Below are 218057 nucleotides of genomic sequence, written 5' to 3' on the forward strand. Positions count from 1 at the left end.
TTTTTAAATGCAATCATATATAAAATAAACATTTGAATTTGTTTGTCTATCCAATATTTATTAGTTTAATTTTTTAAATAAACTCTGCTAAAATTGTAGCGAACCACCGCTTAATAGTGACTATTGTAACTTTGTGTAATTAATTATAGATTGAACGTTGTAATAAATTATAAGATTTGAAGTTTAAACGGTAACCGCAGAACTTACAAGAGCAAGTTTATATGCTAATACATTGCAACAACAACCGATACACTGCTTCAATTTCACATGCCGCAAGGATAATTTTAATTAAAATTCTATTTATATTATCTAATATTAATATAAAATTTAGATATATAAAGTTAAATTTAATGAAACCACTTTATATAAACATAAGTTGCATTACGTATAACTTTCCGTATTCTTATAGTAAATAAAATTTTGTCGACGTTTATATCAAGTCTAATATATATAAAGTGTTGTTAAATGGAAAGATGTTTTCTAACGTATTGAAACTATGTAATTGGAAAGATGATTTTTAACATACGTAAACTCTATAATTGACAAGATAAATTCTAATTCAAAAAATATTTGATATACGAAAAGTCTACATAAAAAGATATGGAATCCATCGTAGCCGTCCGATCATACGAATATGATTTTAGCCGTGGATTTGAAGAATAATGAATGAATAACGCAGAATGAGTGATACCTGTTTGTGTACTGCAGTATATATTTTGATTAAATCATCATAAAGTTGCATATTTATGACGGTGTATTGTAAAAAAATTATCATAGGATTATTAGAAAATACAAATTTTAGATAAGTATCACAAACCTACATTTTTTGTTTTAATATTAGAGTTATTACAAACCTGTAACCCCAAAAATCTAGCGCTCCCACATACAACTCACCATGTTCAAGAGAAACGAAAGTAAATAAATAATTTTCTTCTACTCTTATAGAGGCTCATGTATAACATATGAAAGCATCCCAGTAGTACATCAATTCTATCATTTATCCGTAGAAATAAAAGATAAAAGTAAAAGTTAAGCTCCAGCAAAACATTTATCCTATCATCTATTTCATATTTAGATGTTCTCTCTCCATCCTATAAAAAATATGGAGTATGTGTCACGCCCGGAGTTTTATCCCAAGCCTAAAATCGTAAAAAGAAATTCGTAAAAAACAATTGGTTTAATTAACTCAGGAAAAATCCCTCTAAAGGAATTAATTTAATTAAATCAAGGTTCCAAATCAATTAACTGGATTTAAATTAAAATTGCAGAAGTATAAAATTTGATCAAACAAATTAATTTAAAACTCGGCAAAAGTGGGGTTTTCCTTTTTCCCTCCTTTTTTCTTTCTTTTTCCCTTCCTTCTCAAATTGGGCCGAAGTCCAATTTTCCTCCTCTCTCTTTTTCTTTTTCTTTTTCCTCCTTCCCGGGCCGGCCCAGCCGAGCCGGCCCACCACTTTCCCCGTTCGGCCGGCCCAGCCGAGCAGGCCACCGGCCTCCCGCCCCTCCCGCGCGCGCTCCCCCCCCCCCCCCCCCCCCCGCCTGGGCCGCCCGGCCCAGCTCGCTCGCCCGCGCCAGTCCGTGCCGCCTCCCTCCTTCCTTGCACCACTGACAGGCGGGTCCCACCTGTCAGCGACCAAGCTTCGCCAGCGCCCGCGCCCGCGCCGCGCTGCGCCAGCCGAGTCCGCCGCCGCCCCGACTCCTCCGCCCGCCGCGCCGCCACCGCAACCGCCGCCGCCGAGTTCGCCGCGTCGCCGACTCGGTCACTACCGTCCGCTCCGCCCTAGTCGGCGCCGCCACCCTATAAAATCCCCGTGCCTCTGCCCCGCCGCCACTTTCCCCCTCTCCGCCCGAAGCTTCCCTCCGTCGCCGTCAGCCGCCGATCTCCTCGTCGGCCGTCGGACGTCGCCGCCCACCCGCGTCACCGCCGCCGCCTCTACCTCGCTGACCTCCCGCCAGCCTCCGTCGCTGCCGGTGTGCACCCGAGCATCGTCGCCGCCCCTTCGTCCTTTCCGCCGCCGTGCCCCGTCGTCTCGACGCCGTCGGCCGATCTCGCCACCAAACGTCGCAAGCCGCCGCTCGTCCGCGTCCCCACCTCCGCCTCGCCCTCGCCGACGCGCCGCTGTCTCCGTCGCCGCTGGTGAGCGCTCAGCTCCTCTCTCCCTCTTTCTTCCCTCTTCACCGCCGCTGCCGACCTCCCCGTGCCATCGGTAAGTGCCGGTCGCCGTCCGCCGCGCCGCCCGCTTGTTGCCGCCCGACGTCGTCGCCGTCACGCCGTCGTTGCTGTGCCGTTCGCCGTCACCGCCGTGCGCCACTGCTCCGGTTGCGCCGTCGTCGTGCGCCGCCGCTCCGGTCGCGTCCGCCGCTCGGCCGTCAAGCTGCGTCGCTGCTTGGCCGACGCCACCTCGCTCCTTCCTCGAGCTCCCGTCTAGCTCCTCTGGCCGCACCCGCTCGCGCCGCCGCTCCGCAGCGCCGCCACGCCGCCGTCGGCCGGCGTTGGTCGATCTTGTCGCATCGGCCGTCGCCGCCGCGCCACCCCGGTGAGCCCGCTCTCCTCCCTTCCTCTGTTTCTTTGTGCGACCGCGAGTGCGCCCCGCCGCTCGCCGTCGGCCGACGTCCTCCGCCTCCACCCGTTCCAGCGCGCCGTCGCTGGGTGTCATGCGCTGCCGGCGCTCGCCGTTGCATCTCCGCCCTTCGCCACCATCGTCGCGCGGCCACCAAGCCTTCGCTGCCGGCGCCCGCCGTCGCCTCCACCTCCCGGCGCCATCGCTATCGCCCCGGACTGTGCGATGCCGCCTGTCGCCTTGCGTCGCTCGTCGCCATCGCCCCTCCACCTGCCGTCTTCGTCGCCGCGCCGTCGCCGTGGTGGCCCCGCCGCCGCTAGAGCGCCGCCGAGCCCGGTGCGTTGTCGCCGCCTCTTCCCCGTGCCGGCGTCCATCATCGTCTCTCCCTCCTGCCGCCCGTTGCCACTCCGAGCCGCGCCACCCGTCGCTGTCTCCGCCTCCTCCACGCCGACTCGTCGTCGCCGTTCTCGTCGCCGTCCCTTCGCCTGTCACCACCTTCTCCGTCGTCGCCACCCCTCCGCTCGTCGTGACCCCTGCCTCGCCGTGCGCCGCCGCCCGTTGCCTCGCGCCAGTGCTCGCCGACGCCGTCGTCGCCCTCCGGTCGCCGGTCGATGTCGCCGACGTCGACGCCCTCGCGCCGCCGGTCATCGCCGTCGCCACCTTCTCCTTCTCCTCGGCCCTCGCCGTCTCCGCCGCGCCCTCCTCCCCCTCTCTGTTTCCCTCTCACTAGCCAGCGGGTCCCACCCGCCAGCCCCTCCCTCTTGGTCGGGCCCGCGTGTCAGCCGCCCACTTCCCCTCTCTCCCACCGACAGGTGGCCCCCACCCGTCAGCGCCTCCTCTCTCCTCGCTGACGTCAGCAGCCCCATTAATTACGCAATAATTGATTTAGGACTTTTCTGTTTAGTTAAAAAAACCCAGAAAACTTCTAAAATTCATAAGTAATTCATCTAGTCTCCGTTTAGGTCCATTCAAATTTCATTAAATTCATAAAATTGCCAAGAATCCATTAAAAATAGTTTCTTTCTCTGTTTCAGTAGTTTTATAGCCTGTTTTTCTTGTTTTGCCTTGTTTGTTGTAGGTTTTTCCCCGTCGCAGCGCCGTTCGTTCTCGAAGTCGTCGCCGAAGTTCCTCGTGGGTCTAAGCAAGGCAAGTGGCACCCTTCTTTGATCATATTGAACCTATGTTTATAAAATCCCCCGCTTGTACATTCAAACATGCATTGTATTCAAATGTATTTACTTTATTTATCTGTTGGGCATTTACCTTTATACCCGTTGATCCCCATTTATTATTATTGTCATCCCAGGGCTAATTTGACTAGACTTAGGGTTAGACAATGCTTAGCCATGCTTAGTTCAACTAGCTCACCAATTCTTATTTGATTATTGGTTAAACTTTGATAGGCCTTTGATGGTTTTGATCATGGTTAATTTCCCGATGTGGATTAATACAACTAAAATATTGCTTATGGTGGGCTGTGGGTGCATGGTTTTGAGAGTCGCACCCATGACAATTAAGGACCGGTTCTCAGGAAACCCTGAAGGTCTTACACGTACTAACCACAAGCCAGAATGGGCAACGGTGAGACTCGTAATCTAGCTTGTCCCTATTCGACGTACCGAGACAAGGGTAGGCGTGATGGAGTATGGACGGGCAATCGTGGTGTAACGAAAGCCTCTGCTGCTTCCGGATCTACCAAGGCACAAGAGGGGACTGCCCGACTTGGTGTAAAGGAGGGGGTGAAACCTGAAGTGTGGTGCGATTGTCTAGGGAGGGTTAGGTGAAAGGTCTTATCATGGTTTCCGTACTGAGGTATCGGGGTGATACGTTGGGGCATGGTAACATGCTTGGCAGCCATGTCTTGTGGGTAAAGTTGTACACCTCTGCAGAGTAAAACTATTCGAATAGCCGTGCCCGCGGTTATTGGGCGAACTGACAGACTCACTAGGATTAGTTAAACCCCTTTAATAATTTTATTAATCTTGGAACTGGTTTGACCCTGCGCAATGTGGTGTAACGTTGGCAGTGGTTTGGGTCTGTCGCAACGTGGTTTAACGTTGGGCAGAGGGTTGACCCTGTCGCTACGTGGTGTAACGTTCGACAGCGGTTTGAGCCTGTTGCAACGTGGTGTAACGTTGGACAGTGGATGTTTATTTTAAATGTTACTTTACTTTTATTTCGGTTTATTTTATTTACTGTTTTGCTAAATTACTGCAGCTTTGTGCAATTTAACCTTAGCCTATCCTTGATACCCTATTGCATTCACTATTCTCCTCTCTTGGGTGTTACTTGCTGAGTACGGTGGTTTGTACTCAGCCTTGCTTAATTTTTCCCCCACCAGAGCAAGTGCCAGAGCCTGAGTCAGAAGGTTGTTCCGAAGGGTGAAGTAAGGTCCAGTCCGCTATCAAGAATGCCTGTGGTGTGGAGCCGTCTTCGCCAGCTGAAGCTGATGCATTTCGATAGATAATTGTTTTTATTTGTTTTTAAGTCGTGGAACTGTGTATTAATTTGTCATAGTGTGTACTCGGGCTGATTCCTGGACCGAGATTTAATGTATGCTATTGTTCAGAAATTTGGTGTAAATTTCTGGGCGTGACAGTATGTCCGGTAAAGAGATATGAATAATAAAATTGTTTTAGATAATCATCTAAATTAAATAAAGATATGGATAACTAAATTTAAATGAGTCGTTGAAGGCCATAGTTATGGGACCAATATGTCGGTCAGGAAAGTTAAATCAGAATAAATTTCATTATACGAGTAAAGAAAGAAGACAGTAATATCGGTTAAAAGTGAAATGAACCGATTAAAAACTGATCTCCGCCTCCGTCTCCGGCGACCTCTCTTTCTCTCGAGTCTCGACGGACGGATACATCTTCCCCTCCGCCACTTTGCTACCGTACCAGGGCGTCTCCTCTCATGATCATCGTCATGTCCTCCTCCTGCCATCCCCACGACCACCACCACACCAAGTCGCCGGAGCCCACCTCCGTGCTCTACAACCGCAGCCCAAGCCCCCCCACCTCCTCCTCCCTCGGCTCCTGCTCCTCCAAACCCCTCACTACCACCGCCGACGACTGGGAGGCCGTCCTCGGCGACATGGTCACCCCCGCCGCCCTGCCCCAGGACAGCTCCTTCCTCCGCTGGATCATGGACGCCGGGTACGCCGACGGCGACGGCGACGGCGACGCTTTCGGCTTCAAAGGCCCCGCCTTTCCGGACCCCTTCGACTCCCTGCTCCCCCCACCACCGCAGGACGACCCTCCCCAGGCTCAGGCTCAGGCGCTCGTGGACGAACTGCTCGACGCGGCGCGCCGCCTCCACGCCGGGGACTCCACTTCCGCAATGGGGATATTGGCGCGGCTCAATCATCGCCTCCCTTCGCTGCCGCCGCCGGGCCACCCTCCTCTCCTCCGCGCCGCCGCTCTCCTCCGGGACGCCCTCCTGCGCCTCCTCCAGCCCACCGCCCTCCCGCACCAGGCCTCCGTCTCCTCGCCGCTCGACGTCCCCCTCAAGCTCGCCGCGCACAAGGCCCTGGCGGACGCCTCCCCGACCGTGCAGTTCGCCAGCTTCACATCCACGCAGGCGTTCCTCGACGCGCTCGGCGCCGCACGCCGCGTCCACCTCCTCGACTTCGACATCGGCTTCGGCGGCCATTGGCCGCCGCTCATGCAGGAGCTCGCGCACCAGTGGCGCCGCGCTGCCGTGCCGCTGCCGCCGCCGACCCTCAAGGTGACCGCATTGGTCTCGCCCGGGACGAGGCACCCCCTCGAGCTCCACCTCACCTACGAGAGCCTCACGCGCTTCGCCGCGGAGCTTGGCATCGCATTCGAGTTCACCGCCCTCGCCTTCGACCCCCTCAGCGCGTCCCCGCCGATGGGCCTGGCGGACGAAGCAGTGGCCGTCCATCTCCCGGCCGGCTCCGCGACCTTCTCGCCGGCGCCCGCGCACCTCCGTGTTGTCAAGGAGCTCCGTCCCGCCGTCGTCGTGTGCGTCGACCACGGTTGCGAGCGCGGCGACCTCCCGCTACCGCACCACGCCCTCAACCTCCTGCGGTCAAGCGCGGCGCTTCTCGAGTCCCTCGACACGGCGGGCGCGTCGCCGGACGTGGTGTCCAAGATCGAGCAGTTCATCCTGCGGCCAAGGGTCGAGCACCTTGCGCTCGGCGGCGACAAGCTGCCCCCGCTGCAGTCCATGTTCGCGTCCGGTGGGTTTGCGCCGCTGCAGCTCAGCAATGCGGCGGAGGCGCAGGCCGAGTGCCTGCTCAGGCGCACGGCCAACCATGGCTTCCACGTGGAGAAGCGCCAGGCGGCGCTCGCGCTGTGGTGGCAGCGGTCGGAGCTTGTGTCGGTGTCGGCATGGCGATGCTGATCGACCTTCACTCTCCTAATCTTGGGTTGCAAAACCTCAGCAGCCTGGTCCCTGGTACAGCTGCAGTACAAATGCTTGGTGTTCATCTTGAATATTTTTGGCTTTGAGTAAATTGATCAAAGCTTCTCCCTTTGTGTGATACATTAGAAGTAGCAATTGGGTAATGGAATCAATTCTTGTCTAGAGGAATTCATGCTCCATGCCAGGTTTGTAAAATTTGTATGGCAATGGCAAAATTGGGAGTGCCGAAGAGTGCTAGCCCCCAAATTTGTGATTTAATTGTTCATATATGGAGATCTTTGTGCACATATCTGATTTAACATAGTTGTTTTTTTTCATTTTCCTTTTCTTCTGTCTGTTCCATCAAGGTTCTTCCTGTGGCAATTTGGAATAGATTTCTGGGCAAAAAACACTAGGAAAATGTCACTGATTGATTGTATTGCACATGATAAGCTTTGAGCTCTAGTCTCTACTAAGGCCAGCACTCTCTATGTGCACTGTTATGGTTTGCATCAAACAGCTTGCAGTTAAGGTGTACTGGAACTCTGTGACTTTTCTACTTCTCGCTGATTTTTCTTTTCTGGTTTTTGGAAAGGACATCAACAATGAACAGTAGATATGAATGTGATGTGCCTTTATTGACAGGTGACATCCATTGCACCATCATTCACTCATCAGAACTACAAGTTGCACCCTTGTTTTATCTTGAAGAGTTCTCTTGTTTTTTTTTAACCCCTTCGTTTCCAAGCTTAATTCTCTTCTTCAATGCAGGGGCATACCACAGACTGGCATGATGAGATGGCATGGAAACAGAACTGAAGTGAAGGGTAACATGTATGCATCCTCATACCTACTAGTAAAAATGCAATTGTTTCTGCTGAAGGGTCGTCGTCTCTGAGATGACACCAACCTTCGACCATGTGCATACACTAACTTTGCTGCTTGTTTCATTAGCTATTTAGGGAACATTTCATAAGGCAGAAGCTTATAGCAAATTGTCGAAGTTTCATCTAGGTCTTTGCTTGCAGTTGCTACGTCAATTGTTAGGACTAGTCTTGCATTTGTTGGCCATGTGGTCCATAACCTGCTAAATGTGCAGTCAGATCTACTCAGAGCTGCAACGTATTTTTGGTAGAGCAGTGACTAGCATGCGTCCCATAGTGCAAAAGAAACCAGACCTAGAACTTTCAATGGGGAGGTGGTTCCTTTTCCCTACATTGGTGTATTCATAATTCATTCAGTGAAATGTTAGAAGCTGGTTTGCATGTCACCACAAATCTGCATGGAATTCTTTAGGGAGTCATCACTCATGACTAGAACCTTTCCATATCACTATAAACTTTGTCCTTTTGTACTCATCTGCATAAATGAAGGGCTGTTTGCAGTTTTATCTTCGAGCTGCTTTTATTTCAGCTTCAATTTGTCAGCCTTTCTTGACGACTGTTGCAAGATTTTCGATATACTTTGATTTGTCCATTTTGGCTCTCCCTCTCTGATCTTTCACTTTCAGGATAGCACTATGTATGGCTAGACGATTGAGACGACATGCCATCCTTTTCCTGCCCTGCCCTGCCCTTGGACTAGTAATCTTTCTAACACAAGCAACAGGCAAATCTCCTTTGCCTCCCATTAGTATTATATTATATTGTAGGCTCACAGCCAAGCACTTTCCTTGTCCTATTGTCTTCCCTTGTGTACACCTTCTACACATGTACCAATTATTTCTTATGGGTGTATTATTATATGTCTTGTGTTTAGGCCTTAATCATTTGGTGTCACATGGACTTTGCCCCTCATCACATGTAGGCCTCACTTTTTTTTTAAAAAAAAATTCACTTGGCCCCTCCACACTCTATCAGGTTAGTTTAGTGTATAATCTCATCTCCATTACTGAACTTCCATTTATCTTTTGGCCCCTCCTGAAACTAGCATTAGGTGAACTTGAACCACGTAATACCGTTGAAATTCACGCGCTATGTCTTGTCTATTCTTTTACAATCGTGACCACCAGTTAGCTATATATATATATAATGTGGAAAAATCTGCAAAACTTTATTTCCCTAACTGCAATTGATCGATGAATATAGCTCAATTAGACAGGAGGGGAGAAAGAACATGACAGACCATGTTTTAGTTTGACCCTTTACTGGAAGATGCATATCATCTGATAAGGACTACTGCCTGCCATTTCCTGATTGGAGATTATGACCTCCAAAGTAGATCTATTAGGACCACACTGGACATTTTCATTGGATGCCAAAATTTGTGGACTCAAAGTAAAGCAGTAATCAACTAAACATCTATAAGCATTACTCAAGTGTGAGCAATATAGCTTCAGGACTAAACCAATCAGGACCATATACTGACATAGTGAAGTGAATATCCAGGCTAGAAACTGATTCTAAAATAAAAGAGAAGCATCTCCATTGCTTCTGAACTCTGTTGCCTTGCATGTGAATTAACCTCAGAGATAAAAAAAAAAGGGCATAGGGATATATGGCTGCTTTACTTTACAGATTTCTCTTGCTGCCCAGGAAAGGTATTTTGCAGCCTTCAAGCAAAGTGGGATCATGGAGGCTCCCTTTCAGACACGCACTGGTAAAGAAGATAGATATCCACATGAAAATTTCTTCAGACTGTCAACTGTTACTGTCCCTTTTGTCTGAACCAGTACTTGTCGAAGCAGGCCTGTGCTGCAACCTTCAGAAAACCACTGTATTAACAGAAAAAAAAAATCTAAGGCACTCTGGTCACTGTCAGTGTAATTAAGCTTAGATCTTAAAATATGACCAAGAAAATGATTTGACGGTAGCCATCAATCATCAAATGATGATTTGTGCTATAATGGGCTTCGGATTATCATCCAGTTGGATATGATGTTCCCAGTTCAGTATGAATATGGGTCAAACAGCAGGCAAATGGAGATAACTGATAAAAAGACACCAGATGCTTAGCAGCATATGTTGATTGCTGATACAATATATATACTACATTGGATGAGATAATGAGATTCAGCTTTGCACAATGAACATGTGTATTTGCAAAAATTGGGACCCTGCAGTTACAGAACGACTACAAAACGTGATTAAGACAGGCATTTTCTTGAGAGATGATGACCACCATCTGATGGTTAGGCTGTGCCGCACTTTGGAGCAAGCTTTCACTCGCTGCCTCTCCTTTTTCAGGATGCCTTGCAATAGCGGCTTTCTTTATGTAAGCGTCCTTTTTTTTCCACACAGGATTATTGACACTAACATGTCGATAATATATAGTCAAGAACAATAGCAGCCTACGCCAAACAAATTATTCACAAATAACACATACAGCATCCTGCTAAAAGAAATGACAGCAGAACTGACAAGTTCGCAAGGCTACCACTCACACCTTTTCGCTTCTACCTATGTAGTCAAAATTTAAATTTTTAAACTTATATTTAGAGTTGATTTAGGGTTTTTTTATCGAAGTTTATTTTCAGCATTAGCTTTTAGCCAAAATTTAAATTTTAACCTTAATTTTAGAGTTGATTTTGGAGTTTTTCCATCGTAGTTTATTTTTCACTCTTTTAGATCGCTAAGAACACACATAAAATTCTCATCACTAATTATTTTTATTTGTAAATACGCTGTTTTGCTTTCTCTCTCAAAAAGCCAACTAGTGTACTTCATTCATTCGCTGCCGGTGCTATCAACATGTCTGCCAGTATCCATTGCGTCTTTTGCTAGTACTGTCTGCTGCTAGTATATCAATGTCCTCTTGCTACTAAATTTCCAATCCTCTCTCAATTTGACATGGTATCGAATTACAGACATCCAACAGATTGTCCATCCAAAACTATCATTTGATTGTCTTGTTGATCATCACGTCGGAACTGACCTTCTGTTCATCATCATCATCATCGAGGGTGACGGAAACAAAAAAAAAAAACAAACGACATATTTACAAATAAAAAATAATTTATAAATAAATTTTTTATATACGTGTTCTTAGCAATTTAGAAGCCAAGGATACAAATAAACTATGATAAAAATATATCTAATACAAATTAAAAATTAAAAATTAAAAATTTAAACTTTGTCTTATATACATAAACAAAAGCGAACAAACTAATCATCACCAACTCAACGTTGGAATTGGTCTTCACATCATCAGCTTCCCGTTCAAGCTGGCACCATCATCTATCGGTGACGGATCAAAGAACAGATTGTGAACGGATCAAAGAACAGATTGTGAGGATCTTTCACCGTCGTCATCAACATCTTTAAATCAGTGAAGAGACAAGGAAAAAAAAACTAGGCTTTTGGAACCAAGGGCTTAAAGAACGGTTTGTGAAGATACCAAGATCCACTTCATCGAGGAGATGAATCTTTTCTCCTTTACCGTCCAAAAATTTCACGCTTCGGTAACCTAAGCAAGCATGAGCTTTGATTTTATTCTAGCTTGTCATTAACCTAGTGTTTAGTTTCAAATGCAATGTTATTAGGTTGCATTCAGTTCCCAAAAATTTTTTTTACGCGTACGGTCACACATTTAAAATATTAAACATAGTCTAATTACAAAATAAATTTCAGATTCCACCTGAAAACCGCGAGACGAATCTTTTGAGTCTAATTAATTCATCATTACCACATATTGGCTACTGTAGCACTTATGCCTAATCATGTACTAATTAGGCTTAAAAGATTCGTCTCACAATTTCTCCCATAACTATGTAATTAGTTTTAATGTTCATGTATATTTAATGCTTTATTTAGATGTCCAAAGATTTGACGTGATGTTTTTGAAAAAAAATTTTGAAAACTAAACAGTGCCTTACATACACATTGCATTTGAGTTTGAGTGGGGGTGTTGAGTGTATATGTGCCTAGGGGTATTAGAGTAACTTTGCGGCTACTATGTAGACAACATATATGCCTTTTAGGCTAACTCTATAACCAACAGTAAAAACCCCAATTTCCAATCATCTCTCAAATTGAGAATCTTAACCATACCTCCTAGCTGGAGGAGAGAATTTGGCTGAAGCAACAAAACATCAAGCCTTCAACTACACGTTGTAATTTACCTCAGGATGAAAATGCATCGACAACGGATGCTGTGCTGACTCTCCTATGTTTGCTCTTTGGTTTAGAGCCCTGATGGGGCCGTGCCGAGGTTATACAGTGTAAACCAATGAAAAGAACAAAGAAGACACTGTTATTGTGAGCCTTATTTGTGAAAACCTACAAAAAGAATTATCCTCGTCATCCTTGTTTAGAGCAGCATGGTTGTCGGATTCTCGATGTAGCCCTTGAATGCCTTCATCCATTCTGCACCAATGGCGCCTGCCAGGAAAAAAAGAAAAAGAAAAAGGAAAGAGGGTGGTCAGCGAGATATGGTGAATCCCTTACTCCAGGTAGCAACAAGTACCATTTACTGATCCAAGACGTACCGTCAATGACCCGGTGGTCGCAGCTCAATGTCGCTGACATGAACGAACCAATTTCAAACTCGCCCTCAGAAGCTCCAGGGATCACCCTCTTCTCAGCTGTGCTCACAACAAATTTCAAGCCACAGTAAGTAAACAGCAAACCAAAATGGCTTCAAGCAGGGCATAGCCATGAAGCAGACCCTGATAGTGTGATTATTAGCCAGCACATTACCAGAGCCAATAGCCAAAATTGCTGATTGTGGAGGATTTACAATGGCACAGAATTGCTTAATTCCAAAAGGACCTCCCAAGTTTGACACGGTGAAAGTGCCACCCTGCAAGATATTGTATTCAAATTATCAACCCGAAACACTATCAAATCCATTCCCAGATGTAAATTCGGCCTATACCTCATAATCCTCTGGCTTAAGACTGTTATCCCTTGCTCTCTGTGCCAATTGCTTCACCTCATCAGCGATAGTGGCTAGGCCCTTCTTGTCTGCATCCTGCAAAAGCAATACAAGTTAAGGAGAAGAGTAAATTTTTAAAAACTTGAAAACAAATGGCATACCCTTATTACTGGAACAAACAAGCCATGTTCAGTTTGTACAGCAACATTGATGTTCACATTGTGGTACCTGCATGAGATTATATGTAGCGCATCATATTTTAAGTAGTAACAGTGAACATCCCAGTCTCAGTGACCCATTACTTATAACTTACTGGCGAATGAAATCATTCATCCAAGAGCTATTACACTCAGGAACCTTACGAAGAGCCAATGCTGCAGCCTGCATATTGGACAATAATTTAGGGAACAAATCCAACCAATCATGCAAAACATGAACCATGAAAATTGTTTGTCTGCATAGCAAAGATGTATGCATGCATTGGCCAAGTATGAACTTAGCTACTTGAGCCTTGAGGAAAGAAGAGAATCACGTCAAAATTTACCTTGATAACAAGATCATTTATCGATATCTTCTTGCCACCAGAGGTATCCTGCATAGGATTCAACTCACTGCGCAACCTGGAACATAAATTAATTAATAATGTTTCATGATATAAAACCCTCTATAAAAACATGGTGCAAACAACATGCTCTTTGGTACAGGTTGATAAAACACTAAAAAATCTTGAACAAAGTTTGATCAAAACCATACTTAATAAGTTTGTCAACACAAGTATCAACTGTCAGATAGTAGTGAGGAATGGTTTGCTTGGAGTGCAGCAGGCGGTTTGCAGTAACCTGAGGAAATAATAATAGAAGCTGTTAATAGAAGTGGAGCACCAATGGCAACAGAAAACCATGAAAGAAATTATGTGGGGAGTGATATTACCTTCCTTATTTGCGTATTCGGAAGATCCACATAGCCTAGTCCAGGAGCTGCCAAAGTTTCCTTCTTGGACCCCTTGGCCACAGAAGCTTCATTGAGCATAAAAATCATTAGATCCCTAAACCCTCTTCTTCTACACATCTACTTGTATAGGTAAAATTACCACCATTTGTTAGTTATGACACTTTGATCTTTCTCTTTTAGATAAGCATGTTATTTATTAAGGTCACCATCAAGAGATATTCTTTAGCCTGAATGAAAATAGAACAAGGCATACCCAAGTAATCCTCAATATCTGCCTTCAGAATGCGGCCATCGGGGCCAGTACCTTTTATGCTTGATATTGGTACCTGTTTAGGAAACAGAGTTTCAAAAATTAAAAAAAAACTGCATTCTTTAGAAAGCGCACGGATAGCTGAAATATTAGATGCTTACATTGTTGTCTTCTGCCAATTTTCTTGCAAGTGGACTGGAGAATGTGCGGTCCTCTGAAAGAGAAGATTCTTCTGTCTTTGTAGCCCTTGGCTCAGGAGCCTTGGGCTGCTCTTTCTCCTCTTTTGGTTCTGTGGGCTCAGATTGGGGCTTCGATTCAGCTGGAGCTGCAGATTCAGCAGAAGATGGAGCCTTGTAATCCTTAAATTTGCCAATGTCCTCCTCCTCTTCCACGGTTACAGCAATAATCTGGTTAAAAAATAAAGTGTAAATTTTAAAGTTCACCCAAGGTCATATCAGCACAGCACATGGGCATTAGCAACAAGTCAGCAGCTAAATGGAGGAAAAAGGTGTCTCCAAATCAAGAATATGTACCTCACCAACTTTAATTTCTTTGGCACCATCTCCATGGATAATTTTAGCAAGATAGCCTTCCTCCATGCATTCCATCTCCACTGTTGCTTTATCCTAATCACCACAAATGTGCTTGATATTAAGCTGCTGCTTAATTGAATAAATATGGGATAAATCAAGCCTTGGTGTGAGTATTACGAAAGAAACTTACGGTCTCCACTTCACAAAGAACTTCACCAAGTGAGACTTTATCTCCTTCTTTCTTCACCCACCTTGCAATGTTTCCCTACAGGCAATTTAATAAGTTTGAGATGATAGAGGCAACTCAAGAGATACAGCACATTGCTCATCCTTTATTTTTGTTTCTATACCATGGTGCCATGATTTTTTTTTAATTTATTTGCAGCTTTGAGTATTGTACCTCGGTCATGGTAGGGGAGAGTGAAGGCATTCCGATTTCCTGATGTGGAGGTAAATCTGGACAGTAAACAACACTATTGAAAACGCTGAAGGAAGACATTAACTTGTCTTTGTCATGATATAACTTCAAGTTGGGAATAATCTTATAACAGAATGATCTTAATCTATATCATGAACATTAGTGTTAGACGTAGGTTTTATGACTTTAGAGAAGGTACCTGCTCCACTTGAAAAACACCTAGCCGATACTACCTGCACACTGATGAAAAGCAATGAACAGTGAAAATGCACCCTCAGCTATTTAAGCCAGAGCAAATATATGACTACAGGAGAATTCAGAACAAAATCTCAAAAAGAAAGTGCATACCAGGAGAATAAACTATGTACTCCGGTAACGGCAATCGGCATTCCATGCTTGGATGCTCTCGTGAAACTAGACCCTCTCCTTGCTTCTTGCATTGAGAACTGCGAAGGGAAAGATAGGACAGCAAGATAGAATTAAAACAAATGATTAGGCATTCAAATTTAGATAGGGTGATATTTTGATTAGAACTGCATAACCTTGGAAATCTGAAGCTCTTTTCCAGATTGCCTGTCATGGGTAAAATTCGATCCTCCAATTTTTTTTGCATGTTCTGCATGAAGATTAGATCTTGATATAGCTGCAACAGGAGAAATCACTGTTTTAAGCAATAAATCTAGAGAAGAAATACCATTTTCATTACTGATGATTCACTAAGACCAAAATATTCTGCATTGAAGCATACGTTAGAAATACATGACTGGTGAGTGACATTCAAATATTCATATGGAAAAGGATTTTTTTTATGAGCAAGGACTTACTGAGATGTCATAAAGGAATAAAGAGAGAACACATACTATCTTCCTTCACAAGAGAGGAGCAATCGCTGGATGAGAAGTGACGAACAACACTCCCACGCTCGCGTCCGAGGACAGCATGCACTCTTCGCAACTGCACAAGTAAGCGAATTGTGCAGGAAACTATGAGCATACGCAGAGCACGCATGCAACAGAGCATTCATAGATGAAATGTAACCACAATAATCCTGTTCTGTTTCACATATATATAAGTGATAAAAACGAGAGTCCCATGAAGAAAGAGCAACCCATACATGCTTTTGAGATGCAATTTCACAATGAATATGTACAGGATTGTCAGCAGCGCTTAGAGTAGCGGCGTGATTACCGAGGATTTGTGCAGCACTTGAAACATTTTCAACACCCGAAACACATACCGTGATCACAGCGCTCATCAGTGCTACCAAAAGTTTTGACTGTCTTGTAATCCTACTTGTAAAAGAAAAAAAAATGGGGGGATGAACCATGGGTAAGCCATGGGGGCAAACCGGCGCGAGATTGGCTCGCCCAATAACCAAGGGAATTTTTCCGTCAGGCGCAACATCTGCAAGCTGCCGCTGAACAGCGGGTCGCGGGCGAAGACGACGCATCGCTCGCCGCATGGCGCAAAGACCGGATCGATCGGAGCAGCGAGATTCCAACAAACTCGGGAGGCGGCGGCGGCGGCAGCGAGAACAACAACGAGAGACAGAGACAGAGATAGATGGAGAGGGGAATGGGGAGACCTTGGCAGAGTGGCGGAGGAGGAGCTCCATGGCCGGCGACGAGGAGGGGGCGCGCGCGCGATTGTGGGGGAGGAGCCTGCCGCGGAACTGGTGGAGATTGGAACACAAGAAAGAAGAAGAAGAAGAAGGCGAACGCTTAGATTAATATTTAATATTATATTATATTACTATCAATAATCCCTGACTAATTATAGGGATTAGGTATTAGTTGGTGCCCTGCAACTGCACCTCCCTTTCTTTTTTAGCTATTTAATAATTTAATTTCACTGCTTTATTAGTTTTTGTAAAGTTTTCTGCTAAACGTTTTATTGAAAATTTTACAATGCGTACGCTTGCGTTTAAAATTTGGAGTCACTAACCTCATTCGACACTACCAACTACCAACATTTGTCGTCATCATCGATGGTGCACAATTTGTACTTTGGCTTCGCTTAATAAATAACACATTGGATACAGCACTCGACAAATGCAGCCATTACACGAAGAGGATCTGAATCACAGCCATATTTGCCCGGTTCTTTCCTGCAATATTTCTAATTTATGTAATAGCTATTTAATGAATAAATAATAAAATTAATTATAACCAAAAACATAATTTATAAAAGTGAGATGTATTTACTTAAAAAGTATATACAAAGAAAATATGAGAAAAGGCTGAGGTGGTCATCGTTTGATTTTTTAAGGAGAGAAACAAAATGTTATATTTATAAAAGAAATATTTTACAAACACTTTTAAATATGTGTTTTTAACGATCTAAAAGTAAAAGCTAAAAAAATAAAAAATAACGTAAAACACTCAAATGAACTTTAAATATAAAATTAAAAATTTAAATATTAGCTATTAAGTATAAGTAAGAGTGAAAAAAATGATGCTGTGAGCAAAGAATGTTGAATAGTCGCATATTGGTTGTGGATGGGCAGAGAATCTAAGATAATAAGTGGGGGAGCCCCTCACCTCAATGGCTAGCTTTTGAGGTGGAAAAAGCCCTTTACGATCCTACAATTGGTATCAGAGTATGTAGTTTAACATTTCTGGTCTGGTGGACATAGTGTGTGAAGGCCTGATGGATCCGTAAGGTGCCTGCGGGGATGGAGGATCTGTATACCTGATGGACCGTGGGATGGTGGTAGCCCGGATACGGACACCAATGTGTGAAAGGAGGGAGATTGTTGAATAGTCCCACGTTGATTGTGGAGAGACAAAAGATCTAGGATAATAAGTCGGGTAGCCCCTCACCTCAATGGTTAGCTTTTGAGATGGAAAAAGCCCTCTTACGATCTCACAAAGAACACATACATAGCGCGGCATTCGACATAATATCTAATTTATGTTAGGCCTATTGAAATAATCTTCTTCTCAACTTCTACTCTTACAAATTCCATGCACACGCTCCCCAAACCATGTATTATCTAGTAAAAGATATCCATAGAATTTTGTTTCAAATCATATATTTACTTTTGTATTAAATTTAATGTCTACAGCAAATTATTAGTGAGATGGAAATCCAGAATAAAATAAAATGAAATATTATGGACCGTTGGTTCGAATTTGGACGGTTCAGATCTGCGCAAGCTGGATGTTTGGATTCGTCGGGAGGCCAAGGCCAGTAAACCCTAGGCGGCCATCCCCGATGCCGTCGAGCTGCTGCTTCGCCTCGCCGCCGGCCGCCATCCGCATCCTACGCCGCCGCATGGCCTCCGCGCCTCCTCGCGCCTTCCAGCTCCGCCTCAACCCGCTCACCGGCGACTCCGAATGGCTCGTCGTCGACGACGAGGACCCCACACCGCCGCCGAGGCACCTTCTCTCCACCACCTCCTACCTCGACATGCTCAACGACACCGCCCGGAACCGCGCATACCGCCGCGCCATCGACGCCGCCGTCACCGACCCTTTCTCGCGCGTCCTCGACATCGGGTGGGTCACATTACCGGTTTCGAATAGCCTTTCCCACGTTCTGATGACCGCCAAAATTCTGCAATGGGCTACTACTTTTGTTGGAACTGGGTTTGTAAACCAAAGAATTGAGTGGTTTATTCTACAAATACCGTGTGGGAACCCTAAATTACATGGCCTGATGCAGCTTGGGTGTTCATGGTGTCGGGGACTGGGACTACGATTGATTTCTGTTGTTAATTGAGGAGCAACATTTGGTTTATAGTGTGATACTGTGATGTATGCTTGACCTAACATAGATACTACCTCCGTTTCAAAATATAGAGATTTATGCCCTTTTTTGAAGTGTTCAAGTTTGAAACGAGTAATGACTATGATTGGTTGAGATGAATAGGTAGGTGGGTAAGTAGTTGTATTTTGAGTTCTGGAATAAATTTTAATCCTAGAAGTAGCTATATTTTGAGACGGAGGGAGCACCTAGAATTGTAGGCACAATTCGACTTCCAGTTGAATGCTGTTCTTTTGGGTTCACTTTTCTTGAATTTCTGAATTATTCTTATTATTAGGTAATACAACCTCATCTGACAAGTCAGGGGTGCTGCATAGGGCACTGAAGACATGCTATGCTCATTGTTATCCTTAATCTAGGTTTTGTAAGGTCATGCTATAAAGCAAATGTTACTTTAAGCCTTTTATGTGCAAGCGTCTCATCACCTTTCTTATACTGTCCTGGTTCCTGCTTGATTTGTACTAGCAAAATATTGAACGGATCCTTATGCTTATGTCTATAATGATTGCAGAGCTGGGACTGGGTTGCTATCCATGATGGCCGCACGAGCTTTGGCAGCTGCTGGAGGTGAAACTAGAGGAAGCGTTTCAGCATGTGAATCCTACCTTCCAATGGGAAAGTTGATGCGAAAGGTACTGAGAGCAAATGGGATGGAAAATAGGGTTAAAGTCTTTCACAAGCGTTCAGATGAGCTCAAAGTTGGAGATGACATGGATTCACCAGCTGATATATTGGTAAGCTCTTGTTTTAGACCAACCAATGCTATTGATCATAAGACACTGCTCATATAAATCGTATTTGGAACTGGAAAACCAATCTACTGATCTCACTTATGGCAATGTAACAAATATTTGTATCAGGCAACTGCTGTAGATCTATTGGTTGTTTTGTTATTTGGACTACTGCCAAGTCATTGTGACCTACTTTCCCTTTTATTCATTCTAGGATATAAGAGGATTTAATCATTTTCCTGCCATTTTGTATTTGGTGTAACTAATACTTGTTTTAACGGAACAGATATATTCTGCAGGTGAGTGAAATTCTTGATTCTGAGCTGTTGGGTGAGGGTCTGATACCTACTTTACAGCAAGCACATGACATGTTATTGACAACAAATCCAAAGATAGTTCCTTATCGAGCCACTACATATGGGCAGGTCAGTGCCCAGTGCCTTTTTAACGTGGTTGTCGGTCATCCCAATTATAAAAATGTTAGATAAATTTATAATCCCTATGTTTCAATTTACTTGTCGTTGTCGTTCTAGCAAATCACACACTAAACTAGGAGCTATGGTAAATTATGTTGTTAACCTGATTAATTGCAACCTAATCATCTTTCCCAAAGCAAGCATTAAAATTCCTTTCAAGGAGTACTAGTACTAGTACGGTTGCATTGATGAAGATTAGGATGGGGAAGACATATATGAAATTGCTTTGGAATGTGAGAATAACAAGTATTTTGACAAAAATGTTGAATGGTAGAATGACAAGTAAATTGAAACGGAGGAGTACTGAATATGTTGGTTAGATAAATTTATACTGAATTTGTTGATTTCCTTGATGTCCTAGCTAGTCGAAAGTACATTCTTGTGGAAGCTACATGATTTGCACAACAATGAAGCAAACGCTGCGGATGGTGTATGGCTTACTCCTGGAGGGATGGAAAGGATTGTGTCTGTGAAGCTACAGAAACATGCAATGCAATGTGATGCACTGGAAGATGAGATACGATTGGTATGGACTTTAACTTTAATTTTGCAAAATCTGGTAGATAAATATTGTCCCTAGTCCTAATTTCTCTTGATGTAGCTGTCAGAACCCTTCAAAGTTTTTGAATTTGACTTTTGGAAACGGCCAGATAGTCATCGTGAGACCAATATCAAGATACGGACAACACAAGATGGACATGTTCATGCTATTATTTCATGGTAGTGCAGCCTTTTGAAGAATCTCTAGTCTTCTGAAATTTATCTGAATAAATGCATTTATCTCTGAATGCAGGTGGGTACTTCAATTGGATTCTGCTGGGTCAATCTTCTACTCAACTGCTCCTAGATGGGCGAGACAATCAAGTACTGAGGATGTACAGCATGGTTGGTTAACTTGTTACGGTTTTGTCCACCTTTTCTTTGCATATTTCAGTATCATTTCCTAATATTTATGTGCTTGCAGAGTTGATATGCGCATGCCACTTCCTGATAATAGTACAGTCATTCTAGAGTCTAGACTTCTACCAAAAAGCCATAGAAAATCATTTATTGGCTGCATGCATATGTACAGTGTATATCATCCAAGGAAGACACATACGCGTACACAGATCCAGTCATAGAAGATCATCAGAGTGAATAACCCCAATTGCTGCTAACTTAATTACTGTGGTTACTTGTAAAGATTTGAAACACTCAGTCAGATTATATGCTATTGATGTGGGCCTTTTGATGCTCGCCTTAATTCTGATACTGAAACTATTCAAAACCATAGAATTTGTTCATACTTCATACTACTTTCTGCTTTCATAGACATGAAGGATTGGTGTGATCACTGGAAGCACTGTGTATGGTTTACACAAGGAAAGGGGATTCCTGCTACAGAAGACCAAGTTCTTTCACTACGAGCTAGACATAACCAAACTAGCATCTCCTATCAGCTGAACATTGACGATGAAGCATGTGATAGAGGTTTCCAAGGTGACCATCTAACGTTGTTGCCAGAACGGATTGCACTTTATGGTGATAAAGATTGGAGATCAGCTCTGATAAATACCATTAGAAATGCTGTGAGTTTCACCACTTCATTTGCCTATAAATATCATGATATTTACGTGTATTTTGTAACTGCCGTAGAATCCAAACATCTGCCTACTCAATTCAAGTTTCTAATTGATAACCTCTGTTGGTCCCTTCATGCAAAAGCATTTTGTTTGACTTTATCAGTAGCTCTGAGATGATTATGCTTTTGTTCTTAAATTTGATGATTTTTTAGTGGGAATACATGATTAATTCCATATTTTATGCTATATATAACAACTTGAGCTTATTGATGTTTAATTTTGTCTTGCCAGTTGACTGTGAAATGTTCCCCAACCTGTGTTGTGGCTGATGACAGCCTGTTCTTAGCTCTCTTAATTTCTTCAATCTCACCCACTTCAAAAGTCATCGCGATGTATCCTGGTCTACGGGACAAGGGTGCAACCTATCTTCGAGCTGTTGCAGATGCAAATAATATTTCCATAGACAAGATTCAAGTGATTGGTAAAAGAGCCTCGTCTCTTTCTGCTGATGACCTGAAACATAAAAAGGTAAATGATGTAAATTGTGTTAGTGGGTGATTTTTATGTTCTTTGTTCTTGTTTAGATTCAGAGATTCATGCTGTTGTGTTTTATGAATGCCTCTTGGTACTAATTATTTTTTTCATCTCCATAGGTTAATTTATTAGTGGGGGAACCATTTTATTATGGAAGTGAAGGAATGCTTCCGTGGCAAAATCTACGTTTCTGGTTCGTAAGATACTGACTCATAACCTTTGTCATTATCTCGGGAAATCAATCTGTCCATTTATGAAACTGAGTGTGTATTATTTTATTTTAATCAGTCTGTCCTAGTGAGAAATGGTTGTAGTTTATTGTTTAATGGTGTAGGTATGATGATTTCTGATTGGATATATTTTTTAATTAGCGCCGCCTTAGTCTTTTGTGTGATGACTGGTGAGCTTGGACATTTTGAAATGTACATATCAATATTTTGATTCATTTTTGTGCTTAAAACCATTCACTGTGCCAAAACATGATTCTTTAGAGTTGTACTTTTATTTTGGCATATTTCTGTACAAGGGAAAAGGTACCCCAAATTTGACAAGATGAAGCCATTGTTGGTTGACCTTTCTACACTCTGCTATTGCATGCTGCTTTTGAAAGCTTTCCTAATTGCCAAGTCGGCAATCTTTGATATTTTCTGACTAAGCCACTAAGGCGGCCTGTAGTATGCCCATCACAGATTCACAGTAGGGCATGGAAATATTGACCACTTGATCCAATACATATTATTTGGTTAAGGAATAGAGTAAACTTTAAATTGGTGCTACACCACCTTACCCCTCAAACCACATGCTTAGTAGAAAAGGAGGAATGAGATCATCCTACCAAAATCATGGGATGATGCTATAATAGATCAACTCATGCTGGAAGTACACCTCTAAGACCATGCATGATGTGGAAGTACACCTCTAAGACCTGTTTGGTTATATTTGCATATGAAGTATAAACCTTGGGAATCATTTGCAACAACCAGCTTGATCCTTTACGTAAAGCTGGAGTATGGGTTATTAGTATTACTGGCACATACCAAACTAGACTGGAGTGATATGCCTGGTTTCCTTGTTTCTGTTGCATTTATCAAGCACCACACATCCATATTGTGTTAAGATTCATCAAATGCGGGGAGGGCAGCTAAAACAGAAACATTTTTTATTTGAAATTACCTTTTATGTATTTTCTATTGTATTTCCAAGTAAAGACTTAAACATATTCCTGATGTTTAACTCTAGGAATGTGAGAACTCTACTTGACTCGATGTTATCTGAGGATGCATTCATCATGCCATGTAAAGGAATACTAAGACTATGTGCAATGTCACTTCCGGTCAGATCTTCATGTGCTCACATTTCTGTAATGTTCCCTCAACATTATTTTCTTTTATTGGAAAGAAATTTTAGTTTTCATTTTCGTGAATTAAAGTACCGCAGGACTTATGGAGGAGCCGATGCAACCTTAAAGATGTAGAGGGCTTTGATCATTCAGTTGTCAATGAGACTTTAGGAGCCTGCGGTGACTTGCCTGATGACCAGCAAGGTCCTTGTCTGCCTTATTATGTATGGCAGTGTGGTTATAGCAAGGTAAAATCAAACTGTGTGCACAGATACAAATTTCATTTCGAAGGGATTAATAACCCATTCAGCTCTTACAGAAATTAAGTGAAGTGTACTCTCTGATGGATTTCAACTTCTCTGAGCCAATCCATTCCTGTTTTGGGAAAACAAAGGTATCTTTTCTCTTTCTTGTTGAATGGATGCCATCATTGGGGTTGAATCTTCTACACTGTAAATTTGTGAAGAAAACAGTACTATTGTGTCCATGCAATTTTTTCTGAGAAATAGTCTGCAGGCTATCTTTTGTGGGTACGGGTGATAAGGTGGTTCTGTTCTGCTTATGGGAAAACGTTCTTTTCGACCTGTAGAAAGTGGTATGGCTAAGAGGTGTATAAGAAACCTAGGTTGGAGCATGGGTGGATATATGTTACTTACGAGTAATTCTTCTATACTGGTATATCGGTTTAGTGGATTTATTTCCACCTCTCATAAGCTCTACAAATCATAGGTGTAAATCTGGACAAGTTTTCTCAGAGAAACATGCATTGCGGTCTAAAGTTGTGTGCATATAATCAATTTTCTTACTGTCTGTCTACGGCCTTGCAGATTGAGTTCTCGCATGATGGAACATGCCATGGCTTTGCAGTTTGGATTGATTGGGTTCTTGATGAGAAAAAATCCGTCGTGTTAACCACTGGACCAGGTAAATACATATATTACTGATTTTCTGTGATGCTGCTGATTAGCTTGGGACAGATGAATTGATGAGAGGATTTATGGTGTTGGTGTTGAGCTCAGATAACCGATACTGGAAACAAGGAGTGCAGCTGTTTAGCAAACCTGTAGAGGTAAATCCAGGCAAGTCTGCGATGCATGTGGAGGCGTCCTTCGATCCTTCCACTGGTGAGCTTACGTTCAGCACTTCATCAGCATCAATATGCAGTTGATGCTACGCCCATCTACTTTGTGTAACGTGCCCCTATGCAACATGTACAAAAGTATGCTCGCGATCGGGATAATTGTTTGTTGTTTTTATTCCGCAGATAGATAGTATTCGGCGCAGTGATCGTTTGTGCGTACGCAGCACAAAACGTGACACTACTGACTTTCTCGTTGATGCCGATCATATCGTTCGTGGTGTACTGCCTTTACGAGGATCCAACCAACCTGAACATTTACAGGCCTACCTTACGCCCATCTACAGCCTAGCAGATCGTGATGCCTTGTGCCAGCCCATTAACACATCTAACCTGCGGCCTAATAACAGCCCACTGCCATCTGGCGAACATGGTCCCAATAACTCTGTCCTTTTGATGTTATTTTGACTAAACTTTCGTCTCACCCAAGCCCCCCAAAAGGCTAATATTTATGGGTTTTCATGCCTAAGGTATTAATCATGATATTTGGCCAAAGGCTCAAACTCATGCGTCAATCTGCAATACGTAAATACATAAATAGGCCAAAAGGCATACCCCGGACCCCTATGTTACTGGGTCGAAAGCTATTACTCAATTTTTTTTTTGGGCTGAAAACTAACATTCATGACTTTTGGACCGAAGTAATACTCATGTACTTTTAATCTCAAACCTTAATACTCACCTGTTTTTTGGCTGAAGCCTAAATTCCACGGATTTTTGTCCCAACATGAACACAAAATTATAGGCCTAAGACTCATAAGTCACACATTTTCCCCAAAATTAATACTCATGAAATTTCAGGCCCTAAGGTTAATACGAACATGTTTTTGGGCCAAAGCTGAATATTCGTGTCTTTCTGGGCCCAAAGTTAATATCTGAGTGTTTATCGGAGAAAGACTAGCATTCATGCTTTTCTAAGACCGAGAATAATAATTATATACTTTTAGTTGAAAGTTATGTGTAATGGGCCGAAGGCTATAATATTCGTGCATTTCTAGCCCCTATGGTTAATTACCACAAAATTTAGGCTAGAAGATTAATATTCTGAGCCTGAGTTTAGAAATTTTGGGCCAAAGGCTAATGTTCATGTATTTTTGGTCGAGGTAAACTTATGAATTTGGGGCCGAAGGCTAATGTTCATGTATTTTTGGCTTCAAGGTAAACTTATGAAATTTGGGCTGAAGGCTAATAATTATTCATTTTTGCCAAATGTTAATGCTTATGAAATCTTGACCCAGAGGCCACTTCTAATTTGTTTTTTGTGCTAAGAATAAATATTACATCTTCTGCCCAAGGTTAAGATTAATAAATAGTTGTGCCAATGATTAATAGTCATAAAATTTTGGTTGAAGGCATACATCTTTTTGAGCCGAAGGGTAAACGTTTTGGGGCTTTTAGCCCAAAGGCTAACATTCATGCATTTTGAGGCCCAAGATTTATAATCATGATATTTTGGAACAAAAGACAAATACTCGTATTTGTTGGGACGATGGGCTAAAATCCATGCATTTTTCTGCCCAAAGGGTATAACCGCGATTTTTTTGGACAGAAGGTTGATATACATGAGTTTTGAGGTCAAGGCTAATAATCTTGAAATCAAAGTGAAATACTCAATTCATTTTGGGCCCAAATTTAATGCTCATGAATTATTTAGCCAAAGCCTAATACTCGAGTATTTTTTGGTAAGAGTAAAATTCATGTTTTTTAGGGGTCAGGGTTTGATACTCATAAAATTTTGTGCCAATATTCATGTGTTTTGGTGAACAAGGTTAATGTTCAGGGAATTTGGACAAAAGGATACTGCTCATTTGTTTTCAGGGGTTTAAGGTTAATACTCATGTATTTAGAGAAAATGCTAAGACTAATGTATATCTGGGCCCATGCCAGCTAACATTCATGTATTTTTGGCCCAATAGTAATAATCACGAAATCTTAGATTGAAAACTTGATATTCATGCGTTTTTGGCATATGACTCATCAAATTTTGGGCCAGAGACTTATTCATGCATTTTAGGCATTTTTTATGAAATTTTGGAGCAAAGACTCGTTCCTTTTGGGCCAAAGGGTAGTACTCCTACAATTCATTATTGGGCCAGTCTAATATAATTGGTCCGAATGCTAATGCTCGTTCATTATCTGAGTGTCTAAAGATAATCATCAAATAGGCTGTCTTAAACCGTTCCTCAACCATTTCACAAACCCAGGAAAGTAATCTTGGGTATGGAGTACAAAGTTTCAAAAAATTACTCCGTTCCAAATGGGCCTAAACAGTATGCACAGCAGCGCAGGTTTGATATTCGCAAGTAAATAGCGCGCACTGGTTTTCTAGTACAGATGCACAATGTTACCAGGCAATGGAAGAATGGATGACAGGGTATATACACTATCTGGACTTATCAGCCACACGGCATTATTATTTCAGATCGTCCAGGTTTTTAAATAAATGAACAAATGCTCTAAAGGGGTAAAAGAAAGTAGCAAACTCATCTATCTTACACTAAGGCATCTCGAATCAACGCGCAGTGATCTATCTGTACAACGGCATCCACATGCTTCTTTCATGTAAAAAAAAGAAAAGAAAAGAAAAGGGACGCCGCTCCTTTGCTTCCTCTCTAGACATCATAGATATTAAATACAGAATGACCGGAAAAACAAAACATATGGCCATAGGATTGATTACAGTATGGACGCACCTCATGTTTTTACCCTTTTGTTCAGGTATCAGAGCTCTACCTCGTGAAGATCCTCGCCCAAGCCATTATTATTATTGAGTTGTAGGGATGAGTTGCTACTGGAACGGCTGTGAGAATGCTTCTGTCCAGGTATCAAAGGAGACTGCATCATGGTCCGTTGTCCATCCGGCGATCTCGAAACAGCATTACTGCTCAGCTGCTCTGAATATGCTCCACTCCATGATGCTGCTCGTGACCTTGAGAACGAGCTGCCATTCCCACTGCCGGATGGGGTCATGATGTTGTCCATGCTCGGATACCGCTGAATGCTTGATTGCACTGGCACTGATGGTACTGATGGTGGTGGCGAGGCCGAGGATTCCCTCATAACTGCCAAGGAAGACGATTGATCCTGCTGGACGTTGACTGTTGGGTCAGGGATCTGCTCTGACCCGACAGTAGCTGGACTTGGCACAAAGAATGTAGCACCAGAAAGTGGATTCATGGATGGAGTGGCTGGTTTACTATATGATGGTCCAGCAGCATTTGCACCACCCTTGTTAAATGTGTCAACGTATCTACATGAGGAAGGAAATGGTAAGCCACTTGGTATTTATAGCAAATAGCAGCAATAACTAAACAAATTACCTTGATCTGACACCCATCCGTCCACGTGCTGAGAATTGGTTCTGGCTAGGTGGCATCGGTGGCATCCCCAAACTAGGCTCCGAAGGATTCAAAGGCCTTGCTTCTGAAATCCCATTAGCAGTATAACTTATATTGCCTGGGCCATTCATATTCTGATCTGGAACACTGTTCTGGAATGAGGCTTTTGTTGGAGGTGGGGGTAGGGGAGGCTCCTCAGCAGGTATGTCAGCACCTTCTTCCACCCACCGCTTCAGCTTCTCGTCATAGTAGAACTTGTTTTGTTCCCCCAGCTTCGCCTGAAGGACATGAAAAAAAAATAGTTGTCTTACATAAATCAAAGGTGCTTGTGACATGAAGAGGTTCCAAACTGGGATCAGATGGATTTAATGTGTTAGCAAGCACCTGGTGATGAGATCTTGAAACAAGCCCCATTGTCTTCTGCAGCAACCATCCGAAACGTGAACTGCCTGAACTTGATGAGCTTTGTGCATTACCTGATGCTGCACCCTGTGAGAGTTCCAATTTCAGCAAAGAGAACTCAAACGCATCAAGAAAACATTCTAGTCTAAGAAGCACCTGGTTGGAGTTTCTGCCAAAGTCTGGTTCAGAGACACTTCTGTTATGTGTGACTTTCTTGCCAGGGCCACTATTTCCTGACATTTCACTCATAGATTGCTCCGAAACAGAAGACATCAAAGGAGACATAGCCATCGCTGGCTGACTATTCACAAAATTTGTAGCTGCAGGAACTGAATAGGAATCTCTTTCTGTTGAGGAGCCCTGTGGCATTGGTGGCAATGATGAAGGCTGCGTACCCATCATGCGGGACAAAGATTTATCAAGTGATGTGAAAATCTTTCCAACAAGCTTTGCAGGGGCTAGATTTGTGCCATATCCACCCTGAATAATAGTGAGTTGATCATCAGCCAACATGAAAGAAACAGTGATGAGAATCAACAAGCAACAGACTACAATAATTCAAACCTGCTGGTGAGTGCGTATCCGCTCCTCTAGGGATGAAAACAACTGCTTCCATGCCTCTAATTCAGGTGCACGGCCAGATGCTTTCAGCACCTTCAAGCATGCTTGACAATACCTTAAGAAGGTATTTAAAGTCAACATGTGTAACTAAGAAACCAGGAAGGAAACAATGAAATAGTAGCTCGGCATTTTTACCTTAGTGAATCAGAAACCTTCCCAACCTCCACAAGCATGTATGCATATATAAGCTTGTATGGTTGAAATGGCAAGAGGATGTACTGAGAATTACCAAGAACTTTTGCATATTCATACACCTCTGTTCTCTGTTAGTTGCATTGTGAGGACATTTGTTTAGAAACAACAAATGATAAAGTGAAACCACTAAAAAAAATTTCCAAATAAGAAATGGTCCAAAGAGAGCTAAAGAGGACTCGAAAGCTTTTGACTAGAGTAAGTCGTAACACTGAAGTATATTACTTTGCTAATCTATAGATTATCTAAATCTAAATGATCTACATTATGAAATAGGGTTCTTTATTTTATAGAATTACTCCTCGTTAGGTTGCATATATTAGTCCTCCAATCTTAACTAGGCTCTAATTCATAGTTTTTTCGTTTTTATTCCTTTTTCTACAGATTCTAGAGTTCACACATGTCACAATAAATCTTATATGCATGCTCAACATCTGAATTATATACATAATGATTTATGTCTGAGACATTATTGGAGCTCGTAGCATAATGTATATCCCCACAATAATATCCTACACATGCATCTGATGTATGTCCAAATCAGCATGCAGCTATAGGTTATATTCACAAAAAACATAAACATAGAATAAATGGCACAGGTATAAAGACCTGGATAGCTTCAGGGCTGGCAAATGTACGAGGACATCTCAAATGGTCTGCACCAATTAGACAAATTCTTGAATTTTCTGAATACGGCTCAATATTTAGTTCTGCAGCTAAATAGCATGAATGAGCAGCTGCAACCTGCATAAAAATATGTAAGGTATTCGACGAAACCATGTACATAAATCATACTCAACATGTCAGATTCAAACCTCATTTTTCTCTTTCCAGAGGCAATCGCCAAGGTGGGTAATTACAAGATCGTCACCTTTTGTCCTGTTCGCAGTTATAATAGCCAAATTCTCTTGCCAATCATCCAACATGCCCCTAGGATTCACAGACTGTAAACAAAAATGCTAACTTAGATTCAACCTCATTGGCCAAACAAGATAAAAGAAGGCTCAAACCCAAGTATGGCAGGAGTGAAGAGTTTCTGCAGTGTATGGAGATCATGGAACGACAAATAACAGCGATCAAATAATATAACTATGACTGATTATATACAAACGTGAACTGAGAGAACTATAGGGCATAAACAACAACATAGGATTATTATACATCACTATATAGAACATACTGGCTCCTTCATTATAACATATAACAATGGACGAAATGTGTTCTATTGCTTCGCACCAAATAATCAATTCAGGTAGGAGTCATGAATTTAGAGATTCCATCTAAATGTTTGATCAATATATCATTCTATTATCATGAGTACTGGAGAACGTGGTAATGAAGTCATGTTTACCTCTACCGACTGTTGGGGTATATGCAATTTACCATAGTTGCTGTCGACAGGGTTTTCAACATTGAAAACATCTGCAGGTTGTCCAGCAATAAGAAGGCACAACGTCCTTAAAGGTGATCCAGATACAAAATGGTGGTAAGCCATTTTCTTCACAGTATCCACATAAAACTGCACCACCAGTGAACAAAACAATAAACAATTTATCCAGGGAGAAAGAAAATTATGCATGCCATGCAGCCGACCCAATGGATGCAAACTTATATTAATTTAGCAGACCTTATCACCAAGTTGTAAAGCAAGGATTAATGCGGGTCCCCAAAGCTGACCTTCCTGTGCACACTGAAGAGCCTCTTTCCTTCTACCAGAAACCAGGAGACTTTGAACCTCCTTAGCAGTAGCCTGCAATAAAATGGTTGCCATACCCAGGTTAGTATATCCCCCCTGAAGCTGGTGCTATGAGAGAAGCACGAATTACCTGAATCTGGTAATCTGAGGGAATATTTTTCATGCAATGAATAATGGCTCCGTACTCTCCCTTATGAGCATCACTGCTCTTACAAGATGAGAAAAGTTTTGTCACGGCCATCTCTGGGCCATCTATACCCTGTTACCAAGAATTCAAAAGAAACTCTGTGTTCCTTTCAAAAAAGAACAGAAATGAATTCAATAAAAGATAAAGTATCTAGCATTATGTGGCAACGCTGACTCAAGAAAAAGAAAGCAATCTCAAGGAAGAATATATCTTTGCATTTCATAGGTTCAATTTAACATGCATACCACTAATTCAGTGTTGTTGACACATGCCAAAGTCCTGTATGGACAGGCTATTCCCTTGAGAAAAATAAATGACAAGGAGATATTTTTAACTCTGCGTCATGAATTATACAGAGTATTCAAATCATTCCAATTGGAACATAAAACTAAACAGAGTGTACTAATTTGGGATCCTCGACAAAGCCCAAGGTTGAAACATCCACACCCTATTTACTGAAGACAAGGCTGAAACATCCACACCCTCTTAGACCGAATTTGGAGCCTAATCCATGGTGGCATCCCAGACCAATCAATCCCAAGTCCAGCATTTCAGCTGGGCTTTGGGCTCTTAAAATATAAAGGTTAGATTATATAAATATATTAGAGAAAGAGAAAAACAACTACCTCCTGCGATGGATCAGACCCAAAGGGTGAACGGAGCTTTCCATAGTGTTGGCACAATATTTTAAGCAATGAAATAAGCAACTTCTGATCATCCCCTCCCTGGAACTCCCTGATAGAGGAATCATAGCCTGTGATAATCTCATCAAGCCACTTGTTGACATCCTTCGCTGCAGCACTTCCACCAACAAGTGGACCAGGAATAGGTTGACGGCATAGCGCATGGAAGTAACCAAGTGCACTGCCATTAGGGATGCTAGGATGAACAACTTTAGCAGAAATGATCTCGGACACATCAAGAATTGACACCACGCCAGATGAATTTCCCTTAAATTGCAGCAATAAAAGTTTTTAGTCATGATGACAATGCAAAGAAAAGTATTACAAACAGAATGCAAATAAATGTTCTCATGGTACCTGATTTCCACTATCGAAGTTTGTGGACATTGAGCTAGTCTCTCTCACAACTACAAGCTTCCCCCCAAATCCAAATGTGACCAAAGCATGTGGCGGGCGTCCAGCTGATGACCTCTGCTCATGAGGGGAGTGACCAAATTGTTCAAGTGAGGAATTGGAACTGATGAACTGCTGCTGAGCAAAATTTATGGAGTTCCCAGTGCTCGAGTAGTTGTTTGGAAAATGCATGAATCCATCAGAATCAGCATGTGTTTGTGCATGGGTCATGTTTGATGTTGGAACAGAGCCTTGTGGCTTAGCAACACTGTTGAAACTGCTGTAAGGGCTTGGTACCTGTCCGTATGCCGCATGGCTAGCTTGATTATCTGTAGAAGGTCCAAATTCCTTTTGGCCAATCTGGTCTGTAGAATATTCATATCCCTTGTAACCCGACTGATGACCCGAATAAGGCTCAAACCCCTTATAATTCTGGCTGTTTGTAGATGGTTTAAACCCTTGGTGAATAGCCGGTTGGACTGTGGAAGACTCAGAGCCCTTGTACCCACTATGATAACCGGTGGAAGTACATTGATGACTTGTATATGGTTCAAAACCCTTGTAAGAACTCTGATGACTAGTGGAAGATCCGAATCCCTTGTGACTTGCTTGGAGGTCATCACTACCAGTATATTGACTTGTAGAATGCGCATATGTGTTGATATTGGTATAATGATTATTAGAAGATTCCAGTGGCTCAACATTAGCCTGCTGCCCAACCTGATTATCAGCATGCTGGTTGGAACCATAAAAGCTGCCTGCCAAGTTGTTATAACCCAATGAAACATGCTGCGGTTGTCCCTGATGGCTATAATCATCTGCATAAGAATCACTGGTTTGTACTAATCCACCTAAAGCTGCTGCAGTAGTTGTAGTCTGCACGCCAACTTGCTGATATGACTCCAGCGAGTGCCACTGCTGAGTAGTGGTATCAAAGTACCATCCTGGGTATTCAGCGTAGAACACCATATTTGATGGATATTCGGTAGCTCCTGTATTGCTCTCATTCAGGCCCCAGCTGGTGCTTCCCTCCTCTGCGATGGTCTCCAAGCCTGCCTGTGAAGAGTTCTGCAAGTAAGAAATGCCAAACTGCTGCTGCTGCTGCTGAACACTATCAACGCCAAAAGTGCCAAGATTGTCAGCATTACTCTGTGCGGTGTAAGTATCGACCTGATACCACTGTTGCGTTGCTTCATCGTACTTCCAGCCAGGGTAGAGGCTCTCTAAATACTTGGGATCGGTGGGCGTGGAATCTACAGCAGCGGCAGAGGTGGAATCTGCGTGTAGGTTGGTGTTGTGATCCGTAAACTCGGTGGCAGTAGCGGCCCATCCGGAGTGTGAATTGGCGACGTTACCCACTCCACTGGAGAAGCTGTGCTCCATGGATCCAATGGTAGCTACAACCGAAGGCTGCGTGGCCTGATCAGTATTACCTCCAAAAAACGCATCTTCGGTGGCAGCAGGCATGAATTCCCCAAAAGGATCATCCCCGGTGGTGTTGGCGAAGGCGGTCCACTGAACCTGCTTGACGGCAGTGTGGACACCCTTGGCGGAGCCGCCCTCTACCTTGGGTGGCAGCGCAACCTCCAGCTCAGCCTCAGGGAGACGGAGTTGAGGGGCGGGAGCATTCGGAGGATGATGGGGCGGCGGTCCGGCGTGAGCCTCAGGGGGAGGGGGCGCGACGTCGGGTTCCGGTTGAGAAGAAGGGGCGGCAGTATGAGCGTCGTCATCATCGACGAGCTTGTCGAAGAAATCGGCGTCGGCGTCGTCGGAATCGGAGGCCATGGCCATCGTGTTAGGGTTTGAGCCGGTGGTGGAGGAGGGGAGGAGAGGGGGATTAGGGTTTGGTCCGGTGGGGGATTGGATTTCGATCTCGATTTCGTTTCGTGTGCGTGAGCGTGAACGCGGCGGAGAAGAGAAGAGACGCGGTGGAGGGCGACGACGACGACGCGTGCTCCTCCTCCTCTACTACTCCAATACGGACTAGTACAGTAGTGTTATTTGTTTCTCCTTTCTTCTTTTTTTTTTTCCCTGGCTAAATTTCAGGTTATAACATGTTTTCTAAATTTATGCTTGTGTACATATAAATTGATTTATAGATTAATATAGAAAATCCAAATTATTTTTATAACTTGCATTTTTCTTCTGTAAACATGCATTTTCTTAATTACCACTCACCTTTTGTGCTTATTTTACCATTAACTTTTGTTGTCCCCACAAGATACTATTTTTTGGGGGGCTAAATGTATGAAAAGAGCTTATGTTATAGATCAGGCCAAATTGTATCTATAGTGAACGATAGAGATATTCAGTTGATGTTCAGGATAAGTCTATGTAGGTGATTTTTGAGATACTTGAGACTAACCCGGCAAAAAGAGATACTTGAGACTAAATGATGGTATAATTTTCTGGTTTTTAATGATATAAATGAATAAATTAACCATTAGAAAATAGATGTTTACAAGTTGGATATCTTTTATATAGAAAACTTTTACACGAGATACATTGTTTGAGATGGTGCAAAACAAGAGGAAACGAAAGAGTCCATATTGGTGTGGTGGAGGCTGGTAGTTTCGCACCCATCGGCTTCACGCACTACGAACACATATAGTGCTGCATCGATCATGCATACTCTACTTGACTTGAGTAAACAAAACCCCAACTGGTTACACATTTTGCAGGTCTATTAATTAATTAAATTAATTTGTCATCAACAAGTCATAATATCATCCAGATTTGGTCTAACCCTTTCTTTAATTCTGATGTAGCACTACTCTACTCTATATATCTTCTTCTGTCCTCACAACTATGCTTACGTTTGATACAATTAATACCACTTCTGTACTACAGACAGATACAGCTATAGAAAAGAAAAAGGAAAAAAAAGCTGCTTGTAATTACATACATCTAAAAGACATTATCTAAAACCAATCCATACAAACTAAAAAGAGGGAGAGAAAGAATGGAAAAAAAAACAAAGAGAGGGTTGTTAATTAGGATAAGAGAGGCTTCTCAACATCGCCACCATCCAAACGGCCTTCTTCATTGCTCTTCGCCCACAAGACTACGTAGAGCCCACAGAACATGAGCGCCATCCCTGCCAAGCTGTCAGTTTGCAGTGCACCCACAGGATTAGTATCTTTCAGATTCATATGTGTACTCTGCATATCATAATGACAGTTGTATTATTATTGTTGTTACAGTCAAATGTATCATGGAGGAGTTTTTTCTCTTCTCTTGGGCAAAATCCAGAAACACGTGATTCCAGTAGATATGCATGCTTAATTTAGTATACTTAATGGCTTTCTTGATCATGTTAGGTATATATGTATCTGTGTAACAGACTATCTGACACAGGATAATTAAGCTTGTGGTGTTAGTAGTACACATGAGGTTTAAGTAGGCCAATGCAGACTGCAGTAGATCAGATCATCAGAGCATGATGAACACAAGTTGGCAGTAACATGGCCTTGGGCATAATTTCTTGTCTATTTGGGCAGGTTAGTTATTTCTTCTGTGTCTCAAGAATTGTTTTGAGATAAATAATTATACCTTCCGAAGCTGACGATTTGGCCGAAGAGGAGAGCAGAGCAGACAGTCTGCACGGGGCCAAAGATGGAGACGAGGAGAGGCCCTCTCTTGCCGATGCACCATGTCTGGAACACCACGCATCCCCCAACCACCCCTCCTCCCTTTGCATCATAAGAAATCACGCAGGCAGCTTAGGTTAAAATTAATCACCATCACAGCATCAGCATGTGATCCCAAATGCCACTGAATCAGCAGCTAGCTAAAGCTATAGCCATCATAGGAGATGTGTTGTTACCATCAGGACGATGACTGAGATGATGGCGAGATCGATCCTCGGCGAGCCGACGTCGATCTTGCCCTCCACGGTGAGCTGCAGGATCGCGGTGAAGACGGCGCCCATCATGGATGTTACGCTGCACATCGTCAATGGTGCAGGGAAGCTCGCCAATGTCGCAGCCTGAATGCCATATATATGTTGTCGCAAGTCAGACCAAAGCTTTACCATCAATAATCTAGCTCGAATGGATCACTTCTTGTATGCAAAGATCAATGAGTGAATTAGATTAGATTACCTGGAGCACCGTGTAGAGCGAGAGAACGACTACAGCCAGGAGAAGGTAGGAGCAGCCCAGGATCCAGTCGTAGTAAGTGCCATCAGCAGCTGCTGGTTCAGGTTCAGAGATAGCTGTGAGTTGTGGAGATGAGGAAGAAATGGGGCTCTGCAGGAAGCTCATGGCCATTGCTCCCACTAAGCACACCAATGTCCCCAATATCTTGGCTCTTGTGTACTTGCATGCCTTGTCAAACTTCTCCAACCTTCAGGCAGCGCAAGCAATCATCTTTGTTAGTGTAAATCTATCTTATCTTAGATAGGTAGGTTACGTTGCAGCTTGATCAATACATACTCCGTTCAGATAAGCAGCTAGCCGCGATACCTGAAACAAGCTGCAACGACGAAGATGAGCCCGGGGCTCAAGTTTGGCATGGCTGAAGCGATGGCTGGTGTTGTCTTCTTTATTCCCAGAAGCATCAGTTCTTGAAACAGTGTTGTTCTGAAGGTTCGGTATTGCATTTCTTTTAGTGTGCGTGTGACAAATAATATCTAAAATAAGTTGTTCGTAATTAAATGTGTATGTTTTTTTCCATTACAAACAAAAAAAAATGTATTTCCAATGCCATGGTCCTTCGGGAGGTATGCCGAGCCTAAACACTAAGCAACAGTGCAACACATCATCAGGTCTCCAGTAATAACCAACACATCGCATCGGTCCAACAGAAGAACTAGTGATGTATGCATGCTGATCTGGTTGGTGTGGAAGGAGAGGAACGCCAGAATTTTCAACCATATCAGCAAGGAGGAAATGGCGCCTCACAGGGGTGTTGCGTTGCATCCTGTAACTGCCGCGCGGGGGTGGAGGGGCTTGCCTCCCCACCTCATGGCAGCTTCTGTAAATTCCCCTCTTAATGAAATTTGGTTGGCCTTTTCTTTCGGCCAACCCGGCAAAATGTATGCATGCTGATGAAGTGATGATGCGTGCACTCAACGACTTATTCCTGAAAGACCACCATTCCCTCGCTACCTAGCTTATGCCTCTTCGGTGCATTATACTATCATTAGAATTAATCTGAGTCATTTATTAAAAATAATTATTTAATACTTTGTTAATTGAGTAGTAGTATTTTGTAATTTACATATTTTTTTATCAATTAAAAAACTTTATTACGTGCGGGAGGTTGGATTCCAGTCGTTTCTGCATCATTGCCCGCGACGACATTCGCTTCAGCATCTCGTGGTGGTGATTCGCATCCGCCGAAATATATTAGTTTATTTAGGATCACAATGAAAAGAATGATATCATCATTTTAAATTTCTCACAATATGGTTTGTAATATAATTTAATTATAGTTATTCGATAAAAATATATCAACGATATCGATTAAATTATACTGCTGTATAATGCACCGGAGAGGAACCATATATGCGCTCATTGGAGTCGCAGAGCAAATGTAGTCAGGGTTCTCGTTACCGCGGTAACCGGCCGTCCCGGGGAGGCTCGGTACGGTATGTACCGCGGTTTTGAGTTTAAATTTGAGGAGAATTTAACTTTTTTGAGGAAATTTAATGGAAAAAATATATGTTGTATAGGTTGATATATAATATAGTTTTGTCAAAGAAATTCATGAAAAAGGTGTATTTTCGGCACAATTAAAAATCATAACCAAAAATTTCGGAGAAAAAATAAAAAATAGTCTATTGCAAATAATATTTCGTAAGAAGATGGTTAATAATATCTTATTGTTGAGTCATTATTAATTTACACTAGACACATGCAGTACATAATGTTGAAATACAAATATACAATGATGGATATAGGAAAAATATGCATGGAGGAAAATTATATATGCATGTTAGTACATACTAATAATAATGGGTAGTATGTATATTTATGACACAATAATTAAAATGAAGTTGTTGTTACTCGTTAAAATAAATTTGTGACGCAATGTCAAAAATTTAGAAAATGTCATGTTAAAATTTTCTTGTTTTCTATAACAATATCCTAAATGTAACAAATATAGTCACAAAATATTTTTCTTATTTTTCTGTATTTTTTCAGATTTTTTAAAGTTTTTTTTACATTTGACATCTCACGAATTTTCTTGGTTTTAAATATTCTTCTCGCCGCGGTTTTCGCAGCCGAAACCGCGCGGTTTTGCACGGTTTTCGGAGAATTGTTTCTGCACGCATTAGTCACGGTTACCGAATTTACCGGCAAGGTTTGAATTCAAATTTTTGATTTTCAAATTCATCGTGTTTTTTGCGATATCCACGGTTACCGCGGCACGGGAGGGATTTTCGATAAGGTGAACCCTGAATGTAGTTGCCATTTCGAGGGTTTCAGTTAAGGAGAAGGGTAACGGTTGCCGGTGCAGATCAATCGTTTTCGCCAAATATTTATAGATAAACGGTGTATATTTTGCAAAAAAAAATTATAGAAAAGCTGTTTTAAAAATCATATTAATATATTTTATATTTTTAATAATTAATAACTAATTAATCATATACTAATCTATTATTATGTTTTTCGTGACGGGTAAGTTAACTTACAACGACCTTAGTAGCTGGTTGAAATAATAAATAATTATCATTAGTTAATAATATATCTTACCCTCCAAGAGCTATGAGCAGCAACTGCGCCAAGAGAGTGCGAGAAATCTTGGAAGGCCATTTCTTCCTGACAGGCACGGCCAAGTTAACAGAAATGCATGCGTCATCAACAATCAGTGGCCGGATCTCTGTAATTAACTAAGAGAGATCTAAATTAAGCTTAAAAGCTAGTGCTGGCAGTGCACAGTACCTCTCGAGGGCGAGGGCGAAGGGGAGGAAGAAGAGAGAGGAGGCGACGGCGGCGATGAGGATGATGGCGAGCGGGTTGGCTCCGAGGGCGAGGACGTGGTGGACGAACACCACGTATCCGGCGAGGATGCACTGCGCCACCAGCAGGCCGCCCACCATCACCGCCGCCTCCATCTTCTCTTCCTCCACCGCGCCCTCCTGCACCTGCACTTGCACCACCTTGTAATTAATCCTATGTACGTAGGAGTAATGCAATCTTCTGCTGCTGCTGCTGTGTTAACCAATGAATGAACTTTAGGATCGATATGAAATCCATATCAATATTCCTTTCTTTGCGTGCAGTTTAATTAGTCTGCACGCAGCAGAGGTATAGCTTGAGCTAGAAAACAAAGCATACACATGCGGATATGGGCGCCTGGTGATGCCATCATATCATGTCTTTTAAAACGCCAGAGTTAATAAGCATGCATGCATGCATGAACTCAACCGAATACTATGAATTGAATGTGCAAGCCCTAACTGAAACTGAAAATCAACACGTACTCACCTTCTCGATTCTTCTTCTCTTGCTTCCTTGGAAATTAAGTTGGAAGCAGCTTGCTAGCTAGCTCAACTAGTATTTGTGTACATATACACCATGGTATGCATCGCTCGATCACGTACGTCCTTATTTATATCCTCTCTCTCCCTGATGCTCCTGCTCGAGGATCACTTGAGACATCGTCATGCGTACTTGTGCCAAACTCTAAAACAGGCTAAAAGCTGGGACATGTAAGCTTTAAAGTTGTTTTAGGTTCTTATCTTTTGACTTTTTATCTGAAAAAAACAAATATCATATTTTTATAAATAAAAAATAATTTATAAATAAAACATTTACATACATTTTCTTAACTATATTTCATTGGCTATAGTTAAGATTATAGTATAAATAGATGCATCCACTGCAAATGGAATTGATAAGTGTTTTACTATCACTATATAGACCATTTGTAAAACATCCTCTGAAACATGCTGTTTCTAATTCAGTAAGCTATCATACATGTCAATCGTACTGTTCCTGCACACACGGACACACGATGGACATCGCTTTCATGTTACTGTAGCATTATCACTGCTCAAGCAAGCTCTCTGCTTAAAAGAGTCAAAAGAGGTTAATGACTTTCAGGTAGCTTATAAATGAATGGTGAACTGATAGTGAATGAATGAATGCTTCCTGCACTGCACTTCACAACTTCCCCATGTTGCTTGCACTCCTTGGTTATCAGTTTATCACCACTCCAATCCAAACAATAGAATTTTATTCTTCAGGTAGATGATCTGTAGTTTGTTGGAGGACAAGCAGGCATCTTATCACTTGCTTTCCTTGCTTCCACGCAAAAGAAAAGAGTACACCACACATTGTTTCGTAAAGATTTTATCTTTGACAACTTTTACACGCATATGTGCTCCTGTGCAAAAGCTAAACCACACCTCTGCTCTAATTTCACAGTTTCATCCCAAATCCCCTCGGAAAAGCGCACAGGATAGATCAAGAAAAGAGAGATCAAACATGTCAGCAAGAACAACTAACTGGACTTTATTTATATTGCACTTGTCCAGTTACACAAACGGCTCAAGGAACACGATCTGATACAATCTACTGTTTGTTAGCATATGCACACAGCTATACATACACGCCCAAAATACATACAATCAAATCCTCGAAGGGGGAAAAGAAAAGCAAAGGCATGAATGCCAGGATACAACATACCCCCCACTACGTGGCAGGTTCATAGATGTGTTAAATTGGAAAGAAAGCCAAAAGAAAGAAAGAAAGAATCACTGCCGCACAAACTATCTGGCCATTTACATGATGAGCAAGACTAGCCTAATGGTTAGAGCATTACTAAAGTTATATACAAGGTGACAGCACAACATGCTGCTTTCACAATGTGTATTACAGAGTCACTCAAAATCGCCAATGGGTGCTGACAGCAGGGCTTGCTTGTTACCCCCAATGGATGCTCAAAGCAGTGTTCTCTCATTTGCTTGTTACCCTACAATACAAACGGATTCATAGCTTGTTGAAGTGATTATGCATGTATTCATGTATGGAACCATACAATGAAAATAATGACTATAATTACATGAAGGGTAGATGAAGTTTGTGAGTTGATCCCAGATCTCCTAAAGTCTCATGCTTCACTTGGTCACCACTAGAGCCATGTGATGCGAGTACCTTCCTCTGCAACAATAAGGGGCTTCCATTGCTGAGACTCCAAGCATGAGTATAGAATCAGAATATCATGCAGGGTAATATATGCTTCACGTGAAACATAGTCAGAAACTCAGAATACTAGCAAACATGGTGCTATTTAGGTCATGCAACAACAAAACTGTGAAAAGCTTGCAAATAATATGTGTCAAGGTGCAGAAAAACACAGAAAGGGATGCCAGAGGCTGCATCAATGTCTACTTATCTAATATGTTGAAACAAATGAAGCAGTACTAATAGATTTCACCAGACTCACTGAATTGAATCAGAGTTAATAGAACAGCAATCAGGTAATGGTATGGTAACTGGAGTAATGTTCTCTTTGGTGCCAGACAGCCATGTATTATCAAGTTGAAATAACGAAAACACATTCAGGGGGTGATTGGGGAAAGCCAAACGGTATATTTGCAAATGAAAAATAATTTGTGAATAAAAATTTTATATAAGTATTCATAGTGATCTAAAAGCCAAGGCTAGAAAATAAACTTCGGTAAAAAAAACCCCAAAATCAACTCGAAAGGTTGAAAATTCAAATTTTGGCTTATAAGCATAAGTATAAGCGAAAAGATAGGGGTGTTAGAAGACAAAAGAAACGGAAGGAAAAGAAGCCGGTACTTACATGTGCTTCAAAGTGTGGGCTTGCCAGGTTTATTGACAAATTTTTCATCAGCAACAGCACCTGGAGATCAACTCAAAAGAAAACAGCTTTCATTATCATTGCAGATGATTAAACACAATTGTGTACTGGCATAACAAACACTAAATACGTTTTCACAGAACAAACTGATTTAGACCTTAAAAATGCATGAAACAAGGAGGAAAGAAACATAAAATACTCGCAAAATAACCCATGCAGACCAGAGAAGCGAATAGTGGAAGTGCATGTACTGCATTAGCTAAGAGTAAAGGGCAATGATCAAAATAAATAAAAGTTTAGTGGTCTCAGAAAGTGTCATACTGGAGACATTATGCCAAACCTAGCTGATCCATTCTTATTATGTTAAAATTGTTTAAGCCACGCGCAGTATAACTGGTATCCACCACTAACAATGGACAAAATGAAATGCACTAACAATAAATTCTTGTATTACCACCTTTCTGACTTATCTGACAGTCATTGAAAGATGAGAACCAACATATCATACAAGAGCACACTTCATTTTCAAGTAACGGATGGAATGCCAGTAATAGTAGCAGTTGACATGACAATTTCTATTAAAACTGAAGTTAAAACTTCATTTAAGATGTGAACAGAATCAAGAACAGTTTTCATGCAATCACTAAAGAACTATACTGACATAAATAGCACCATTGCAGGATAGTCTCCATGTACAAAGTAACACCATAGCAAAATAAACACATTACTCATCTCAAAAGGAAGCTTAGAGAAGGACATACTGTTTCAACATCAATGGGGTTCATCTCTCTCAACCTCTGCAGATGCCCACTTGTCTCTGGATCAAATACACTTCCCAGGAAGTTGTATACTTGAGCAAAGTCTGGCAAGGCTACACATTTTGATGCAAAGTACAGAAAGAAGTCAGAATATAAATGAAGAAAAGGGGCATGTAGAGTACACATAAAGTGATTTAATATTAATACCACCAACAAAAGGAGGACAGGAAGATAAAAGGCCAAGGATTCATTTTTCACTTTTGTGGTAAGGTCATAACAGCATTCTCCTAGTCAAATATCAGAGTACTATGTTACAGCTTGAGAATATGAAGGATAAAACGAACATAACCAGATGTGCAAGCTAGAAAAGAGACAATCTCCAAACAGAACAATTGACACCAAGAACTCTAAAACTCTAAATGGGACTCTGGAGTAATTGAACTTCTATAAAGGCTACCTTTCAGGAAAAATCATCACAAACGAGACTCAAGTCTCAAGCTCATTGGTTGCAGATACATATAGGTATCCTAATGCTCACAGTGGGAGCAGAGGCCAGAGGCAGTAATCTCATTTATAAAAAGGTACTCTAATGCATCTTGTAAAGGTGGCGTAGAATCTGATCCATTTGAACGAGTTATATTGTTCCTCACGACATAACATTGAAAGATCCAAACTTCCATTTCGGAGCGGAAACAGCTGAGCAGAGAAGCTCAGAGTAACACCCCCCCAATACAAATATATATATATATATATATATATATATATATATATATATATATATATATATATATATATATATAATAATCAGAATTTGCATCCTGAAGGAAGGCCAAGTCTGCCTCAACATGCATACACAATATATAAATCTCCTAAGTTGGACCATTTAGAATTTTGTGCGAGAAACTCTGAAGAGGAAGTGCGTGCAGTGAAACTATTGGCTTACCACGCAGTTTTGGAAGTCCAATCTCTTGCTCAATTGCCTCAGAAGTTGGCCAAGTTCCAGATTGGCTCTCTATGCTACTAGAACAATTATTTGCCACGCCTGAATATGTTGGATTTGTTACAAGCTAGACTCTTTTGGACAAATAATATTAAAAAGAAGGAAAGTACAACAATGGCAGAATTATATATACCCTGTGTATGTCTTGGACTGAAACTTTGGGCAAGACCACTGTCCCAGGAAGGAAACACATCATTAGCACAAAACTTTCTAACAACAGGAGATGCGTCCATAGGTATAAGACAACCTTGCTCCATTATAAGAGAAGCTTGTTGTGGTAAGACAACATGAGGGGCTGCAAGAACTCCAAGATTTACAATCAGATATCCGTGCTTGACAATATAAAAAAGGGGTGAAAAACACATGCTATTAACGTGGGGATGAAGAACTTGCCCTTTTTCGAGGCCTTATGTGGGTATGGATGTGCCGCCTTCCGCTTTGGCCGAGGTGGGGGTAAATGTTCGCCTGTCCCGTTCTTTTGAACCTTCAAAAAGTACTTCTGCGCATGGCTTCTGATCTGTTAAGAGAACTGTATTTTAGATCACGCACAGTCTGTCAGACACATTACTACTGTATTAGACAAAAAGAAACAATGTCCATTAAGCTATTGGAGTAATAAGCTGAGAGCGGGTGACAACCAAATGGAGAACCTATACGAAAACAGGATTGATGACATAAACTAGTATACCTGTATTACTGTCTTGGAGCCAACATATGCTTCGATCTTTTTCCAATCACGATCGAACCTGTTATAGCAAAAGTAAATTAAAAGAAAAAATGAGGCGTTTTGAGTTGTGACATGAGCTGATCTACAAGTGTAGAGAACCCTTAAAAAGGTAGAAATCATGAAGCCGAAATCGTAATGATAATGGGATGTTGAAGTAGGAATTAAGCAGCAAGTGAGGTAAGGATAGATTAGTATAGCGTGAACTAGATACTAGTAAGAAGCTAATAAGAATGAGCAAATTGGAGGATAGGTGAGGCAAAAAAAAAAAAAACCAGAGGAGATCCGATGGTGAAGCGGCAGGCAGAAGAAGCAGGGGGCTTACAGCTGCAGCGCCTCGAGGAACTTGTCGTGCTCGGGCTCGGTCCAACTCTCCCGCGACTTGGTGATGGTGTAGGGCTTCCTGACCCTCCTCCCCCCGTCGTCCTCCGGCGGCTGCCCGGCGGGGCCCGAGGACTCATCGAGAGGGGGCGGCGCGCTGCTCATGGCCGAGATCTCGCGTCGCCTTGGGTCGCTAGGGTTGGGTTGGGTGCTCTCCGGCCGCCGTTGGCCGCCTCTGCCTCTGCGGTGAGGAGGAGGAGGCGGAGGAGAGGAAGAAGAGAGTGGGAGCCAGCAGGCGGGCTCTTCTCCTGTCCACGAGTTCCCCCGCTGACGCTGACACTGTGGCCCCACCCCACACCCTTCCTCATGGGCCTCCTCCCCCTCTTCCCGGGCCCATAAAAGGCCCATTTATGACATATATCCGAGAGCCCACTCCCCCTCGAGAAATGCTTTTTTTCTTTTTCAATCAATTTCCGTGCGTGCGTCTCATCTCTCCGTCTCTCACCTGTCGTCTGCTTCCTCCTCTCTTCCTTCATCGGACGTGGGCGTGCGTGCGTGCGTGCGTGCGTGCGTGCTTGTGCTTGGCCTTGGCTTCCTCCTCCCTCCCTCCCTCTCTCTCTCTCTCGTGCGTACGTGCCATTCTCATCTCGCTCTCCTCTCCTGCGCGAATCGGAGCAGCAGATCGATCGCGGCGAATCCCGGCCCCAAACCCTCCGCTCCCTCGCCTCCTCCGGTTCACCTCGCCCCCGCGCCCGCCGATCCTCCGCCGCGCCTAGGGTTCCGCCTCCTGCTTCACCTCAGATTCGCCTCTTCTTCTTCTTCTTCTTCTTCGGTGAGTCTTTTTTTGGGTTGGTGGGTGCGCCCCTTCTGATCTCCGGTGCTGGGATTTTCTGCCAGGGAGAGGGGAGGAGAGGGGGTGGGGAGGGGAGGGGAGGGGAGGGGAGATGTACAGAAGACGCCGCGCGATTCGGGGCCGGGTGGTGTAGCGGTAGTAGTAGATTCGTCTCTCTCTCTCATTGGAGGAACTGACTCTAGTGTCTCGGATGAGCTAGATTTGACCTAGGATGCTCTAGTTCCAGCCGATTCGGTTGCTGTTTACTTGTTAGATTTAGCTTTACACCGCTCCGCTCTCGCCGTTGCTGTTGCTGTTGCTGTTGGAGATGAGCTCCGAGCCCCCAGAGCCAGCAGACCCCAAGTGAGTACTAGTAATAACTGCTACTCCTACCCCTCTAGCCTCATCGTCGTCATGCTCATTTGTGTGTCTCTCTCGCAGGCGCAAGATGAGGATCACTTACTCCATGGAGTTTTTGCTCTCCGTCGGGGACTCCGAGAACTGCAAGAAGCTGCCCGAGGGCTTTGATGCTTCACTTCTCAGGTCATATACCGTTGTCTTGTTGTCTATTGCTTGCGCGGCACTGCCTTTCAATTTCAACTGTATGTCGCATCCATGTGCTGATCTTCCTCTCTTTGTCGTGGAGCAGTGATCTGCAGGAGATGTCTGCTGGCGTGCTTGAGAAGAACAAGGGCTACTACGCTACATCCCTGGGGAGGTCAGATGGCTCAGGGGGCTATCCCTATTCTTCTCGTGGCGGGAGCTCAGGGGGAAGGTGGGAAACGCGCTCGTCTGGATCAAGTGACCGGGACGGGGATTTGCCTGACCGCGACTCATTAATGCAGGGTAAGCGTATCTTCCCATTTTGGGCAGTTCTTTATATGATTTCTTACTTGTCCTTTTGTGTGTTTACTTTGGTAACCTGTGAAATGTTATTCAGCATGACCATGGTAACTTGTTTTTCCTTCTAAACTTGCCATTTCAGAATTATACTACTTTGTTAAATGTTAACTACACCATCATTTTGCTTATTAGATGCATTCCACATGAATCTAATCTATTGGCATAGTAGGTAAGTATGCTGATTTGTTCACTTTTATAATGCTATCGACGCAGATAGGCGTAACGGGAACCAATACAGGCGCAATTGGCAGAATACAGAGCATGATGGCCTGCTAGGAAGTGGTGTTCTCCCGAGACCACCTGGATACGGAGGGCAATTGGCACCCAAGGATCGTGGGAATACATACCAGCCAAACAGGACATCTGAACGCTACCAACCACCTCGTCCCAAGGTTTACCACTCTCATCTTTTCGCTTTTCCTTATGCTTATAAGGCAAAATTTAAATTTTCAACCTTAAATTTGGAGTTGATTTTAGAGTTTTTTCATCGTAGTTTATTTTTCAGACTTTGCTTTTAGATTGGTAAGAACACGCATATAAAAGTTATTCGCAAATTATTTTTCATTTGCAAATATGCCGTTTGGCTTTTTCCATGGAAAAGCCAAAAGATGAGCCTCTACACATCTTTCTCTCCTTCCTTTACTGTATTATGGATCATCAACTGTTGCAACATCAGTTTCTGATAAAGTTTAACACTATTACCAGGCTGCACCTTTTTCACGGAAAGATATTGACGCAATGAATGATGAAACATTTGGGTCTTCTGAATGTTCAAATGAGGATAGAGCAGAGGAAGAAAGGAAGCGAAGGGGTTAGTCCCTCTTATTGCAACACGTGACATCTATTTTTAGCTGGAGTCATTTTGAGTGTCTGATATTGCCCTTCTGTGCAGCATCGTTTGAAATGATGAGGAAAGAGCAACATAAAACGCTGCAAGAAAAGAAGAGTGGCCCTGACATTGAGAAAGAAAATTCTGGCCGTGATATCATTTCGTTATTACAGAGTGGCCCTGAAAGGACAGGAGCCACAAGTAAAAGTGAGAAACAAGATGTATCTGCTTATCAAGAAGAGACCACTAAACCATCTTCAATGCTAGCAGCTTCCACTGCCAGACCACTTGTGCCACCTGGTTTTTCAAATGCCTTTGTGGAGAAAAAGGTTCATCCACAATCGTCCAGCATCTCAATTGAACCAAAGGTGCAGTTTCACACCTGGAATTTTGCTAAAAGAACAATGTCACAACAATCAGTTGCTACCACCTTTTTTAGATGGTGATATATATCGTTATCTTCAGATCATTATGCTCTATGTGAAGGAAGCTTGCTGGTTTAAACAGATGACTTGCAATATGGTTGTCATGTACTGTCAATATATTCTAATTTTAACTTTGCTAGATTGATATGTTTATCAGGATGGAAGGCACAATGTTCTAATGATGCCTTAGCAAAGGAACACAATAAATCTACTATGTACCAATGCTACATTGTTCCTTAAACTAACTTTATACTTTGTAGGTTCCTGATGCTACTAGTGAGGATAACATATTGGCTACAGCACAGTTTGGTGGCCTTGCAGAGGGAAACCAGTCAGCAACAGAGATCACTGCAAGCAAAAATAAAGAGAAGGACATTTCTAATAACATTGCTAGTGTAGGTCAAAAGAACACACTTCCATCTGGTGGTGTTGCATATTCAACTGAATTTGCTTCTAGCATTCTGAAAGGGAGTGGAGATTGGGAAGGTGATGCAATGGATAAGTATTCTATTGAAAACGTAGGCAAGTCCAAAAATATTGATTCTGTTAGGAAGGACCATTCAGTCTCAATCTTGGAACAGTTCTTTGGCAATGCATTGTCAAAAGGTGGCAGCGATTTACCATCATGTATTGAGGTATGACCAAAAATATGTAGGAATATGAAATCCTTTGCGATGAATACTGTAGCAACATTCGTTTCAAAGGAATGCACCGAAGGAAAACTACAAGAAAATTTCCTGTCCCTCCACTTTTAGAGGCAAAACATAGGAAAAAAAAAATCCACTCCAACCTTATTTTCTCAATCCTTTGGTTGATTGTCACAGCAACTAGAGGAAAATTTCCTATGGGTTTGCACATGCTTTCCTATCTTATTCCTATGTTTTTCCTATTCCTACGATTTAGAAATCCTATAAACCGAATAAGCCCTAAGAAGGGATGGCGTTTGGAGGTTTTTGTTGAAATTATGTAGTTGCCAATTTGCCATCACTTTGTAGTCTTGCACATTGTTAGCATATGATAATAGCTATATTTTTTACACCTTTGACTTGTTCACATAGTTTCGTAATAATCCCTCCGTTTCACAATGTAAGACTTTCTAACCTTGCCTAGATTCATATGGATGCTAATGAATCTAGAGATATATATAAATTATATACATTCATCAATTAATGAATTTAGGCAAGGCTAGGAAGTTTTACAATATGAAACAGAGGTAGTAGCATTTAACCTTGCAACCTTTAATATGGTGGATTACCAATGCAGAATTCTCTGTCCTTTTTCTTTTCTTTGCCTAGCAGGGTGGTCCTGACACCTGATAATTTTTATTACTTTTTGAACCTTTTTATTTTTTAATTTTAAAACTAAACCCTTTCAAAATTTATTTCCTAATCTGAACCTTTTGGCCACAGTCTAGCTGGCATGGCCACAACACTACCACACCAGTTTAATGGTGTGGCATTGTCATTTGGCCACACTAGTGAGACTGATGTGGCAGCATTATTTGGCCACGCCTGGCTAGCATGGCAGAAGAATACTACCACACCACTGCACATGGCGTGGTAGTTTTATTTGGCCATGCTAGACGGGGTAGCATGACCAAAAAAGTATGGATTTGGAAATAAGTTTTGAGATGGTTTAGTTTTAAAATTTTAAAAAAAGGTTCAAAAAATAATCAAAATTCGACACCTGAAAGAGGACAGCTCTGACTCTTTTTGGCATTCAAATATCTATTACTACTTGACCATGTATTTATATTGTCTTATCCGCCCTTTTGCAGAATCAGCAGACGAAAACTGATGACGGTATGATTGCTTCCTCCTTACCTGAATCATCCAAATTTGCTTGCTGGTTTCATGATGAAGGTACTCATGCTTCATAAATTGTATCACATACTATTTAGCAAGTTCTATCATCTTACATTAGTTGGTGAAATGTTGATCTTACATGAAACATTTGGTTCAAAAAGTGGTATAAGCTCCTTAGTAACTCATGCCAGACTTCTAAAAGCCAGGGGTGAAATTTGTTGATGTTTGTGTTTACGGTATTTATGTTAGGACAAAATACATGCACAGACTACCTATTGCTCCACGGCATTCATTTGATGATCTATTATTTTGACGACTTTTATCTTGTATTTTTATTTGTAGACTTGAAACCTGCAGAAGACTTATCGTCAAATGGCCTGCTATCCATGATTGTCAAAAATGAAAAACCAGGTCAAGAAAGTGTAGCTCATGGTCCTCCTTTATCTGATGGCGCTGTTCAGAATTTGGTACCAAAATCACCCACTCATAAACTTGAGGTTGCATCGACACTCCTCCCATTTACACCTGCACCTGCTGTGGGAATGCTGGAACAGCACAATCATGTTGATATTCCAGAGCCTGTTCCAGTTATGATGACATGTGAGGATCTTGAACAAGCAATGCTGGCTCAGGTTTCTAGCAGTAGCAGCTCCACTCAGAAGAATACTGTACAGGAGCATCAACTTGTTTTGGATGAGCCAACTGCCACACAGAAAGTAGCTGTAGACAATCATGCATCACAACATCTTCTTTCATTATTGCAAAAGAGCACAGATAACAAGGGATCATCTTCTTTGGGTTTCCACGTAGGACCAGCTGATAGACCACATAGTTCTAATATTACAGCCAATGGTGGAGTATCTGGAACAGCTCCAAATAAAGCTGAAACTGCACCCACTTCAGCGGCAAACGTAACATTGGAAGCATTGTTTGGGGCTGCATTTATGAATGAGCTCCAATCCAAGGATGCGCCTGTTTCTATCCGAGGATCTGCAACTGGTGGCCCTAACTATGAGTTTGCAGGTACAGCAAAAACTTCAGTGGCATCAAGTCATGAAGGATATTACCCTGCCGAGAATTCAGCATTATCTGGCCCAAGTCAGGGCGCTGCTAGCTTAGATCAGAAAGGCTTGGAAATTCAGTTGCCTGAAGAAGATAATTTGTTTACATTGAATGACTCTTTGGATGGCCAAAAGCCTGATATCTTGTCATCAGTGAGATCCAGTAGGGTTGATGGGCTATTACCAGAAAAGGCAGATGATGATCTTAAATATAGGCTTCAAAGTCTTGTGCCTGGTGATTCAGAACATGTTCAAGTACTTGGTCCTGATGCGCTGGGATCCCATTCTCATGAACGGCATTATCAGGTTGAATCTCAGAATCTTTATCATCTTCTACAAGGTAGACCACCTGCACTGGCTCCTCGTCCTATGATCGATCACATTGGTAATAGAAATCAGCAGGCCCCATTTGACATGACACATACGATACAGCATGATCCCCACCGTTCCTTTTCATCTAATATGAATCATATGCAACAAGCTCTTCATGGTCCTCGAGTTCCTCATGTAGACCCAGCTGCTCATCATCTTATGCTGCAGCACATCTCCACACCTCGAAATTTTCCACCAGAAGGCCTGCAAAGAGGTGTTCCGCCATCTCAGCCTGTGCATCACATGCCTGGCTATAGGCCTGAGATGACCAATGTAAATAACTTCCGTATGCACCCTCGCCAGCCGAACTATGGAGACTTTGGATTGATGATGGCAGGTTAGAAAGGCTCTTCATGATAATTATGTACGTGCATGCATTTGCAAATATATCTTGTCACAGTTTACATAGGTGAAATGGCAGAAGCTGGTCTGCTACAGGTGACAAGACAATGATTTTGCCCCAAATCTTACATCCATGACCAATACACAGAATTCACTAATTCACGTATGCACAAATTTTCTGTAATCTGAAGACTATATGGCACTAAGGACTAAGCATATGACTTACGTTACAGTTCTGCTTTCTTTGGAGCTTAAGATGTTAATTGGATTTCAATGGCTGTTTTAACATGTGAAGTACTTTTTTTTGTTATCCCTGTCTGCCAATTTTTTTCATTCCCTATATTTAGTGGGCTTTCTATTGCTTTAACCTGAAGTCATTTTTAAGGCAAAATATTCTCAATTCGTGCATTGTTACGACTAGATTTACCATCCGTATTAACCAATCAGGTTTTGCATTACCTTGGATATAACTGTATTCCAATTTAGACCACATTTTTTATTTCTGTTTTTGTTCCCGTTTTAGGTCCATCAGGTCCAGAAGTGAGAGGTAGTCACCCAGATGCCTTTGAAAGGTTGATCCAGATGGAGCTTACAGCCAGATCCAAGCAGATTCACCCAGCAATGGCTGGCCCTGTACCTGGCGGCATGTATGGGCCCGAGCTTGACATGAACTTGAGATACAGATAGATGTATGCGTGCGATTACTTATGCAGTATGAAGGACCCAGAAATGTTTGCTATATTTGCGTCAAATAGTAGTCTTTACCCATGCCATACCTCTATGTAGTGCTTGGGTTAGCATTTGCCATCAACACAATCGTTTGGCTGCGACAAGGTACCTGATGATTCACTCGTAGTGTGGGGTTGGTTTGTTCAGAATGGGATGGTGATCTTGCTTAATGAATGTCATGGTGATCTGTTCTGTTGTGGAACTTGGGGAAAACGAATAGAGATAGTGGGTGATGTCAGTGATCGTAGCAGCCACCTCAGCATTGTGTGTCTGTGTCTGCCCTGGCATGACTATCTGTTCAGTTCCTGTATAAATACTATTGTGCAAATGAAAGTACCAGATTGTCACATGTGGAAGTGTTTCCCTTGCCTCGGTTTTAATTAACATTTTAAGTTTTCTTTAGCTTCTAATTATGAAATACTGGCATTGACCGTAGCTCTGGTATTCTTTTAATAATTACCAATACTTGAGGTGAAGGAGTCGCCACCGAGAGATTGACCTGCGAGAACTTTTTTTTCCGTTTTTGCTTTTAAATTTTTTATGTTAAATTTAAAGTTTTTTTAGAGTTTTTTTTATCAAATTATTTTCAGCTTTGCTCTTAAATCTCTAAGGACACATATATAAAAATTTTATTTCTAAATTATTTTTTTCTTGCAAATATTAGCAAACAATTGGCAGTGGGTCTTCATTTCTTTCTGACGTGCTTGCATAATATCTATAAATATTAATTTTTTTCCCTATACTAATCTATCATTGTTTTTAACCAAACATTAGATACTAGTATACGTATACGTTACCTGTTGCTTGGTTAGAAAACAATACTTGCTAGAATCGTACCTCATCTTTATATAAGATATATAACATAGTTAATTTGATAGTATTTGCTTTTAAATAGCTAAGAATATGCTGTAAAAAATTATTTATAAATTATTTTTTATTTATATCTATGTTTTTGACCTTTTCCATGTTCTTTAAGGATTTTTTATTTTATTTTCTAAACCTTTTTACATTTTTAGATTTAAAATAAAACTCTTATATAACTTATTTCTATATCCGAAACTTTTGCCACGTCACTCCTCCTAGCATGATCGAATAAAAAATATATGCTAATATTTTTTTCACACGCTAATCCACGATAGTGTTATTTGGCGATGCGGAAAAATACTGTCATGACAAACTACTAATAACATTACAGTATTATTTGACCACACCAAACATGGAGTCATTGTCGAAAATATCAGATGGGAAAATAAACTTTGGAAGTGTTTAGTTTTTAAATCAAAAGAAATTAAAAAGTTGAAAAAATGAAAATAAATCGGTGTGGTGTGGCGTAGTGTAGTGGTGGGTGTAAAGGAGCAGGCACAGGCAGCCCGGCCATGGTCGCGGCTGCCACCTCCTGAGAAGCTAGGAGTGGAGATCTAACCCTAACCCTAGCTCCAATGTCATTCGCCCCGCGCCTCCTCCTCCCCACCACGCCCCCCGCCCGCTGCCCCCCGCCGCCGGCCTCCGCGCGCCACGGCGGCCGCACCGCGCCGGAGCTGTCCGGCCCTACCCCGCGCGTCGTCGTCGTCACCTCCGGCAAGGGCGGCGTGGGGAAGACCACCACCACTGCCAACCTTGCCGCTTCCCTCGCCCGCCTCTCCCTCCCCGCCGTGGCCGTCGACGCCGACGCCGGCCTGCGGAACCTCGACCTGCTGCTCGGCCTCGAGAACCGCGTCCACCTCACCGCCGCCGACGTGCTCGCTGGGGACTGCCGCCTCGACCAGGCCCTCGTCCGCCACCGCGCCCTCCAGGACCTGCAGCTGCTCTGCCTCTCCAAGCCGCGCTCCAAGCTGCCCCTCGCCTTCGGCTCCAAGACCCTCACCTGGGTCGCAGACGCGCTTCGCCGCGCCGCCAACCCACCCGCCTTCATCCTCATCGACTGCCCCGCAGGTCAGCCGCAGCACCATTTCGATTATCTTTTATTTCCCCCCATTCTATAAATTGCAACATTGTGCTAGTGGTGTTCGATTTATTTTCAGAGCCAGGATAAACTCTAAACTTTCTATGATGCCAGTGCAAATCTGTTATATTTATGCCTAGTGTTTCTATCATTTGTATCTTAAATTTATTTATTTATCTTACCTAATGCATACAAGTGTTATTTAGGCCGCACATCAGTTTGTTTGATTTGGTTGAGTTGTAAATTTCAACCCCGATGATTGGCTATCTGATTGCAGGATAGAGATATCTGAGTTGTAAGTTGTAATTAACTGCATAGTTCTATCATGTACTACCTCCGTTCCAAAATATAAGTATTTCTGCGTGTTCTTCAAAATGAATATACATTTTTGAGAAACACGCAGAAATACTTATATTTTGGGACGGAGTGAGTAATTATGATGCAACCTTCGACCTTTTCATATTTCTAGATATTTTGTGAATAAGAGTTTAGAGTACTACAGTTATCACCATTGATTTGTTCAATTCCAGTTGCCATAGATATTATCTGCAATTGCCTGTGTATTATGCTAGAATAAAACCAGTTATATATGCATCTACATATGTTATGCAGGATTGCTTAATTCAGATTTTTCCTTGTAGGTGTTGATGCGGGGTTTGTCACTGCGATAGCCCCTGCAGAAGAGGCAGTGCTGGTTACTACCCCTGACATTACAGCCCTCCGCGATGCTGACCGTGTTGCAGGGCTATTGGAGTGTGACGGCATCAAAGACATAAAGATTATTGTGAACCGAGTGCGTCCAGACTTGGTAAAGGGTGAGGATATGATGTCAGCACTCGATGTTCAAGAAATGCTTGGCTTGCCTTTGCTAGGTGTGGTGCCGGAGGATGCCGAGGTGATCCGGAGTACAAATAGAGGTGTGCCGTTGGTTCTGAACGACCCACCCACACCAGCTGGTCTTGCTCTGGAGCAGGCAGCTTGGCGGTTGGTGGAAAGAGATGCGATGACAGCAGTTATGGTTGAGGAGCAGGAGAGGCCCAAGAAGAAAGTTGGGTTCTTCTCATTCTTTGGCGGGTAAATGCTCTGAGATCGATAAGCTCAGTGTTAGGCAGCGTGTACAGATTTGCATTTTGAAGCTACGAATTGGTTTTTCCCGTTTCTTTTGCTTTGTTCTAGCGTAGAATGATTCATTCGTTGTGCTTAAATCAATAGACAAGAGTGTTTTGCTCATGTTTTGGTCTGAACATTAGTAATTTATGAAAATATATGTAGTTCTGTTTTGGTGCTTCTACTATTGGATGGTTGTAAATCAGAATGAAGCATCAAGAATGGGGATGCTCGTTTTCTCGTGCTGACGCAACCTCACGGTATACTTATCAAGTTGAATCCCTCCATTTGATTGTAATTTAACGCCATTTTTCTCATTGAGGACTCAATCTAATCGATTACTTCATATCGACGACTGATCTAGTTTATTGTTTCGACAATAGTTGCAATTTCAGTAATTGGGTAAATAACCTTGCATTGTAAGGTAAATTTTGTACCAGTTGACGCAGAGCACCTCAACCACCATCAGCCTCAGGCGGAAAAGCATATAAAGGTAAAGTTACTCAAACAGTTCATACTGAAATATTGAAAGCAGCTTAGCCACCGAGCAATACACAAGCATAGTTTTTTTTTTTTCATTTTCAACGACAGATGTTTCATCCAGATTAAGCAGATGTTACAGTTATGTCATACATAGATCTTCCACTCAAATTACAGAAACATAGCGATCTCAGACTTAGGCCGTGATGCCCAAAACATAGCGTATACAGCGGCGGCATCACTTCATGTACCTCTGCAGAAACTTGCGGTGGAAATCACTCCTGATAGTGTCGTTGATGAAACGTTTCGGTGTCTTGGTCTCTCCACGAGCCTGGTTCTTGAATACAACATCATCGTCCCACCTACAGAAAATATATGCATAAAATAGGATCAGGTTCACAATCAAGCGTGCTAACATTAGAGAAGCATGTAAAACAGCACGATGAGCCAGTGTGCAAACCTTCTCTTAACATTGAAGGATCCAGCGTTATTAATATTGATCAGGGGGTTCCCCCGCATCAGTTCAGCTTCCTTCATCTTGGCTTCCTCTTCAGCTTCTTGGCGCTCCTGAAGAAACAATAATACATATATAACTGTTGTTGTTTTGCTAAATGAGTAAAATCTACAGAAATATATTGCCTTAACACAAGTGGTGAGAAGAAAACAGCAAACCTTTCTAAGCTTTTCTTCAGCTCTTTCTTTCTTAATTCTTTCAAGCTCTGCCATTAGAGCTTCAGTGTCGTCGTCATCATCATCCTCATCACTGAAATGAAATTACAATTCCACTTGTAAACATACATTGAAATGAAACTTTCAACTATGATACAAGAAAACAAGCCCAAATAACTGTATGCACTGTAAAAATGGAAAGGAAGTTATTTCAATTGTTTACCCAAATGGCATAAAAAGGTGGATAACGTAAGTATGAGTATCAACACTAGCCTTTTGGCCAAATGGTAACTTATGTTAGATATCATAGAGAAAATTGTTTCAATCCCAACTACCCTCCTCCAGAATTATTAATTGAGCCAAAAGATGTAGAAATAAGCACACTAATGCAGCTGTAAAAATGTCAGCGGTATTTTACACAGGCACGATGAAATATTTATAAGATTGAGCAAGACATACCTTTCATCATCACTTCTGGGTTCTACATCAGAATCATCTGCATCAATTTCTCTAGGAACTATCTTATCCTCAGCCTCTCGCTTTGAACCTATAATATAGCAGAGAAAACAACTCAGAATCACTATGACTGAAGATAAACACATCTTCATAAAGCATCAGTGGTCCAGACCTTCTAGGAGCAGACTTGAGCTTTTCCGCCTATCTCTCTCTTCTGCAAGGACATAGAATTAAATAAATGGGCAAATGATTATACAACAGGACAAGAAAATGTCACAGGAAAAGATATAAAAATATTTGGCAAGTATTCTATGAATAAAAGAGGGAGAAGTACACAAAGACCCAGAGTTAATACCAGCATAGGACTTATCCTTGGACGAGTAGTGCTTCCGCTCACGCTCCTCAAGTTCATCTCTGAGATTCCTCTTCTGTAGCTCTTCTTGGGTATGCTGTCCCTCTTTTCTGTACATAGGAGGGAAAGATCAGATTCAACTACTCCTATTTAATAAGAAAAGGGGGCCTGAGTATAACTATTATTGAAAGAAATAGACCGACGGTCAGGTTTGGCAGAGCCAGGACAATAGGAAATGATTAAAGAAGCAATGATGAGAAGAAATATGACGATTGGAGCTGATGGAATTCGAGTATTTCTCTCAGGCAGAGGCAGTAAACCCAAAAGTAGTAAAATATGAAACATGGTGAAGCATGAGCTTATGGGTTTCTTGCTCTCTCAATGCAGCAATAGTAACTGTTTTTATATTTCTACAGCAACTATGGTGTCTGAGGGAGAATGGTAACTAGTTTGCATTCGACTTATATCCTCCTTATGAGGAAAGGCGGTTCATAAACATATCGTGATTTACTCCATTCGCATGATACAAGCACAGGTGTGCATCTAATCCTGCCTAGCCTGAACACGAAGCATACAATACAGACATTTACAGGCTATTTGTGAACAAAAAGATTTATTCTTGTCCAATTTAGTACGTGTCCCTGAAATAAACAAAAGCAAAACGAAGCAGGGACGGTCTAAAAGCTAGGGTTAGCCGTCTATTTCCTTCAATTCCGTCGCATATAGTCAAAGAGGCAAAAAAATTCAGCTCAAACCAACGATTCCAGCTAGGAGGCCTAATTTTTTCCCCCAAATTACAAGCGGAACCACGCGGCGGCAGAAATTCGGACCAGATCTCCACGGAACGAAACAACAATCACAATCCGAACATAGCTATAAATCGATTCGAGTGGGGGGAGGGGGGAGAGATACCTGGGCTTGAGGGTGGTGTGGGCGGCGAGGTCGCGGGAGGAGTACTTCTGCGAGGGCCCGAAGATGCGTGTGCCCCCCTGCTCGTTGCCGCCCTTGGCCGGCGCCCAGGTCGGCCGCGCCGCCGTCGTCATCTCTCCCCGCGGCGCGGTTGCGGACGAAACCCTAGGCGGCGAGGCGAGGTGCTCCGATCGGTTCCTCCTCTCGTCGACGAGACGCGGCTGCAAAATTGCAGAGAAGCCCCTGCGGAATCGCGTATTTTCTCTCTCTCTCTCTCTCTCTCGATGTATGGGCCGGGCCGGGCCGTACGTAAGTTGGAATAGGCCCATTTGGCTCATGCAACTCGACCCAAATAAAGGCCCAGACTAACCGACCTGTTTTCTGCTAGATAACGATGGATGATCCGGGATTTTTTTTTAAAAAAAGGAAAAACTATGTTCAATTATACTCCGTACTATAAAAATGCTGTCTGCTAAACATATCCATAACCAAGTAAGAAAACTAAGATGATGACAACACAAATGCTAATCAAATCAAATCCTAAAGGAATCTCCGGTAAATCGGCAGTGACTAAACTAATCATACTGTCTAAAGTGGTCATTTGGTTACCTAGGTAAAATAATCGTTAGCCAAAATTCTTTGTGCAGTCCAAAAGACTAGGTAAATTATACCATAAACATTTACATCCTCATCTTTTCGTTTCATTTGTAAGCCGAAATTCAAAGTTTTAATCTTAAATTTAAAGTTGATTTTAAATTTGTCCATCATATTTTGAGTTTTGTTAATAAATATGTCGTTTCTAACGGTGACCTTTTTTATGGCTAGCTAAATCAAGAGAGAATACGTGGGGGAATTGAGAGATAACATGGGATGCCTACTTGCCTAGCCATTGAGTCTAACCAAGCTTGGCTAGTCGGTGCAGGCTGTTAGAGAAGCACATACCGTTTTACGAGCTTGAAAAGCAGCCAACATAAATCCAAAAATTCATAGTCAGAAAAGAAAATGGGTACAGTGATAAAGAGATTAAAGATTTCAGAAGTTAAGCATGCAAAGTAGGGACTAATTTTCCATTTGTACGAGAAACTGAACCTTGAAGTTACTACATAGCAGACGAAGCACTGTATAAGCATAGGCAGCAGTGCGGACTAGTGACTGGTTATTGTTTGACAAGACCGAAGGGAAGGCTACTGCTGCTGGTCGGAGCTAGATGGCTGGGACGGAGTAGGCGCACTGCTGCAGGACGAGCTGGTCGATGGGTAGCGTGTCGGTGGGGAAGGGGCAGGCGCCGTCGTGCGATCCCTGCAGCGGCTGACATGGCGACGGCGTGACGCCGGCGGAGACGCCCTCGACGTCGGTGCAGGTCCAGGGGTACTTGCGCGACTTGGCGAGGGTGGCGGTGACGTTGGCGATGCAGATGTCGCGGAAGGGGGCGCCCTGGATGCCCTCGAGGCGGGCGGCGGTGTTGACGGCGGTGGCGACGACGTCCTGGTAGCTGATGTTCTCGACGACGGGGATGGCGTTGGGGTCGTACTTGTCGTCCGGGTGCGACTTGTAGTTGCCCGTCATCCAGAACACCCACTTCATGGTGTCCAGCGACATCCGCCGGACGAACACGTCGCGCACGTACGCGCCGCGCCCCACCGCCGTCTTGATCCGCACCCCGGACTCCGAGTTCACCGCCGTGATGTCCTCCGCGCGCACGTCGTTGATCCCGCCCGACATCTCGCTGCCCAGCGCGATCACCGCGCTCGTCGGCGACACGCACGTCAGCCGCCGCACCACGATGTGCTGGCTCGGCATCCCGTACGCGATGCCGTACTCGTCCCACCCGCTCTTGATGGCCACGCAGTCGTCGCCGGAGACGATGTAGCAGTCCTCGATGCGGACGTGCGAGCACGAGTCCGGGTTGATGCCGTCGGTGTTCGGCGAGTGCGTCGGCGCCAGGATCGTCACCCCCTGCACCACCACGTTGCTGCTGTACACCGGGTGGATGTTCCACGCCGGCGAGTTCACCAGCGTCACGTTCGCGATCACCACCGTGTCGGAGTGCATCACCTCGATCAGGTACCCGCGCGTGTACTTGAGCTTGTTCTGGTGGAACTTGGACCACCACATCGCCCCCTGCCCGTCGATCGTCCCGTTCGCGCCGGTGATCACCACGTCCGTCAGGTTGGACCCGCCGATGAGGCTGGCGTACCGCCCGCCGATCTTGTCGCGCCCACGCCCGTACGACGGGAGGGGGTCGATGATGGGCCACTCCGCCATGTCCTGCGACCCCAGGATGACGGCGTCGCTGTGGAGGAACAGCGTGAAGTGGCTCGTCAGGTTGAACGGCCCCGTCAGCCACTTCCCCGCCGGCACGTACAGCATCGCCCCGCCGCCTCCCTCGCCGGAGTACTGCGACAGGTGGTCCACCGCCGACTTGAACGCCGCCGTGTTCGACGTCGTCCCGTCGCCCACGCCGCCGAAGTCCGTCAGCGACGCCGTGTGCGCGCGGCAGCTCGGCGCCAGGTACATGCTCTGCCCGGCAACCGGCGCTGCCGGGCCGTGGCGCCTCGCCGCCACCGTCGCCGACGCCGACGCGGCCAGGAGGAGGAGGCAAACGCACCGGACAACCTGTTCCAAGAAATGCTCGTTAAAAAAACTCATCTTTTACTATATACCCTCCTAAATAAAGGGGAAAAATGCACACTTGGACATGGATTCCTCGATCTACTGTGTGAGTCACTTTTTATTAACAGATAAGGAGATGGAGATGCTAATTGGACAGAAAATTTAGGAAATGCAAGTTATAACGACTGGTAGTCCATATTCACCTCAGGGAAAAGGTGAGGAATTTCAGACTTTGACAGAGAAAGCTCAGAAATTTTGTACTGCAGAGAGAATTTCACCCAAAACTGGGAATCAACAAGCTGCGACCGTTTGATCTCTGTTTATATGTTAGGTGCTTTCCTATAGCGTTGTTCATCTGTCCAGACACCCCTTAAATTAAACTGACTTTACTGTATAATTTATGGAGAAAGGTAGTAGTATTCTTCAGGCTTGGAGAAACAGAGACAAGAAAAGCAACATAGCAGGTTACAAAAATGAGACGCGTAGTCGCATTGCCATTCATGAGATTTCCAGGACAGTCATAATGAATACAGCAAGCGAAACAACCCCGCAAGAAAGAATTGAAACGCAATGAATAATATCAACAAAGAAGAGAGAGAGAGAGAGAGAGAGAGAGAGAGAGAGGCAGAGTGAGTTACATGGAGAGGTGACGCATTGGACGCCATTGCTGCTGCTCTCGATGCGAGTGTGGTCACGGATGAGATGAGAGTGTGGAGTGGAGTGGATTGGATGGTAGCGGAGAGGGAAGCTGCAGATTTATAGGAGCCGTTTCTGCACTGTTGAGCACTTGTTCGTGCCTGCCTCATCCATTAATTAGTGAGCTTTATTATGCATGCAATCCAGCACTAACTTTCCCTGTCCTCTCTTTTCTCTGGTACGACTCGCCACTTTTTTCTCTGAAAATTGACACCCTGAATTTCTTATTTCCAGTTCATGTGAAATTAGTGAAATTTACTTTTTTTACTATAGGCTTTTCAGCTGCCTGCCGGCCTTCCAATAGCTTACTTTCTACCAGCCGGCCCCGGCCGGTCCCATCTTAATCCATGCCTAGATTAAGAGAATGCTCACTGTAACTTATGCTGTTACTAATTCAGTTTATATTGGGGCTCTTGTTTGTTCGGCTTTACCTGAATCTGAATGTTACTAGTAACTCACATGTGATGGTGCAGTGCAGTTAGTTCAGTGCTGTACCCTCTTTTCACTTTTCAGGTTGTCTGTTTCCTTAGCACTAGATAGCTGATACTGTCAAACAGTCACGAGCCAAGTAATCAGGCAGCAGCATTGTGTACAGGATTCTATACTGCATTTCCTTATCAGTTTAGCCTTTTCTTTAAGCATAAATACTGCTGGTTTAGCTCTGCCCCCCCCCCCCCAAATCAAGACCCTAAACAATTTTCAAATGCAATTAAGCTGTTTGTTCGGTTACTGAATCGGGTGTTTCATTTCAGCCTTTACTACGCACTATGAATGGCCACATGCTGTTTCTACTAGTTTTTTTTTGTGATAAAAGGTAAAAAAAAGGTTTAAAGCTGTGATTGTGGGACGGTGGTAATGAGCAATTCATCGTCTCTGGATGCATGTTGTGATGGATGAACCACACATATATGTTGCGGTGCTTGTCAGCGTCGCCGGAATTGAAGTGCTGCTCTCTTTCTTTTCTTTTCTTTTCAGTGCGCATGTAATCCTCCTACGCATCACACAGGTCTTCAGGAAGTCGCTGCTCGTGCCTGAGTTTGTGGCCACAAATTGCTTCAGAATGTTATATGAGCTTGATTCAGCTCAACTAGTGTTCAGGAGGATTAAATCCGCTTTCGCACTCGATTTATTTCGTGTAAAGAAAATATGTTATGAAGAGGAGACTCACACTGATGAATGACTGGTACTGAATTACTACTGATCGATCTCGTGGGTGGCTTGGGTTAGGACTAGACACACATTCAGATTTCAGGGGCAAACAACTGCCGGTTTAAATTCGTTCATAGTTGATGCAATGCGTCTCACTGTATCGGAGTTGAGAAATTCAGAGAGAGAGAGAGAGAGAGGAGGGGGGGGGGGGGGGGAGGAATTGTGTCACGGGCAGCAGTGCAGTGCAGGTGTTGTGACAGATTGGTCGTTGTTTTGTGGATCACGGGTGGGTCGTACGTACTACATGAACGAGCATGCATAGGTTTAGTTACCAAAAATTTTTCTCCAAAAACCATCGTATCGAATTTTTGACACCTAAATAAAACATTAAACATAGATAAACCAAAAAATTAATTACACAGTTATGAAAGAAATCTTGAGACGAATCTTTTGAGCCTAATTAGCCCATGATTAGCCATAAATGCTACAGTAACCAACATGTGCTAATGATAGATTAATTAGGCTCAAAAGATTCGACTCGCGGTTTTCAGGCTAGCCGTGAAATTCGTTTTTTTTTCGTATCCGAAAATCTCTTTCAACATCCAGTCAAACATTTGACATGACACTTCTTCCAAAAATATTTTCAATCTAAACACCATCATACAATATGAATATGAATGATCGATCCATCCCATTGTTTTTGTATTATTGTTGTCGGTCCCATTGCATTACATGATCACGATGCTTTCGGCCTTCACGCTTAGCTAGTACGTCCGTACGTAGCTTTCTTTATTTTTCTGGGATTACGCAAAGCGAGCTCACGAGATTAATTAACAGCATACGGATGCTTGCTTGCGTTGCTGCCTTCTCCTGAATCAGCTTCACTATAGTCAGTACGCTCTGCCCTCTGCGCCCGGTTTCAATACTAGTACTAGAATGCAGACACTTAACCTCAGTTAGCGACTCGTCGTTCTAAAATATAAATATTTTTATTATTTAAAATTTATATTATAATATAAATATTTCTGTATCGATTCTCACAATTTTAATATTTTAATGATTCCAGACCCAATCAAATGCTTAGAAAAGAAATCTAATCAATTTAAAATTTAAAAATTGACCTTGGAAGTGACTAAAGGAAATATTTTGCCATCTCTTTAGCCTACACTAAACAATCTTAAAATATTACATTTCCGAACAGGTTAGCAATTCACTGTATAATAATAATGATCATTCAGTAATCAAGGCTTTCAGGATTCATACAGGAAAGACAGGGAATGCTGTATTTTTTAAAGAAATAATATTATTTTAATAGAAAATCACAAAAAGTAAAGCCCATCCTAAAAAAATCACAAATTTAGCGTCTTATTGAACGGTGGGTGTTTGATTGGGACCTGTCGAACTTCTGGCCCCTATCGAACACTCACCATTTGACATGGCCCACCACCTAGCTCCACGCGACCTGTCAAACTGCTGTCAGACAATAGGGCCCACTGTTGAACATTGGTTGTTCGCCAGGCCTCTCCGGTGACCCTGTCGATGAGGGCTCCTGTTCGACAAGGGCCTGTCGAACTGCCCCTGTTCGATAGGCCCTGTCGAACTCGCAGTCCTCCGGTCTCCTCCCAATTGACCGCTGGCTGTTTGATAGTGGGCATATCGAACTACGGCAGTTCAATAGGACCTTAATTTTGCGATATTCCGTGGATGACCTCTAATTTTACGTTTTTCATTAAAATAATATTATTTCTAAAAAAAATTCAGGGAAGGCTAGTGTACATATTGAGCATCTGCATTCTCGGCTTCCCCAGATTAATTCGTGCAGCTTGTTCCTAGATTATTTCTTGTTTTTTCTATCTTTTTCTTAGAACCACAAGCACGCACCACATTTCCAATTTTCCATGCGTGCAAGCTTAGCTTATAATCAACTAGAGCAGCAAGTGGCAACGACTGCATGCATGTCTGCATTATGCTGATGCGTGTGCTTTGGCAAAGTGGGCCGGTGCTGCCGCAGTGGATTGAGTCTCCACCCATCACAAACATTCATTCATTCACAACTCTAGCTACCAATTCAAGCAGGCAGCAGAATGGATATCAGAGAGATATATAAGCTTATTTTAGCTGCATCTGGAGGATTGAAAAATGCACCCGTTACTAATATATATATATATATATATATATATATGAGATGGTCCAACCACAATATTTATATTTATATTTACATCGTAAAATAAAGAACAGGCCGAAATTATACGCACGCCTGGTGCTTTTGGTCTGAAAGAAAAAGGGGCCCTCCTTTAGTTCGTTGTGGCACGCCCAGCCGCCCACTTCAATCGGGATTGGGAATTTGGGTTCGTCCACTACCATCTCCATACCATTCGTCGTCCTTGAATCATGCATCATCTTTCTACTCCATCTCAAGTTAAACCAGCCGACCAGGGCTCAGAAAAATTGAAGTGCACTCCAATAAACCACATACATACTCTGTTTTTATTATGTAATTAACTTCTCGGTGGTAAAGTACTAACAAAAATGACACATGTATATTTAAACAATTGTACACATAACTCGATCTATTCCAAAGTATAAGTATTTTTTTAGATTTAAATTTTATACCATAATATAATCATTTATGGTACCATTCACAATACTATTTGTCCCACTAATCATTTCTCATTTAAAAGATCTTCTCATTTTATCCACACATACCCTCTTGCCTCTATTCATTTCTTATTACTTGAGTGAAACTATAATCTTTTTTCTTAACCTTACTTAAATAACCTATAAATGCTTATATTTTGAAATGAATAGTATTTTACACAGTTTGATCAAAATGATCTCATCTTTGACTAGTAAAAACTTTTAAACTACAGTTGTTATTCGATGAACATAAGTAGTATAGCATATAAAGTATTTTGATAGTATAGTACCTTTTTAATTTATAAATTTTATGTAAAAATAGCAAACTGTCAAAGTTTGTACATGGATATTAATATCCAAGTGACAAGTAAAAGAAACCAAGGCAGTATGGCACTAAAAACATACATTTGTTGAGTTCAGTGTTCTAGTGTATGTTCATGGACCGACCTGCAGTAGCTCTTGTGTGCCATCTGCCATGCATGCCACGTACACAAGCACAAAATGAGCCTACTATTGTCATGTAACACACTTTTAGCTTTTTGCATGCAGGTTGGTTTGGGGAGTTTGCACAAAGGTGATGACATAGATGGATAGATGGGCATGCCGTCCCCACCACTCACACGCACTCTATAGACTAGTATAGTAGAGATCCAACACTGACACTGTTCTATCAAAATTAACAATGGAATGTCTGCTGCATGGAGGAGGAGGTGGCTACAAGCCAACCCAACCATGCATGGACAACAATAATACATGGACTACTGGCTGCACTTTCTGTTACCTTTCTATCTATCCACTACTAGTATTATCTCCACCACTAGTACTATTATCTTTGCCATGACACGAGGGAATCCAGCAAGTATGCATCTATCATTTCTGATCGAAACGCGACCATGCCAACAGAGCGATACAATCAGGTAAGCATCATGTCATCACTCTCAAGGAAGCCAGGACATCCAAATGCAGTTTACACAAACATTTTCAATCAAATGAGCAAACAGCGCCTATTACAAGTCCTATATAATTAAGGGACTGATACCAAACATTATTGTCTTTAAACTCTTAACATGCAACAGTAAAATGACTTTCCTATAGCAACTTTCATTTCTAAAGAAACAACAACAAAAAAAAAAAACTATCACGCAGATGAAAAATATGCACCTTGGGTGACTACATACAGATTATGCGTTTTGGTGTATATATTTATCCTCTGTGGTATTTCTGTTCAGTTCAGCCTATTGTTGGTTCCACTGACCACTTTCAGTGGCGGAAGATGCTGCTGCTGCTTCTCCGTGGATGGCAAATGTATCGTCCTTCCTCTTCTGAAATGATGAGACAACAGCTATAGGGCCAGGGTGGATATCTGACTGAGGAGGTGCTTCTTGATAGAGTGGTGCTTCACAATCCGTCAATTGCTCCCATGATGAAAATGTCTGGGACATGCCCCAATTGGTCCATCTCAATTGGGGAACATAAGCATGAGAGACACTTGTTGGTCTACCAGAAGGATAAGCACCTACCCCTTGTGAACCTGGAGCAAACCCAAAGCCCACAAAATCCTCCCAGTGGTTGCATATTCTAAGGTTGTCCAACATCAAATGGCAGGGTTCCTCGGAGTCTTCGTCTATGAGAACATGAAGAGCAACTGCTTCAGCTATTGCAGCACCTTCATCATCTAGCCTCTGTTGCTCTTCCTTTTTCTGCTGCCGCTTCTTCTCCAGTTCTGAGATAATAGCAGCCGAGTTTGCAAGTGCTTTCTCTAGCCGGCGCCTTTTCTTCTCAGCCTGTTTTTGGCGATCCAACTCATCCTTTGCGTGTTTCTTTTTCCCTTTCTTCAGTAACTTGCCTCCCTGATTGCCTCCAGGCTTATCCATGAAAGCTGTGCCACCTTCTTACTGTAGCTGAAGTTCCTATACAAGTCAAAGACAAGCAAAATCACAATCTAAAGATATCTCAAAGACTGATTTTTTTTTCTTAATGAATAAGTGATGCAGACGGTAATGAATTCATGATGGAATACCTAAATCCACTCAGGAGTCAGGAGTCAGGACTGAAAGCATATACTGTTTCATCTGTTGTTAACTTTGCCCATAATTTCTTGCTGCGCAGCTTTTTCCCCTTTCCATAGCACAACCAACTCATACGGATTCTCTCCTGTATTGAAGAAATAACAAACTGAGGTAAGGAAGATGCATAAAATGCAGGCGCTGGAGTAAATAAAGCATGTGAGCATGCAAGGCGATTCTTAGTAATCAAAGGAATATACAAGGGGCATAAAAGCCATCAAGTATAAGTGTATAACATATGTTTGCTGGAAACCAACGATGATGATGATGCATTACTAGCTGAACCTGAACGCAAAGTCAAGCCAAACCATGTCGGGGAAAAATGGAACAACCTTTTCAACATTAAAGTTTGATGTACTTTTGGTGTTCGGAATATTTTTGGGAAAAGACAGTGGCATCTTGATCCTATTGTCAAACTACAAATTTCAATGCCATATATGAAGAATAGAGGAATATAAACAACAAAGGAACAGAAGATTCTAGCACCAGATGCCATATATACACCAGAAATTACAATTATAGACTAAGAATTAAGAGTTGCATTCTTAGATACCATATATGCAGAATATGAATATTGAATTCCTATCATTAAATAACAAACACCTGGAGCCCAGGATCAAAGATTAATACTACTTATATTCATAGCAAGCCTACTTTTGAGTCTCAGATCTGAAGATCAAAATATCCATATCTAGTCAGCCCATGGATAACAGTTGTGTTCTTAAGCCCAACATCAGACTAACTCTATAATACTATAGAAGTGATCCTATGGAGTGCTTGCCGGATGTGTTCAAGGAACCAGTGCCACAAGTTTCTCAAATTTTCCAGCTACTAGCCTTTAGTCTAAACTTTTTTGCTGTCTTTACCTTGTTTGGAATTACAGATCGATCAAGTCATTAATGGGCCAGTATGGTATAGAGAACAACAGTGCATAGATAGCAATTAGCTGCTCAAGGAATTAGCTAAATATTAACAAAATCTCAAACGCTTGGTCATCCACAGGATAGGGCATTCCCCTACAGCATCACTCCGATATTCAACCACGAAATACCTAATTACCTAAGTACTGGCCAAATTTTAATTAGCATAAGGCTATCAAATCCTCGGAAATAACCATGAAATTTTCGGTAGTGGAAACTCCATCAATATGCGTATCCAATTACTACCCTGCTCCAGTTGACCCGTAATAAAGATGCGAAATTTCGTTTCCAAAAAAATTAAAGATGCGAATTTGAAGCAATTGGCATCCCAGCTAAGGCAGACTCACAGACAGAGAAGTAATTCGAGGTAGAATGATTTGGGGGAAAGCAAGAACTCACCCTATATGCGTCCGAGTGGCGGTGGGGAGCCGGAGGAGGAGGGGGAGGCGACGGCGGGAGAGATCCGGGGCGGAGGGGTTGGGTGCGTGGGAGATCCGGCGGAGGAGGGGGAGTTGGGAGGCGGCGGAGGCGAGATCCGGCGAGGCGAAGGAGTGGGCGGGAGGTGGAGGCGGCGGCGTGAGGATGCGGGGAAGACGGCAGGGGATGGAAGCAAGGAATCCGCGGTCACCACGTAATTTCCCTCCAACTACCCTCACATATACTACTCCGTACTTGCTATCTGACTTTTTTTAAATTCGGGTTAAAAAAGGTAAACTGTATTTTGGGCTAACTTTTTGTTTCCAGATTTTAGACCATTCCTACATCAATCTCTTTCACTTTGTATTAGTAGATAGTTTTACCATTGCTGTAATTTGGATCAAGTTTATAAATACTTTGTGAAATAGTTTACAACTACTTCACAATGCAAACACAAAGCAGACAATCATGACCTGCGCAAACTCATGAACATATACCCTTGGGATAAATCAAACAACGTATTTATAATAAATAACAAATTATTAATACATCTATTATATGTTATTATATATATATGTTCTTATCGATTTAAAAACCAGGGTTGTAGATAATCTACAATAGAAAAAAAACCTAAAATTGACTCTAAATTTAAGATTAAAAAAATTAAATTTTAGCTTATAAGTATAAACAGAAGTGAAAATATATGGTTGTCTAGCACCTTCGGACACTTCATTGGCCGCATGCGCACGCTCAATCTCTATGAGCATAATACTGCACATTCTAGTATTACAAATTTGCACATATTAATATTACGAGTATGGATAGATCATATCTAACATAACACTACTACGTTATATTTTATCAGAACGAATATAATACATATCAGCAAACTTGAGTCAAACTTCGTGCAAAACCATGTATTTGTCGGAAGGTAACTATATATATTATATAAAAGATATAAATTGTCACCCGTTGATAAAATTATCTGATAGGTTAGTTTGAGGATGGTCCAAAGGCACATGACACAGACTGAAATCCCCTTGATAAAAAAAAATAACTTTTGTCAAACATAGAGTGGTACTTTGGACCGCCTGATCTACCCTGAGAGATTATCATAGAACTTGGGATGGAATTGATGGGGAAATAATGAAGCCTAAAAAAAGGAAAAAGAGGGTCAGGACAGGAGAGGAGGTGGACCGAGTGAGTGGCCGACAGGTGGGGCCGGCATTGGTGGGGGTCGCCGGGGAGGGGAGGGATGAGCCAGAGGCAGCAGGATCAGGAGCAGGAGGTGGTGGCGCACGTGTACGACGTCGCCTGCAGCGGCTCCGACGGCGGCGGCGGCAACGGCAACACCGCCGTCGTCCACATCAACCGCTTCTTCAAGGACGCCATCGGCCTCGGCGGCATCTTCCACACCGCCATCCAGGTCCCAACGTTTGATTTGCATTCTCTCCCCTCCCCCCCTTGTTCCTGCCTTTCCCTTCTGGAATGTAAGAAAATATTAGATCTTGCGCCCAATGGATTCGTCTTCTGCAGAATTAAAATGCTCATTTTTATGCTAATATTTAGGCAAACAACGGTCCATTTGGGAACTTGGTTACTCCTGGGAGAATCAAGAACTTGTGGAAATTGATGGCACAGAGAGTCTGCCTTTGACCAATCTCTGTAAAATTGATTGATGTGGAACGCCTGAGGGGGGAAAAATATAACCTTTTGGAACTGAAATGCTTTGAGAAATGAAGTAGTCTCAGTTGGTGGGAGGTGTGCACCCTCACATCCAAGTCAGTTGCTCCTTTTGGCTTAAACTTAGTTGTCAGTTAATTTAATCAGCGCTAAGCTATCCCACATTTTAACAGAAATGTTCACTGCGAATTGGGTAAGCTGTCTGGTTATCATAGATGAAATATTAGAATCTGGTGGACATCATGCAATGAAAGAAGATGCTGCACATACTGAATACACTCGGATTTTTCTGCACCTTTTCCTTTTTAATGAGCCGGGTTAGTTTTTTATTTGTAGTTACTCCGTATTATAATAGACCCAGGAAATAATATTCTGATCGACTTACTTAATGTTCCTCGATGAATTTTCCTGATAGCCAGGAAAGCTAACACTAACAAAGTTATACATGGTATGGTATAAGTGACACAATTTGCAACGAAATCCCGTGCTACCTACTGCTGGCTAATTCTTGACCCTCTGCAATCAGATAACTACTAGGTATTGATTAATTCTGTCTGTCTCTGACAGGTGTATGGAGATGAAGAATGGTCGTTTGGTTACTGTGAAAATGGCACTGGGGTTTTTAGCTGCCCTCCATGCAAAAACCCCATGTACACATACCGTGAATCCATAGTGCTGGGGAAGACGAGCTGCTCTATTTTCACTGTAAATCAAATACTGCAGGAACTGAGCTGGAAATGGCCTGGAGGCTCATATGAACTCCTATCAAGGAACTGCAATCATTTCTGCAATGCCTTCTGTGAGAAGCTTGAAGTACCAAAACTTCCAGGTTCTTCAATTTTTTTGCTAACTCATTATCAAATAAAACATGATGTAGTGTTATCTGACTGTGATAGTTTTACAATCCTTAATGATTTTCAGTTCTTTAGTTTAGATCTCACAACAAAAATTCAATCAACTTTGTACAGCTTGGGTCAATCGCTTTGCAAATGCTGGGGATGCTGCTCTAGAGGTTGCTGAAACTACAGCAGTAAAGGTACACCATTCTGAACTTTTATGCTATGTAACACCCCCAGTGTAGTCCAAACGAGCTCTGCTAACCCCATTATATATACTACCCACACACAGCTGCCCATTTGCACTTTTAACTCAGCTTGTGCTAAATGGTTAGCCAAGGGCTGCTACCTTTTCACATCTAAGGTTTATATGCTGGTGTCCAGCTTCAACTTAATTCTGGTATACTCCATTTATATGTTCGGTACTTTAACTGACACTAGAAAACCCAATACCATATATAACCCCTCAAGTCCCGTAATGATAGATTTGTCAGTAACATAATTCTGGATTCAGCAGTCTGTGAGCATGGGAATCTTACTTAGATGCCCAATTGGAATAAATAATATTGTGAAAACACACAAACAAAAAAAATCTAAATCAGCATTCATACTAGCCGTCGAAAAAATTGAAATTAATGTGCACACTGTCAATGTGTCACATCAGTTTTGAACGGTATTTGTCGAGAAGAGTTTGTTACTTTCTTGAGGAGGTGCCACATTTCTTAGTGTAATTTTTTGGTACCTCCTCAAGTATTATAAAATTTTGAGGGCAAAATCCAAATACCTTATTAACTGGCTATAACATTTGTCAGCCTTATATTTTCGTTTTTACTTATGCTTATAGCCAAAATTTAAACTTTCAACCTTAAATTTGGAGTTGATTTTGAGATTTTCCATTGTAGTTTATTTTTCAGCCTATGTTTTTAGATTGCTAAGAATTCATTTAAACTTTCAACCTTAAATTTGGAGTTGATTTTGAGATTTTTCATTGTAGTTTATTTTTCAGCCTTTGTTTTTAGATTGCTAAGAATTCATATATAAAAGTTTTATTCACAAATTATTTTTCGTTTGCAAATATGCCATTTGGCTTTTCCTTAAAAGAAGTAAAATGATCAACCCCCCCTGTTAGTTTCAGTGCCTAATTTATTTGGAGTAAATTGATCTGGCATAGATCTTCTTTACTTTTCACTCAGCTGAAGCAAGCAAAAAAGGAAATTGCGGGTGCATGCAAAGCAGCCACCACATATTTGACTGGTTCATCTTCAAGTTCACCATCAAATGCAGAGAACACAGGCTGTTCAACAAATAGTTCTCTTTTTGAGGGGACATGGATCAGAAGTATCATTGGCATCAGTATGAAACCATCAAAGAGTCTCATGTGCTCAGATAGTTCAGATGATGAAAAATCTGAAGATGAGAGGGGATCAGATTGTGAACAGCCTAGCAGTGATCACATTGAGGACAAAAAGGATGCAACACAAGAGCAAAGGGTGGAAAGCGATAATAGAGCATGCCATCATCCATGAAGATCACACAACTATGTACTGAAAAGGGAGCAACATTTCAAGATTGCAATTTGCTGATTAAAAAATTTACACAGCGACCAAGCAATCTACAACAAAAACCTATTTACACATTCAGTGGCATTGATTTGTTATCAAGAACTGGAAGCTGTGACAAAGCCCGGTGAAGTGCCGAAGTGATGGTGTTCATCACAATGCGTGCAATCCTGGACTTCACTTGCCCACGACGTGGCAGTGGACGAACTCTCATTTGCTTTTCACCCTTGTAGACTTTGATGAGATGGCCAGCAGCACCCTTGCAAGCTTTCTCGCCCATGTTGGTGAAGGAAATATCAGAAGACTTTCTGGCAGGCTGGTCTGGCTCTTGGGGCAGTATGCTCGATCTCTGTTCCGTTGTCTACTTATAGGCTAGGAGATGTTGTATCTGAAAGGAAGACATGACAGCTAAACCTTGTTCCATTGTCGTATTAGCTGAGGGAGCCATTGAGTATACTGGAACGCTGTTGTTTTTGTATAATGTTGCAGTGTCTGTTGGTAATGGTATGAGATGCTTCTGTTGATCAATTTGTTTGAGGAGTGATTGGGCTGTTTGTCTGCGTGTTATGTGCAAATCTTTGATTTGATTTTTGGCTCTTTGGTTTCTCATGAACAGACATGTATGCATCTGGTGGAACAAACTGCGGTCCTGTCATATTTTTGCCAGGTGTTGATGTCGTGTCCATGCTTCTCCAGGTCCAAAGAATTGTTGCCATGCCAACCTGTGATGTCCCCAAATCTGAGTATAAAACCTGATGCAAAATCATTTGTGATTATTCTTGTTAATTAGTGGCAATCATAAGGTTCGTAGCATTGTCTCAATCTTTGCAGAAATCATTCCCACCATTATTGCCATTATCCATGTCCATGTGTGGTAGTAGTAGTTGCAGTCCAGAGATCTGCAGTCTGATGGATGGAAGAAGTTTCCTAGTCCTAACTTCAAAGTAAGGGTTCTTAGGGTAGGTAGCAGAGCCAGAACCCCTCCTCGACCTCCCTGGTCCTGGGACTGGGAGGAGAGATCCAAATGCAAGAGAGGCCGACGTTTTATCAGAGTTTTGTGGTCACAAGTTACTCGTACCATATCGTCTCCTATCTCAACTCAAAGACTCGATTTTTACAACAAAAAACTCCCGTATCCTATCCATTTGCTACCAGTCCTAGAAAATATCAGCATCCGGAATTCCCATTTGGAACTTTTTTCTTCACAACAGCAGAACTGAAACGTGTTCCAAGCCTGAATGATACTGGTTGCAACAGAAACAAGAAGAAAAAGGAGGAGACTAGGGCGTCACACTTGGCGCAGACAAAAGCAAGCAGTTTTGGCATGGCCCTCGCGCCACCACCGGCTCCGGCCGCTCTCCTCCTCCTCCTCTCCAACCACTCCTCGCCTCCGCCGCCGTGCTATCGCCTCACCCTCGCGCGCTGCTCCTCCCGCTCCCGGCTGCCGCTCTTGCCTCGCCCACGCCCGCACCACGACGGCGCGTCCCCCTCGCCGCCTCGCCTTCGCCTTCGCCATGCCGGCCCGCTCCGTGCCGCCGCCCTGCCGGTGCCGGTCATCGCCCCCGGCGACCACTGGGGCAACTGGGCTTTCCTCCTCTCCGCCGCCGCCTTCGGCACCTGGTACGTGCCCGATCCACCCTGCCCACAATGCTGGTTCGTCTGCTCGGTGACACGGCCGGCCGTGCAGGTCAGAGGAGACCACGTCGTGGGGCGCCGCGCTCAGCGGCGCGCTCGTCAGCATCATGGCCGGGCTGGCGGCCACGGCGGCGGGCCTCGTCACGCCAGGCGCGCCGGCACACGACGCCGTCATGGAGTACCTGCTGCCGGCCACCGTGCCGCTCCTGCTCCTCGGCGCCGACCTCCGCCGCGTCGTCAGCACCACCGGCGACCTCCTCAAGGCCTTCCTCATCGGATCAGGTAAGCAGTAATTATCTAATGCCATTAATCAATTCTAGTACCACAATTAATTAACTAATATCTCTCTCTCTCTCTCTCTTGAACCCCAGTGAACCAATAATATTGCAAAATTTCTTTGTAAATTCGCATTGCCATTACTTAATTCTCCCTCTTGCTGTCTGGCCGGCCGACCGGCCACCCAATTAATTAGTAACTACTTTGTTAAAAGCGAACAAAAATCAAGCTCGGTCACTCACAAGATGCAAACTCACTCGACACAACAGTGCAGGTGTGATTATCATTGTAACTGGCATTGCTTTCATTAATTAGGGGCTTCAGAGATCTGAACTTTTAATGTCACTCAAACACTGGGACAATGATTTTGACAATAGTTAGAAGAAGAAAAGGCCACAAAGATCTGAACTTATTCTATCACTCAAACACTGGGACAGTGATTTTTTATAAAAGAATGAACCGAGACTGATGTGCCTAATTGTATTTTGTTTGATGCAATTAATCTTACGTGTAGTTGCAACTACAATTGGCACGACGATAGCTTATCTGTTGGTGCCTATGAGATCACTGGGCCAGGATAGCTGGAAGATTGCAGCTGCACTCATGGGCAGCTACATTGGTGGAGGTAACTCATGTCCCTAATTATAAGTGTGATCATCTGATTGACATTAGGATCTAAGCAATCAGGTACTATATGTTTTGCAACAGCGGTGAATTACGTGGCGATCTCAGAAGCATTGGGCGTTTCGCCGTCAGTGCTAGCAGCCGGTGTGGCTGCTGACAACATCATCTCCGCGCTCTACTTCATGACTCTCTTCTCGCTGGCAACCAAGATACCGGCAGAAGCTAAAACTGCTCAAGGTGGATACGGGTTCAATATTTGTCGTCGATTGAATTCAGCTTGTGCAGAAGCTAATGATGATCGATCCGGCAGACGGTGCGACGGGCGACGGCGAGGCTGAAGGCAGAAGCCGGCTGTCCGTGCTTAACGGCGGCGCGGCGGTGGCGCTGTCGTTCGTGATCTGCAAGGCGGGGTCGGCCATGGCCAAGCAGCTGGGGCTCCAGGGTGGCACGCTGCCGTGCGTGACGGCGCTGGTGGTCGTCCTGGCGACGGCGTTCCCGCGGCTGCTGGGGCGGCTGGCGCCGTCCGGCGAGACCATCGCGCTGATCCTGATGCAGGTGTTCTTCACGGTGGTGGGCGCCAACGGCAACCTGGTGGACGCGGTGACCAAGGCGCCCAGCGTGTTCGCCTTCGCGCTGGTGCAGGTGAGCGTCCACCTCGGCATCGTCCTCGCCGTCGGCAAGCTGATGGGTTTCGAGAGGAAGCCGCTGCTCATCGCGTCCAACGCCAACGTCGGGGGCCCGACGACGGCGGCGGCTATGGCCACGGCCAAGGGGTGGAGCTCGCTGATCGTGCCGGGGATCCTGGTGGGCATGTTTGGGATCTCCATTGCCACGTTTCTTGGCATCGGCTTTGGCATGTTTGTGCTCAGGAGGATCTCTGGCGCCTAACCTTATTATTTTGGGTTTCCACCGGATGCTAATTAAGGAATAATCACCATTTATTTAATTGGTTTATATCTACGTACTGGAGTACTAATGTACTATGTATTTACTGCTTCCTCCATTTTCTATTATAAGGTATTTTGGTCCAAGATTTATCGATGAGTAAATATATATGTTATATATATATATACAATTTCATTAACATTTATAAAAATATATAGAGTTAAAAAAGTCTTATAAGATAAAACAGAGATAACACTAGAAATGGGAAAAACACCGCCTCAAGTTTCGCTCTAAGGTTCATATGGCCCATGACATTTCCTTTTATTATGACACTTTCATATTTTCGTTTATGTTTATTTTATAAGTCAAAATTAATTCTCTAACCTTAAATTTAGAATTGATTTTGGGGTATTTTTCATCATAGTTTATATAGGTTTTGCTGGTTGATCGCTAAGAGCATTCCCAACGGTTCATCTATCCCATCATCTATCCTAAAAATAGAGGATAAAGACTACAAATTGAGCTCCAATAGAGCGGTCATCCTATCATCTATTTTTAGATGTCATCCATATTAGGAGAGAGAACCTTCATATTTAGATGATCTCTCTTCATTTTTTTAAGAGATATAGAGTATGTCATATATAAATGATTTGTTATAGTACAAAGAGATATGAATGATGAAACTGTTTTAGATGGTCATCCAAATAAAGATATAGATGACCAAATTTAGATGAGTTGTTGGGGATGCTCTAAGAACACGTACATAAAAAATTTATTCATAATTTTTCTTTATTTGCAAATATGTCCGTTTGACTTTTTTCTTTGGAAAAACCAAAAGATGGAAACCTGGGTCTAAACTCACCCCCCAATTGGTCTTATTGTTTAATAAGGTTCTTGGATGCACTAAGAACACCTCGTAGGCATACCATCTCATTATTTTAACTGTACAATAAAATATAAAACATACTAGATAAGACTTCTTGCAAGCATTGCCCTATAACTTTATAGGTGCTCCCGCCACTAGATAAAACTCCCACTAGAAGGGTGTTAAGGGGGAATCTTGCAAATGTTACACATGTTATTGGTCATTCGTCCACTGAGGGTAAATCGTCGCTTGACACGTAGAATTTATAACCGTTCTAATTGACTTTTTTTAAAAAATAAGCACTAATTGAGCGTACTCTTGTTTAAATTAGGTCCAACCTAGCCTAATATGTATCGAACCAAGGTTGAGCCTAGATATTAAAGCCTAGATATTAAAGCCTCGAGAAAGCCCAATTAGGCAGGCCTTGGCTTTTTTTTTTTTAAATATCGGGCTCGGGTTGAACTCGGGTCTGAGTTTTTTTGGCCGGGCTTTTTCCCGGCTGGCCCATGGTTTGAACAGGCCTAACTGAGTAGCCCTTAAGGTATATAGGTGTAAATTTTTAAAACAAAATATAGTCCTGTAAATGTTTAATATAAAATTCTAGTGGACGGCATCTTATCATAAGAGAAACGGTCTATTTTGCCTCTCTCAATTATCCTGTGCACACTAGCTTTCCCTGGTATATTCAAATGCCTGTGACTCGATAGTCCAACACAATATGGTAATTTTAGATTAGACTAGAGGTGTCTGTGTATAAAAAAAGATGAGGAGGTAGGCAAGTAAAGGTGGCTCAAACAGAACAGTATGTTTAGGCCTGCCTATTCTACATATTCATGATCCAAAAGGCCATTGCATATCAACAATGTAATGTCTCATCAAGCGATCGGTCGAGAGAAAAGCAGAGAATTAAACTAGACCAGAGTTAGCAAACGATCTTCCAAGGCAAGCACAGGGAGTGAGTCTGACCCTACAGATTAAAGAACTGCCTCCCTGCTTTGCCTTTAACTTAGGGCTGCAATTTTTGACCTAATTTAGGCATTATTAACAGTGCAGCGACTGTTGATCATGCAAGCATCAGTTAGGCATGCATGCAGTTAAGATAAACTTAAGTACATGCCAGACTTGCACCGCTCGCTTGCACAGCATGCATGCTTGCTTTGATTCAGAGAAGCAAAGCAGGCGCTTTGTCAGTTTTTTGTATCATCTGTCACCTGGTCACTGATCTCATTAGTCATTACTAGAAAGATGCTAGCTAGCTAGGACCCTCCAAAAATTAACAACATAACTAAGTGGCTACAAGGACGGGTTAGTGTCCTTTAGGTTGCACTTCACTGCACATACTACTAGTGGTTGATGGGAGCTCAGCACTAGGGTGAACTCATTAACAAAGATCTGAATTTCACTGTGCATGGAAGGGTTTCAGATCAAGTACTAGAAATATCTATTCTGCTTTGCTTCCTTTTCAGACTCAGCTGATGTTTCTTTTTCTTGTGAGATTTTAGATTTTTAGACAATGTACTTACTTTAGCAACAATAATACATATCAAGTCCTATTTGAAAAGAATGCTGATACATATGAATAAAGTCCTAAAGTATAAAAGAAAAATGTGCCAGATAAGAAAAACAAATACGTAGTTCTACTCAACTCCTACCAAGATTGTTTAGATATTATCCATATTATCTCCCTAGTTCTCCTTGCCAACGGGGAAATTAAAGGTATAGAGATACAAGTCTCTAAGAGGTGAATAGAAGCGAAGATAAATCGAGATAGCCAAACAAGACAGATCCCATCAAGTCAACATTAGAGAGGCTTGACAATGCATAACTGTTGATAACCATACCCGAGCTATCCTGCAGATATAACTGCAAACTAGACTAGTGTTTATCTCTTCATATATTTAATCATGTGAGATCGATATAGTGGTTATATACCTGCTCCGTCCGTCCAATATGAGTAGAGCTATTACCTATTATTAGAGCATCCAAACCTATGTAAAAATATCATGTTTTTCTCCTCCTAGCTGCAATCTTGTATATATGTTGGTGCCGATCGAAATCGATACCACTGCCTTCGGGCAAGCGCAAGGGAGGGGGAGCCACCAACGCCGTTTTCCAACTAAATTAGGGTCATGAGTCAACTTGCACAAGATAAAGTACAATATTGTTGATAGGAACTGATAGGCTCATCATTTGGCTTTTTAGTGAAAAAGACCAAATGGTATATTTACAAATGAAAAATAATTTATGATACAACTTTTATGTATGCGTCCTTAGTGATCTAAAAACAAAGACCGAAGAATAAACTATGATAAAAAACTTTAAAATCAACTATAAATTAAAATTAAAATTTTAAATTTTAGCTTATAAATATAAGTACAAGTGAAAAGACGAAGCCGTGAAGCAGTCTCTTGGAGGAGTGAATCATTTGGTTCTGCAAAGGATATTACCGTCCATTTTAAATTTGAAGACAGCATGAAAGCCAACAGCATATGCTTCAGCTTTGTGATCATACACAAATTATATATAGACCAAAGACGTCGTTTCAGGGGGTATGCTGAACCTTGAGTGCTATCTAATTAATTACTTATTTTTTTTGTGCAATTTCAACTAATTAAATAGGAGTAGCATCAGATCCCTCTTCTCACGTCAACTGAACTGAGAGAGCTAGCTACGGTGAATGCACAAGTGTAGATCACCACATGGGTGCAGTGCAGTGCATGTATGCTTGTAACCCAATCTTTTAGCTTTTGTTTATGTTTATAGGTAAAAATTTAAATTTTTAACCTTAAATTTAAAGTTAATTTTGAGATTTTTTATCGTAATTTATTTTTAGTTTTAGCTTTTAGATCACTATGAACACATGTATAACATGAATAATTTTATCATTCTTGAGAAGATACCAAGAGGTATCATTGTTTTTGATGTAAAATTTGATATCTCTTGGTACCTTAGAACTAGAAGATACCAAATTTTACATATAAAATAGTGGTATCTCATGTTATCTCCTCGAGGATGAGAAAAAAGCTCATACAACATTTTTATATATAAATTATTATCTGTTTATAAATATGTCGTTTGGTTTTTTTTAATCTGAAAAGCGGAAAGACGACTGATAAGTTGTGTACTCTAGTCCCTCAGAGAGATTGAGAAAATCGGTTAAAGAAATGATTTCAAGTGACTGATTCTTTCATGCACTAGGAAAAGTGCACTGAAAATTTCTCATTTCAGGTCATCTCAGACACAAAGTGATAGGTGATCGCTTTTCCTCTCCCCTACCATTCTTTTCTCACCTTCTCATCCCAATCAACAGTTGAGAGGACAACTGCACTCTTCCCTTAGGTCGTTAAATTTTGAAAAAGAAGCGTTTTTTATATACATATATACCTTTGGCAGACAATGTGACACCGGAGGGATCGAATATATAAAGCTATCATGTATATTTTCTTTCTGCAAATGCTAATTACTTACATTAGCCTCTAATCGCGTATATATGGCAAATTATTCTTGCTGCACAAGCGCAAATGCAGCAAGCAACAGACTAAACAAGAACAAAACATTCAGAAAAAAAAGGGAATTCTATTCTCTCCTTTCACTTTAACCGCTCTGCCTGCCGCAGTAAGTCGAGAGAAGAGATGCTTGCTTGCTTCTTCAGTTAAGCTAGTGCTGCGTGTGTGTAAATATGAGAGATCAAAGCGAGCATCATTGCAAGGGGATATCACAAATCTAACAACAGTTAGAATTAAAGAGCTTTACATCGAGATGATATTTTTTCGCCTTTGGGTAAAGACATGCCTGGGCCGGGGCAGCTAGCTGTGGCTGGGTTGTGGCCATGCCAGCCAAATGCCGGCTGCATCATTGCCCAAACACCAAACTAAAATGATGGCGTTGTACAGTTCATCAGCCACCCAGCAGCAGCTGCTGCTCTCTGCTGTATGTAACTCATCGATCAGAGCTCGACATCCTCTTTTTTTTTCCTTTCCTTCAGGGCGAAAAAAAGGCGTACCTGAAACGATTCTGCGTCGTGTCATCCTCACCATCGCCACCTTGATACATCATCCACCACATTCTTTTCTTCTCCTCCATCTGATCGATCGTACTCCTTGCTCACCCTATAAATCTACCTGAAACTGACGTTGTTTGTTGTATCAAGGAGACAGCTGCTTGTTTGTTGCAGTCCAGTCAGAAAGAACACTGAAACTGAAGAGTTCCTTCCCAAGAAAGAAGTAGCCATGGGGTGGCTTGGAGGTGGCCTGCCGGTCGTCGCCATGCTGGCTCTCAACGTCGTGGCGGCGGTGCTCGTTTCGCTCGTCAAGGTGGCCATGGACGGCGGCCTCAACCCTCTCGTCCTCGTCACCCTGCAGCAGCTCACTGCCGCCTTGTTCCTCGGCCCGATTGCCTACTTCAAAGAGAGGTGAGCTGACATGCCCATGCGTGCTCAGAATTCAGATTCAAGCGTGTTAATTTTGCATCCTAGATTCGATAATTCAGTGCTGTAATTGATTGATAGCTTGCTCTCCTTTGAGTTGGTTCACAGGAAGTCCAGGCCAAAGCTCACACTGGAGATCTTTGCTTATCTCTTCGTCAGTGCTGCACTCGGGTACCAATTCAATTGCCTATACATAGTTTTCTTCACTTTTGCTTTTCAAGAAGACTGATGCTTCTCTTCTCTCTTGCTCTTGCAGGGCAGCTCTGAGGCAGTACATGATCTTCGTTGCTTTGAGATACACCACGGCGACCTTCGTCACCGCCTTCTCAAATATCGCACCTGTTCTGACATTCCTGCTTGCCATCTTAACAAGGTAATTTGAGTTCTTGATTGCCAGGGTGCTTATGAAAAGAAATACGTGAATAATTGGTTGGTTTTCTGAATGAATTGAAGCTGTTATGCATGAACAGGTCAGAATCACTGAACCTGAGGACCAAGGCAGGCATTGCGAAGCTTGTGGGAACACTGATATCTCTCGCGGGAGCCATGGTGCTCACATTCTACAAGGGCGTGCCTGTGACCCACGCCTCCGAAATCCACTCGTCGCAGCTGCACCATGGCGCCGGAGCAGCGACCAGCAGCAGGAACTGGACGCTGGGCACCGTCGCCATCCTCGGCAACTGCATCTGCCTCTCCTGCTGGTTCCTGCTCCACAGCAGGCTCGCCAAGAAGTACCCCTATGTCTACTCCTGCAATGCCTTCATGTGCATGTTCAGCTTCCTCCAGGTCGCTGTGGTCGGCCTCTGCACCCAGAGGAACGTCGCCGTCTGGACCGTCACGAGCAAATTCCAGATACTCACTGTCCTCTATGCTGTAATATATCACCAACGCTCGACTGTTTCTTCTTGCTTCAGCCTGCAGCTCTGCATGTATCCACTGACAGTGACAGAGATTTGCTTCAATTCTGCCTGTCATCTCTTTCCTTTGTTTCTGAATTTCAGGGTGTGGTGGGGTGTGGCTTATCGTTCGTGTTGCTGACATGGTGCATCGAGAAGCGTGGTCCAGTGTTCGTCGCGGCCTTCATTCCAGTGGTGCAGATCATTGTTTCAGTCATTGACTTCACTGTCCTCCATGAACAATTCTTCCTTGGAAGGTACGGCTACAGCATAGCATATGCCAGTTTGCACATTCAGAAATTCAGACACTGTCTGAAACCATTGCACTGCCATATGCATGCAGCGTGCTGGGATCTGTACTTGTGATAGGTGGGCTTTATCTTCTGCTGTGGGGCAAGAGGCAGGAGACCTTGCACCTCCCTCCAAAAGTTGCTGAACATGATAAAGAGCAGCAGCAGCAACAACAAGTGCAGCTCTGAAGAGTGGTGACAGACTCCCCCTTGGGATTTTAACAAATAAGTTCTCCACCAACTTTTTTGTCTATTAGAGCAGCCATGCTGTTGTACAATTAATCAGAGCACTATCATGAAGCTGTTTAGGTTTAAATTAATCCAAAAGAACACTAGAATGATCTAAACCAACACTGAGTTAATTAGCTACATCAGGAATAGATCCTATATGCAATATTTTAACTGCAGTCATATAAGAACTATGTGTGTGATTCATGGAGAAACCGTGTAATTCCATGAGTTCTGCAAGTTTATACTCACTCTGCATAAACTCTTCAGTGAACTGCATTGTACTAGCATTGCCATTACTCTTGATCATAGTAGTATTTAGAGCAGACATAAATAGTAATCCAATTCTTTTGTGAAACTTGAAATAAGCCAACATGACAAACAGTGTATATACGCCTATCTAACACTATATACGTAGAGTGATCACACGCACATATGTGCACACACATACACAGGAACAAAAGCAGATGTGAGGGAAAATGGAAGAATTAGTAGACTTCGACGTTCCATTGCTCGCCCTTCTTCAGTTGCTTCTTGTATTCAAGCCAGTCGATTCCTAACATTGAAGCATAGCATGCAGAATAACTAGTCAGTCAGATTCTTAAATTATCCATGCAACGAAAAATTCAGATTCAGAAGCATATATACCATCTTTCGCAGCCAATGACACCATAATGTCATCGATACCCTTTTCCATGCCTTTCAGTCCACACATGTAGACATAGGTGTTGTCCTTCTTCAGAAGCTCCCACAGCTCCTCCTTGTACTCTGCCATCCTTGTCTGAATGTACATCTTCTCTCCTTGAGCATTTGTCTGCTCTCTGCTGACAGCGTAATCCACCCGGAAGTTCTCTGGCTCTTTCGTCTTCATCTTGTCGAACTCCTGAATTTTGACAAATGCAGTGTAAGTTGGGAATTTGATTAAGTACCACACAAAAGGAGCAGTAGCACTTGCAGAGATGTATAGGCTGACCTCCTTGTAGAGCAAAGAGCTGCTAGTTGGGACTCCCAAGAAGAGCCAAGCTAGACCATTGAACTGAACAACAATTCACACGTATTTTTTTTTAAATAAGAAAAAAGAAAACTCACTTAGAGATGTAAAGTCTGAATTGGAAAGATTTTGAAACAAACATGAAGTCTGAAAACTAATGATGCAACACTAGTACCTTGTAGTCATCATGCTTCTCAAAGAACATTTTCCACAAGAATGAACGGAATGGGGCAATACCAGTACCGGTCGCAAGCTGCAAGTAATTGCATGAGGTTAAAATTCCTACCTGTTTACATTTTTGGAGATGGATCAAATTCACCATGCAATTTAAGCTCACCATTATAATGGTAGCATTGGGGTCTTTGGGCATGAGCATTTCCTTGCCTACTGGTCCTGTTATCTTGACATCAGAACCAGGCTTCAAGTCACCTATATTGGCAAGGTCAAGTAGACGTGAGATATAGACTTGTAAAATGGAGAATCATTAATCCAGGTTGCGCGGTGAACCAATTCTAATTTGATGGATCAAATTACATATAAAACTGAGGAAGTGAACACTTTTAACAGAGAAAAAAAAAAGAAAGCTAGTAGATTATGATATGCATGAGTTGAACTGAACACTCTGAATTCTACGAAAATTTAATATGGTATTAAGGTCGAGAGCAGCAAAGCGTAGTGTGTGAAACTGTCTTGTGTTGGAAATAAATCTCTTGGCACGAGAGAATCACGCATGTACTTTCCATTTCTCATGCATGTGTGCGTGCGTGATAAACGTGATTACTTTCCTTTTATGAACGTGCAATGATTGGCAACACTTATCCCCTTCCATGTATGGGTTGTCCCTGGTCTCCTCATCGCCACGCTAAAAGGGAGAGGCCGGTCATGAAGTCGTGAGCTGACTCTCACGTTTCTACCTCTCCCGAAACCCTAGAACACTCCTGATCACTCAGGGCACTGGAGGAGCACCACCGAAGGGCTATCCCAAGACAGCGTTGGTGACGACTGAAAGACTGTCGCCACATTAAACCCCAGTGCAAGAACACCTACATCAACCGTACAACTACTTCGTCCACAGGGACACCTACATTGATCCCTGTAGAGGAGATCACTGTCATCGCCATGGCTTCGAACAACGGTCAATAAGCTCTAATACTTCCGTCTTAGATGATCAAATAGACTAAGCATATGAATATAAGTATATTAGAAATAATGCATCATTAATGATATTGGTCTTGCCATTGTGCAAGACAAACTTTATCTGCTCTCTTTGGATGATAATGTATTGAATGCCTATGATGATAAGATTAATGAGACGTCATCAAAATTGTGGTACTGTCGTTTAGGCCACATTTCTAAGGGGAAAATGGACTGGCTCATTAAAAGAGAGATAATCCACCCTTTTAACTTTGATGACATGGATCGTTGCATAGATTGTATTAAGAGGAAATTTACTAAGACCATTAAGAAAGGTGATGCTAGAAGAACAAGTCCCTTGGAAATAGTTCACACTGAAATATGTGGATCATTCCCAATAACATCTGTTGACGGTTATGACTCATTTATAACCTTCACGGATAATTTCTCTCATTATGGTTACATTTTCTCCATCAAAGAAACGTCTGATTCACTTGAGAAATTTAAAATCATCAAAGCTGAGGTTGAAAATCAGCACAATGCGAAGATTAAAGTAGTGAGATCAGACCGATCGAGAGAATATTATGGGAGACACATTACATATGGGCAAAGTCTCGGTCCATTTGCCTAATATCTTCAGCAGCATGGAATAGTTGCTCAATATTCTTTGCCTGGAGAATCACAACAGAATGGAGTGCCAGAGCGACGTAACCGTACACTAATGGACATGGTGTGGAGTATGTTTAGGCATTCTACTCTGTCTATGAACTTATAGATGGAGGTACTTAAAACAACTGCTGACATACTTAATAGAGTTCCTAGTAAGTCGGTTCCTAAGACACCTTATGATTGTGGACTAGGAGAAAATGGGCATTAAAGTATTTGCATGTGTGGGTTGTGCCGCAGAAGCTAAAATATTCAACCCACAACTAAAGAAATTAGACCCCAAAACAGTAAGTTGCTAATGAAATTCCGCATGAAAATCCTGAACTGTCAGTGGTCAATAATGAACAACCTAGAAGATCACAACGGGAAAGGAGATCCGCCATCCCAAGTTATTGTGAAGTCTATTTAGGCGAAGACATTGGGAAGGTAGATGATCCCCACCTCATTTAATGAAGCAATTAAGAGTGAATATTCATCCAAATGGCTTTAGGCTATGGAAGATGAATTAAAGTCTATTAATCATAATAAAGTATGGGACTTAGTAGAAATTCCTGATGGAGTCAAGACAGTAGGCTGTAAGTGGGTCTATAAAACCAAAACTGACTCTATAGGGAACATAAAAAGGTTTAAAGCAAGGCTTGTAGGAAAAGGGCTTTTCACAGAGAAAGCGAATAGACTATAATGAGACTTTTCTCCTGTCTCTAAGAAAGTCTCACTTAGAATTGTCATGATGTTAGTTGCTCATTTTGATTTAGAGCTTCATCAAATGGATGTGAAAACTATATTCCTTAATGGGACTTGCATGAAAATGTTTACATGACACAACATGAGGGTTTTGTTGTGAAAGGCAATGAACATTTGGCTTGCAAACCTAAGAAATCCATATGTGGACTAAAACAAGCGTCAAGGCAATGATATCTTAAGTTTGACGAAATTATTAAGAAATTTAGGTTTAAGAAGAATGAGGTGGACAATTGTATTTACATTAAGATTAAGGGTGAAAAATTTATTATTCTAGTACTTTATGTTGATAACATCCTATTAGCAAGTAGCGATAAGAATTTGTTACATAAAAGAAAGGGATTTTGGTCGGCAAATTTTGATATGAAATATCTTGATGAAGCCTCTTATGTTTTGGGTCTAACGGAGTACTAGGATTATCTCAGAATATGTACATTAATAAAGTAATTGAGAGATATAACATGAGTAAGTGTTTTCCCACACCTGCCCCAATAGTTAAAGGGGATAAGTTCGGATTATTCCTATGCCCAAGAAATAAGTTAGAATCAGATCAGATGAAGTTGGTACCATATGCTTTAGCTGTCGAAAGCTTAATGTACGCTCAAGTTTGTACACGTCTAGACTTAGCTTTTGTTACTGGATTGCCCCTGGTGTCCTCAGCGCCACACTAAAAAGGAGAGGCTAGTCGTGAGCTGACTCTCACGTTTCTACCTCTCCCGAAACCCTAGAACACTCCCGATCACTCGGGGTGCTGGAGGAGCACTGAAGGGCTGACCTAGGACGGTGACCGGTTGTTGCCACATAGAACCCCAGTGCAAGAACACCTACATCAACCGTACGACTACTTCGTCCACTAGGACACCTACGTCAATCCCTGCAGTGGAGATCACCGTCATCGCCATGGCTTCGAACAACGGTCGGTAAGCTCTAATACTTCCGCATTAGATGATTAAATGGGCTAAGCATATAAATATAAGTAGATTAGAAATCAACATCTTGAGGACAGCAGAATGCAGTACTGTGCTGCATAGTGTGGTAAGGGCAGCAGAATGCAATTGTGACGAAGATGAAGCAAGAAGGAAGAGGTCACGGGTAGGAACTCACAGAGGAAGTTGGAGCAGACTCCTTTGACAATCTCTCCCTGATCGTTGGTGTAAACGAGCCTCTTGACGCACAGCGAAACCTGCACGAACGAATTAACACGATATGTGAAGAGAATGGAATGGGAACAAACATGGAGTGAGTTTCGAGGAGGACGGACGGTCTTGGAGTCGCCGAAGTCGCCGAGAGCGCTGCTGGCGATGGAGTAGAGCCTGAGCTTGTGTGGCTTGCCGTTCTTGTCGAGGCCGTCGGCGATGACGCCGATGGACTGGCCCTCTCTGTAGGGGATCTCGCCTGCATATCCATCCATGATGATGATGTGAGTGAGCATGCAGTTTATTAATTAAAGGGTCGATGCAGGAGTAGTTAGGTAGTTTGGACCCTCGGTGCTGAAGACCATGTGCCATGTCTCGCCGGGCGCGTCGTCGGCGGTGATCTTGGTGTTGAGGAGGCACTTGCCGACGTAGGGCTCCTTGGGCCTGTACTTGTTGGTGACCACCCCCTCGTCCTGCTTCTTGGAGATCTTCTCCTTCTTGGCCGGCGCGGCGACGGCGTCGGTGGTCGAGACCTGCGCGCGCAGCAGCAGCCCACGGTGGTGGGGGGCTCTGTTCCTCGGCTGGGTGCAGGGCAGGAAGCAGTGGGCAGGGCAGGAAGCGGCGGCGGTGGAGGACGACGACGAGGGGATGGAGACGGCCGCAGCGGTGACGGCGGCCATGGTGGCTGCGCTGCTCACTGATCAGGTAGCTGCGTGCGCAGGGTGCAGTGCAGGTGAGGTGAGGTGTGTGAAGAGGAAGTGTAGTTGTAGCGAGAAGAGATAATAAGATAGGCGATGAGTGGAAGGCAGAGGATGTGGCGGGGGAGCCAGTCATCCATCCATTTTGGAGGGAACTCCACCCCCACCCCATTCACAACACTCTATCAACTCACTTGCTGCATCCAGCCTTGCCTCTCCTTTTTCAGATTCCTGCAGATTCAGCCAGCTCTCATTACCTTTAATCCATCTCACTCTCACCTTTACTGCTAAAAACATCTGCCGATGAATTTTCCTTCCTCGCTACTTTCATACATCTTATCTGAATAGTTACAAAAAAAATTATAAGATATATTAATGTGATGAGCATTTTTCTTATCCTTCTACTATCTAAAGTACCAAGATGCACCAAATTTTACATAGAAAACAGTGGTACCTACTGGTATCTTCTCAAGGATGTTAAAATTGCTCTAATATGAGATATATCATTCCGTAAACATGCATGATTAAATTCGACTTCATCCATAGTTAAATTTATTCTTTTTGTTGCAATTTTTATAAGTTAAATTTGAACTTACATGTTTGCGGAGTAATATATCTTATATTAATCAATTTTATCAAACTTTTTTTTGATTTTTTTCAATAACTTTTTAGACGATATGCATGAAAGAAGTGGATATCCGAAAGATCTCATCCCTCTCTATCTGCCTGTTAATTACCACTTGGTTTTCCATGTGCTTAGTACAATTTGATATAGTTTTCGAGTACATTTTTGCAAAACCATATAGATGTTTGTATTGTCATAAAACTATATATTTAAACCATACTATCACAAAACCACTGTATATCAAAGTACATATTTAGTGTTGTCCATTTTTACAAGAACTGCTTGTATTGTTCTTCTAAGCATTGATTGACTAAAGAAGCCCCAATTCTACAAATACTTACATTGTGCACAAAATTAAATTAAAATAAATATTTCGTAACGGAAGGGGTATTCGACATTGGAATTGGAATGGGTAATGTCATAGTACTAGGTACATAAAAAATAAATGTCCAGAATTTCATACAGTGAAATCAATGTCCAAAAATACTTGCATTGCCTACAATTTTTGAATCATAAAAATTGTTTGCAGGACTTGATATTGATATTGTGGTCCTGGGCCAAAGAAACATTGAAAGGGCAGCCTAATTGCATGCGGTGGGCTTCATTTGGAGCGTATATATGGGCCTTCCTCTGGTATTAGGTCAGCCCAACTTGATTTTCTTTTCTTTTCTGGTAACAGCAAAGGTTTTATTCTGCCCTATGCATAAGACAATTAATGAACTTTGGGCTGCGTTTTTCTTGTCTATTTTGTAAAAATACAAAATAAAGCATGCACTCAACAGTATGAACAATAGGGTGATATTACATAGTACTCCATCCGTTTCACAATGTATGATTTTTTAGCATTGCTTAGATCATATAGATACTAATGAATCTAGATATATATACAAATTATATACATTCATCAATGGATGAATATACACAACACTAGAAAATCTTACAATATAAAACGGATTTAGTATGATGTATGCACAGTGGTAGGTATGAATGGGACAGATGGCCAGTATATATTTGGAGCCAGAGCTTACTTATACGAGTTTTACTCATATCCTTCCTTTCGTACCTTGAGGTACCGGTACCTTGAGGTAATAAATCGTTTCTAAAAATTGGATCTAGCTAAGTGGGATGTGCACTGTTGGATCCAACGATCAGAAATAATTTGGTATCGCGAGGTACCGGTACCTCGAGGTATAAACGGAAGGATGAGAGTAAAACTCTAATTATACAGAGTAGAGGAGAAACAAAAGAGACAATATAGAAATGAACACAGTTACTAATTAAGGTGGAGCGCTATTTATGAAAGATGATGGTGGAACAAAAGAAAAGGGTGGAAACACTTTACTTAATTCGCCTCATGTACATGCATACTGCGCTGTATATACTTCCGTCACTTTCTCTTATCTGTTCTATCTCATAACTAATTGTATCTCTGATGCCTTTCTTTTCTGATCAACCTTGTTGAACTAGAATATGTTCAAGTAAAGATATCTCTGATGAATATGGAGCTAGCATACTATATACCCCGAAAAGCAAATGTCGTATAGCGACGCGTACGTGTGAAGAAGGCGAAGTTAATGGGCATGCCAGCCAGCGAAGAACATGTAATTTCCTAAGACTCAAATTAAAACAAAATTACTCACAATCAAACCGCAAATTAATTCGATTGCTGGATATAACCATACATACATACATACACCCATGTTTCATTAATTAATTTGTCAGTAAGCACGAAATTTAATTGGAAAAAATATGAAGGTGAGCCTGAATTTTTTATTTTTATTTTTTGAAAGAGTCTGAATAAATTCAAAGTAACCCTGACAAACTATAACTCAAATTAATGCTAGAATTCATGAAGCAAAAAGGCTAGTTTAATCATCAATACAAATAGTATCAATCGGACTCAAGCTAATTAAATTCACTCGTCCTAATTTAATCCATCTGCTAGTCAATAATCTAATGTACAGTACGTTTCGTCTTCGACGACCTCATTTTATTCGACAGGAGATCGATCCAGCAGCTACCGTGTTTTGCAGCTGCAGCAAATCAGATCGCTGACATGACACCTCAGAGCTGCAAGTCCAGCGCCGGCGGCTCGGCGAGGAGCTGGAGGTCGACGCCGAACAGCCGGAGGCACCGGCCGCCGCAGCCAGCTGCAGCCTCCTTCTCGTCGACGGCGGACGAGCGCTGCACGTTGATCGAGGCCGCCTGTGGCGCCAGGGAAGACGTGGTGGGAGGCACGGCGGCCCGCCTGCGGCAGTCGATGAAGAGGCGGCCACCGGCGCGGCAGAAGGAGACGGTGTCGCCGGCGACGAGGCGCTTGTCGCGGACGAAGCGGCTCCATCCCTTGGTGATGACGTAGCTCTGGCTGCTGCTCCAGTAGGAGTAGCGGAAGCGCCACGTTTCGCCGCCGCCGCGGCGTGCGTCCTCGAAGCAGAGCACGGTGCCGGCGGGGCTGCTCCTCGCCGCCGCCCCCAGCGGGAAGTACTTCTCGGCGTAGTGCTTGGGCACCACCAGCCTGTTCAGCTTCCCCACGTCGCTCGGCGTCACCACCTTCTCGAACATGTGCTCCCGCCGCTCGCCGCCATGGCCATGGCCACCTCCTCCTCCTCCTTGCAGCTGGTCTCTCCTACTCTCCCATGCAACCATGGTGGTGGTCATCGCCATTGGCAACCTCCTCCTCCTCCTCCTCCTCCTCCTCCTCCTCCTCCTACTTGCAGCCCTAGACCTCACGTCCTCACCTCTCCACGAGTCCACGTACATATATATAGATACTAGCCGTGGTGGGATCATTCGAGGATGCATCTGCACCGTCCGATCAGGGATTGACGGCCTATGACTTTTCTTGCCGGGTGTCGCACATGCGCTGACTTTTCATGCATGGTGCGTGGGTGATCTCGGCCGTCGATTCAACCGATCGAACGGCTCCTGGGACAGCTAGGATTGATTGGGGGTTCGTTGCATGTGGAGGTAGAGGTCAACGGGGAGGGAGGAAATGTTCATCGGTCTCCGCGTGTTAAGATGAATGTGGACTGAACTGCCCGGCCTAGCCCTAGCTCTAGCTAACACAAGTGCATGTTAATTAATCAAATGAAGAAATCAAATAATCAAGATGCAGTGCACGTCACCGTCGATCTCCCATGGTTTGTGAATTCAATTGCAATATCTATCACTCCTACTTAATTTTGTCCTTACAAGTACTACAGCAACTACTTCACCACTTCAGATATATACTACCGATCCATGTACTCTATTATTAATTATATATATGTGTGTACAGTTTGCAAGTGAGGAAGAATGATTCTTCAATCCACCGTGTTAACCACGTCATCATATCCTTGAAGCAGTAGCTTAGGGCAGAGTGAAAGTAAGGAATACTGATCCAAGCTAGGGTCATGTCTGATCTATGTATCTTTAATCACCCTTTTGATGAAAACAGTTGAAAATGGTATCGTTTTTTTGAAAGAGCTTTTTCCCCGTCCTTAAGAAGATACCAAGAGGTTCCACTGTTGTCTATGTAAAATTTGGTACCTTTTGGTACTAGAAGGTGCCAAATTTTATATAGAAAAGAGTAATACCTCATGGTATCTTATTAAGGATGATAAAATTGCTCTTTTTGAAAACCATCTGAAGCATCTAGCTAGGAATTTTTCATATATATGAATTTAACTATTTAGTAGTTACTTCAATAGAACGCTGATCGATACTTATTTCTAAAACAAATAGTAGATTCTAGAAACTGTGTTGATGGGGTAGGGAATTCTCATCCCGTTTATGACAGTGCATATATATTGCAATTTAAGGGACAGAGTAATGTGAAACCATGAGACAATCGATCGACCAGGTAAGAAAACGAGTGAGCTATACGTTCTGTCAGTCCACTTGAATCTTGACGCGCAGTAAAAATGAAAAATATTAAACCACTTGCAATCAGCTTTACCATGTCATGCAGAGTTGCTAAATCTGTCGAAGCTGGACGAACTGTTCGTCAGAAAAAAAAAAAAGTTACGAACCGGTCGGTCGTTGCCTTGTCGATCTTTAATTTGCAGGTAAATAAATCGAAATAAACCATGGGTTAAGTTTCACATGCTTACACACAGCAATTTCTTCTTGCTTGAACAAATCAAACTGGCTATCGTAATGCAAATGATGCCATGGGCACTATGCATGCTTACATAATTACCATTTGCAGATGTATTATATATATACTTGAGCTAATCATACTATGAATGCCTAGGCCAATTAGATAATCAACTCCGATAATGCTGCAGAATAGAAATAAATAAATCTGAAGAGATTAAGTCAGTCAACTGATAAATTTGTCGCATCGGTTGCAAAGTCTTAGAGTAGATGCAAGCAAAGCTGGATGGCCAATGACCAAATTAAATACTCATGGCTAAGCAGGCATTGAGAGTATACTCTATTTGGCAAGTGGTAATTAATCTGGCTTAGCTAGGATCCAGCTGAACCAAACATATTTAGTACACTTCATGCTCAACCATCTGGTCATGTCGACCTACCTTAAACTAATGCCTTTGCCAGGTAAGCAAGCTTGCAAGCAGCAATAATACATGGGAAACCAAAAATAATAATAAAGAACCCTTTGTTTAAGTGCATAATGGGAGGTCCAAAAATAGTTAAAGGGAAAAAAATCAAATGGTAATGTGCCCTGTTATGGTGACCTTGTCATCATCCTGTTTCCCTGATTAGGATTAAGCTAGACAATATCTCTTCTTGCAGGAATCTGATGGACTGCATTATTTACTTCTTAGACCCTTTATAAAAATTTATTTTACACATAAATCCCTTAAAACTTATCACACTCAAAATTTAGCCTAGAGTCCTTGGCACCAAGGTTAAACATCACGACGTCAATGATCCTAATGCTAAGACCATGACATCCCATGTGGCATGGTGTCACCTAAGCTATAAGTACTCCCTCCGTTACATGATATAAACACAACCGCCACTCAAAAAAGAGTTATAACTACCTTCTCGTTTATATTATCTAGGTGCATGTATACATGTATGTAACGTGGTTGGATGTTTTGATGATGAAAAATATGCTAGTTAATACATACTTACGTGCACGCCTTATATTATAGGACAAAGAAAAAAGTGGTTATGTATTATATTATGAAATGGAGGGAGTATATTTTTGCAATACGTTTTATGGATAATGTATTTGTAAAATAAGTTTTAGAAAGGATTAAACTGTAAAACATACAGTTGGCTGATGGGTATATATATCCAATTAGAGCAAATTTTTCATCCTTAAGGAGATATCATAAGATATCACTGTTTTCTATGAAAAATTTGGTATCTTCTAGATTAAGAGGTATCAAATTTTACATAGAAAATAGTGGTACCTTTTTAATGATTGGAAAATTGCTCATCCAATTAAGCTTGAAGGGTGTGATGTCAGCGTGGGAAAGGTGGTTTATGTCACCCCTGTTTCTGTTTGGCCCCTGGTCAGGTCAGAAGGATTCAAAGCTGGTTCTTGTAGCTTGATCCCTCCCTAATTAATCAAAACACTTTTACATAGTTTAATGGGAAACAGTTAATGGCTCCCAAGTTTCCTGACCAGGAGATCTATTAGGACGCACTTGCCCTAGCTAGTTGTATTTCATTAATGATGGAGTGCCACTCCCACTTGTGTTGTTGTTGGTGACCCGGCCTGTTAATTAGTTAGTCGTCTCCCCAAGAGGCAATTAAGAAGAGTAGAGGTTAATTGCTTGCTTCAATTGAACTACTCCATCTCTCCTACTATTGTTTTCCTAGCTATTTGTGTTAGTGGTAATTTAAGTATAGCATTATGAGCAGCTACCTAAGGTTGTTACTTGTTAGTACCAGCCGTGCATCTGCATATATTCAGGTACCCTGGCCAAACAAACTGGCTGCATGCATGTACAGATCAGTTTTCAGATGAAATATACTCCATATTCTACCGTATGCAGGGGGCAAACCTGGGAACAATATATTAGAGGTGACTTTTTCATACTTGAGGAGGTATTATCAGATACCACTGTTCTCCAAAAATGCTCTACTTATACAATATGAATAGTACAAATAGACACCAATCTAACCCAGAGAATGAATGAGAAAGTTTGTAATATATGGAATTGCTAGTTGGCTATGCCACGACCGACGTGCCAATAAAAATGGAAATATATAGAATGCAGTACTACTACTACTACTACCAGCTGGTTGCGTATACTAGCTTAATGATCGTGATAACATTAATAATTAAGAGAGTATCTGATCCAGGAAGATCGATCAATCGACCGGACCGCTTAATTAACCCTTGGTTTTGTTGAAGAGTTTATTAGTTTTTTTTTTAGATTATGAGTTATTTAGTTAGTTGTGCATGCACATATATCCCTGCAGCTGCATTGCATATCTAAGCATAAATATTATTGATAAGTACTAGATACGAAATATATAAACCAACGAGTTGCTTATATATATTGATCATACACAGCCAGGTGAGGTCAGGTCAGGACAAATTAGGTGAGATATATGTTTCATGGTTAGCTAGCAAAAGTACTTAGTACAGTTCTTCTATAGTACCAGTAGTAGTATTATATATATACATGTTGACAGTGCTTATATATGCATGCCGGCCCATGATCACTGGCTTAACAGGCTACAGTGGAGAAGAAGTACTTTGATGCATGCATCGGCCCATCTTAGGGCCACAAGAACTAATCTGCCAGCTGCACTGAAAGCCCATTAAGTGAGAGCCCATATATAATAGCCCAAGAAATAGATTAGGCCCACAAGAACTAATACGTCTGCTGCAGATCTAGAGCCGGTAAAAAACATTATTTCTTTTGTTAATTACTGTGTCTTTTACACCAAAAGCGAACAAACAATTCTCTAAACCACTGAATTTAATGTTATTAATTTTTGGTAGACATTTTTTCGTGAAACTACTGATAAAAAGAAATATAGCTACTAGTGGCCATGATCGAGATGGCCGGAGTCATGGAGATTGATTGATTGATTATGTCATCATATAATAGATCGCCATGTTCCTTTCTCCTAACTATAGCATCAATCCAGTCGCCAACGCTCCTGGTGCCATCAGTCTGACCATCAGAACTACTACTACTGCATTAGAAATCAATCCATCGTTTGTTTAGCTGTTTAGGCATACATTGATGATTAAGAGATCATAATCACACATGGGTATGAAATGGACACCGGCTCTAAAAAATTATGAAAAGGAATTGAAACCAGTATACGTAAGGTTCGGTTAGTTCTCTCTATATATTTATAGAAAAACCAGTCGATATTTTTGACGAGTGGGTTCCTCGTACTTTACGACGGGAGGTAGTTAGGATATATTATTAATTATTTTATAGGTCTAATAAATATATCAAGTATAAATTATAAGATGTTTATTTGTTCTGTTTTTTTTCTTACGAACATGATCCACCGTGCATGGCAGCGATGGATTCTTTTGGTTTTTAAAGGTGGAGTGTTTTCTTTTTCTTTTCAAATTTTGTCACTGTGGTAGAGATCTACGTGCAAGGGAAGATGGAGGTCGGACGACTATGATGTGTTTTTAAATAGTAGAAACAGTTTTCTCAAATAGTGTAAGGGTACTTTGAATGAAAAAAATAGAGAAATAGAAGAAATATAGGATTCTGATAGGGATGCATTTGTTAAACAGAGGATTACAAAACACAGGAAAAACGTTATAATGGCCGTTTGATTGGATCACAGAAAAAGTATAGGAATTTGAGGAGAGATAAAGACTTAAAGGATTCTTTCCATGAGGTTTTACCTCTTGTTAAATTTTCTCCAAAAATTATATGGGAAGAGGTATCCTATAGGAATTTCATAGGGTTCATTCATTTGATTCAAAGAGTTTTGTAGCAAAAATTCCTATAGGAATAAAATCCTTTAAAATTCCAATGAATTTTCTTTGAATCAAAGGGGGCCTAAATTTTAGAAACAAAATCAAATTATATTTATATATAGTACTACTGTACAACTTTCTTTTTATATTTTAATGATTATATTTTGGTAACATATAATTAAATATAAGTGATATTTTACCATACTTGTCCTACTATCAATATATATTAATTCAAATATATTTGTACCTTACCCTCCAACTACTTACCTACCATCCTAGTCATAATCATGTCTTATTTAATAAATGTTATCCCAATAGTTTCTCTCTAACCTTGACTTCTAGGGAAAAAAAAACCATAATTCCTTAACTATAGCAAAAACTAAGGGACATCACAGAGAAATTAGAATCCATTTAGTTTTGTTTTCATAAATACGGTTTATATTATATATACCAGTATATAATATAGACAAACAATGTATATTCAGAGAGCGACTCTCATGACTCATGTTCAAACACTCTAAATTATTATTTCTTAAAAATATAATAACAGAGATACTCTAAGAAAAGAATATATGTGGCTCCAAATCCAGGCATATTTGAGTCATTTATAATTAAGAAATACTCCTACTAAGGATAGGAGGGTGCAGTAGCAAAAGCAATAGCGGCAGGGGTGCGATTGGTGGGAAATACATTCCATTTCCATATGTATGACAAGTGTTTCCATTCTAGCTTGGGATGCTTTCCTTTCCAAGCAAAATCCGGTGACCCAATTCTAGAATGGAGTAGATTGATAGTAGTACTGTAGTTGGCAAACCCCAAATCCAATCCTCTTCAACTCACAATCATCGCCGCCTTCACCGCATCCATCCGGCCGCCGTCTCTTCTTCCTCCACATCCCTATATACAGTAGTACGACTTCGCCGCAGCTAGCTGATCAGATCTATAGTATATATCCCATGGAGGCGGCGGCGGCGACGGAGGGTGGTGGACAGCAGAGGCGCGGCGGTCGGCGCGAAGTGCGGCGGATCGAGGACGCGACGAGCCGGCAGGTGACGTTCTCGAAGCGGCGCAAGGGGCTGCTGAAGAAGGCGTCGGAGCTGTCGGTGCTGTGCGACGCCGAGGTGGCGCTGCTCGTCTTCTCCCCCCGCGGCCGCTTCTTCCACTTCGCCTCCGCTCCATCGTACCGTACCTAACTAGCTATTTCCTCCTCCTTCCCTCTCCATCTATGCCCTAATTCCTTCCTCTTGCATCAATGGCGTCGGATTTTGCTCTTTTACTTGCTTAATAATTAGATCGATCTGCTCTGGATTTCACCTGCCTGGATTTAATTAGGACGGGAGTCACGAGCCACTACATGAAATATACTGTTCCTGCGTGCGTGCTACCTATACTCTTTGATCAAGATTGATTTGATAGATCGATCTGTTGCATCTTCTACTTCCCTTTACCTTGCTCTCCCTGCAAATCCGTCGTACCTCTAGCTAGCAGTACATGCAATCTACAGATCCCATCCAGCTGCTGCTAATACTGTATCCTAGTATTATGTATTGAATTGATTGATTTGTGATTGATTTTTATATCACACCTTTGCCTTTTGAATTAACACACCGCATTACCACATATGTGCACACATTATTTTTTTTCTGTTTTATATATATACCCATGGACCATATATACATAATACTACATCCTTTTTGGTGGCAAGAGAAAAAAAATAAATCTAATTTCCTGTTTTACCATCATAATTGTGTGAACAAAATTTCCAGCATATAACATGTTTATGGTCATAATGTTTCACAAAGCCTTATCCTTAACAACCAAACTGCATTGCTGTTGATGTCAAAACACAAGTATAGGGATCACACAAAGCATATAGACAATCGAAGGAAACTAAAACCCATAGAAATTAATTTCTGACAGCCATAAGTAGTTGTCACAATATAAGTTCGAATTGGCATTAGGGCCCAAGCATTGTACTTCCATGTTAACTCTTTTATGTGACTAATAACATACATGAACCCATTGCATGGAGGGTTCTAGGGGCATATATAGGATGTTCTAAATAGTATCATAGCACAACACCTTGCTACAGGCTAGCCACAACCCACCAATATATTCTTGTAAGCCGTTCTGGGCACAGAGATAGCCGGTGTTATTTTTAGGAGCATTTTTACTATCCTTAAAAATGTACCACTGTTTTCTATGTAAAATTTGGTATCTTAGGTACTAGAATATACCAAATTTTTTAGGTACCAAGAGATACTAAATTTTACATAGAAAAGAGTGGTACCTCATGGTACCTCCTTAAGGATAGGATAAAAGCTCTTACAAAATAGTACTGTAGTGACACTCCATCTGGTCATAAATATTTGATGTTATAAGGGCAAGTTTTTGTCAACTTTTAAAATTCTAACTATCACTTCATATTATAATATATTTATGCAATCTAATAAGTTTATTTGTGATATTATTTTCAAAGGCAATATTGTAAACATATTTTTTAAAAAAACTAACATTTGAGAAATTATTGACTGTCGAAGTTTCAAAAGTTTGAACAAATTAACCTTGTCCCAAGCACAAAATATCTATGATGGGAAGAGGTATCAAATTAATTTATGTCTTAAATTATTCATATCAGTGATCATATAAATTAAATAGTAATGGTGGATCCTGATTCATCAGCTATAATGCTTTCTAGAATTAACGGATATCCATTTGCTAGTTATGTTTGTGTTGAGAATGGTCAGTTTCATATATATAATGGTATATGTTCTTGCTTAAATCAATATTGTTTTTACTTATATATCATAATGGTATTCTTGCTAGGTGCTTCCTCCGTCCGAAATAAGTTTATATTTAGTCTTGGGTGTTCAAGGAGGAGGGAAAAAAGACCAACTTATCATTCATTAGTAAGAATTTAGTATTGGTAGGCGGGGATAGGAATAGGTAAATGACATTGAAGAAAAAAAAAACTCTGATTAAACTATCAAGGGTAGATAAGGTGATAGAAGGGCATTTATAATGCAACGAAAATGAGTTGGCATATGGAATGAAATGTGATGCGTCAATCGAGTAAATACAGAAAACAGAAAAGAAAACCATGATTTATATGATGCATGGTTTCTGCACAATATCCAACACACAATGGGACACAATTAACATTAATTTCAAGTATAAATGGATAGTGTTGGTATTAGAAAAGTGATATGCCTACTAATGTTTTTTATGAAGTGGAGCATATGAAAATCATAACTGGTATTTTGCATAGTCATTGTCTGTTATGAACTAATTTCGGGGCAAATGGTAAAGACTAGAAAAACAAAGCTATTTTAGAGGAGTACAAACTATGTACGAGTATATGATAGTATACTGTTCCTATTTTAGTGAAAACATTGCATTCTAATATCTAGTAATTAATTGCGTTGTTTGGCTAGCTAGTTAAGAAATGATTTGCAACTTCCGACTTATTTGTCCCACAAAATCCTGACAATCTGTGATCGATCTTATTTACCGACCTGCAAATTATGTACATGTGTAAACAATCAATAATGTACATCCTATCTGAATTTTATTTCCATGTAATAACTATTTTTGGTAACTCCGAATTTTTGGTATACTGTTCCTATCTGAAGTTTGTGTTGAGAACGGTCGTGATGAGGGTGATATCCATAAAATTAAGAGAAAATCTACTCCATACCATTAAATTTGTATTGAATCAACGATCTGCCATTAACTTTGTCGAGTTCTAAGATATACACTCGGTTAGCAGTTTTCTCTACAATATACCCTTGAATCCTATGCATTTATAATAAATATTCAAAATGCCCTTGGGACATACAAGATTAACTATTAATTTATCATGTTAGAAGATCAAGAAAATTATGAAGATTTTTGCCTAGCATCTTAACAAATTATTATAGTTTATTATAGTTTGTGGGTATCTTTTAAGATTATTTTTCATATTTTATCTTTTAGAAAAATATTTTCTTGATCTTAAAACATACCCACAAACTATAATGATTTGTTAGGATGCTAGAAATTTTTTTTCATAATTTTCTCGATCTTTTAAAATGATAAATTAATAGTCAATCTTTGTATGTCTAAGGGGCATTTTGGTACAAATGTATAGGATCCAAGGGTATATATCTACTAACCGAGGGTATATCTTAGAACTCGACAAAGTCAATGGCTGATCGTTGAATCGATGCAAACTCAATAGTATGGAGTAGATTTTCTCTAAAATTAAATTTATTTCTGAATCTTGTTTCCATGTACTAAATATTTTTAGCAACTATGAATTTTTCAGTCTGGAGGAGACAATCGACCGCTACATTAGCCACAGCCAAGAGACACCTGCGAACAAGAAGCCTAAAGAACTAATTACTGCGCAGGTCTTTGCATTGTGAATACGTTCTAACTAAAGGCCTCGTCGTCGTCGTCGTCGATCAGCCATCATATTGTGCAACTTCCATTAATTCTTTCTGTACTGCTACTGCATGCATGTACAGAACATGGAATCCCGAGCTGAAACCTTAGCAATGGAGATTGACACAGTCGAGGCCTACACAAGGTAATTAATAGGACTAACAGCATGTAAAATGTTAAGTAATCATCCAGGCTGGCGATTATTATACTATGTGCTTACTATGGTGAGAAATTCACGTGACTAAATGAACATGATTTTAATTTCGCGTAGGAAGATGCAGGGAGAAGATCTGGAATCATGCTCGTTGCAAGAACTGAATGACCTGGAGATGCAGCTGGAGAAGAGCCTAAGCAGCATCCGTGTACACAAGGCAAGCAAATGGCCAAGTCAAGAGTGCATTAATCTATTTTATTGTGATTTTGCCTCTCTGCTGCATCCTGCATGTATTTTGATTAGATTTTACATAGCATTTTAATTTCTTCTTGTCCATCAATGTCGCAGCAAAAGAAGATGATGGATAAGATTTTACAGCTTCAACAACAGGTATATTTATGTCTCTGAATAATTACTCTTCTGGACGATTCGCACTACTAATGGTTATAAATAAGTGTGGGGCTCATTTTTTTTGGCTTTCTCCAGTAAAAAAAAAATCAAATGTCATATTTGCAAACTAAAAATAATTAATTTTTATATATGTGATCTTAGCGATCTAAATGTAAAGGTTTAGGAATAAACTATAACTCCAAAATTAACTCTAAATTTAAGGTCAAAAATTTAAATTTAGCTTATATAAGTAAAAGGATTAGATGGAAACACTTGTTTTCCTCAAGTCTGTTCCTGCAGTATATGCATATCGAAGTAAAAAAAATGTTGATCATATATAGCACCACCAAACTTTATCATAGATCATCCTTGACTGATGTTTTTAAGCATTCAGGAGAAGATTCTCTTGGAGCAAAACGCCCAGCTACTCCGCAAGCAGCAGGTATCATAAAAAAACTCAGCGACCTCAGCCTATTTTACTGCACCTACAGGATTGAACTGTCATTTGTGTCACTGACACTGGGGCCAATGATGTTGATTTCCATTTTATACATCAATGCCAGTTGTATTGAAATTCAGAAGAAGAAAAAGAAATCCTCCGTCGATCTTTGATAATTAATTAATTAATTATGCTGTATATGTTGCATTTTGGTGTTTGCATTAATTGTATGATGATGGTGACTCTCAATTGCTTGTTGTTAATCCTTGTTGTTTGTGGAGTGCAAGGCGCAACATGATCCAGGTGCAGCTCCAGAGCGCGAGCTGAACTACCAGGATATTGACGTTGACACTGAGCTGGTCATTGGAAGACGGTGAAAATATTCAGATTTTACAGAAAGAAACGGTGACGATCAACTTGTTAGACTCTCAGCGAGTTATACTCAATTTGTTTGTAGCCAGCTTCTTATTTAATTGTCCTGCATTAATATATATTATAACACAATCATATCTAATCTTGGTCTGACGAGAAGATATATGGGGTGGCTATACATATATAATACATACACATCATTACATTCAGGCTTTGGTGTTGTGTTTGACCAACAGACATGCTCTGCAGTTCGTATCGTATATACATAAATCGATCAAATTTAATAATCGTATCAATTATCTATGTGATGAACTGATGATATATAAATGTCCATCCTTGGAAAGAAAATGTCGGTTAAGCTAGTTGGTAGCACGAACTGCATAGTCCAGACAGATATACGTACTTGTGAGAAAACCAAACTTTGTTTCAGGTATATTTACTGAATAAGGGCAGCCGAGATCAAGTATACATCACTTCAATACACCAATTCTGAAAAAAGAAAATAAATGTTCTTGGCAGATGATGGATTGGCACCAACATTGAACTAGAAATGCATCCTGTCGTCCTATGAAGGAAAAAAAGAAAACACCGAAGAAGAAGAAGAGCAACAGAGTCCATCCATGAACATGAACCAAAGATAAGATGCATGATGTACAGAATGCATTGCGTAGCAGAGCAAGGAGGCAAGGCAGGGAACAATTTAATTGTTAACAAAAACAAAATGAAGAGAGAAATTAGACACAAAATATGTGTGTTTCTTAGTAGAAGTTGTTTGATCCCTGGTAGCAGAGGCCGGTGGTCCACCAGGGCGGGATGGCGTCGTCGACGACGATGGTCTGCTGCGGCGAGCTGTAGGTGGTGAGCTTGACGGAGAGGCCCACCGAGTTGTCCAGCGCCGCGAACACCTGGTACGTGATCCCCCAGTTGTGCGCCGCCTGGATCCACGCCGAGCCGCCGGAGCGCTTCACGGAGAGCGAGGAGACGTCGCCGGCGCCGCCGACGTTCATGACGTAGAGCAGCAGCCAGTAGTGGTTCCCATGAAGGCAGAACCTGACGCCGCCCGTCCGCTGGCACGGCACGCGGCGGTACTGGACGGGCACGATCCCGGCGACCCTCTGCGCCAGCTTGAGGAAGGACGGCGGCGCCATGTCGAAGTGGTGGCGCGGCGGGTTGCACCACCCGCCGTTGTCGTTGGGGAGGTCCCAGTTGGGAGGGCACAGGTTGGTCCCCGTGAGGACCACCGACGGCGACCCCGGGTTGCACCACGGCGACTTGACGCACCGCAGCTCGTAGCACTGCCCGCAGCCGTTGCCGGTCACGAACAGCGGCGTGCTCAGCGCCGCCGTGTTCGTCGAGAAGAGCGACAGGATGTCGTTGGACGTGTACCCGCACGCGCCACCTATCATATATTCATATATCATTAACACGATGTCGTAGTGATGCGAAGTAACTAAGTACGTAGGCATGGCCGGCGGGCGTACCGAAGTCGTCGCCGATGCCGGAGGAGGCGCCGTAGAAGGTGGCGGAGCCGTCCTGCCAGTCCGACGTCTTGTACGGCGTGACGGCGCCAGGCGCCGGCTGCGGGTCTTTCCAGTACAGGTCAGTGGCAAAGCCCGCGGCGGCGAGCTGCGCCGCCGCCGCCACCGCCAAGGCGGCGAGGAAGATGGCCGGAGCCGGATTCGCGCTGGCCATTGTCGTCCGTCGACGATGGATGGGTGCAAGCTAGCTAGGCGTACGTGATATATAGCATCGCATGGCTTGATGTTGGTTGGCGCCACGTTAATTAATCAATCATCCAAAAAATGGACGACGACGAACCTTGCTGGTTGAGCGCACGATTAATTTCTGACGATTTTTCGATACGTGTGTGTGACTACCCACAGCATGCTCGCCACGTTTATATAAGTATATATTAACTCGGATTATTGATTAATTCTCTCTCAGAAGAACATACCCAACTTTAGTATACTATACTATATTTCTTTATGGATGTACTGTCGGTCGGCATATATATATAACGTTAATTACTCCCTCTGTTTCTTAAACAATTTTGACTTACTTTCTCGTTAAAAAATTGACCATTAATCACTCTTAAATTGTTAGACCAGATTGAACAAAAGTTTAACACTTGTATTTAAGTCATACCACGCTTTAATATCATGTTATTATTTCTGATGTTTACAAGTACTCAAGAAAAAGAAAGATAAGTGATTAAAGTTCGATTGCCAATGCTAGTATCTAATATCAATATTGAGTATATAACAGCGCGCAAGCCCAAGCCTGGAGCAGGTCAATCAATCAAACCAGATGGGCTTAAACTCACAGAACGGGCCGAACCACTACAACACAAAGGGCAAAAAAAAAAAAAGAACTTTCATCTGTCTGGGCTTGGCCAGCCCACTAAAATATCCTATACGGAATATTTGATTTCAACCAATTTATCCCACCTGCATAACGCATCACGATATATAAACCCCAAATTAAATAAATAATACTGTGGATTGAAACATAACATACATAAATAATTACTATAATAACACCTAAAACTTGTATACTCAGCACCTCCAATAACTATATATGTGAGCATATCTCTAGAATCTAACAAAGTTAACATAGGCATATCGCTATTGATGGACACTATCGGTTACCACTCAAATAATAATAGTTAGCCTTAAAATACGATGGAAACACCTATACAATTTCGAATATTTAAACTTAGATGAATATATTTCACCACACATAAAGGTTAATTAACCAGCTCAGCTACGCTCAGTTTGGAAATTGAATTCTCTTATGTCCCCATATAAAAATATAATATTTCTCTTGCAAATAAATACACAAATGTGCTAAATTATTCGTAGCTAAAAAGAATATCTAGAGTGTTGTGTTGGTGGGTAAAGAATCTACCGTCACTTCCAACTCACATATTTAGAGAATATAACAAATAGTACGTACGTTAAGAGATAAAGATACCGGGCGGTGGAGAATTTTTTTTTGTTTTCTTTTTCTTTTGCAAATTTTTAATATATAGGATCCTAGCTCGTTCAAAAATAAAATGAAAATACATGGACATATCTAGAGGATGCAGGTCCCACAGTGCTCTATACAGAAGAAAAAAATTATTTATTAACATACGCAGAAATGAACTTTTGATCATTTTCTTAATTTTATATGTATGTATTGTATGTTATATTTATGTTAATTAGAAAAATATGTAAGTTAGATTAGATACGAAAATGCTGCTAATTTGTGCGGGTTGGTGCGACTCCCTCCGTCGTCGTATGTGGTCCGCTCTAATCTTTCCCATCCATATACACATGCATATATGTACGCATCAACATATATTATTAATATATCATCCGTCATATTTAAATTAAAATAAATGATATAGTACTAGAAAATTCTAGGAGTACCTAATAACTGATTGCATGGAGTACTTAAAATGAAATTAAGTACTAAAATCTATATATCTCTAAGCCTTAATTTGGCCAGTTTTAAGTTCATGCATGTTGCAGGAAGCAGGCATGTATGCTATATCTAGCCTAGCCCTTGATTATATAAGGCAAGCAGGCATTAATTGAAACACGGTAATTAAGGATTTTGGGGTCGTTGAGTTGGAGAGACTTGATTGGAATATGTACATTTTGCAGGCTGGCTGGGGTACTAGGGAAGGGAGCGAGCTAGCTGATGTACGTTGAGCAAAATTATTATTATTATGTGGGTGGCAGTTAGTAAGTTGCTGGCGGAGAAGCGGTTCCTTAATTTATCTGTTTCAAAAATATATGCATTTCTAAAATCTACCCTCTCTGTTTCATAACGTAAAATGTTTAACTTTTTTCTTAACCATTTGTCTTATTTAAAAAATTATGAAAATATCATTTATTTTGCTTATTACTTACTTTATTATCAAAAGAACTTTAAACATGAATTGTCATTTTTTATATTTGTACTAATTTTTTTAATAAGACGAATGGTTAAACATTGCAAAAAAAAATCAAACATCTTATATTATGCAATGGATGTAGTATATCTTATGCCACATCGTAAATATATATTCTTATCACTACACACTCACAATACAATTCGATTATAATTTAAATAATTTCTTCCCATCTTACTGATTGATAAATAGTCACCCTAAATCTATTTAAGTACCATTAATTAAAGTATTTTCTTTTTAATCTTAATCTATGTTAAGTGATGCAAAAATAGTTATATTTTAGAATAGGCAGTGTAGGTGGCAGTGTGAGCGTTGGTGCAACCAGGAAGAAAATGAAACATGCATGGTAGGAGAGTGAGATAGCGGCAATACATGGAACAGGGACCAAAGTAGCTAGGAGGACACAACAAAGAAAGGCCATCAAACCCAGTTGATGCCTAAGAGGGCATTGATATGAGAGGCAAATGCAATTTTCACATTTGAAAACTTATTTTATAAATAAATCCATAAGAAAAATCTATTAAAAAATGTGTACCTTTTTGAACGCGCCATCCGTTGTTGTATAGATGTTGGCGTCGTCCTTCGGTCACATAAGGATGTCATAATGACTTGGAGAACGGCGTCAATGACGTTGGCGTGATAAAAAAGTTTATTTGTGCAATAAGTTTTTTTAGAAGTTTATTTATAAAATAAGTTTTTTAAAAAACCAAAATGTCAAAATTCCAGTGAGAGACAAGCTAGCAAAAGGAAGCTAGGGAAGAAGCTATCTAAAAAGACAAAGCTAATTTAAGTAATATATATATATATATATATATATATATAATTTGCATGGATGTAACACAATTGACCAAGTAAATTAACACCATATATTTTTACTTGTGCTTATACTTATAAGGCCAAAATTTTTTTTCTCAACCTAAAATTTAGAGTTTATTTTATGATTTTTTTTATCATATTTTATTTTTTAGCCTTGGTTTTAGATAACTAATTATATATATATATAGGTTTTATTTAAAAATTATCTTTTATTTTTAAATATGCCGTTCGAATTTTTTATATAAATATTTAGACGATCACCCCTTAAACCGGTAGTACGTGCAACATACATATGCATGCAATCGTGGCTGAATGAAAACCTCTCGTGATCAAACCCCCTGCATCCACTCAAGTCTTAGAAGTTGTGTATATATTGATTCGCTAGCAGCGACAGCGACTCGTACGTGCAATTAATCTGCCTACTGTAGTATATACTGTACCTGATATGACATGGTAAAAACAATGTGAGAGATCGATCGACGTGGCAAATGGCAAATACGGTAACAGTGCTCTTACTGTAGCGGCTATACCGTCGACTACATAGTAACTTATTTTTCGTTTTACCGTGTTTAACGTTTGACCATTCGTTTTATTTGAAAATTTTGTAAAACAACTTAAAAAATTAGTCGTATAAAGTACTATTCATATTTTATCAAAATATTAATCGCAAAAAAATTTCAAATAAAACGAATGATTAAACGTTAAACACGAAAAAACAAAAAATGAGATTATTATGGGACGGAAATAATAATTAGCAAATGTATAATTAACTAGCACAAGGAACTGAAAAATACTACTCACTACACAGGTTATGATCGAATTGAAAGGAGTACATGCACGTCTGCATCAAACAATGGACTAATATCAGGCACGTGCACATTTCATATGTACTACTTTGTTAGTGTTCGCGGAGTAGCCCAGATAATTTAGCTTCCTCAATTTTTCGCGCGCATGTTTCCCGAACGGCTAAACGATGTATTTTTTAAAAAAATTTTCTATAGAAAAGTTGTTTTAAAAAATCATATTAATCTATTTCATATTTTTTTAATAATTAATAATTAATTAATCATGTACTAATCTATTACTCTGTTTTTTCTGCGAGGTAGGTTAACTTGCCCCACACCTCCCAAACGCAGCCTTAGCTAACTAGATCCTCTGTTTTTCTACGAACAAAAGTAAATATATTACATAAAAGAGTAAAATACATCGCCGATCCTTAAACTTGTGACGTAGTACCATTTAGGCCCATAACTTAGAAAGTGTATGTTTGAGTCTATGAACTCGTTTTAATGTCTAAAATTATGGACTTGGATGGTATATTAAAACGAGTTCATAGACCTGGATGGTACATTTAAAACAGGTAAAACAATTAAAGCAAGAAAGCTGGTTAACAACCAATTAACAAAGGATGATCGAAATGTGATGTGTCACAAAGCTAGCAACCATGGAGATCGACAGTGCTATAGTACATTTAGATTGTAGATGCTATATTTTGTACAGTACAGTAAAGTGGCACGATTGGGACACATCCATCTATGTGATTTTCTACATGTGTGTGTGTGCGTGGGCCCCATCAAAGGCCCAATTTTGCCACATGCTAAATTATATTTATATATATATATATATATATAACTAATATGTGCATCCCACATAGAATAAGTTATTCTATGCCCCCCCTCATAAGGTTCAAACCCTCTCCCACCCCCCTTTCAAAGGTCTAAAACCCCTCTTCTAGCCTGGTCAAAGCTAAATCTCGTCTGTCAAACCCGTAATTTGACCTTTCTCCACACCTCACCTTTGCCAACTCCCGTCTATCTAAAAAGTGCAGTAACATGATGGTAAAAATACAGTAACATGCCTTATAAAATACAGTAACAGTGTCAAAATATAGTCATGACGGATCTAGTTTTTTAAATCACATTTTTTTAACCAATGTGGTGAAAACGGTTTTGAAAAATAATATAAAACACATGAGATATTGCTCTCTAAAGATTGAAAATACAATATTTTTAGCTATCTCACATGCATTAGCAATACTGTAGCAACAATATATAGTCATGATGTTACTGTACTTCTATCGTGATGTTACTGTATTTCTATCATAACGTTCCTGCAACTGTACAACACACACGTTACTGCACGTATATCGCGATGTTACTGCACTTATATCACGACGTTACTGTAATTGTGCAGTAACAATACACATATTTTGTAGCAACGTAGCATTATTACTGCATAGAAGACACATCATTACTGCACTTATAGATATTTCTTATGATTTTGAACTTTAAACAATTTTATCTTTCACCACGTATATTATTTTTTAAGAACTTTTGTACCATATTGTTTGAAAAAATTGTTCTAAAAAAGTAGATCCCTCATAGGTATGTTTTGACGTTGTTACTGTAAATTAGTCGTCATGTTACTATATTTTTGTCATCGTGTTACTACAGAATTCCTGTGAGACAAGATGTGAGCTTAGATAGACATGAGGGGAGGGCCATAAAGGAGTTGACCCACCGGGTTAATCCCTTGACCAGCCTTTAAATGAGGTGTAGGGTGGTTTTTGATCCTTAGGATGAAGGGTAGGAGGTGGGATGGGCCTTACGAGACCTTGAAAGGGAGGGGTGTAGAATAACTTATACTAGGGGTACGTGTATTAGTTTTGTGATATATATATATATATATATATATATATATATATATATATATATATATATATATATATACCCACACACTAGTCACATGTCCGTGCTAACGGTGTCATTTAATAAATTCAAACATTTCTAGACTAATTATCGTGATTCCAATCATTTCAATAAATATAGAACCAATTATATATTTAGTTAAGGAATCAAATCAATTCAAAATTTAAAAATTAATTATCGAAGTGACAAAGAAAATCTTTTAATATCTTTTTAGCCTATACTAAAGTACCCACGGCTACTTATAGTATTTTAGAACGGTGGGGAGTATAGTTAAGTATATTATCGGACGAGCAAGAAATGCAGGTGGGAGCAGCAGCAGGCAGGCAGGTCTTTTCATCAGTACCAATCATCGTACAACCATGCATGGGGCCTTTGATGTGCCTAGCTCCAACTAACTTGTGCTCCTCTCCACAATTATATATATATATATATATATAGTACTGCCTGGATTTGATTATTTTAATTGATAGTATCATTACATATATATATATATGAAAGTGAAAATGAGCATGCAGTAAATTAATTAATTAATCTCTCTGGATACGAAGGTCCAATTTAATACTCCGTATATATGTTGGACAGGAAAAGTTCAGCTACGTACTTACTTCCTTCGTCCCAAAACGAACCATTTTTTCACTTTTTACCTATAATATTTGACTATTCGTCTTATTTAAGAAATTTTTACGATTAACATTTTTGTTTTATTAGATGATAAATTATAAATAGTACTTAACGTGTGACTATTTATTTTTAATTTTTTAAAAAATTTTAAATAAGACGAATGATCAACGTTGGACACGAGAACTGAAAATTTGGTTTATCGTGGGTGGGACGGAGGGAGTAATTTGGTGCTGATAGATTAAACCAAGGAAAGAAATTAGAACATCTAACAATTAGGGATTGAGCAGGTAGAGTATCGCTTGAACTTATCGATCTTACGTACTTAGTACTAGATCCATAATTTTCATAAGTCCATCAACGTTTACTGCCACGTACGGGCTGGAGAGCTTACACACAAAATTTTGACACTATTATATATTTCTTTTTGTGTTGAAAGTTCGTATATTTGTGCCCATTTATATACATATATCCATTGGATTGGAATGAGAACCAATTATTAACAAAATACTCACTCTGTCCCTAAATGTTTGACGCCACTGACTTTTTTTTACACGTTTGACCATTCGTCTCATTTAATTTTTTTTGTAAAATATGTAAATATATATATATATGCATAAAAGTATACTTAACAATAAACGAAATGATATAAAAATAATTATTAATTATATAAACGTTTTAAATAAGACAAATGGTCAAACGTGCATAAAAAAGATGACGAGAGAAATGGCGTCACATTCGAAGCTTTGGACCACCAAAAGCAAGTAGCTCGGAGGGAGAACAGGCCCACTCAGAGATGGATGTAGAAAGCGAATAAATTCAGTGGAAGTTATGTGCTGCACAATAAACAGAGCTAGATCAACCTAGCTGATAATCAACCATACTTTATTTTTAGTAATTGTTAGATGTTGAGCGAATTTAAACCATGGAAATTTGCATTACTTTCAATTTCTTCATGCATATATATATATATAGGAGTAGCACATGATATCAGAAAAAGAGAAAGGGATATATATAGAGAGAGAGAGAGACACACACGCATGTACAGCTGCTACATACTGTTCGATACAATTAATTTTACTATATAAATTAACCATATTTCACGTGTCTTAATTTGTGTATGAGTGGCAGCTAGACTATTAAATATTCTTGCTGCCTTGAGATCACTCTCTCCCCTTAATTACTCCAAAATCCAAATCATGATGGAGATTTGTTTGTGTGGGAGAGAGAGAGGACCACTTCCAACCTCTACTGCTCCATATATATATTTCTTGGCGTCGACCCATATATACTTTTCTCAATATTTACTCTCCATCTCTCTCACACAAAAAAGAGACCAGCTGATACCACAACTAAACCTGCAATCAATAATCATATCGATCGAAAAAGAAGAAAAAAAAACAAAATAAGAGATGAAGGCCGGATTTCATGGCAAGCAATGAGATCTGACGAACCTAGCTAGTACTAGCATATATAATGATGCAAGCAAGCTATAGCTAGCTAACTAACTAGCTCGATCGATTTAATTAGATTAGTTTGTTGGTGAGGATCGATATATAGCAGGGCTGAGCATGCATATATATGAAGATCGATCGATATATGATGTCGATGCATATCGATAATCGTCCATCCATATTAATTCAATACACCACATGTACATGCATGTATATCAGGCCAACTCCACCCTAGCTAACTCTCTAATTAAGAGGCCCTGAAAATAGCAAATATATATATAGATACCCATATCTCAATTGAGTTGTGTACACTGATCTATATATCTATCTATTCCTAACTAACTAGCCTCCCATGCACCCAACATACATATCGTTTAATTAGCAGCTGCTAGCTAGTTTGGTAGCTTAATTGTTAACTGCATGCATGTATCTTAACTAGCTAGCTAGCTAGCTTGCATATATATATAGAGTTGGTTGCATGGTAAAGAATAATGTCATGCGATCGATGCACTCTCATGGTAATTAGTAGACATTATTTGCAGGTTAATTAGTTAGTTAGCAAGCAGCAGCAACAGCAGGAGCAGGAGCAGGTGATCATCATCTCTGATCGATCGAGTGGCAATTAATTAAAGCACATACGTACATATATTTTTCATCACTTTCACACATATATACCACCAGCACCAGCTTGCTTCTGCGCGCAGCCTCACTCTGCTGGAGAGGGAGGCGCCGCCGCCGCCGACGACGACAACCACAACAAATTTGCACGCGCGCGCACCGATGATGGCCCAGCACCACCTCTTCGACTTCTCCTCTCCCCCAAACGCCGCCGCCGCCGCCATGACGACGGCCTCCTCCTTCGACCACGCCGCGCTCCTCTCCCTCCACGACGACCACCACCACCACCACCTGCGTGGAGGAGGAGGAGGAGGAGGAGGAGGAGGGGTGCCGTCTCCGTGGTCGCAGCAGCAGGTCTCCCTCTCCCTGTACAACGCTGCCGTCACCACCACCGGAGGGTCGACATCGCCGCCGTTGACTGGCCACCACCATCAGCAGCTGGCGGCGGCACCGGCGGCCATGCAGCAGCCATTCCACCTGAGGGGGTCCAAGTACCTGGGGCCAGTGAAGGAGATGCTCGCCGAGTTCTGCAGCCTCGAGGCTGAGGTGCACGCCATGGATGGCGCCAAGAGAGCTCCCAAGATTGGCAAGTGGGACGACGTGGAGCGGTCGTCGTCGTCTAGCCCGTGGGGCAACCTGTCCCTCAGCTCCATGGACCTCCTGGATCTTGAGAGGAGGAAGGCCAGGATCTTGTCCATGGTTGAAGAGGTAATTATTTAAGTAATTAATATTACTGTAATAGCTGCATCTCTATCCCTTTCCTCCATTTTTGTTTCACTTCACTGCTACTAAAAGTACTGTCCTAGTAGTTTACTACATACATACATACATACATACATACATACATATATATATATATATATATATATATATATATATATATATATATATATATATATATATATATATATATATATATATATATATATATATATATATATATATGTTGTTCCTTTCTCTTGACCGAAATCTTCATTTGCTCCTTCACTGCCCTAGCTGGCTAATTTTATCTTTTCCATGCAAGTATTTATATATGAGTTTTTTTCCATCCTGAAAGAGATACCATGAGTTACCACTCTTTTCTATGTAAAATTTGGTGTCTTCTAGTATCTAAGGTATCCAGAGATACTAAATTTTACATAGAAAACAGTGGTACCTCTTGATATCTTCTCAAGAATAGTAAAATTGTTCTTTATATATACAGTTAGTATACTTCCTGGGTTAATCATGCTCTACCACTCTATCTCTCTGTCCTTTGTTTCTGCTCCCAACTTTTGAGGTACAGACTAATTAAACTCTGTTTATTGTTCTTCAATTCTTTGAGTTGAGCAAGCTCAAAGACCTTGAGAGAGAGAGAGCAAGCTCAAGATACTAGTTAAGCTGTGTGGAGAGTAGTAGTCACACGCCTGCAGGATTAAATTGATGGAAGGAATAAGTACATGAATGTCGACATTAGCAACAGTGGGAGCTAGCTAGTGATATGTAGCACCACACCACACCATCCCAAAATATGTGGATTGTATATGTCCTGCATATAGCTTTCCCAGGCTTCTGTTTTCAGTCCTATATATGCGTCACCTTTTCAGGCTCACCCGACACATCTTTTTTAGGGTAACACATCAATAAAAGTAGATCAATTTTATGGTAGTTGAGAATGTTATAATACTTGAGTAGGTATTGAAAGGTACTAAAAGTTTAGTGTAAAATTTGATATCTCATATATACTAAAATTTTGGAACCTCTCAGTCCTACTCAAGTACTATAAAAATTAAAAATTGAGAACGATTAAGAGGTAACTACAAGCTAGGGGAAGAAAGGAAGGCGCTAATTAATTAAGAGATAGCATACTCTCAAATTATTGTTGAATAAGATAGAATGTAGAAATCTTGGCAAAAAGAATCAAGTTCAAATTCAATACACTCAATGAGAAACAAAATAAACACATTTGGTTATATATGATCGAGTAGTACTCGAATGTGCAGGAAGAATTATTTAATTTCGCATGTTTAGTGGTATATAAGTATATAACATTGTAACCTATATATGTACTAAATTTTTTCCACATTTTTTCTTACTGTTTTTATGACATGCAATAGATATAAGGGCAAGCATATTGATTATGATATAAACTACCACCTCCTTAATTTTTGGGTCATAAGATGTTTTGGCTTTTCCAGCTTCATATGTATATAGAATTAAATCTGGACACACACACATATATATATAAAATAAGAGCATTTTTCTCATCCATAAGGAGGTACGCTATTTTGTATGTAAAATTTGATACCTTCTAGTATATAAGGTATTAAGAGGTACCAAATTTTATATAGCAAAATTGCTCATAAAATAAATATACATTGATTTATGTATGAATATAGTTATAGACATAAAAATATTTTATAAGCTGAAATGGAGAGCTAGACTAATTGACATTGACTGTTGTTATAAATGTGGCGATATATATGCATGACAATGGAATGATGGAAGGTGGACAGACGTTACCGGCGATACCGGGAGCAGATGAGGGCGGTGGAGGTGTCGTTCGAGGCGGTGGCCGGCGGCGGGGCGGCGCAGGTGTACACGAAGCTGGCGATGCGAGCCATGTCACGACACTTCCGGTGCCTAAGGGACGCGCTGGTGGGGCAGGTTCGCGCGCTGAGGAAGGTGATGGGGGACTCCGCCGGCGGCGGTGCAGGTGCGGCGGCGCCCGGCGCCACCAAGGGCGAGACGCCTCGGCTGCGGGTGCTGGACCAGTGCCTGAGGCAGCAGAGGTCGTTCCAGCAGTCCGGCGCCATCGACAACTTCCCGTGGCGCCCGCAGCGTGGCCTGCCGGAGCGTGCCGTCGCCCTCCTCCGTGCCTGGCTCTTCGACCACTTCCTCCATCCGTATGTAATATTATTATTATCTATTCCAACACTTTTTTGGTTATGTCTAGATTCATGTATGTATATTTGTTTCTCCCAAATTTGGCGTATAATTCTCCTAATGGATTTTTTCAAATACTATAACTGCACACGTACGTACGCAGGTATCCTAATGATGTGGACAAGCACATTTTGGCGCGCCAAACAGGCTTGTCAAGAAGCCAGGTACGTGACTAGCTTGATTGGAAAGAAAATATCATTCACTTGTGTATACTATAGTTCTTATATATACAAGATTATATATGTGTGTTTGCTGTGTACATATATAGGTTTCGAATTGGTTCATAAATGCAAGGGTGAGGCTATGGAAGCCAATGATAGAAGACATGTACAAGGAAGAAACGAAGCCGGCCGAGGAATCACATCATACTGCCAACAACAACAACAACAATAAACTAAACCCTAGCGGCGGAGGAGCGGGCAACAAACAGCAGCATCGAGATGACAAATTTTACACAACGGCAACACCATCGTCGACAGTAGCAACCAGCTTAGCAGGAGAAAGCAGCTATCATCACCTTCGCAGCAGCGCAAACGCTAACTCATCATCGTTGATCTCTGCAGCAGCGTCCATGGATGACGGCAGCCGCCACCAGCTGTTCGGCCATAGCTATTCTTCAGCTTCAGGCTTGCATGGCGGCGCGGTGTCGCTTACTCTAGGGCTCCAGCAGCAGCAGCCATTCGCGGCGATGTCGATGATGCAGCAGCAGCAGTCGTTCATGGTGGAAGCGGCGGAGGAGGAAGACGAGGAAATCGTGCTTCCTTACAGGAACCTCATGGAGTCTCAGCTGCTTCATGATTTTGCAGGTTAGCTAGCTAGCTAGGCCCCAGCTAAGCTAGCACCTAGGTGATCTCATAGTTATAAATTTAATTAATTATGGAGATTGAGCTCAAAATATTTCATTAATGAGATGGAGGGGTAATTAAACATTACATTATTGTTTTTCATGACCAAATTGTTTAGACTAAGGTGTACCACTACCAGTATTAATTTATCAGATACACTAGCTCTATATATATATATATATATATAAACATGGTTATAAGGGCATAAATATATTTGATTGTTTTATTACATTTTAAAACCATAAGTCTAAGCACTCTGCTCTTGAGACTAACGCATTTATTTATGTCAGAGAGAGCTATCATATCAAATCTGAGTTGTTATATATATTCTAGCAATTTGCCAGTGTACATGTTGCAACGGAATTTTGAAGTCTCTAGCTATTCTCTCTCTCTTTTTTTTTTTTTTGCTGAATAGCTGAACAAATTAAGGGTAAAACCGTATGGCATGTGCTCACTGTTTTATAAAGTTTGAAAAATAGGATTTAAAACAATGTTATAAGAAATTCATATATATTTATAATTTTATATAGAGGGGGTTTTTTTGCAAGTCGTACGTACCATTAAAAGCCCAAGAACCATGTCGCTCTATGGAATTGTTATGTTCCTTTACGTAGAACACACCTTAAGGCTATGATTTTTTTTAACGGATAAATGGATAAATAGATAAATACACACGCTAATTAGCCACCTTAGAAAATATTATTGTGTTTAAAGCATGCCCGCCGTTTGGATCCAATTTAAACCAAGCTTAAGAGTTACAAGTGCAGATTCTAGATAAAGTGTGTGTTATGAGCCGATAAACAACATGTGAACATACTTAATTTTGCAGCCTCATCTTTTCGTTTCTGCTTATGCTTATAAACCAAAATTTGACTTATCAACTTTAAATTTAGAGTTGATTTTAAGTTTTTTTATCGTAAGCCTTTGCTTTTAGATCAGTAAAAACATGTATATAAAAGTTTTATTCACAAATTAGTTTTTATTTAAAAATATATTATTTGACTTTTTTCATGGTCGCCCTCTTAATTATTGGGTTGATGCTATATGTCGTAACGGTCAGATACCTCATGTAATTTATATTATTTGTTCATGGTGATTGGTTTGTAAAAGCCAGTCAGCAAATACCCCTTTTAAAGTGGTTTTATCAATAACCATGATTAGTTATCGCTCAATTACCAATAAAAACAGCTGTAATTTGGATAAATATTCAGTTAAAAATAAAAACCTACTACTCCGTCTAAAAAAAAGAAGATTTATGGGTTTTGTAGTTCGGGCGTTTGACCATCTGTCTTATTTAAAAAATTTATTAAAAAACTGAAAAAAATTAGTTACACGTAAAATACTATTGATGTTTTATCATGTAGTAACAATAAAAATATTAATCATAAAAAAATTTCAAATAAGACGAAGAGTCAAAAATTCTATCCAAAAACTCAGAAATTCGTTTATTTTGGGACGGAGGTCGTACTTTGGATAAAGTTTAGCAAACAGTTTAAGTTTTAGTTAGCATAATTTACACTTGGCCAGTTTATATGTTTTCTTTATTCGTATCAATTCCACAAAGTTTATGGTCATTAGCACTGTATTTGTCAATCCTATGGATGATTACCTAACAGAGAGTTTTTTTTTCATCCTTAGGAGGTATCATTGTTTTTTATATAAAATTTGGTATTTTTTAGTACCTAAGATACCAAGAGATATCAAATTTTACATAGAAATGATGGTAACTCTTAGTACCTACTTAAGAATGATGAAATTGCTCCGTAACAAAAACCTCTTATCTCTACACGACGAAAACACAAAACATGATTAATATATTCAAAATTGCGTAACAAGAGCGACAGCAGCAGCAGATGGAGGCAGGGTTAAGTGGGCCAAATCGGAGCACCAGCCTCCCCTCCAGAACGAATTCAAGCCTCCAACTTAAGCTAGGATTTGTTCGTTTGTATGGGCCCAACAAAAAATAGTCGGATGTTCCAGCCCATGAGAAATATTCATATATTTAAGCCCACAGATTCCCCTTTAGACTAGCTTATTAGTCAACACTGTGGTGGCCTCAAAAGCCCAATGTTTCTTCTCTATCACAGAAAAACAGGAATTTTTTGAATTTGAATTTTATTTATTAAATAATTTACAAAATTATTTTTTACTTTAAAAATTCACAAATATAACCTCCTGCCTTCCTCCCACAAGGCGGAATGCCTATGTGGCAGACGGTGGGTCGGTCGGCATGGACAAGTGATGACGATGACTGGCGATATTTTTATTTAGATCATTGCCTCCCTCCCTCTGTAAGAACGGCAAGGCACAAACTATAAAATTGTCACGTGAAAATTTTCGATTAAACAGCGGTTTAATGCATATATGTATAATGTATGTAATTGTTTAATTATAAGTACTAATTTGGCTCAGTGGTCACCGTCCCTCTCTTGTAGACCAGATATCACTATAATCACTAAAATTCGATGAAGCATACATATGCATGTAGAAAAAACAAAGCAGAGGAATTTATATTCATATATATATATATATATAAGGAGGTTAGCGTAGTAGTAAGCAATGTATGTGTATCCTTCTTCATAATAGAATTTCACTGCTATATAGGTCCCACTCATAAACTCACATATTAGTAGATTTAATGATAGTACCATAAGCAACTTAGTAAATTTGATCGATCTGATCAAGCTGCTGCGTGGTGGGTAATGGCGCGTGGTCATTGAAGTGGGTGAAGAAGGAAGGGCCGTTGGTGATGAAGTTGTAGTTGAGCTCGCCGGGCCTGGCCGTCTTCTGCCACATCTGGTCCTCGATCATGTCGTCGGTCAGCCCGAACTCCCGCAGCTCCTCCACCGAGTGGTGCACCAGCAGGCTGTACCGCCCCCCCGACCCCGTCTGCATCACCACCGCGCCGCCATTGGCCAGGTTGTTCAGCCCCTCGAACTGCCTCACCGTCCACTTGTACCACCGCATCAGGAACACCCGCAGCGTCAGCCCGTGCGACACCAGCACCACGTTCATCTCCGGGTTCCGCTCCCCGGGCGGCTGGAACCTCCCGATGTCGATGTCCGCGCGCAGCGTCTCCCGGAACCCCGTGATGCGGTCGTACACGTCCGCCGCCGACTCGCCGTTCGGGAACCGGTAGAAGAAGCGGCCGTACCGGCGGCGTATCTCCTTCTCCACGCGCATCTTCTCCCGGTCCTGGAAGTTGCCGAAGTCCTGCTCCCGCAGCCGCGGCTCCTCCCGCACGCCGGCGATGCGCTGCGCCTCGAACGCGCGCCCCAGCCCGCGCAGCGTCTCCAGCGTGCGCCGGTAGGGGGACACGTAGAAGTACACCTTCCAGTCGTCGCCAGCGCCGGCGCCGGTGCTGACGAGGCGGCGGAGGCTGCGGCCGCAGTCCTCGGCGTGGCGCCAGCCCCGCGGCGTGAGGCCGATGCGCGGGTCGGGGACGCGCGTGTAGGCGGCCTCGTCGACGTTGCCCTCGCTCTCGCCGTGGCGGACGAGCACGATGCGGCGCGGGCGCGGCGGGGGCGGGTAGTGCTGCGTGTGCGGCAGGTAGCTGCTGGCGCCGTAGGGCGTGACGAGCTCCGGGAAGCGCTGCGCCTGGTCCTGCTCGCCGTCGTAGGTGGGCCGCCGGCTGCGCGGGACGCCCAGCGTGTCCTCGCAGCACCGCACCACCTGCACGCGCGCGCGCTGCCGGAGCGGCCGCGGCGCCGCCGGGCACCTCGTCGCACTTGCCATATATACCTAATCCGATATCTAGATTAGGTTAGATGGATGGATAGGCCCGCCGGATAGCTACTACACTACTCTTCTTCTTCTTGTCTAGTTGTGTGTATGTGTGTGAGTTCATTCTCACTTGCTATCACCACTCTCGTGCATCTTGGTCTACTAGCTTGGTTTGTTCATCCTCATCGTATCGACAACTGAATGCAAATTAAGAAAAGAATTCGATTGATTGTTCAAAAGCAGTAAATACTACTCCATATATTAAACAGTTTGGCTAGAATTTGCACAGATTAAATTGATTAAAGAGGGAGGTACGAATGGTATATGCTCTCAGATGAGCATCACACGTAGCTGGGCTCAAGGACAAAATGGCAATTAGAATAGGCAGTGAAGGTGAGAGACGGCGAGGGCTACGTGCTGCGCGTAACAACAAAGCTGCAATTGGATATTTCTAACCACTGGACACGCGCGCCTACGGTACCCGCCGATACGATTTTCTTTCCCCTTTTCCTTTTCATCCATGTCCTTTTCGTTTCCAAAGCTTAAATTTTTCAATCGTTAATTTTGGGTATTTTTACTAAATTTTATTTTCAACGTTAATAATAATAACAAGGATCATTGTTTGATTTATAAGTAATTCTTGATGAACTCAAGTTCTAAATGAAACCTATATAATAAGGCACTTTTACGGTGCCCTCTACTCTACTATTAGTGGTAGTAGAGTAGCATGACTAAAATCTAACCGTTGATTTAATGGGACATTTTAGTTTTTTTTATTAATGACTAATCCATGTTGGTAGGGGTATTTTTGGTTTTAAGCTCGCCTAACATGCGGCAACGACGGGGCGAGAGGCCGGTGCGGCATCATGATGAATGATTAACTGCCGATTACCACAGATTTGTTTATATATAGTTGCATTGGATAACCAATTGCAAATTTGTATTCCTAATTAGCAAGGATGTTACTCTATTGTTCAGTAGATCGATAAGTCTATTGCTGATGGTTGGTTGATTAAGAAAATTTCTAGCGGAGAAAAGTGATTCTTTGAATCTTAATACTGTTAAAATATACTAAAATCACATATCTAAATAAAACCACACATATTTAGCTAATCCACCGAGGCAAGAATTGAAAAAAGTGTTTCTAGTTGTCGTCTCCATCTGAATTCATGTTGTTGTCATTCGTTGCGCTGAACCAACAGCCTGATGCAAAGAATGCGAGTCTGCACGGGCTGTAGCAGACCATCAGAGGCACCACCTCCTATGACCATTTTCCATTGCACATGCCAATCCGAGGATATTTTTTCCTGTAAATTAGGGTTCTAGCCAACGCAAGAACTGAAGAACGATCAGGCATGTCAAACAAGGAACAGGCACAAATTACTAATATGACCACGTGGACACATCCAATATTGCCCTCCTAATATTCCTATTACCTAATACTACCACAGGAAGTATAAATAATCTCATCCATTGGATGCGTACGATTGGATGGCTAATATGCAATCAGGGGTACATTAAAAATTTCCATATAATAATATTTCAGGCACGGATTAGAAGACGACGACTCAGCTTTTTTACTGCTTGCATCCATGAGGATTGGGCCGGCTATCCCGTAGAATATCAGTTCGGCCCATTATCACTTTCACTTCCCTCACTGGCTGTGTGTTCGTCACACCTCTGAAATTCTCATCGGCAACGGAGTCTGTCAGTCTGTGTTTCTCCGTTCAATTTATCAGCTACCTCTTTTCTACTACTGTGTTACACATACACAGTGAATCATCAGAGATACTCTTTTTAGAGTATATTATTCATTCCAAGAGCAAATAGCAATTTATTAATGTAATGCTACTAGTCAGACAGGGATATCCCCACCCCCAAACAGACTAGTTACAATATACTGTGGACAGTAGCAACATTCTTCTTATGAATTTGCTCACCATACATAAACACATACATATAGGAGTATCAAAAATTTTCTATATTTACTCGACCCGATCTAAACTTGCCTATCATCTTCTTTTCTTTTTTTCTTTCCCTGTGAATTTTCAATCTCTCTCTCTCTCTCTTGGACAGCAGAACATCACTGATGCAGATCAGAACAAAGTAGTTCGTTTGGAGAGGAGAGGCAGCCTGAGAATAAATAGATGGAGCCAAGCCAAACCAAACCCAAAAACCCAATTCATTCCAAACTTTTGGAATTCAAAACCCATTTGAATTCCCTTCAAAACACACACCATCAGAAAAAGAGATCAGTGGTGTGGTTAGCTTTGCTTGGCTTGCCACTTCAGTTGAGCTTTCTTCCATAAAACCCAACAGAAAGCAAAGCACAGATTTCCAAAGAGACGGCCTTCTTCTCTTCAGTTTGTTCGTAGGGAGGGACTTTTGCGAAATGGACCATAACCTTTTCCTTATTTCTTCTGTGGACGGACGGATGGCTGTTTTGCAAACCAATATTTATGCAGAAAACACCCTGAGGTTGGTCGGAATGTATAGGAAGGTCCTGTGGCTACGACGCCGGCAGCGGCAGGGGCAGGAGCACGGGCGGAGGCAGCAGCGGCGAGCGGCAGAGCGGGCAGGTGCGGTGGCCTTGGGCGGCCCAGGCGTCGAGGCAGGCGCGGTGGAAGACGTGGCGGCAGCGGTGGGCGCGGCGCACCTCGGCGGCGGCGTGGAAGTCGCGGAGGCAGACGGCGCAGGTGGTGGCGTGGTGGGGGTGGGGCGGGGGGAGCGCGTCGAAGCGCAGCGCGGGGGAGTGGTCGTCGAGGGCATTGCTGTGGTCGGCGTCGAGGGGCTGGGGCGAGTCGTGGACGTCGTCGGCCCCGGCGAGGCGGAGCAGGCAGGAGGAGAGGCGGCGGAGGTGGGTGAGCAGGAAGAGGAGGTAGAGCAGCAGCCTCGGCACGCCGGAGTAGCCCCCCACGGGGAACCCCATTCTTCTTGTCTATAGGCAGCTAGCTAGCTCGAGAGAGAGAGAGAGTGCAATGAATTGTGGAAGAATGCAATGCTTGCTTCAGTGAGTGAGTGAGTGAGCGAGCTGATTAAGCTGTAGTGTAATCTGCAACTCCTCCTCTCGATCTCTGCCCTTTAAATGGGAAAAAAAAGAGAGAGAGAAGAAGAAGCAGCAATTAAGAGAGAGAGAGAGGAGAAGCAGTTGATTTGCAGGTAGGATGATGACAGAGATCATGTACAGTATTTACATAGCTTAGCTAGCAGCAACCTGATTGATTAATTATTAATGGAGGTACACGTACAGTACCGTCTTTTTTCCTCTCCCTTAACTTTGAGCTGATCGAGCTGCTCGCTTAATATACATACATACATACACACGCGTATATAAATTAATGCAGACAGACAGATAGTGTTGATGGTGGGATCTAGTGTGGATCAATGAACAGAGAGGAGATCACTGTTAGCTACGGCTGCGTTTGGTGGAGGTGGGGTAAGTTAACTTATCTGGTACGGATAAAGTAATAATAGATTAGTACATGATTAATTAATTATTAATTATTAAAAAAATATAAAATAGATTAATATAATTACTTTTTTATAGAAATTTTTTTGTAAAATATATACCGTTTAGCAGTTTGGAAAACGTGCACGTGGAAAAGACGTAAATAAGTTAGCTTACCGTCCGTCCCGAACGCGGTGCGTGAATGATTGGAGGAGATCGAGATGTACGTATGTATATGCAGGTAGAGGGAGGGAGGAGGCAGGCGTTGTTGTCAAGAGCGTGCGCGTGCCGGCCGACGGTGAGGTGGGTAAGGTTGGGTAGGTCAGGTGTGCCTCTCCTCTCCTCCATATGCATGCATCTGTGTAGCTAGCTCGCATAGCATAAGCATGCATGTGCGCTGCTTGCTGCATCTGCCCGATCTCTGCCTCCCACTGTCTTCTTCTGCCTGCTTTATTTCTTTTTCTAATGTCTGTATATGCCATGTGACATAAAATCTTATTCTATGTTTTCCTTTCTTATTTCCTTAGACCGTTGGATCTGCTATGGGATTCGTGGAGGCTCCTCAACCTCAGACTGTTGGACTGAACTAATCCTCGTTTTCTATTAGCATATTTTTTTTAAACTACTATACTAAATGATGTATTTCGTGTAAAACTTTCTATTTTAAAACATCAAATAACTATATTTTTAAAAACTTTAATAAATAATACTTAATTAATCATAAACTAATTATATTTATCATTTTTTATGATTAATTGGTTTTGTTTTCTTGACCTTCACCTTCGAACGCAGTCTATATCATTCGGTTCACTAAGTGTGCTGTTATTTCTCCTACATCCTTCGGTCCTACACCCCCACCGCACCGTTGCCCAGCCGGCCTCGTCCTCACCCCTCCTTCCCAACCCGGCGGTGGAGAGTACCCACCCTTCTTAGTTTTTGAGTTTTTATGTCATGCTTGAGAAGTATTCTGAGATATCAAAAATTTTGAGTTTTTTTTAACATATTTTAAAAGTACTTTTTTAACGTAAAAATTTAGTACATTGGTTAAGTCCTCAAATTTTACACTAAAATTTATGGTGCCTCAAGATATATAATTTTCAAAGATAATAAAAAAACTCAAAAAATTTAATATAAAATTCTAGTAACTTAAGGTACATTGCACCTCAATGTACTAAACTTTTATATTAAAAAATATGATACCTCGAGTTATTTTTTAAAAAATAATAATAAAAAAACTATGTGTCTTTTTTCTATCTCTAACGGCTCTCCCGCCACCGTCTCGTTGGCGTCTATTCCGTTGGCCATTGCAAGTATCCTCTTCTCCCATGACCATCCTTTTAAGGTAGGCTAATTCAACATAAATTAACCTTAATTTTGTATGGCATGAATGTTAGGTTAGTGACTCCTCTGTTTTCCGATATTTGTCATGCATGAGAAATGAGATTACTTATTTCTCATTTCCGATAAGGTTAAATTGATACACATATGAAGAAACATAGTAATGAACTTGCACTCGTACGTACGTACGTGACGTACATGTACATCACATCTACCTACCTGCAGCTGGAGCTGGACGTACGGTACGGGTACATCGATCATATCACTCCAGGGCGGCCGGGGGAGACCAAAACATGACATGCCATGTGACTCATTCTTGTCAAATCAAGATGATCGATTAGCTAGCAGCTGGTCAGGTGCACGCAAATATGTATGGACTCCCATCAAATATTTAGGTGTTTATTATAAATAGTAAATATAGATTATTAATAAAATCTATCTATAATCTTGGGCTAATTCGTGAGGCGAATCTATTGAGCCTAATTAATCCATAATTAACATATGTGATGCTACTGTAAACCTGCTTTAATTATAGATTAATTAGGTTTAAAAGATTCGTCTCGCGGATTACCTGTCCAATGCACTGACAATTAGTCCAACTCATCGTGTCGGATACATACGATAAACACTGTAACACAATGGATGGAAGTGAATAATATTTGCATCCATATGCATGCACACTAAACCATACAGAATGTCACTAGGCTGGCCGGCACACCACGTGGAGCATTTGCTTAATTGTCACTAGCTAATTAAGCTGCTAGCTAGCTAGCTAGCTCTAGCTACGTACTCCAGTTCATCATTGATTAGTATTATTACACATGTCTAATTAAATCTAGCTAATTACGTACCACTCCATGATCAATAAGACAAGAAGCCACAGCTAGCTAGCTAGGGCAGCAGGCAGAACATGTTTTATATATCTCGATCGATCGATAACCAGCTGTAGTAGCATGCAAGAGAGACCAAACAAACAACAAGACAGATAGTCGTCCTTTTACGTACGTCAACTCCAGCCATCGGAATCTAGGATTATTATTCTATACTCTCTCCGTCCGTAAAAAAAAAAAAAAAGTTCTGTCCAACGTTTCATTCGTCGTATTTGAAAATTTTAATTTCTAAAAAAATAGTCACATGTAAATTACTAATAATATTTTTATCTAAGTAGCAACAACAATTTTAATTATAATTTTCTTAAATAAGATAAAGAATCAAATATTATAACTAAAAACTAAAAAATTAATTTATTTTGGGACGAAGAAAATAGGTTCTAACAAGTACTCCATAATTCCTATAGATGCAATTTAGGAGTCAACACATGCTCCTTGCCTTTACTCAAACTTGAGAGCCAAAGATCATGAAGCATGGGTCTATGGGTGATAAACTTCTATCGGTCATGAAAAATCATAAGCATCTTTGATTGCTCTTTGAAACTGTTCTCCCTATTATATCTATAGAAAATGTGACAGTCAACAAAGATAAAAAAACAATAACATGCTCTGAATTTCCTGGATCAGCTTAATCGTGCACGCATATATTTTCTTTTGCTCTAACATTTCTCTGAATTTTCTTTATTCTTTCTTGTACGGAATTTTGGGTACGGATGGTGGGCCGATGGAGCAAGGAAGGAAGGTTCCGACGAGGGGGATTGATGGGCCCAGTACCGACGCCAATGGGCTGGGCCCACGCTCCTCGACAGCACCCCGACCGGGGGCCCACACGTCCTTCTCATCATCATTCAATTGCTCTTACTTCACCAATCACCACTACTACATGACTCATGCATGCCTGCCACTTGCTTTTTTGTTTTTCAATTTCTCTCTATTTGTTCTCTCAAGAACTTTCTCCGGACTCACAAAATAAACTCCTATATTACACACACACACTCTCTCTCTCTACTAGGAGTAATACCGTACATGATTGTTCATATGGACCGTACGTAACAATGAAATGGCCGGGCCCGTGCCTTTTTCTGGCCCATAAAGAGCATATGCCAAAATGAATTGGGCCGCATAGAACAACAAGCCCATCAACAGAAGAGATATTCCCAAATTAATCCCTCGTGAAGATGCCAACTTTTGAACATGAGTTTTACTCTCATCCTTCCTTTTGTACCGCAAGATACTAGTACCGTGAGGTAGCGGTACTAAAATCCTCACCTGTGCTATCCACCTCACGATCAAGTTGATATTAAAATCTCGACTGTTGGTGATGATAGATCGAATGGTCACGATTGCATTGTACCTCAAGGTACCAGCTTGATGGTGGGGTGATAGCACGAGTGAGAAAATTAGTATCTCGAGGTACTGGCACCTCGCGGTACAGAAGGAAGGATCGGAATAAAACTCTTTGAACATACTACATTTAACCACTTTCTTTGTTTAAAAAACTTAGTGCAAAGGTGCACAATTGTAATTCAAGCATAAACTATACTTAATGATAAAACAATTCATTACAAAATAAATGATATTTATTTAGCATTTGTAATGAAACAATAGGTTAAATATCATGTTAAATAGTCAATGTCATCGTATATTATAAATCATATATTATAAAACGGAGATAATACTACTAATAAGGAGTTAAGCTGCATCGTATGTTCAAGAAGACTTCACAGCCTTCGTTCTTCCGAAGTTCCGATAACAACTATAATTATGGATTTATTTTTAAGATACTATTGAATGATTGTGAGTTATTCAATGATTTGGACCTAACGGATCTGATTTTATTATACTACACCGATAGTATATGTAGTAGGAATTCTATAAGAGTAAAATTGGAACTAAAATATATAACTGTACAATAAATTTATATGTTAAAATAGATAAATTGATAAATATATCTCTACCAAAGTTTTAAATAAAATATTTAATATACTTATAAAATGATATTGGATCTAAATTTTACCGTACTACTGGTAAAATATACCGTAATAGTGCCCATAATTATACATCTACAATTCTCCACATATCAGAATGCATCTCCTAGATTAAACTCCTAAATCATCAGATATATAGGACTAGTTTCTTATAACTATACATCTCTTGGTACCTCATGACTGACAGTAAAAGATAACTCTGCCTCTAAAAAATATACATTCCAATAATAACTGTCAGAAGGACTCGTGTGATGTTCGTTGAGAGTATAGTATGCTCTGTAAAATGAATCATCGTTTCCTTCGTACTAGTACAATCCTTTGCATGCTTCCTTACTCTCTAAGCAGACACACTGAAACTGTTCAATCAACCAATGAAAGATCGCTACAGTTTGCATGCCGTACAAGACATGGATGCATGGATACATGAGGGAGGCAGGCAGGCAGCTTGTTACAAGGAAAAGTCTCTCCTTAAAGTCTTAAACCTTAATGAGCAACTGATTGATTTTAATGTTAATCTAATCATGTTGTCTAAAAGTCTCTTTTCTTCGCAAGAAGCTCCGATCGATAATATGAGCCTCATTTTGCCAGACAGGAAAAACAAAAGCCAGCGGTGACAATGCATTTGCAAAAAAAAGAGACTTTTGCTGGAAATAAAAGGCATGCCCCATAGCCCATACCGATCGAAAGCCAATGTCTGTTAGCTTTGTTTAATTTCCCTTTTTCTTTCTTCCTTTCCTCCATGTGCTTTTGTTTGCTCTCTATTCTCATGACTGTATTTGCACTGTGCTGTCCCGTTTTCCTGTAACTTTATGATCAGATATGGTGTTAATGAAACACCTAGAAGGACACCTACTAGTCAATCGTTTGAAAAGTCAATTGATTTTGTGAGACTTCGGATTGAAATCGAACGATAACAAAGAAAACTAAACAAATTAGCATGTGGACAACAAGCACAGATCTTTAAGCAAATCTAATGGATAAAAAAAATGATTGATAGATTAAAAACTTTCAAACGATTGACAAATAGCATACCTGCACATCTAAAGAAGATGAGTAAAGATATGTTGTGAGTTTCAGATCTTCAAAGCATCTGGGCAGTATATAACCATAATGTCTGAATCAGTTCATGCAGTACAAGCAAGTGGTTACCGGTTTTAACCGCTGAAAGTGGTTAACTTTCTGATTTTTTTTTGAACATGCAATTATTTGTCGCCAAAATCATAACAATTGGAATCCACTAGCAATTGTTGGACAAGTAGAAGATTTGGTGACTTGTTGGTCTGAAAAAAAAGATGTCTCATAGGATATACATACCATCGCGCTTTCGCCATTCCTCTTTGCGATTGGAAGCTGCTCATCTCTCGGTCTCATCTTTATGGTACGAGTACGACGCGATAACACATCAGACTGGAGCATTCTTCAACCTTTCCTTTTGCTCTTTTGATAAGGAGGATAGTAACATTTTGCAGCGATGATGTTATTGGGTTTCTGCCCATGCTCATCTTCACCAGCACTGCAGGATGATACTGATGCCGATCGATGCCCTACCGCTACCAAAGTGGCAATGCAGCTAGGACATACAATGATACAACTACAAGTGAGGTAATGGAAATCCGTCTGGGTTTTTGCTCCTGCTTATTTGAAATATAATTGTCAGTTCTTTTGCCGGTTTCAGTTTTAAAAACTACATGCGAGGTGATCTCTGATCAGTGATCAGATGATCAGCCATATGGCTTTCATACTAGGTGAACGGCTGAAGGCAGGGGCGGATCCAAAAGAAAGTATTAGTGGGGCCTAAATCTTTCTTTTTCTACTTCAACTTTTAGAAATAACTTTAGCCCCCTTTTTATAAACCTATGGTAGAGATTTTAGTGGGGGCTTAGGGGGGTCTCCATGGTATTAGAACCAGTATTAGGGGCTAGAGACCCCCTAGCCCCCATAGCAGATCCGCCACGGGTGAAGATGAGCACTCCACTGTGCCTACGGCGCTATCCGAGCAACTTTTCTTTGGATTTGATAGGTTATGCCTTTTTTTCGCTATTGAATCGTACTGCGAGATGCATCATGAATTCATGATACGAATCCGGTCAAGTTTCTGGCCTAAACCAAAGGGATGTAATTAGAGCAATTTTACCGTCCTTAAGAATGTATTAGAAGGTACCAAATTTTAAGTGTAAAATATATCATATTTTACCGTCCTTGAGAAGGTACTAGGAGTAGTGTACCTTCTCAAATACAGTAAAATTAATCATTTTTTTAAGATACCCTTCAATGAATGTGAACCGTCCGTTACTTTAAATCCAACGCATCTGGTTTTTTATACTATACTAGTAGTATGTATAGTAAAGTTGAGCAAAATTGAAACTAAAATATATAACATTAAAATAAATTTATGTGTAATATATCATATTAAAATAGATGAATAGGTAATATATCTTACCAAAGTTTTAAATAATATATTTAATATACTTATAAAATACATTTTCAGGAGGAAAAGATATTGCCACGCTTACCGAACTGTCGGCTTTCCTTTGATTGTTGCTTCCATGAACTCCACTTAGGCTAGTTGAGTGGTTGATATTTCTCCATTGCGTTCCATAATCTCCACCATCGGCTCCACGACAAAGGAAACATTTGCACGAATGGTCAAAATATACTGTCAATATTGTAATCACCTCAGTAACTTTTCATGGCACTGAAGGGGGGTGGGGGGAGGTCCAGTATAGCTTGTTTGCGAGAAAAAAAAAAGAGATTTGCTTCCGTCCAATAAAACGTAACAAAAAAATATCTCGAGGTACCAGTATCTACGGTACCAAATCGTTTTTGATTGTTGGATCTAACAATGCACATCCTAATCAGCTAGATTCAATGGTGAGAAACGATTTGGTACTCGAGATACTTTTTATTGGACCGCAGCAAATCTCAAAAAAAAATCGCTTTTTGCATTGCCGACTTCTGAATGTCCCAGGATAAGCTATCTCAATGGCTTTTTAGATAATGGATGTTGAATAAATGTGTGATCATGCATGCAGAAGCAGCTTTTTTTGTGGGGGTATATTTGGGGTGGGGGCTAAAACGGTCAATGTGTATATACTTTTATACCTCTTTTTTCTTTCAGAAGTGCGACCAAATAAAATGTCTATAAATAGTCCATTACAAGAGCAATGTTGTGGCAATTGTAGGAGGAAGAAAGTAGTTAGCATCTGATCTGAAACACCACAATGTGGCAGTACATGGCACACATTGATGAGTGGAAACCAGTGATCGCAATGCTGTTCTTTGACCTCATATCTGCTGTGACAACAGCCCTGCTCAAGAAGGCGCTAGCAGAGGGGCTTGATCGCCTTGTGCTCATCACGCTGCGGCAACTAGTTGCCACAATCTTCCTTGCACCGATTGCATATTTCAAAGAACGGTACATGGTCTAAATGCAACTTTCAGAAAATGATGATCAGAGTTCAGAACTTGAGCTATGATATATGATATGATACTACTGACGGCTTTGCCAACCTTGTTTTTTTGTTTTGAATTTCAGAGGTAAAAGACCTAAGCTCACACTGGAGATCCTTGTGTACCTCTTCTTCAGTGCAGCACTTGGGTACAGTCTCGAAACCACTTGCTGATATCTATTCTGTCTAATCCTCATTGATTCTATTTTCTCTCTTTTTTTTCATCTCTGCTTTTAGCGCTGCGCTATCTCAGTACACATTCTTCTATGGGTTGCAGTACACGACCGCAACATTCGCCATAACTTTCACCAACATGTCCCCTGTGATCACCTTCCTCATTGCTGCACTCCTAAGGTCAGGTCTTACATTTGTTTCTTGTCAAACCTAGTACTTCCCTTTTTGTTTGAATCATTGGAACACTACTGTTTCCTGTTCTTCAGGGTGGAGTCACTGAACATGAAGAACAAGGCAGGAGCTGCAAAGATCACCGGGACACTCATGTCGTTCGCCGGCGTCATGCTGCTTACACTCTACAAGGGTGTGGCCTTGACACACCAAGCAGTGAGCTCAGATCAGCACCATGCAGTGATAGCAGAGCCCAGCAAGAAGAGCTGGACACTGGGCACTGTAGCATTACTGGCAAACTGCCTTTGCTTCTCCTTCTGGCTTCTGCTGCAGACCAAGCTTACCAAGAAGTACCCAGCACTCTACTCCAGTACTGCATACATGTTCTTAATCAGCTCCCTGCAAGGTGGGGCCCTGACAGCAGCGATACAAAGGCGAGCATCAGTGTGGGCTCTCACAAGGACAGTGGAGATTGTTGCAGTTCTATATACGGTAAGATTACCTGATTTTTCTTGTCTATATGAAAAGGTTGGATACCAAGGAGAAATAGATCAAAGTTTAGTCCAAGAGGATTGAAACCTGGGAGTGGATTTTAAATTCTCGAGGAGTCATCTACTCATCTATTGCATCCTATCTAAATATTCATCAAAAAAAATTTAAAAAAAATTATGAGATAGATTAATATGAGATATATCACTTTACATACATGCAAATTCAAATATGACTTCTATAATCTGTAACAAAAAAATTATAATCCTTAACAAAAAGTTGTATATTTAGTATTAATCTATCTTTATATATTTTTTCTAATTTTTTGTAACTATTTGTATGACATGCAGTAGTCAATAGACGAAGTGAATACTTTTCCATTGAAACCTGGGTGACGTGGGTGTAAAGCCAGTCAACCAACACCACTTGCCAACTGAACCTAGATTGTTAGTTTGTTACCCTTTTCTTATCACTATATATTGGTATATTTATGTTGGAACATAACCTTTTTCCCTATTTAACTAAGTTGTGTTAGTATTTGCTTTCATAACTTGCATAGTTGCTTCTCAGATAATTAAAAGCTACTCCATCTAGTAAAAAATATTTGATGTTTATGACAAGATTTAGTCAAAATTTTAAAATCACAAACACCGATAACTTCTCAAATGCTTAGTTTAAAAACAAAATAAATAATATATGTAGATTTACTTCAAAAGGTAATATCATAAAGTTATCCTAATATAAAACTATATCAGAATTGTAAAAGTTTTACTGAATCTGTCCTAAATATCAAATATTTTCTTAAACCAAAGGGAGTAATTGGGTAGAGAATCGATCCAAAATTGTTACGGTAAACCAATCATTTTTGGCATGCGCCGGAAGAATCCTTCAACAACTACACCTTTAGCACTTCATTAAAAACTTTAAGGGAGCTTATAAACACTTGTTATGTATGCCACAGGGAATTATGGGGTCTGGAGTAGGCTACGTACTGATGACATGGTGTGTCGAAAAGAGAGGTCCCGTGTTCACTTCAGCCTTTATTCCCATCATCCAGATCATGGTTGCCATTATTGATTTCTTCTTTCTACATGAGAACATCTACCTTGGAAGGTAATCTTGTCTTCAGTTCTTAAATCAAAAGCATGGAGTCTCCTGTTTCTTTCTTTATTCCTCTGCCCGAAGTTAATCTGAGTCATTAATTAAAACAGTATTTTAGTACTTTATAATTAATTGATTAGTAGTATTTTGTAATTTAGATTTCTATTTTGCAAACAAAAAGGTCGTACATGACCTTTGGCAGCCCGTCAGGAGATAAGATCTTTTTGTCTGTGTGCGCATCCGCGGCGGCCCAAATATTTTCCAGGCTCATATTTTATTTTTATATATATATATATATATATATATATATATATATATATATATAAAATACCTATCCACATTTCTACTACTCCTAATGTCCTTGGTAGTATAAATTAATCATAACCATTCGCTAAAAATTAATCAGTGATGTTGATTAATTCTACTGCTAGCAGAGAGCACCAGAAAAGGGCTCAGTCTTTAGTAACAGATATTGGGTAGCACAGTTTTATTCTAGTCTTATTAAAAAGTGCACACATTCAAGGGTGAAATGGTACATGTATGTACATCACATTCAAGCTATGAGTTTTTGGACTAACATTCCCAAATGGCTGGTCCAAATGGCATCGCATTTTTTTTGGACTTGAGGCCCAAATGTCATCACATGTACATTTTTCCCTTGCAGTGTGGTTGGATCCATATTGATGATCCTGGGCCTCTATATTCTTCTGTGGGGAAAGAACAGGGATGCATCTGCCAAAGAAGCCAAAGAAGAGGAAGAGGACAAGGAGAAGCAAGTCAAATCATTAGGACCAAACTAGGGGATGCACAATTTGGGTTAATTGTAGAATATGACTTAGTTCATCCCCCCCTACTACTAGTAGTGTTGGTATTGTAGTTCCTTTTTTAAAAATTTGGAAACATGATCTATTCTCCCAATCACCACAGCTATGTTTAATTATGTAACCTGTCAATTGGAAATAACAAGTATTAATTTTATGCTAATGTAACCCAGTGTATATCGGCAATGTGTTATTAAAGGATGAGGTTGTTAGATAACGGCCACATAAGTTGCTTGCATTTCAACACGTCAAAACATTGCTATGTGTCACATTGAACATGAAAGGAAGAAAAGAAATGTTCTTGAAATGCACGATTTTCGCTGCTGTGAGGGCGGCGAATCAATGCTTTGGGGTTTGATTTTGACTTAAAGGAACCATTTGCTCATCAAAGCAGAGACAATGGGCATTGGATCTTAGGACTTTCTCATGGAAAGACGTTTTCTACTTGTTGTCAATAGGCCCTAAACATGCTCATGCTAATGTTTCGGTGCTAAGACAGCATCATATGCTCTACAGTAGAAGCAATGCATGCAAGATCACAAGTTATGCACTTGGCTGCCAAGAACTGAAAGCTTTAAATTGTTCCATTGCACTATGAAATACTGTTATTCCAATTGGTTGGTTGGTTGGCTGCGCAATTTGATCAATGCAAATCTTCCAGAGTTGCAGATATTCTGATGTCATCAGCTAATTCTTGTTCTCTCCCTCAGCTCCATCTTTTGTGTGTTTTTTTCTAAACTACTCTTTGTCACGTGTTGCGAAAACGAAACGAAGTCGAAAACAAGCTTGCAGATGCCATCAGGGAAGTGGCAGGTACCCTATAAAACACCATGACATTTCCAGAACAAATGGCTCAGGCTAGGCAGGCCACCGGATCAAAGTTCAGTTGAGAGCAGAGCAGAGCAGCAAGCTAGTGTGGTTGCATTTCAGAAATGTGGATGGAGCAGTGGATGCCGACGGTGTCAATGGTGGCCACCAACGTGGTGATCGCCATCATGACAGCGCTGATCAAGCAGGCGCTCAACCAGGGGATGAACCGCCTGGTCCTCATCACTTTCCGCCAAATGGTGGCCACTGTATTCCTTGGCCCCATAGCCTACTTCAAGGAAAGGTATATATATATAGTCTCCATTCTCCAAACCAAAAGTAACCATAATAATAACGATTATGATTATGATTGTGATGATGATGATAAAAGTAACTACTTACTAGTCGCTGGTATTTTACTGTTGCTGGTCACCTGATTTTTCAGGAAGACAAGACCAAAGTTCACAGCTGAAATCTTTGGCTACATGTTCCTAAGTGGAATCCTTGGGTAATCATTTGACACATATATAAAATTTGTTTGGGTTGGATTTCATCAATCATTGCTACCCCCTGGATTAATTGTTTATCTGCCTTGCATTCATCAGGCCGGTGCTTCTTCAGTACACACTGTTTGTCGGGCTGGAGTTCACCACAGCAACATTTGCTGCAACTTTCGGCAATATGCTTCCGGTGGTCACTTTCTTGATTTCACTCGTTTTCAGGTAAATACAGTTATTTCATACAAAAACCCTGGAGCTATCCTTTTACTGAAAAGCTCTTTGTCCTCCCTCTCTTTCTCTCTTTCTGAGTAGCTCAAGATCAAGCAAGCAGTTAAGATATGCTTACTATCTACTACCTAGCTATATGTTAATTGTGCTACAACACCTTAAAATGAGCCAAGGTCCCAAAGCACCTAAAAGGAAACTCCAGCTTTGTTGGCCAACAGAAAGTAAACTGCATTGGCTCCTCACTTGCTTTTGGATCTTTTTTCAGTGCAACACAAAAGGCAGTGAAGTACTTGCTTCTCACAAACTAGTGTTCCAATTAATTCTTTATAGGTTTGAAGCACTCAATGTAAAGAGCAAATCAGGGAGTGCCAAGATATCAGGAACACTGGTTTCCCTGAGTGGAGCAATGATGCTCACCTTCTACAAGGGCTCAGCACTGACCCATACAGCATCATCTAGCAGCAATCCAGCAGCATCCAGCAGTGGCAGCAAGCAAGCTGAAGAACATGACACCGTCCGTTGGGTGCTCGGTTCCGTCTCGTTGCTCGCAAACGTAGTTGGGTTCGCACTGTGGTTGATGCTGCAGAGGAAGTTCACCAGGAAGTACCCAGCAATTTACTCTGCTACTGCATTCATGTCACTGTTCAGCTGCTTGCAAGCAGGAGCACTTGCCCTGTCCATCCAGAGGAGCAGCGTTTCATTGTGGGCTCTCAAGGGGACTATAGAGATTGCCACAGTTGTATATTGTGTAAGATCTCTTCCAATGCTCCCCAAATCATATTTTGCAGCTTTTTTTTTGTATATAGTCCAAAATTGGATTATTATTTTCTTTGAAGCATCATACTTTAAAATGTGCATGTGTAATCTTCTAAAAAAACTAAAAATATATTTTGCAGCATTTTTTTTTGTATATGTTTTGTCCATTTTGCTTTGTATATGATCCAAAAATCCAAAAATACCAACTAAAAATGGAACTAACCACATCTACTTTTCTTTCTTCCTTTCATTCTTTTTTGCTTGAAGAATCATACTTTAAAATGTGCATGTGTAATCTTCTAAAAAAAGCTCTAGACAAAAGCATACATGAAAAAAAAAATCTGTAAACCTATGAGCATGTCTGCTCTAATATAAAGACAAAGAAATCGATAACTTTCATATGTTTTTGTACGTTACACAAATAATCATTTTTGTACATGTTAATGCTCTACATTTATATTCTGTTAAACAAAATCCAACATAGGTGTACACAACTACATCCACACCCAAAGGACCCATAATCTTGTCTAATGGATAGTTCTTATCTACAAAAGATACATAGGTGTACTCAACTAATGTGTGGCGTAGACGTGTAGTTGTTGTCATGAGCGCATGACTTTACCCACAAGGTTCTAAATCCTAGGGTTCACAAATATGTGGTGGCCCTCCTCTCCTATTTCTATTACCAGAAATGGGATAATACATACAACCTAAGGATTTCTGAAAAAATGTTGCTGACTGAAATAACAATATATATGCTCCTATATATTTCAGTCAAAAGTAGTGTTGATGCAAGATTTAGTGACATATATATCGAATAACATTAATGTGGGCATTTGTTGTGTTAATTTAATTTGCAGGGTGTAGTGGCGTCTGGCATTGGGTACCTGATGCTCACATATTGCGTTGAGAAGAGAGGCCCTGTCTTCACCGCCGCCTTCAGCCCTCTCGCTCAGATCTTCGTGGCTGCCATCGACCTCTTCATCCTCCACGAGCCACTCTATCTTGGCAGGTAAATTTTCCTTTTTCCATCTGTTGATTATAATTATGCGAGTAAATCTATCTCTTAGTAAGTAATTTGGAAACCGTACTGTGTTAGTTCTTGACATCCTTTTTTTCCATCAGTTAATTAATTACAAGGGTTTCTTTTACCATCTTTTAGAAGTATCTTAAGATATCAAAAATTTTAGTGCAAAATTCTGATATCTTAATGTACAAATGTACTTTTAAGGTACTAAACTTTTACACTAAAAATATGATATCTTGACGGTTTTTTTAAGCTGGATGGTAAAAATGCTCTAATTATAACTATGCGAGTAAATATATCTCCGAAGTGATCTGGAAACCATATTGTGTGTTAGTTATTGATATTATTTTGATGTTAATTTGCAGCGTGCTAGGATCAGTCCTGGTGATTCTGGGGCTTTACCTTGTTCTGTGGGGCAAAAGAGAGGAGGCCGCCATTGCATCGCCGGAGAAACCGGTGCAAGCAGCAGACGTAGAACAGCAGCAGCAAGAGAAAGTGTGATCAAATGTAAATGTAATTCCCCTTAGCCTGCATGCTGCATATATATGATGTGCAATTAACTTCAAGATGTAGTGCCAGCTAAACAGAAATCTTATTGTAAGCTCTGACAGCTATGGTCTACTCCCAGAGTTAAGTGCACCACATATTTGTACTCGCATGATACACATGAAAAAGCTAGAAGAAATACACTGTACCATTCTGCTTCGATCATCTAAGCTGTGCAAAAGTGCCTTTGTGGTCATATATTGATCCCAATTCTGGCAAAACAGTGCTCCTCTGAATCTGATTAATTAGGTTGATTTGCTACAGTACAGAGGCATAAACTGAAATATATTAATTCAGAGAGAACACTACTGGTGTGGTGTGCTGATGAACATGTCACTGACAAAGTGGGACCCACCAACCCACTCTGATGAGCAACCAGCATCCCTCCATTAATTAGCAACAGGCCATGAATGCATGCATGCATATGGCAGTCTAAATTAGCAATGATCGAGAGGTTTCGGTAGCTCTTGAAGAAATCCTCACCTCACAATTCGTTTCTCTGTACGTCGATCCGATTCCGCGAGGTAGCAGCAAAGCAAAAGATAGATATGCAACGAGGCCACAAGAACAAGGAGGCGGCAACGGCGCCAAAGCATGTGTTCATCTGCTGCGTCGTCGTCGCCCTCCTCGCGGTGGTGGCGCCGTGCTGCTGCAGCGCGCAGCAGGAGGGCATCGAGGAGGCGTGCCGGAAGGCGGCGAGCAGTCAGGACTCAGGCGGGCGTGAGCTACGAGCACACTGCGTGCGGTCGCTGGGGTCGGACCGGCGGGGGCGGGATGCGGCGGATGACCTGCAGGCGCTGGCGGTGGCGGCGACGAAGATCGCGATCGAGCACGGAGGCGAGGATGGGCGAGGCGGAGGAGTCGGCGCGGCTGGAGCGCTGCCTGGAGCTGTACAACGCCGCCGCCGACGTGCTGCGCGACGCCCTCGACAACGACCTCCACACGCGCGTCTAGGGGAAGGCGACGTCGCAGCTGGCCGCCGCGCTCGCGCTGGGCGCCTCGGAGAGCTGCGAGGACGCCTGGAAGGGCAGCCCCGAGCGCGCCCCCGTCGCCGGACAAGAAAGGGAGTACGGCCGCATGGCCTTGCTCGCCCTCGGCCTCACCACCGCCATCCTCTAGTCTAGTCTAGGGCATGCATGCATTCATCTCCTCCTCCTCTTGATTAATTAATTACTTAATTAATTATCTGTTGCTTAATTCTATTTACCTACCATGCATGCATGCGATCATGTGTGTTGTTTTATTACGTTTTCATTTCTTGAATGTTTTCCTCTCGTTTATTATTCTTATTATTGGTTGAACTATTATATTGTGTTAGGAAACGATGAAAATTAAGGGAGAAGGAAATCTTGTACTACTACTATGGTTGTTGTTATTGTATTTAGGTTGAGCTTGAGTTTTATAGTGTAGAGGATATATTACTACTCATGGATATTGAAGAAATAAAATATTCCAAGTTTTCCATAGAGAAAAAAAATATCAATACTTCAGGTTGTGTTATTTTACCTATAATATTATTAGTTTTTTTCTCGGCTTATACGCGCACGCTTTCAGAGCTACTAAACGATATATTTCTAGCAAATAATATTATGTATAGAAATTTATCATCTTACATATATTTTAAATTTTACAATAGTTAATTTATCGTTTATACCATTAAATAACTATAAAAATCAAATAATCTATCATATTCCAAAAAAAAAGAAAAACACGGCCCTAATTTTGCTTCTCTGCGTTGCTCCGTTTTAGGCCCTAAATCCTAATTCCCGAAGCCAACAGGCCGTTTATCGGCCTGGAAACCTGGATTCGTGGGCTGGAAAATGGGCTCGGCCCATACAAATTTCCTGAAATAAAGCCCGTCTATACCTCCCCAAAAAGGAAGAATAGCGCCGCGCCGCAGCCAGTTGTTTTCGTCGGCCCAAAACCCTAGCGCCCTCCCCCTCCCCCTCCCCCTCCACCGCCGCCGCTGCCGCCGACGACGATGGGGAAGCGCCCGCGCCACGGCGGCTCCGGCCGGTCCCGTTCGCCCTACTTCGAGTCCAAGATCCGCCGCCTCATCTCCGAGGGCTGTCTCTCCGGCTCCTCCGCCGAGGACGTCGCCGTCGCCCTCCGCTCCCGCTTCCCGGAGTTCCGCCGCCAGAAGCTGGAACCCTTCACCGCCGCCATCCGCCGAACCCTCAACGCGATCGCCTCCAACTCCAACTCCGACTCCGACTCCGCCGCCGACGAGGACTCCCACGCCTCCACTCCCTCCCGCCCCCGCCGCCGCCATGACGCGCATGCGACCGCCTCCTCCTCCACCTCCGTCTCCGACGAGGCGGCACACCCACCGCCTCCCCCTGTCTACGACGTCACCAAGTCCATGCTCCGCTCCCAGTACATCTCCCAGACTCCCAAACGAGACCCCGGCAGCAACCAGCAACTGGAAATCGACGTCGCTGCCGAGAAGCCCCGCCGCTTCATCACCTCCGATGGCGGCGCCGGTGGTGAGGCGAAGCCCGAGGCGGCTCTATCTGGTGAAGGAGGCGACAGAGGGAGCAAGAGGCCGACGTTTTCTGATCTTGGAGGGATGGAATCGGTGATAGAACAGCTGATGATGGAGGTGGTGGTGCCCCTGTGCCATCCGGAGGTGCCGCGCTGGCTTGGGGTTAAGCCTGTGGCTGGCCTGCTGCTGCACGGGCCACCTGGTTGCGGGAAGACCACCCTCGCGCACGCCATCGCCAATGAGACCGGTGTGCCGTTCTACAAGATATCGGCGCCGGAGGTTGTCTCTGGTGTCTCTGGTATGCTATCTGATTCTTTACATAAAAAAACTCTCAAAATAACTTAGGCTTTGTTGCTTGAGGTCAAGGTGGCATGAGATTGATCCTTTGTCAGTTTAAGTATCCTGAGTTCTGTTGTTATACACTCTGCGTTGCATGATAAGACATAAAACGTGGGCTTTAAAGGTTCTGATTGGTAATATGTGCTGCAATAACACAACTCCACTAAGATATAATCCTTGGTTCAACACTAGTTTGACCTAGCTTTGTGTTCACCCTACATGTTTACCCTATGAATCAATCATGTTTAATGCTGGGATGCTTCAGGAATGGTATATTTTGCAAATGCTAATACTGGTAATATGTTCTGCCTTGAACAACAAAACACAAAATATATGTTAAAGGTTCTGATTGCTAATATGTTCTACAATGACAAAGCTCCACTAAGATATGATCCTTAATTGGAACATATTAATCTTGGCCTATATTTGTCCCCATCCTACATATTAACCAAATCAGATATAGCATGTCCTTTATTTTGTCCATACTCCTAGTTAAACCTTCTATCATTAGCCATATAAGGGTACACCCTGTAACCCTTGTTTTCTTCCAGGGGCTTCTGAGGAAAACATCAGAAGCTTGTTTAAGAAGGCGTACAGGACTGCTCCTTCAATTGTATTTATAGATGAGATAGATGCAATTGCATCCAAGAGGGAGAATCTACAACGAGAAATGGAACGACGGATAGTTACACAGCTAATGACATGTATGGATGAATACCACCAACAAATTGGCACTGGTAGTGGTGATGCTGGTCCAGAATCATCTGAAAAGAAACCTGGCTATGTTATTGTTATTGGAGCTACAAATAGACCTGATGCTGTTGACCAAGCACTTCGTAGGCCAGGAAGGTTTGATCGAGAGATATCTCTTGGTGTTCCAGATGAGTATGCACGAAAAAAAATACTAATGATGCTTACTCGGAATCTTCGACTGGAAGGCCAGTTGGACTTGTTCAAGATTGCGAGGGCCACATCAAGCTTTGTTGGTGCAGACTTGAAGGCATTGGTGGATAAAGCAGGGAACCTAGCAATGAAGAGAATAATCGACAGAAGAAGAGCTCGATTTCGCCAAGAGCATGATGGAAACAGCAAGCAAGACTGGTGGAGACAACCTTGGGATTCTGATGAGGTAGAGGGCTTGAGTATTACCATGGATGACTTTGAGGTTAGCTTTCCGCCTGTTACATGCTCATTTCAAGTCTGAAACCCCTGTGGGAATGTTATCAATTGGTTACTTCTAAAGTAGACTTCCTGGCTGCCTATTTGGTTCTTTTATTATGTTCTGTTATGATTTCATTTCAACTATGACCTATGAACTGAAGAACCATGTTTATGAACCTTTCTACTTTATATTTGCTGAAGGAAGCAACCAAGATGGTTCAACCATCTTTGAGAAGAGAAGGATTTTCTTCTATCCCTGATGTCACATGGGATGATGTTGGAGGCCTTGATTCACTAAGGAAAGAGTTTGACCGCTACATTATCCGATGTATCAAGCACCCTGAAGAATATAAGGTGAATCGTAATTAGTATGCCAATAAGCTGTTTTCTAAAATTGTTTCTTATCCCTGCTATTGTACTCCTTAGTGATGTGCAGCTTGGGAGTCTAGACTACCACATTAAATTTACATGGAAGTCAGTATAATAAATAGACGTCCATCAGTCAATGATGTTCATTTGTGTTTTGAAGTTCAGGACTTCTTTTTTAGTAGTTTTGCTCTTTGGTTATTGATTCCATGTACTCTTTGTTGTCTATTTGTCCAGACATATGGATTGAATATGCAAGCTGGATTCTTGCTGTTTGGACCACCTGGCTGTGGGAAAACATTGATAGCAAAAGCAGTTGCGCATGAGGCAGGGGCAAATTTTATTCATATTAAGGTGACTGATGCTTAAATTTCTGTATTTTAACTACACTCATTCAGATTTATACAAGGCAGCGCTAAGATATTCCTTTCCATGTGTTTAGGGGCCTGAGCTGCTGAACAAGTATGTTGGCGAGAGTGAATCAGAAGTTAGGAAAATTTTCATCCGCGCACAAACTAATACCCCGTGCATCCTTTTCTTTGATGAGGTAAAACAAACTGACGAAAGCTTGGATAATTTGCTGAAGTAAGTTTGAATGTTTAAGTATTAAAATTGATCAACTAACTCATGTGAGAGGGTATGAAGTTGTTTTCCCAAGTCTAAGATGCTTAAGTGTAACCCCATGTGATGTTACAGGTAGATGCTTTGACAACAAAAAGAGGGAAAGAGGGGGGATGGGTTGTTGAACGTCTCCTAAACCAGGTTCAAATATCTTACTAGCTAATGACTTGATGAACATTTGCGATAGTTGATTTGCTAACATTTTTTCCCTTCCTTTTTTTTCCATGTTATTCTTATTGTTTTGGTCACAGTTGCTTATTGAACTTGATGGTGCTGGTGAACGTAAAGGTGTTTTTGTTATTGGAGCTACAAACAGGTTTTGTCAACTACTGATAGATTCTCTTGTACATATTTATCCCTGAACAGAAAGCTGATAATTGCAGCTCCCCTTCTGGTGCAGAATCGATGTGATAGATGATGCAGCACTTCGGCCTGGTAGATTTGGCAAGAAACATTATGTACCTTTACCCGGTGCAAATGAGCGGGTTTCGATATTGAGAGCACTTGCTCGAAACAAACCTATATCCCCCAGCGTTGATTTGGGTGCACTGGCACGTAGGGAGGAATGCAGCAATCTCACTGGTGCTGACCTAGCATCAATGGTAGGTTGTAACTTTTTGTTGAGTGGTCTCTTCATTTGAATGTCTGCATTAAATTGGGGCAATGTAGTTCTGTGCATAGTATTTTAGTAGATAACCTTTCCTTAGGAGCCTACGAGACATCATCTGAATTCAATCAGATATCAGGAGTGATAGAGGGCCTGTTTGGGGGAACTTCCCCTAGCTACAACTTTTCGCAGAAGCTGTACTAAACGGTCCACAGCTTCTGAGAATCTGTAGTTACAGATTCTGGAAAATGAACTAAAAATCTAGAATCTAGAGAAGCTGGGATTAGGAGCTTTTCTAGATTCTCAGAAGCTGTCTACCAAGCAGCTGCTTCTCAGAATCTAAAGCTCCCCCAAACAAGCTCAGAGTTTCATTTTCATTGAATATGAATCATGTGGTTACAGAAACATGCAAAATGGAACTAATGTGTTCCATTCTTTAGGTGAATGAAGCTGCCATGGCAGCATTGGAAGAGAGACTGGAGTTCCTGGAGAATGGGGAATCATCAATGAGCTCATCATCTTCTATTGAACTCCCTCATTTTGAACGTGCTCTAGCCAAAATGCAACCATCGGTATCTGAGCAGGTTAGAAGTGTAACCTACGGCTCATAAATATCCTACTGTTATTGTTGAGATCTGCATCAGATTTGCTATGATCCATCCTGTTGATGACACATTTCACCTTGTTGTTTGGTCACAGCAAAGGAAGCACTATGAGGCGCTTTCTAGGAAGTACTCGGCGAGCTGATATTTCGCCATGCTTCAGATGCATTTTTGTCTCTGAATTGCCGAATCTCAACTCTCAAGCCGGCTTGCAGGCAGGGAAAATAGAGGTTTCGTTTTGCAATCAATTTTGGTTTTGCTTTATTTCTCTTTTTTTCCTTCATATTAGAGCAAGTATAATACCAGTCTATAAGCTGACTATATGCTTATGTGGAGAAGAGAGTAGATGAGAGAGTGTAAGCAGGCTGTAAGTTTATAGCCAACTTGAAAACAGAAACAAGAAACTCTATGAGAGTGATATGTGAGTCCTGTATTAATAATGAAGAGCTAACTAGTATATAGGTGGGCTAAGGGAAAGCTATAAGACTTCTTATAGTCACTTTGTTGGCTATATTATTAGCCTTGCTCTTAGCAGGCCTACTGGCAATTTTGTGCGTGCGACCTAAATTAATTAACATAGTAGTAGATGATTGAGTGAGTAGTATAAATATGCGCGAAAAATAGCTCTTTTTTTTTCTTTTCATTTATTGTACAATCAGTATTCCCCTTGTGTTGTTGTAATGGAACCAATTGAGTACAGTACAATTTCATATTGATTGTGCCAATCTACTTGGCTTGAGCTGCGGCGTCGAGCTTATCCAGCGCCGCCCAGAGCTTGCCGTCTTGGTAGTCCCTGATGACGAGCGACGCTCCGGCGGCGAGGACTTTGGCCTCCCCTGCCTCCTGTGCGACGGCGATCACCGGCATCCCGGCGGCGACGGCGGCCTGCACCCCGACCACCGAGTCCTCGAAGACGAGCGTGTGACGGGGAGACGCGCCGAGCAGGGTGAGCGCCCGGAGGTAGGGGTCCGGCGACGGCTTGGGTCGGTCGCAGTCGTCGGCGGCGGCGACGATGACCTGGAAGAAGTCGGAGAGGCCGAGGATGGAGATCATGAGCTCGGCGTTGGCGCGCGGCGCGTTGGTGACGGCGGCGCGCCTGAGGCCGCGGTCGGCCGCCCACCGGCAGAGGTCGCTGAGGCCGGCGACCTCCCGGAGGCCCTCGCCGGCGTAGCGCGCGAAGAGGGCCTCCTTGTCGGCGAAGAAGGCGTCGAGCTGGTCCTGGCCCCAGCCCGGGAAGAGGAAGCGGCCGATCTGGTCGTTGCTCCGGCCGGCCATGTGCGCCATCCCGAACTCCGGCGTGATGGGGACGCCGTTGTTGTAGCCGAGGCCCTGGAGCAGCTCGGAGAAGGCCCTGTGGTGGAATGGGTCGGAGACGCACATGGTGCCGTCGATGTCGAACAGCACGGCCTCCAAAGGAGCCATCGCCATGGCCTTCAAACTACTAATCTCTAGTGTTGTTATAGTATTGATGACGATGCATTGAATGGTTGGTGAGCAGTATGGCTGATTGGTTTGGTTGGCGCGGTTGGTGGTGACCCACTTGGCGCGTTTTTTCTACGACTCCCGCCATGTCTCTACCGACCTCGTCATCACAAGTCCGAGTCCCATCTTTTTTTTTTTTAACTTGCACTCTGATTTTTGATTCAGTGAGACAGTCAAAATGTTTTGACTCACCAAATCTGTAATAAAGCAGCCTGTCATCCTGACACCACTGAGACATCAACTATGCATATGACTAGCTGACTGATCTTCTAGAAAAAATTGATAATATGCTAGTATTATGTTGGAGGGTGTAATTTCCTTCTCGCTGATAAGTGGGGCACCTGAGTCAAATGACTCGATCTCCTGAGGTGTTTAAACGTGCATGAAATGAAACACTTATGAGAAATAATAATTTTTAAACATATAATCTTTCCATAGAGTTGGGTTGTGATTACCCATTGGGCTGGGCCTCCACGAAAGCCATAGCTTAGACAGGTCCAATTCAGGTCGCTCGTACGGAGTTTATTCCCATAGATTTTCCCGTGTCTCTCAGCAAGTATTTTAAACATGAGCTACTATTTTTTATATATAAATATGATGTGACTCACATGATGTTTCGTATTTTTTTTTCACATAAAAGTCAACCAATGACTTTTTTTATATATAAATATGATGTGACTCATATGATGTTTCTAATTTTTTTCTTCACATAAAAGTCAACAAATAAAATAACTTTGCATACATCTCGTTGGTTTTATCTCATTACACACAAGCATTCATCGGAGGAACATTGAGCTTTTTCTCATCGTTTTCATCTCTCTCCGGGTAGGAACATTGAGCACAAGTGCAACGGCTTGAGCTTATATATATATAATAGCTCTCGTTGGTCCCGGATTCCCGTTTCCTTTCCACCCGTTGCCTGCTTTGCATCGGATCGGCACCTACCTCAGAATCCGAATCCTCACTTTCGCTCTCTCTCACATCGGTCTCTCCGCTACTCTGCTTTTGCTTCTTCTCGAGGCCATCGCTTCATATATATGATACCTAGCTAATTGCGCCGACGAGTACGAGACCACTAGTTGCCAAGAACGGACAGTCGCCGCCGGTAAGCTTTCCTCTTGCATATCATTAATTAATTTCTGTTGCTTTGGTTCTTAGTTTGCATCTCAGCATGCAAGATCGGTTAGTTCCCAGAGAGTTCTTGTTTAGTTAGTTTCACCTCCCGGTTAATTTCTTGGATACTAGTAATAGTTTTTAGAGATGATTATCCTAACACAAATCCTGGCCTAGCTTCTTAATCATGGTGTCATGTTCTGGTGGCTCCACCTGTCGAGTTGAGATTTCTAGACGAGACTAGCTTGCTCGCTAGGCTAAGGTGTCACCCGTGGTTGCTTCCTGCTAAGATGAAGGCTCTAGAAGAAAAGGGCGGATTTGCTTTGCAACTCTTGTTGCGTGATCACCATAGGAATAGAATGTGACATTTTCTGATGACTGCCTGCCTGCCTGCCTGCCTCTTCTTGTTCATACTCATAATAAACTTGGAGCAGTAACATGTGAGGCGCTCTGCTCTTGTTTGCTTCATTAATTCTGAGCACTTTCAGTTTCAGGGCTTGTTCAGCTTGAACGCCGGCTCATCATTTCAAAGGCCTACTATACTAATGGCACACACAAACAAGGTAACTCTAATTCTCATGCTCATGCTTTTGTTTGTCTTAGGAGACGATCCAAATAGTAGAAAAATTAAGAACGCAATTATATAAAAAATAAAAAAATCTCTTTTGGAATTTCTTTTAAAAAGTCGAGGCCACCTTTGGCTGCAAATTTCATCGCTTTGTTCATCCTTGCTGTCCATTTGATCTGTGCAATTATACTACACGTATCTGTCAAGTCAGGTATATATTCATGACTTGCTATTTACCGGCCGTTTGACGCAGAATCACACTGAGTCGTTTCCTCCTGGAAAGAAGATTACAATCGTTTTTGTCATAGGTAAGTACCCCTATCTGCTTTTAAACTATAACTCAATGTACTACTGAACAACAAGTGCTCCTCACACTACTATGAGCAAAAGCTTTTCCTACTTTGTGACTTCATACTCCATTGAGCTGATAGTGATCAGTCCATTGATGAATCATTTTGCAGGTGGCCCTGGCAGTGGCAAAGGCACTCAATGTGCCAAAATTGTGAAGCAGTTTGGCTTTACACATCTGAGTGCTGGTGATCTCCTTCGTGAAGAAGCAAAATCTGAAACTGAACAAGGGTAACAATTAGTACTAGCTAGTCCAAGTCCTGGCTTCTCGTGGCTGGTTTTATTGTTCTAATAACTGCTGCTGATCTGATTTATGACTGTGTTTCATCAGTACAATGATCAAGAATCTCATGCATGAAGGGAAGCTTGTGTCATCTGATCTCATCGTTAAGCTACTGTTAAAGGCCATGCTTCAAAGTGGAAATGATAAGTTCCTTGTTGATGGGTTTCCACGAAATGAAGAGAATCGACATGCCTATGAAAATACTGTAAGACCGTTCACCTAAATTTCTGAACTTTAGGTCGTTTTTGTGCTAAAAAGTATATTTAACAATAAACGAAATGATATAAAAATAATTAATAATTATGTAAATTTTTTGAATAAGTCGAATAGTTAAACGTGTATTAAAAAGTCAACAGCGTCAAACATTTAGGGCTAGGGGGAGTATATACACCAAAAGACACTAGTAGTTCTGAAAAAGCACAGTATCATTTTTTGTTTTTTCTCCGTGTTTCAAAAAAAATGAGTACTGTTCTTGGAGCTCCTTTATGGTATATCGTGCTATCTTGGCTGTATTCTTATCAATAGATTATTCTTAGTTTTTTTTTGTCGGTTTTTTGCACGCGCACTTCCCGAAAATACTAAACAATGTCTTTTTTGCAAAAAAGTTTTTATACAGAAGTTCACAATCTCATCTCTATGGTAGATTTTCAATTTATAGTAGTTAATTGTATAGTTTATACTATTAAATAGTTATAAAAATCATATAATCTTTCAAAAGAACACCGCCCTTATAGTGTGTCCTGCTAGTGATTCATCGGTCCAGATTCATTCTATACTAGTAAAAGGGGGGTAAAATTCTCTCGTAGTATGGGTAATATATGTAATTAGTACATACTACTAGTACAAGGGTATTCTGAGAAAAAAACAACGGTATATATGTGATTTGTTAGGTACAATATATGATTTGCGCAACGGTATATATGTGATTTGTTAGGTACAATATATGATTTGCGCAAAGATTAACCTCAATTTCACATCCATGTATGAAATTTATGAAATTATTGTGTTATTTGTAAAAATGCTCCCACAAATAAATGGTTAAATTTCATTCATACTAGTGCCCATGTATCAGTAGTACGGTGGAACGTAAAATAACGCTTCTTCTTGTGCCAGATTCACATTGAGCCAGAGTTCTTACTGTTCATTGACTGCTCTAAGGAAGAGATGGAGCGCCGCATTCTAAACCGAAATCAGGTTTGTTTTACTTGTGATTTCTTAATTCCAGCATGCTGTTTTATTTGATTGGTGTGGAGCACTAAATTTTGTAATCTGCAGGGAAGAGATGATGACAACATTGACACTATTAGGAGACGCTTTGATGTTTTTCAGCAGTCAACCATGCCTGTTATTCAGTATTATGAGAAAAAGGGGAAACTCCGAAAGGTAATCAGGTCTTGAGTTTATGAACATCACCAACGTGATGAGGTTTAGTTTAATAATGACAAAGCAACTGTGTCATGAACTGTGGCTGTGCATCTTCAGGTTGATGGTAACAGACAGGTAGATGAAGTTTTCGAAGACGTGAAGGCCATTTTCGCTCAGTTGAACAATCAGGTAGTGCTCATGTTTTCTCATCTTTGATTTTGAGTCTGAAATTTATAGTGTAAATAGCATCTGTATCTGAATAAAAGGCTAGAATTTCAATGTTTTGATCTGTTTTTTTTTATGTAGGGAAATCTTCCTGGTCAGCAAGCTGGTGGTTTGAGCAGAACACAAATGAATCCATTCAAACGTTGGTTCTTGGACTTCTTCTGTGGTGAGCAACCTCCATCAGCTGCTTCAGCTTACATCACTTTAACATAACGCATAATTTACAGTTCGGTGTGGTGTGATGACAGCGTTTTTCATTAACTGTCAGGTTGCTTTGGGACTCAAGAAGCAAGAAACTGACTGCCTGTAAAAACGCAAGTGACATGATATACACTAATAGTATATACGTACGGTGATGGTGTGTTGTGCTGATTGACATGTTGAGTTTAGTAGTTTAGCTGTTTGTGAGCTGTGAGGAAATTGAGTGTGTGCACTTGTTTGTAGATTGCAACTTCAGAGATCTATGTCTGACAAAGGACATACAAAGCAACTATGCTGGATCTCTATATTGGGAGCTGTTGTTACTGATGAAGTTGATGTGGCTCTTCCATCCATCTGTTTACTGCAGAAATTTGTACTACTGATACTTTTTCCTAGAGAGAGAAGTTTCAGACAGTGATGTGTGTAGTACTACATGATGTAAGCTTCTTGGGCCTGCAGGGCCTTGACCTATGGTTGGGCTTATATCTTTAGGCCCACTTACTGCTAGATTTCCCTACCGAGAAAAAAAAAAGTATATTTTGTGTTCCTTAACTATAAGCCGAGTTTGATTTGCATCACTAACCATAAAAACAAACAGGTATAGATGCTCCTCAATTGTTAAAATCAGGTCGATCTTCCTAGGCTATTCCAAGAGCAGCTTTGGTTAATGTCGTGCACAAGTGGCTTTCGACCTTGTCTTCATCATACGTTGCCGCCACGTGGTGTTTACGTAGCATTAAGAGTAAAAATAGAAACATCAATGGACATATACATATGTCATTGGATGTTGGATTATAAAACATGATGCAAATATACAAGCCCACATGTCACAGACCAATAAATTGAAATTGTGGCGGACCCATGTGCCAACCTCTCACTCCACGGTCTTTTTCTCGCCCTTTCCTCCCCTCTCTCCATCTTATCTTATCGACCTTAGTTGCATCATCAACGCCTCAACGGTGACGTAGCCCAAGTAGCATCCAAATCTAATTGACCTTGGCGCCCTCTGCGAAAACAAATGAGTAGAAATACAATGGTAACTATGTATGTGGTGATTGTGCTCTAGTACCAGTGAAAGCTAAGGAAGTCGACAATGGTGGTGGATTGCCTTGAGACAGCTACTAAGCTTAGGCAAGGCTCATGGTGCCGACGGCTGGGAATAGAGAGTATACTAGGGTTGCTGATGATAAGGGTTTATAAGCTCAGCGGATTAGAAAGAAGGCGGAGCCCTAGGTGGCTTTGGCGTGGTGAAGGTGGGAGATAGGATCCATTACATACAAATCTTCACGTGGACAGGGGTAAACCACGTTTCGCCAGTAACGACGAGTACGATGGGAGAGAATAACACAATGAAAATAGAGGTAAGGAGAGAGAGTGGATGTGTGTAGAGGGGGAAGGTGGAGTGTAAACTGACAGGTGGTCCCACCAAATCGTAACACCTCTAAAACAGTTTGAGGAGGTAAAATATTGTTCCGGTTTTACCGCTGGGGGATCAAGATGGGATTCTATGGCCGAGTAGGAATATCAAGTGGATGCAGGCGTGTATATATGTCGGTAAGCTACAGAATGCAGAGGCTGGAAGCTAGGAGTAGTAGAAGAGCAGCAGCATGCAGTTTATCTGATCACGGGAAGCAAGCGATTAAGGCCGGCAACGGCGACGGCGACGGCGACGGGGAAGGAAGGCCGACGGTGCGTTTCGCGATCATGGGCAGGAAAGAAAGAGAGAGAGAAAGAGAGGAAAAGCTAGCTAGGCAATGATCAATTTAATTAGTTATTCATTTATGCAAGCGTTTGATTTTTTTGTTTTTCTATCAAACACATTTATAATGCATGGGGTGCTGGGAGGGAGGACGTGTATGTGTTTCTTGACTTGTGTATACGTGTTTAGATTATCATCCAACGGCAGTAACCGGATTTGATCGATAGAATTAAAATTTTTAAATATGTGATCGTTACGCGGAGCCTTAACTAATGCACATGTATATGTATTAGTGAATGTCACTAGCTAGTACAATAATTAACAAAAGCAAAGCTAGATGCATTGTATCTATGGAGGCCGGCCATTAATTGTCGATTAAGCTTATTAAGCTTGCCCAATTGCATTTTGATCGCATGCAACTCGATCGATCGATCACCCAAAGATTTGGCTTTGGGGAATATCGTGCCTCGTCCGATCACGACGTGCCTCGATCGCGCCATGACAGGCCAGCTTGCTGCAGGATCCATCAATCAATCAATGTTAAATGCATTTGCATGGACCACTCCCAGTCATCCATCCGGCCATCATCACCATCGACGACGACGACGACGACCAATTATAGATCTTTCTCATGCAATTGCAAACGTATCTATCTATCGTGATCCATCAGCAGCTAGCTACGACGCAGATGGCTTAGATTACACAACCCAAAAAGAATTTGAATCAAAGATCATGCATGAGCAATAAACTTATAAAGCAATGATTATTAGTTAGTAATAACACACAGTACTGTTTACGGTTATCAAGCGGCCGATCGACGTCCGTCCTATGTAGCTAAACAAACAAACAAACTTGTTTTGCTGTTCGTTAATTAATTTTGTTGTTGACTGATGGATGACTGAATGCACCTGGATTAATCAATTAATTAATTTGGAGCAAGCATGTGGCCAACACCTGCATGAGCTAATTAACGCCGTACCTGTGTCTCCCGCCCGTTGTTGCCACACATCTCTTTATCGTTCTATCGTTCGTCAATGAAGCTAGTAAGTGACTTGGAAGAAGAATAATAATTAATATTGCATTGACGAACTGCTAGCTCGATCTTGTTTCCGAATGGCTTGCATTGCTTTATCACAACCCTGTAGACTGATCTTGATGGCCGGAGACGAACGATCGATCGACGACACATGACCGACCAAATGCATGTTCCTTTGTTGTTGCGATGATCGCATCTCATCTGATCCAGCCACAAATGAAATGCATGTAGATAAGATATAAGTGCCGGCTGGCTGCATCAAGTGGGATGCATGCTTGCTTGCATTGTGTCTACTGTTGTTGTTAGTGGCAATAATATTGCATCAAGCGTATGTATGTGCACCCTGCCGCAAGATGTTTATGCAATCCAGATCGATTTTAGACTCGTCACCACTGATCCATCGATCCAGCATATCTATCTCAAGTTCTCAACACGATATATCGATTGATGATCAGCTAGCTAGCTAGGGTTGAAACTAGGCTGCTCCCTTGGACATGAACAAACTAAAACACCTACCACCTCTCCCTGCGGTTTTGCTTCCACTGCATGCCACCATGCATGCATACACTCCATGTGGGCATGCCACCCTTAAGAAATTGGGATAGGGTTCCTGACTTTTGAGCAACTCTAACGGTCTCTCTAAATCTCATTCTCCATTATTTACTTATTTAGCAAGCTTGTCAAAAAAAAAGATTCATCTCTATATTTCCGATTTGCTCCAACTTTCTCTACATATGCTATTCTCCAAATTTACTGGCTCACGCATGTCATTGGAGAGTATGGAGGGTGGTTAAGGGGAGATGGGTGGTGGGACCCATGTTTGGTAAGTTTGAATCATTCTAGCTTTCCAAATCTAGCAAGGGGGAAGAAGTTTGTGAGGTTGAGTAGCAAAGCAACTTGTTTAGCAAATCTATTGGAGATTATTTTCTCTCAAGTTTGCAAAATTTTACTATGAAGAGGTACATATCAACATTGTTAGAGTTTCTCTTAGTGGGAGGTTAGGAGGCGATGATTTAATGGTGAGACATAGAAACATGACCTGGCAAGACAATGACAGTGGTATCGAAGCCGCAAAGTCCGCAATGGATAATTGATGGGAAAGATAGGATGGCAGGGGTAACACGGAACGGAGAAGTTAGTATGTGGATGTTAGCGTTATAGGTATGAGATTCCCCATGGACCCTTGCTTACCTTGGCAGGAGTATGTACATGATCCTATTACAGAAAGAAGTCTCGTACACATGGATAGAGTTCCGAGCAAACAAAGAAAGAGTATCTGATAAGGAAACAAATACGGTCATATTCGGTCCCTACCGAGATGGTTCGAGTGATTGTTTTCCTAATTCTACTTCGACGAGGAGCAACCATGGGTATAAAAATACAAGACCCGGGAGAAGGAGAACCCAAGTTAATTGACCCTGAAGGACAACAAGAGATACACAAACCATATCACGCCAAGGCTCCAGGAGCACACTCATCGAGAACAATCCCATGCAATATATCTATAGGGTAATCTAGCTAGCCAAGTAAATAGTTTCAGGTCTTGTATTTGCACATCTCACAAATAACATATAAGAGCAAAATTGGCTAAGGTCGATAGAAGTAGGGCTATTAATTGATGGGGTTTGAACCTATATAAAATTCATATAATGTCTCATTCTGGTTGCTACAGTCTCGCGTATACATAGGGGATGAGGCCTGAACCTATATAAAAGACAGTGTATTATCCAAAGTATTATCTATGCTAAAAATATGTATAACTTGCATTCATCGAGATATAATTAAAAATATTACTGGTCAAAGCTAAAATTAGACAGGTAAAAGGAAGGAGACAGTAGCTAGCAGCAGTGATAGCCAGTGAAAGAGAAATGTCTTTTGTGCAGTGCACGATCGATGAGCTGAGCGCTTGTGCAAGATGTTGAGAGATGCAAGGGGGTATGGCTATGGCAGCACTGAGCAGCAGCTAGCCAACTTTATCCAGCTAGATTCCCTTCGATTTCCCATTCGCCTTATCAAGTCAAAAGGAGCTGCTTTCTTTTCTTTTAGCCACGGTCACATGCCTTTGTTAATTAATGTGGACATCTATCTAATCTAGCTATCTATATTACGTACTGGTGCATTTGATTATATAAATGACGAGTACTTACTTCTCGACCCTTTTAATTTGTCTGAAAGAAGCATCTGAATTTTGTGTGCCTCAAAGCTAATTATGCAGTCTGGTTATTGGTTAATATATCCCTGCCGGTATTAAATAGTACAGTATATATTTGATCACACACGTAGACTAGTAGAGCAGATCGAGGTACATGACATACAGTAGTACTGTACTCCTCCATGCTTGAGAGAATCTCTGTTCGCTTTAGAGATGCACAGTCAGATGACAGAGTTTATAGCAGCAGTAGCCTCTATTCTTGACCAGCGTCCCACAGAGGCATGCACAAGCAGGTTTCATCATCTTCTTCTTCTTCTCATTGCAGCTTCAACAGTTGTTGAGCTTTGATCACTGCTGCTGCAATGGTCCCAATTTCTTACTGTTTCAATTACTCATGTGTTGTGCAGACAGACAGACAGTCAGACAGCGCATCTTTTCTTTTCACCTTCAGTGTTCTGCACTCTGGAATCTCATGACCCGTGCGAGAACTAGTGTAGTCTGTCAGCCAGTCAGTCTCGTCTGATCATCGCTAGCTAGTAGCAATCAAATCTGTGGAGCTGGTACCCCATATCTTTTCTAGGGTTACCTTTATTATGTGCATGTTTCTCAAAAAGAAATCAAAGGGGACCCGGATGGAAAGAAAAAAAGAAAGAGATCCTGCCTGCACTGCTGCCCTTTATCATGCTACTTGCTGCATCCTCTCAATTCACAACATGGACAGGCTTCAAGCAGATGCATGCTCATGTTTTGGTATATTTGGTGTCACTAGGGTGGGCAGAAAAATCCGAACTTGAAAAATCAATCGAATTAATCAAAACAGAACTAACCAAAACCGAATTTTTCATCCACCGGTTCAGACTAACCAAAATAATTCCAATTAATTCGGTTATAGTTGTCGGTTAACTGAACTAACCAAAAATATTGAACTAATATAAACAACATTACAGTAAACCATAATATATCACAAAGTCCATTAAATTATGTAGCTATGATGCTATGGTTGAAGATATATTTGTGTGTTATTGTCATCTTCGGTTATTGAACTATAAAAAAAGACATAAAAGAGACGATGTGTTATCATTTTTTCTTTTAAATCATATCGATTTTTGTTGCAATCTTGGTTTGTCAAATTTTGGTTACGACTGAAACTAAAACCAAATTGCTCGGTCCTGGCTTTCTCCAAACTAATTTCGGTCTTGACTTTCTGATAACCGAAATTTCCCCGGTGACCAAACTAACTGAAGCAAAACAAGCGAATGCTCACCTCTAGGTGTCATGGTTAAGATCTACAAAAAAGATATTTTTTTCAGTTAATTACACATCTTTTTTTGGAGAAATCATCATTAAAAAAAGACATCTTTTACCAATTGACAGAGGAATGCATGGTTTACTCCATGCATAAAACTGACTTAATTACCATATATCATCTTTATCATCACTGAAGAATGTTTTGGATGGTCCAGAAATTCAGAACAGCAGCATGCACATGCCAATGAAATGATCCTATATATCCATACTTATCTGTAAATGCTTGGATGGTAACATTTCAAAGCAGGATCGATGTTAATCAGTCCTTAAACCTTTACTAAATTTAGGCGCATGCATGCTTGGGCCAAAATGGCAAAGCTTTAGTACCAATCCACAAGAGGTAATTAATTAGTCAATCAAACATTCATTCAGGATCCCATCTCGATCAGGAACAAGCTGAGTGTATATACCACACGCACAGTACACATATATATCGTATATGGCTCATCTCTTCCTTTCTCTTCAAAAAGCAAAATTCAGTACTGGTAAGTAACGTAACTTGTCTAAATTCATAGCCAGAAGTTGCTCTATTTTAAGACGGATAGAGTAGTTTAGAAGCACAAAAGCTGAACGAAAAATATGAATGGACACTGCAACTACTATGCAAAGGTTGGGAGATGTATGCATGCATGTTGGCAAGTTGGAGCATGGTGAGGGAGGCTATACATATGCATTGCATGTGTACGTTGCTACATACAGAGCTAAATGGTCTTTGAGACTTGATAGAGCAAATCAAATGGGGTGATTGCTTGACTTTTCATGAAAAAAGTTAATCGACGTATTTATAAATAAAAAATAATTTATAAATTATATATATATATATATATATTCTTAGCGATCAATAAGTTAAACTGGAAAATAAATTTTGTTGAAAAAACTTTAAATGTAAGGTTGAAAATTTAAATTTTAGTTATAAGTATAAGTGAAAAGATGGGGTGGATGATTACATACGTAATCATCAGGTACACAAGAGCTAAGGTACAAGAAAAGGCCGGCGATAAATTAATTCAATTCGATCGAAACCACACCACAGCACAACAGTCCAAGAACAAAGTACAAGAGGATCTTTGGACTCTACACACCATGAATAATCTCGTCGTCGATCGACCCAGCTACTATACCTTACCTACGAAATCAAACCGGCCAATCAAGTAATTAATTTTTTAAGTTTGGAATCAAATTAATCAATCAAAACACTACGGATCCATCCATGCGGGTCGCCGCACCGATACCTCAACCATTTATCAGTTTCTCTTTTTTTTCTTCCTCCAATCGACAATAACTGAATCAATTAATTAACTAATCAAATAAAGCCCTTTTTGTCATTTCGAAAAAGAAATAATATTTTTTTGGGAGTAAGCAGAGAAAAGTAGTGAGTATAATTAATTAAATAAATAAATGAGGAAATTAGCAGTCGCGGGGGATATATATAAGACGGTGGTGGCATCGGCGACACTCGTCGTCTCTGCAGCTGGAATGTTTGCCACGATCCATCGTCATTAACCGATCGATCGATCGCCGGCGACGCAGCTAGCCATCGTCGACTGCGTGTTCTTGATTCGCTGTGGCCATGGCGGCTGGCCTGTGGGTGGCCGCGGCGGCGGTGGTCGCCGGCATCGTGCTGGTCGACGCGGTGGTGCGGAGGGCGCACGAGTGGGCGAGGCTGGCGCCGCTGGGGGCGGAGAGGCGGGCGAGGGTGCCGCCGGGGGACATGGGGTGGCCGGTGGTCGGCGGCATGTGGGCGTTCCTCCGCGCCTTCAAGTCCGGCAACCCCGACGCCTTCATCTCCTCCTTCATCCGACGGTACGTACGTCCTGCATGCCCCGCTCCCTTCCTCCACGTGTCACTGCCTCTGGGAGCATGGGACCCACCGCCCTAGCCAAACATGTGGGTCCCACCGTCACCGCTGTATCCAGATTCGTGGTAATAGTTTTTCATTTTTTCTATTGATTAAATGTTAATTTTCATATTCTCATCATAGTGTTAAGACTCCATTATGTTTGCAAAATCATCAAATAATCAAGGCGATCTTAATCTAAAAAAATAGAAAGGAAATTCGTAATTGATCTTTGGATGTTTGATCGCTGGGGAACATAGATGAAAGAATTTCAATCGGAAAGTAGTGTCGGATTTTGATTGGTTCGGCTGGTCCTGGGAAGTGAAACCATCAAGATCAAGAACAAGATGTCGTCGTGATTTTGGGATTTGTTCTGATAGTATTTGATCTTGTTCAATCACTCAGGCTTCTTTATTTTAGGTTCACATCAAAAGATGCTCCCCTTTTGAATGGTGTCAGTGTTGTTGCAGGCATGATCCATCTAAGCTAGCAGCAACAGGGCATGGTACTAAAATGTGTTAATATTTCACTTGTGTAGGATGATGCTTTTTCATCATTCCTGCTGCCCTGGTGTCAAAACCCATACCGATGTGTTCCTTCTTACAAGCCTTTTGCTTTTACCAGCTTTATGAACTTGCACGAATATATATCTTCATCTCCTTGTTTTGTTTGTATTTAATATTCACGTTGATATATATCTGAATCATTGACCAAAACAACTGCAAAGAAATCACTAGCTAATACTGTATACTATTCCCAGGAATCCCATTCTGCTGTAAATACAGCAAACCATGGAGCTGTGATAGCTTTACAACATGTACTATTCTGCTGAGTGATGTCTAAGCATTTTTGGTTCAGATTAGGAATTGTCGGCAAGGCTTTATTTGCACAAGGATTGACAGCAATTGATGTAGGCTCACAGGTCCAGTTTGCCAATTGTCTGGTTAATATTACAGCCACATTGCAGAGGCTAACTTTAGTCATTAGCTGCTGCTAGCTCAAACTGAAATGAATGCTAGATTGCTAGTGTGGCACCCACTGTCCATCATCAGATTTCCACTCCAGATATGCAACAACAGATTCCATTTTTTTGCCAACAAAGTTTCAGGACAAAAATCACTTTCGGTGCTTTGCTAATAGTTCATACACTGCTTGCTGATAAATTTTTTTTCCCTGCATATATCTACTGTTAAGACAAATTCGGTGGGCATAACTAGGCACTGCCTTTTGTTTAATCTGCCATGATATGGAATCATCTAGCTAGCTACACTACTAGATAGCTGAAAACAAAGCATCCAGTGCTTTCCAAATTAGTATATGTGCGCTTCTTCACCCTGATTGTCGTTTTGTTAAACGTAATCTGATTGATTTGGTCTCTTTTAGTGTTTTGTCTTATGCACCGATTATCTTATATAGTCACTGTTAAATATGATTACACGTACTCCTCATAGATTTTGATGCCTTCTGTTCTGGAAGATGCAATGGACTGCCTTTTGTCAAGAATGATAAAACACAACGAGGTACAAAGTACACTGATTGCTGCAAAGAACAGTTCAGATATGCATAGGGAAAAAAAAATGTGCGTCTGTACCATTGTCTGCATCACAGCAAAGGTTTTCTGTCTCTTCATTCACTGCTTACAGTAGATGCCCGATCGCCTTTTGTTTTGCATAGTTTCAGTAACAAATAACCCATGTAAATTCTGTTGTCTGGTCAAGTTAACTCATGACTTTATAGCCTAATTGGTCGTAGGTTTTGTTCAGTATTCTAAGAACTGAAGAGTGCTACAGTGATGCTACTGCCGAGTGATCACATGAGCGGATTCAGAAGTCAGAACTCATCTGCCAAAAAAAATCATCTTTTTTTTTCTGTTCAAGTTAAATTATGACCCTTATAGCTAGGTAGGATTTGTTAATCGATCGTGTTCGAACAACTGAAAGTCTGAAACAAGGCTGATCACTGATCATCAGTGATCACTGGCACATGAGCTGCATGCTTCAGAAGCCATAACAAATATGCACATGCTGAGATTTGATGGGATGAAATGAAATCGAGATTAAAAGTTGCAAATTTGCAGGTTCGGGCGGACGGGGGTGTACCGGGCGTACATGTTCAGCAGCCCGACGATCCTGGCGGTGACGCCGGAGACGTGCAAGCAGGTGCTGATGGACGACGAGGCCTTCGTCACCGGCTGGCCCAAGGCGACCATCACTCTCATCGGCCCCAAGTCCTTCGTCAACATGCCCTACGACGACCACCGCCGCCTGCGCAAGCTCACGGCCGCGCCCATCAACGGCTTCGACGCGCTCACCACCTACCTCGGCTTCATCGACCGCACCGTCGTCGACACGCTCCGCCGCTGGTCGTCGGAGCCAGCCGCCGAGGTCGAGTTCCTCACCGAGCTGCGCCGGATGACCTTCAAGATCATCGTCCAGATCTTCATGAGCGGCGCCGACGACCGCACCATGGAGGCCCTCGAGCGGAGCTACACCGACCTCAACTACGGCATGCGCGCCATGGCCATCAACCTCCCCGGCTTCGCCTACCACAGGGCGCTCCGGGCTCGCCGGAAGCTGGTGTCCGTGCTGCAGGGCGTGCTCGACGGCAGGAGGGCCGCCACGGCCAAAGGCTTCACCCGGCCGACCACCATGGACATGATGGACCGCCTCATCGAGGCCCAGGACGAGCGCGGCCGCCGGCTCGCCGACGACGAGATCATCGACGTCCTCATCATGTACCTCAACGCCGGCCACGAGTCCTCCGGCCACATCACCATGTGGGCCACCGTCTTCCTCCAGGAGAACCCCGACATCTTCGCAAGGGCAAAGGTCGCCATTTTTTGTCACTCCAAATTTGATTTCAATCATTTCATTAACACCAAAGCTTGCTCATTGATGCATTGCATTGCATATCTCAAATTTTGGTTTTGATTTTTTGAGTTCAGGCTGAGCAAGAGGAGATCATGAGAAGCATACCCGCAACGCAGAAGGGACTGACACTCAGGGACTTCAAGAAGATGCAGTTCCTCTCCCAGGTAGAGTATGAAACCACTGAGCTCAGTAGTAATTACCAAAGCTTAATCACAGTGATTTAACACAGCAAACCTGCATGTTAATAATGAAATCTGAAGGTTATCGATGAGACACTTCGCTGCGTCAACATCTCGTTCGTGTCATTCCGTCAGGCGACCAGAGACGTCTATGTGAACGGTGCGTTTCAGACTCAGTTCGGAGATAAATTAACTTAAGCGAGACCAAAATCATCATCATCATCAGCTGATTGATGCTGTTTCTCTCGTGATCACATCGAGTGATTACTACTGCATAAAAATGAGTGTTCTTTCTCTTGTACTGATCAAGAATAAACCAAGCAGGCTATCTGATACCCAAGGGCTGGAAGGTTCAGCTGTGGTACAGAAGTGTACACATGGATGACCAAGTTTATCCTGACCCCAAAATGTTCAATCCATCAAGATGGGAGGTAAATTAAATTGAAAAAAGAGTACTTCTGATTTGTTACCTTTGCCAATAAACTGGAAATTATCTACCTTTTTGCAGTGTTTTTCAGTGATATCTTTCTTTTCAGGGTCCCCCGCCGAGAGCCGGAACATTCCTTCCATTTGGACTGGGAGCGAGACTGTGCCCTGGAAATGATCTTGCAAAGCTGGAGATCTCTGTCTTTCTCCATCATTTTCTCCTAGGTTACAAGTAAGTCTATCAACATCTTTATCACCACAAATATTATGGAATAAATATTAATATATATTTCGTACATGCAGGATATATTAGTTGGTATATAGAAAATTTCGACATGACCTTTGCTACTTAACATTTAAATAATTATATATGATAATTCCCAATTGGCCAACTAATATACATCACAATTAAAATTTAAAATTTATGCATGTACTATTATAAATTGCTTTGATGCACGGTTTATAACACGTAGCTTTCACGCAAGAGGTTTTGACTCAACCAAGGTTTTCCTTTTTTTTTTCCCCTTACACATTCTCTTGTCATGTGTAAGATATAAGCATGTTGTATTATCTCATTATAGATTATATATGTGGCGTTTCTATACCAAATGGTTTTGATATAATCAATATAATTTTCTAAACTTGGGCATCAATGAACAGCGTCATTCTTGAATCTTATATTTATTTCTACCACATTTAATCGGTTTTGCCTTAGATTTTGATCGTACAAACGTTATATTCACAAAATTTCATCACCAAACTGCTTACAACTCCATATGTATAACTAAGATTTTTTGTGATTGTTTCATTTTTTTTGAATTTGGTAAAAAATTTTAAATCAAACCGTCGGTAACCACTACCATATCACAGCGGTTCGTCAGTGGTAAAGGAAACCTTGGTAGCAACTAGTTTGGTGCTAGGCTCCTCTCTAAGGGGCTTATGGTTGTGTGGTTGTTCGTGGTTCATGGGCATACGATCGGATGCAAGACCGTCGATTAACCTCGACAGTCTTCTATCATTGTAAAAAAAATTATAATTTTTCCCTTAATTTTAATACCATCCCAGCAAAAGAAAAATTCTAAAGAGAGAAAAAACCAACTGCCGTACTGTTTGTTCACCTCTCGTATAGCTGAACACCCAAAAAAAATTTAATCTTAATTCCTTCTACTCCTTTCATTTAATCATCACAATGTACATACTTGCAACTTCCAGGGTTAAAGCTGAAGCTCTGCCTTTTCAGAATGCAACTCCAAAACGCTACAGTTTCCTTGTTCAACAAAGTTTATAACTGAACTGAATGTGCTGTGCTGTGTGGTTGTGTGCAGGCTGACGAGGACAAATCCAAAGTGCAGGGTGAGATATCTGCCTCATCCCCGGCCTGTGGACAACTGCTTGGCGAGGATCACCAAAGTTTCCGATGAATACTAAAAGTTCAGGCATTTTCTAGCTTGTCCTCTGCCTCTGGGAGAAGTAAATAAACATGATTATATAGTATATCGATCACGTATTCTGAAAAAGAATTGAAAAAGATGATGAAGAAGAAGCGATGTGTATTCGTCCTGATATGCTCGCTTTGGTTTTTGCATTGTTCTTGTTTGTCCTAGCTTACGACCAAAGATTAAAGCAGTTCCGAGTTTATTATACTGACAAGCTTCCTGAATATGGCAAGCACGCAAGCATTCCTCTTCTTTTCTATCTGTCCAGCTCACTGAATTTGGATTGTTCTTCATATAGTTTATAAAGCTGGCACGAAATGTTTCCGTTTAAGATGTTATTTGTCTACTTTCTTCCTTTCTTCCTTGTTTCTTTCAAAAAGATCGCTCCTTTTTGAAGGGCAATATAGTCCACGAGCTACCTATCTGCATAAGATTTACCGGCCAGATTTTTTAACCCAAAGATTTTTTTCAGCCTCGTATTTTTCTTTTGCTTATACTTATAAGCCAAAACTGAATTTTTTAACCTTATATTTACAAGGACTTTTTTTACCATTTTAAAAAGTAGCTTGATATACCAAAAATTTTATTGCATAATTCTAATAACTTAAGGTGCTACTAAATTTTTATACTGGAAAATGTGTGACCTCAAGATAATTTTTAAAGGATGGTAAAAACCTCTAAATTTAAAGATGATTTTGGTGTTTTTCATCGTAGTTTATTTTTTTAAATCTGAACTTTTAGATCGCTAAAAACACGTATATAAAAGTTTTATTTATCAATTATTTTTCGTTTATAATTAACCTGTGCCAAACGACCATTAAAGTCTTTAAGTATAAATATATTTACCATTCTTCTGATATACCGATATTTTTTTGCCCCAAATGCTCCGGCAATGCAGTAGGATGAACACGCGTCGATAGTAAATATGGCTCATATTACATACGGATTAGGCTATCCTTGAGTTAAACCTGACGTTGAAGGTTTTAAATAAGCCATCCAGCAAATTGCAACAGAGAAGATTTTTTTAAGGTTATGATAGATGGGGATAGAATTGGTGGACTGCATTTCTCAAGATTGTAAATCAATAATATGCAATTCATATCGCATGAATGGCTGAGTTATACAGCCCAGGTTTAATCCATTGTCTAAAAAAGTATTATAGAAATGGTTATAGAAAATCATACAAATATGCTATTAAGATATATAAACTTAATATGTTTATAGTTTTCAGTATCTTTGTTATACAGTACACCATCGATAGCTATTGTAAATAAAAACTTCGATTAGGTTATTGAGTCAAATTTAAAAAAATGATTAATACAAGGTTAATTCACTTGAATTCTTAATTCTAAACCATTCAAAAATAGAGAGGATAATATAGGGAGAGGCTGCAATACAAGGGTAAGGTGAAAGCTTTTATTTTCTGGAAACATATATAATAATGAATTCGACATGCCTCATGGACACTGATGGTAGATTATTATAATTGGCTTTTTAATAGGACGGCCAATGTTTGCACTCGTGCCTATATACATTATGTCTTCTCTGTAACGGAAAAAGAAAGAGTAAAAATAATCTTCTTTTGCCCCTTCCAGTTAAGACAAGTATCAAGAGAAAACAGATATTTCTATTTACATTGTTCCATTTTCCGATTAGGGACAGCCAAACACACTTTATTTTATTATACACGGCGCATTATTTTCCTCATAAATGTTCTAAATCATCGATTTTCCGTTATCTATCTCCTGTTTATTTTCAACCAAAATTTATAGTCCAAAACTCAAGAAGTTTTTTGTGCATGCCGGTAAGTTAGTCCAGTAACAAATATCTCACAAACAATAAAAACTAGCTAAGTAACGTGGATGGATACGTATTATTATTATTATTATTATTATTATTATTATTATTATTATTATATAAAATAATTACTACTAACTCATATAAAGAACATAGAGTAATATATACCAGTAGCGTGGTACATATTTAGCTGCTAGTATTTAGGTGTAATAGTTTGTTGTTGGAGCTACTAATATTATTATAAAAAATATAAAGAATGAGAAAACAAATAAAATACAACGACAAATGTTTAGTTCACAATGTGTTGTCCTAAAGAACAAATCCATGTTAAAATTTCCAAATTTTCAATAATACTAGCAAATTACCGATAAAGAAGAGTATATCAAACAATAGCCCGTGAAAAATAACGGGTAGATAAAATAGAAAATAGTTATATACAAGAAGAGCATTTTGATTTTATTTTTCTTTTGTATTGACACACGTAGAATCGGTAAAAGAATAAAAAGTTAATTTGGGATCATTTGGCATATATGTTGAGCTTGCTTGCAGCCTCTCATCTCACTCGACTCGACTGTGTTTGCCTGCTCTTCCCCGTCTCCTCCTCCCTCCCTCCCGCCCGCGCGCCCACCACAATCCGCCGCCGCCGTCCTGCTGCTCCCGCTCATCCTCACCGGTGAGCACCCATCCATCCCCTGCGCAGCCGCGTCCTCCTCTCCCCCCCTCACCTCTCTATCCACGCGCTTCTTTTTCTTCTGCTGGAATTTGCTTCATGAACCCTAGATAGTAGACATCTTCACTTCTAGATCCGGAAGCCTTTTGTTTGTCTCTCTTAATTTGCCTTAACCATAGTGCTAATAGCGGTGTTCCTGTTCCCAAAGAGTTTTGGGGGGTTAGATCCGCCGCTTGGGCGGGTTTGTTTAGATTTCAGTTGGTTGATGGATGGAGCCGTGTTTGTTTGTTTGAGCAGGAGGAGTGAGATGGACGAGGTTGTCTCCGCTTCCGCGGATGCCGCGCGAGACGAGACTGTGTGTGTGTACATATGGGACATGGACGAGACGCTTATTCTGCTCAAGTCACTGCTGGATGGCTCTTACGCCGGGGCCTTTGATGGCCTCAAGGACCCTGATAAGAGCATTGACATAGGGAAGAGGTGGGAGAATCTCATTCTCGAGCTCTGCGACGAGCACTTCTTCTATGAGGAGGTCACTTGCTGCCCTACTTGCTATGCTGTTACTATGTCTATTTGTAGGCGCGTTCTTGGGTACCATGCCATTCTTTTCCTTTCTGGTAATACAAACAAGTTGAATTTCCCGCGCAAACTACGTTGCGCGGGCTATTTGAAATATTAACGCATCTGCTCTACCTTTGTCGCTATCAATCTAGACCGTTGTAATCTAGTCCCACCATGATGGATGGTGTAGATCTTTTCTCTTTTCCGCCGGAGAACATGTTACTTTGTATGCCTTTAGAGCAAACGTGGTGGCTCCTTTTAGCGCTTTCTCTGTAACATAACAAATAGATAGATGCGATGCAAAAACTTTACCAGAAATGGATATAACATCTGATAAAAGCAACTCTAGAATTTGGACTGTACACTATTTCCTTTTTGTCACTGTAGTTGTCGTGTAGTAATATTTTTGGAATCTATTTTCCATTGATGACTTGCCTCTTTTTCCTCTAAAATATTACTTCATATAATTCATCTAGCTAGGCTCTGCAGTTAACTGTCTGTTGTTTCCTTTAATGCATGGGTAAATCACTCATATATCGTTTTTTTCGGCTGATCATTTTGTTCTTACACAAAATGCAGATTGAGAACTACAACGAACCCTTTCTAAGTGCTGTCAAAGAATATGATGATGGAAAAGATTTGACAACATATGATTTTGAAGCTGACTGCTTTAGTTCGCCTTATGATGATCTGAATAAAAGGAAGCTTGCTTACAGGCACCGTACTATTGGAGAGAAGTATACAAAGGTATCACTAGAATTACCTTTCTTACATTCACCCCCAAATTGCTTTCTTTAGGCTTTTTTTTAGGGTCTAGGATGTTGAGGGATCCTGGCCATCCACCTGATTAAATTAACTTCCACTTACCTCCATCCCATATGGGTCCATCCAAACATGGCCTTAAGGTGCATGCCCTCTGATAGGGATGTTATGAATATACCTTTAAAGAGTGAACTTTCTAAATATGGGTGGCACGATGCTCAGATTACTTCTGTAGCAAACTCTGATGCTCTGTTCCATTTAGTGAGAATATTGTTACTATTTGAGGGTATGGATCAGTACACTTTTCTGGTATTTGATCAACCATTTTTAGCTGCTATAATGCTTGGACCTTATAATAAGAAATAGATGGATTCTTTATGAGGTATATGAATAAATCGTAGCGGGGTGCCAACTGATTAAGTATGCTGCTTTTATCTTTAACTAGGGGATTTCCCCGTGCAATTTTGCGCTGAGCTAGATGAAAAATAGAAATTTGATATACAACTCTTATATATGTTCTATTTCTATAAACACAATTATGGTTTCTATATGAAGCTAAAAATATAATAGATAGATATATATAGGCAGTTTATATTTTAACGATTTTATATAGGAAGTTTAATTTTGCACACTTAATCTAAAATACACACACATGTGTTAACTGAGCAAACTAGGGTGATCTAGCAGTCATATTGAAGTTCCATTGTGAGCATGAGTCTGTACTTGTAATAAAGTTGCCACACACAGCAAGAAAGGGTTTTGGTCTTGGAAGTATGAAGGTTATTTTTGTATCAAGTTGACAGGGGAGGGGATTTATGTGCACAATCAATGCGTTATTAGACTGCGTATTAGGAAGCCAAATTAGTGTAAATGAAGGATTATAGTGGATATTTAGACCTTATAGATGATGGATCATCCACAGTGATTCACTGAGACTTAATGTTCCAATGCAAGCCCTTTTGTACAGAGGTTTTGATCTTAGCAAAACTTGATCTAGGAATAATAAGAATGGGGCCTCATAAGTCAGAAGTGCTGTGCTGGGACTTTTTATAGAGCATCATTGTTAGATATTTCACTTCTCAGCTATATTTTGTTGTAGAGCTCTGCTTTCATTTGTTGTTATTATTTAGAATTTTTTTCATGCCAGTAATAAGTTTTAAATTTTGTTGGGTCAGTTTCATGTTAATTGAACTTCTTTGGTGTTTCTTCTCAGGGGTTGGAAAAAATTCTGGACAACCACATGATCAAAGTCTGGAATGATTTGTATAGTGCGACGGACAAATACACTGATGGTTGGCTTTCTTCAGGTATTCTGACTCATACTTGTTTTCCTTCAATGTCTAGAAAAAAAGAAAACTAGTTTTCTGATTTTTGTTGGTGGAAGTTCTGTTGATGATCTAAATATGGCATCAAAGCTGTAAGAGTTTACAACCACAAAGAATCTACTAGAGCTTTATGTTGTATAATAAATGATACTCTGAATTATCAATGTCAAAAGAACATGCATCTGATCTTTCTATTCCAATCAGTGGGAGTAAATTTGGGCTGGCATTTATGTTTATGGACCAAGTGATTGTATCACCAAGGCTATAAGAGTTTACAACTAAGACAACATGCAACAACTTAACAATATATGTATCAAAATAATGTGCCCCCTGCTTGACGTATGTTTTTAACACAGGAGTTTGCTACCTCACAATATATATATGTACAGTGAAAGAATAGTTAAGATTTTCTATTTTTTTCTGTGTGTACCCATGCTGTACAACTTTTGAGTATAAGCTTATATTGTATTAACTTTTCTTTTCTTTAGTGAAATTCAAAATCATTTGTTGCTTCAGTGCTCAGTTGTTTTTTCCTTCTTGTTATGCAGCTCATAAGTTGTTGGAAGAAGCAATGGGTAAATCAACAGTTGAGCCCACCGGCAAACATGCAAGCATCAATTGCATAGTTACATCAGGATCCCTGATTCCAAGCCTTGCCAAATGTTTGCTCTATCGTCTCGATGACGTGGTCGCATTTGAGAATGGTATGCCTAAGTCTAAATATTCCTTTCAGCACTTTGTTTATGTTGCGTTTTTATGGAAATATGCAATGGGATGACTTAGCCATACTGATAGATCTTGAATGATTGATGGCGCTTGTGTACCATGCTCATAAAGTTCCGTAGCAGCTGGCTACTGCTGTCATACTAGGAAAAATATATGGATTCTATGAGCTAGGCATAAACAATCTAGATTAGATTACTAAACATCTGCTTCTGCTTTGCAGTCTACAGCTCCTGGGAAGTTGGGAAGCTGCAGTGCTTCAAATGGATCAAGGAGCGCTTTGATGGTCCAAACGTCCGCTTCTGTGCCATCGGAGACGGGCACGAAGAATGCAGCGCTGCGCAGATAATGAAGTGGCCGTTCGTGAAGATCGAGTTCCGCCCTGACGCCCCCCATAGGTTCCCTGGACTGAACCTCCCAACCATCCATCGTGTGATGGCTGCCGTTTATGATTCATCAAGCAATGATGGTTGACCAACAGCCCCGTTGGTCCCCCTGTTTACCTCCGTCCTCCAATATATGCCGGGCATTTGCCAATCGCCATGGCCATGGAGACCTTATTTAAGGGAGAGAAGAAAAAAAAACTGTAAGCAGAGAGAGGGAGAGGGAGAGAGATGTGATGGGAAGGCATATTGCTGACCCTGGCTGGCTGGAGAATCAGGAGGCTGGTGTGTGATAAATAAAGCGTCCGACTAGTTCCGGCATCATGTGCTGTAGATTCTGTGTTGCCATTTTACTCTAACCAGGCAAACCGTGCTCGTTGGTTTGTTGTACTATCGAATTATCGATCCTTGTCGCCGGCGGCGTGCATTAGCATTTCAGGTGGTGATGGTGATGGTGTGTGTACATATATTGCTTGTTTCTCTTCTTTCTTTGTTATAGTGGTTGGTTATGATCGATTCTCGTCTGAACAATCAATTGGGTTACAAGGTTGGTGTAGAAAGTATGGATACTTGGGGGTGCTAGCTGTGTTGGTATGTAGAGATTTTCGCAAATTCAGAAGAAAATTTTATTGTGATATAGAGAAGGGCCTTTTTTTTTTTTACCCTGGCCGTGTAAAATTAACTTACTGTATTCCATATATTATGCATACAAAACATGACATACTCCAGTTTGTTTGTAATACATATAGTTGATTATTATTATTTTTCCTTCAGCAAACACAACACGATGTCGTGTTGATATCGGGTTGGGCCCAACACAGCCCAACGTCGACGGTGTCTTGCATGCGCCTGCTAACATGCACCGTCCACAAGATGGCTTTAGAAATCAAAATCGACCGATGGAGTCGATCAACCAAACCCAGTGTCTGTAGCGATTTTGTTCCAATCGAATCAGATTTAGCCCCATCCCTTTGTAAAAGGGCTAGCTAGGAACGGCAGCAGAAAGACGAACTTTTGGTTGGCTTGGCGAAGAAGAACATATGCTGCTTGTACACAGGTGCTGGCCGGTCGAGAAGATGAATCTTGCGAGGCGAGGGTTGCCACCATACGTGTAATGTCCTAGTGACATCATCGTACGCGTCGTGCATCAGACATGCATGGTGTTTTCGATTTCGAGCATGCAGCTGCTATAGCGGCATTATTATTCAATACACATATATATCATCATCAGGACAAATTAAGGTAGCTAGAGGTGAGGATCGAAGAAGCGAGCTAGAGATTAATCAAAGAAGATGCAGGCGGTGAAGGAGAAGGTGAGCGCGGCGAAGGCGAAGGGCAAGGTGAGCAGGGCCAAGGCGGAGGAGAAGGCCGAGGCGAGGTCGCGCGCCAAGGCCAAGGTGGACCTCCACCAGGAGAAGGCCCTCCACCGCGAGGAGGCCATCCACCGCAGGCTCCACGACCACCACGCCGGCGCCGGCGCCGGGGACGACGACCACGACGCATCCTCCTCACACCTACTACTGATCGATTAAACATGCACGCACGCGGTGCTAATCGTAGCCGTTTAATTAATTCCACTAATCAATCTGTACTACTACTTATATATATACATAATAAGGATCTCGATCAGTGATCGAGTGCTAGCTCTCTGTCTGTCTGTCTGTCTTTGACAAATATTATCCTTGACATCGATCGGCCGTTGTTTGCCATCGATCGATCAGAGCTGCATGGGCAGATGTATGCCACTACTACTATATACAGACAGTAATTAAACTTTGTTGTTTTTCAGTAATGCAAAAGCCTCATTTTTTATGCTTATTTGGTATCGTTTGCAATTACGGAACTTTCATATATGTTTCCCAACACGCAATTAATGATTAGTGAAGGACTGAAGTCGTGTTTCTTCCCTGAAAAACATCAGGTATAGATCCACAAAGCTTCTTAAATTATAATTTGATAAATATTTAGATAAGAGTATGAAAAATAGAGGATGAAGTCTACAAATTGAGCTCCAACAGAACGGCCATCTTATCATCTATTTTTAGATGTCATCCATATTAGAAGAGAGAACCTTCATGTTTCTCCATCCTCTAAAGAAATATAAAGGATGTCATATATGAATGATCTATGCTCAGTGACACAGTCCTCAACCGATGATTTCGATTCGGTGATGATATATACAGTGCCGTGGAAAACAGAATACGGATATCGGACACAGAGGATGTTGCTAAGAGCATCCCAAACAGCTCATCTACCCCATCCTCTATTCTGAAAATAGAGGATGAAGACTACAAATTGAGCTCCAACAGAGCGGTCATCCTATCATCTATTTTTAGATTTTATCCATATTAGGAGAGAGAACCTTCATGTTTCTCCATCCTCTAAAGAAATATAGAGAATGTCATATATGAATGATCCAGTGGAGTACAAAGAGATATGAGTATAAAGAGATACGAAGGATGAAACTAGTTTACATGATCATCCAAATAAAGATAGAGTTTTACTCTCATCCTCCCTTTTGTACCTCGCGGTACCAAATCGTTTCTGATCGTTGGATCCAATAGTGCACATCCTACTTGGCTAGATCCAATGGTGAAAATGATTTGGTATCTCGAGGTACCGGTACCTCGAGGTATAAAAGGAAGGATGAGAGTAAAACTCATAAAGATATGGTTGACCAAATTTAGATGAGTTGTTGGGATGCTCTAAGCAATTATTGGAACGATTACTCAGAATTATGCATTGATATTTGTTTTCAACATATTTAAATGTCGAAGATTATATAAAATGGTCAAATGGATGTATTTGTACTATTATTATTTTGAGCAACCATGACACCCAATATGTGTAATAAGTTTAGCTTTTTTATATAAGATATATAAAATCTGTAATAAACATATAGAAGATAAATATAAGCATAATTAGCTCCAGTAATACAGATGACAGCAAAATTAAATGAATTGTCATGAATAGGCTAGCTATGGTGGGGTGAAAATTCATAATTATACATATTACGAGAATAGTTGAACAGAGAAACAAGTGATTAATCACCAAATACAAAAATATAACATCCATAAACGTAAGATGACAACAATATCGCTGCTACGCGACACTTTTTGTACACTTGCCCAATAAACAACTGGCTTAACGGCCTAAGTCGACTATTTATCATAACACTAACAATATAATAATCTAACCCTATGAAAACCAATAAATATGAAGTCCTATATTTAGTTATCACAACAGAGGAACCATTAGCCTCCAGCAGGCCAGGTTGAGGCCAAGAACTTCACATGTGTTTCGACAAACAAACGCCTCGAGTAGCGGATGCTTTGGTGAATGGATGCTTTGGCACGTACGTAACTCAGCCATGGAAGGGAGGAGAATTGTATAGGAACCGCATCCTCCGGAGAGGAACCATCAAGGGGCTGTTTGGTTGTCTGTACCATCCTAGCTCGTATGAGATATACAGAAAAACAGGTGTTTGGTTACCTGTACAGAGGGTCAGAGCCAGGCTAGACTCATGCAAATTACAGCCCGTGGCCAGGCTGAGGAGAAACGCTCGGGTCGAGCTTCTCGTCTCGGCCTAGCCCGGACGATGCATCCAGCCTGCACCCGCAAGTGCAAAGCCTGCACCCGCAAATGCAACGAAGCCCGAGGGGGGGGGTCAATCTGCCCCCGTCTCATTTTTCCACAGCACCCCCACCACCTAGGGTTGGGCATCCCAACCCCATCCACCGCTGCTGCCGCCTCCAGGAGAGTGCACGACGCCGCCACACCAGAACTCCGCCACGCGGCTCGACTGGGAGGCCGCCGCCTTGACCCTTCTCCCGACGCGCCTCGTCGGACCTCCTCCCGCCGCCGCCTGTGGGTCGACCGGGACGCCGCCGCCTCGACCCTCATCCGAACGCGCCTCGTCGGTCCTCCTCCCACCGGCGTCCCCTCGAACCTCCTCCCACCGGCGCCGCCTCGAAGCTCCGCCCGCCAGTGTGGGATCCAGCCTACCCCCGCGCCGGCTGTGAGTCGGACGAACACCGCCGTTGCCTCCAACCTCGTCCCACCGCTGCCTGCGGATCGTCCCGCCGCTCGCGACTGCAGCTCGGCCGAGGCACCGCCGCCACGAAGCTGCTCCTGCCGGTGCCTCCTCCGAGCTCCAGCGACTCGGTCAGCCGTCGTCGCTACCTACTGGTATTAATGTCTTGTATTATTGGCGTATTCAATTGGTTTAATTCCGTTCATACTTTTTCATTTGTACTTAGGTGATTTTGTTGCATGTTCATCTGAATGGAGCATTGCTCATGTTATTGCTCTATATAAAATTCATAGAGGCAGAACCATGTATGCATAAATCTTATATTTCTTTAAATTCCAACAAAGTCCAGTGCTACGCATGTGCTTTGTTCCGTGTCATATGGTTCCATTTAGTTACCTACTTCATTTCATAATTAGGAAACAAGCATACGGAATTACAAAACAAAATATGGTGTAGGCACATGCATGTCATTTCATATGTGTCGTATGGTTGGAGTTGCTACATACAAGTTATTGACTATGCTTTCATAAATTTTGGTAATTGCATAGATGGAAGAACTATGGCGTATACGTCAGATCCTAATGGCAAAAGCTGATGGTTTAGTAGCTACAATGTGTGCTTACATGATTTTTATTGTGAGGAGAGCTAGACAACGCAGTCATAGGATTACATATAGACCATTGATGGAGAGGGACTTAGCTAGAAAGAACAATCTCTGTTTCATCTATGAATCAAATGATACAAATTGTCTTAATCAACTTAGAATGAGGAGAGCACCTTTCTTTCGATTGTGTAACTTGTTACGCCAAAGAGAATTGTTACGGGACACTATTCATAGCTCGATCGAGGAACAAGTTGCCATGTTCCTTCTAGTTGTAGGCCACAATTTTAGATTTAGGGCGTTACAACCTATTTTTAGGAGGTCAACTGAGACAATAAGTAGGCACTTTGGGGAGGTCCTCTATGCTATCAGTGAGCTAAGAAGTGAGATGATCAAACCACCGTCAACAGATATTCATCCTAAAATTCAGGGGAACCGAAGATTCAACCCTTATTTTAAGGTAACAAAATTATTTTGCTAAAATAAGTTGCTATTTTATTAACCAATTACCCTAACCTTTCTCTTGGTAATTAGGATTGCATTGGTGCACTAGATGGAACCCATGTGCTCGCTCGGGTTCCATCTACAATGGCACCAGCCTTTAGGGGTAGGAAAGGTGTTACTACCCAAAATGTTCTGGCTGCAGTGGACTTTGATCTTAAATTTACATATATACTTGCTGGTTGGGAAGGGTCTGCACATGATGCTCTCATACTTACAGATGCCTTGGAGAGGCCAGATGGTATTAGAGTCCCCGCAGGTAATAGATCACTAATGATATGGGTGAAACAATATTTTTTTAAACTTTTGATGATAACTAGAGCCATGATTGTTATGTGTTAGGCAAATACTACCTTGTTGACGTTGCCTACGCTGCTAGACCTGGTTTTCTTCCTCCATACCGCGGATGTCGATACCACTTGAGAGAGTACGCGGGGGGCCTCAATCCTCGTGACAAAAGAGAGTTGTTCAATTTAAGACACTCCTCTCTTAGAGTCACAGTCGAGCGAGCATTTGGTGCCTTCAAAAACCGTTTCAAGATTGTCTACAACAAGCCTTTCCATCCATACAAAACCCAAGTGAAGTTGGTCCTTGCTTGTTGCATACTTCATAATTGGATACTTCAATATGGCAATGACGAATTTGTACCACTAGAAGATGGATGGAATCCAAGTGACGACGAGGAAGACTATCCCGATGAACTAGACCAAGATAATAGGAGTATGGTCCAGATTAGGGATGATTTGGCTTCAGATATGTGGGACAACCGGGGTTCATCTAGGGTGTAGATTGGAGTTTGATATGTATTGTTCTATGTTGTATTGCATTAATGTGGGTTTTGGTCTATTCCCCCTTGTACTGTACTGTGCTCAATTTGTGTAGTTTTCTATTGTATTACATGAATTTGTTTGTCCTCTAATTTTAAGTTCACTGTAGTGTGCATTCTGATTAACACATGTATGTTCATTCACTTGCACTAATTAACTAACACATTACCTATTTAATTTACACATGTATGTTCATTCGATGGGTACTCTAACTATTTATTTGTGTACTACCTTAAGTGAAATCCGAGGATGGCTGATTTAGATGAGGTCGGTGGAGGGGCTGCTGGACAAGGGGTTAGAGGAGCCTTGCGCTGGACAGCCCACATGTCATCTTTAATGTTAAAGAAAATGGTTGAACTTATAGCACAAGGCGTCAAGACTGACAAAGGTTTCAAGGAAGTCCACTTGAACCAAGTTGCTCGAACTTTGAGTGATCACTACGGAATTGAAATTAGTGGAACCCAAGTATACAACCATCTTCGCAAATGGCGTTCAAGGTGGGTGCGTATCTCTAGGCTGAAAGACCTTAGTGGGGCTCTATGGGATGATCAAAACAACATGATTGTCCTAGAAGAGGAGCACTACATGGGCCATGCCAAGGTTTGTCAATAGAAATCTAAATTTAATTTAGTTGTACTGTTAGTAAGAGATAAATTGACATACATTGTTGTTTTTCTCATTTTGTAGGATCATCCGAAGGATGTGGAGTTCCTCAATGTTCCCCTAGAGAACTATGTTCAGATGTCAATTATTTTTGGCAATGGACAAGCAACAGGAAGATTCGCTATGGGCTCTAATGAGCCTCTTGGTGCTCCTGCTGATGGTGCTGACAGTGGACTTGGACAGCTCGATGGGGATGCAGAGGGGGTTAATGAGGTTCCTGCTAGAGGTGGGAGTGTTGCTGGAGGCGACAACTCTAATGCCCCTCATTTTAATGATAATGTTGGTGCGTCATCCTCATCTGGGAAGAGAAAAAGAACCCCCATTATTACCGAAGAAGAAGGAGCTCTTCTAACTAACATGACAAGTGCTTTGCATGATGTGGCTTCGGCTATTCGATCCACTGCTCACACTGAAGTGCACCCTGATCTGTACCAAGCAGTGATGGATCTTCCTGGTTTTAGTGAGGACCAGTTAGATCTTGCTCTAGCTCATCTTTGCGCTAACAAATCTAGTAGCCTTATATATATTCAGAAAAATGAGGAACGGCGTGCTCGTTGGGTTTCAAAGTTTCTAGCAGATCATCATCCTGATTGCATCTAGTCATTGCCTAGTTGAAATGCAACGGTGGTAGTGGCTAGTGGGACATCCGAATAAGTTCACTTTTTTATGTTGTAAGTGAACACCACGTTATTTTGTGTTGGGTGCTACTAGAGACCAAATAAGCTTTTTTACTTGTAAACACCATTTATTTTGTATTGGGATTGCACATGAGTTCATACTGGACACCATATGCTATTTTGCTGGATCGAATAAAATTGTTTTGGTTAACTAGTGCTCTTGTCTATTTTCAGCTTGTCTTTTGTACTGGATTGAGATGGTGGATTATTTGTGTTAACAAATTAACAACAGTGGTGCTGTACTATTTACCTGAATGCTTGTGTTTTTGTTATGTAACAACCGATTAGCTAACTGATGATCCTAGTTATTGAAGATTGTGTGGATTAAGCATTTGTTGTCCCTTTCAGATATGATTAGTATTGTTCAGTTCATTCTGGGTGAATTGTGATAAATGGCAAATTATGAGGCTGAAGATGTGACTGATTGTTTTTGTGCCTGGTGCGTTGATCTATAGTTGTCTGGTTGTATGCTCTCCAGCTGCTATCTATGCTATTTTCACAAGTGCATCTTACTAGAAACCATGTGTGCTGCCGTGATGTTACTACTGGACAAGTCTAGCTTATGCAGTACTGGAGTACTGGAGTTACATATGCCCTTATGCAGTTTCGTTAATCAAAGTAGTAAAACTGGACTGTAATATTTTTTGGTCAAGGTATTGGTCCCTATATTTGTCACTGTATCTCATATTATTGGCCTACCTTGCAATGCTCAGAAAGAAAGAAGATGTTTAGAAGAAAGCAGTTACAATTCGCTTCTGCTAGAAACATGGTTGTCGCTGTGAAAGTTTTTCATCTCGATATGCAAGGGTGCAGATAGACGTTTCATGACAGAATGCAAAGCTTTCAGGAGCATTCGGCACCGGAATCTACTTCCAGTTCTAACTTCATGCTCTACAATTGATAATTTGGTCAGTATGTGTGCTGCTGTGATGTTAGTAATGAGCATGAATTAGAAGAAAATACAAGTTGTTCATTTTTTAAATTATATAAATACTTTCTTCAAATTAAATTATATAAATACAATTCATTCACTTCACAATAGTACACGTAGTTCATAGTATATCTTGCTGTAATGAAAAATACAGTAACTTTCCCATTCAACCATCACATGACGATGTGATGAAGTCAGGTTGAAATTATCCAACCAAACACCATCTTCTGTATACAGCATCCAGAGATACAACCAACCAAACAGTATCTTAGGCCATCCAGGGCAAACTCATACAGAAAACCAAACACAACCAATTGCATGATTGTATCCAGGCTGAGAACAGTCAGGCTAGAGGATACGGACCAGGTTGGGATTATACAGGCAACAAACACACCCCAAATGGATGCTTGTGAGCCCCGCACAGCACACAACTGGGAGGCCAGATCTCTTCTCGAGCTAAGCTAGGGGGCTCGCCGCCGCCGATGTCGTCGTCCCGGCGGAGGCCGCACCGCCCGGAGAGGGTCATGGACAACTGGGAGCGCCTCGTGCGGGCGGCGCTCAAGCACCAGCACCGTGCCCCCTCCGCCGCCGCTGCCTCCGCCTCCGGGATCGGCCTCGCCTCCGCCGTGCCCCCCTCGCTCGGCAAGACCACCAACATCGAGCACATCCTGCAGGCCGCCGACGACATCGAGGACGAGGACCCCCACGTCGCCCGGATCCGTAACCCCTTGCTTCCTCTTCCTCTTGCTTGCGCCGCCTCCCAATTAAAATCTGGGGGTTTAGGGTTAAAACATACTCATAATTTTCCTCTCCTTTGCACTCCAGTTTGTGAGCAAGCCTACACCATGGCACAGAATCTCGACCCCGGCAGCGAGGGCAGAGGCGTTCTACAGTTCAAGACGGGTTTAGCTTCTGTCATCAAGGTACCGCACCCACTAGCTCTCTCTCTGTCAATGCCATTTGCATCTAACTTGTTCCCATCCATGGCATTCCACAGCAAAAGCTTGCTAAGAAAGATGGTGCGCCAATTGACCGACAGAATGACATCCAAGTCCTCTGGAACTTCTATCAACAGTACAAGAGTCGCCGCCGGGTTGATGATATGCAGCGTGAGCAGGAGAGGCTCCGGGAATCGGGAACTTTTAGTACTGAGTATGTGCTCTCTTTACTCGCACAATAAGTTTTCATGTGCACTACTAAGCAGTCGATGCGCCCTTTTGTTGCCGAACAACTAAGTTCTGTATTAGACACTACACAACTTACTATTGTTTTTTTTCCCACGAACCTCGTTCTTTGGAAACGTTGTTGCATCATTATATTGCTCTTGTGTTTACATTCTATTGTAGTATTATAGTAAGCATAGAAAATCATCTTATGCACACTGTAATATTTCTCGTGACTATTTTATTTTGATCAGGATGGGATCTAGGGCTGTCGAAATGAAAAAGATCTATGCTACTTTGAGGGCTTTGCTTGATGTTTTGGAAATTCTTGTTGGACAATCACCATCTGATAGACTGGGTAGGCAAATTCTAGATGAGGTAATTGTCAAGTCAATACACAATCCCGAATCCTGCTACACCCTTTTGTTGCTGCTGCTGCTGCTCAGCAATACTTGTGAGGAATTTTTCTTACATCTCCTCATTTTCGTTTTACAGATTAGGAGAATAAAAAGATCTGATGCAGCTCTGAGAGGTGAACTTGTGCCATACAATATTGTACCCCTTGATGCACCATCGTCAGTGGCAAATAGTATTGGGTTTTTCCCAGAGGTACATATTGCCATTCTTATTGTTGACAGTGCACATAACTCTTTAATTATCTTCTTTTACTTTGTCAAATAGAAAAATATTTATTCTGTAGCCTATGATTTCATGCAAATCTGTTAGGTCAAGGCTGCAATGTCTTCAATTCAAAACTGTGAGGACCTGCCACGGTTTCATTTCCAAGAACCACAGCCAAGACAAAAAGATATTTTTGACCTTCTGCAGTTTGTGTTTGGTTTCCAGGTTAGGAAATTTCATGTACCATATTTTTCCTGGCAACATTTCTTTTAGTTGCATTTGTGCAATTGTCTTTTCTTTGAGCAGCGACTCAATATGAGAAGTGTAAAATCTGTGATGTAGTTCTTGATGCGTTCTACTTATGCATGTAATCTGAAGTCTAAATTCATTCTATGTTAACAGTAACAAACATGAGGAAATTCTAGGACAATTAAAAAGACAAAAAGACACATGCTACTATTTTCACCAACTCTTTTTTGTTTCTTCTTATTCATTATGAAATTTAATGTTTGATATGGAGGGCACAGAAACATCTTAATAGATTGTGTTGTCATGTTTAGGGAATATATAATGTCTAGGTGGTGTCAAAACAAAAGTTAATTTCAAGGGTGCACTGAAAAAGCTGTTTGCATAGCATACAAGCAATTCTTCTTTATTTGACCATCATGTTGGTTTGTATGACAGAATGTCTTGAATTTCAATTCTTCTTTATTTGACCACATTTTGTTGGTTTATATGACACAATGTCTTGAATTTTTTACCCGTGGTAGTTACAACTGCTAGTTGTTCTGAAATTGTGCAATAATTTTCCTTTAAATCTTCGCAAGTGTGACATGTTGTAATAATTAGCAAGAAGAGAACTCTTTTTGTCAGAGTTTTTTTTTCCTGGGAATTTCACAAGAAGAGAGACACATCAATAGGGATGAAAACGGATCGAATACGGCCGAAAACTAGCTTCTATCATATTCGTTTTCATATTTTTTTTTTGTAATCGAAATCAGAGTCAAAAACCCCGATACGAAAACGAAATCGAATATTATCGAATACAAATACGGAGTGAATACGAATCGAAACAAATACGGTGACGAATATTAATCGGAACATAAAAACCTCTTAAAAACTGAGTTTCACAAATCATCGAAGAAATATAACTTGTTATTTTTTAATGTAAGTATATAACTCATCAACATTTTCAAATAGAAGTGATTACTAATAACTGACAAGAAACATCCGTGGCGGCTGTGGGGTTGTGGGGCCGTGGACACCTAGACTGCTTGAAGCCAGTCCGTCTGAATCAGCTAGGGTTAACACTGGTTGGGCTGCTGGGATGGACTTGTTTAGGTTGGGCTGATTGGATTGAATGGTTGATGTATTAGTTCGTATATCTGAAAAAAAATCTGGATAATATCCGACCGTTTTCCTATTGCGAGGGATATCACCCTTACTTATTTGTTTTCGTATCTGTAGAAAAAAAAATCTGAATTCGATTCCGAGTTTGAAAATTTCCGGAACTATCCGAATTCGGAAAATGGTTTGGTCGGACGGAAATTATCCGAATCACTTTCAACCCTACAAATCAAGAACCTGAGCACAAGCAATGAACCAAATCGAACAATGAAATCATCAATAGATATTGAACTAGCTAGGGAGAAGACTTAGCTAAGTACTGGTGCTCGATTTCTCTGTCTAGGAACTGTGCTGCCACAACATTGCTGGCTGTCTTCCAGCCAGCGAACGGCAGCAGACTTGCCTTTGCTTCTGTTGTCTTCGCATACCCTACTTGCGGCCCCTACCTGCTGCCGGCCAGAGTAAAACTTGCCTCACATCCACACACGACGTCGGCGGCGGCGCCAGACCACAAGATGATGTGCATACCACTGTGGATAGGGAGGGATCAGAGTTTGGGGAGGGAGTTGTCTGCTGCTGAACGCATGCCTTTAGGCAGTTGTACGTGAGCCATGGCATTGAGCAGCCGCAAGCAGGGAGTGATCAGACAACGAGCATCGAGCTAGCGGCGGCACAACACTGGGGCACACAGTTGTGGAGACGAAGATGTATAGGAGATTGGATCAGGACAACCAAACTGAACCAAACCCACCCTGTTATCCAGTGGGGATCCATGGACTGAAATCCATTTTGGACTTAAGAATTTGCAGCCGAAACCAATCCAATCCAAGCCATTTCCACCTCCCACCCAAACCGCTCCATACCATCTTCACCCAACCAAAGTCAGCCCAAACGTAAAACCAATCCATTAAATCCATTTTAGTCCAACCCATTAACAGGCCTAGTTGTAAAACTACTATTTGATACACTTTTCCCTAATTTAAATCCTGTACAAGATCATGATTGGAATGATTGCACAGGATTGTAGGATCATTATAAAATGAAAATGAAAATAAGTTCGGTGCAAGTTTATGCTTTGCCATGACTTGCCTGGCGATCTTATGTTTTGACCGGGAAGCACTAGTCGAGCTTGTGGTGTTATATTATTTAAATTACTCCCCCATTCAAAATATAGCTACGTTTAGCATTCAAGATTTGTCCCTCATCTCAATAAATGACAACCATGTTCTCATTTGATATCATCACCTCCTTCCTCACCTCAACCAATCACAGCCTTCCGCCATTTAATTTTTCCCCTCTCCTTATTTGCTTATGGAGCAATTATATGACAAATTGTTTCTTTCTGTTTCGCTGTTGATCCAATTGCTTTTGTCTACTGGTCCAATTTATGTTACTGCCTTTGTATTGAGTATCTAATCAGGTTATTTTTCTTTTCAGGAAGATAATGTCCGCAATCAGCGTGAGAATGTTGTGCTTGCGTTAGCCAATGCCCAATCCCGGCTTGGCTTACTTGATATGAGAGAGCCGGTTAGTTCTTCCCCTATTCTCATGAAACATGATGTCATCTGGGCTTGTAGTACAATAATAGCTTTCTTCCTGCTGACATAATACTTCCTCTGCTGCTAAATACCTGTTATTTTGTACATCTAAAGGGAGCATATGCACCAATAATGGTGGCTATCAAATACCTGTTATTTTGTACATCTAAAGGGAGCATATATCAGCTTTAATACTTTCACCAGCCTTCGCTTTTTTTTCTTCCACATTGGCTCCACTAGTCTAAATAAATTTCATTGGTTGCCTATCTGACTGTCTCCCGGCATAGAATCCATGAAAGTTGAACTTGTTTGTAGAAAAAAAAATCAGTATAGCTAAGCTAGCAGCCTCAGGGTCCAGGTGTTCTATGAAAGCAAAGTTGAAATCCTAAGTAATGAATGAAGTACAGTTACTACTCCCTCCGTTTCATATTATGTCACTTTGAGTTTGTCTCAAGTCAAAACCCTTAAAGTTTGACCAAGTTTATAGAAAAATATATTAATATTTTCCGCCAAAAATAAATATACGATAAAAATATATTCAATGGTAGATTTAATGAGACTAATTTGGTGCTGTGGATATTAGTACATTTCCTATAAACTTAGTCAAACTTGAAGATGTTTGACTTATTGCAAACCCAAAGTGACTTATAATATGAAATGGAGGGAGTATTAATTAATGGTGCATGGACTAATTGCTGTTGTTTCTGTTTTTGCCTTTAAAGTTCCATGTAAGCCAGTGAATTCTTGTAATACAAATTATAAAATAAACATGGGCAATGGTCATGGCTCTTGTAGAAAATTGATGAGAGGGCTGTGACAGAAGTTTTTGGCAAAGTTCTGGACAACTACATAAAATGGTGCAGGTACTTGGGCAAACGTGTTGCATGGACCAGGTAATTTACCTCTTGTGTGGAATTTTCTCTGTGTCTGTTATCAATTCACTGGGTGATTTTCAGTTAATTTCCTTTTTATTAGCCTTGAAGCAGTCAACAAGAACAGAAAAATCATATTGGTTGCTCTGTACTTCCTTATTTGGGGTGAAGCTGCAAATATCCGTTTTCTTCCAGAATGCCTCTGCTATATTTTCCACAATGTAAGTTCCTTTCTCTCCCACCAGTTTCTATCCTTTTACTTTTGATGTGTTTTCAGATGATGACATGTGGTATGGTAAACTGGTAAGTATTTCAGCATCAGATTATATATACCTACCAATATGATGAAATACAGCAACCATTGCATTTCTAACTATCTTGGTTCTCTTCATCAAGTTGCTTTTATCTTAGAGTAGTTTGGGAACACATTTTACATGCTTACATATTTCTAGCTAGCAAAATCATAATGAGCAATTTTTTTGGTGTACATAATTAATGAGTGTGTACTTTTATATGTTTCTGTTTAGCGCTTTTCCTTTATAAAGCTTCCATATTTCTTGATAACGAGTTTGCAATACTACATTCAGTGAAGCTTGCCTTATGCTAAACTAACTAAAGGCCTGTACTTTGCTATGGATAAAAGGAAAATACCATAATATTGCCTAAAATAAATTAAAACATATTTTTTAGAAATATGTTGCCTACCTTTTTGCTATAGGAAATACTCACCTTAATTTAATTTTAAACATAGCTAATTGGCTATCCATTTGGTTTAGTTGTTATGTAATGATAAGAAGTTCAAGGGGGTAATATGTAAAAACTACAACGAGAGTAGGTGGGGTGGCAGAATCACTCCCACCATCATTGGAGCCTTTATAAAGGAGTATAGAAAAAGAGATTGTCAGCATGACTCCACTGTGAAAGCCTAAGCCTGGGCCTTTACTCCTCTACCAGCGTACTTGCATTTAGCTTCCATATCCTAAGTCCTAAGCACATGAATGGGTGTAAGATGAAGCAACTCAGTTACTCAGATCAACGTCAAGGATGAATGTGTACAGATCTGAGATTGATAGGAAATCATCATCAGGAAGAAAGGAAGGGACAGACACTGCGTAAATCAAGGGCGAAGAATTTGTGAGTTTTTTACCCCTATGCCATTAAAAAAGATGCTGGTTACCTGTGTGCCACTAAAATTTTTCTAGACACCTCTATGCCATCCACTAAAATTTCTTTTACCTACGTGCCATTTTGAATGGATGGTGCGTTGACACCGTTAAATAGAGGTATAAAAATACCGTTTTGCCCTTGTTAGTAAAGAACTCATAGAAATATATTTAAAATAGTAAATAAATATGAAAAATTCAGTAAAAATTGAGAAAATAACATAATTATTTTGGAAGTAAGAAAAACCATAACTAAATTAAAATATGTTTAGAAAATTCAGGAAAATCCGCTCATAAATCTGAAAAATTGTATAAATAAAGGAAAATTCATAAATAAAACCATAAAATTCGGAAAAATAAGGATAATTCAAAAAATCCGAAAAATGCATAAATTAACAGTAAATAAATATGGAAAATCAGTAAAAAAATTAGAAAATGACAAAATTAATTTTAAATAAGGAAATAAGTTAGAAAATTCGTAATTAAATTATGAAATGTCTAGAAATTCACAGAAATGCAGGAAAATTGGCTAATAATTCCTGAAAATTGTAGAAATAAAAGAAAATTCGTAAATAAATCCAAAAAAGTTGCAAAAAATCAGGATAATTAAAAAACAGAAAAATGCCCAAATTATCTGAATAAAACAGTAAAAATATGAGAATAAATTAGAAAAATATGGGAATACAATAGATAAAAGCAGGTGCATGACCATTGCACACCAACAAAAAACAAGGGCATGACCATTGCATCCACAACAAGTTCATATGAGCAACATATAAAGTAGTTCATCAGCACACTAAGTCCACACATAACAAGATCACCAACATTTAAAGTAGTAGTTCACCACAGTAAGTCCACACATAAATATTCCTAGTCCACACAAAAAATGTCCACATGAAAAGTAGTAGTTCACTAGTTTTCATCACACCAAACCATACATGTCTTAAATTACATCAAAAGTAGTAGTTCCTCCACATAATTTATTCAAGCTGGAGTTTCTTCTTGCTTCTGGTATTAGAAGCTGGACTGGATGGGTTGGCCACCTCAACTGGAACTTTCCTTGGTGTACACTTCTTCATGACAGCTTGCTGCTTCCTTGGTGTCTGCATTGTCTGTGGAGAGACTTCATAGGATGCAATGTCTTCATGAACAACTAGAGGGTGCCCAATTTGGAGAGCAAAGGGGTCATTTGATCCAGTTGCAGACCTTGGGTGAAAAAAGTGGAAGTGAGGTTGTAAATGAGATCGGTGAGGTTGTAAATGACAAGATAAGGAAAGGTGAAAGTGAGAGATAAAGAGATCACCCATACCTACTAGTCACTGAATTGTCAGTACTTGTTGTTGGTGGCCCCTTCTTTTTGGCAGCTTTTTTCACTCTCTTTGGCTTATGTGTAGCATTGTCCACCTCCTCATTGTGGGGGAATACCATGCCTGATCCAGGAGTGGCCACAACAATGCTAGTCACTTTGTTACTGGAAGATGCTTTTTTCAGCCTTTTCTTGGGTGGACCCCTGAAATAAAGTATGGGAAATTGTTATTTTGCATAAGTAAGCATGAAGTGTTGTCGAAAGTCTACCTCTCAGCCTCATACGCAGCTATGTCATCTGGATTGCCATTCTTACATGTGTACCAATGGTGCCCTAACTGGTGGCATATTGGGCACTCATGTTGCCTTTTGCCAGTACCTCCCTCTGTGCCTGATTTCTTCCTACTACTTCCTCCCTCCAAAGCTGGTTTCATCCTGTTCCTCCTTCCTCCTGCAGTTGACTTAAGCAATGGAGGATTCATGAAGAATCCATGGGTGGGTTTGGGCCACATGGACTTGTTAGGAATAGAGGGCACAGAACCTGCATATGCAATTTTGAATTCCTCAACTGAATAGCACTCATCCACGTAGTCTTCAAGTTTGGCCCCAGGGATTGATGTGATGTAGGCAATGGCATGTTTGCATGGTATTCCTGACCCTTGCCAAGCTCTGCATGAACATGTCCTCTCAGTTATGTTTACTACAAACCTGAAGCTACTAGCAGAACCTCCCTTAACACAAACTTCTGCAATGCCATCAGGTGAGCTTGTGATTACTTCAATGTCAAGGTTATAGCTAGCTCCTCTCAACTTTTGCACTATATGAGGCAAGATCTTTCCAAACTTTTGGGCAACCTTTTTTCTGTTGTTCCATTTAATCGAGATCATCCGTCTAATGGTATCCATTAAGTCATCTAGATGCAGGCCCTTCTGATCCTTTACCTGTCAACATAGCAAACAACGCATGTTAGCAAATATGAAAAACAATGCAACGAAAGTGCTAAAGTAGACAAGCTTACCCATTTATTGAATGCCTTGAAGGAATAAGTCTTGGGCTGTTTGGTCTTGGTCTTGTGGTGTCCTACCCTTGTTTTTCAGCTTTTAGTTGCTAGGACAGCATCTAGGACAGGTTGTTAGGATGCTCTAGGACAGGTGGTTAGGATGCTCTAGGACAGGTTGTTGAGATGCTCTAGGACAGCATCTTTTAGACTAGTAGGCAGCTATAAATATGTATCCAACCCTCCCCGGGAAGGGTATGACATTTGGTGATAAGTAAACAGAAAATTGCCCCAAGTTTGAGTGTCATCCTCTCACCAATGAGAGTAACAATAGAGATACTAACATCTGGTATCAGAGCCACACTTTCCTGTAGGTTGAACATCTCTTGCTCCTCCCCTTCCCAAGCTCGAGTGAGCACTCAGCCACCATCAACAGCAGCATCACCGGCTGCTCCTCCTTCCCCTTTCCCCTTCCCTTCTCCACGTAGCAGCCCCCCGGAGGCGCGCCATGTCCGACGGACAGTCTCGGCGTTCGGGCGCCTCGAGCACACGACGTCAGCAGGACGCCGAGCTCGCTGCAGCGCAAGAGCGCAGGCGAGCAGCGGCACAGACCGCAGCAGCAGCAGCAAGGGCAGCAAGGCTGGCAGCAGCGGAGTTGGCGGCGATCAGGGCGGAGGCAGAAGCAGAGGAGGCGGAAGATGCAGAACGTGCGGCGGAGGCTGAGGTTGAGACCTTGCGTAGCAGCATCAACGGCTCCATCGTCGGCGACATCACCGCCGACAGGGACCTTGAGGAGCTGGCGAGAGGAAGGGTGCGGGAGCGGACAATACGGTGGGCAGCAGCCCACCCCCATGGCGGCGGCGGTCCAGGGGACCACGCATCCGCCGACGGCGCCCCAAGCGAGGGCGCGTGCGGCAACGGTAGCCCAGATGGGCGCAGGTGTGCTGGCGGCAACCCAGAGAACACACGTCGCGGCGGCTACCCTCCCGGTGATGGCGGCCGGATCTACGGAGAGCGCGGCCCTCACAGGCAGCGCGACTCTCCCTCTCCTGACCGGCGCCATGGCTACCACGGCATCCAAGCGGTGGTCAGGGACTTTTGTCCCGGTGGTGGGTGGCCTACCCTCACCAAGACCAACTACATCGAGTGGGCCGCGGTGATGAGGGTGAGGCTCCAGGTGCGGCACATGTGGGAGGCAGTTCGGTATGGCGACGTCGACTACGATGAAGACCGACGGGCGCTAGATGCCCTCATCGCTGCAGTTCCATCCGAGATGCAGTTTTCCCTTTCGCAAAAGCGGACTGCCAAGGAGGCCTGGGATGCCATCGCTGCGGCACGCATCGGCAGCGATCGCGCCCGCAAGAGCACGCTGCAAGCACTCCGCAAGGAGTGGGAGAACCTGGCCTTCAAGCCAGGTGAGGACATCGATGATTTTGCCCTCTGTCTCAACACTCTGTTGCAGAAGATGGTGCAGTACGGCGACGACACCTACAACGAGGAGAGAGCTGTCGAGAAGCTCTTCCGCTGCATCCCAGAGAAGTATAAGCAGATTGCCCGCTCCATCGAGTCTCTGCTGGACCTCTCCACGATGACGATCGAGGAGGCGATTGGTCGCCTCAAGGTCGTCGACGGCGATGAGCCACAGCCCCTCTCCGGGCCCATCACCATTGGCGGGAAGCTCCATCTCACTCGGGAGCAGTGGGAGGCCTGCCAGGGTGATGGGAAAAAGGGGGAGTCCTCCTCGGTAGGCGGCCGCAAGCGCGGCAATCTGCACAAGGGGCGCGGAGGCGTCCGGGTCAGGTTGCGAGGACGCATCCGGGGTGGAGCCCGCGGAGGCGTCCAGGGCGGCACCACCGGCAACCGTAGGCCGACGCGAGACGACGCCTGTCGCAACTGTGGCAAGTCTGGCCACTGGGCCAAGGACTGCCGACAACCACGACAAGGCCAAGCCAACGCCGCACAAGTGGAGGAAGAACCAGCCCTGCTCCTGGCACACGCAAGCATCGAGCTATCTCCAGCGGCACCGGCCGCATCGGCTTTCCTCCACCTAGAAGAGCCGAAGGCACGAGCCCTTCTTGGCGACGACTCCAACGACAAGACTGATGGATGGGTCCTCGACACCGGGGCCACCCATCACATGACCGGTCGACGGGAGTTCTTCACCGAGCTTGATCCCAGCGTCCGAGGCTTCGTCAAGTTTGGGGATGCCTCTGGCGTGGATATCAAGGGCACCGGCTCCGTCATCTTCACCACCAAGTCCGGCAAGCACAGGCTGCTCACCGGAGTCTACTACATCCCCGCGCTGAGGAACTCCATCATCAGTATTGGACAGCTGGAAGAAGAGAAAGGCTCATGCGTGGTGATCAAGAACGGAGTCATGAGGATTTAGGATCGGCGCAAGATCGGGGAGCGCCGTGGTCGCCTCCTTGTCAAGGTAACCAGAGGCAACAACCGACTCTACATCCTCAACGTGCAGGTAGCACAACCCGTGTGCCTCGTCGCCCGCCGGGACGACGAGGCGTGGCAGTGGCACGAGCGCTTCGGCCATCTCCACTTCGAGGCCCTGAAGCGGCTCAGTACCAAGTAGATGTGCGAGGCATGCCATGCCTTGACCACGTGGAGCAGTTCTGCGACGTCTGTGTGTTGACGAAGCAGAGGCGGCTCCCCTTTCCCCATCAGACGAGCTTCCGAGCCAAGGAGCGGCTCGAGCTCGTGCACGGGGATTTGTGTGGCCCGGTGACTCCGGCCACACCAGGAGGACGACGCTTCTTCTTGCTGCTCGTCGACGACCTCTCTCGCTACATGTGGGTGACGGTCCTCGGTAGCAAGGGAGAGGCTGCGGACGCCATCAGGCGCACGCAGGCTGCTGCGGAGGCGGAGTGCGGCCGCAAGTTGCGCATCCTGCGCACCGACAACGGCGGCGAATTCACGGCGGCTGAATTCGCGTCGTACTGTGCCGATGAAGGTATTCATCGCCACTACTCCGCGCCGTACAGCCCACAGCAGAACGGCGTCGTTGAGCGGCGCAACCAGACGGTTGTGGGGATGGCTCGAGCCCTCCTCAAGCAGAGAGGACTGCCGGCTCTCTTCTGGGGGGAGGCGGTGGTAACGGCCGTCTACATCCTCAACCGCTCACCTACCAAGGCTCTCGATGGCAGGACGCCGTACGAGGCTTGGCATGGGCGCAAGCCATCGGTCTCCCACCTGCGAGTCTTTGGCTGCCTCGCGTTCGCCAAGGAGCTTGGCCACATCGGCAAGCTCAACGACAGGAGCATCCCAGGGGTGTTCATCGGCTACACGGAAGGCTCGAAGGCCTACCGCATCCTCGACCCGGCGACACAGCGTGTGCGCACGGCGCGCGACATGGTGTTTGACGAAGGGCGCGGATGGACATGGGACAAGACGGTGGACAACGGCTCTACTCCGACGTATGACGACTTCACTGTCGAGTACATCCACTTCAGGGAAGCTGGGGGAGTGGGCAGCTCCCCTTCACCGAGCGTGCCTACCCCAGTCTCCGATTCTCCACCAACTCCAGCACCCACCACTTCGGCAGCGCCACGCTCTCGAGCCATGACTTTGGCTGCGCCGTGCTCTACGCCGACACCACCACAGTTGGCGACCCCACGCACTCCGACACCACCACAGTTGGCGACCCCACGCACTCCGACACCACCAGCCACCCCTCCGGGCACGTCCACACCAACACCAGCTCACGTCGAGCGCAGCCCGGTGCAGTTCGCTACTCCGCTCTCACACGATGAGGAGCGCATCGACGCCTACCATGATGGAGAGCCCCTGCGGTACCGTACGATGGAGGACCTCCTCGGCGACCAGCCAGTGCCGGGACTGGTGCCTCATGATCTGGAGGAACAGTTGCACCTTGCGTGCGACGACGGCGAGCCTCGGTCCTTCGCAGAGGCCGAGAGACACGCGGCATGGCGCGCCGCGATGAAGGCGGAATTGGACGCGGTTAAGGAGAACCGCACCTGGGAGCTTGCTGACCTCCCTCATGGTCATCGTGCGATCTCTCTTAAGTGGGTGTTCAAGCTGAAGAGGGATGAAGCCGGAGTCATCGTCAAGCACAAGGCTCGCTTGGTGGCACGTGGTTTCGTGCAGGAGGGGATCGACTTCAACGATGCCTTCGCCCCAGTGGCACGGATGGAATCCGTGCGACTCCTTGCGCTGGCAGCTCAGGAAGGCTGGCGCATCCATCACATGGACGTCAAGTCGGCGTTCCTTAACGGCGACTTGAAGGAGGAGGTTTACGTGCACCAGCCGCCGGGTTTTGCGATCCCCGGCAAGGAGGGCAAGGTGCTACGTCTGCACAAGGCCTTGTACGGCCTGCGACAGGCACCGAGGGCGTGGAATGCCAAGTTGGATTCCACGCTCAAGAGGATGGGCTTCGAGCCAAGCCCGCACGAGGCTGCTATCTACCGGCGGGGAAATGGAGGAAATACCCTGCTGGTGGGTGTTTATGTTGATGACTTGGTGATCACCGGCACCAAGGATACGGAGGTGGCAGCGTTCAAGGAAGACATGAAGGCCACTTTCTAGATGAGTGACTTGGGGCCCCTCTCCTTCTATCTGGGGATCGAGGTGCACCAAGATGACTCCGGGATCACACTTCGCCAGACTGCCTACGCCAAGCGCGTAGTTGAGCTCGCTGGGCTCAACGATTGCAACCCAGCCCTCACCCCGATGGAGGAGAGGCTGAAGCTGAGCCGGGCCAGCACGGCGGAGGAGGTGGACGCTACGCAGTACCGGCGTCTTGTGGGGAGTCTTCGCTATCTCACCCACACACGGCCGGACTTGGCATTCTCCGTCGGCTACGTTAGTCGGTTCATGCAGCGACCGACGACGGAGCACCAGCAGGCTGTGAAGAGGATCATCCGCTACGTTGCGAGGACTCTCGACCACGGCCTCTACTACCCGAGGTGCCCTGGAAAGGCACAGTTCATTGGGTACACCGACAGCGACCACGCCGGCGATATCGACACTAGCAAGAGCACGAGCGGGATTCTCTTCTTCCTCGGCAAGTGCCTCGTTAGCTGGCAGTCGACCAAGCAGCAGGTGGTGGCCCTATCCAGCTGCGAGGCCGAGTACATAGCGGCTTCCACTGCTTCGACCCAGGCACTCTGGCTTGCTCGACTGCTCGGTGATCTCCTCGGCCGAGACACTGGAGTGGTGGAGCTTAGGGTGGACAGCAAGTCCGCTCTGGCCCTGGCAAGGAATCCTGTTTTTCATGAACGGAGCAAGCATATCCGGGTGAGGTACCACTTCATTCGAGACTGCTTGGAGGAAGGGAGCATCAAGGCAAGCTACATCAACACCAAGGACCAGCTTGCGGATCTGCTTACCAAGCCCCTTGGTAGGATCAAGTTCCTTGAGCTTTGCTCTCGGATCGGGATGGCTCAACTTTCTCACAAGACGACGCACAAGACTTAGGGGGAGAATGAAGGAATAAGTCTTGGGCTGTTTGGTCTTGGTCTTGTGGTGTCCTACCCTTGTTTTTCAGCTTTTAGTTGCTAGGACAGCATCTAGGACAGGTTGTTAGGATGCTCTAGGACAGGTGGTTAGGATGCTCTAGGACAGGTTGTTGAGATGCTCTAGGACAGCATCTTTTAGACTAGTAGGCAGCTATAAATATGTATCCAACCCTCCCCGGGAAGGGTATGACATTTGGTGATAAGTAAACAGAAAATTGCCCCAAGTTTGAGTGTCATCCTCTCACCAATGAGAGTAACAATAGAGATACTAACATGCCTCAGCCAAGTTATTGGTAACATAATCCACTTTTGACAATGTGGAAAACTGGCTCCTGGTCAACAATTTCTTGTGATTTTCCTGAAGATATTTCATCACCTCTGGTTTGGCTGCAGCCATGGCTTGATAATGTCTCTCAAACATGAAAGTCCAAGAATATGCACATGCCCACAAGTGATCATCAAAAATCTGTCCACTATGTCTCTTCTTGAAATTCTGTACTAGATGGTACATACACTCTATGTTCAGCATATGGAAAAACCGCACTCACCCCATGCATCACTGCTTGCCCACAATCAGTGCTGAATGCAAGCCCAACTGGGTTGCCTATCGCTTCTTTTAGCCTCCCCATAAACCACTCCCAATTCTCATTTGTTTCCGAGTCAATGACACCAACAGCTACTGGGTACATCCAGTTGTGACCATCAACTGCACAAGCTACACACAACTGGCCCCTGAACCTTCCATTTAAAAATGTACTATCTACTGCAAGATATGGCCTACAACCTCCTAGGAAACCATCAACACAAGCTTTCAAAGCAAAGAACAACCTATTAAACCTTATTTTGTTGTTGATGGTATGATGATCAATTATAACAAAGGATCCAGGACTAGTATCCTCTATCTGAGCCTTAAATCTGTAAAGGTTGTCAAAACTTTTGGCCCAAGGTCCATAAAGTTTATCCATAGCAAGTTGCTTACCTAGATAAACTTTCTTGTATGTCACATCAATTTTGTGGGTCTCCTTCAACCTCCATTTCAGCTGTTTGGCACCCAATGTTCCATCTTCCTTCAACCAATCAAGCACCTGCTCACACACCCAAAACTGTGTCACTCCTACACAAGTGCCTGCCCTCCTAGTGCTTTGACAATTCTCATGATCATATGGGTTCCTTGTGATCTGCCAATTAAGACATCAATGGTTATTTACTACTAAAAAATAAAGACATCAATGCATGCATACCGAGTGTTACAAAAATTTTACCTTCGCTGTGACTTCATCGCTCAGAAGAGTGGCATGAATCCTCCACCTACAGCCCACATTCTTGCCACTGCAATACACCCTGTATCGATTTTTGTCACTCTTTTCAATGTTATATTGGAACTCATATTTGGTAGCATGTGTAGCTAAAGCCAACTTAAAAGCGTTCATGTCTGAATACATAGTGCCTACTGCCATAGGAGGATCTTTCTTGTCATAGTCTGCATCAGGTTTCTGTGCAGGCTCTATCTGTAACAATGTCATCTTCCTCTAATTCATCTGACTCTACTTCATCTTCCTCTACTTCAAATTGACTAGTGGGAATGGGAGGTGCTCGATGCTCAGGACCAATGTCAATATACAAGCATTCATCGTCAACACCCACATGCTCATTTGATGGGTTTGGGTTTGCAAGGGATTCACTATCTGCAGATTTAGTATGTGTTTGAAGCCTAGAATCGTCTATGCTAAGTTCAACTGATTGCCTAGTATCAATCTTCCACTGTAAAATGTCAGGAGGCTCGCTACCCAAGTCGGTATCCATCCTACAGAGCATGCAGATTAAACAAAGCATTCTAAGCATGACGGCTTGGTGGCACACACATAGATTAAACAACAGAGCATGCTAAGCACAGGAAGAAAATATGCTAACATTATCATGCATTTTAATCAACTGGAAATTTACAATTCAAGTACAACCCTATGCAATCATGGTTATGTCATGTGATTGAATAGAAAAATATTTGAGACCCAAAATTGCCTCACTGCCTCAGAGTTCTAACTGCAAACAATTAGATTTCTAACAAGAGTTGTAACGCTGTCAACAATGGAATTGTAACGATGTCTAGTTACCATCGGTTCTCCTAGAAGTTATCAAGTTTTACCTCACTGCACGGGAAGAAGAGGCAAATTTGGAGGCGAGTCGGCTTGGGGTCTCACCGCGGGCGTGGCCGCCGGCTGTCCTGGCCGCCGATTAGTCGCACGGCCGTACCGCCCAACTGGCTGGCGCACGGCAGGATGGCTGCGGAGAGGAGGCCGACAGCGGCGGGGGGCGGCCTGGGTGGCCGCACGGTCACGCCGGCCGATGCGCCGGCCTGGCCGCCGGCTGGCTGCACCACCGTGACTGTCCGGGTGGCGCAAGGGAGGGAGGAGGAGGCTGAAGCGCACGCGGCGGTCTGGGGGCGGCGGCGGCGGTCCGGTGAGGCGGGCCAACGCCGGATCTAGCCGGTCCGGCGGCGCCGGCGGCTAGGGTTCCGGGAGGGAGGGGCGCACGGGGGTCCGGCGAGGCGGGGGAAGGCCGGATCTAGCCAGTCCGGCGGCGGCGGCGGCGCCGGCGCCTAGGGTTCTGGGAGGAAGGGTCGCTCGGGGGGAGGGGCGCACGGGATGAGGAGAGGAAGGAGGACTGGCTGGGGGCGGTGGTGGTAATTTTTCTAGGTGGGTCCCACATGTAAGAGTTCCTTTTCTAACAGAAGGGGGACGGAATGGCATGTAGGTAAAAGGAATTTTGGTGGATGGCATAGAGGTATCTGGAAAAATTTTAGTGGCACACAGGTAACCAGCATCTTTTTTAATGGCATAGGGGTAAAAGACTCAGAACTTGTTGGTGGAAACATGGGAGAGGATGGGGAGTGGTTCATGAGTTGCAACTGTGAGGTGGCGCTGTGGGTGTGGTTGGGACCGATCAGCTGAATTCATCTTATTCCTGATTTTGGGCCTTGTGGGTGGGCTGTATTGGGCATCTGTCGTTAAAATGTTGTAGCTGTGTTCTCAATTTAATATCCCAGTGATTGCATTGCATGTATCGGCACAACATCAGAGATTGTTTATGAGGAACACGTTGTCTGACTCATACAGTAATCAGATAACGTTATGGTGCTACTTAGCAGTATATGCTCATCAGGACTATAGTTTTTTTTTTTGCTTGTTAGCAATTTGCTGTTGTACAATGCGCTGAGCTTACTGATGCTGCTAATGTATTTTCAGATGGCAAAGGAACTTGATGGGATTCTTGATTCATCTGAAGCTGAACCTGCAAGGAGCTGTACTATTACTAATGAGGATGGTTCCACTTACACCTCATATCTGGAGAAGATAATTACTCCGATATATCAAACCATGGCAGCGGTATGTTCAGTTATTGAAGGTCTATCTTGATTACTTTTAGGTTTAAATGATGCTTCTGTTAGATCTAAACCAGTAGCGATTCCCCAATATATTGCCTCATTTGGATCAAGTTGGATGTTTCTGATTTTTTTTTTTGTCATGTCCAAGTCTACTGGTACTACCTGTTGTTTAACAATTCCTTGCATTTTATTTATATCTGTGCACTCAGTATGTTGGTACAGTTCATTTGAAATTGGATGGTGGGTCTGAGGCATGTGACCATTTAAGTTCTTTTTAAAAGGATAAATTGAACTAGTTGTTTGCAACTCCTTACTGTGTGCTTGATATTGTGCTTCTGTATTAAAGTTGTATCCATTGTATGTGTTATACAGGAAGCTAGTAATAATAATAATGGAAAAGCTGCACATTCTGCTTGGCGAAATTATGATGACTTCAATGAATATTTCTGGTTTCTTCTTCAAACCATTGCCTTTGTGCTGTTTCCTGTTATATCTCTTGCTTCACCATATTTAATCTCTTGCATATATTTAGGTCACGCTCCTGCTTTCATCTTGGTTGGCCACCTACCGAGGGTTCCAAATTTTTGCGCAAGCCTGCTAAGAGGAAACGTGTAAGTTGTCATGCATAGTTTTTTAGGACTAACAATATGGCCAATGTGTGAGTTGCAGACCTATAGGAAAACCAGCCAACAGTGTGCTTTCATATCATATGAGATTACTCCTTTCTACCAGCTAGTTACTGTACTATGTGACCACTGGGATTAGTTTCTTTAGAGATAGATTGTGTAACTTTATTTATTTCGATAATAGATCGGAGTCCCATGTAATAATTTGGAAGGTTAATTAGTAAGAGAGATGGCATTTTAGGAGGGAGCAGAGACTGTAGATTTAAGGCGATTGCCTTATCCCCAATCTTCAGACGCCTGCTTTGAACCCTTTTTTCTAAAAAAGGCCGCATCCCATTTTAAATTTTAGAAATTTATTTTAAAATTACTTTTAGGACTGTTTTTTGTTCACCACTTTTATTGCCAGCCTTATTTTCATGGTTTTTAATAAGACAACTTAAAAAACCTATTGTATAAACCACTTCCATTGCTCAGTTTTTTTAAGTCCAAGTTGAGTCTTACTCTAGCTAGTTAATAACATTTTGTCTTCCTATGTTGACATCATGCAATCTCATTCACTTACTAGAGTCTACTGTTTTAGCATCATGTCATCCACGTTCTAATCAGATATTTATATGTGACTTAGCAACTGTAGTTCTAGTCACTGTTCTTGATGCGACATGGTCCCAAAGTTTGTTGGAGTCAATCCTTCAATTTGTAGGATGTAAAAACCATGTTTTTTTTTATATCCAGTGACCGAGAAGCTCTACTGTCACAATTAAGCTACAATAAAAAGCTGAAATCTGAAAAATGCAGTGGAAAAACCCTCCGGGGTTCAAAATGAACATTACAGCTAATTGACCGTGGGTGCTTTTTTATGAACTGTATTCTGTAGGTTTTAAGATTTAGTATATATGCAAAGAAGAAAGATGTAGATGATATGCTATGATACTTGCATTTTTATGAGGAACTGTCATTCTTTCTTTAAGTATTTTATAACTTAAAGAAAAGAATATTGAAAAGATTATATTCTAAGTAAACAGGCAGTGTCCAATCTTCATTCTTACCCGTCCTTATGTTTATTGCTTAAATGAAGCAGTTGGTGAATGTGATGATAACTTGGTGTACTCTGCAATCCCATTTAAGGCAATATGTAGGTAGTGGAAGACAGCTGAGGCATGACATAGGCCAAAGTGGAGCTTTTGCAGTCATCATAGAGGAACAAATGGTGTGGCATGTATTGTGATTGGTGACAAGGGCTTTTGATGTGCTATGGAAGTAGGGTTATTAATCCGTAGCAAACTCATGGGCATTAAACTTGTTATGTAAAATTTTGGGTCGTACTGATGACTAAATAGGGGCATTTGACTAAAACGAAATGAACTGAAAATTTGTACATGCCCTGTTATGCATTATGGTTATTGATGTGCACTTAACTCTCTTTTAATTTTGTATTTACAGACTGGGAAGACAAACTTTGTTGAGCATCGCACTTTTCTGCACTTGTACCGTAGTTTTCATCGACTATGGGTTTTTCTATTATTAATGTTTCAGGTCAGTGCTTTGATATCATACTCAACTCTACATGTTTAAATATTTTATGATGCTAAAAGTGCCCCTTTTCTGATGCAGTGCCTAACTATTATTGGCTTTCACCATGGGAAGATAGACATTGATACTATCAAAATATTACTTAGTGCTGGTCCAGCCTTTTTCATACTGAACTTCATCGAGTGTATGTTCTCTAATTTTTTATTCATAGTTTCACTTTTGCTACTTACCTTGGGGAATATATCTTGTTTCATCACAATGTTCATGCATCTAATTTATGCCACTGGGTTCATCTAACATGTAGGCTTAACAATGCAAAATTCTAAACTAAGATGAATGTGCGGCTTAGTGGCAAAAGGAGAACTCCTTTTCTAATTGTTATCTGGACTAAGGTCGAAGGATATTTTCTATGTTGACTTTGGTGGTTCTTTTCTTCTGTAGGCTGCTTGGATGTTATTCTCATGTTTGGGGCATATAAGACAGCTAGAGGTTTTGCCATATCAAGATTAGTAATCCGGTTCCTTTGGTTGACTGCAGTCTCAACATTTGTAACCTATCTTTATTTGTGAGTGTTCAGTTTGATTCTGTTTATGTTTTTTAACGTACAGTAAGTCACCTCACTTGAATGCTGAATGTCAAACAGGAAAGTCTTGGATGAGAAAAATGCAAGGAACTCTGATTCAACTTATTTCCGGATTTATGTTCTTGTTCTGGGTGGTTATGCTGCTGTTCGACTTGTTTTTGCATTGATGGCCAAGATCCCTGCATGTCACAGGCTGTCCAACTTTTCTGATCGGTCACAGTTTTTCCAATTCTTCAAGTGGATATACCAAGTATACATATCTTCATTCTGCACCATAGTTTGGAACATGTCTGCATCATACAATTATGGACTTATCTTGTTTCTCCTGTTTGCAGGAGCGATATTATATTGGACGAGGACTTTATGAGAGTATAGGCGATTATACCAGGTTCTCTTCTTTTAGTTTGCAGGATTTTCTGTTGATCTCTCCTGATTGACATCTTGATCATGGCAGCCCAATAGTTTTCTCACTAAAATACTGCCCCCTTTTTTCCCAAAATATAAGTATTCGAAAATTCAAAATTTGTACCACAATATAATCATTCCTGCGCTGATTCCCATGATTTCAATCATTACAATGATTCCAGAGCCAATCAGGTGCTTGGAAACTAATCATTCGAATGATTCTAGAGGCAATCAGGCGCTTGGAAAAATATTCTAATCAATTCAAAATTCAAAAATTGACCACTGAAGTGACTAAAAGAGAACCTTTTTGACCTTACATTGTCTTTGCTAAACAACCTAGAAATCCTTGAGTTTGTGGCTTGGAAACCTGGTTGTTGTGGAATCGCAAAAAAATGCTTAAATATTGTTTGTGATTTGTGAACTGTACTACTTGAGTTGTTGCCATCCTGTTCCTTTGAATAATTCATGAGCTTATTTTTTTTCATGATTTGTTATTACTCGTGACAAACATTCTGTTTGCAGATATGTTGTGTTTTGGTTGGTCATACTGGCATGCAAATTTACTTTTGCATATTTTCTTCAGGTGGTTATAACTGTGTATTTCAGAATTTTAATGTTTATTATCTTTCCGTGTTGTCAAAATTTTTGTTTATTGTGTTTTTCACCTCTGCAGATTCGGCCTTTAGTTGATCCAACAAATGTAATTTTGACACTCCGTAATTTGCATTACTCTTGGCATGATCTTGTATCAAGTGGTTAGTACATTGTACATGTCCCTTAAAGCATTGCTCATTTGCTGCCACACCTTTACTAAGTAGAAAACTGTTCTCTTCTTCTTTCCTCTAAGTACGATGATAGGTTAATTCCTTACTGACAGTGTTTCGTTTTAGGAAATAAAAATGCTTTGACCATCCTGAGTCTGTGGGCACCAGTCTTAGCTGTAAGTTTCTACTGTAGACATGTAATTTCTATGAAATAAAAAGATGAACTCTGAGAATGATACGTCAGTTCATTTCATTTCTATGTTAGATATACCTGATGGACATTCACATTTGGTATACTCTTCTATCTGCTCTAGTTGGTGGTGTTATGGGTGCTAGAGCTCGCCTGGGGGAGGTACATTTTGTTCCTATGTTCTGACACTATTCCCAGTGCTATTAACTGTGTGCACAACTGCACATTCATTGTAGGTTGCATACTGTAATGATTCTTAATTTACCTAATGCAGATCCGTACAATAGAAATGCTTCATAAACGTTTTGAGAGCTTTCCTGAAGCTTTTGCAAAAAATCTTTCCCCACTAAGGTACTTGCTTCCACTACCCAGAATTGCTATTTTGGCTGCTCGCTTACGGGGAGTTTAACTATTTGCCACTCTTACCAGCAGCCACTCCTCAAATGCCACTCTAGCTGTTGTTTTTAATGTTTTGCCACAATAGAGACATACAAAGTCCGTTCTACCCCTTTCATCTCTTTTATATTTCCTTCTCATAACGTCCCTTGCTTGTATGGTCTACTCTCGTTGTTTCTAATGAGACATGATTACTAAATTCTAAAATATTCTTACGTCTAATCCGACTGACTAACCGTAATAAATGACATCACAACTCACATCATGATGAATTAATATTTTACTCAAACCATATTTATAGAAAATTTCTACATTTCCAAAGTTTTTGAATGACATAATTAAATGTTCCTTTTCTTGTTACAATTGACAGATCAGGTATTGAATATGACGTACTAAAATAATGAACAAGAGTTTAGTTTCTCAATATCCATAGCCCGAGCATGAGTTAAACACGGGGCATTATTAGGGTTAATTGCATCCGTAGCTGTTATTTACTATGCAAATTATTTTAGCATACAAGCATAAAAAGATTATGTTCACACACTTAAGATACACGATCATGTAAACAAGTAACATAATAAAGAAAGATAAAAATACAGGGATAGAACCGACATTTTATGTCCCTATCATGGTAAAAATTAGAAACAACAAGATGGCAAAAAAATAGAAACAACGAGAAGTGTGGCATTTGAGTAGTGGTTGCTTGCAAGAGTGGCAAATTGTTAAATACCTCGCTTACGATGGGAGCTGATTAATAGTTCATAGATCTTTATAGTTCTTTTTAGACCGGTCATCTGGTTATAGTAGACATTTATTGTCAAGTTGCTGGTTTTCATTCTGTTTTTGTTTGATACTGCAGGATATCTAACAGACTTTCCCAGGTAAATACTCACCTGTTGCTTCTAGTACTTTCTATAAAGGATTTATTCTGACATATTTATTTCAACTTGCCCAAACATATCATTCTAGTTTAGTTTGTTGTGCATCTAACTACTAGGTTTGTTCATAACTTGTGAAACACTGGATTTCTTGTATTCTTACACCAAAATCACACCATCACACATGCACACACCTGTGCGCATCCTTTATACACACTTGAAATATTGTCAGAGGCGCCAAATGGTCCCTGGAACATGCACACACATGTGCCCACTGAACTTGCATGAGTGTGCAAAGTCCTAAAGTCGGTAGACAACTGTAGTGGGTTGGGTGCACAATCATGCCACTTAATCATCTGGTCGCATGCGAGCTTCCCAATAATCAATCTTAGTCATATTTTTGAAGTTGTAACAAGTGTTTATTCTAAATATATCGATGCTTTGGTTGTCCCTGACTTTAGGATTCAGAAAGTACTAAGACACATGCCTCGATATTCTCCCCATTTTGGAACGAGATTATCAAGAGCTTACGTGAAGAGGACTATATCGGCAACAGGTACTGAAATGCAGCCTTTTGTTATCTAGTTATCCCATTGGCTTCAGTATCATGACAAAATTCTCTTTCAGGGAAATGGATTTGCTTATGATGCCAAGTAACTGTGGCAATCTAAGACTTGTACAGTGGCCATTGTTTCTTCTGACTAGCAAGGTATCCTAATTGAATTCTAGATTTTTTTCGTACAATAGCAGCAGGAATAAATCTTTTACATAGTAGTTGGTCATTGATTTGGCTGCTTTGAATCTGTTGTTTGGTTCTTTTGTAGATTATGTTGGCAAATGACTATGCTTCAGACTGTAAAGACTCGCAGTATGAGTTATGGTACAGAATATCAAGAGATGAATACATGGCCTATGCTGTCAAGGAGTGCTACTACAGCACAGAAAGAATCCTTCACTCTTTAGTTGATGGTGAAGGGCAGCGCTGGTATGCTTTCTTACTGAAAGAGGAAATATGTGATGCTGGCACCAACAATATCTTGTGTTTCCATTAAATTGTCTCTACTTAATGCTAATGCATACTCCTGGTGCATGTACAGGGTTGAAAGGCTTTTCCGGGATCTCAATGAAAGTATAACACAAAATTCACTTTTGGTGACCATAAATCTAAAGAAACTGCAATTAGTCCAGTCAAGGCTTACTGGTTTGACAGGACTTCTGGTAAGACTGTTACCTGTTGTTTGGAATTAAAATGTGAACAGGGGAGATATCATGCCTTGTTTATTTGTCCAACTATTTCCTATTTCATCTATGTTTCGTAAATTTACCACGATGAAATCTTATGTGGTAAATTAATTTTTTTAGATACGCGATGAAACTCCTGATCGTGCAGCTGGTGTTACAAAAGCTCTTCGTGAGCTTTATGAGGTTGTTACCCATGAGTTTTTGGCACCGAACCTGAGGTACGTGGTGAGAACCCACTGTTTGCAAAAGATGTATTCCGTTTTATATATCCTATTGCAAATATGCCTTTTCTTGCTTCAGGGAACAGTTTGATACATGGCAACTGCTGCTAAGAGCTAGAAATGAGGGGCGTCTATTCTCAAAAATTTTCTGGCCAAAGGATCTGGAAATGGTACTTCTCTTGTGCAAATAACTGAAACACGCGTAGCCTTTTTATGTTCTTGGTTGAGTGATGTTCCTATTTTTTGCTTGCAGAAAGAACAAGTTAAGCGTTTACACTTGCTTTTGACTGTTAAAGACTCTGCTGCCAACATTCCCAAAAATTTGGAAGCTCAGAGAAGGCTGCAATTTTTTGCGAATTCTTTATTCATGGATATGCCAGCAGCAAAGCCTGTATCTGAGATGATTCCCTTCAGGTACTGTAAATGTGTATGGACTTTGTGCAATCTCAAGGAATATGATCCTATTGACACCTAATTATTATCTTGTGCAACAGTGTGTTTACCCCCTACTACAGTGAGACTGTGCTTTATAGCATGTCTGAGCTGTGTGTTGAGAACGAAGATGGAATTTCTATACTTTTCTATCTTCAAAAAATCTATCCTGGTATTGTTATAATTCTGCTGCTTTATTACAATATTTTATTGTATGTGAAGTTTTTTTTTTTTGGCTTTTGGACAAAACTTTGCATGTTCTTTACATATTTATATCTAGTGCCCACCTCTGCAAATAAATGAATAGAGTTGGTACTTGTGAATACTTTAATTGTTTGTGGATTATGTTTAGTAGTCATGCAGATATCTGTTGATTATGACCAAGGTTACAGAACCATTATTGCAAAAAAAAAGGGGAAACCTGAACCCCTTGGTAACGATAGCAGACCACAGCTAATGTCTTCACAGACTAATTTAGTTCTGTTTGAATTTCCATGATTATGTTTGCATTTTCAACTCCAAACAATATATAATAACGAACATTGCCAAGTTAATACAAAGTGTTTATCAAAAGGTGTTTGTTAACTTCGTTTTCATTAAATTGTGATGAGCTGTTATGAATTTATGGACTGCTATTTCATTTGGTTTGCAGATGAGTGGACAAACTTCTTGGAACGAATTGGTCGGGGAGAATCATCATTAGATGATTTCAAGGACAGTCCAAGTGACACTTTAGAACTGCGGTTTTGGGTATCGTATCGTGGACAAACTTTGGCAAGGACAGGTCAGTTTGTTGTTTCATTTCTTTTTGTCGGCAAGTAAATGATAAAGTTGGATGGAATCTATATACAACCAATACATGTTTCATGCCACACTTGTATTTAAGCTTTATTTTTGTTTTCAAATTCATGTTTTTTCCCTTCCATTTGATTGCTATATTCCTTGACGTCTTTTTTTGTGGAAGCAGTGCGTGGTATGATGTACTATCGAAGAGCCTTGATGTTGCAGAGTTACCTGGAGAAGAGATATCTTGGGGGTGCGTATATGGTATTCTGTTGGTGCTAAACTAAGTCAATAGAGTACATTTCTGGGTTATCTTAATTCTTTTGATTGTTCTACCAGGCATTGAAGATGGCTATTCCGCAGCTGAATATATTGACACGGAAGGCTATGAGCGACATCCAGATGCACGGGCCCAAGCAGATCTTAAATTTACTTATGTTGTTTCTTGCCAAATATATGGACAGCAGAAGCAAAGGAAGGCACCAGAGGCTGCAGATATTGCTCTCTTAATGCAAAGGTTAGTTGGTTGATTGGTGTGGTGTGCCATATGGGTTGCAAAATCTGTAACTAGTCTACAGTTAAATGGTATTCCTACATTCATTTGTCTGGTGTGCTAGGTGTTCTTTGTTCCATGTTCATGTGAAATCTGCGGAGAAGTTTCTCATCTTACTACTCCATTTCATTTTAGTCACTTTGGATTTATCCTAAGTCAAACATATTTAAGTTTAACCAAGTTTATAGTAAAATATATTAACATCCACAACATCAAATTAGTTTCATTAGGTCGACCGTGAAATATATTTTTTAAGCATATTTATTTGTGTTGGAAATGCTGCTATATTTTTCTGTAAACTTGGTCAAACTTAAAGATGTTTGACTTAGGACAAACCCAAAATGACTTATAATCTGAAGCAGAGGGAGCAGTTGTTACTGTTACAACCTGTAAGCTGGTCAACTGAAATATTTTTGTTATATTTGTAGAAATGAAGCTCTTCGGGTTGCTTTCATACATGAAGATGATGTGTCAAGCGGTAAAGAGTACTACTCCAAGCTAGTAAAGGCTGATGTTCATGGAAAAGATCAAGTTAGTGGTCTCATTCAATTTCTTGTTGATATTTTTACCCTATATGGTGCATTTTTCTGACCCCTGCTACACCTATATGCTATTGATGATCTGACATCGATTCTATAGTATATAGACAATAATTTATTGAACTATCTGCTATCTAGAATTACTATTATTTCCTGCACTAGACAAAGTGATCAACTGTTTACAGCTTCCTGATGTCCTGTGTGCTCCTCTTTCCTTGCTTGTAATCCTAGAAACTGCTGTGAGCCTCATACTTTTGATACTCTTTCCCCTAGATCAGTTTTTCTTAGGCTGATAAAATATTTGCAACAATAGTCTTTTCAATTATCATGTTGAATATGATGATTAGAAGGAAACATGGTACTTGTCACCATTCATGGTCTCTTGGTACTGCTCTATTTTCCTGTTGTGCCTCTTGCTACCAAACCTGCTCCAGTGCTGTCTGCATTTAACCCTTTCTAGCATCTCAAATGACATTGCTGTATGTCAGTCTTGTCTTCTGCATATATTGCTACATACCTAATTTTAGGGTGAGTTCTTTGGGACCAGTTTGGGCTGAACCAATTTGCTTACGGAAAACAAGGCAAGTTATTAGAGCATTATTAATTACGTATTAATTATTTCAAACCAAAATAGCTTCATTTGTGGTTTTAAAGCAACTTACCTATAGGCTTTTTTTTTTGCAAAACGTAATTAATTGCGCTAATGACTTACCTCATTTTGCGCGAGCAAATTGGTTCATCCTGTTTTTAATAACTCATGTATTCCCATGATGTTAATTTCATGGTAAGTTGGTAGCTAAATCAGTTTACCGTGCTTAGAGATAATTTATGCTACAAATAGAATATATTTTTGAGGGTTAATTTCTCTGAGTCACCTTTTATTACCCAAGTTTCACTTTGGACCACCCTGAAACGTATCTTTTCAATTTGAATAGGTAAAATTGCCACTGTTGCGGTTTGGACCACCCTGAACAACTTTTCTTGCCATATCTAACCTCTCTTTCAGCAAATATATGAAGTGTGTATAGATGAGAGTTCGCTGGTTTACTGAAGCCAATGCGTTTGAGGTCATTAATGCATATCGAAAAATTTGCTCAGGGTGGTCCAAACTGAACCAATGGCATATTTACCCGGTCCAAAGTGAAATAATAGGTTTAAGGGTGGTCCAAAGCGAAATTTAGGTAATTAAAATGGCCCAAAGTGCAATACTCTATTTTTTTTGAACTTGAGATCTTGAGATTAGACCATCCAACTTATTGTAACCCATTACATGTTTCTTATTTTGTTGTTTCCTGTTGTGGTTCATTTTAATTCTCCAAAGTTCGAAATATAGAGGGAATTTTCTTGTCAGTCTATGTATTTTACTGGTGTTACTTTGCTTCGCTTATGTTTTACTTTCCCATACTATTACACTTGTAGGAAATATACTCCATTAAACTGCCTGGTAATCCCAAGCTTGGTGAGGGGAAACCTGAAAATCAAAACCATGCTATTATCTTCACTCGAGGAGATGCGATACAGACAATCGACATGAATCAGGTTATCTTCTTATCATTATCATCAACAGTATCCATCCTTTCTGTTGATATATTACTTGTGAAATCTCCAGCTTGTCTAGTTTCTTGCGAGTAGGTTTCTTGTCCCTTTGGATTATTCACGATTCATGCTTCTTGCCCCCATGGACTAAATTGTAAAATATCTAACGTTCTTCTTGCCCCTTTGGATTATTACGATTCATGCTGTCATTAACCATGATTCTGATGGTGATATCTGCATGCTTGGTAAATGGTAATTTGGTGTAAAATTCCCATGTAGGTGAGTTTTTTTTTCTTTGTGATGGAAGTATCTCTGCTACTTAAAAGCGGAGTTGTCATCTTCTCCATGCCACACGAAGCGCAACCAATTCTCCAAAAAAACAAAAACAGGAAAAAACAAGTGGTTGGTTAAAAAAACACTCCCCTTATTCCTATGGGTCTGTGCAGCCCATCTCCAGTCTATGGGCTTATTGCAATGCACAAGCATGTTACTAGTATTAGTGAAAACACAGAGAGAGGTATCCATTATGTACAAACCATGGTCCATGGGGTGAATTTACAGACCTCAATACCTTATGGAATGAGGTAGAGCACATCCTTAGCTGCTAACATGTTCTTATCAGGTCTGCTACCACATGTGACACACATGACTCAGATTGAAAGAGATGTGAGGATCACTGATCCCTGCTGATACGAAGAAATAACGTGGGGACCCATCCACCATGTTTTGTCCATTGGTCCATCTGTCCATGCAATAGTTTATACTTGCATCCATAGATGAAATCTCACTTGGCACTCCCTCTTTTGTGAAAAGGTGTCTGTTTACCCAGAGCAACCTTGGATCCTTGGCTGATAAAATTTCTCATGTAGGATAACTACTTGGAGGAAGCAATGAAAATGAGGAATTTACTTGAAGAATTTCGCAGTAAACATGGAATCCGCCCTCCAACAATTCTTGGTGTTAGGGAACATGTGTTCACGGGAAGGTATCCTATGAGTTATGAGTAATCACAGTTATTTCACGATTTTTTGGCTTTCCTCTATCCATATTGACCTATTATATTTTATTTCTCCTGCAGTGTATCTTCGCTGGCATCATTTATGTCTAATCAGGAGACCAGTTTTGTTACTTTGGGACAACGTGTTCTTGCTTACCTCAAGTGAGTCAATGTTAGCTAATTGCAGGGAATAATTTCTCATTCTCACTACATTTTCTGCTTCACCCCCCGCGATGAGCCTGATTCTGCGATAATGGTTTTGAAACAGGGAACTTATTTGTGTTTTATTGTTCTTATTACAGGGTTCGAATGCACTATGGGCATCCTGATGTTTTTGATCGCATATTTCATATAACCAGAGGTGGCATAAGCAAAGCATCACGAGTGATTAATATAAGTGAAGACATATATGCTGGTTGGTATTTTGTATGCTCCAGTTAAGAAGTTAATTGAAGCTAGTGCTAAAAAATGTTGCTGGGTTCCTTGATGGATCTATAAGCTTCCTTGTTGCCAACCCCCCTTATCTCTCTCTTCGTAGGCTGTCGAATCGGCAGCTAAACATTAGTTAGGATCAGTTGTGTATCACTGAAGCTCTTTCAAGCTTGACTTGCATTTGTTATCTACTCTGCAGGATTCAATTCAACTCTGCGCCAGGGAAGTATAACTCACCATGAATATATCCAGGTTATCTGTTTAATTCATTTGCATTGCAAATGTGTATTAACATGAATTATGTGCACTCATTATAGTTTGTATATGAGTTTGGTCCTACGGATTCCAGATATGCATGGTTTTGGCGTATGTCATGTGCACTTGCAGTTTCTTTTGTCAACATTTGTGGTACAGAAAATTAAAGTGGCACTAACATATGTTGCACACAAATCAATGCCTTCTTTTTCCTGTGCATGCAATTAGCAAAATACACTCGAACAGTTGAACTAGTGCATGCTTTTGCTTAATGGGTGCATGTCATTTTTGTGTACATTTGCATTTTTTAAAAGGAGTATTTCTTTCCATTGGTTCTAGAAAAAAAAACGAATAATCTTTTTGCTTCTTTAAGGTTGGGAAAGGACGAGACGTTGGTTTGAATCAAATCGCACTTTTTGAGGGGAAAGTAGCTGGAGGTAATGGCGAACAGGTTCTGAGCAGAGATGTGTACCGCCTGGGGCAGCTGTTTGACTTCTTTAGGATGCTTACTTTCTTTTTCACCACCGTTGGCTATTATGTCTGCACCATGGTACGCCCCCTTGCCCCAATATCTGCCTATGATTACGTCTGTAGCATCTTATGTGGTCTATGTGCTGAATCAACTTGGCTTTAGTGCATCCAAACGATTATTTGATTGCTCAAAATACTGCTAGATGTGACAAGAGAGCTACAAATTGCAGTCAGTTAATCATATGTCATGGTTTGGTTTGATTGCATCACGCTGTCCTAAACTAATTCATGTTTGCTTCAGATCAAACACAAGGATTGATATATCAGAACTAGGTCTAAGTCATACCATGAATGGGTTTACACCACGTTAGGCCCTTTCCAGGGATGGGCTGAGAATTTATTTCAAATTTCTGGCTAACTAAATTCCTGACCCATCCAGGAAGGGATGGGATTTGGCATCTTGGCCTTTGCCAAAGAAATGCCTTAAGTTTGAGTATGCAGCATCTATGATATCTGTTTACACCTGTTTGCTAGTTCATTTCTTTTTTTATTCTGTGGGGTTGGAGGCTCTTACCCTTCCAAACCTCATTGTATGGTATCTTCCATGTGGCCTGCAGAATTGAACAACATATTAAACACACTCATCATGCATATGCTAGTTAATCATGATAACAGTATATGGCGGGGGCATAACTTTATATTTAGCTATTAGCAAAATATAGTTTTGCCAACTTAATATGGTGCTATGTGGATATTCTAAGTATTGATCCAAAAACTAGTTCTCATCTAAGGACCTCTGTGTATGATTTCTTGATTGCTGCATAAGTAACGTTTCTTACTGCAAGATTTTCGGTCTGTCACCTGATAGCTAATGCCTCAATGTCCTTCATATAAACACTGGTTTGAAGAATGGATATTGCATCTCCATTATTTGTGTTGTTGCCTAGAGGATTTTAGACATGTTCACATCATATACATATGTGTTGTTTTGTCTGCAATTTTCTTTTATTTTGTTTAATACCACCAGTTATTTACTGCATTATTCATGTGTGCATGCAGATGACTGTTCTAACTGTGTATGTCTTTTTATACGGAAGGTTGTATCTGGTAAGTATTTAAAGCTTGTTGTAACTGTTTATATCATTCATGTGTGCATACACATCTGGATGCAAGTAATTTTTTCTGATCTTTTACCCATTCTTACTAGCCATTGTGAATTTATAATTTTTAGGCACTCTCAGGGCTCGACTATGAAATATCTCGCCAATTTAGGTTTCTGGGAAACACTGCACTTGATGCTGCTTTGAATGCTCAATTTTTGGTCCAGATTGGTATTTTTACTGCAGTACCAATGATAATGGGTTTCATTTTGGAACGGGGGCTATTGAAGGTGTGCTCTTTGTTTCTTTTAAGATGCCTATATGTGTTTTTCACAGGGTTGCTGCTGGTCATGTTATGATTTTTTTTTAGATGGTAATCATGTTACAATTTCAATTCTATTGCAGGCTATTTTCAGTTTTATTACAATGCAACTGCAGTTCTGCTCAGTGTTTTTCACATTTTCTCTTGGAACTAGAACACATTATTTTGGGAGAACAATCCTCCATGGTGGTGCAAAGGTATAAATTGCATGATTGTACATATACCACTGTTTAGAGTTCTGCTGACACATGGTCCTTTATGCAGTATCATGCTACTGGTAGAGGTTTTGTTGTCCGTCACATAAAATTTGCTGAAAATTATAGGCTATATTCTCGAAGCCACTTTGTCAAAGCGTAAGTTTCTACTACCATGTTTTCAAGTGAATCCTTACAGGAAGTTCAACTTAGATGAGTAGTTGTCATTTACAGACATTTTCATCTGATGAAACAGGGCACACATATCATTTTGTTCATATTGGTCTTTTTGTATGCTACTACCTCCGTTCATAAATGTAATGTGTATTAGGTATTGTTAGGACAAGGCTTTGACCAAAAATTGCTATATTAGGATGTCATTTCTATGATACAAAAGCATAATCATAAGTACTTTTGAATACGGATCTAATAACATCAATTTTGTATCATAAAAAAATCCTAATAGAGTAATTATTAGTCAAAGCCTTGTCTTAACGAAACCTAATGTGCATTATAGTTTTGAACGGAGGGAGTATATTATGGTGACCCATGCCTACCTGAATTATCAGATATGCTATTATGAAAAAGTGATAAAATGAAAGGTGTCCTTGTGCATCCTACAATATGAAAATCAAAATCTGATTCTATGTATCTGATGGGTCAATATTTGTGGGGGAATGGGCTGAATGCCTTTACTGTATAAGTCTCAGTAACCATCTTGCAAGCACCACGTTTCTTTTTTTCTTTTGTCTGGACATCGCGTGGGTTTGATTTAATGAATGAAATAGACAATTTTAATTATGGTAAGTCTGATTGGTTTCTTCACTGCTTGATCAATCTGATAGATATTTGTATTTGCAGCCTTGAAGTTGCTCTCCTTCTCATTATCTACATCGCATATGGCTATACAAAGGGCGGTGCATCTTCCTTTATTCTGCTAACTATCAGTAGTTGGTTCCTTGTTGTATCATGGCTCTTCGCACCGTACATTTTCAACCCTTCTGGCTTCGAGTGGCAAAAGTATGTTCAGATCATTCCTATATTTGAATTTTTTCTCTTTTAGTTGGCTAGCGTTCAGGCAATATCACCAGTTATTGGGTAAAATAAAGGGGTGGTTCCATTTGTTTTCATTAAGAAAACATAGCACAATCTTTGATGAAACCCATTCTAGGAGTATATACGGTAATAGTATATGCATGCTGAAGCAATGTATATGCACTCCTCGTGCTAGTTCCAGAGATGCCCTTGGGGTTGCATGAATGTAAGTTATATGTACGCTTAATTTCTATTGTTGTCACTCTATTGACTTCCACTTTTCAAACATCAGGACTGTTGAGGACTTCGATGACTGGACTAACTGGTTACTTTATAAAGGCGGAGTTGGTGTAAAGGGAGAGAATAGCTGGGAATCTTGGTGGGATGAGGAGCAAGTCAGTAACTATGACCTGTTTGGAGTGTGAACTCTATACTTGATTTATCCATATCTTTTGACCATTTCACTTATACTGTTTGATTGCATAAATACAGGCTCATATCCAGACATTAAGAGGACGTATCCTAGAGACTATCCTGAGCCTCAGATTTCTCATTTTCCAATATGGCATTGTGTATAAGCTTAAAATTACTTCACACAATACATCTCTTGCGGTAAGTCGGGGATAAATTTTCAATTGCTATGTTAGCTAGCCATTTGCTCACACTAAAATCTTTGTAAAAATTTTGGTTATACACGTGTCTGCCTGATTCGTTTTCCATCTTGCCTTCTCCAATTCATGTCAAATGAATTATTAGGTGTGCTAGCTCTTCTTTCCTGACCTAAACATTTGCATGTATTTTCATTGATGTGAACACTTATCTAAAAATTTTATGGCATTATAATACCTCATATTTTCTGAAAGGGATTTGTTGTGTGTGTTGGTATTTGTCTGGAACACTTGATTTTGAATTGTCTTAAGCCACTAAAAGATACTACCTCTGTTTCATATTGTAAAACTTTATAGCCTTGTCTAAATTTATCAATTGATGAATGTATATAATTTATATATGTGTCTAGATTCATTAGCATCCATATGAATTTAGACAAGGCTTAAAGAGTCTTACATTGTGAAACGGAGGGAGTAGTACTAATGCATGGTACACGTTCCTATAGCACATACAATCTACCAAGTCTATCCCTTTGAACTTCTGTTGTATCTGATGCATTGTTTGGTTAGGTTTATGGCTTCTCGTGGATTATCCTCCTTGTTTTGGTCCTCCTATTCAAGGTTTGTCACATTGAAGTCTTAATATCTCCATCTGTTCTGTGTTTCTAAGTTATACTGGGGGCTTCATCTAAGTTCATCTTTTGTTGTATTGTGCTGCAGCTTTTTACTGCAACTCCGAAGAAGTCAACGGCCTTGCCCACTTTTGTTCGGTTTCTACAGGGCCTCCTTGCGCTTGGAATGATTGCAGGAATTGCTCTACTTATTGCATTGACAGAGTTTACAATTGCTGATTTATTTGCAAGCGCACTTGCTTTTGTAGCAACTGGATGGTGTGTTTTATGTGTAAGTATAGCATTTATCTTTTCTTTCCTCTAGTGTTCAATGTCATATCTATTGATTAGGTTTACAGGCAATGCTATTCTTTTTTACGCACCAATTTGATTTGCATCAGTGGTAACTTGTCTGCTATAATGGTATTTACCCTTTTCCCTGCTAGCAAAGTGAACCATATAATCCTAATACACTTCTTTGGTCGCCTATTTGGTTGAATTTTCACTTTGCAGTTTCCCAAACATTTACTGTAAATTAGAGATGGTGCTGTAAAATATGTCCTGTTAATGTTTGTCTTGCCAAAGATAGAAATCATTAAGGCTTGTTCCCAGATTTATCCATATGCCTTCTAACCTGTTGCATGGCATGGCAGCTGGCTATCACATGGAAGGGCCTCGTGAAAGCCGTTGGGCTCTGGGACTCAGTCCGTGAGATTGCTCGGATGTATGATGCTGGAATGGGTGCTCTCATCTTTGTGCCCATTGTGTTCTTTTCATGGTTCCCCTTTGTATCCACCTTCCAGTCACGTTTCCTGTTCAATCAAGCATTCAGCCGTGGGCTGGAGATCTCCCTCATCTTGGCTGGAAACAAGGCAAATCAGGAGGCATGAAAGGGCTCATCCACTCTCCACCTGAATATTTTTGTTGTATATTATTGGAATTGATTAGTGATACATGGTTTGAACAACACCTTTGTACATAACTGCCTGCCATTTAGGAGCAAACTTCTGTATCCAAACTGATAGCTATGCCAGTTTAGATGTATGAGTATTGATGTTGTGTTTGTAGTTGTAATGACATGTAATTTGAACAGTTTGGTAATTTTGGATGCAACGATTCAGACAGCCTGTTATCAGTCCGCTGTATTTGAGCAAAGAAGTGCCCCAATATTTGGTTCTGAGACGCATAGAAACACCCTATCTGTTACCTTAGTGTTTGCGCCAGTCGTTTCACTGCATTATTATGAGCATATGCCACCTGGTGTCGTCCCCCAGATAGTTGACAGGAAGATTTCTAAGTTCAAAGTGGCTGCTAGCGTTACTGTCTTGGAAGAACCTGGTACCAGTACCTTTGTGTTGTCGTTATTCTGCTGATCCTTCAATTATTCTGTATGGAGAACTGTAGGAGACGATGTCTTGCTATGATTGCATTGCAGCATCGCGTGAAAAAGAAGAGGCTTTTCAATAAATCCACAGGGTTGCAACATTGCATGAAAAAGAAAGGGCTCTTCAAGGCTGCCAGGTATTTATTTATTTATTTATCTATGTGGAGAAGTGGCTGTGATCTCTGTCATTTCTTCCTTCTCTGCTTCCATAGCTAGGTCATTATCTAAATCAGCTCCGTAAGCCACACCACAGTTGTGTTGAGTGTACCTCAAGTCATGGACCATCAGCGCTATCCACAGGGATGTATGTTTTACTATCCCAAAGGTTGGTGCCCCTACACGGATCCCTTCTCTGCCATTTTATATTTACCACTTTATTGCCTACTTTGATGATTGTTACACGTGCTAATTTTACCACTAGGGTCTATCTGTAGGGGAAAAAGGCCGTGTGTCGGAAAACTAGAACATGTTAGGTCCTTTGAAATAGAGGAACTTCACAGGATTTTTGTAGCGATTGAACTAATTTCTGCAGAACTTCCGTAAAATTGGTGTGTTCCGAATAAGCCCTTAGACAACCAACCCGTATAGTAAACTACTTGAGATGCAGCCTATATTGTACAAATGGCCCATCTGCACTTGTGCGTATTGTCCCCATGTGCCAAATATCTGCAGGTACTTGCCACTACTACTAAGATAGCTGGACGAGTAATGTATGGCATGTGCCGAACTGCCGACAATGATGACGATTGTGGGCCATTAGTGTCACTCTCACCTCTTATGGTTAACCACTTGGCTATGCAATGCTCTGAACATCTCCTAAAGGAGTGAGCTGCATGCTAGTAATAATCAAATAACGGATTCCTCCAGAATATAGACAGAACCTATTCCTGAAACCATTTGTATCAAAGCCTGCTTAAACCATGGAGAATTACAATGAACTACCTTAGAAGTCAAGCATACCCATCTAGCTGGGTGCACTTCTTATGCAGGGATCTGAAAATTACCAGGAACCTACTGGCCATTGATGTGCTATCCCAAGATGTCAGGGCACTAGCATTTTTCTAGTTGCATTTCGACAATTCTTAGTATAGTTACAGGAATAAAAGAACATTTTGGGAATAAATGTTTGCTACATGTTTATTCGTTTGCACCCAATCTGTCTTGACATGCAGGTAGGACCTCCTTCATATGCTCCCAACAAGCTGTTGAACCGAATCACTGTTAGACAGGAACAGCCTAAACGGAAGCTGATGGATTGGCTTCTTGATGTGTCCGTCACATTTCATATGGTCATGAGCTCCATCATATTGTCCTACTCAACATTACATCACTCTGGTAATCTCTGTAACTTTTACGGGTTGTGAATCTCTGCAAGCAACACTTGCCGATAAGCAACAACAAATCAACAGCAGTGGCACTAGGTGTGATTAAAAATTATTACATTGTGCTTGAATATATTTTTTAGCTGTTTCCTCTTGTCCCCATGTATGCAGCCATCTCTTTCTGTTTGGTAAAAACTAACTGAATCATAACACCTTTCATTTAGGAGCTTATGAGAAAAGTTTTGCCCTGCACGAGAGTCCTAAGAATTTACTCTCTTACCAAGGATTAGAATACCTTTTGATCAAGATGGTGCACTGGATGGTGCTCTTTGATCCTTATCTGTTACAATTAAAGAACTAAAACACCTTTTCTTTCTCCCTCATGGTCCTCAAACTTTAGGTGATTACGGTGGTTGTTTTACTGCTACTGAAATGGACTGTAAAAAGATGTATGATGAAACTTGATATTTTGCAAGGACAGTAACAGTAAACAAATTTATGTGTACGCTTCTACTTCTCTAGAAGAAATATGCTTCTATTATTGTAAAGAAATGGGAGTATGCAGGGTTTATCTGCACCCAATAATCGACAACACTTGCGCTTAATGATTTGTGTACTTTAATCAGGAATTTAATGGGGCAACTGACTCTGTCATGTTTTTTTTTCCAAGACTAATGATGTGTACGAAACTGCAGTGAACAATCAAGTTTCAACAAATTAACATGCGCAATGATTCAATAAGGTTACTCCTCCAACTTAGACACTTAGTATGTACTAGGCTTGCACTTATGGAACTGTTAGAGATGATAACTTGTACTTCCATCTATCATTGGATCAATGGAGCAGGGCACTTTCAGAAATGTGACATTTCTCCCTTCCCTTCATTGATGATGCAACGGGGTTGAGGGTGAGGCAGAGCATTGGTTGGACCACAGGATTATTCTTGCGGAAGGTAGGTACGCGGTTGTTCCTTTCTAGGTCCATGGTTTACCTACTAATATCTTGCCATCCCTTGTGGGACAAGGCTTTTTTTTTGCTTTGTGATTATACTGACACTTTGTTATCATCTTGAGCACTCCTGCTCATTACAATTAATTGCATGACAAATAGCAGCTACACTAAGGTCAAACTTTATGATGTCTTAATAGTATGTGGATTAATCTGTTTTTCAGGTAACCGGTGAAGGTGTCGCAATTGAGGGGCAAGTCTGATGGAAAGACCGTGCGTTGCCTTTCTTGTTAGATTTTGCTTATGTATCATTCCAAGCGAGCAGTTGCAGACTATGAAATGACAAAATAGAAACAACTTCATGTAGGTGGGGAATTTTAACGGATGTATCTCTAGGTCAAATGATCTGTTCTTGACTAGTTAAGCATATCGTGTGCTTATGGACAGGTTGTGCCAATTATGCACGTTTTCTTGCCTGCTAACCTGACAACAGGAAAAATGTTTTCTTTGGACGGTACAATCAGCAGCAGGTAAGTAACAATCACATCCATGGATAATAATGATCTCCTCCATTTTAATGCAGGAGGGGAAGATTTTCTTGTTGTAAACTTACTGAGTAGACTGAATACTTGCGACTCGGAGAGTCTACGCTAATTTCTTTCAGGTACGTAGAGCCAAAGAAAAGTTGGTTACTTATTCCATTAAACTATTAATTATGTTCTTGTCAGTTTCTGTGAAACATAAGTTTCAGAATCTGCAGTGACAAATGCAACCTATAACATTATATTTTGAAACTTTCAGATCACCGAGCAAGTCATACCTTGATGGACATATTAATGTAGCTGTTCAAAGCATATCTTGTATGGTTGATTAGCCTATGTCACACCGCATTATTTCCTCATGAGTAGCAGCTCAAAGCACCTTTTCTTCAACATTTCAAAAGTAGTATAGTTTCAGGAAACTTTACAAATTTTAAAAAACCATTTCCACTTTATGCATAAAAAAGTCTAGGTTTGACACATTGGTAGTCAATATGTCAAGTTGACCATGCTCTGCAGCCATTGCATGCATTTTCTATCGTTTTTTTTTCATCGGTTAGGTAAATCTGTATTTGTCACCATACTGTACTGTGGACAGGGTTGCGTATGTGGTATGCCAACATTTCATAGGGACGATTCAAGTCTCCGGCCATACACGTTAATCTTTTCAGGTAGAAGCTATCTGTAACTTTGCTTTTCCGTACACCTACATGTTAATTTACCTAGTCTAGGGATTAGGGTATTCTAATAAACGTATTACAGCAATGATTGATGCATAAGCACTTGCATTCGATTAGTACTACAATTTCTAACCACGGCATTGAATGCTTGCCTTGTCAGGCTACTGCTCTAGCTACCAGTGGCCTGATGCTGTGTGATAAACAGAGATCAGTTTGTGACCGACGTGTACACAGGTTCCTTCTGATTCTGAACATTTAATCAAAGTGTTACTATCTTTCTTGCACATCAAATCTGTTTAGACAACAAACTGGAGTAGTCCTTTCTTTCCTTGGCCTACATGAAAGTATACTGCTTTCCGAAGCCGACGAACCCAAAATCTGATCAGCTATTAGCCTTTAGCTAGCAACGTGCAAAGGAAGAGAGAGAGGTAGGTTCTTCCTGTTCAACAATTATCCATAGCCTGTCTGTGCTTTGGCCCCAACATGGACATGTCAAAACCTGACATGCATGCATGATTAGAAAGCGACATTTTAAGAGAAATTTCTGGGTACATATGGTATATACAACTAAATACACAAAAATAATCTGCAGGCCCAAACTCTGTTGAACAGTATGCACAAAAAAAAGATCACCAAATTATATGTCTGCAAGAGGGCATGAAAATAATTAGCTCAAAACCTTCCAACTAAACCCTTCTCTGTCAAGTTCAGATTAACCTTATAATCTATGACGACCATAAAATGGATTACAAGGCATATAATTACATACATAGGGCTGCTAAAGGACGATGCTAATAATTAAGCTTTTGAAGATAGATGTGCAGCAAATAAGCAGCTAAGACAGAGAGATGCATAAGAAGAAGAGCAAATGCAAGCGCAAAGGTGGGATAGTCAATGGCTTGTGGCGTCGGGAAATGAGGTATACCTACTGGCTAACTAATTGTCTGACTTGTGTTTCAGGGCCAGAGAAAACTATATTTTTCTTATGTAAAGCAAAAGGCACAACTAGGAACCATTTTAACTACAAGTACACTCAAGCCGCAGCTAATGATATTTCCACATCCATTTCCAAAGAATCTAGTGTTCTAGACAACAATTCATACATGCATGCACAAGCAAACAAGACATGCCCAAACAACCCAAACACATCGGAAACATACATATTGATATTAAGCTAGCTAGATTTGAGTTTGATTAATTAGTAACTGGGACTGGATTAAGCAAAACTTACCTTGAATATTCGAGTGTGTTAATTAGCTGTAGAGATTAATCTGTAAGAACTAATTAATACTGAGACCACTAAATTCTTTTGGAGTGTTCTAGAAGACAGGAGCCGGTAATTAACTTTTTCTACTTTCACAAGCTACCCATCCTTCTCCAACTCCAACTAATAACATCTTTTTAAGTCATATACCGTTTGCATCTTATCTTATGCATCCAACCGCCCTGGTTAGTGATAGTCGATCAGTACTTCTCGCAAACAAGAAGTTAATTATAACCTCGTTTCGAGTAATTACAAGCTGGTTGTTTTCATTATCTACCAGCCTATCATTAATTTCGATTTTGTTTTTACTTATAAGCCAAAATTTAAATTTTCAACATTAAATTTAGAATTAATTTTATTGTTTTTCATCATAGTTTATTTTTTAGCATTTGTTTTTATATTGCTAAAAACCTATTTATAAAATTTATATTTTTAAATTAATTTTTATTTGCAAATTTGTCATTTCGCTTTTTCCTCCAGACAGCCAAAAGATGACCACATACTAAACAATAATATTATACATATTAAAAAGTGAATATATTGCAAGGTTGTTTTCATTATTTAATATATACTGTACCGTAAAGGACTCCACTGTGAAAATAATGGTGTACTGTTCAGAGTAATATTTACAAGGTTGTTTTCATTATCTAAAATTGGTATATTTAATTAATTACAGTAAACTTAGAATATGGATTATATATTGTAGT

The 218057-nt window shown here is 41.5% G+C and overlaps 31 protein-coding genes across 39 annotated transcripts; 18 read left to right on the forward strand and 13 right to left on the reverse strand.

Annotated features, from left to right (window-relative positions):
- Positions 1–5402: 5402 nt before the first annotated feature.
- LOC107304318 (scarecrow-like protein 6) lies at positions 5403–8526 on the forward strand. Of its 2 annotated transcripts, XM_040525256.1 has the most exons (3): positions 5403–6986; positions 7704–7766; positions 8443–8526. In XM_040525256.1, the coding sequence occupies exon 1, from the start codon at positions 5481–5483 to the stop codon at positions 6930–6932; it is 1452 nt and encodes a 483-aa protein (XP_040381190.1). In that variant the 5' UTR covers positions 5403–5480; the 3' UTR covers positions 6933–6986; positions 7704–7766; positions 8443–8526. The 2 variants fall into 2 exon arrangements, with proteins under 2 accessions (XP_040381190.1, XP_015693433.2); XM_015837947.2 differs by lacking the exon at positions 8443–8526 and having other exon boundaries at positions 7704–7939.
- A 3356-nt stretch (positions 8527–11882) lies between these two features.
- LOC102713554 (dihydrolipoyllysine-residue acetyltransferase component 2 of pyruvate dehydrogenase complex, mitochondrial-like) lies at positions 11883–16586 on the reverse strand. Its single transcript, XM_006656482.3, has 19 exons — positions 16484–16586; positions 15759–15852; positions 15441–15541; positions 15247–15344; positions 15098–15138; positions 14881–14936; positions 14671–14745; positions 14481–14573; positions 14109–14354; positions 13951–14023; positions 13677–13762; positions 13500–13585; positions 13291–13366; positions 13060–13127; positions 12908–12974; positions 12747–12842; positions 12569–12671; positions 12358–12453; positions 11883–12250 (listed from the first exon to the last, which is right to left on the reverse strand). Exons 1-19 carry the CDS (start codon positions 16511–16513, stop codon positions 12180–12182), a joined length of 1656 nt encoding a protein of 551 aa, XP_006656545.1. The 5' UTR covers positions 16514–16586; the 3' UTR covers positions 11883–12179.
- Positions 16587–18080: 1494 nt separating this feature from the next.
- On the forward strand, positions 18081–24867 carry LOC102713829 (protein arginine N-methyltransferase 7). 4 transcript variants are annotated; one of them, XM_015838345.2, is made up of 15 exons: positions 18081–18398; positions 19178–19400; positions 19697–19822; positions 20235–20399; positions 20475–20593; positions 20667–20758; positions 21185–21441; positions 21727–21963; positions 22089–22162; positions 23209–23302; positions 23407–23556; positions 23628–23702; positions 24136–24232; positions 24328–24432; positions 24573–24867. In XM_015838345.2, exons 1-15 carry the CDS (start codon positions 18115–18117, stop codon positions 24578–24580), a joined length of 2106 nt encoding a protein of 701 aa, XP_015693831.2. In that variant the 5' UTR covers positions 18081–18114; the 3' UTR covers positions 24581–24867. The 4 variants fall into 4 exon arrangements, with proteins under 4 accessions (XP_015693831.2, XP_040380997.1, XP_015693833.2 ...); XM_040525063.1 differs by having other exon boundaries at positions 24328–24860; XM_015838347.2 differs by lacking the exons at positions 23628–23702; positions 24136–24232; positions 24328–24432; positions 24573–24867 and having other exon boundaries at positions 23209–23329; positions 23399–23544.
- A 1939-nt stretch (positions 24868–26806) lies between these two features.
- LOC102714103 (protein transport protein SEC16B homolog) lies at positions 26807–33906 on the reverse strand. Its single transcript, XM_006656484.2, has 13 exons — positions 31923–33906; positions 31509–31832; positions 30826–30954; positions 30627–30749; positions 30351–30518; positions 29815–29943; positions 29609–29743; positions 28943–29070; positions 28751–28862; positions 28343–28666; positions 28169–28273; positions 27767–28062; positions 26807–27696 (listed from the first exon to the last, which is right to left on the reverse strand). Exons 1-13 carry the CDS (start codon positions 33747–33749, stop codon positions 27168–27170), a joined length of 4329 nt encoding a protein of 1442 aa, XP_006656547.1. The 5' UTR covers positions 33750–33906; the 3' UTR covers positions 26807–27167.
- Positions 33907–34482: 576 nt separating this feature from the next.
- Positions 34483–39476, reverse strand: LOC102720711 (WAT1-related protein At5g47470). The gene is made up of 8 exons (XM_006655620.2): positions 39395–39476; positions 38849–39051; positions 38660–38725; positions 36425–36541; positions 36062–36305; positions 35785–35946; positions 35511–35650; positions 34483–35063 (listed from the first exon to the last, which is right to left on the reverse strand). Exons 2-8 carry the CDS (start codon positions 39019–39021, stop codon positions 34952–34954), a joined length of 1014 nt encoding a protein of 337 aa, XP_006655683.1. The 5' UTR covers positions 39022–39051; positions 39395–39476; the 3' UTR covers positions 34483–34951.
- Positions 39477–40397: 921 nt separating this feature from the next.
- LOC102720992 (protein REVEILLE 6-like) lies at positions 40398–44792 on the reverse strand. 2 transcript variants are annotated; one of them, XR_001550426.1, is made up of 9 exons: positions 44546–44792; positions 44185–44242; positions 43890–44013; positions 43630–43791; positions 43440–43538; positions 42500–42609; positions 41721–41780; positions 40974–41096; positions 40398–40883 (listed from the first exon to the last, which is right to left on the reverse strand). XR_001550426.1 is itself a non-coding variant. In XM_006655621.2 (9 exons), the coding sequence occupies exons 1-9, from the start codon at positions 44704–44706 to the stop codon at positions 40868–40870; spliced, it is 888 nt and encodes a 295-aa protein (XP_006655684.1). In that variant the 5' UTR covers positions 44707–44792; the 3' UTR covers positions 40398–40867. The 2 variants fall into 2 exon arrangements, 1 of the variants encoding a protein (XP_006655684.1); XM_006655621.2 differs by having other exon boundaries at positions 40974–41071.
- Positions 44793–45120: 328 nt separating this feature from the next.
- On the forward strand, positions 45121–52188 carry LOC102721280. Its single transcript, XM_006655622.3, has 10 exons — positions 45121–45736; positions 45815–45916; positions 46023–46219; positions 46490–46668; positions 46982–47087; positions 47169–47473; positions 47791–48165; positions 49308–49392; positions 49678–51105; positions 51634–52188. The coding sequence occupies exons 1-10, from the start codon at positions 45702–45704 to the stop codon at positions 51795–51797; spliced, it is 2976 nt and encodes a 991-aa protein (XP_006655685.1). The 5' UTR covers positions 45121–45701; the 3' UTR covers positions 51798–52188.
- A 1009-nt stretch (positions 52189–53197) lies between these two features.
- Positions 53198–55072, forward strand: LOC102714383 (putative septum site-determining protein minD homolog, chloroplastic). The gene is made up of 2 exons (XM_006656485.3): positions 53198–53771; positions 54423–55072. Exons 1-2 carry the CDS (start codon positions 53279–53281, stop codon positions 54857–54859), a joined length of 930 nt encoding a protein of 309 aa, XP_006656548.2. The 5' UTR covers positions 53198–53278; the 3' UTR covers positions 54860–55072.
- Positions 55073–55424: 352 nt separating this feature from the next.
- On the reverse strand, positions 55425–57980 carry LOC102721557 (protein CWC15 homolog). The gene is made up of 7 exons (XM_006655623.3): positions 57758–57980; positions 56849–56955; positions 56666–56707; positions 56497–56584; positions 56041–56131; positions 55829–55935; positions 55425–55730 (listed from the first exon to the last, which is right to left on the reverse strand). Exons 1-7 carry the CDS (start codon positions 57886–57888, stop codon positions 55607–55609), a joined length of 690 nt encoding a protein of 229 aa, XP_006655686.1. The 5' UTR covers positions 57889–57980; the 3' UTR covers positions 55425–55606.
- Positions 57981–58724: 744 nt separating this feature from the next.
- Positions 58725–61082, reverse strand: LOC102714654 (probable polygalacturonase). The gene is made up of 2 exons (XM_006656486.3): positions 61006–61082; positions 58725–60370 (listed from the first exon to the last, which is right to left on the reverse strand). Exons 1-2 carry the CDS (start codon positions 61030–61032, stop codon positions 58958–58960), a joined length of 1440 nt encoding a protein of 479 aa, XP_006656549.2. The 5' UTR covers positions 61033–61082; the 3' UTR covers positions 58725–58957.
- A 4760-nt stretch (positions 61083–65842) lies between these two features.
- On the reverse strand, positions 65843–68453 carry LOC102721843. The gene is made up of 3 exons (XM_015838273.2): positions 68235–68453; positions 66870–67003; positions 65843–66759 (listed from the first exon to the last, which is right to left on the reverse strand). Exon 3 carries the CDS (start codon positions 66721–66723, stop codon positions 66085–66087), a length of 639 nt encoding a protein of 212 aa, XP_015693759.1. The 5' UTR covers positions 66724–66759; positions 66870–67003; positions 68235–68453; the 3' UTR covers positions 65843–66084.
- Positions 68454–69390: 937 nt separating this feature from the next.
- LOC102722125 lies at positions 69391–72983 on the forward strand. Its single transcript, XM_006655625.3, has 4 exons — positions 69391–69678; positions 70503–70764; positions 70904–70971; positions 71965–72983. Exons 1-4 carry the CDS (start codon positions 69508–69510, stop codon positions 72295–72297), a joined length of 834 nt encoding a protein of 277 aa, XP_006655688.2. The 5' UTR covers positions 69391–69507; the 3' UTR covers positions 72298–72983.
- Positions 72984–73373: 390 nt separating this feature from the next.
- LOC102722584 (uncharacterized membrane protein YjcL) lies at positions 73374–75904 on the forward strand. The gene is made up of 5 exons (XM_040525217.1): positions 73374–73950; positions 74018–74247; positions 74756–74866; positions 74950–75102; positions 75176–75904. Exons 1-5 carry the CDS (start codon positions 73655–73657, stop codon positions 75751–75753), a joined length of 1368 nt encoding a protein of 455 aa, XP_040381151.1. The 5' UTR covers positions 73374–73654; the 3' UTR covers positions 75754–75904.
- A 4859-nt stretch (positions 75905–80763) lies between these two features.
- On the forward strand, positions 80764–82685 carry LOC102722865 (WAT1-related protein At4g01440-like). The gene is made up of 6 exons (XM_006655628.1): positions 80764–81026; positions 81150–81212; positions 81298–81414; positions 81512–81914; positions 82043–82194; positions 82281–82685. Exons 1-6 carry the CDS (start codon positions 80845–80847, stop codon positions 82414–82416), a joined length of 1053 nt encoding a protein of 350 aa, XP_006655691.1. The 5' UTR covers positions 80764–80844; the 3' UTR covers positions 82417–82685.
- Positions 82686–82789: 104 nt separating this feature from the next.
- Positions 82790–87941, reverse strand: LOC102699512 (ferredoxin--NADP reductase, leaf isozyme 1, chloroplastic). Its single transcript, XM_006655630.2, has 8 exons — positions 87470–87941; positions 87249–87382; positions 87092–87170; positions 83784–83875; positions 83622–83699; positions 83429–83491; positions 83104–83338; positions 82790–83011 (listed from the first exon to the last, which is right to left on the reverse strand). The coding sequence occupies exons 1-8, from the start codon at positions 87801–87803 to the stop codon at positions 82944–82946; spliced, it is 1083 nt and encodes a 360-aa protein (XP_006655693.1). The 5' UTR covers positions 87804–87941; the 3' UTR covers positions 82790–82943.
- A 2569-nt stretch (positions 87942–90510) lies between these two features.
- On the reverse strand, positions 90511–91110 carry LOC102714929 (B3 domain-containing protein Os06g0107800-like). The gene has a single exon (XM_006656487.2). It carries the CDS (start codon positions 91108–91110, stop codon positions 90511–90513), a length of 600 nt encoding a protein of 199 aa, XP_006656550.2.
- Positions 91111–97001: 5891 nt separating this feature from the next.
- Positions 97002–102331, forward strand: LOC107304411 (MADS-box transcription factor 50-like). 2 transcript variants are annotated; one of them, XM_015838458.2, is made up of 7 exons: positions 97002–97490; positions 100617–100701; positions 100819–100880; positions 101007–101106; positions 101238–101279; positions 101674–101721; positions 102000–102331. In XM_015838458.2, exons 1-7 carry the CDS (start codon positions 97267–97269, stop codon positions 102093–102095), a joined length of 657 nt encoding a protein of 218 aa, XP_015693944.1. In that variant the 5' UTR covers positions 97002–97266; the 3' UTR covers positions 102096–102331. The 2 variants fall into 2 exon arrangements, with proteins under 2 accessions (XP_015693944.1, XP_015693945.1); XM_015838459.2 differs by having other exon boundaries at positions 102006–102331.
- A 517-nt stretch (positions 102332–102848) lies between these two features.
- Positions 102849–103782, reverse strand: LOC102699789 (expansin-A17). Its single transcript, XM_006655631.2, has 2 exons — positions 103572–103782; positions 102849–103489 (listed from the first exon to the last, which is right to left on the reverse strand). Exons 1-2 carry the CDS (start codon positions 103780–103782, stop codon positions 102849–102851), a joined length of 852 nt encoding a protein of 283 aa, XP_006655694.2.
- An 8530-nt stretch (positions 103783–112312) lies between these two features.
- LOC102715215 (homeobox protein BEL1 homolog) lies at positions 112313–116116 on the forward strand. Its single transcript, XM_040525606.1, has 4 exons — positions 112313–112952; positions 114732–115129; positions 115273–115333; positions 115438–116116. The coding sequence occupies exons 1-4, from the start codon at positions 112407–112409 to the stop codon at positions 115978–115980; spliced, it is 1548 nt and encodes a 515-aa protein (XP_040381540.1). The 5' UTR covers positions 112313–112406; the 3' UTR covers positions 115981–116116.
- Positions 116117–118510: 2394 nt separating this feature from the next.
- Positions 118511–120045, reverse strand: LOC102715489 (phosphoglycerate mutase-like protein AT74H). The gene has a single exon (XM_015838491.2). It carries the CDS (start codon positions 119747–119749, stop codon positions 118673–118675), a length of 1077 nt encoding a protein of 358 aa, XP_015693977.2. The 5' UTR covers positions 119750–120045; the 3' UTR covers positions 118511–118672.
- A 1471-nt stretch (positions 120046–121516) lies between these two features.
- Positions 121517–122962, reverse strand: LOC102716047 (brassinosteroid-responsive RING protein 1-like). Its single transcript, XM_040525150.1, has one exon. The coding sequence runs from the start codon at positions 122664–122666 to the stop codon at positions 122247–122249; it is 420 nt and encodes a 139-aa protein (XP_040381084.1). The 5' UTR covers positions 122667–122962; the 3' UTR covers positions 121517–122246.
- A 7619-nt stretch (positions 122963–130581) lies between these two features.
- Positions 130582–133862, forward strand: LOC102700063 (WAT1-related protein At3g30340-like). The gene is made up of 6 exons (XM_006655632.3): positions 130582–130816; positions 130937–130999; positions 131088–131204; positions 131291–131687; positions 132646–132797; positions 133450–133862. Exons 1-6 carry the CDS (start codon positions 130623–130625, stop codon positions 133583–133585), a joined length of 1059 nt encoding a protein of 352 aa, XP_006655695.1. The 5' UTR covers positions 130582–130622; the 3' UTR covers positions 133586–133862.
- A 549-nt stretch (positions 133863–134411) lies between these two features.
- On the forward strand, positions 134412–137707 carry LOC102700345 (WAT1-related protein At3g30340-like). Its single transcript, XM_006655633.3, has 6 exons — positions 134412–134717; positions 134859–134921; positions 135019–135135; positions 135472–135889; positions 136758–136909; positions 137290–137707. Exons 1-6 carry the CDS (start codon positions 134539–134541, stop codon positions 137423–137425), a joined length of 1065 nt encoding a protein of 354 aa, XP_006655696.1. The 5' UTR covers positions 134412–134538; the 3' UTR covers positions 137426–137707.
- A 1636-nt stretch (positions 137708–139343) lies between these two features.
- Positions 139344–144348, forward strand: LOC102716327 (cell division control protein 48 homolog C). Its single transcript, XM_006656492.3, has 10 exons — positions 139344–140253; positions 140846–141459; positions 141657–141809; positions 142059–142175; positions 142264–142368; positions 142518–142583; positions 142694–142758; positions 142843–143044; positions 143490–143633; positions 143749–144348. Exons 1-10 carry the CDS (start codon positions 139452–139454, stop codon positions 143794–143796), a joined length of 2316 nt encoding a protein of 771 aa, XP_006656555.2. The 5' UTR covers positions 139344–139451; the 3' UTR covers positions 143797–144348.
- LOC102700626 (haloacid dehalogenase-like hydrolase domain-containing protein Sgpp) lies at positions 144242–145138 on the reverse strand. Its single transcript, XM_015838851.2, has one exon. It carries the CDS (start codon positions 145077–145079, stop codon positions 144378–144380), a length of 702 nt encoding a protein of 233 aa, XP_015694337.2. The 5' UTR covers positions 145080–145138; the 3' UTR covers positions 144242–144377.
- Positions 145139–146065: 927 nt separating this feature from the next.
- LOC102700903 (UMP-CMP kinase 1) lies at positions 146066–149567 on the forward strand. 3 transcript variants are annotated; one of them, XM_006655635.3, is made up of 10 exons: positions 146066–146238; positions 146735–146809; positions 147068–147122; positions 147276–147393; positions 147494–147650; positions 148559–148639; positions 148721–148828; positions 148928–148999; positions 149117–149201; positions 149304–149567. In XM_006655635.3, the coding sequence occupies exons 2-10, from the start codon at positions 146792–146794 to the stop codon at positions 149333–149335; spliced, it is 726 nt and encodes a 241-aa protein (XP_006655698.1). In that variant the 5' UTR covers positions 146066–146238; positions 146735–146791; the 3' UTR covers positions 149336–149567. The 3 variants fall into 3 exon arrangements, with proteins under 3 accessions (XP_006655698.1, XP_006655699.1, XP_015694252.1); XM_006655636.3 differs by having other exon boundaries at positions 146741–146809; XM_015838766.2 differs by having other exon boundaries at positions 146752–146809.
- A 7310-nt stretch (positions 149568–156877) lies between these two features.
- LOC102701360 (ent-kaurenoic acid oxidase) lies at positions 156878–162526 on the forward strand. The gene is made up of 7 exons (XM_040525020.1): positions 156878–157234; positions 159346–160096; positions 160213–160302; positions 160399–160477; positions 160642–160748; positions 160854–160975; positions 162069–162526. Exons 1-7 carry the CDS (start codon positions 157002–157004, stop codon positions 162169–162171), a joined length of 1485 nt encoding a protein of 494 aa, XP_040380954.1. The 5' UTR covers positions 156878–157001; the 3' UTR covers positions 162172–162526.
- Positions 162527–164376: 1850 nt separating this feature from the next.
- LOC102701638 (eyes absent homolog) lies at positions 164377–168724 on the forward strand. The gene is made up of 6 exons (XM_006655638.3): positions 164377–164649; positions 164944–165178; positions 165787–165954; positions 167183–167276; positions 167843–167998; positions 168241–168724. Exons 1-6 carry the CDS (start codon positions 164507–164509, stop codon positions 168489–168491), a joined length of 1047 nt encoding a protein of 348 aa, XP_006655701.2. The 5' UTR covers positions 164377–164506; the 3' UTR covers positions 168492–168724.
- A 4898-nt stretch (positions 168725–173622) lies between these two features.
- LOC121054663 (protein ALP1-like) lies at positions 173623–174323 on the forward strand. Its single transcript, XM_040524853.1, has 2 exons — positions 173623–173794; positions 173878–174323. Exons 1-2 carry the CDS (start codon positions 173623–173625, stop codon positions 174321–174323), a joined length of 618 nt encoding a protein of 205 aa, XP_040380787.1.
- Positions 174324–174630: 307 nt separating this feature from the next.
- Positions 174631–175856, forward strand: LOC121054802. Its single transcript, XM_040525565.1, has 2 exons — positions 174631–174962; positions 175050–175856. Exons 1-2 carry the CDS (start codon positions 174687–174689, stop codon positions 175623–175625), a joined length of 852 nt encoding a protein of 283 aa, XP_040381499.1. The 5' UTR covers positions 174631–174686; the 3' UTR covers positions 175626–175856.
- Positions 175857–177055: 1199 nt separating this feature from the next.
- On the forward strand, positions 177056–212368 carry LOC102701919 (callose synthase 10). Its single transcript, XM_006655639.3, has 51 exons — positions 177056–177353; positions 177459–177556; positions 177631–177785; positions 178051–178174; positions 178292–178405; positions 178523–178642; positions 181202–181291; positions 182098–182195; positions 182278–182395; positions 194371–194511; positions 194883–194959; positions 195043–195121; positions 196577–196669; positions 196748–196850; positions 197108–197231; positions 197310–197499; positions 197585–197637; positions 198177–198237; positions 198328–198409; positions 198545–198594; positions 198684–198770; positions 198883–198959; positions 199864–199885; positions 200344–200438; positions 200510–200591; positions 200707–200867; positions 200980–201100; positions 201245–201342; positions 201425–201515; positions 201599–201759; positions 201840–201949; positions 202430–202561; positions 202745–202813; positions 202900–203077; positions 203542–203644; positions 205072–205191; positions 206058–206173; positions 206267–206347; positions 206488–206600; positions 206817–206869; positions 207246–207422; positions 208403–208450; positions 208575–208733; positions 208849–208962; positions 209030–209118; positions 209821–209979; positions 210287–210389; positions 210487–210606; positions 211173–211223; positions 211323–211505; positions 211867–212368. The coding sequence occupies exons 1-51, from the start codon at positions 177116–177118 to the stop codon at positions 212101–212103; spliced, it is 5718 nt and encodes a 1905-aa protein (XP_006655702.1). The 5' UTR covers positions 177056–177115; the 3' UTR covers positions 212104–212368.
- Positions 212369–218057: the final 5689 nt, after the last annotated feature.

The sequence above is a fragment of the Oryza brachyantha genome, chromosome 6, assembly GCF_000231095.2.
Source record: "Oryza brachyantha chromosome 6, ObraRS2, whole genome shotgun sequence".
Lineage (NCBI taxonomy): Eukaryota > Viridiplantae > Streptophyta > Magnoliopsida > Poales > Poaceae > Oryza > Oryza brachyantha.

Coding starts and splice junctions, on each gene's coding strand:
- LOC102716327 (XM_006656492.3), top strand. CDS start 139,452: ATGGGGAAGCGCCCGCGCCACGGCGGCTCCGGCCGGTCCCGTTCGCCC. Junction 140,254..140,845: donor GGTTGTCTCTGGTGTCTCTG/GTATGCTATCTG, acceptor GTTTTCTTCCAG/GGGCTTCTGAGGAAAACATC. Junction 142,584..142,693: donor TTGAACGTCTCCTAAACCAG/GTTCAAATATCT, acceptor TTTTGGTCACAG/TTGCTTATTGAACTTGATGG.
- LOC102701360 (XM_040525020.1), top strand. CDS start 157,002: ATGGCGGCTGGCCTGTGGGTGGCCGCGGCGGCGGTGGTCGCCGGCATC. Junction 160,097..160,212: donor ACATCTTCGCAAGGGCAAAG/GTCGCCATTTTT, acceptor TTTTGAGTTCAG/GCTGAGCAAGAGGAGATCAT. Junction 160,303..160,398: donor AGATGCAGTTCCTCTCCCAG/GTAGAGTATGAA, acceptor TGAAATCTGAAG/GTTATCGATGAGACACTTCG.
- LOC102721280 (XM_006655622.3), top strand. CDS start 45,702: ATGAGCTCCGAGCCCCCAGAGCCAGCAGACCCCAA. Junction 46,220..46,489: donor CCGCGACTCATTAATGCAGG/GTAAGCGTATCT, acceptor CTATCGACGCAG/ATAGGCGTAACGGGAACCAA. Junction 49,393..49,677: donor TTGCTGGTTTCATGATGAAG/GTACTCATGCTT, acceptor TTTTATTTGTAG/ACTTGAAACCTGCAGAAGAC.
- LOC102715489 (XM_015838491.2), bottom strand. CDS start 119,749: ATGGCAAGTGCGACGAGGTGCCCGGCGGCGCCGCGGCCGCTCCGGCAG.
- LOC102722584 (XM_040525217.1), top strand. CDS start 73,655: ATGGCCCTCGCGCCACCACCGGCTCCGGCCGCTCTCCTCCTCCTCCTC. Junction 74,248..74,755: donor GGCCTTCCTCATCGGATCAG/GTAAGCAGTAAT, acceptor TCTTACGTGTAG/TTGCAACTACAATTGGCACG. Junction 74,867..74,949: donor GGGCAGCTACATTGGTGGAG/GTAACTCATGTC, acceptor GTTTTGCAACAG/CGGTGAATTACGTGGCGATC.
- LOC102700345 (XM_006655633.3), top strand. CDS start 134,539: ATGTGGATGGAGCAGTGGATGCCGACGGTGTCAATGGTGGCCACCAAC. Junction 135,136..135,471: donor TTGATTTCACTCGTTTTCAG/GTAAATACAGTT, acceptor AATTCTTTATAG/GTTTGAAGCACTCAATGTAA. Junction 135,890..136,757: donor TTGCCACAGTTGTATATTGT/GTAAGATCTCTT, acceptor TTTAATTTGCAG/GGTGTAGTGGCGTCTGGCAT.
- LOC102700063 (XM_006655632.3), top strand. CDS start 130,623: ATGTGGCAGTACATGGCACACATTGATGAGTGGAAACCAGTGATCGCA. Junction 130,817..130,936: donor ATTGCATATTTCAAAGAACG/GTACATGGTCTA, acceptor TTTGAATTTCAG/AGGTAAAAGACCTAAGCTCA. Junction 131,688..132,645: donor TTGTTGCAGTTCTATATACG/GTAAGATTACCT, acceptor TGTATGCCACAG/GGAATTATGGGGTCTGGAGT.
- LOC107304318 (XM_040525256.1), top strand. CDS start 5,481: ATGATCATCGTCATGTCCTCCTCCTGCCATCCCCACGACCACCACCAC.
- LOC102699789 (XM_006655631.2), bottom strand. CDS start 103,782: ATGGCCAGCGCGAATCCGGCTCCGGCCATCTTCCTCGCCGCCTTGGCG. Junction 103,490..103,571: donor CGGCATCGGCGACGACTTCG/GTACGCCCGCCG, acceptor AATATATGATAG/GTGGCGCGTGCGGGTACACG.
- LOC102700626 (XM_015838851.2), bottom strand. CDS start 145,079: ATGGCGATGGCTCCTTTGGAGGCCGTGCTGTTCGACATCGACGGCACC.
- LOC102715215 (XM_040525606.1), top strand. CDS start 112,407: ATGATGGCCCAGCACCACCTCTTCGACTTCTCCTCTCCCCCAAACGCC. Junction 115,130..115,272: donor TTCGACCACTTCCTCCATCC/GTATGTAATATT, acceptor GTACGTACGCAG/GTATCCTAATGATGTGGACA. Junction 115,334..115,437: donor CAGGCTTGTCAAGAAGCCAG/GTACGTGACTAG, acceptor GTACATATATAG/GTTTCGAATTGGTTCATAAA.
- LOC102714383 (XM_006656485.3), top strand. CDS start 53,279: ATGTCATTCGCCCCGCGCCTCCTCCTCCCCACCACGCCCCCCGCCCGC. Junction 53,772..54,422: donor CCTCATCGACTGCCCCGCAG/GTCAGCCGCAGC, acceptor TTTTCCTTGTAG/GTGTTGATGCGGGGTTTGTC.
- LOC102699512 (XM_006655630.2), bottom strand. CDS start 87,803: ATGGCCGCCGTCACCGCTGCGGCCGTCTCCATCCCCTCGTCGTCGTCC. Junction 87,383..87,469: donor CATGGTCTTCAGCACCGAGG/GTCCAAACTACC, acceptor ATGGATATGCAG/GCGAGATCCCCTACAGAGAG. Junction 83,012..83,103: donor GTCATTGGCTGCGAAAGATG/GTATATATGCTT, acceptor CTTCAATGTTAG/GAATCGACTGGCTTGAATAC.
- LOC121054802 (XM_040525565.1), top strand. CDS start 174,687: ATGTCATCTTTAATGTTAAAGAAAATGGTTGAACTTATAGCACAAGGC. Junction 174,963..175,049: donor ACTACATGGGCCATGCCAAG/GTTTGTCAATAG, acceptor CTCATTTTGTAG/GATCATCCGAAGGATGTGGA.
- LOC107304411 (XM_015838458.2), top strand. CDS start 97,267: ATGGAGGCGGCGGCGGCGACGGAGGGTGGTGGACAGCAGAGGCGCGGC. Junction 100,702..100,818: donor AAGAACTAATTACTGCGCAG/GTCTTTGCATTG, acceptor ATGCATGTACAG/AACATGGAATCCCGAGCTGA. Junction 101,280..101,673: donor TTTTACAGCTTCAACAACAG/GTATATTTATGT, acceptor TTAAGCATTCAG/GAGAAGATTCTCTTGGAGCA.
- LOC102701638 (XM_006655638.3), top strand. CDS start 164,507: ATGTTGAGCTTGCTTGCAGCCTCTCATCTCACTCGACTCGACTGTGTT. Junction 167,277..167,842: donor TGATGGTTGGCTTTCTTCAG/GTATTCTGACTC, acceptor CTTGTTATGCAG/CTCATAAGTTGTTGGAAGAA. Junction 167,999..168,240: donor CGTGGTCGCATTTGAGAATG/GTATGCCTAAGT, acceptor TCTGCTTTGCAG/TCTACAGCTCCTGGGAAGTT.
- LOC102701919 (XM_006655639.3), top strand. CDS start 177,116: ATGTCGTCGTCCCGGCGGAGGCCGCACCGCCCGGAGAGGGTCATGGAC. Junction 197,232..197,309: donor TTTGTAACCTATCTTTATTT/GTGAGTGTTCAG, acceptor AATGTCAAACAG/GAAAGTCTTGGATGAGAAAA. Junction 201,760..201,839: donor TCTGAGATGATTCCCTTCAG/GTACTGTAAATG, acceptor CTTGTGCAACAG/TGTGTTTACCCCCTACTACA.
- LOC102713829 (XM_040525063.1), top strand. CDS start 18,115: ATGCCGTCGAGCTGCTGCTTCGCCTCGCCGCCGGCCGCCATCCGCATC. Junction 18,399..19,177: donor TCGCGCGTCCTCGACATCGG/GTGGGTCACATT, acceptor TAATGATTGCAG/AGCTGGGACTGGGTTGCTAT. Junction 20,759..21,184: donor TACTGAGGATGTACAGCATG/GTTGGTTAACTT, acceptor CTGCTTTCATAG/ACATGAAGGATTGGTGTGAT.
- LOC102714654 (XM_006656486.3), bottom strand. CDS start 61,032: ATGGCGTCCAATGCGTCACCTCTCCAT. Junction 60,371..61,005: donor CCAATGCGTCACCTCTCCAT/GTAACTCACTCT, acceptor TTCTTGGAACAG/GTTGTCCGGTGCGTTTGCCT.
- LOC102700903 (XM_006655635.3), top strand. Junction 147,394..147,493: donor AAATCTGAAACTGAACAAGG/GTAACAATTAGT, acceptor GTGTTTCATCAG/TACAATGATCAAGAATCTCA. Junction 149,000..149,116: donor TCGCTCAGTTGAACAATCAG/GTAGTGCTCATG, acceptor TTTTTTATGTAG/GGAAATCTTCCTGGTCAGCA.
- LOC102714929 (XM_006656487.2), bottom strand. CDS start 91,110: ATGGCGATGACCACCACCATGGTTGCATGGGAGAGTAGGAGAGACCAG.
- LOC102714103 (XM_006656484.2), bottom strand. CDS start 33,749: ATGGCCATGGCCTCCGATTCCGACGACGCCGACGCCGATTTCTTCGAC. Junction 28,063..28,168: donor TTTCAAGATCTCATCACCAG/GTGCTTGCTAAC, acceptor CATGTCCTTCAG/GCGAAGCTGGGGGAACAAAA. Junction 27,697..27,766: donor CGGATGGGTGTCAGATCAAG/GTAATTTGTTTA, acceptor TTCCTCATGTAG/ATACGTTGACACATTTAACA.
- LOC121054663 (XM_040524853.1), top strand. CDS start 173,623: ATGGCACCAGCCTTTAGGGGTAGGAAAGGTGTTACTACCCAAAATGTT. Junction 173,795..173,877: donor TGGTATTAGAGTCCCCGCAG/GTAATAGATCAC, acceptor GTTATGTGTTAG/GCAAATACTACCTTGTTGAC.
- LOC102722125 (XM_006655625.3), top strand. CDS start 69,508: ATGAGCCAGAGGCAGCAGGATCAGGAGCAGGAGGTGGTGGCGCACGTG. Junction 69,679..70,502: donor TCTTCCACACCGCCATCCAG/GTCCCAACGTTT, acceptor TGTCTCTGACAG/GTGTATGGAGATGAAGAATG. Junction 70,765..70,903: donor TGAAGTACCAAAACTTCCAG/GTTCTTCAATTT, acceptor AACTTTGTACAG/CTTGGGTCAATCGCTTTGCA.
- LOC102713554 (XM_006656482.3), bottom strand. CDS start 16,513: ATGGAGCTCCTCCTCCGCCACTCTGCCAAG. Junction 12,672..12,746: donor TTAAGCCAGAGGATTATGAG/GTATAGGCCGAA, acceptor AATATCTTGCAG/GGTGGCACTTTCACCGTGTC. Junction 12,251..12,357: donor CGACCACCGGGTCATTGACG/GTACGTCTTGGA, acceptor TTTTCCTGGCAG/GCGCCATTGGTGCAGAATGG.
- LOC102721843 (XM_015838273.2), bottom strand. CDS start 66,723: ATGGATAAGCCTGGAGGCAATCAGGGAGGCAAGTTACTGAAGAAAGGG.
- LOC102722865 (XM_006655628.1), top strand. CDS start 80,845: ATGGGGTGGCTTGGAGGTGGCCTGCCGGTCGTCGCCATGCTGGCTCTC. Junction 81,213..81,297: donor TTCGTCAGTGCTGCACTCGG/GTACCAATTCAA, acceptor TTGCTCTTGCAG/GGCAGCTCTGAGGCAGTACA. Junction 81,415..81,511: donor CTGCTTGCCATCTTAACAAG/GTAATTTGAGTT, acceptor ATGCATGAACAG/GTCAGAATCACTGAACCTGA.
- LOC102720711 (XM_006655620.2), bottom strand. CDS start 39,021: ATGGAGGCGGCGGTGATGGTGGGCGGCCTGCTGGTGGCGCAGTGCATC. Junction 35,947..36,061: donor CGCTCTACACGGTGCTCCAG/GTAATCTAATCT, acceptor TATGGCATTCAG/GCTGCGACATTGGCGAGCTT. Junction 35,651..35,784: donor TCTCAGTCATCGTCCTGATG/GTAACAACACAT, acceptor TATGATGCAAAG/GGAGGAGGGGTGGTTGGGGG.
- LOC102721557 (XM_006655623.3), bottom strand. CDS start 57,888: ATGACGACGGCGGCGCGGCCGACCTGGGCGCCGGCCAAGGGCGGCAAC. Junction 56,585..56,665: donor CTCAAGTCTGCTCCTAGAAG/GTCTGGACCACT, acceptor GCTATATTATAG/GTTCAAAGCGAGAGGCTGAG. Junction 55,936..56,040: donor CTGAAGAAAAGCTTAGAAAG/GTTTGCTGTTTT, acceptor TTGTTTCTTCAG/GAGCGCCAAGAAGCTGAAGA.
- LOC102720992 (XM_006655621.2), bottom strand. CDS start 44,706: ATGAGCAGCGCGCCGCCCCCTCTCGATGAGTCCTCGGGCCCCGCCGGG. Junction 44,014..44,184: donor GCTCCAAGACAGTAATACAG/GTATACTAGTTT, acceptor TTCTCTTAACAG/ATCAGAAGCCATGCGCAGAA. Junction 41,072..41,720: donor GCCCACACTTTGAAGCACAT/GTAAGTACCGGC, acceptor TTATTGTTGCAG/AGGAAGGTACTCGCATCACA.
- LOC102716047 (XM_040525150.1), bottom strand. CDS start 122,666: ATGGGGTTCCCCGTGGGGGGCTACTCCGGCGTGCCGAGGCTGCTGCTC.